The sequence below is a fragment of the Calonectris borealis genome, chromosome 10, assembly GCF_964195595.1.
Source record: "Calonectris borealis chromosome 10, bCalBor7.hap1.2, whole genome shotgun sequence".
Classification (NCBI taxonomy): domain Eukaryota; kingdom Metazoa; phylum Chordata; class Aves; order Procellariiformes; family Procellariidae; genus Calonectris; species Calonectris borealis.
Genome location: NC_134321.1, coordinates 22,076,986 through 22,334,248, shown reverse-complemented (window position 1 = coordinate 22,334,248; position 257,263 = coordinate 22,076,986). Strand labels below are relative to the sequence as shown.

The window sequence follows — 257,263 nt, the reverse complement described above, 5'->3', positions numbered from 1 at the left end:
AATTAGAAGTCTTTCACAATTAGTTTTTCAGTTTTGCAAATTCTAATCATCACTCTTCCCAAGTGCCTGAAAATCTTGAGGTTTTTTATATTAAGAAAAAAAAAAAGTAGTTGGTATTAAATAGTGGTGATTTTCCTCCAAATAACCAGAAATATCTGAAATCTTTAGTCATTCAAGTATATCAAAAGTTTTATCCCAGAGCCTTAAACCCAAGGCTCAAGGAAATTTTATTTATGGCTTTCCAAATTCCATATGTATTTATATAGATCTTGAAAGTAGTAAACAAATAAAAAGCTTCCACCTGCAAAAATCTTCAGCAAATCAAGTGAATTTAGATTGAGATATAAAATGTTCTTCTGAGTCTTCTTCTGACAGTTAGCTGAACCTAAATCCCTGATTTAGACATATTTCAACTATGAAAAAGTTCGTAAGTAACAGCAAGCGTAAAACACTTACTGTTTTATAGCTAGGGTCTGTCTTTAATTTTCCATGATTTATAAAAAGAACATTCTAATCTAAAAATAGAATAGATGTTATGGAACTAAAATAACTTGGTCACTTTGGTTGTTTAATTTGGACTTTACACCCAATCAAGTAAGTAGCCTTTAGCCTCTAGCTAACAGGAACTTTGATTTGATCTACTTTGAATCACAACTACTCTGTCATACTGCCAAAACTGTTGTTGCAAAATGAATATAATGGAACAGACCTGCTCTATAGTTTTGAAATCATCCTTTGTTTTGACAGGCCTACAGGTAAGTAAAACAGTGACTGTCCTCCCCATCAACTATGCTGAAGTGCTAAGGTAGTAATGGCTAGAAATGGTGCAGTTCTCTTAATCTTTCCTCAGGGAAGTCACCATCATTCTTCGGTCTTTTAGGACTCGCAGCACAACCCTTTAGTTCTTCTACCTTGAACATTGACAACAAAGGTTGTAAGACATCTTTCTTATTCTTAAATTTCAGATAAGAAATTCTCACTGCAGTGGGAACAAAACAGATGCTACTGTATCCCATGCTGCACAACATACATGTTGCCCCTAGTAGAACAAAAGAGGAACCTATAGCTCCTTCATACTGCCACTCCTATTACAACATGACTGATAAAGTAGAGTACTGTAAAGCAAACAGTGTTTAAGGGGAACTGTTGGCAAGGTTAGCCTAACGGTCAGCGAGCTGTCTACCTTCCCAAAGGCTTCAGCCATTGAATAGGATATAGAGTCTCATGTTATCCTTAATGAAAGTAAGATCTGCCTACTACTAAATAGCAGAATTTCTAACTGCCACAAGTGAAAATTATCTGGTGAAAGCACATTATAGGTTGTCAGAGTACCTTGGTGTTACATAGTGTCTTCCAAAGAGTCAATTTTTCTGTAAGCACAAAGTGCTAATCCCTGGCCCTGAACACTGGGAATTGTCTTCCTTAAACAGATTTCCAAATAAAGCAATAAAATAGAATAGACTCCTTCTTAAGAGTCCATTTTTGTAATTAACCAGACACATCTTTAAAAAAATAAAATAAAATCAACAGACATCTAAAATTTAAACATTGGCTTATATTCCTTTAAGCAAGTGACATTGAGAGTTATGTCCACTTTGTATCTGGAGGGTTGCCTCAAGGGTGAAGAAGGATGCCTACAGGCATGGTCCTGGTTATAGCCCAAGTTCATCCCCTGGAGTCCATAGGACTCGACATGCGCAGGTGTACCCATGAGGTTACTGTGCGGCCAAGAAACAACGCAGGCAACCATCAGAAGGTCTGCAGGTCATCAGAACGCAGGAGGACTCATACTGACAGCTGCCCTTGCACAGACACCTCCCCTGCACTAGAGAAGCAGCTGAAGAGGCTTGAGTACATACTTAAAGGCAAGTGCAAGCTTAAGTCACTCGCTGACTAGAGATAACTTAATCACTTGCGATCTCAATTTTTGTATTACACACAAAGCAGAGGTAAAAGAGTTTTCCTGCATCATCCATAAAACGTCTATAAAAATATTCTCACAATCTTGAGGTGTTATCACTTTGTATTTTCAATTTAAAAGGCTTCAGTTTGCAACACTGTGAGCTAAACGGCAAATTAAAGCTAGTCTATATTTCACTTTATAACACAGTGAATGACTGTGATGTTTTGGAGAATTTGATTGTGTATAATGTGATTAATTCTATGAAACTCCTGAATCATTATAGCACAGTGCATGAAATTCACGATGTACATATACACTACAGCTTAGAAAGACTCAGGTAAGCATGTAAGTGCAGAGGTCTGGCTTGCTAGGCACAAACTCCAAAAGCTAAGAGGGTATAGCAATTCCTTAGCAAGAATTTTCTGTTTTCACAGTCAGCACAGCTAACTTGTTTCAGCAAAGTCTACCAATAATGCCAGAGCAGTTTCATGGAAAAAGTACTTCTAGCCTAGAACTGTAGTGTTTTAGATTTTTATTAAGTTATAGAAAAAAAAAACAAAATAAAAATAAATAAATAAAAAGTAATTTGTCATTTTAACAGTCACTTAATATGAGGGATTGTGTTCCATGCACGCTGTTTTTTCCTTACTAATTGGTTTTTTTTCTGGGCATCTGTTCACATCACACACATGTTCTGTATGCTGGGAATAGAGGAAATAAAAATGCCAAGATTACACTGAAGAGAAAAACAGGGAATTGTGGGTGCACCTATCAGCTACTACAGGTCACAAAGTAATTCCATTTTATGCTACTCACATTTCTCCTCTAAGGTAATAAAATCTGGAATCAGCAGCCATTTAAAATTTTTTGAGCAAAAGCCTATAAACTCCACCCCTTCCAGAGGTTAACATCCCGTGACTAGTAATATCCGTTCTTCTGATCTTCAGGCAACTAAAAAGGCTTTGCTAAATCGTTCCACTACAAAAAATGTCTACTTTTAGTTTTGAAAAATCATTATGTTGTTTATATTATAATTTCATCTAAGGTGTCCACAATGGTACCTAGTGATGATACTAATATACACCTAAGTGTGTATATCTGAAGTCTTCTGTTAAAGTGTAAGGTTCTGATATGGTAAAATGCCTTAAGTAGATAGGATTTACTCAACACAAAAAAAGGCTTGCATGTACCTTTTTGACTGCTTTCCTTCCATTGAAAACAGTTAACGTTAGCTATATTGTAAATCTAAATTGACAAGGCCTTAGCTCTGTACAATTTACATGAATTTAATTTCCACTCCCAGTCTAGCATGAACCTAGGAGGGCTCACAAACACAGAACTTCTAATCAAACCACAGCTGAGAAATATTTTGCCTCTCAGGCCTCACAGTTAAGGAAAGCACATCTCTTCTGAGGGATGTAACATTCTCCAACAATAGCACCACAAGACAGGATAAGATGGGTGTTTATATGCGTGTGTCTACGTGGGGAGAAACGGAGAACGTGTGGCTTCTACCTAATCTTGGCTTTCCTTATTGCTGTGTAAAATAAAGCAAATTCTGTGTGTTCCCAGCTGTAGGGACTATATTTCTACTACTTATTAGGATGTCTGTGTAAAGAGGTGGGAAAGGATTATTTTCTTACTATATTTCATGACAACAAAAGGACTAAAATATTTGACTTTCTCTCATTATGCACACATTTCTGATTTGTTTGGTTAAAAAAACCAAAAGCAGCAATGTGACCTGGTATACAGATATACCAATCAATAGCTATTTTTCAAAGATGCCAGTAAATTCGAAGTTGCTAAAGGAATCTTGAAGATGTCAGTGCAATAGATTCTGCACTGTAAGAATATCTAAGGTCAAACTAATCAGTTTGTGCTTCTTTCTCTATTTCTGGATAACAAGATGCATATTGTAGCATTTCTTTATACAACAAAACAGCTAGGCATCAATGATCCCAGATTAATATTATTCATAAACATTTCTGAATTAGGAGAGTTTTCAGGTTTGCTCAGATTTTGGATAAAAAAATCAAAGCATTTCATTACAGTTTTAAAGTTGGCTGCTAAGTCTTAGTCAAATTATGGATGTCCTGTTCAATTTAATAAAATTTGCTATTACACTGGAAACAAAATGAATTTTACTATATATATAAAATATGGTATTATGTAAATATATAATATATTTACATAATATTTATATTATATATACTAGAATGAAGAAAATGTTTTCTGTGCTAGTTTTATTCTTGTATTATTGAAAACTAAAATGTGAAAACTGTTCCTATGTTTAATAGTTAGTTTATAAATATTTCTATTTTGCATGTAACTTTACTTGATTTCTGCTGTGTATTTTGTCTTTTTCCCTCCCCATAAAAGATGAATGCCAACATTTCCCTCTGAAGAAAAAAAAAAAAAAATATTAATTGTAGTCTTCTCACGGCTTTTTAAAAAAAACAAAACAAACACCAAAACATCCAAAGCATAAGTCCAATCAACAGACTACTCCAGAATTCTTCCATAAAATTCTCACATGTTCATGTGAGATCCAGGTAATAAAAACATAACTAACATTGATTAAAAAGATTTTCATGTGCAAAAATAATTCTTGGCCAGGAAAAGACTATGCAGAATAGTAGCAGAGATGTTATTCACATAAAGTCAGATGAATATGCTTTAACATTTAATCATCAAAAAGACCAGAAGTAAAAGAGAGAATGCTGTTGAAATAACATTAAACACTGAGATATGAAACTAGTTGTTATAACTCCCTTTACTTGCATTTAATCTCATGTAGCCAACTGCTAACTATTATCTACAAGGAAGTAAAAGAAGGCACATGAACTCATCTGACACACGTCTGTATTGACTATCAGCCATATTGACAGCTTACAGTTAGTTAATCTGGTGCTGATTGTGAGAACTATCATATCATTAAATTACTTCATTCAGTAGCAATTGCAAATTGAACTAATTTCCAATTCCTAAGAAAGTTATTCAGTGCATTTTTTATATTAGGAAAACATAAAATATAACATAAGAGATTACCATGGTATGAAAAACATCTTGGATCACAAGCTACTCTTTACCATAAACACTACCTGTGCTCAATTAACCTGAAAGGCCTGTTGCACTACATTCTAGACACGCTCTTTCCAGACAAAACTACAAAAATATGACCCTAGAGGTATTTAATGAAGCAACCAGAACATCCTAACCTCATATGAGTTACAGAAAATCAGAAGAAAAAAAAAATAGTTAAAGCCTCTCAGCTTTGAAACATTACTAAGATGAAGGCAATGGTATAATTATACTACATGAACAGGTATAAATATGGACAAATATATACATGATGTAAATATTGGGTTTTGGTGGTTTTTTTTTTAATTAAAACATATTTCATGGAATAGTTTGAATTTCATCTTATGTATAAATGTGTCAGAGTTTGTCAAGTAAACTCATATGCAAGTACTGCAGAACTTAATGGGACTTTTTCTAATTAATTTAATTAAAGCAGGCTCAGACCATCTCTGAAATAATGTCATACATAAGTTGGTTAAGATCACACAACCATTCCTAGCTTTTAAGAAAAATTTAGAGGGTCAGCTTGATATCCCCATATATTTAATTTATTTATCTACTTAAGAGGAACAATAAAATGCTTTATGTGCGCCTTGCAAAAACACATCTACCCTAAATGGTGGCACCGCATCCACCGAATTAAAGACCTTCATTGATCTTTTAGAAGAGAATGCTGCAAAAGGACTATAAGAAGAGAAAGGACAGTCTTATGATAAAACAATTGCATTCCCCTCTCAATAACTCAGTTCTTTCATTGCCTCTGACACAGAAATTCTATGTGGCAATGGACAAGTAGTTCAAGCCAACATTTTCATCAGTGCTGTTTTCAGGTCCTAAATGTGAGGCATAGGGTCTGGTGATACACTGTGTTCAGAAAGTGGTTAACTGATGCCTCTGGAAGGTGGAGATGGTCATCAGTTCTAGTAAGACTTGGAAAAATAGTATCACTTTGTCCTATTCATTGTTCTGGTTATTTAGAGAAAATTGCATCTTCTTACTGCATTTACTTTTTCCTGGAGAAAAAAAAAAGATGCTACTATTTAGACTTTTGTCTCAGTGAAAGAATATTATCTTCCCCCCCCATTCTGTGTGTTATCACTAAAATGGCAATCTTCTTCAGCAGGGATGGTATTACTCTACAAATTTTTAATATTCCTGATTATGTCTGAGTACAATGAAGCTTTAAGCTTAGTTGAAGCCTTTAGAAGATACCTTCTTCAATCATAAAAAGATATATTTTTCATTCATAGTATCTGTCATTATAACAGACTTTAGCTAATGGACAACATTTGCATAAAATAAGGTAATTTGGTTTTGGATAAACTAGAGTATGTGAATTTTTTCTGTATTTCAAACAATGACTCAAAGCTCTTGGAGTTTAAACATTAAAACAGCTACTGTATGGTCTGCAGGTTCTTAAATCTAACAACCACTCCATAACGTAGGACCTGTACTACTTTGTGTTCTGTTGCTGCAGAGTCAGCAGAGGGAGCACAACATAACTAAAAAAAACCTCTTTCCAAGAACTCTGCTGACACAATCAGTGATGCTTTTAAACAAACAAACAAGCAAAAAAGTACATAAAAAGAGCCTTATTGGCTGATACCCCCAATTCAGTGTTTTACAAAATCAGTAAGCTTCAAACTGCAGCAAGAAAAACAAAGTAACAGCAAAAAGTATAAAAACTTGCTTTAAAAATTCCATTACAGAATTTTGTATTGTTATGTTTGCATTACCAAGAAGCAGAGATAAAAAGGATTTTTTCTTTTTATCCGTGCACATGTTCAAAACATTGGTATAATTCAGGGCAGAAATTGTTTCATTTATGTGATGAGGCGTGCACTGAACAGCAACGTATTGGTAGGACTTAAAATAGTTATCCAAAGGAGTCTTTTTTCCAAGCAAATTACACATTAGAAACCACTATGATTGTGGGAAAAGGACCCAGGCTTACTTAGGCAACCGATAGAATAAGAATTGACAGATTTTTGTATTGTAAATTCAAATGGTTTTTGAAAACGCAGTATTGCCTTTCAGCATTCCTACCCTAGAACTGTGTACTGTAGTAGGAATGAAAGTACTTCTGCGTGCACCTTGGAGTCAAGCACACTCCTGCTTGTACCACTGTCTCAGTAGACCTGCTATTTTTCTTTTCAAGTATGAATTTATCAAAAATATTTACAGGAATGAAAATTGAGCTCACTGCAGAACAAAATAACAAAACTCTTTTACATTTGTTTCAATTAGAGAACTCTAAACTAAAGCTCCCTGCCTCCCTTAATTTACCTTAATAAACACCTAGTGTCCTCTAGCAAATGTTGAGTGTCAAAATCAGCTCCATAATAACGAGTGACTTAGTGAAGAGGTAAGTTCATAGACGATTTGGTGCACTGCTTTTAACGCCAGCCCTGACTCCATGCACAAGATCAAGCGATGATCTTGGATGACATGAAGAAAATGGATGACATTTTCTTCTCTGTTCCTCAGATCCAACCCAAAACATGGCCCAACCCAAAACATGGCCCAAAAATGAACATGTCCATTAAGAAAGATACCTGACAATACCAAAAAGATGCAACATGGACAATATACTTTTGAAAGAATGGGAATAAACATTCCACATAAAAACAAGCCAAGTGGTTCTAGACAAAATGGTTTTGTTACATCTTTAAGCAGAGGAGGAGGGATGTATCACCACTGAGGCAGGGTGCAGCCAACAAGCACACCTTGGGGGTTAATCATTGAGTGGGAGGGGTATGAGCTTATGAAAGTCTCCTTTTACAGTCTTCTGTACTAACCTGCAGAACCAGCACAGGACCAAAATTCTGATAGCAAAAAAAAAAAAGCAATAAGCTGGGGCTGAGTGGAATGTTAAGGGTGTGACAGCAAACCAGATACTCCCAGGAACATCTTGAAACACTGCCACCAGATGCAAGTTTGTGTCACATCTCCACAATGCAAACCTTGGAGGAGTGTTGAAGACTGGATGGCTTAAGAACCAAGCTGAGAAATCCAAGTGATGCACTGTGCAAGGGCTGCAGAGAACAGTGACACCGAGATCCTTCAAAAAGCCAAATAAAAAGTCAACCCATTCATCCTCTCAGCAAGGTTGCACAGTAAAACATCAGAAGAAACTTGAGGAATGGTGTAAATCCAAACACTTGAAAAGGCCGAGAGCAAGCAATTCATAAATCAGTAGGAAATGTATTTTATTCCTATAACTGAATTATAACTACAAGCTGCAATCACTAAAAGCACAGTCTATAAAATTTACTACAATGTTTAGGAGGTAGCTGCTAATAGAAACAGGAAAAAAAAGCCCATTCAGTGAATAATATAGCTGTTTAGTTTAAAATATATTTTCTATTCTGTGCCTATGGAATTCACACAAAATGGTAAATGGCCTGGGTTCTTATTTGAAATAGCAGCATTTTATACCCTTGCAGCAACATAAACCATTGTAAATATAAACGCAAATGAGAAACAAACTCAAAAATGCCACAGGCTACTCAGATATGCTACAAATTCTACCATCCTATTTTAATTATTTAATGTAGGGTTTGTTGCTTTCTGATACTGGATAGATATCAATGAAACTTTAAGTTCTTTCAGGATATAAAAGAAATCGATTGCAAGGCTGTGCTCAAATAACAGCTTAAATAGAAGTTGAGAATATTGGACAATGGAAGATAGCTGTATAAGAAATACTGATTTATATATCTGCAAAACTTCATAGACAGATAGATAGCTCAGATTTAAGAGGAACAGCACTTCAAAATCATGGAGAACATAACTACAAAATTCTGGAAATGACATGGTGTTGGGCTCCTGGTGGTAAAAGACTGACTACAATAGAAATGAAGTTTTCTACTACTGTCGCAAGACTGACAGAACACTGAGCCGTAGAGATAATTTCTGCCCTGTTAACTCAGATTCAAAGTTTGTGGGAAAGGACCCTCAAATTGTTCTTAGAAATACTTGAGCAGAAAAACTGCACAGTTTTCTAGTTACAGGCAGCTGCAATCCCTGCTTTGTGAGGCGCCATGTATTGAAACTAAAATGAATCCTTATGGAAGGCTTATCTTCCAATGCTTTTTGTTCAAAAATGTCTTAAAAATACTTCCCACTCTTCAAAATAGAAATGATTGTTATTTCATTCCATTGAACAACAACAAAAAAAAACACCCAGAAGCATAAAAATCTGAAAAATAACATATCATCGGATTGCTAATATAAAAATCAGAATAAACGACTGCAGAATTCTAATGGGCAAAGATCATATATCGGTATTTACAATATGTCTACTTGCATTAGTAGAGCTCAAATCTGGATCATGTTGGTTTTGAGGGATTTGAGGAAACCAGAAACAAACAACACGTCTCTAACTTGCACTGGCAATATTGTAAAACTATCTCATGATATAAAGTGTAGGCGTTACTCTCTATGAATCATTGTGATTTAAAAAAGCATTCTGATAGATAGGCAATGAATCACACTCAATTTTGTAATCAGAAAAAGCTGGCTTCTTAAGAAAGACCTTTGCCCCCTTTGGCAAAGCATAATAACTAAATGTGCCAAGCTACTAAGGAGTAGGCCTTCTCTTGTCGTGTAAGTGGCCTCCTAAGACTGAAGGAAGTAATTGATTTTGAAATATACAAAACCATGCTGTGTTGTATACAAGATAGAAAAGCTTTATCAACTAGAAAGTCACAACACAATTGAATTGACAAGAGCGTTAACATTCTCAGAACTGTACTTGGCTCCAAGACTCGATGTACCTTTTATAACTGGCATTTATTTATACTGGGTAGACTTGTATTACTCACGTCTAGTGAAAGTTTTACTAACTACAGGAAATTAATATAATTCAAAAACTTCATATTTGTGCAGATTAACCTACACTATTTTTTTAAAAATTATTATTCCTTTTTTTTTGCCACTGACTTAATATGAGAGAACAATCTGCTTCAAGATTCTTGGATTCTTGCTGTGCTAAATAAGGTGACTAAGACAGTGTTCCAGAAATCTTTCCATTATCCCAAAGATGCACAATAAGATAATATAATTTTTACTTAATTTAAAAATAAAATGTCCTATCATATAATGGATATAAGCTTTTTTTATTAACAGTAACAAAAATAGAAATTACCAAGGAGTTAAAAACCCTTTTAATTCTTTAAGTTTTCAGTCAGATTTATAAGTTCAGTGCATGCCATTAAAAGTATTTTAAGAGAAAATTCCACATTCAAAAGTTTCATATGCGGACTTATGCATAACCTGTGACTGTGCTTTCAGATGTCAAACTTGTTTTGAAGTCAATAGAAAGTTTTACAGCTTCAATGGAAATTCAGTGTTTAGGCCACAGTTAAGCAAAACACTCATTTATATGCTTTATTTTGAATATTGTATTATTGCTAATGATATTTAAACACCTGCTAAAAGTTAAGCACTTTTAAAAACTCAGTTCTTGGCTAAGGAAGGACTTCTTTAGCTGGGGTATATTATTAAATTACATATCATACACACATATACACACAAATAAATCAATGTATGTTGTAATACAGATCCATAAGAAATTACGTTCTCATAAAATGCCATATTTTCTATGTAATATTACTGTTTCCCACTAACCACAGTGACAACACTGTGCCCAGAGTTAATAAAATAAACTCACAGCCACCATGAAACACTAGTTGCAATGTTTAGCCAGACGCCTACTGTATGTTTAAATAGGAAACAGCACTGTTCCAAAATATTCAAGTATAGTAGAAATGCTATCTAGCAAATTTATACTGTGCTCACACATGATTCATTATATGAAAATCTGCAAATTGCTCTGTGGCTTCATAAGCCTTTGTGAGATTATCAAAGATTTAAGCATGTAGTATGGCAAAATAGAAAAGATGTGTAAGCACTGCAGCTATTTACAAGACAATCTTATGCTTCGTTGTTTGTTTGTTTTATTTAGGTCATTATCACTGTGTCTTTTAATGTATTTTAATATACTAATCATGGACTCTATTCTTTAAAAATGGTGCTTAGTCAATAATTATCAACGAAGGTACCAATTTAGCCAGAAATTTTAGAACAGATGTACTCCATTATGGTACACAAATCTGAATACAAAGTTTATATTTCTTTTTGAAATGTTAATAACTTTAATAGTAAATGTTGTATATTATATGCACAATATCCGGTTAATTTTTTTCTTCTAAGACATCTTAAGTGCAATAAATTTTATACTAACACTGAAGAATTTTTGTAGTATTAATACCTAAATAACCACATAAAGCTTTCTCAATCCACTTAGTAATAGTAGAGAATTTATTGAGATCTTTTTACGGATGCATAATACTGTTGGTAAGAAGCCTGGAATTTTTTTTCTTTCCTCAGACTCTGTCATGTCAGTGCTTTTTAATGTTCACAAGACAGTAAATTTAAGTATTGTTTCCAAGAGATGAGCTAATAAGGCATACAACTGTAACAGGGTAAAATATACTCATTAATATCCTAAATGCAGTTCCCTGCCATGGCAGAATACTGAATACTCCCACAGGAAGAGGAGGAGGAGGAACAAATGCAACATGAGTTTAAACTCATTCCTTGAATTAAATCCCACTTTTAAAGTTTTTCCTGGCAGTCAAATACATTGCAAATTATCCATAAAAATGCTTCTCTCATATCAGGACAAGCCGTTTTCATCACAAAGCTGTCATCTTCTAAAATACTAAAAATGTAAAATGTATTTTAATATGGTAAGACTATACATATGGCCCATATAATTTGATTGAGCACTATTTTTTATTTAGTGTCACTTAAAATATTTTAACCTGTTGGACAATCACTAAGTCGTAAAAGCTAAAAAGCACCATGTTGCAAAACTCATTCATTAATGTAAACATGCTTAGCGCTATTTGTGCATTAAATACAGAAAATATCTCAGCATGATGGGGAACACACTTTCCTATATATAATTTTTCTTATATACAATTATATATAATTTCTGATATATGCCAAGTATAAGATAATACTCTCTGTATATGTGTGCGTACAGCCACTAAACTCTGTGATGTCAAGCTAGTTCAAACACATCAAAGCTTGAGAAAGTAGGTAAATAGTACCAAAGAGGGCTTAATGTTTAGCATTCCACTCTTCTAGACGCCCCCCAAATTAATCTAGCACAAAAATATGTTCAGATTCTGTGTGGAATACAGTTATTTACACACTGTTACTGAAGCGTATTTTCATTAGTTGCTGAAACTCTTCTATCAGACATTTCTAAACTTGTAAGTGTACGACCCAGTGATACACATACCACTTCAAAGTGCACTCTTGCCCAACGCAGAGCTGAAGGACCCTACTCTTTACTCCATTGTAATTGTTGCCACTACTCTGACAAGATAAACACCAGGCAAAAGAAAAATGGGTACCCGCTCCGATTATATATAACAGCAGGCTTTGTACTAGCCTACAGTAAGAGTACTCAACTAAAATAACTTAATAATAAAGACACATGAACTTTTGTACACCTATCATCTGTTGCACAAATGTATCTTTCATCTTTTAAATTAGCAAAAAAAATTAACCTTCTCAACTGTACGAACTAAGCAGCATATAACCTGCTCAGCCACTTTTCAGCAATAGAGCAATCTCTTGTCATCTGACTACTGTACTTTTGACCCTCCAAAATATTCCCAACTAAAATATGCTGACATGTTTTTACATGTGATTCAATAATTATTGTTCTCAATAGTGTAGGATACTTATCACATATTTAGATCAATGTTCTTTGCATCTCATGTACTCCATCTTTCTAAATATTAATTTTTCCAGATAGCTCTAAAACTATCCCATCAAGGTGACTTCAGGCTGCCTACACAAGGAGTGTAGAATCAGGTCATAAGTAGGGTAAGCTTGCTTTTGTAACTGAAATTGCAACATTGTGCAACACTGGGAGAAGTATTTAATGAACACCAGTAAACTAATTATGACTTGTGCTTTAAATTTAAAGTTACCTTGAACAGTTCCACTTCTGAATCTTCTATTGGACTACAGGACAAGAGCATCAAGAGAATCTTCCCCACTCTTGGGTTTTTTTGGGTCAGAATAAAATACAACATAATATAACATTGTACTCCGTATTTTATTCCAGAAGAAAAATAGGTGGAAACTTTCTGAAGGAAATTTAGCACTGAAAACTGACTATTATAAGAGCTAGATATAAAATATTAATTTTAAAGCCTGCCTATGACTAAATAATAGCAGTCTGAGAAAAAGATTACTAAAGTATCAACTATAAAAACTCAGCATTAAGTTAGCACCAACTTACCTTCTTTCATGTTATTGTATTTCTTAATTTCAATAGAAATTACAGGAATTTCGTTAGGAATTTTCTATTTGATATACTTCAGAAAGACTTCTTGCAGACTGGAGCTTAAAACTATAGTAACTACTGAACAGAGAAAAAAAAAACCACCCAAACAAACAGAGCCCAGGATCAGAGTTATTGTGAAACTGATGATACCAAGAAGCCCTAGAACAGGACTGTATTATCTTGAGTTCTAAATTAAATAAAATGGGTTAAAATTATAAGTTTATGGGGGAACAATTTCGTTAGCAAACTCTAAGTAGTCCTGGATGTCAGTCTATACATTGAACAAATCAAACTATTTTCAATTATGTCATTTCCATTCCTACCATCTAATACTAATAAACAAAACTCCCTTTACCACTCAAAAAGGAAGCATCATAATATATGCATTCAGATAATGGATTATCAGGGCAACGTTATATGATAATTCAAAAAGGAGTACATGCTTAGTTGTTATACAAGGTTATTTGGGTTCTGTCAGCCATCCCTCAGTAGTTTTTGAGAAAAGGCCCCCCGTCACAAATTTTTCTGAGAATTTGACACGAGTCTTTGGGAGTGGCACAGAATTTGACGGAGATATTTAACTCTTTTCCAAATGTACTTTTGAAGGGAAAAAAACCCAAGATAGAGGCCTTTCTCTTAAGGATATGGAAGTAACTTATTAAAAACACAATGGATAAGTGCTGTTTGAACCTGAACGAAAAGATGTCCCTACAGCCCTTTGATATGAAAAAGTGGACAAAATATTTGTGGGGAAAGAACACTATTTCATCTTTTATTTCATTTCAAAATCATTAATGCACTTTGGAAAGAACTTAAATATAACCTGGATAATGATACATGAATGCAAAATTCTACAAAGTCCTGACTTTGTTACTGATCCATAAACTTACTGTATTTTCTAATAAGAGATCTGGCAAGGTTCAGATTTTACGATGTGCATGAAAACGTCACTCCTGCATTTCCTGTAAGTGTCATTCATCCAAAAGCAGAGTATATTTATATTAATGTTTAAGCAAACATATATGCCTGGCAATAAACAGCACTCGTTTAGCAGTTCCATGGCTTTTGCCACTGTTCTTTGCTTCTGCAATAAACTAACATTTTAAAAATTCTTTTTGATGTTATTCTTCAGTTATTAATATCAGTGATCTTTAACCCACAGTGTCCACACATAGCAAGTCTCACTCGTCACACACTTTGACACTCAAAGTCAGCAGAGTTTTGATCTGCATAGTGACTGTATAACTAAACAAATCATTCTATTAAAGGAAGACGGAAACTGGTGTTGCTATTTTTGACAAGAAATTTTCAAGACTTAAAATGACATCATTTTAGGACACCAAACAGAAAGTGGAGTATCCACAGCTAAGAACAATTTACTGTTAGGAAAAAGTTATTAATGTATACTTTCAGAATTTTGTTATTTTTAACAACTAATGCTAAACAGAGATTTTTGTAAATTTCTCTGTTTTCAGCTATAAAGAATCTACCAATGTTTGACTAAATCAGTAAAGGCTCTGTTTGCACTTTGTATTTTGCACATAAATATTGTGGAGAGCATTAAGTGTCTATTAGCTCTAAGCTAGAAAATCTCTGCATGCCCCAATCACCTGTGTTCATATGGATTTCAGATTCTATGAAGTTCTGTATATGAGACTGACAATTGCCTTTAGAGATCCCAGTTCATGTAAACTTGTCTGCTTTCTTTAAAAATACGAACTGCCATTCCATTTCTATCTTTGACAGCATTTGCTAGTTTCAATTGAGGAGAAAAGTGTATAATCAAGTTCTAACTCTGTGGCAGTAAGATTAATAATTATAGGGTTATGCAACATTAACAATAGTGGTACAAGCAAAGCAGCTATGTTAAATTTTAACAGCATTAAAAAAGAGGGGAAGAAAGAGATTGAGAAAATTTCAGTTCCCTTCTCTGTCATGTGTTCTTGTCATCATCTTGTTTTTTCTATATTTAAAATACTTTAAGAATTTCTTCTGCAAGTAATTTAAGAGGACAGCTAACAGCAAATCTTTCAGGTTCATGTCATGATAAATAGGTGTATACACCACAATTCAAGACAAAAATATATATTTTAATACTTATATTTATAGCTAACTTCTTGCATATTTTTCTAGAACATTATTGAGATGGGGTAAGTTAGTATACTGAAAAAAACCATATTAATTAACTTTCTGGAAAGTGTTATTTTGAATAATTACATGCAACTATATTTCTTTAATCTAAATATGCATGTCATTTTCACATACAAACCACAAATTATACACTGGAATTTTGCCCATATACTCTGGGATATTTGATAACTTGATTGTTTTATTTTTAAATCAGCTATTCATCTTTAATTTAGACAGAATACCAATAGTCAACCTTGCAATAAATTATATTGTCATACCCCATTATTCTTTTAAGGAGATTCATTTTCCAGGCAAGCAAGTCTAGTGTGAGGAACTAAAAGTTATTACTGTGACTTTTTGTAACCCCTCAAGCAGGGTTGTGAACAACTAAATATCATGTGGCTCTGATATATACTGAGGATAAGTCACTGTCACTTTTTACTGTTCTAATTTTTTTTTAATTGCTAAACAAAAATCAATACTTTGCAAATTTCTATATGCTAAACTTGAAGCATGACCACAAGACAGATGGTCGATCTCTTCAAAGATTCAGTTGTATTTAAAAGGAATCATATTAAAATACTATTGAGATTATCACAAAAAATAAATTCTTAATGGACATCTGGATTACAACCAGTGCAATGTACTGTAATATAGAGCTGAATATCAGGATAAGACACTTCTTGCATTCATGATGCATGCAAAACTCCCACTGAAACTTTTTGAACCACCTGTAATCCAAAAGATCAGAAGGGGTCTTCAATAGCAGACTGCTTCCCACACCCTGTACTTCCTCTCCTTTGTGTAACAAGGTGTGAACATCTGTTTTAAACCTTATTACTATACTCTATACAAAACAAGAAATTATTTTGCAGCAGCTTAGGTGACCCTTCACCAACAGTGATACACTTGCTTTAGAGGGATATGACAAGGATGAAAATAAGGACAACTATAATCTAATTCCATTACACCCATCTAAACTGGGAGAGCTTGGGAATTTAGCACCTGGTTTTGATCTCTCACCTTCACTTTCGACTATCAATATATCATCACAAAATAGGTTAAACACCAAACTATTTGCAAAGCAGAAACTGGTTTTCATTGGGTTACAAGACGACAGTATTCACCTCATAGCTTTATACAGACACACCTTTCATAGAATCATAGAATCAGTAAGGTTGGAAAAGACCTCTAAGATCATCGAGTCCAACCGTCAACCCAACACCACCATGCAAAGGATGGGCTTCTAAAATGTCTGTGACATACTATGTAAAACTAATACAATTAGACAGTGGTCTCCCCTGTATTTTGAGAATTCCTAAACCATTTCAGATATAAACTGGTACCGGACTTGGTTCATTGTTTGGAACTATGGAATATTTTGTACAACTCTATATAATATGCTCACTGAGTAAACACGATAATTTGGGGTCAAACACTGGCTCCTTTAAAACTGACTGTAAAATTTCTATCAGTTTACTTAATTTACCTTTTGCAGGACGATGACATGTGGTTTTGAACAGGAATTCTGCACCTTTTGGTCAATATCTGAACATAATGTATTAAAAATCTCTGCCAACACAAACATACATACCATACTAAGCAGGCTCTAAAAGTGAACCTCCTCCTTCCTCAGACATTCTGAGGAAATCATTGGTCTATAAACCTAGGTTAGGGAAAAGAATAGAAACTATTGATACTGAGATCACAATAATAAACAAACTGATCAATAAATAGTTTCCTCACAAGATTTACATCTTAATGAAAGCAGAAAAAGTTGCCCGTTCCATTATGTTTGTCAGATACAGAGCCCCCAGATTATCAATGGGCTATGTGCTGTGAATCTCAGAGCTCAACTGGATCTTGTATCTTGCCAGTTGTATCTTTATTTCACTATTTGTTCTCGGATGTTAAAAACACTATTGGAAGCAATCCAAAATACATTGTTGGAAAATTGTTAATGCCCTAGTCATACAATGTCATTTTGAAGCTCCCTGGGAATTTAGATTTGCACAGCTTATTAGGATATGACCTTTCCCTTGATTTTTTATTTTAAGATCAAGTTAACATGAAATTTCCCCAGTGGGAGTTGCTGTGTTTCCTTCACAGATAAGGAAAAGAGCAATGGCAACTCTGTATAGAGACAACTTTCATACATTTCTACAGTACGGACAACTTTGTGGTCTTGACAGACATCCAATGCATTCCTAGAGGTTGAGAGGAAAGTCATGCGGTATGTTAACTAAAAAAAAACCCAGGAACATAACAAAGGTATTTCCCTGAATCTTTGACACACACCCCTTTTTTTTTTTTTTTTTTTTTTTTTTTTTTTTTTTTTTTTTTTTACAATGTCACTTGAGATTAAGCTTTGAGGAATTTTAAGGCCTATGGACTCCTTGTATTCAAAGGATCAGGGTAGCACTGGCTCTGAGATAATGGTTTGTTTCTGGAACACATTCATACTCCTTTGGGTGAGCAATTACTACCTCTACAGCACTCTTTTTTTTTCTTCACGATACAGATCTTGTCTCACAAATTCACACACTTCAGCATTTCCATGCTTATTATATTAGCATAATTTTTGCTGGGATCTCATGAAGCTGATCTAAAAGCGGGAGGCTGAAAAATTTTCCTGTGTGGCAGGTATTCAAAATGGCCAACAAGAATAATATCTCAAGTTCCTTGGTGGTCAGTGAGAGATGTTCCTCTAGAGGCTGATTCAGAAGAGCTAAAGTAGTCTTTTGTTCTAAATTATTCTGTAGAGGAGATATCTCTCTCTTTGTGGTATGGGCTAATTACCAACTACCAATAACAGTGTTTAAGTACTGATAAACTATTAAAAAATGTTTACTGTATAAGACAGGTATATTCAACATTTCTCAGCCCTTATCTCTCTCTGTTGATGAAGCCCATGGAGATAATTAGTTAAACAATTAGAAGCTGAATGATGCTGCTTGTATTTGAAAATTTTCAAATGGTCAAGATTGCGAAAACTAACAACTTTTACTAAGTTTTAGTTCAGGAGAGAGTAATTTTCTCACTGAAAGTAAAATCAGTGGGTCAGTAAAGAGATAGCTAAAGAGAATTAAATATTTTGCTTTTTGGATATTCAGGGTAAAAGTTCTACGCATTAAGCCTTTGTTACGCAAACGATATTTTTGCTCAACTACAGATACCAAAAGAAGGAAAGAAACTGATGATGAAATAAAATAAATTACTTTTTTTTAACTTTTCATATAAGTAGTCTGCTGACTTAGTACTTTGGGTAGACATTGTGCATATAATGCATTTATAATGATGCCACATTATAATATGAAGTAATGCAGTATAACATAAATTCATCACGATCATATTTGAATGTCATAGCAATGACACATCCAACAAAACAGTACAAAGATTCAAGTGATTCCTAAAATAACTTCAGCCAACTTTATGAGTTTCATTGGTCTGCAGTTCTTCTCATAATAGCGATGCACATTGTCTGCGGTGATTCGGTCATGAAAACAAAATGTAGTCCTTTAAATTTTCCTGCAACAGCTGTTAACAGGGGGATGTCCCCATTAGTTAAATTTGCATTTCAAGAAACAGCCCTTCCTCTTTCAATGACTGACAAGAGATATGGGTTTACTACTCTAACAAGCAAGTAGCAGACAACCTTAAAACCAATTTAGATTATATGCAGACTGTAGGAGTTAATTTGCAATTGATCCGAGGCTAATCTGTCTCTCTTGGGTAAGTACAAAGTCATTATCTACATCACCAGTTAAAGACCTCTATGAAACTTATGTATCTAACAAAGGAGTAAACAAATCCAAACTGAAATGATTTACTGCGTATGGCGGTAGAGTACACCGATGTCATATGGACTTAACTTTTCTGCAAACAAATCTGCCAAGATTCTAGAAAAATGCTAATAATATAGAAGGAAAAAATTCAAGCTAAATACTACAAACTTACAGGAAGAAATCTGTTGGCTAACATCATTTCTAATAGAAGAGTATCAGCAGGCATGTTTGAAAAGTGATTCAACAGAAATTGTGTATCCTTTTCTACTCTGGTGACATAGGTTCTCAATGCAGATGCATAGTGTAAGCACTAAAAGTTTATTTACAGAGGGCAGGACTGAACATTTCATGTGAACACATTCAGACCATGATAAAGAGCTTTGTCTCCCATTAGTAATTTAAAGAATTGTGATTTGGTACTCCCAACACACCTATAATTGAATTCCTCAGTCATAAAATCACTGGTGCCAAACAAGTTCTGATATCTTTTATCAAGCCTCTTTTTTCTTGTCATTTGTTAACATATTTCTTATGGAGCTTTTCTTCTTTTTATAGATACATTTGCTTTAGTTATAAATTAACCCTGGAATTTACTCTCCCAGAGGCCACAAACCGCTTTTTTATTCTCTTGAAAAAGTTTCAAGCTATATGAATTTATGATTTGGAACAATTTTGAATAACAGTTGGTAGTTAAAACACAGAGGAAAGGAAATTTCAGAAGATTGACATAGTAATTAAGAATAACTGAAAATGTTTAGATGCTTTTCTGTGCCTTCTGCTCTGGAAGCCATGATTAATTTACCAAAAGGGAACATATTTGCCTCTGGGATTTCTGGTGCTTCCGGTTCCTTGTAGTAATATTCACTGAGATACAGCCTCATTCTGAAAGGTCTTTCTAAGGAGTTCCATATTTCAGTGGCTCCTGAAGATGGCCAGCACATCCCAAAGGTATGCAGAATACTTTAAAATGTAGGCTCAAGTGCAATTTGAATCGTATTATAAAAACATTAATATTTGTTTAACAGATTGATTCAAATGACCATTAAAAGACTAATTTTTCATTTGATAAATGTAATCCTAAAGTAACAAGACTTATAACATTCGCTGTTTCCAATTGTGTGTCTTTGTTGGTCTCTTTCTCTTCACCCCTAATAGCTTTTGAAAACATTGGCTTGTTTCAGCCAGAACTGACTACAATGTAGAGGAGTTTTAACAAAATATGCCTAAATTGTTGTTAGTGTCATCACTGAAAGAGCAACAGTTTGAGCTCACCCTGTAATAAATACCAGAAAATCCAAATGAAAAATTCCTAAAAGACATATCCATAGGAAACTAAGTTAATTGATTCTACTGTTCAAAGAGCAATTTGTGTAAGGACAGAAAAATACTTTTTAACAGCCAGGATAATACACACACTATTTCCTTTATTTGTCTTTCTGTGCTACTCCTACCTTCAGTACAAATCATTTAAGTTTGAAAAATTTGATTTGATTTGACATAAACACACCAGATACCCATTTTTTATGGTTTAATTCCTGGTTTAGCTCAGATTTTCCAAGGTGGAGCAATTTGAAAAAATATGCGTTCAAGATTCAGAAAACAGGAAATGATCTTACGGAACTTTTCACTTCTGGATTATTCTTCCTGATCCAGTTTAGATGGGCTGTGATCGTGCTGCTGCGTACACCGCATGTTACAAGGTGGTGACTTAATCCAGTTTGGAGTGGGTTAAAAATGACACTGGTTTGTTTTGAAAAAATTTTCAAATTACTCTTTGATTAAGAATAACAGAAAGGATTGAAGAGCCCTAAGGTATTTTTCCTATAAATAATTTTCATGCAGTGCTTTCCCCCATCTCTAGTTTCCCATATTCAAGACAATGTCCTTCTTGCAAACGACAAAAAATCCATGACTTATTTCTTGACACTAGTTGGGGAAAATCAGTCAGTCTGATTTGGCCCTAATATTCATCTATAATCCCACTCAAATCAAAGAGATGGTGAGCATAAAGGTTAGATTGCATTGACTACGCTGAAGGATCAGAACCATAAAGTTATACACAAGTATAACCATCTACTCTCACACCTTGTGTACACATTTCATAACTTTGTTTGCACTGTGTACTTTCACTTGAGCCAAAAGGAATTTTCAGAGCAAGCAAGTTGTAATGTATTCTTTAAAGGTGAGTTACAATGTTACTTATCTATAGTTCTCGGAACAGACAGTAGGACAGTAAAATGTCAAAATATTTTTCGTATTTTTCAGAGTAATGACTATGTCATATACAAGTATTTTAGTAACATCCGCTCAGGACAGATGCATGAATAGTGAGAGAATTTTGCCATCATGCAACACAAGCTCTGATAACAACCTAATCCTTCACCAGGGGTTAGAAAAAAATTTTAGGAGTATTTTTAAAGATTTTGGGCTTTATGTTTTATGTCCTTTTATTTATTTATATGACAGCCAGATGGACAGACAACACAGACTAAAATGACTTATATAGATTTTTCTTTTCATAAAATGCCAACAATCTACAGCCTCTACTTTGCCAGATATACAACTTCCATTTCTTTCTTGTATGCCATAAGCTTTCAAACTTACAAAGATCTCCAAGTTATAAATTATTAATTTTTTAGAACCAAAAAAATCTACAAATGGAATATTAAGCACAGCTCATCTTGGTCCATAGGCAGAAAGAAACTTAAAAGGAAATTATAACAAATCTGAAAGGCATTTAAACTAATTCAGTTTCAGCTATACTTATAAAGTAAAGAGCACCAGGACTGTCACTCTGGCCGTATTCATTCCACCCACATTATCAAACTCTCTTAGTCGTCAAAACTGGATGGCAATACCTAAATGGCCTGTTGCAAATGGTCCATGGCCCATGCTAACTCCCAAAGTATTTCTGGAAACTGTTTGAATGGCTGTTAGTTCGCTGAGCTAAAACTGGACCAGGCACAATTCTGAGAATTTAACCATTTAAAAATCCAGTTCCTGAGCCTGTGCCCAAGTTACAGCACTTTTTAATTCACTACTATGGATCTAGCCTTTGAGTTCAATTAGACTTCCCTGAGACTAGGGAATATAATCACTTTGGGCTTTTGTTTTGGTTTTCCTCAAATTCACCGAGTTATTTAATTTTGTATCATTTTTTTTTCCTAAATGTGGTCCCACTTTCTGCCTGCAAGCTGGCAATACACGTAGTAGATACTCCTAGCTTTCAGGAAGGGGAAGCATGCAACTCTGAAGACATTCAGCATCAGTGTGAACGTGAACGAGGCTCTAGAACTCTCATAAATCTCACCAAACATGCATTTCCTTTGTACATCATCTTATTGAGCACTAACATAAAAGATACTGAACGATTTTTCCCAAACTCGCACTTCGTTTCGGTGAAATATTATATCTATGCAAAAAGAAACTGCAGAGATGGAAAACTCTAAGATACAAGTTACATTCTTGATACTCAGTCAGACAAAGCAAGTAAAATTATCAAATTCCTGTAACTGACATCTAACAGAGGCATTTATCTATCCACCTTTGTGTCACATGAAAACAGAAGAAATATTTTGCTGCTTCAAAAGTCCACAATATAAACATGGCAATACTATAGCAAACTGGAAACTGTTTACTATTTATCTCATCTCCTGCTCTGAGAATAGCTAACAACATACTGGACACAATAGGCACCTCAAAATCACACCTACCTTCTATAAGCTAAAATAATCCACATGCCCTACAGTAGAAGAAAACTGACTATTCTTCAGATGGACTGTATGGCATCAAAGGGCACAAGGGAACCTGTTATAAATAATGGCTCAAAGAAGATGAAGGGAGGAAAATCCTATGGGGTCTGTCAGTATCTCTTCCCAATGCAACACTCATCTCTGCAGTAGATTTTCCAATTTTTTTTCTCCAGTTTAATTTCAGAAATTCTTATTCAGATTATGCTTTCTTTGAGGAGCTATTCAACAGCTTATATGACCTACTGGAATCAGAAAACAGTGCTATTGAGTATTAAGCCTACATTGTCTTTATTTAATTTCCATATTCATAGCTAAATGAGCACTCTATCACTCTATCACTCTTACCGTTTTGAACTCCAAAGAATTCCTTTCTCCCACAGAGTAACTGCCAGGTATAATTACTGCATTCATTAGCCCTTTCTGGAGTAATTGTCAGGAAAGTGGCAATCATACCTGCATCAATTTCTTCTTCCTCCTTGCTTTTTTCTGCTTTCCTTCCAGGACAATTGGAGTTTCTCTCTACCTTGTCTCTCCCCCTTACACTGGGTCTCTCACCTAATTCACCTCAAGCCTTTTCCTCCCTTTAGTCTTCCCTTAAAAATGCAGATTTGGGGAGGAAAGGGAGAGATGGTCCTACTGTCTCTCACTATTTTCATGTCTACCAATTCGCTGTGGTTTGGTTTGGTTTTGTTTTTTAATTTCAATCCGTTCATTCTGACATTATAAGGAGATTCATAGTACAGTTATTTCATCAGTGACAACAAAAGAGTTACCCTCCTGTCTAAGGGTCAAGCTTAGGCAGAAATTTAAAATTGCCACATGCTGTATAACATTGTGCTATGCCTTCCTGTTAGTGGATGGGGGAGGAGACAGGAATCTGTTGCACAGCCTGCGTCAGAGAATGTAGTCACACTACAGTATATCAAATTTAGTGTATGTACAAGTTATTGTTATTCTAAACTTACCTCAGACTTCAGCAATATTCACTGCCTGTTCTCCTGTCCTTAGTGACAGGAAAGCTGTCACTTGTTGTTAGCATATCAGACAGTTCCTGTTCTCAAAGGAGTAATAAATAAGGCTAGATTTAAAAAACAGAACAAACTTGGGCAGAAAAAGAACAATGAGTAGGAATGCCAAAATACAGTGAAAGACCACGTTATGGCATTGTCAGCATATCTTAAACCAAGAAAAGCTGAAAATCTCGTAAGAGACCAGAGAGAAGAATTCAAAATCAGGAAGGTTCCAACAATAAACTTTAAACTTTGAGAAAGAAATTCAAACTTCTGTATTTTTAAAGAATTTCCCTGCTTTTTAATATCTTCTTTGGCAAACATAAAAAGGGCTAAATAAATAAAGAAAAACAACAGAGTCTTAGCCAATCTTCCCACTGCCTTCCTTCGAAATTTTCTTTAATTAATTAATTAATTTCTTTCCTGATACTCATTATAGACAGCTTTTCTACTTTTCCCCCAACTCTCTTCTCTGCTGGGCCTCCAAAGTCCCACACTGGCCTTAGATCCCTGTCTTAATCCACCACTGCAATTAATCTCATCATACTGAACACCAGTAGCCTCTATTAAGATTAAAGATATTCTAGCTATTTCACAATATTTTAAAGCCATTGCACATTACTCCACTAATTCTGCACAAATTTTGTTTTATGGATATTTTCGTTTGTAAAGAACACTGTTGATAATATTTTTATTTTTTAAAAACAGAATTGATAAAATATACAGATCTCCCACCTACTCAGAATTGGCACTCTGGTGACCCAAAAAAGAATGGAAAGAAATGCACATGACTTCCACATCCTCAGTATTACATCATGAAGGATGAAACAGCATATTATGTACAGCTCAGAGGGCCGCTGTACTGTATGTAACTCTTTTCTTGCATAAAAAAATGCCTTTCTTAACAAATCTGTGACTCATTACAAATTTGACAGATACCATATTCTGATGCACAGAACAATGAAAACAATGATATAGCATTAGACACAGACTCATTTCATAACGGGATCAGTTACTGTGAACTATGACATTAGCATGGTAAGTGGTTTTTTATATAAATTAAAACATGAAGGTATGTTTGCGGGAAAAAAATATTTTTAATATTCTATTTTTGGATTAAGATTTTCATTGCCAAACATTTTCAAGAAGACATGTCTACAAGAAAATATCTTTGTTGGAGGAAAAATGGGTTCTTGATACTGAAGGGTTTTCCAGTACTTCTTCAAGTGCTGTCAAGAATTCCTGCCTACACCAACTGTGCTGTAATAACTATTTCTTAATAAATTAATAATCCTGGTCTAAGAAAACAATTCCTCAAATATCAGAAAGTAACTTGCATAACCTGATGTTTTATCCCCATCTAGCCCAAGTAAAACTTAAACCAGTGTGATGATTTCAAGTGTATATTTTACACATGGTATTGGGGTATTGGATTACTGTAAAAAAACCCAAACTGAACAAGATATTGTGAACATAATAAATATCCGCCGCACCCAATTTAACTGGGTAAAGTTAGCCAGCCTGATCACATGAGGCAGGCCCAAAGAACAAGTCTTTGGGCAGTGCCCAAAGGAAACTGTGTAAAGAACCCTCTTGGGTCTCTTATTCATCATGCCATAATGTTCTTCTCTGCATCACAAAAACAATTAACCAGTTCAAGACAATTGGCAAGCTCACATCATAGCTAATACTCCAAGAAGCTTGCAAAACAGAACCAAGATCAATTGGCAAGCTAATCATGGAAAGGAAGTGTGGAATTTGCTTGCAATAGCATTTCTTAAGTGCGAACATCCAAATAATTAAAAAAACAAACCCAAAACAAAACAAAACCCCCAAACAAACCCAAGCTAGGAACTACTAATTAAGCTTCCATAGGATTTTTGGAAATTAATTTGCATTGCCTTGATAATGAAAAATACTTTAAAAACATTGTTAAAAACCTGAACCTTTCAAAGTAATTCTTCAATATTTGCTTATTTCCTATTTTAAATTCAGGACCTGTCATAATAAACTTTTGTAATACTAATTTTGAAACTTATTCTGTAGTTAATTGTAACAACTCATACTTAGCTGAGATCTTTACTAAATACCATACTCCAGGACAATTTAGCAATTCTGGCAATAGCTCTAGTGTAAATGTAAAAAAAAAATCATCCAAGAAAATAAACCTTTTTAGAGGTCTTATTTCATTCAGAGATCTGATTTAATGTGAAATCCTTTTGTTCTAAATAAAGCTTAAAGTTTCATCTTGTTTATTATCTCAAATTATCTTCAGCAACAGCTGGAAATTCTGAAAGTGAAAGCATATTTGCAGAACTTTTGTTTCCACACTCTTTAATCATGTTCTAGAGAAAAACTCAAAAAATGTACACCTTTATGCGAGTGTCTTGCAATATGCAGTCATTTGTCAAACTCTTATTATGTTGACAATTACTATGGGATATTTAAAATAAATAAAACGCTAGCCTGCTTTTCTTAATATTTCTAATAATTTTAAAAATCAAATACGTTGACATGCCTTGATGTACAACTAAGGACTCTCAGATATGCAGTTTAAGTGCAAATGATGGCATCCAGGAATGAGAAGAAATACAGTAAAAACCTCACAGAACTTTAGTGACTCAAGCAAGTAAATCCATCCACTATCAGTGGCTAACTTTAGCAGAATCGGAGGAATAGCTACATCGCTAGGTCAGTCCAAGAACTTTGTTTCAGACATACTACAAGCTAGAAAGCAAATAGCAAATAAAATAATTTTTCATCGTCCTGGAGGGGATGAGAACCTCAGCCTGTGGCCTCTTCAAAATTTCTCATGATTCAATTAAATATGGTCCTGAATAAGGTTGGAGAATACAGATAAAGTTCTGTGTAAATAAAACAACCTTTTGCCCTCAGGTACTTCTGTACTTGCTTATCTATAGATTTCTCTGGGTGTAACTGAAAATAAAATTTGGCTTTATGGTTTTTTTACGTTCTTAGGTAGGATTAAAAATCAATTTAGCAATATACCACATTATAACATGCTTCTACTAAGCTTAAAAACTGAGATTCAGCATAAAATTTTGTAGCTGAAATACCACTATAGGAAACAGTGAACAGTAACTCCAAGTAAAACATATTCAAGATGAAAGGATAAACTCTTCAGTTTTATTTACTGTAGACATAAAAAGTCAGTACCTAAACCTATCATGAGGAAATATGTACATTATGAAAGGCAGTAAACAGAAGTGGCTGCATTTTTCCACAAGCCCCCATATTAGATAGCACCACAAAGCACCAGGTCTAGGTAGTAAAACCTGTTTTTCTGACCACCCCTACTAGAAGATCTTGGTGTGAGTGTTAAAGCCTGTAATTAACATTTTTCTTTTCATAGTTCCTTTTTTTGGTGTAACAGAGTGACTCTTTTGGTAGTCTAACATATGTTTCAAACCACCATGGTTGAGAACTTATTTCACAGCAATATTAAAATATTCCCCTAGCATAAATATTGAAAATATACATAATTCTATTTGTATATAGATAGCAACCTAAGTTCAAAGCCTCTCAAACTTCAAAATTGCTGCTACACAACCATGAATAGTTATAGCAGTTACACAACATCTCTGTTCAATAAATCTAAACAAACACACAAGTACTATGGACTTATAATGCAATATTATAACATAAAATCCCATTTTATGCAATGCAGCGTAATCACATATTGTGTAAAAAGTTTAAGACGAGATCATAATTCTGGGCAGGGCTACTTTGTGCAAATATGAAATTCTCTGAAAAGTAATTTGCTTAAACCCAGTGGAAAAACACAAGACACAATAAGAAAACTTCCATCACTCTCACTTATTCTATGTGCTTATTCCATAGCAGCTAAAAGTGTTTGTATGAAAATAACATATTTAGAATTTTATACATACATTCAGGTAAGTTAGAGGAATCGTAGCTGGAGGTCTCCTATAAAAAAAGTATAGGATTCTGGCAAAAGGGAATCTAAAATATGTCACAACCAGATTTGTGATAAAGAGGAAAGACATGAGTCCCCATAGAGCTCATGAAATTCCAGTAACCCATAAACCAGCAGAAAGTATAATATTTTCCTCCCATAATAGCTGTTATAAGATCAAAACTAGAACTCATGTCTAATTTGAAGGTCTAGAATAAACTAATACAAACTGCGATGTCTGTATCAAAATGTTAGTATTTCATTTAGAGTTTTAATATGTTAAGAAATTGATTACGTAAATTCCAGAACAAAAGGCAGATGAATATACTACTCCTGTTACACTGGCATTCATTAAATAATTTAAAGAAAAACACTTTTGGTGGACTTTTGCTATAATAATGTATATTCATAGCTATTTAATTTCAGGCATTTAGTCTCACTGAGCAAGCAGCAATTCATTTAGAGTCGAACTCTATATTTTCAGTATACTAAAACCACAGACTGACTTCAATAGTAATTGCATGGAAGCAAGCTGTATATAGAACAAAATTTCTAACACTGCACGTAGATTGCAAACCTGACCCTATTGAAACAGCAGAACCGCCATTGACCTGAATGAAGCTGGGATTTTTTTTCTAGACTCTGTGCATCTTCCAATAAACCAACACCATCTTTTTTGATACCATAGAATGTTCTGTGTATTTCTCTGTTGGGATATTATCCAATATTTATTATACTGTGTTATCAGATGTTATATATAGCCTTTCAACATTACTGAGATAAGTAGGAAGTCATTCTATAACATAGGGTTAATACATTACCTACACACACATCTCTCCTACAAGTATGTACATAACCATGCATGTATGTTCATCTTAGCAGTCATCAAGCATACTTGTGCCTGAACATACATATACAAAGCTACATAAGCTTTGTGTTTTTTAAATTGCTAATTATCAACCAGCAGAGTAGACTTTGGGATTCATAGACTTGAATTCATAGACTTTGTCCTGAATGTGCAGACTGCATGGCATGGAGGTGATCTGCTTAGTCATGAGGGAAGGGGGTGGCTTATGCAAGTCCACAAAGCATCATCTGCTCGTCGATTCCAGAAATTCACAACCCGGCTTTTGAGGTAGTTACTTATCTTCCCCTTTCTAAGCAGGATATTTTTCTATTTGCAGTGAAATCTAGTGAAACTGCAAAGTAAAAACAGCTGTATTTAGAAAATAGGGTGCTGCTTGGAAGGGTGTTGCTGGAGAGGGTTTTTTTCTGTAAATTTGGGTATTTGTTATCACACATATACCTAACTTTTTTGTATTTGTCATGATACAGATTGGAATCTATTACCGTTGTAAGAATCTATTACTATTGTAAGCATAAACCAACACACTGAAATTTTAAATTAAAATTTTTGCATCAATCTCACTACTACATTGTGTCTCCATTGTAAATTTGTAACTATTTGCATTCTCATGGCATAGATCATATAGTATTAAGGATAGGGACAATCTTTTCATTTGAGTGAGTAACAAGATGGCCCCAATCTTGACTAGGTTGCTAGGTACTACTGCAACACAGGTAATTAAAAATATCTATATATTTCATGTATCATGAATTTTAATTGGAGAATGATGTAATTGTTTAGTTCAATTCTATAGAGTGATTTAGGACAGGACAAACAGGCCAAATAATATAATGGAAGGTATGGGTGGAGTGGGACAAAAATGTGAACCTCATCAAATTTACGTAAGTTCTGCGAAAGTTTTCAGATATGAAGACTGCAGACTAGGCCTAGCCTTTTTTTTTCCCTCTAAATTAAACGAATAGAAGCCTACAAAAGATTTAGTTGTATATTTGTGTGAGAAGAACTGACATCTTTGTAGCAACAGGCAAAAGAGAAGTCCATGTTGCAGTAGAAGACCTGATGCTGAAGTAGAAACTTAGTCTTTCCTATGGTTGTCACATCTATTTTCTCCTTCGTATCTCCTTATACTTGCAAGATCTGAAAGTATCCCAAGCCCCACTCACCACAGGTGCTACTACTAGGGTGACAATTTGCTTAGCACCTGCATTTTCTACATACTTTGTCACTGGAACGAGAAAGAAAGCACAACTGAAAAAAGACAGACTATCCTTCATTAAAAAAAAGCACAACTGAAAAAAGATGGACTATCCTTCATATAAAAAAAGCAGAGGGCTGGGGGGGAACAGACAAAAGAAATGTAAGAGGGTTATCATTTAATGTAGGAATCAATTTACATTTCACATTCCTGGGAATCTAAATATCTGAAGACAAATCTTATGGCTCTTTCATTTTTCATTCTGCCTTGGAAAGGCCCCCACAGGGGAAAAAAAAGGGGGCGAGGGGGAGATTTTTTCCAAGTACTCTGTAACGGTTAAATGAAATCCTTAAGAACTGACCTGTTAATGGGAAACCCCAACTTCTGTTTGTGGCATGGGTAGGTAGGACTTGAGTATAACAATGTTCTCTTGCTTTGGATTATTTCTAACTTTTTCTTTTGTTAGTTCAAAAAAAGTTAACTGACCCACAAAGAACATTTGGTATGAAGTACCTGAAAAATACTGCTGTTAAAAAAAATACATCATTATGGAAATACAGCATGGAATAATTAGCACTCATTATCTAATATCATGCTAAATTCAGTAAGTCTATCAGTGATTAAAAAATGAAACTAGTAGCAATAACTAATGGAAAGTATTGTATCCATGACTTCAAAAGCATCTAGCATGGAGAATTTATAACTGTATTTTAATTTCTCTTGAGTAACTGCACTGGAAATTGTTTTACTGCATGCCAGAGGAGAATACAGGAATAATCCTTGTGACAAAAGCTAGTAAAAGAAACTCAAATTCTGAATATGAAATATGCATAACTAGCGATTCACAACTCGGCTACAAAAAAATGGCTAGTAAACATATTCAACACCATTCTGAACAGATTATATGTAAAAAACAGAACCAAAAGAGGGCCTCAGCAATCAAGGTGAAAAAGATTATTAAGTATACTTTTCATTATTTAGTCCAGCTTTGTGCAAGACAGAAATTTTGTTCTACTTTTAAACTTTTCCTTATTTTTACAATATAAATTTTTGCAAAATTCACTTTATTAGCCATTCTACTATAAGTAGAAAATTATACTGACAGTAATTGAAGCTGGGCCTAGACTTATTTTATTGACTTAGAAATGGACTTATGATTATTTTAAAAAGTTCACAGAAGAGTCAGATTTAGAAGCAGTGTTGGTAGTGGGTGTTTTTATCAGTATCATAAGGAAGATTAAAAGGCATAGCTTCAATATTCTTCAATTAAATTCTAATATTTTGCCACCTTCATTTTTTGTGCTAATTTATTATATGAAATATAAATTTATATCAGGAGAAAAAAGAATTATTTGTATATTCTATATGGTAATGGAAGTTTCATTGAATGCTGATGTTTAATAAATTGTATTATCCAGGAATTTGACATTGAGGCATTTCTAAGAAATACACACTATCTTAAGACTGTTTACAGATATATAATCTCTGAACCACTAACAGTTAATGAGGTATTTCACAAAACTGATGCCTAAAAACATTCAAATTCAAAAACTGCCTGTTTAAAAATACCTTTAAATTATATTTCTGATTGGTTATCATTCAAAGTCCATGCCACCTATTTTTTCAACTCTCTCTCCCCTTGACAAGTCCATGCTTATATTGTACCACATGCCTTAACACACTGCTAAAAGTGATTTCTTATAACCTCACAATTAAATCTCTAAGCAATTTTTGCAGCAATTTTTTTTGTGACAGCCGACGAGAATAATGATGTCAAACACACGACTTCATGCGGCAAATTCTGTTATTAATGGGAGCACAACATATGAAACTTCTTTTCAAAGGACAGCACTGAGTATCATATGTCATAGTTACTTGGTGTACACCGGGAATTTTTAGTTAACTAGTAACAAATCATAGTAACCTTTTAAAAGGTAAATTACTGATTAAATTATGGGCTAATTGGTACCAGAATTTTTTGTTTGTTTGTTTTGAATACTAATTTTTAAATAGAACATTACAATCATGTTCCACAGCAAAAGCTTGTTCAGAGATGGGGCAGCAAGTCACAAATGTAAGGCTAGCCCACAACCCTAGTTATTTCAAGGATAATTATAATCGATCCTTCTGATTTAAAGGAACCTAGACTCCACAGCACATGAAGAAATTGATAATTTCCTGAGCTTTTAATCAGAATAATACCAGTCTTACATCACTGATATTAATAAATACATCACTGTTAAGTCAGCATTGTATTGTCGTGTGTACACAGTGCCACAAAGTTACAACACCACAGGAACTTGCACTCTCCAGTTGTAGAATACCCTGGAGAGAAATGACACCAGGAAGATTACAAAATGCTCCTGCAAACCTGAGGCATGCCATCAAGACATAATACATTTCAACATAGCATCTCAGTTGTTGCAGGCTCTGAAAGGCTCCCCGACTTTCTGCGGTTGAGAAATTTAAAAAAAAAACCAAAACAACCAAAACCCAAAAAACAGCCTGTTCATTCATTAAGTGAATGAGCCAGGTAAGCACCAACACTTCCCTGTCCGCTCCCTTCCCCTAACGTGGTACGAATGGGCATCCTGCGGTCTACCCCTTGCAACCACTGGATACATCCATCCCCATCACCTCCACCTCTGCAGGGGAGAAGATCCCCCCTTCGCGCACGTTACACTCTCCTTAGCATCCTCCTCTCAGGACTGTAGCTAACCCACACGAGTCACGGTTCCCCAGCCCTCCTCCCCAGCCCCTGCCCGAGTACAGCACCATGGACACAGCGCCCACGCTCTCCGCCTGGTAGGAGGCTTCTGGGCACAGCCTGCCGCCTGCCCGGCCGCGCCGCGCACCTGGAGCCCTCACCGAAGGGGGTCCCCCCGTCACCTCGCTCCCTCCCGCCTCTCCTCCCCGCCCGCCGCGGAGCAGCCTCATCCCTTCTCCCCGCCCACGCAGCCCCCACGGGCACCGGCAGCCCGTCCTGGCAGACCTTCTCCCCTCAGGGCCGTGCCGCCTGGCCTGGCAGACCTCCCCTCAGGGCCATGCCTCGCGCTCCCTACACACTCCGCTTCTCCCCTCCGCTCCAGGAAAAGCCCTCTAACCCCGCCCCCCCGCTCCCGCAGAGCCACCTTCCTTCCCCGCCACCCCAAGCATCCCCGGCACCACGGCCGCCTCCCCCGGCCGGGGCTCAGCCCTCTCCCCACCCCGGGGCGCAGCTCCCGGCCGCGCACGCTTCCCCTTACCCCCAACAGCCCCTCCGAGCCCCCGAGCCCTCGCTGGCCCCTCTTCCGAGAGAGGCGCCCCTCACAAGCGCCCCCGCGCCCGCGTCTCCCTCAGCCCGCAGCTCTCCTCCCGCCTCCGCCGGCCCCCTCACCTCGGGGGAAGGTCCCCCGTAGCCCGCACTGACCTGGCGCTGTCAAGTCTCAGCGGGAGAAACTGTTCCCTTCTAGTGGGATAAACTCCCCCGCTCGGCCCGTCCTACCGACCAGGCACCGCCTCCCCCGGCCGGGCACCGCCTCCCCGCCGGCCCACACGGCCGGCGCTGAGGGGCGAGCCGCCGGCGGGAGCGGGGGGCTCGGGGCGCTGCGCCGTGCGGGGCTCGCGCGGCGGCCGCTGGCGGGCTGTGGGGGCGGGGCGGGGGCGCAGCGGCGGGACCCGGGGCTGAGGTACGGCGCTCGGCGGCGGCCGCGGGGCAGCGCACCGAGGGGGACGGGGGAAGAGCTGGACGCGGAGGGGGAACGGGTCAGTGAGGAGGAGGCGCTGCCTCGCCTTCCCTTCCCCTTTAGACCCCGTCCGTTCACCCGGGCCAGTTCCCTCCGGCTCCGCGCCCGCGGAGCGAGAGCACGAGCGTGTACCTGAGGGCAGACCGCGGGCCCCGGAGAGGATCTGGAATTTGATCTCTGCTCTCTGTAATCTCCTGTAACTGAAAATTCAGTTTTTCCGGCTGCTAACTGCTTTCTCTTTTGCATTCCCGTTCTCCAGCTAACTGCTCTCTGCGCTGCGTGTAGTTGGTTTGGTCACCTCACCTCAGCTTGTGTCCTGCTGTGACAGGAGTAAAGGCTTTTCTGAAAAGATTCTTAGCAGTGACAGAGGTAAATGCCATTCTTTTTTCCCTCGCTTTTTTTTAGCTACAGATTCTCTCTCCCCCTGTCCCCCCCCCCTCCCAGGAATGCAGAGGGAAATGGTATAGGCTGCGTTCGGTAAGTCTCAGGAGAGAGCAAGTTTAAACAAGCATGTCACCTCCTTCTACTACACCCTCTGATTCTTCTAAAAAGAAGTTAGATGTGAAAAAAAAGCCATAAGATCAACAGGCTTTAGAGAGTCATCTTGTAAGTCAAGATGCCCCAGGATACAACAGTTTATCTTTAAAAACTCTGGATCTCTCGGACATCATTGGAAGATTCAGAGGATCCTAGATTTGCCTCATTATGGTTCTTAGTCATCAAGCGTTTTGAAAGAGAGCCTACATTTGCTTTATTAGTTGTATACTGAAGGCAATTTATAGATTAGAGTTGAATACGTCAAAATACCTGGTCTACTTACAGATACTAACATCGCCTACAGCTTTTTGTTTATGAGAACAATCTTTCTGTCTGTAGAGGCTTGAAGCCTTGTGTTAATTTTTATGAGAATTACCCGTCTGTTTGTATAGGCTTGAAGTAAGTGTTACTTCTCCCTTGACATATCAAGGAATTTTTCTCAATTCATGCTTTTCCCTCCATCGGAATTTTTTAGCCCTAGAAATGTGGAAATCTTTTGTTTGTAAGGTTTTGTTTGTTTGTTTGTTTTCTTCTTCTTCTGGATTTTTTTTTTAAACATACTGCAGTAATACCTATTCAGTAATACCCTGACCCAGAATTAGGAGGCAGGTACTGAAAACAAGTAAAACAAAACCTCAGAATTAGCTCAAGACGCCATGGATGAATAAACAGGCAAATGTGGGTAAAATAATCTAACAATAACAGAGGCTTACATACCTAAATTATTAATATTTCTAACCATTCTACAGCAATATCTCAGGTGAAGTTTCAATAGAAAGTGAAAAGAAGAAGGATCTTAACTGGAGTCCTCCACAGAGTTCAGATTTAACTCTGCTGAGAACAGAAACAACGCTGTTCTCTGTGCAAACTGCTGGAGAACATACCCATTTATTTTAGGTGTCTGAATAATAGAGGAGCCCTCCCAAAAATCCAGGCTTTAACATGCAAATTTTTTAAAACTCCATGAAACTGGGAGAGTTCCAAAAATTGGCAGGTATTAATGAACATCTGATTGTGACTATAAACTCATACTTTGAGTCTGGACTTTTAATAAGTTCATAACTAGAGCAGAAATACAAAGCATAGTTTAGATTTTAATTAAATTGCATGGACGAAATAGGCATATCTAACTCAATCCAGAGAAGTCAGCCAAACAGGGCTTCTAGAGAAGTATTACAAATACCATATAATTTTATTTCAGTTATAAGCATTATATTCTTTTAGCAAATTCATCCTTTGAACAGAACTCATAAAATATAAAGCAGAAACAGTAATATTGACTTGTGTACAAATTACTTAGGTTTTGTCAATATATATTTTAACAGATTGAGACAGGAAAAGAAAAAAATTAGTCTGATTTCCTGCTTAACATAGATTTTTAGGTAGTATTTGGTACCTCATTAAATGTTTCTTTTAGAAAGACAGCTAATCTTAATTTGAAGAACCAAGAGATGAAGAACCAATAAATTTTCTTTGGTAGTTAAAAATATGCCTTATTTATAATTTGAATTAATCTGTTTTTCTTTATCAACAAGGAGTGGTTTTTTTTCCACGCCTGCAACATAGAAAGCCAATAATTTTTGTATTGGTAAAGAAATAAAATAGGCTACAAATATATTATCTATTCTATAATTAATTCTAGAATTTCTTTATACAGTAATGAAATGGTCATAATAAAGAAATTATCAGTTTCTCATACAGCTTTTGTTTGCATTATTTGACTGCACAGTTTTTGATTATGCGGACTTTCTCCCCTGCTTATCTGAGAGAATTCCTAAGTTTGGCTGGGGCCTTTAAGCGTTATGAAATAAGAATGAAATATCAGACTCAGGCCTTCCTGAATCATGGGCAATTCTTCCCTAAGTTCAAAGAGAGGCAGAAAAGGGCCTCTCAGCATCAGTTCTAGTTTTGAAATTAGATGATAACTTGTCTTCACAAAAGATCAATTATACTTTGTTTTTCTTATTGGATATAAAAGCGTTCGTTCTTTTCATGTAGAAGAATTGCATTTTACATTACTTTCAATCATTCTGTTTTTCATGGTAAGTCTTTTTGAAGAGTTTGATGCATCTGAAAAAAATCTTATTTCTGCGTACACTTATTACTGAGTGTATATTATTAATTTTAATTATTAAGAAAATTTGAAGCAGTTTAAATTGAATCATATGGCAAAAATAGTCCCATTGAAATGAGAAAGAGTACTTTGTGGAATCTCAAGATGGATAAGGGTTTAGTACGGACCAAATAACTTCCCTTAAACATTTTTATTTCTCTTTTCCATCTTAATGAACGAATTTTTGTGCAACAGGTTCTAAGGTGTGCCAGGTAGGGTTTTATGGTTTGATACGAGGTTAGAACAATGAATATATTAAAGAGACTCTGTCTATGATACTGTGATTTTTACCATTGGCTTGAAAAGGGTAGAAATATTATAAGGATATAGAGGTGAAAGATTTATACCTTTTCCTCTCTCTGCAAATACACTAGTTCCAGCTTTTACTTAATTATTTTGATGTTTCCATTGTGCCTGTGCTTTAAGTCTCTAGGTGCATTACAGAAGTTTAAAATCACAAATCACGCAGTGTGACCCATCTCAGTATTCTGGATAGAATGAAAAATTATCTAGCCAAACTTTTAACATCTAGAGGGCAATCTCACACACTAGCAGTGTGACTATAAATCTAGCAGTCAGAAGAACAGGTTCTGATTGCGGAAATTGCATTGATTTAAAGTAATGGAGTTTAAGTAAGCTAAAAAACTATGGTATTTCTGCCTTTTTTAAAATTACCCTGTGTACTTTCTCTTGGGTTATGTAATTTTTTAATTTACATAGCTGGTGTTCTTTTATTGATAGCAAGAATTTTGTCTTAGCATATCTTATTCTGTCCTTATTGGCAGCTTTTGGTCTGGGAAGATACATTTGTAAAAAGTATTTTGTAATATTCCACCACACTCCTATCTTCAATTTTCACATTCTACATATACGCACTTTTACTGAACGAAATCAGAAGTTTCAGCTGTTACCAGTGTCATTTTATATGGATATATGGCAAAACCTATAGTAAAAACCGCATTTCTTTAAGTGATGGTAGAGGACTCTCCCTTGGTATGACTCCAAACTCTGGAGATTGCACTCCAGTATTGTTATACTGCATTTAGCATGTTGTGCCTCAGATCCAGCAAAAGTGATAGGACTAGGCATAATGCAGATTTTTCATAGATAACTGTAGAGCGGGTCAAAACAAGACCCCTTTAAACTAAAAATGATCCTCCTTTTCCTGAACTTTGAGGCTTAGATAAAAAGAGAACAAAATCCAAATCATGCCTGATTTAAATTCAGTAAAGCCAAGATCACATCAGGTTGCCTACCTCTAATTGTAATGCTTTCTTCATGATCTTTGGTCTCTCCCCAACTCTTGACTTCTCTGATTTAATTCTCTCTTGAAGAGAATAACTTTCTCTCTAGGATTGTCTGGTTCTTCTGTAATTGGGTATTATCTTCCTGTTCTAGTCCTATTCTGATCAAACGGGTGCAAATTGTGTATCACACACAGATCGCATATCACATGCAGATAGCAGGCAAAAGAATATATAGGAATAAAGAGCTCAGGCATGAGCTATCCATCAGGTTTGTTAATCCATCAGAAATTTATTTCTGAAGGAATCATTTTAAAGCAACCACAAGTTTATGGTCATTTTGAGTCTCGTTTAAAAACAATTTATCCTAATTTCTTGGGTGATTAAGACAGATTTATGAATGTAACTTATTCAACTTCAGAAATTCAGATTTCTACAATTGTACATTCTTAGACATCTTAATTTAGTAGCTGATGCAACCAAGACTTAGAGTTGTGCTAATATAAGTTGGGAAGGAGGTGGCTAGTCTTGTGGTTAAAACATGGGACTAGCTGCTGAGAGGTCTAGGTTCTATTCCTGGTTGTGTCACTGACTTCCTGCGGGTCACTGTCTCAGTCGCTTAGCTGTGCCTCATTTTACTCATATATAAAATGGAAATAATACTTACGTTGCTAAAGCACTGTGAGACTGAAGTCTATACAATTATTTTATGCTCGTAAAAGGACTTTGTGTATAACTGTATCAGCAGGTCAAAACCTATATTCGTAATGTAATTCCGTTCATGTAATTTGCTATGTCTTTCTCACACAGCAATTCACTGATTGCAGTAAAGAAGACTGAAAACTCAAAGGTGCAAATTTTGACTTAAAGCATCTAGAGAACTTTGCTTCCAGGTTCCAATTAATTTGTTCATGAAGAGAATTGAGTTTTCTTTGTAAGAGTGTGAGAAAGGTAGTTTTGTAGCATTTACTCCCTCATAATTGTTAAAAAAGAATTAATTCCCCCCCTCCCATTGTTTCTTTTGGAGGATTGTGTGAAGATCTCTTGGTACTTCCATTTCCTATAACCTTTGTCCTGTTTTATAGTTTTTAGACATTGTTGTGATGGAATTAATTTGAAATACTATTTTTAAAATCCCTGCTTTCTACATATTTTACCCTAATCTCCAGGGTGCTCCAGATAGATGTAGGAAATACTGTTGGTCAACTAAATGATGATTCTATAGAAAAACAGTATACACTGCAGCTACTAAATCCCAGTGAAAGTCATGGAATCAAGAGCATCTTCTGGTATACTGCCTAGCCTTAAGGATTAGTTTCTCAGCATTTCAGTCACAGTGGCGTGGATCTCACATTCATGTTACCACAACTTTTATTTCTATTGCAGAGGGAAACTCTGGAGGGTTTTAAACCAAGGAGATTTGTGTGTCTTTAAAGTGTCTGGTAAATTAGGTTTATATACTTAGATACTTACAAACATTTTAAACATTTTGTAATTCTTTAGGACAGATATCGATAGTAAAGACTGAAAGAGAATTAGATGGCATTCAGACTATCCTATAGATTTAATTATGTTAACTGAAATACCTTCATGTGTCTTTATAGCAAATGGGTTGCATGGCTTTCAATAACAAGACCGAAGACTAAATAAAGGAGTGTGTTGTTTGTCTTTGTAATTAATATATATTATTATAATGCTAAACATTCTAAAATTATGTCATTTTAGTAATGTTATTTCTGAAAGAATCACCAGGAGGAGTGGCATAGCAATAAAATGGAAGCATTCTTTTCTTACATCTCACAAATTGTATTGCAGAGGCTTCTTTTTCCACAGAAGTTGTGACCACGGAGGTATACTCCAACAAAATACACACAAAATTCTGACTTCTAACTTTTACACATGGATTCACAGGCAGTAGTCTGAGACTACTGACAGCAGCATAGTGAAAAAGTACATAAATATTTGTAGTATTAGGGCATAATATTTTTCAAATGTTGTTTTGTGTAAAACAGATGCTAAACTCAGAGGCCTCAGATGACAATTTCTACTGCGTAAACAATATCTGCTTACTCTGTGATTAAATCTTCATCATAAAAATGTGCTGCCAACGTGCATGGAATTTTGCTGGGCAGAGCAGCAGTAACTTTAATCCTTACTGATCGTTGAATTTTGTTTTGCAGAAGTACAAGAATATAAAATATGGTCAGGCAATACAGCTTGAAATAGCTATTATATTAAAGTCATCATGTTTCATTCATGCAAATAGTTCCATTGGTTTGTCAGCTGCTCTTCTGAACTGACTCTTCTTAGTCTTTTAAATAAATCATTATTTTCATTTAAGATCTTAAGACTCTTAAAAAATAAAGTTAATTACTGGTTTTTAGTCTGTGCTAACCATTAGAGGATGCCAGGTAACTTTAGCAGTGAATCAGGGGCTATTTTGGGAGAAAAATATTACAATAATTTGCAGGAAATAACCTTTTTGTTCCAAAACAGCTGTCATTGAACACTATTATATCTACAACAATTAAAATTATCTTTGGTAACTTTTAGTATTTGGCATTGCTCCATTATTGTTCAGTTAAATATTTTTCAAGTATGTTAGGACTTCTGCCCACTGTGTGCTTGAAACCCTTCATTATCAATACAGAAGCTCTCTCTCATTTTTGTCATATTGTAGTCTCTCATGGCAGGACGTATGATACCTTCTGTGAAGATTCTTTGCCATTCTATAGAATGGCAACAGGACTTGCACTGAGCACTGATGACTCGACATTTACAGTACAGCATTTGCCTTTTAATATGAAGTGTTGAATGCCAAAAAAATAATAATAATAAAAAAGAATGTACTAGCTAACATATAAAGTGAATTAGGAAACATGTGCAAACATCCTGGTGAATTTAAATAGCTGGTTGGATCAGAAATGGAGGAAAAATAACATTGGGTCAGGAACAAAACACAAAGCAGCCAGAAACCTTGTATTTCTAATTTAGGATATAAATACTCACTGCTAAAAAATTCTTTGTTACAAAATGTAATTGATTAAAAAAAGGCAGGTTTAGGGGATGTTGTTTGTTGATGGCTTTAATATGCTTCAAGTACTAATTAAAAGTATTTCCACAGTGCTGAGACTTTTTATTTGCTCAGATTGTAACCAGTTGATATGCAGCTAACAGTTTTTGTGAATTGTTTTTCAGAATGAAATCTTTATTATTTGTATTGTAATAGCACTTGTGATTCTTATTTATGGCTTTAAGTCCTCAGTATTAGCAGAGCAGAACTGAAAGAGTATGCTTTTCAAAGAGTCTATCATACGTATGTAACACATGGTAATGTTTTATTAATAGCACATTTGCATACTATAGTATGCTTACTTGTATTTGCATCAGTATAAGTTAATATAGAAGCGTCCCTTCAATGTGGCATGTATCAGATGCCATCAAAATCATTTCTCTACATATGATTTTACTCTGTGACCTTAATTATTAGTATTTTCTTACCCTGTGTATTGTTGTGTTGGCAAAAAAATGCAATCTTGGGAATATATAGAGGACATTGTGTTGATTTCTGGTATTTGAGTTTTATATATACTAATAAATAATAAAATGTAGCAGTTTAGTACACTGTGGACTATAACCTGGCAACCCACTGTTGTTTTGGTGAACTGAAGTAAATTTAATCTGAACTCTCCTACGTTCATTTGAAAATTTTGACATTTGGGTCAGATCACCCCTTTATGTGTTTATTTGTCTCTGTGGACCTTTCGTTGTACTGTGTACAGTTCTTTGGCCCAGCAGATGAACCTGAAGTAGTACTAGTTACCAAAGTATAAAATGTCGGGGTAGAATGGTAGGACAGAAAACGTGATAAAATTGGGAAATTATAATTGAAATTTATTTTGTGTTTCATTTATTCAGCTCAAATACTCTTAGTTACAAAGTATCCACATGTAAAAAGTAATTGTGTTGTGTGGAGGTAGACCCTTTGCTATTTTTTTTGCTCTAAATAGGCATTATAGATAATTCAACTTACATTATGAATCATTGAAAAACTAATTTTTTTAAGGATAACATATAATAATATACCAATAATAAAGTGTATCAGAAAGAAGAATTTTCTTACCATAGCCCCTCTTTTTAGAGTACAACAGTACAAACTGGGTCACAATTGAAGTTATATTTTCAGTAACAGCTGGTTTTCCATAATTTGTTTTTTTCAATAATCACTTACACCTGCTTCAAATGAACACAGAGTGAGCAAAACATCATTTTAAATGTGAATGCAAAAAATTTTACAGCTACTTCTTCCAGATAGACCACAGAAGTTTCAACTCACCGGGCAACAGCTCTGATAATTTCACTCCTAGAAATAGATGGATTACCACTGAGAGAATATGGAAGTTGCAACAAAAAAGCTTTTTGGGAAAAAATGGCTTGTTTGTAGGCTCTGACTTGGACAGCTTTGTTCTTCAAGGACATTTTTGCAGGCAGGATAGAACAACTTCTCACCTAAATTACAGTAGTGTATATGGAGTGAAAGCATAACAACAACAAATGCCCTAGACATGAAAAGTAAAATTTCAAATATAATATTCCATATTGTAATGCTGGATGCAGAGGAGGAGTATTGTAAGGTTTTAACTTTCATTGTGATTATTGGGAGAAAAAAAGATAGCAAAATGACTTTTGTCTCTAGATATATGTCCAGAAGATTACTGAAAATGGGAAAAAATGTTGCAGGTTTTAAGAATTTAGCCTGTTCGTCTGAATTAAGTTATTAAAACTGCTAATGTTAGCTCAGAACAAAGAAGTGATTTAGGGTAACTGCTCTGACATATGGCAGCAAACTCCTTCCATTCTATCTTTTCTGTCTGCAGTTTCCAGTTTACTCATCATACAGCTCCAGTCTTTTTGTTTGGAGTTCTTTATTCATGAGTGTACCTTCTTTCATTTATTTGATTTTTTTGGTTGGAAACCTCAAGTCCATTTGTACACATTTTTACCTCGGCTTTTTTGTTTTGTTAATGTTCCCATTTTTTAAATTGTGTGATGTGATCTCATATGGTCTGATCCGTTTACCAGCTCAGGTTTTTAAATGTTCTCAAACCTTTCTTTAAATTAATGTTATATTTTTGAGAAACAATCCTTGTAGAAATATATGCATTTCTATTACTGGCAGTATTTTTTGAAACGGACAGCAGTATATCTTATTTCCCAGTTATGTTAATTTACTTCTCTAACACTCTGAAACCACTTAAATTGGGAAAATAAATAATGATTTCTAGTAGCCAGGTGAAACTAGGAATGTGGAAAAGGAAATAAGCCAACCTGCTATGATATCTGAGGGTATGACAGCAAAACCAAATCTTAAATTCACCTCTTTCTGATTGTATTATCCTTCTGTCTTTTAAGAAGATTATGTGAATATTTTATATTCATGTTTCTAGATGATCTGGTGAAGTTATTTGTAAGACGATATTTCTGCGTTCCTTCACATGTCTAAAAACAACTTTATAGGTATTTCTTCTCAACATTTTGAGTAGTGTTGACTTCCAGCTACACTTTTACTTTACACTTTTACACTGTACTGCTTTTCCATATGCCAGTTATCTATTACCCTTAAGCTTAAATAATAACAGTTGAGCTGGTGCTGAAGCTCTTCCATATGACCATTTGAATAAATTATAAAACTTCCCCATGACTAATTTCAAACTGACATATGTCCTTCAACCCGTATTAAAAGTAGAGAGTTGCCCTGGACACAAACCAGTCCTTTAAAATCCCTTTTAAGTGAGAAAGGACTAAAATTGTTTTATTTATTATATCTTTGGTTTGCTTAGCTGTCTTCTTTTAACCGTTGGGTTTCAGTTGGAGAAACATCATCAGTCTGCCTACGCCCCCAAGCTTTTAAAAGTCATTTCTTTACACTTTTGTTTCTATTAAAAAGGCAGCCACACCACTCTTGCTGATGCATTAAGACAGAGCACAAGCGGGCATATCCTGCTGTCAGAAATGTGCACACATGTGACTTACAACAGGAATTGTGTGGGTGTCTGAGATCAGAATTTGGTCCAATGCATGCTCTGCCAGAATTAGCATCCCCTTTTGCTGTGCAGTAGCAAAGAACTTCACCCAATGTCCAAAAAAGGAGAGAGTGCATCGTGATCTGCAAGTGCGCAGCTGGGGTCCCAGGGGGTCTGGCTGGAGCCCTCGGCGAGTTGGCTTCCTGATGGGAGAGGGAGAAAAGGGGAAGGAGGGGAACTTTCTAATGTAGTTGATAAATTGTGTGTATGGTAGGGGTGGGGTCACAGACAAAAGGAAAAGAAGGCTTTCTGAGGTTTCTTATAACAAGGAGCAGATTTTCTGTGTTCTTCTGACCTCATTATTACATTAACTGAAACACTGTCTTGATTTTCTTTTTGTGCTTGGGGAAGCAAGGAACTAGGAGGGCTTTTTGATCTCTCCTGGGTACTTTGCAGCAATGATTCCAGGTGTGTGCTTCAAAACACATCTTTTAGAAAAAAGGGCATTAATAAGAACCAGTTGTCTCTTTCCCCTGCTGATTCTCTCTGTTGTTTCAATTAGACACCTTTTCTGTTCTCAACCATTGCTATATGCCACTAAAAGGGATTACAGACTAACACAAACTAGTTAAAAGAAATACTTTCTTAATCTAGAAATTTATGCTTATTATGTAGGCCACAACAGTAACAACAAAAATCCCAAACATCAAACCAGAAGTAAAATAACTGTCAGAATAATGATTAAAAAGACTTTTCAGAGTCTTTAGATTGATTCACATAATAAAAAACATTAAGCAAAACCAAAATTAAATTTAAGAAGGGTTGACTTCCTAGGTCTGCATTCTACTTGTATTTAAACACAGATCTCTTAAGTTTCAAATCATCCCTTAGAAAAGCCTGTACCTTCTGAGTCCTAGAGACGCAACAGAAGGACACCTATATACATGCTGCAGGCTGCAGTTTGCCTGAGCTGAGGGAAATGAATCTGCTTCAGTTCTGGAACTTTCTTCCCTGCCCGAATGGTGCCTTCTGTGACATACGTTCCCCAACATCCCGTTTGTCCTAGTAAGAAACTGGCCAATCTAGCAGTGGGAATTGGAATTCAGAGGAATAATTCCCCTAAAAAATTAGGACAGCAGTTGGTGGAAGAAGGATAGCTACAGTTTGATTAATCATCTTCTAGCCAGCGATGTTTCAGAAAAGACAGACTGCAGGTGGGGAAAACTCTGTTTTAGAGAGGACCTTTCCAAGGTGTATGTTTCTAGGTATGTTTCTAGGTTTATTTCCTAATAATGTGCATCTAAGACCATTCACATCAGACCTTTTGGAGAATAGTTTTTCCAGCTATAGAATCTCTGGTTTGTGTTTAAAAGTTTTTTTGTTTGCAGTTTTTGTTGTTGTTGTTATTTTCTCTTTTGGTGCTAAAATTTTAAAGTCTGCTTTGAGCTTTCTAAAAAGGACTGCGTTTCTTTCATACGTGATGTTACCTACCCTGTGATTACAAAAACTGGCATTAGTGAGACATGTTGAAGAGAAACATAGACCTGAATTACCTATCGTGTTCCCTTAGGTGAATGTCTTTCACGGGTAGTTTATGGGCAGAAACGTTAAACATTAAAAATCTGCTCAATTGTGTACAAGATTCTTTGAGTAGATAAATGACCCTGTAATAACTTAAACTCTTAAAGCAGATGTTAATTAAGCTGTGAGTAATTTTTAAAGCATTGCCATAGCGATGGTTTCCAGAATGTTCTCTGCTCAAAGTAGAATTTGGGAAATTCCTTTTACAAAGTGGCTTTAGTTATTCCTGGAATATAAGTGAATAAAAATGTTCCCATAAATTATTACTTTTTAATGTTATTTTAGCTGCTTAAACCAGTGAGGTGATTTGAACTGTTTATGCACTTCCTTAAAGGCTAGAGCTGAAGGACAGAGCTGTATTTTGAATGATACAGAAGTTGAGGAAGTTTTCTGTGTCACCAAAGATCTTGTGTATTCTCTGTCACTTTAAAAGTAGCATTGTAGTACTAGCACTTAGACCACAATCCCACACACGTTTACACATGTCTACTGTTGCTGCCATGGAACAACTTACATTAATGTAGTTCTTTGTATGTGCATCAATGACTGCAGGAATCAAGACTTCAACTTATGTCTGACAGTAAGATGAGCAGAATATAAATCTCTTGCTCCTTTCCTCATAACTATGGGTAGTCTCTGAGGGGGTGCTTTGCCCCAACTCTTTGTTTTGGTTAGTGGTCTGCGGTCCATTATGGAAACTAGACATCTGTGAACTGAAGAAAAAAACTCAGTTACTGTCTGCAACTTCGTTTCCCAACTCCGAAAAGCTGTTTCAGACTCCTATGCAACTATAGTTGCATGGATGAAAGCTAGTAAGCAGACAAAAATATCCATTCCTACTAAAACCCGAAACATACCTCTTGTACAAAAGAAAACACCTTCAAAAATGGAAACTGTGAGTGGCAGCTTTTGCTTGGACTTCTAAGCACATGCTTCCTAAGCGTGAGGGAGAGGAAGATGCTAGAAAGTGGCAAACTCATGAGGTGAGAGAAGTAGCTTCTGTAAACGTATGAAGTTCTAAAAGATGTTCTGTACATGCTTGCTTTGCTCAAGTATTAATTTGTGCCTGAAAAAGACCCTCAACCTGTCCTCCTTATGGACAACTTTTCCCTGAACCTTCTCCTTTTCTGTCGACACCGAGGTGCTCTTATCTTTTCTCCCTGGGTAACTGTGTGCCAGGTACTTCTGCCTGGCTTCCTTGTTGGTCGCTGTGATAATGTGTTAAGACTGAGAAAAGGTCTTGACATCATTCTGCACAGAAACTTTGCATTATCAGAAAGTTTTTGATGGATGTAGGATTCTATTTTGGCTGTATGTGCCAGAATGGATTTAGAGACATGGCAAGGAGCATCTTTATGTTTGATTTCAACAACGCCAAAGAATCCATTTACCAATGAGATAAGAAGTGATGGAATATTAGTAAAAATAGGTAATGTTTTCTGCGTTACTTAACAAATTAAATGGGCTTCTACATTGCAAAGACCATTGGAGGACTATTGATACAATTTAAGCGTAATAGTTTGTGGGAAGCTGTACTAGAAGAAAGTAAGAGAGCTGCGCTACACTTTACAGCATTGTTACGACTTGTAGACATCAGGGACTTGGACCGACCTATAGAACATAAAGGTCAATTGACTCAGTAACTATGCAGGGAGGGTTCTTCTAGCAGTGGAAACTGGAGAAAGAGATAAAAGATGTAATACTTATGATTTCAACTACACAGATTCAGGTTAAGAATATAATTGAAACAAGTAATCTATAAAGTGACGTATTACTACCCAGAGCCTACAAAGCAAGTTTTAATATATCTCTAGAAGATACACTTGATTATCAAGAATTAGTTAAAGGCTTTCTAGAGCAATTTCTGGGGAGGTTTCTATGTCTTTGTATTATGCGGGAGATCAAATCAGATAATAGTCTTTTCTGTCTTTAACATCCACAATATGTGGATCCACTTTATGTGCCCGAATTTTGAAGATGGGTAGTATCAAGCAATCATTTGCCTTTGTCTGGAGTTGCTTTGATGCATTCTTTCCACTATGGTAAATAATTTAATGAATAGTAAAATCCATGTAATCTTTCTCTTAACATCAGATTTATCATCTGGTGTTTTTTTCCCCCCTGTACATTTCCTTCATTCCTTCTATAATTTAAATGAAAGAACATCAATGCCTCCATAGCTGTTCACAGTATTTTATTCCCTTGCAATACTACTTCTGTTTTATAGTTTAATTCTGTGAAATTCTGTATTTAATCTTAGCTTCCTAAATGTTTAGATTTACCACTTTCTGGTTCTTCTCTAGTTTTATATAAATGTGAACCATTTGGCATGTCTGACATCACATATTCTGCCAAACAGCAGAGAAGCTAATTGAAATACTCTGAGTATTTCAATTTCAATCTGTGGGCCAAATTCTCAGTTGTCATCAACTCAGTTGTCGTAATCATGGAGCTCCACAACAGTACGTGGAAATATGCCGATACAAATTGAGACTATAGCCTACTATCTGTAATTGAGATCCGTTGTTTAGTTGCCTGATGGAAAGGAAATTTTTTTTACATCCTGATGCTGTTTTCTCCAGCAACATGGTTTCTCAGTAATTGCCACCTTTGTCCTCCTCATTACAGAATGTGCTATATCTAGCAGCTAAGATGAACTGTTGTACCATCTAGGATTGAATGGGGCAGCGGTCACATCCACTCTTGGCAAATAGTTTCAGCCTTGGATCCTGTTTCTTGTATCCTGATGCTGAGAGTTCTGTTTACTACAGTTTTCACAATAGCCTTTGAGAACGAGTACTCTGAGAACACAATAGTGTACCTCCAAAGGAGTTGCCAAGAGGAAAAAAAAATAGACTTCCTTCTTTGGCAGTGGTAGAATATAGGTAAGGCTAAGCAGCATTCTTAGCCAGCAAGAAGGGCATAACAATATATTTTGACTCCAATAGCTTAAATGAAGTTTCCTTCGAGAAAACGCATTTTTCTTAGACAAGGGAAGTCTAGAATGACTTTTCTTGTTAAAAAAGATTGCATATAGAGGATAGAGGAAAGGAGGATGGAATTCAAACATTTAGGGAGAAAGGAAACTATGGACATCTCATAATTCTCAACCTGCCATAGACCATAGGTAGCAAGAAATGCAATTTAAAATAGAGAATGCCATGAGTGCCTATGAAAAATATTAGGACATCTTGTTTATAGGCAGTGTATCACCACTGCTTATGTAACACCATTAAGAGAAATTCTAATATGAAAAATAGACTGTGATATCATGAGTACCCGTGAGATGTTTCTGGAAGTATAGGAACAGTCAGAGAATGAACCAGAATGTACAGGACTCCTCCTCCTCCTCAGGTAGGCTGCCACTTGATTTAGTTCCCAAGAATTTTTTGTTGTCTGGGAGAAGGACAGAGGGGTTGAGGTAAGAAGGAAGGAGGATATCCATGCTACTTTTTTCTCATCTTCCCTGCAGAGCGGAGAAAGAATGGTATACCTGCCACTGAGGTTGGGCCTGGAGACCAACCGTAACTCCTAGGAGCAACATGGCAGAGGTAATGGTGCTAAAGGACTCTGAATGCTCTTTGGTTTATACTACATGGGAGTGTATCAGTGAAGGGCTGGAAGGATAACATCTAAATGAGAATACTTTATTGGGGAAGGGAAACAGAAGAGACAGACATATAGTAAAGAAAGAAGAGAAAATAGATGAGTAGAGAAACTTCAGCTTCTGGATTCCCAGTCATTAAGATTTCCTTATAGGCTCTTACAGATTTTAGCAGTATGGGTGCTGATTTTGACTCAGCTAACAAAAATGAGAGCTGTAGTCTCATAATTCAGGCACTAACCTGATTGTGGCTGTTGTGTATGCATGAGGCTTTTTTTTTTTCAATTATAGTGTTAGTTTTGTTCGTCTTCAGCAGCATTTACAACGGAATTAGTCAGACTTCCACTCAACTCAAAAGACATGTTTTTTAAATTAAGCTTCAACCAAAGAACAAATGGATTTAAATTACAGGAAAAAATGTTTCATAAAACTTTGAAAAGTTCAGTAAAGCCCCAAACTTATAAATTCTAGAGGTCTGATGAAACCCCCCATACTATAGCCTCCTTTTTTCCTCATCTCAGCTACCCTGTGAAGAACTTCAATGCCACGGCTTTAATTCCCAATGCCTTTGAAATAAAATTGGGCTTGTGCCTTAAACACATCTAAATCTTTCCATAATCTCACCTTCTTTGTTCAGAACTTCTAATGTCTGTGTTTCAGTAACTCCACTGAGGGTGCTGGAAATCGCGACAACATCAATAGAGTATAGGTGAGATATACATGGGTCATCCATAGGGCAGGTGTACCCTGGTAAGGCATGTTGGAAACTTTTTCACGTTATACTGGCCAGATGCAGTGATTGCTCTGGGGAAGGGGAGGATGAGAGAATGAGCGTGGGCGGTACACGGGAATTCACTCTGGTTGGCTGAAGGCTCCGCTCTAAGTAGAAATATGCTGACTTTTGTATGTATGTGATAAATGTGTTTTAAGAATAGCAGTGATTTCTTAATCCAGTTTTGCAAGTACAAACAATTACAATGCCTTGTAAAATAGTTGCTTAGATTCCATAGTCCCAATGTAACAAAGATCAAACTGCTTTTCAGCTTCTTCAGTAAAAGATCACTTTTACTCCTGTTTGAAGGAGGAGGGGAAGGAATACCAGAGTTTGAAATCAAATATTTATATCTTAATTTCTTTATATGAACTTTTGGGGAAAAATATTAGAAATGGATTCTACTATTTTGTTCTTTATTCATGGATGGCAGTAAGCATTGATGGCTTTAAACACAGTTGCTATTTTGTGCTATAAATGCAATACAAGTTTTCTGACAACCCAGTGTATATTGAAGTAGAGAAGAAAAGCGTTTTAGTTCTTCAGGACAGAGCGAAACAGTTTTTTCCTAACACTTTCTACATTAGTGATGGGATTTGCTAGATTATGCTGTTCTTTTTAAGACACATGGGAGATGAAAATATTTTATTGCTATATGTATGCAGCTATATTTCAGTTTTGAAAGGGAAAGGAAAGCACATAATGACATTTAAGCTCTATATGCCCAAAAGAACCCAAATCTGGATCTTCATTTAAAATAAGAAATATGCATTACTGAGGTATTCTCTTTTTAAGCCCAGTCCCTAATGAACAGTGCTGCAGTGGCATTTGAAAACACACAGAAAATAAATCAGCACAATGTGACATTGTTGGCAGGAATATTTTTTTGTGTGTATAAGATAATCCCAGGACTGATCTGTCATACGCTGTCTGAATTGTCTTGCATCCCAAGGGTGAGTTATTCTTCCAACACAACGCTCAACGTTGAAGGTGTTTACCCTTTTAAAGTAGGTATTACTGAATCTATGTACAAACTACAGGGTAAAAAGTTATGAAAATGCCTTTTGTTTTTTTAACTGGGATGCTATATGTTATGAGTTTAATTGCAATTGTATCTTTCCTATAGGTAGTGTAGCCAAGATCTGTTTCAGAGCCCATGGGTGGAAAAAACCCAAACCCTGTTTCTCTTCTTTTTCTGTTCCCTCGTTTCCCTCCCATCTCCCTATTGTCAACTGGGGGAAATTGGCAATGAGGTTGTGTGTGTGTGCATTTGGGTCAGGGCCAGAGGAACAACCCCAAAAGCCTCCTTCCTGCAGCTGCAATAAACAAGAAAGTGAAATGTAGTGTGTGTGTATACTCAGCCAAAGAACTTGACATGAAAATTTTAATTGTAGGGGTATTTTTTTTCTTTTTGAGTTTTTTTTTTAGAGCACTATCTAAGGTTTTTCCTTTACAGCAGGCTTTTAAAATCATGCATTAATTTTCAAAATGATTTTGCTATCATAGGTAAAATATAGGACATGATTTGGCTATATTTTTGTAGGTCATTCAGTTATTTGTAGCCCACTGTCTCTCTGTTACTCATATTATTTCCTCTTTTTGCAAACCCTTTTCGTATGATTTCTTATTGTCTGGAGGCGGAAGTTTCCAAGCTAATGCTGCCCGAGCTGAGTTTAACAAAAGAGTAAAAATGAGGAAACGATTAAATGTATTTGAATTTTATCATGCTTTCAGTTTTAATAGCATTGGGACTCTTAACTGCCATGTAACTAGTTTGGAACAAAAATTAATACAAGTTTGTTGCTGTACCACATTCAGTAATAACCTCAAATTTCCTTAGGGCTATGGGCAGTAGAATTTGTCCGACCGAAAAGTGTACACTTCCACTACTCAATTAGGAGTGACTGCCCTATTTGCTGCGAAGTGTAGGGTTCATGGCATGTGATTAAGCAATTATATATGCCATTGCCCCCTGCTGGAAAGCATGTGAAATACTTATTTCTATGTAAAACACTAAAACACAATCTTTTTTTTTTCCTTAGTTATTCAGGAATTAATGTCATGGTAGACATGTTCCTCCTTCCAAATTGAAACTGAACTCAGTAAATACATTTAATAGCAATGTCTCAAAACATGTTGTGGTATTAAGACAGAGGAAGCTTTATTTTAAAAGTAAAAGAGAACTGAAAGCTGCGTCATCGAGATTTGCTTCATGTATTCCACAGTGTTGATCTTCTAAAAAGCCTTTATTCGGTCTTTCATACTTTACATTTTGGCGTAATAATAAGCAGTCACTCTATCAGACAATATAAGTTCAAATTCAAAACATAGGTGTAAAGGTGTAAAACTCTTATGAATCGTTACAAATGAACTGAGATTAGTTAGTAGCCGTCTCACAAAATCAATGAGATTGATCTCCTAAGTGTTTGCATCAGACAGAAATTGTATCAGATGTTCGGCTGACGTTGGTGGAACTGGGTGTGGTAGCAGTTGTTGAACTGGTGTGATGCCTTAGCTTTTAGTGGTTAATGTAAAAGCAAGGAACTTGTAACACGTGAACATTGTATTAACAGCAGCTCAGCCAACAGTGTAATGACTGAAACAGTCATTGAATGACAAATCATTAATTCAATACATAAACACTACTGCTTTCAGGATCTCTCTGCGTTGCAGAAGGGATAAGATAGCAGAAAACCTAAGTTAATTAGTGTATCCTACTAATTTTCCTTCTTTTGGCTTTTGTTTTGATAATATTGTAAATGATTCAGTATCTTTACAGAAATTTTCACTGTGAGGTTTTTTCCTTCCAAAATATGTAGTAATTATATTAATATCAGGGAGCCAACAGCCAAAGAACAGCTACAGAGTATCTCTAGTGAGAAGATGGCAAAAGACTTGGAAAATCCATTCTAACCAAATCTGCTGAAGAGGAAAGGATAGGCCTTTCATGTTGAAGCGAGTTTTTGGCATACGTTTTCTGTACACCTTTACAAAAGCTGATGTGCCAGGAGTAAGAAATAATACAGGTCACTGAGTGGAATCGCATGAACTACATATATGGTGTGCATTGTGAAGCAAGACGCTGATGTGAACTGTCTTTTCTCTTGGTAATTGAAAAGCAAATCTTTGGAGTAAGATGCACAAAACTAGTAAACACAGATACGTACATAAATTTGAAAAATACTTCATTGTTCAGAGAGCAGCTCATACTGATTTTTTTTTTTTTTTTTAATATTTACTCTGCTTTTGGGAAAATCCTCTTCCTCCCCCAGAAACGTGGAAGTCTTGCTAAGACCTGGGGCCCAGTGCTGTTCTCCTAGGTGGAAGATGGTACTCGTGCAGTCGCATACCCGTCTGGGCTTCTGTCACTCGGGTGGCATGAGTACCTGCAGTGCCTCAGGGCTCTATCTGGAACTGCTCACCGACTGCTCTTCAGTGCTTTTCTTGGAAGGGTCCTCTAGCCTCTTGATCTCTGTTGACCAGTGTTTGATCCCTGTGGTTTATCTTTCACAATGGAACAGGTATATTACTATTCTGGTATGCTGTTCATTTCATGGCCACTTTTCCTGTAAGGCAGCATAATTGGTCATAGCTGGCAGTTACCTGCTTTTCAGGATTTTTTGGTAAAATAACTCTTTGAGAAGATAGCTGGTGCTTTGGACAGAAAGGAGGCTTCTGATTTTTTAAGCAGCATGTTTCTACCCCTCTTTAGCCCTGAAATTATCATCAGTATCTTGAAAATTATGGAACACAGTATTTGCATTTGGGAAACAAGTATTTCCTCCATTAAGAATATACCTTGTGAAATACTGATCTACATACTAACCCACACTTCCATTTGTTTAAAATGTAAATGGTCCTTGTGCTGGGTAGCAATCAATTTTGCGATGTTATGGCCTTTTCTGGCTTGAATCCTCCTTACAGTACACACCCGATTTTTAGCCTTCATTGATATTAAAGTAAGTGTAATTGGCTTGTAAATGCATTGGACTGCTTTTGGTGTGGGTTTCATGAACAGAGTATGCTTACCGTAGCAGCAGATTGGATGCCAATATTCCACATAGAAAACCAGTCTCCTCAAAGCCCAGTCTGTTCCAAGAAAGTGACCGACTCCTACAAAAATGACATAAATTAGTTTAATTATTGAAAAACAACTTTCAATGCTGTTGCAGCACAATAGCTAAATAAGCAGAAAATCACTTAGCCTTTTTTGTGTGTGTCAGAAGCTAAGTAACTGGGGGTTTTGATCAGTGGTGCTGTTAAATCACTTTCGATGCTGATTCAAAAGGGCATGTTGCTGAAAACCACAGCTGGCATTAAGATACTTTTCTAGATTAGATGATGGATTGTATTTTAGAACTGTATTGTGCAAATTGGGCACAAAAGTTAGTCTTGACTTCATCATTATTTCATCGCCTATTTCAGACTTATTGAATTTGATGCAAAGGAAATGGCAGACTTCAAAAATTGTTTTTAAAGTTCCTTTCAAACTTCATGAATATAACCTAGAATATGCAAGTTCTTATTTCAGGAGAATGAACAGACTTTCTGGAACACCGTATAATATTTGACAATGATTGATTGATTTAACTGAATGTTTTTTTCTTGTCTGTGTCAATCTTCTCCCCATATGTTTGTAATTGTTAGGGATCTTTTCAGAGTCCTTTTCTAAGAACGAGGCTAACTGGAAATGTAGCTTTTAGATTTTTCCAGTTCTTGAAGACCACTTTTTAAATGTAGCATAGCCCAAAGGAAATGTTTGGTCTCTCATTGTCTGATGATGAAATTTAGTCAGTTAAGGTCTTGCGATATCTTGTTAAAGTACGCACAGATTGCAATTGCTTCCTGTCAGTGGTCAAGGAAGTGATTTAAATATTAGAAAGCAGGAGCAGAATGGAAAGTAAGGTGTGACGGTCTGAGTTTTAGTCAGAGGGTGCTGTAGTTCTGAGAGCAGAAGTGCCAACCTCAGCTGATGCTGAGCGGTGAGGCAGAAGTGTAGATAAAAGGCCAGATACAAGTATAAACTGCCCGCAGTTGGATGTTAACTCTAGCACTCAGTGACAGGCCGAACAGACAGCAGAAGTCTCCAGGAAGAGGTGTAAATTTTCCTGATTCTACTATTTGCAAACTTTTGAACTTCTACAGAATGGACAAAACCCTGGCTTGAGAGGGCCAAAATCATAGGAAAAAAAGGACTAATTAATCACTAGAATTACCAGGAATGTTCGCTCTCACAATTAAATTTTAATTCTAAATTAGAATTTCCTGTGCTATGAGTTGTACTAACTTGCAGAAATGAGCTGGTAACTCACTAGGGAACAGCTGCTGAGCTGTTGAAACAGATTTCCTGCTACTACTGCACAGAAAACATGCGCTAGAACGGAACCACTGAGCTTTGTATGGCTCTTACACTGCTCTGAATCAAGGCAGTCAAGCTATTTCTGAGGAATCGAACATCCCCGTTTTGCCTGTTTCATGGCATTTTAAGAGAAAGTGTTAATGAAGGTTTACCATCTTCCAACCGGAAAGAAAATGGAAACACATTCTTCTGAATTGCTGAGTCACTCTGACACTCTGAGCCAAAAGCTGATGCAATTCTTCTTTTATCACCGGAAGATCTCTTTGGTAATCGCAGACACACCTCTTATTTCAATAGCTTCGGTAAAGGACTGTTGATTCCTCAGACCTAACCCAGTGTGTACAAATCACATTTTTGTTTTCTGGTCCCAATCTCTAAGAATAAAGGTTTAAAACTTGAGAGACTGCAAGGGGCAGATATCCAAGGAAATGTCAGTCTTTTGCCATGGAATTGCAAGGTGGATTATGCACAGAAATCCAGAGGAAATCCGTATTTCTAAAATATGGAGCACTATTCTATGTTTTGCTGTGTATTTCATTCTTAACACTAATTAAAAAGTCTTCATTTTGTGCTGTTTGCAACAATAATCTGTTTTTAATTGTAGCAGAAATTATTTGAGCTTTGACTGTAAATACAAGCCCTATAAAATAACAAATTCTCCATTTTCAGTCACTTCTATAATGCTGTTCATAATATCAGCCCGTATAATTATAACTAAGCAATTTCTGTATGTAACTAAGTTAATAATGTATTTTTACCAATGGAAAAAGGACCAGCAATGCTGTTTCATTTACTTTCTGTGATCAGCTTAAGGAGCGATGATACTGTCCTAAGAATGTTAAGCTTGACCTGGTAAGAATTGTAATAAAAATTTTACTAACTTCTGAATCACAGGAATAAGCCCAATGTTAGCAAAATGTTAAGCTGGCATTTAAGTTGGCTATAGCATTAAGTATAAATGAAAAATTACAGGCATTTTCAAGAGAGTTGAGAGAAATGAGAGATCAATGTATTGCTTGTTTTACTGTTAGAAGATCTCCAGTTTAAAAAAATAATTGATATTCCTTCTTCCACACCCTTCTGCCATAATTATGTAAAGAATCTGGATTATGCTTCCGACTTGATTTAACTGTTTTATAATAAGTCACAAGCATACCTTGCCTACTTGATGATATTCCTTTAAGGTTGTGCCAGTCTTTCCATTATTAAATCATGTTTAGTGTTATATACTGGTTGCTTAAAAAAAAAAATTCATTTCAAGCTTGAACTTGCTGTGCATTCTCAGCTAGCCATATGTGTGAGGGAGCACAAAAAACATCAGTACTATTTAGCAACTTAACACGTTATTTTTCAATTTAATGGAAATTTTGGCTTTTCTTTAAAAAATGTGAAAAAATGTTTATTATAATGAGGGCTTGAGTTTGTTAGTGGGGAGAATAAGCATAAAAATAATTAAGATCTGCATTTTGTGTATATGGTCTGTGTGCTGCGCCTATATATTCCTCCCTTCCCCCCCTCCTCCCCCCCCCATAAATCTGACCCATTTGTAGAAAATTTGACTTTTGGTTTGAACAGGAAGCAAGCAACTAAAAAGGAAGACTTGTGTATAGAGAGTAAGAAGGATTTTAAGTTTTAAACGCAGCAGTTCAGGTACATAGATAGGTACAGGAGTCCTAGTTACCCACTCCGTTACTATTCCGGCTTGTTCGTTTTTTCTGAAGTTCAGAATTAGATGAGAATTGAAAACAATGGTGGGTCTTTCCCTAACCTTTTCAGTGATGGATTTTCCCCGCGCACCACCCCTCCCCCACCCCCCATATCCCAGAGAAACACGGAGACTTTGCAACTCAGCATGGCTGACCAGGCTAAAGAAATTTTCAGTATGGAATGCTATATGTTTTGGAGAAAACAGGGTAGAGATTTTTAATAGCTGAATTAGTGTTTTGGGAGTGTTCAAAATGAAGCACTAGGTCCCTTATGGGTCACCACATAGAGTTCATAGCTGGTCAGCGTACTTGCTTGATTTCAAATACCCACACCTCAAGAAGATGTACTAAAACATATCTGAAAGAGTTACTGTAAGGATAGTAAAATCTCCTCTTCCTGGCTTTGTCCGGAAGAACAAGTGTCCAGGTAACTTTCTCCGGCAGCTCTATTTCCCAGTATGCTCCTGCTGACTCTAGTAACGCACATTTTTATGCATTCAGTCTAAAAAGTGACCTGGTCTGTAGTCTTTCTTGGACATAATTATATTTTATTCCCCATTTTTCAGAACAGATGATTGAATTCAGTCTTTCCATTCATTCAGTTTTTATTATCTGCTATTTGTTAAGAGAACTCAGGCCACATAACATAAGCCTCCGGTTTGTTTTTTTTTTTTTGGGGGGGGGGCTTTTGTTCATTTTTTTTTTTAAAACCTATTTTAGGCTTTCGCTGTAGTCAGAGAGGTAGGCTAATAAACTCATCCTAATACCTCTTTGGAAGGTACATTTACTGTATCTGTAAGTCTGATGTTGTGAACACCCCTCACATCCAAGCTCTCAACTACGAATGCATCCTGTGCTTATGTCTAATGCTATGTGGAACTGCCAAGTGGTCTCTTATCCAAATACTTCCTAGGCTGGGGACTGCGTAATCTCTGAGATCAGGGAGACTTATTCTGATGTGGCTGTAGACTCTAGACAGTTAAATTTGCAGAAATCCACTGAAGGCAGTTTGCTTTTCAGAAGTTGCTGAGGGCATAATTTGGCTTTTTGCAGTTTGAGGGTGGGCTGTTTAACCTGAACAAGTTCCAGCTTGTTCAATTATAATTTAACAATATATTTTCCCCATACTTGCTGTGTTCCTCCCAAGAGATGCTTGCATCTCCTTGATGCATGAAAGGATACCTGTATTTAATGTACATATTAAATAAGTCTGTAAAGTAAATTCTCACATAATTTTACATTTAAAAGTACTATTTGAGGTGTGTGTGTATATATAATTTTGTTAGATGCATGTATAGAAATAAAACAGTCTTTGCTCTTCCCTTTTGTACCTCCTCAAGACATGTAATCTACAAAGCAGGAGAATTGCATGATAAAATGTGCCAGAGTGGAATGCATAATTATTCCAGAGGAGGGTAAGTCAGTTCAGAACTTGTACTAACATTCTTAAGGGCAGCAGGAGTCTTCTTGCCATGAAATTACATCAGCTCTCTATGGCCCAGAGTCAATGCACATGCTTTCCCTTTCTAGTAAAAAAAAGGTGTGAAAAATGCTAATGTCTTCAAAAATGTACTGTAGAACAAAGCTGAGTAAACGAATATATATTATAGTGTGGTGTTCACCTGTAAGTGAACTTGAGTTTAAGGGGAGAAGAGATTGAGACATTGTACTTTTAAAACAACCATTTCACTTTTTTAATAGATTAAGTCATGACTTGCAAACAGACAAAAAACATCTAAATAAGAAAAAGAATGCTTCCTTGATCCTAGTTCAGAGGCATTCCCATAACAGGTGGGGCAGAGGCCTTTAAATTACAGGTCTCCATATACCCAAATTTGTTACAATTCCATCAAGCAATGAGAAAAGACATTTTTACGGTAAATAGCAGTGGATGCGGCTAGCAACACCCATTTTCAAGATTGTTAAAAGATGAGTGTTTGGTTGGGATTGTGTAGTAACAATATCAGAGGTGGAATCTGTTCTATATGGAAACACTACCCGGTTTCCTACGAGTCTTAAGATGAAGCATACAGCACTTACTGCTAACTAATAAGCTTAAATTGTCACCAAGACAAACAGTTAACTAATGCAGCTCAGCACAGTTCTGATTTACTATCATTTCTATTGGTAATTAGGCCTGCTTCAGCTAGTGGATGGGGAGTGACTAATTTCCATTTCCCCACGAGGAGAGGGGAGGAAAGGAGCATTTCCTTTTTCTTAAGCTAGAATATCTGGCACTTACAGCTGTTTGGTGGATCTATTGTGCGAGACAAATTGTACATAGACTGCAAGCTGATTTGGCAGCAGAATTTGTTTGCTCGCTAAGGTCTAGTGGCAGTCTCTTTAGTAGCACACCATGCTGCTTACTGCACGAGGTCAGTGGAGTATGTGGTCTCAAGATATGCATGACTGAAGGAGAAAAAAAAGCGCATGTGGGGAAAACATGCCTATAGATATATCCATGCTCTTGACTCTCTTAATGCAGGTTGCAAAGAAAGAAAAACGTGCAAAAAGCAGAGACTACAGGAGTTTGGCTTGAACCAGCCAAAACTATGAAGTATTCAGTGATGATAGATATAGTCAGGATAGTGATCTACTGTTTAAAGGGCCCATCTGGAAGATTTACATAATCATCAGTTGGAGAGATCTGTACAGTAGATCTCCAGTTAGAGCACACTTGGCAAGTGAGGTGTTAGCTTATGGCATTCTGCACTCAGTGAAAGGATGCTTTGCCCCCTCTTCTTTCTTTGTGCGTTAAAACTCCTCCTAACTTTAGGGGAAGAGGCATACTATGAGTGAAGCTGTGAGCTGCTCACGTTTCATTACAATGGGTGGGAATGAAATAAATATATTCTTCTCTCACATTGACATCTTCTCATTATCTGAAAAATTTTTGCCCAATAGTTCCAGTTCCCACAAACAACATTTCAGGAGATTTAAATGGCATAATTTTATGTGAAATACCTGAGGCATAGGGGAAAAGAAGCATCAGCTTATCCTGTTTTTCCTTAACAGCAGAACTACTAAAAATCTAACATCCACAGACCATGTTAATTCTTTGGGTGATCATCTTCACTGTTCTGAGTTACAGGAAAATCAAAACCACGCTTTAGGTTTTGCTACAGCCTCAGAAGGGCACATGGCATGCTAATGAAGCACAGTTCTTGTTAATTTTAGTTTCATGCGTCTTAAGTACTGTCTAGCTTTTCTTCAGTACTGCAGTAATTCTGTAACTGATGGAGCAGATCTAGCTGTATAATTTTAAGTCCCTACACTAGATCATCTCTTAAAAATGATTGTCACTCAAACACTCGTAACAGACTTGAGAAATAGCTCCCAAATTAAAAAATGGTTAGGTCCCAGCCTATATGCACTACTTCTTTCTTTTCTTTTTGTTTCTCATCTGGATGGACAAAAGTTCTTTTGTATTGCCTGTCTAGGTGCTTTTAAAATCTACATAATCTTTTACCAAAATTTCATGCTTAGTTCAGAAAGCAAAAGAAGAACATGAAGAGTCAGCTTTCATTTTTTACTACTTACTTTAGCCATCTTCATGGTGTTAGGAAGCATAGATCAGTGCAAGGTGATAATTACAATTCAAAATCTTGCCTTTAAACAAAAATTCAGCTACTCCTCAGAGCTTATAAATCCTTAAAGTAGAATTTGGCTGATTGGGATTGATCAGAAAAACAGGCACATGTGAGTAAAGTAGAAATGGTTAGGAGGAGAGACAAATGCTAACAAAACCCATGTGTAAAGAGTTAAGCTCCCAATTAATCCATTCTCGGTCTTGTCAGGTTAGCTTACATTTTACCCCATTTTTGTTACCCAGTTACCATCCATCACTTTTACAGAACAAAGATTTAGCGATAAAGCCAGGTACCTTCTCCTCCGTAATATATATCCTGTACTGGGAAACTTAAATGTCAAGTAATGTGAAGCAGATCAGTTTTTAAACACCACATCCACTCTTGGAAGTTCTGAGCAATGCCACTGCTAAGAGAAGTCAAAACTCCAGTCTCAGTAAAAAATACAAAGTCTGCTTTTTTTTTTTTTTTTAATTGATCCTCTTTCTAATTCTTTGTAACATCAGCTATGGGAAAAAAAAAATCTCTTTTACTCCTGGGCTATCTTAAAGTGAAACAGGCGGATAGTCTTTCTGTCGTTCTTCTTGGCTTATTTTAAATTTAAAGAATTCACTTGATACTCTACACATTATTTGAACTCTTTCTTTTTTTAAAAAAGTTAAATTTTATTTGAATACTTTCTTGAATTAATTTTTGAGCTGCAAGAATCTTAACTACAGCTGAGCAAATCAATGTTTCATGAAACTTAATGTAAACTATCATCTTGAGGTGGAATGTTCCTCCTTAGAAAATGAGGAGAATTAGAGGAAACGAGGAAAACAGGATTTTGCAAATTTGGCTGCTTATTTACATGACTGAATATGCATTTGGAAAACTAATTACTAATTTTAGGTACCTATTTTGAAAATTCTGATATGAGATTTTAAAAACATCTTAAAAAAAAGAAGAAAAAGATTGCTTGTTTAGAAATGTATGTCTAATAAAAAGCACTTCCATGTTGGAGACATGTATCGTCATTCAGAACTTAAATTCATTTGTGCTGGCATATGTGACAGTTCAGACCATCTTTCTTAAATTACTCTGAGTCAACAATCTCTTCTAGTTATTTTTGGTATGGAAAAATAGACTCTACTAGTGATCAAAATTTGCAAATGCTTCTTTGTTTGCAGCACTGTCTTGCTAGACAGCTTTATTTTGCCAGGGGAAGAAGAAAGGCAGAGCTCAATTAGGTTGCCCGAGTGGTTAGAAAGGATAAGGTAGCTGAGTGTCCAGACCCAAGAGGAAGCTCAGTCCCAGACACTGGAAACGACTGCCATTTTAGGTCACCGTTGTATATCCCGCCTAGCCTCCAACTGCCATTTTCGTGTAGCCCAGGTCTCCCACAGATCCTGTCTCAAACCTGCCAACCCCTGCGTGGCTATCTTGGTTACCGAGATGGGCATCATGATACGAGACCTAAAAAGGCACTAGGTGGCTATGCTGGACTTACTCAGCCACCTGCATCCTACCCAGCCTCGCTGGAAGCTGCTGTTGATGGACAACTTGCTAGGAAATTCATTTGTGGTATTCAGCCAAATACTGGCAACGACCGTGCCAACGCACAGACAATATGCACCGACTTTTTCAATTTTGTAAATAGGCGCTTTATTGTATGTGATCTGTTCTTTGAGACAACGTTGGCTTGGAGAAGGGACTTTGCTCTTGTGGAGTAGGAAGTATACAAAGTACACACAATATTTACGAAGTACCTTAGTACTATTTTGACTAATTTTTACTGGAGAGTTAGTGGTTGCTTCAAAGCTAGATTAGTCACTTTGTCCATAATTATAATCTCTTGAAATCTGCTTCAGATTATAATCTCTTGAAATCTGCTTCAGTGTTTTGAATTGGCTTCAGGCCTAATGGTCAGAAAATGGCTCCATCTCAATCTTCAGACTAAAGTTGATTAGTAGCTCTGTAGATTTCATGTTACCCTGATTTGTAAGTGAAAGAAGAAAAAGAGATGGAGTGCTGTACATAGGAACCTGTGGCATCATAAACTGCATCTCCACGGAAAAGCTGCGAATGAAGTACAGACCTTATGTTCCTAGGCTGACGTTCATAAAGATGAACAACCACAGACACTCAGATTATTTCTGTGTTACCATTTATGCAATCCTAGATAGCATTATATTGGATAACTGGGTATTTAGAGCTTGCACATGAATTCGAAGTACGATCTATTTGATGAAGTAAGACAAAATGGACAAAAAATGTTTGAATAGACTTTTTATAAAAACTCATTTTTCTGATTAGTGTTTTGGAGATGTGTTATAGATTGCTTAAAAATGTCTTAACCATGAAACACTGCATAAGGAACATAAGCATGCATCAGCTTGCATGTGACACGCTTTAGCACGCTTGGAGGTATAAAGAAGTTCTGGCATTGTGGAGAGGCAATGTGTTATGTACATTGTGTGGGAGGATACACCATGCAGATTTGATTGCATCATCTTGCTCTCTTTTTTCTTTTCTTTTCTTTCTTTTTTTTGTTCCAGATGGTAAAACAAAGACTGTAGTGAAACCCGTTTTCTCCCAGGAAGAGGTGGGAGGGAATTTTATATGAGCGAGAAACTTTGCCTCAAGTCGAAATCTGGGGCCTAGACTAATGAACTACCTGTAATTCACATTGTACTAAATATTGCTGAAACTAGGCATGTACTAATCATGAACCATGCCAAACTATGCATAATTACTATGCTTTCTCTGTAGAAGTAATTAATTTGCGTTAGCAACTTTGATTAATCTTTCTAATCTAGAAGTAAAGTGCTTCTCAGACATGAAAGGCTCTGCAACTGCTCAAGGTTGTTATTGCAGCCCGGTGAAGGGTGTTTCAATCCAGTGGGGGGCAGGAGGGGAACAAAAAAAATCAAAGTATAGCTGGTATTTATGAACTAATAAAGACTAGTAACAGTTAAGGCATTCTGTTTTGCCACAGATCCATCATCTAAACTGCAGGCTTCTGTACACACTACATTCCTCCTGAAAGAAAAGAGAATTGTCATTAATTCAGCAAAAGGGCTTCTCTGAGGGCTGTTTCACAAAGATGAGGGTTATGTGCTGAACAGAGAGACTGAGATTCCATCCTATAGAGGGCAATGCTATGTATTTAACGTTTGTAATGTTGCAGTGCAAACTTACCCATACATTCATTTCAGTCTTAACCTGGAGGAGAGCGTTGTTCTAGGTGTGATTGTTCGACTACGATATTGAGTCAGTCCTCGTTGTCAGTCCAAAAAGGGTGTCACGTGTGTTGCCTGTGAGTGATTTGGACATGTCTGCTTTTCAGGAAATATATATGCTAAGATCATCAGCTTAGACTGTGTTGACAAACAGGAGCTATCAGATGCTAATGTACACACAAATTCTGGCATCACTGGAAATCAAAGTTTCCATACTGGCCCAAGCCAGGTTCTTCACCCAAAGGAATCCAAAACTGCTGAAACGACTTATGTCATCAAATGGTGATTGCGATTTACCTAGACTTCACTACCAGATCTACAAGCCGTAAAATTTCTGAGGCAAATAGATGTATCTCTACAAACCCATTACAAATCCCATAGGGTTTTTAAGTTAACGTTGTGTTGTTCGTTTTCTCCCTCAGACATGCTAATATTACAGGTTTTTTTTCGTTTCCCCTGTTAGCACTGTTTCCTGGCAAGGAATACTGCTGCGTGTAATTCATGATAGGCAGAATGACATGATAATAATTTGGAAATAGTCTAGAGATTACTAATGAACTTCAGTTTGATTTAGATAATCCTAAAAAAAAATGCTATTACCTCAAAGACTGGGATCAATTCTGTTTTTGCAAGTTAGAGAAATATTTTTTAAATACATAACTTACTAGAAAATGTAAATGTGATTCCTAGAATTTATAATTTTTTATGATGCTGATTCAAAAAGGGAATTATTTGTGATAGTTTATTTTCTTACAGTTGTGGTTTCTGTCCAAATATTTTATAATCACAAAGCTACCCTTTTGAGAGCAGTCAAAATAGACAATATATATTGATGTTAAAACAAGCTTTGTAGAAGACATTTTTTTAAATCAGGCATGGGACTTTACATTTATTAGAAGGTGTTCACAAAAATAAGCGTAACATCATGCATATTCTTTGCAACTAAACCCAGTTATGGTTACAATATGGAAATAAATTTAAATAGACATATGGAGATACAGTAGTACATATACACTCTATTTATGACATTAAGTTAGTGTACTGATAACTCTCAGCAATACATCAGAAGTCTACAACCAGCTGATGGAAAGATTGTATAAGGAGGAAGAAACTGCTTCAATTTCTCACATTATTTTTGTGGCTTGACAAGAATGTCAATGTGAATTGCCTCCTAAATTTGGGAGGCAAGAACAAGTCAAGACTATACTTTTGCAGTACAAAACATTTACACACAAAATACACATGCATTGCAATGCATTGGAAATGGGTAAAGCAGGGAGAAACCCATTACTCAATGCTTTATTAACACAATTCTACAAAGGAGTCTCAAATAGGATTATATAGTTCAGTCACAGTAAGGCCACAATATTACAATGGATAAGGACCTTAGAATTCAGCATTCGGTGTTAGTAATAGAACCCTTCCTTCTTTATAGATTTTTATACATGTTCCTGAATGGTATCTCATCAAAGTCCTCCTTCTATTTCTTTTTTTTTTGTAAGTTTAACATATTGCTTAATACAACAGTTAGCACAGTAGAGAAGGGTACTGTCACAATGAAAACAAAACCTATGTAACATTCACGTAGTTTTTAGACTATATGCTGGGTGCATTTAGATGAAGCTGGCTAATCAGAAAAAAGACTAGCAAAGGATTTCCTCAAGTTTCGAATAGTTTCAGCTTTTGCTTCATCTTCATTCACAGATGATCGGAAGAAGGATGATTCTGTGAAACTGAAGGCATTTGTCAAAGACTGCGACTTGCTGCAAGACAAAAATGCAACATGTTTTGTATGGTCATATTGTCTACCAGCTTCCATCCACGTATAACTTGTATAAATTATGAGAAAAGGAAAAATGTCCATGAGATGTAGACAGTTTGCATGTGAGCAAAATGGACAAGCAATATAGTTAGATGTAGCATACAGAGCTGCTGCAGTGCAGCACATTCCTTCTGTACTTTGATTTGAGAAGTAGGATAAGCTTTTTCTTTAGAGAAGACACTACTTTTTTTACAGATCTGAAACACTGTATTCCAGCAAATTGGATGACGTAAATTAGAACTTGAGGACAAAGTGGGCCTGCCTGCTAAATCCAAATCACCACCCAACACAGGATGATTAATAATTGTGTTCGTTAAAGCTGCACACAGTTACGCACAAAGAAAAATTAGGTATATTGGCAAAAGTCTGAAGAACGAATCCTAAAGTTGTAATGTGCTCTCTCTCCTATATTTATATTGGACATTTGATCCTTAAGGGAGGCTTAATGACACTTTATATCTTCAAAAAAAACCCCAAATCAGATATAATTTTTCTTGTCTATAAGCAGTTAGCTAGCAATGCTATTCTGTTTTTAGTGCTATCATGTAACTACGGTATAAGTCTTTGTAAGCATGAATAAAACAACATACAAGAAGGAAAATGTCTGAAGTTTAAAACTTTAACTCATGACTTGTCAGATAAAATAATATTTGAAAAGTAGGCTTGAATTCAAATAGAAAACATCATAATCTTTTTACGAAGATATCCATGCATTAGTAAAACTAGTTAACTGATTTCATTTTTATCTCAGTACAGTAACAGGATTTCAGTTTTGGTTGTAGTAAAACTGAAACACTTTTCTTATTCATATTGTCTTATACTCCTCATGGTTTGCAGCTTCTTACCTCTAAACTAATAATGTACAGCAAACAGTGCTACAGGCGTTTTAGGTTTTTCATAAATTATAGTTGTGTTAATGAGAATAGACTGATAAATGTTTGTTTGTACTCACTGAAAGAGGGAGGGTGGGAAGCAGCACTTGACTTGATTAGTAACACAATAAGTGGCCTAATTAAATATTTATTCACAGATTAATAACATGTACATACAGGTTAGGCAACAGCATGTGGGTGAATACAAAGCATACACATGCAAATAGAGTTAATCCTACAGGCAGGAGATCTGAGTCTTGGTGTGGACCTAAAACTGCTTCTTGAAAGTTAGAAAAACTACTCTTATTACGGCTGGCATCTTAAAAACTTTAATTTCTCCTTTTTTATTTTATTTTAAATAGAGACGATGCTCTTCCATTTGAAGAAGAGAAAAATGAATCTAGATTTGAGCAAGGAACTAAAGGAAAGGGAGAAAGCTGGGAAACAGTATGTGGTACAGTTCTTCTGTACCTGTTCTTCACTGTTTTTCTTAAATGTCAGAAGTTCACAAGTTAAGTTTCAAACTATAAACTAGTTTCCATCTTGCTTAAGAAAATCGACCTTCCTATTCTCTACATATACTTAAATAATGGATGAATTAATTTGAGTTTTACGATTACAAAACAGAGTAAAGAAATACACTGCCCTAGGAGGGCAAGGGAAATCCTGTCATCTTCGCATGTTGTCACCTACCACATCTTTTCCACTGAATCGTGCTCAGGTGAGGACTCAGAGTTGGTTCACACTAGTGTTAGCATTTGAGTGGGTGGAAAAGGGGGATCTGTGCTACTTGGATAAACCAAAGACTGCATGCCAGTCTTTGTACTTACCAAGATCAGTAGAATGTGTCTGTGACTCTACCGGCAATAGCGTGAGTCAGGATCGCTATGTTGAAAAACAGCAAATCACTGCTAATACCCTCCCCCCGTTTTCTCTTCCCTGGGTTTAAGCTGTGAGAGGGGGTATAGCTACCGGTCCTTTTCATATTCTTTACTGTGGCAGGCGGCGGGCTAGATACAGCAGCAACAGCGTGCGGTGCATGAAGGCATCTTCCAGTAGCGAGGTGACCACAGAGAGTTTTCTGTGCGAGCCCTTTCCCTGGGAAGGGCCCTTGTGAACTGCTTGTGCTGTACCGTCAGTAGCAGCGTATAGCCATGAACGTAAAGAAACACGGTTTGGCAGCCACTCTCTAGCATGCTCGTTTGGATTGTTTCTGAGATAGGCCTTCTGAAACTGGAATCTGTTGTCTGAGTGACTGCAAGGTTAAAAGTTTAAATAGATAAGACTTCCTCTTTTCTGTGCAGGCTTACAGCACACCCAGATCATGAGTCAGTGACATGAAACGGAGAAAACAAATACGAGAAAGATGATGAGTTTTCAGACCTAGTTGGGGCAGAAATTACACAACCAATAAATGAAATTTTGTGTAGTGCTTAGGATATAACTGATGATACTGTCTTACAAATCATAAACAGAGAATAAGCTTTTTGAAATGTTTTAACCTCATTTTAGACTTGGGAACGTATGTACATTTTTCCCCAATATTAGACCAACTCCCAAATTACAGTTAGGACAACAAAATCTGTGTTATGAGGAGAAAAGAGAACGGATAAAGCAAATCTTACTTAAGTTGTGGATGAGACTGAGGCTTCTGTTGTGGAGCAGGCTGTGGAGCAGGCTGTGGAGCTGGCTGTGGAGCTGGCTGTGGAGCTGGCTGTGGCTGCGGCTGCGGCTCCGCTTCCTTTGATAATCTGGTGCTGGAAGGACCTTGAGCCTGGGGACGCGGTTGCTGAGTTGTAGGTCCGGGTGGACGCTGTGGCTGGGAAGTCGAGGGCTTTGCTGACTGCCCAGGGGGGTACATGCGCTGTGGCTGCAATGGCTCCTGGCTTTGTGATTGCATTCCTTGGGGTTGCACTGGGCCCCCTAGGTTCAGTACAAGAAAAACTTCATAATGTTATAGTATCAAAGAATTCTTACTAGATTTCATATCCAACACTTTAAAATAATCCTTGAATGTGATTAATTCTACTTTTGAGGCAAAATTCTACTAATACGGACTGCAGTTTCATGTAGTCAATACTACTAATCACAGTTGGTACCTTAGTAACTTGCTTGCAGCCCCTATGATTCATCCTTAAAATTGCTAAGAAGTACGAAAGTTATCCCAGCAGTAGCGGTACTGACTTCAAATCAAATCAATGGAGTTATACCCAGTCTAATTTGGGCCCAGCTCAAGGAGAGGCTGCGAGGTAATTGAATATACCAGCAATATCTATTTCAGCAATACAGCTACTATTTTCTGTGTAGTTACGCAGTTTTGTTCCTCCAAAGTTTTAAAATTATTTCTGTAATATTCCTCTTAGATTCACTCTTATAGCAGTAAAACAACTTTATACTGAAATTTTCCGGCTCATTTAAAGTCTTTTGATAACTTATTTAACCCCATAGTGAAATATGTCAAGAACATTACAAAAAACACGAGAAAGTCATTACTAATTCTTTACCAAGGAGATCTTTCCACTGAGAAGGAAGTATACTGGCAAAATACTGTATCAAGTGTGAAACTACAGTGTGTAGTAGAGACTTGAGTTGTGAAATCCATGGCTGAAAGATGCTACATCATCATACAGGGTTTTTTTTTTTGCTTTCTGACTGAAATAGTGCTGTGTCAGATATCAGTGGGCTTTTGTCTCATATCAGATGTCTGAATGTGGTTTTCTGGGGTGATAGTTGTTATAACTGAATCTTTTTCTTGCATGTGACAAGGCACACGGGACATCTGAGTTAAAGGGAAGAGAGGACAGGATGAAATTCTGAGCGATTTGTTTGTATAATGCTTCAGTCAGGGTAAGAGCTTTGCTGAACAGTAAATATTATAGAAGACAACTGATCTAGACATTCTGAACATTTGGGAATTTTTAGTCTTACATAGATATTTAGTGCAAGTAAAAGACTTAATCTATTCCGGTCTCTAAAAGAAAACCTTCATATCTGAAAGTACTGTTGCAATACAGGATTATTTTTTTAAAAATTGCTATTATAGTTAGCTTTCCACTTACTATATGAGATTCCAGTGTATGTGTCTGAGAACAGCATGTACTAATGCTTCAGTAAGTTTTAATACAGTTGTAGCAGTGTGTTGTGGTGTAGAAAGATAAATAGCACGTACTGTATGTTAAGGAATGTGCCTTCATTGTTTATTAATTTGAACCACTTTTGTAGGAAATATTTGAAGGTGATAACATGGTCTTGCAACATCTTAATAAGGATCGTTTTCTTATTAGTCTCCTTTCACTCAATATTGAAAAACAGAAAGGTTTCTTTCCCCCACTTGTACATACAGGCTTGAATGCCAGAAACTTTACACTGAAGACAGATATAACTTTCTTTTATTGCACATTAAGCTGTACAAGATATTTCACATAAAAGATATACTGCTGTCACACTTCCAGCATTTGCTCACTTTCTCGCAGCTGGGTTGTACAAAAGGCAACAATCATGAAAGAAACTTTTACCAAAAATAACTCAACAAAACTGAACATTAAGCCTACACTGTAAAACATCTGTTCCCTGTTACCCACAATATTGCACCTAAGCATGCTTACATGCAGAGAGACATTTTGGCTTGCTTCTTGTCTGTGGTATGTAGTATAGTGTGTGCCCTTGTAAATCCTTTACAGTCAACAAGCTGAAATCCTGTCTGAAACACCATCTCTTCTTTGCACACACAACTCACAAATGTCGTGTGAAAAGCACTTGTGAATACTTGTACTACTACATGCAAAAAAATACCAACTGCTTTAAATAAAATCAATCATCAGATTCATTTCTTCACCCCAGGGCAGTATGGTTTATTCACTTTTATGGTGTCTGGAGGTAAGGATTTGTGAACCTGATTCTAAGTGGAATTTTCTTAATATAGAACAAAATAGCCAATGCCGTCATTGGAATGATCACTGACCTAGACAAATGCTGATCACTAAAGCAAAATATTCATGTAATTTACTGATAGGTAGTAAACAGTAGCACTTACCACAAACATTTAAATAGCTAATAAGGCATACCTTAATTCTCATCGTACCAGCCAGCTTGTACAAATAAAAGAAACACTAAGAATGATGATTCTCACTGATAATTTTTTCCCGTGTTTGTAGGGAAAACAGAAGTAGAACATAAGGCTGTTTTCCCTTTAAACAAAATTGTTTGCACTAAACTAATGGCCACTACTCATCTTTGTACATATTCAAGATTAAAATTATAGTTTTGTGGCTCACTTGCAACTAAGCTTTATGGTATGCTAGCAGTGTGTAGCTTGTGATTCTAGGCTAGATTTCTCACAACAGATTAACTGCCTGCCTCTGTATTTCTCGTAATATTACATTATAAATTGGTTATGCAAAAATCACAAATAATTTACCTACAGAAAATCTAGCAGTTGTCAGGCATCTCAAGTCTTTTTGCATGTTTGATTTCAAGTAATTATTGTAAACCCTATTTATGTGGATAACGCTGGGACTGAATTTTCTATATAGCTATCTGGGTACTTCTAGGTTTAAAACAGTAGACCTGAGTTGGTAAAAAAATCGCTGACATTTTTGTCTCGCATCCTAATCAAAGGACAAGATCCCTAGCTGGTTAAAGGTACCTTGGTCTACCCCCTCCTAACATCTCAGTATTTGAAAAAAATGAGCTCTTACAGGAAGTTTAACAGTCCTTGAGGTACTTCTCACCAAATAACCTGGGATTTAACTCTTCGGCAAGTATAAGATTTTTGAAAGGATTTGCATTCGTTTTCATTAAAAATCTCCATGGATTACTAATTCAGAATGACAACAAAAGGTACTACCTAATTGAAATAGGATACATTAAATACTCACACTTTCACTGAGATATTGCACATAGGTGGCCCATTTACATAGCTTTGTAGCTAATAATTTAATGCAGAATTACTAAAAATATGAATACCAGTATGTAAAATAGAAGATATTTTAAATATTCCTTGGGAAGAACTGTATCTTATGGAGTCACTGAAATATTAGACTTCCACTTGCGTTCAAGTAAAACTCAAATGTTAACAAACTTTATAAAATTATAAATAAAAAGCTTCACTAGCAAATTCTAACCTAGACTTTTAAAAATATATCTGGATCACCTACCTATTAGTCATGCACACGCACAAAAAAATAAAGGCTATGAGTACAGTGTGCACACACTCACAGAGTAAGCAAAAGTATTTAGATTTGAACCTTGGTGGTATTTTGCTTAACGATATATAATACTCAAAAAATACTGTCTAACCATCCATAATGTACAGTTGCACTGGGCTCTAAAGAGGCACATTCTTTGTACACTGTTGACAACAGCCCTGAAATCACAAATTTTACAGAGAAAGGTAGGTAAGCATTACACGCACAGACATGAACAAGTAAACAACCAGACGGTATAGTTGACACTGCATAGAAAAAACACAGTCCAGGTCAGCACTGAAACAATGCAAAAATTGAACAAAACTGGTATGTTTGCTTTTAAGATTGTGTGTTTGTTTCTTTTCTTTTTTTCATTTTTGCTTTAACTCTTTAGTCTCAATTATCTAAGTAGCCTGGACTTGTTTTGGTCCTACTGCAACGCCATTACAGTCGAGAATGTACTGTAAACAACCTTGAGGTGGTGGTCGCTGAGGTGGGATTTTGTTTGGCTCTGGCTCCTTTAGTGATCCACTCTGGAAAATACATTTGAAAACAGAAGAGAAAAAAAATTAGAGTAGCTTAGTTCCAATTTTCCACTAATTTGTCTTTATTTTCATTAGAAATCGCTTTATTGGTTGGGGCTGAACATATACTTTTAATTTATTTCAGATACCATTTTCTAATTTAGTTGCTGTCTGACATGATATATGAATCCTGGACTAATCTGAAGCTGAGTGCGTAAAAAAAATTGTTTCCCCTTTGCAGCATGTGATCTTGATATAAGGAGTTGCGTTCTCAAATCCTACCTCCATTTGTGTATGGTCTTTCTCCTTCAGTTCCTAGCACCTTCAACGACTTTTCTGTATCTCATCGCTTCTGCTCTCTTTTTTAGGATAGACTGAATAGAAAATGGACTTCAGCAGATACCTTTGTGTAATTTAAGGAATAATTTATTTTTAATTACATTCACTTGTATCTGGAAGCATTAGCACAGCACGATTTTTTGCTAGTGGTAGTTTCACTTTGATTCGCTGACTGTAAATGGGAAGGGAGATGGACTACTCTAGGTTAGCTGTTTTGCTAAGCAAAATGAAAGAAGGAAGCAAAAACCACAGACAAATAATAAAAATAATTGAAATTACTTCATGCTACTCCATCTGACATGTTATTAGAAACACATGTAATACTTAACTTTTCAAAACAGGAGATTTATTTGGCAGTATCCTTTTCGAATATATACTTGTCGAGAGGAGAAGATGGGCCTGAACCAAAACCTTGGAGCAGAACACCCTCTGGGAACATTAGTATTTGAATCCAAACTTTGTCTTAGGCCCATCTCTAATATTTTGAAAAGTGAAATAAGTTAAATCATTGGACATAATAGCTTGGGGTTTTTTTAAGGTTCCAGAATTAAATTGCCATCTGTCAAGAGGGAAAAACCCCAGAATGTATTAAACAGTAAATGTAAAATTAATTAAACATGTTTCTTGCAAAGCTTACTGTTTTTTTTCTGATAGATTTGTATTTGATCTTAGAACTATAGAAATAAATCTTACTCACAGTGGTGTGAATTCCTGCACAGCAATCTAGAAGTTACACTTTTTAAATGTTTCAGGACAACACCACTCCATTGTATGCAGCTGTTGCAAATAGCTTTGTCTGCTTTAGCTACATAAATAAAAGGACGTAGGACAGGTCCAAAACTCTAATTATTCAGAGTTACCAACCTTCAGAAGACCGAATGAGGAGTAAAAATGCTATGTACAAAACGAAGGAGGCAAAATCTGGTCCTTAATTAACTGACCAGTTACACAGTTCTCAGTAGCATCATTGTAAGGATGAGGATATGTAGAAAAGAAGAGAATTTCGTAAGGAAAGACACAGCCACCAGAAAATTTTAAAGTGCTTTAGTGTGGGTTGAAGTCTTCTCTGTTTCGTATCTCTCCTTCCTCTAATTTTCTGAACCACATGTAAAAGTTGACATTCTATCCTAAACACGTTTCAGAAACGTTAAGTATTTGTGGTATCCACTCTGTATAATGCGTTGGAGCTCACTGAAACAATATGCATTTACATCAGTAACTCCTTGGATACCAGGGAAATTAGCCCAGAGTGGAAACCTTGAAAAGTTGCCCTAGAGGAGCCAACTCCTTTCATATTCCAGCACCATTGTTCTGATGCACCTGGCACCTTCCTCTGCGTGCCTCCAGGGCTTTTGGGTGCTCTGCATTAGAGAGCGCCGGGTTTCCTTGGGTGCTGGCGTGTGCCCTTAAAGGGAAAGTGTAAGTACTTGGGCTCAAGGACCTCCAGAGTTTCTGGAGGACCAAAGAGATCATGTGACTTTTGTTAGAAAGCATGCATAGTATCTCATAAGGAGTATTACTACAGTTACCATGCGATAGACTTCCTAGCCTTACAAAGGGCCATGAACCAATCTATCTGGTTCTCTGCAGTGGCAGAGGGTGACTGGGGAGGATATGAGTGTTGCTATTTTTCTACCAAAACAAAAGTAAAAGATTATGTAGGCAAAACTCATCTTTTATTTAGAAACTGAAAGCACAGGCTGGCAATTTAAATTCACATCTACTTCAATGTTAAAACAACATCTGCAGGGCCTCTGTCTCCTCCATGCCTTGAGGCTGAAGCAAATCTACCATTTGTTCTTGTTCTTGCACTGAAATGGTCTTGGGTTTTATCGCAGACACCACCTAACTTGACATGACAACATCAGTACTTACGCAATCTGCATATCTCTCCATCTTACAAAGAAATTATTTTATCCTAAATTAAGCTTTCAGTAAACCTTACAGAAGCTTGCTAATCCTTACCTCAACTGTTCTGAAAGTTTAGAGCCTTTGTGCGTTTTCTGTTGAAGATGTGTTTCCCCCTCTCTAGTCACTGACTGCAGCTGTCCTGATTTTACCACCCACACATCCTTTTTTTCACCAGATATCACCTGGTGCTTCCAGGAACCTCACCCACACTCCAGGCCAATCACATGGGTATATTACTTTTGCTAATTAGCCAACCCACCCAGGCTGACCCAAAAAGACTAATTAGCATTACATTCCTAATTGAGAAATCTTACTCATGGTTTTTGAATGGTCTGTAGTAACCCAGTCCTTTTCAAGAGTCTTTCTTGCAGACAGTCAGAAACCTTGATACTTGATATTAAAGACAGGCTTTGAACCAGTCTTGTTTGCCGTCCTGAGCCAAGGCCTTTAATAAAATCCAGGCTCCTTCTAAAACACCAGTTGTTGGCAAATCAACTACAGACTGTTACTTCTCACCTCTCCAAGGTGGTGTGCCAATGTAATTGTAAGAGCTGCTAACTCCTTATAGGCAACACAATCCCTCTGAACAGAGATGCCGGACTAGACCTGTCCTGCAGATGTATTCACCCCTCATTTTTTTTTTCTTTTTTCCTTTGTTGCCCAGCCTAGAAGCTCACCCTCCTACCACTTTCTTTTAGTACAAACATGTTTTCCTGCACTGCAGTTCTGATCTGCAAAACTTGCCTATTGCTTAGTTCAAACATTGCAGGAATCAAGGATTATCTGCAGAATGTATCATGGAAAATGACCCTGAACAGATTATTTGGATGCTCAGGGCTAAAGAGCAAAATTAGTAGTACAGAAGCTAGAAACTACAGTGTTTAGTATGGTTTAGGATTACCTAAGTGAGGTGTGGTAACTGCTGTCGTAAGGAGCCCTTTTGGTTTTCATTTTATGGAACACAACTTTCACATTGCATCCAAATTCCCCAAAGAGAAGGGATTGCTGATGTTGATAGTAACATTATATAGAACTGCTTATAGAATCTCTCCTGTTCAAAGGGGATTTACTGTTTATGTAACTATTCTAAAAAAATACAACTTTACTTGTGGAAACCTCTAAGCCACATGAATGCTGCAAGTATACTATAGTGATTTCTCAATTCTGGGTACAACAATTGACGCTTTGGTTGCATAATGGTCTTTAAGAATATTGGCTAAGTTAATTATAGCCAGAGCAGAAAACCCACTGCTTGTCTAGAAGATAGATGTCTCTAGATGTCTCTGTAGCACTTCCTTCCTTTCCACACTTACCTGAAACAGTCTCCTTAGAATTTTAGGGGTAGAACTGGAGGAGAGAACTGTTTGTTCTTCAAAGCATGTTGTATTAGAATTTGATCAGTGGTATTACTTCTTTTTCTACCTCGTATATTTATATAAATGCAGACTGGATTCATATATTCTTGAATTTTGAATAGTCTGAAGAATGTTGAAATGGGTGGGAGCAAAAGCAGCAACTTGGCAGGGAAATAGCCCTTGGGCAAAAGAGATGCTAAACTGAGTCCCAGCAAAAATTGATTTTGATTTGGCTGAGTTTGAAGATTTTGTGAACTATAGTTGGAGCGCGTATAGTTGTTTTTGGGTTTCGTTTGGTTTTCTTTGTAATATAACGATAGAAGCTTTTCATAGGTATTTCAATATTTGAAGGGAAAGCCACGTTTTTCAGGGCAAGAAGCAGAGGGATCAATTGCGAATTGCCAAAATATGAGCTGAGTTAGATCTCATGAAGGAAACATGAATAAATTGTAAAACAATTAAGTAACAGGAGAACTAAGAAAAAATGTGATTGCTAAGCAGAGAGGTAATTTCGATAATTTAAGTAGGGTGTCAACAGTAAATGAATGTTTGAAGTGTCCTAGATTATGATAAATACAGGAGCAAGGGCAAGATGGCAGGTGGCATAAAAGCTAAAAATGAGATGGAGGTAAAAATCAAAGATCTTCCTGGTCAGACCAGATATTCTTCATCTTGGAAATCAAAACCAGCTGACTCATGAAATACAGAATTCTGTACCAGATATCTCTAACAATTGGAAATGTACAAGTTCCACTGGAGAAGGGTAAGCACTAATACTACAGGAATTAAAGTGGCTACTGAGGAGATAGGCAGTTATTGAAGAAAAACTAATGGGAAGGATATAATTGGGATGTGGAACTCAAGTAAGTTTTCATTAATTAAGTTGGCACAGGAAAGTAGGTGTGTGCTACTAAAACCTGTAGATGATACAAAGCTGGAAGACTACAGGACCAAAATATCCTAAAGAAAGGATAAAAAACACAAGGGAAAAAAAAAAAAACAACACCCACCCACCCCCAAACAAAAAGCCCCAACAACTTAAATGCAATGCCCAAAGTAATTTATTTATGGACTAATTACATGCATCTGTCAGAAATGCAGAGCTCACTAACTGAAATCTAATGGGAAAGATCTGTGCAATGAAAAAGGTACTCCAGTATTTTCCCTGGGATACTGAAACAGGTGACCTCCCATTGTCCATTCCAGCCCTATTTTCTGTTATTCTGCTGAACAAAAATAATCCCCCCCCAAAGAGACGAGGTTTCTAGAGAAAACGTAGGATGTCGATTTATCAGGGAAAAAGTTTCTTAAGCAGTAGCATCGCTTGTTTAAGTTAGATGCTCCCTTTCCAGAGCCAATCAGTAATTCTAATGGACAAGGATGCAGTCTTATTTTATTGCAGCTCTTGCTTAAAGAAGCCAGATTTCAACTTCTGTTTTTGAAAAGGGAACATTAAAAGCCTGCAGTTGCACAGCAGCTTTCAGGCAGTTCTTTCCAGTGAAGAAATTGCTCCCCATAGACAAGGAAGGAATGTGGACTATGTGATAGGAGAGAGCTCCCCCTGTGTGCTAAAGCAGCTGAGAAGAAAATGCGTATGCATGCGTGTTTGTACCAGAGAAAGAGCGCGGTAAGAAATGACAGGCAAGCGAAAGGGGTACAACATATCTAGAAGACTGTCCAGTTACTGGAAAGTTAAACTTCCTTACACCTTTCTCAGTGTGCATAGATACCTCTAAACATATAGAGGATAAGGTACCCCTTGGGGCTTGATAGTGTCAAAATCCTACGCTGTTGTTTGAAGTTGTAAGGAAGGTTTTGACCCTTGAACCCAGGGACTTTGACCCGGGCTGGTGCTACGCTCTATCTGCTCCTCCAGTCTTAAAAAAAAAAAAAAAAAACAGATTTTTTTTAAAAATACGGGATGGCAAGTGATCCTTGCGTGAACCAGAAGAGACCAAGATCTGCAGAACTTCATCTTGAGCCACAAAGATCCATCATTACCGGACCCATTCAGAATTGAAGTTTATGCTTTGAAACAAGAAAGTCTGGGAAAAAGATGGTGGAGCTAACTCAAGTCCAGTCTTATAACCCCCAGTCTTAATATTATTGTATGAGTGTTACCGAGTGGAATGGGAGGAGGCATGGAAAAGAGGTAGTGCACTGAGCTAAACATGTGAGCTCTCCCCCAAACAATGGCAAAGTTCAGAACTCCAGTATACGAACAGAGCATAAGACCTCTCCGTCAATGGTTGCATGTGCTTCTCTTCTTGCTTCTCCTGGTGCAGCACAAGTACGCAGCTGCTCAGAGGAGGATTGGTGGTTGCCCTGAACTCTGACAAGCTTCCTGAGTCTCTCCTAGGAGTTGAGATATACTGGAGAATGATATATAAGCAGCTGAGGACAAGCTTGGTCTACTGGCAGCTAGAGATGGAGCACTGATCCACCACTAAATTAGTGTCTGAAGTGATGGTGGCGGAGGGAGGTTGCTTCTTTTTTTCTATGGACAAATTAAGAATATTCGAAAATGAGCTGCTCTGTTTTGGATTTTTCTGTAATGTCTCTTGGTGCTTGTTTAAAGATTTTAACACATATTTAGCACATGGTCCTTATTCAAAATAAACTGTGGCAAAGACTGCTGGGGAGAGGGACAGAATCCTTGCAAGTTAAACATGGAGTAAAGCCAAATAGCTTAACAGGTTATGATTTAAAGGTCAGAGAAATCAAATAAAAAAGTCAAGTGGAGACAGAGAATGATAACAAAAAAAGTAGATGGGAAACACCCACCACAGTGGGGAAAGGAAAGGGGACCAAGGAAAAGCCTCCAAAAAAAAAGATATTTCTATTAGGTTCAGCTTAAATAAACAAAATCAGAGAGTAAAAATAGATGAAAAATAAGATAAAATAAAAAATCAAAAGGCTGTTGTATGATAGTAATTATAGCACTAAGACAAACAGAGAGATCTAACTTAGGCTCTCCTTTTCTGTTTGTGCATATGGCAGCTATTGCCTGTTCTGTAACGACGGGATTACTGTTTTCTTTGTTTTAATTTTGAAAAGGCTGGCTCTATAATGGATTGAGGACATTTTCTGAAGTCTCCCAAAAAATGCCTGTGGGACAAGAAAGCTATTTCTCACAGAAGTCTACTAAGTACTTATGAAGGCTACTCTATAGTGGTGGGGTCATGATTACCTAAAAACTAAATGTTTTCTTTGCTCTTGAGGGTAGTCACCACGGAGTTTCAGAATTCTCAAAGACAGTGTCTGCTTCTGCCAATACAATTGGCAGATCGTGAGATGATCAGAAGATCACCTGGCAGAAGGTAATAAAGAAGTTAACAAAAGCATAATTTTGTTGTGTGAATGAAGACAAAAAGAGAACAGTATTGTTATTATGTTTAAAATAAATGGGGAAAAGTATCTATTAACTAGTAATACTTGTTATGTTTTTCAGTTTTAGCTAGCATTTTGTTGCATTCTGTATTATAAAATTATTAGCACTAAGGCTATAGCACTATATCCTACAGACAACTGAAGTCATCCTAATCATCCCGGTCCTGAAGCTTGACTCTGTCAGGTTGCCTGTGGGCTTTTTCCTTTGGGCTTCTCTTCTAACGAGTACTTTGATGAGCAATTCTTTCTCTTACCAAGCTTTGCTCAGCTTGTCTGCAGGGATCGTGTATTTTTCCAGATACACTGCTGGTGACGAGCATTCAATATAGAGTATTCAGAAATAAAAAAAAAATTGGGCCACAGCCTGAAAGCTTTTATTTCACTTGGATACATTTCTGTTGATGTCAGTAGAAATTTTGACCAAATAATCCTAAACCTTTAATATATGCCCTTTAGTATATTCTCTCTTACAGTCTAAATGTCATCAGGTCCCTTTAAAAAGGGCATTGTAAAGGCACACTTGTTTAGTTCTTGGCACATTATTTCAAAGCAAGCTAAGACAGACAAGCACTTATTAGTGTTTTGATTTAATCATTCTCATTTAATGGATACATTCACAACTAACAACCAAAAGCATTTATGTAGATATTTTTCACTAGCAAATATCCAGCAAGATATTTACCTGTTACCTCTGTTCGCGAGCGAGACTAAATAAGCAACAGAATTGAGCAATACATACGTACCTCCCTTAGTAATTACTCCATCTACTGGTGCAGGATCTTAATAAGTGTTTTAAAGTAGGTTATCTTAGCTTTCATGATCAATTTCTTAGTAAAATCTCTGCTCAACATTTGTATGTTGTGTCCCACTGTTTTTTAATTACTGTCAATATTAAGAATCTTAGGATTTATTTTCCTGCATGAACTTTGTTTTTAATATATTATAATACCTGAACGTCAAGTTCAAATGCTCAAAGTAAATCAAGCTTTGTGTAATGAAATAGTGACTGTTTTAAATATATGGGCATCCTTCATCCAGCAGTTAAAGTCTGAGTCTCCGCCTCTGTTGTGATCTCTGTCACTTATATGAAGAACACAGTATCTGCCCTGAATAGGTGTCTTATACAAAGACGGACAAAGCATCCTTGGTGTAGTAAAGTATACGCTATCATTTTATACTTGTGGTAAATAAACTTGACTGTTGTCAATTTAGCTGGAATGAAGTGTGCCTCAAATGTGGCCTTTTACCAGGCTGGGGTGAGCTGAGGGCCCATACATGTTTATTTTCTTCTCCTTTTCTTAATTCCATACATTTATATTAGGATCTAAAAGGGTAACAACTGTTTTTTTTATATTTTCACAAAGATGCAATAACTAAAAGGTTAAAAAAAACTTTGATTAAAATAAACATCTCCTCTTCCAGATGTACACAGCTAAACATTGTGGGTATATATGTACACTTATATATATGTACACATTAAGGCAGCACATTAAAATATATTCCATCTTAAAATAATGAAAATAAATGAAATAAATACATTACAATAGCATTATGAGAAATTCTTGAATAGGGAGCATTTAGTATTTGTAAAATGTCTACCCGATTTCTTGATTAATGTGATACAACTTCTGTAATACGATGTAATACACTAATGCTGAATAAAACAGAACTCCCCAAATCAGTCATCCCACACGAGAAGAAGCCACACGATGTCGCTGCGGTTCAGAGAACCAAAACCCACTGCAGTGAAAGCGGTCAATACCTTCAGCATTTCAAAAATGACTTGTAAAAATCGTTTTAACGTGACAGTTTTAAGAATGGCTTTTGACTTCTATGCCCTTTGAAAGGTACTGTGTTTAGTGTTCTGTGATGTATACATGCCCCAGCAATATTCTTCATTGTTCCTTATGAGTTTTGATGACAATGCTTTAGATTCTCTGCCGATATTTTTAGGAAGGCATCTTGCTGCTGCCTGCCTAATTTTCCTTTAAGTCACAACAATAACTCAATAAGCATTTTAATAGGAAAAGTAATTTGCTTACTAGGGACTACAATTTAAAAGAGCTTCTAGGCAGACAAACAGTGCAAGTGGTAAAGAATAACTACTTAGATTTTGTTTGTAGTCTTGATGGCTGTCAAAGTGCAAAGTACTTTCTGAGGTAAACACTGAACAGATAAAACCTTATTGATTGACTACAGAAGATGCTCAATTAATAGCTACACAGATGTACTACTTGTTCATTGACAAGCTACATTGCTCTGTTTATATACAGTAACCTCATGTAAGAGTTCGGAAAGGTAAACAATTAAAGAGCCATATAGTAAAATACTGTTCAGACTTTTTCCAGGGGCTCTATGCTCCCTTGCCCTGAGCAGAAAGTCAGGCTAATCTCTAGTCCTCCTGATAGAAGGACCTGGGCTTCTATCAGATGTTACTCCACAAATCTGGGTGCGTTGGCTTTATGGTCCTATGATGCCATAGCTGCCATTTATCCCGTATTTAATAAATGTCTTCCTAAGAGACAGAAATACAGCACATATGGTTTTAGGGGTCATTAGATCATTTAGCAAACTTCTTAAGGCAAGCTGTTCTTAAATTACTCCTGCTGTCTGTTAGAATAGAGCTAATTACACCAGGGAGTGATTTGCTTTGCACCAGTTCAGCAGGATTCTCGGATACTAGTACTGAAACTCCGTATTTACCCTCATTCATGCAGAATGATTTAGTGTAGTCTTTTAATTTGTTTATTTGTTAGGCAGTCTTTCCTTCCAGACATAAGGAAGAAAAACATGTTCCTGCAAGTAAGTGCCAAGGGACTGTGACAGAAAGAAGATTCTTGGCGGTGATGTGAATTGGTGGAACGAACATGCAAGTAGATTTAGCATTAGGGGTCTGAAGGATGATACAAAGCTGTAGCAAACCTACAAGTCATGGTTATACTTCAGGTGAACTTCTACAAGACTGCGCAAAGCAGAAAGTCACTTAGAGATAAGGCCCACACCTCAAATTTAGTGCAGAGAAGTTTACTTCTCCTAATAAGCAGGCTAATACTGAGTTCTAGATTTCCAGGTAACTCCATGATGGGATCCCTCCCAATTAAGTGCATTCCCCTTCAGTTAAGATCAAATCAAGTAACCGTATTGTCTGACCATCATAAAAGCTTCAGTGATTTGAAACAAATTGCTGCTCATCATAAGTAGTTTGCTTAAAAAAAAAAAGCAAATACAACAGATGGAATGTAATAGAACTGTGACTACTCTTATGGAAGCCCCTAGAATAGGTAATTTGATTATGGTTTGTTTTTCTCTCTGGAGGTAATACTTTTTGTTATTTACAGTATGTTCACATTTGGTTCAATTTTCTCTCTAAACATAGAAAACTAAAACTGGAGAAAACTGCTTGGCTCTAGTCAGATCATATAAGGGGTCAGGGAATGAAGTATGAGTAAGGTAAAGAGAAAAACAGGAGAAATAGAAATAAATTAGACCAGATCTCTAAATAGCTGAAGATTGCTGAGGAAGGGCTCCTTGACCCCAGTCTCTACTGATGTTAATGTAATTGTACTGAACTTCCCTGTGGGTGAAGAGTGAAGAAGGTATTAAAACATTTTAGAAAAGAGCGTTAAGAAATTAAACACTTCAGGTTCTGCTATTCTAGCCTCAAAATAATTAAAGCACTGTCCTCTTTACTTCTGCATCATTTATTGCTTTATTATTGGTGTGCTCCTCCTTCCTTTTAAATCAAACAGAACCAGGATATAGCTGGGAATGCTATGCTCTTTGTGATGTTACATCATTATGGATATTGTGTCTCTGGTGCACAAATTTCTTCCTGCCATTAAGGATAATAAATTCCTTGTTCTTTTGTGGATAATGCAACATGATGGTCTCAACAGAGCTGGACTGAAATAACATTTTCCTAGTATGATTTTCCTTAGCTTCAACTGCTAACATGACCGTAATCATTTGCATTTTACGGTAATACTCATGCACAATGTAATCTTCTACACAGAAATTAGTTCATCACAATTCATATCCTGACTTGATATGCAGCTTTGAATAGATGTTTTACTATTGTTGTTTTATATACAAATGCTGATACAGAAACAAGCATGAAATAGCCTGCACTGAGCAACCGCCTGCTGAGTTTTGCAAATCCAGACAGTGATCTTTCCTATCAACAGATGGAGACAGAGATAAGTGATTCCACTGGCTAGAACACTTCACTGGGTAGATTAACCTACTGGTTTGGTTTTTAGGAAAAATTTGAAAAAGGCTTCTCAAAAGATCTGTCAAATGTACTCAAAGAGGTTACAAAAGGTGGAAATTCAGATTTCCATCATTTTATTGCCTGAAAGTAGAGCAGGTTTGTCTCATGGAAAACTTCTATTAAAATCATATTCCTAGATAAAGTTCTATTACATATTTGTGAGTAAAACAAGCTGTCATGTTTTTAAATTAAATAGAAACAACTTAATTTTTGGAAAGAGTTTTTTGACCATATGTAGTTATATCGGATAGAACTTCTCTGAGTCCAGGGACTCTTGCTTTTCTTTGCTCTTGGTAAGAGCAAAACTGGCAAGCTTTGAATCCTGTAATCAAGAATACTTTCCACCCCAGTACGGTTCAATCATGCTGTCGCAGGTATGCAGTAAACTGTAGCCTGGGACCACAAGAGAAAAGCATGAGAGAGTTTGTTGGCTGCAGCCAGAGTCGGGTGGTGTGAGGTGCAACACACAGAGCTGCAAACTGTAGCTTTTCTCCTTCACAGGTTCTCTGCCGTTCTGTGTACCAGCAGAACTTGTTATAGAGCCCGTGCAAGTGTTTATAGATAAATAAATAAATACGCAATATACAAAATACCTATTTAAAAATTCTCAATATATCTGGTATCTCAGATTATAGATTTAATGTGTTTAAGAATCACAGGTTCTGCACATCTGAGGTTTCAACATAAGCAAGACAGTTGTTTGAGTCCCTGCCTGTGGAATTTGCTCCTTCTGGCACTCCGACAGAGAGCACTTTGTTGGCCTTCAGCACGTATTGCAAGGCCAATAATTTCCATCAAGATTTGGCTGCATAGCTCTAAACAAAGACTTATTTTCCTAATCATTGATTTGTTTTCTGATGGATAGTTAATTGGAATAGTACTGACTATTGTGGGCATTTATAACTTGAAGCATTCTTTTATGTGCGATGCACCCAAAGCCACAGTAGTGGGTAGATGATAAATAATTTTGAAAAACCCATGCAGCTAATAAGGGAATTCAAAACATCGCACATCTAGAGCTGCGCTATTGACTGTAAACCGTTCATTTAAAAGCGGAAGTAGCAAAACACACAAATTACTCTTTGATATTGAAATTATGTGGTTTCTAAGACCACACACACATTTGCACATAGTTGATTTGGGATGAATTACTGGCTTTGCATTTTATGTGACCTGCAGAAATATGCAGTATCCCCCTGCCCCACAAATGAATGGACTGTATTTCTCAAGATTAGGAAATAATTTCTCAGATTAGAGAAGACGACTGTTCAAAGATGAAAGGGACAGCTTGTTTTAACAGACTGATTTTATTCTTAGGAAAACAACCTAGCTAAAAATTAACTACACATGAGGAGGTATCTGTTTTAAATACTATAGATCTGTTTCATGATTTTCCCTTAAAGCTGGGAAGATTAATGGGTATTTGCAAATAGTATCTCCTGTAGAAATTCCGATCCCCTTTGTCTGTCCTAAACTGGTGGATAATATGACAAGGCAAATTTTAAGGAAGCAGCCTGATTAATTGAGAGGAAAACTAATAAATATTGCAAATATTCTGAAGGGATATCTCTGATTTTGGTAAGCTGCATTCCATAATTTAAGGATAGGATAAGGAAAAGAAGATTAATGTTGAATAACATCCTGTTGCCATTAGCGAAGGCTGAATTCTTCAGCAACCTAAACTAAGTAGAAATCTCATAGAAGTTCAGCAGCTAGCCAGCAAATATTATCTCTGGATTCATCCAAAGCTTTTTCGTTTAAGAGGAAAAAAACCTCTTCGTGGACATGATAGTGACAGCAATGACTGAGGAATTTAGGAACTTTCTTAAAATATTCCTTGTGTCCTATTTTCATTCTGGACTTACATAGGCAGTTTTCTTTCGAAATGAGTAAAAACTTTATTTACCTACAACAGATAACCAGTTTCTCTGAATGACACCAGTAACCATAAACATTTCTCCTCCCTTGTCTTCTTTAAAATCTGGGGAAGCACGCCTACCCTAGACCTTACTTTTTTTCCCCCAAAATGTGAAATATCAAATGCTCTAAATGACTGTGAATCTATTAATGTTACAATAATGTCTATTACTGTTTTAAATTTTTATTTATATTGACTTGTATGCTCTGGGAAACTCTAAATTTGACTCTGCTTCATTTTAATATATGCTAACTAGTCCTAAAAAGAAACTGTATTTTGGCATAAGGTGATTTTTTTTTTTCCCTTCCTTGTCTTTCTTTTTCAGTGCCATTTACAATGGACTTGAGTTATGTTGGATGGAAACTTCTCCATTGTATGTGGTTCCGTGGTTGAAACAATTTTGTGCTTAGTTTCAAGTCGCTGTAATATAAATAGAAGCCACACCACTTTTTTATGTGGGATGATGTATTTTTATAACTTAAAGGATGATGATATATTTGAAGAACAAATTAGTCATTCTGCCTCAAGAACTAGTCTGTCTGAGGTATGCCACAAAATTGTTTTCAAATTGTTTACCTGGTATGGAGCCTACTGGAAGTAAAAATAGATTCTTGATTTAGGCTTGGTAATTCCTGTATTACAGTTTGGCTTATTCTGTTGCTTAACTGATTACCATGGAGCTGTGCTGGTACAGAGTCCTTAATAGTTTATGTCAGAATGTATTGTCATGGTTTATTCCTTCAGTATATTAACAGAAGCACATGAAAATTGTAGCTGATAATGCTGCTCTTGATCAGACCCGCTGCCTGGCTATAAAGACGTAAGAGATGCTATTTAGCGTTTATATAGCACTTTTCAAAGAATCATAGAATTGTAGAACGGTTTGGGTTAGAACAGACCTTTTAAAGATCATCTAGTTTGACCCCTCTTGCCATGGGCAGGGACAGCTTTCACTAAACCAGGTTGCTCAAAGCCCCAACCAACCTGACCTTGAACACTTCCAGGGATGGGGCATCCACAACTTCTCTGGATAACCTGTTCTAGTGACTTACCACCCTCATCGTAAGGAATTTCTTCCTTATGTCCAACCTAAACCTACCCTCTTTCAGTTTAAAACCATTACCCCTTGTCCTGTCACTACAGGCCTTGGTAAAAAGTCTTTCTTGATCTTTCTTATAAGCTCCTTTTAAGTATTGAAAGCCACAATAATGTCTCCCCAGAGCCTTCTCCTCCAGGCTGAACAACCCCAACTCTCTCAGCCTTTTTTCATAGGAGAGGTGTTCCATCCCTCTGATCATTTTTGTGGCCCTCCTCTGGACCTGCTCTAACAGGTCCATGTCTGTCTTGTGTTGGGGACCCCAGAAGTGGATGCAGTACTCTAGGTAAGGTCTCACCAGAGCGGAGCAGAGGGAAAGAATCGCCTCTCTCGACCTGCTGGCCACGCTTCTTTTTATGCAGCCCAGAATACGATTGGCTTTCTGGGCTGCAAGTGCACATTGCCTGCCCATATCCCATTTTTCACCCACCAGTACCTCCAAGTCATCGCTGCAGGGCTGCTCTCAATCAATTCATCACCCAGTCTGTACTGATACTGGGGGACTGCCATGACCCAGGTGCAGGACCCTGACATCCAGGTCCCTCTGGATGGCATCGCTTCCCTCTAGCGTATTGACTGCATCACTCAGCTTGGAGTCATCTGCAACCTTGCTGAGGGTGCACTCGATCCCACCACCCATGCCAGTGGTGAAGATATTAAACAGTATTGGTCTCAGTACAGACCCTTGAGGGACACCACTTATTACTGGTTTCCATTTGGACACTGAGCTGTTGACTGTAACCTTATCCATCTGATAGTCCACCCGTCCAATCCATCTCTCTCCAGTTCAAAGGCAAAACTTTAATGTTCTTAGAGCCTTTTACAAAAATACCACACTCTTAGAAGTTATTGAAAGGATCAATAAAATAAAGTTCATATTTTGTAAGCATGGAAATGGAAACACAAAGATGATTTCCAAAGTCTGAAAGGCAGCAAGACCAGGGGCAGAATTCTGCATCCCCACACTTTTAACTATCAGGCCCTGTAAGATAAAATAAGTGAAACACATCCATTTGCCACCTTTGACACAAATTTTCTAGTATGCTAAGCATATTTCAGGAGTTTCCTAGATTTGAAAGGTATTTTCGTGAATTGCAGCACATAAAAAAAGATTATCACGTAATTAATTTCTCACAAGAACAACAAGAACTATTGTCGTAGTATTCTTTTTGACATCCTCAGGGCGAAGATTGTCTATGACAGTGCTTCTTATTATTTCCATGATATTTTATACAGATGTAACTGAAAGATGTAACTACTCGATTATATCTGGAGATAATCTCATTTAAATATGAAAAACCTACAAAACACGTTGATAAGTTCTTGAATTCTTGTAGTTCAGGGTATGTCTGCATAGTTTTCCAGCCAAATTCTTTGAGGAAAATTTTGAGCTAAAATTATAGAATAAGATTCTCTATTTTACAAACAAAAGCTTCCTACCTGAGGCTGCTGAGTGGCAGTGGGTCTCTGAGGAGATGGTATAGGAGTTTTGGACAACATTTGGTTCATTTTGCTTACGACTAGATCAGTTATATGTTGCCTGTCTTCAGTCTGATGCTCACCGATCAGAGGCATTGCACAGTCCATGACCTGTGAAATAACACAATACATCAGCTATTGATATGGCACCAAAGCAAACTTATTCCGCATCTGTGTAGAATGTCGGGTCATCTGTTTACTTAATTGTTTTTAACAAAAGTCAAACAAGATCTGTAGAAATGGTATATGTTATATCAGAAAAACGCCCGAGTGCAGGATATGGGTCAGCAGAGGAAGAGAACAGCAACTTTACAATGCCGTCCCTTTCCAATCTTCAAGCAATATACAGGTTCCGTAGGAGACTTGGGCACACGCTCTCTGGGGAACATGACTCCTGTGGGAAGCACATAGCAGATATGGAAAATGAGGTTTCTTAGGCTATTCAGCGGTCTGCCGAAAATCAGAAGTAATTGCGCTTCTGTCTAAGCTACATTTCTGAAGATTTTCTCATGTGTTTTTGTGGCTCATACCATCAGCTGAATTAGAACATGGAAATGGATGCTGGATTTCGGCAAGGAAAGGCTGGATTGATTAATGAAAAATTTTAAATAAGACCTTGTTATTATTGATATGCTTTTTTGAAAAGCAGTGTGGCTGCAGTGCAGCTGATGCAAAAAAGAAGTACGAATTTCTACAAAGAAAGCAGGATATCAGAGAGGCAAATAAAAATGTGCACATTTCCATTCTAAATGTGGCAGGTTAACAGTGTTCAGCAATTATTTAATTCAGCTACTCAGATGCATACAACTAATACTGAATTCAGTTCACTTCAGTGGGTTATAAGCATTTGTTATTTCTACACAATATTTGTTATTTCTACAGTGTATCTACTTTTGGCTCCTGTGTTTGTTTTTGGGGGAAGTAAAAGCGTAACGCAATAACCCCAGCTACTACTCACAATGGCACTGGACATTCTTATTTCAACAATAAAGGGATTTAGTTCACTTTTGAGAAACTGCAATCCTTTTTCAACATGCATCAAGGCTATTCAGGAAAAGGTGAAGGCATGTCACGTGTTTCTCATAGGTATGGATCACAAGTGACTGAGGCCTACAATACCAACAATAGTATTAATAATTAGTAAGAGGCTGTGAGGGATAAAGCAGTGAGACTACATTAGCAGTAAAATACTGTATGGATGGCATTATATCTGACCCAGTCAGAGTCTTTGTACAAACTGAGTTGTGTCCATCGAACCTTCAGTCTGTGAAAAGCTGTCCAGCTGCCAAATCTCACACAAGATTTCCCACTGGTGCAGGCAAGTCATGCACTAGACACGACAATAAGCTATGCTGGTGAGAGAGCAGTGGTGGTGGGTGAAGAAGGAAGGAGTCATTAGTAAGGGATCCTCATGGGTTTTGCACAACTGCAGAAGGATCAGTGAGTTTTACGGGGGTGTTTTAGTACTTGCAGAAGTGCACCTTTCTGCATCTCTTCTTCTCTGTTGCAGGTAAATGAAACAAGACCGAAAAGGTTCAACAGTCAAAAGAGTGCTGGAGGACTCTTGCTGCCACAGGCAATTGTAAGCGCTAACGGTCAGAGAAAAACCTTACCCTTCCCTCACTCCTATCCAATCTCTAGCGAAAGGACTAGAAAGAGCTCTGCTGTTGGGAGGCAGGGCTACTTTGGCTGCAGAGGTTGGTTCCCATCTCTTCAGGTGGGCATTCAGCTGCGGTTTGTTGCCTTGAGCTATTTTTGTAGGTTACCCAGCTTGTGTACTTGAAGGGAAGATACTGAAATTTTGTGATAAGACCTGATTCTGCAAATATTTACAAGGTGGAAGAATTTTGTTCTCTGTAGGGGCGACTCAGGGATCATGAGCATAAAGCTAGTGCATTGCATTGTATGGATCCCTGATGCAGTGGAAGGGATATAGTGGGGAAAACAAAACTCTTCTCAATCCATCAACCCGCACCGAAGACTTTATCTCCTTTATAGACAAAGAGCACAGTTTTACCTTCTTTCCTTTAGATATTCAAGTGCTTCTAGGGATTAGACACACAAATTGGATATTTAAAGAGACATTTGGATTTAAAAGAACATGCATGTTCATTCTAACACTGGAATGTAATCTTTCATCTTGCACAGCAGTTGGGAATGAGCTGCATTGTAAATAATATTACCTAAGCTTGAGGATTTTCAAAATATGGTAAGTGCTATAGAAATTCTTACTGAGGCTGACAAAGACTACTTTGTTCGAATAATGAGATTAGTTTGAAGCCCAAAAGCATTTACATTATTCTTCTGTTTGTTCATTTACAAGAGACACTGCCATTGTGTATTGGCAACCAAAATGTTGGCAACACTTGTTCTGGGATTTTCAGCTCTAGGATGTCTCCTCTAAGCTTCTTCACAGCTAAACCGATTTAAAATAACCCCAAATTAAACAATGAAATAATAATTGAAGCCCAGAGCAAATGTTTCCTAAGAAATGAATGAATGTTTTTCTACTCTTGGGCCACATCAACAGTATTGCAGAAATGCTTAATAATTACACAGAAAATTTCTACAAAATTTACCATATTTTTTTATATACATATAAAAGTGGAAAATAAACAATGTTTTTAATTAATTGAAAGAAAGGTATTGAACCAAGACGAGTTGTTATTTCTAAACGGGTAAAATGTAATCTTGCTGGTTGTGTGGCTCTTGAAATACAAAATTTTTGTGCATTTACTTTAGTATTAATGTCCGCTGAGTTATTGCTATTTCTTAAAATTGTTGTAATGCTTAAAGAGCTACTTCATGTTATCATGAGCTTTTTCTTGCAAGAATAATATGCATAATTCCTGGAGGGAGAAGGCAACCATATGTGCCAGATACTGTGGCCAGGACTTTGAAGTGTTAATAATGACTGAATGTTAGAATGTCTTGATGTCAGTGTGAAGGACATTGGATGTTTGGCTGTCTGCTGCAAAATATCTGATTTTCAGAGAGGGAGTTATGTCTGCAGTCTAAAAATATGCCCCCCCTTGAAGGCAGGTCTTAATAACAGTTATTTTAAAAAATATTGCCCCTCTCACTATCAGGTGTATATTAACGCTCCTCTTACCCAACAACAGAAGCAACAGTTCTGTTTCACAAGTGTGCAAAGACTTTGTTTTACAATTCACTTACATAAAAAAAAAATTTGGAATGACTGTGAAACAAATTGCCTAAAATAAGGTCCTGCCAAAGGATTAGAAGGATTAAGATCTGGAGGACTGGGTTGTGACTGAATTTCTATTTTTAAGTATTGTATAACTGCAAGTTTACATATAAACTTTCTTTAGGAGATATTGCCATGTTGTTTACCAGAACTTGTGGGAAAAGTGTAGTTCTATGGCTAAGGATAAAAAGAGAAGCCTTGAGGTGTTGCTCAAAACTTCGTGTCCACTTCAGTAGAGAAGATCTTACATTTCTTGAAGACAGTATTTTCAAGCACAGCTGCCCTATTCACATATTGAGGCAGATTCAAACACATACGACCTTAAAAACCATCGCCATTTGCCCTTGACAATCTCTTGTCACTTGGACAGGTTTTGATGTTGGTAAAAACACTTTTGTTTGTTGCCATACTTGGACAAATATTGTTGGCCAAAGATATGCTGAACCTAACCCTGAAGAAGTACTGAGTCAGATGCCAAGTCTTGAATGATGATAAGCTATAATGTGCTCTGGTGCTTTCCTGAAGTACAAAGATAGTAGCCAAAGTGGTAAAACGAGAAAGTAAGGCATCAGATTACCAAGAAAACTACTGATCCCAAAGTGCAATGTCACTGAATAGCTGAGTGAGTAAAAGATTACCAGGGCTTAAAAGCGGTTCAATGGCAGGACACTGTCCAGTTCATAACTGATTGGGCTTGAGAGGCAATGTGGGTGGGTAGAAGTCGTAGGTGGCGGGAGGCCGAAGGGGCTCTTACCACTTGCATTGCTGAGAGGGAACGGCAGGGGTGTCCAGCGCACAGCATCTACACCCAGCCTGGCGGGAGGCTGCTAAGACGAGGCTTGGCTTCCTCGCCTACGTTATCGCTGCTGTGGCCCTCAAGGATAGACGCTAACCCTGCTGAGAGAGCACTTCTGCTGTTCCTTGGCACAGAAGCTAAGATCAAGGTGAATACTTTACAGGGTGGGTTTTGTTGTCTTTTTTTTTTGTTTCTTTAAGAAAATGCAGTCTGTTTTCCTTCCTAGTAAAATAATTAATCATAGTTATCAGAAATCAGTAATGTTTTATATAAATGTATCTTAAGAATTAAAAATATTTTGGGTAACACTAACAGTTTTTAAAACCTGTGAATGACTAACAGAAATGTCATGCTAGCATTTCCCCCACTTTAGAGGACTTGACAAAGTTTAAACATACACAAAGCATCCTGTTTATAAATAGTCTATTTACAGCCTGTACTAGTTTTAAAATATCATTTAAACACAGCCAGGTTTTTTTTTTTTTCAGTACCTAGTTCAGCTATTTAATATACTGGAGTTTCCCACTAAGAGGATTTCATAGAAGAAAAGACATCTGTAATTTATAAAGTCAAATATGTTACTTTTGCAGATGCCAGTAAAAACATGGGTCGCTACGAATTACGGTCACTTAATTCGTATTGCTTCTATCTTTCATTTATATACATTTCAGTAACCAGTTCTATGGGATGAATTTCTCTTATCACCCAGAAACCATATTCTGAAATGCACTTAACACAGCATTGTTAACATAACTTTGTATTAAACTGTAAGAGACTGAGAGTATGTATTAACAGTAGTAACAGAAACTACAGCAGCATGTTTAAGTCAACACAATACTGTGACAAAACAAAACACTGACCTTTCAGTGATATGACCTTTTGGGGAGTATTTTAGGCTGTGCCCTCCGCTGCTAGTGTGGATAAGGCAAGTATTTGAAATTTGGGCTGCAAGACTGAGACTGTTTGATCAACATGAGAGGAGATGGGACGGGATTAATAAAGGAGCCAGTGCAACCATACGGTATCAGTAATTGCAAAGGGATCATGATGTTTGAAGGAGAAACTACTCTGACTGCCATTGTCCAGCCATAGTTCTCCATTAGATAGTATGTTTACCACATTAAGGATTAAGGATTAAGAAAGAGCTTAGAGCTTTATGAGCACCCAGCCCAAATGGTGCTGGGAAAGACAGAGTTGTGGAGGGTAAAGGAAGGGCAAAGGTAAAGAACTCTGTTGATACAGTGGAAGAAAAAGGTGTTTGTCAGCATGCTGAAATACAAGAGGAATATGAAGGAACAGATAGAGAGCCTGCAAGTCAGAAGTGCCCCAGGAGTCTGACAGAATAATGATATATGGGTTTCATACGGAAAAACGCCTATGAATTACAGAAGATATGATAATTGGTAAGTGAAGAGGGAGGAGGAATGAATTTCACTGCGAATCAGGACTTTTGAAGGTCCATGCTTGAGAGCGTGAGGACTGAGAAAAAACATTTACTTTGGTCTGTGAATAAGAGAAGCTGGGTTGTGTTGCTGTGTTACGAATGTGTTACTTTCTGCGCTGTTTTTGTGGGACCTGCATGTCTCCAATTGTGGTGCAAAATTTGACTGTAAAGGCAGAGGTTGATACGGATTTTAATTTGAGAGTTCTAAGTGTGGGGAAAGTAACTGACATAAAGAAAAACTAATAGTTTGAGGAGGTCATGTAAGAGTGAATGGGGTGTAAGAAGAGATGGTGTGATTTCTGAGAAGTAAGGGAGTGACTGGATATGAAGTAATCACGGGGCCTTCCCTGAGGTCTCCATAGCAGATGCAGGAATAACTTCTAATTGAAAATGTAACCACACCTGAGAAGTTGGTGGGGGATAGTACAGCAGAAAATCAGTGGTGACTGCTAGGAAATTTTTACAGTCCCTCTTGTAGTGGGTGAATAACAACATCTGCAGAAAAAGTAAGAACAGCTGGGAAAGTGAATCAAGCGTTCCTAGATGAAGGATCTAGTGCCTACAGACAAATTTATATGGTCTTGTTTTAATCTGGAATGAAAACAAACCAAGCAAGTGATTTCTATGTCCAACCAAAATCGCTGGATGAAGCTGAATTTGGGTGTTGCAAACTCATGCAACAGTAGATTGTATGAGATAAATAGTAGATTTTAAAAAGTGTAAAAATATATAGAAAATGCAGTTAATATATCTGAGAAAAACTCAGGCACTTTGAAGAGAATATGTGAAAGAGGTTGGTTTAATCTATAAATAACAATTAATTTAACATCACAATGAATTTTACCTCTATTCAACCCCCTATTAATAAAGTATGGTTCATTATGAACACAAGAAAACATTAAGACGGTCACATATAAGAAGTGCTATTGTTGCTAATTTAAAAATTAAAACGTTACAGGTATTTTGACAATAGATACAGCAAACAAATATTATGTGAAAACAGTATTAGTGAATAATTATTCTTAAAATGGAAACCAAAATATTAATGTTATTCACGCAGGTCAATAATTATTGCTCCATTCAAATGAAAACTAGTGTCCTAGCAAAACAAATTCACCCTCTTCATTAACTATGTCACTAGATACTTCATTTACTTTTCTGTCTAAAAGAACAGCTGATGTCATTATTTCTGGAATGGTGTCTGGAAAATTTCAGTGGATCAAATCTGTTACTTCCAAAATACAAAAAAAAGGCCCAGAAGAGTTCATTGAATAAACGGAATTTTTTCTATCACATGAAGCCCACATATGAAGGAATATATTAATGAATTGAGCACTAATGCATCAGAAACTTGGAAAAATCTTAATTAAAAAGGTTGGGTTTTTCCTAGAATTGTATCTTCTTAGCCATTTCTTATTAAGTTATATTAAGTCCTATTAGGAATAATTAAGTTATATTAAGTCCTATTAGGAAATGTAGGAATGCTCCTTGTTTTGGAAATATGAATCTTCAAAGACAGATGTGGTCTTACTTATAACTTAGTTGTATCACCAAAAGAGTAATTTTAGACTCCTAAATGTTCAAAATTTCTTATAGTACCAGATCATAAATTACGAGAGACATCTGACTTTAACTTAGCTCCCTTACTAACCTGAACAGAGGATATTCCTTAATGGATGGAAAGCCACTTAAGTATGTAAAAAAATCATGGCCATTATTATTTGCCACTCCTGCACATATTTCTATGCCAAATCACCCGATTTAGAGATAAAGTTATGTTTCTAGAGCGTTTTTAAAAATCTGTTTATTATAGGAGACTTGTATCTACAATATTGGCAAACATGGTAAGAAACAAAACTTCTCCCTCCCTTTTTTCTTTTAGGATAGGGTCTGAGCAACTTTGCAGTTAGCATTGCTTTGAGCAGCAAGCTGGACCTCCAGAGCTCCCTGCCAATCTAAGTGTGTCCATGATTTGTGATACACCACTGACAAGGGTGTTACCAAATATTTCTAACAGAATGTATTTTCATGTCTTTGTCCAGTCTTTGGTGCTGAATTTTGGAACTGTATATAATTAAGACAGAAGAATAAGTAAGCTTAGCTTCTGAGCACTTGGAAGTGCAGTATTAGAGGCTTGTGCTCATTAAACTTGTGCCATAGTCAGTGACATAGCTCTGTCTGAATTGTAAATTGAGTAGTATAGCTAGCACTTCCTAGAAAGCACAACTTTAAGTAAAGTTGTGCACAAATACTGCATGAGGTACAGATTTCTTCTGCCTGTGCTCCCTTCTGATGTATTCCTTCATGTACTTCAGCCAGTATTATTCAGGACACTGAATATGGGAATACAGAATTCTGTAAAAGACAGCATACTTAGTGCTGGTGCTGTATCACTACACCTTATACAGTGTATATACTCTGGAGTTGGTGGTGTATTTCTTAGTAGTTTGATAGACTGCAGCACCTTCAAAAATGGTGTCTATTACACCAAGACTTAAAAAAAAAATCAAATTCTGTTTCTTAATTTCTTATGTTGCCTTACAGTGGCTGAAAATATTATTTATGAAATCCAAATGGTTTGCATCTTTCTAGGTTATAAACCACTTGGAAGCTAATTTTAATATAGCTTAGGGTGAAAATAAGCAAGTAGAAATAAGATACCTGCAGCAGCCACCCACCCATTCCATTCTGAGCAATATTTGGGAGACTGCCTGTGAGGCCACTTGAAAGGATTCTGTTACATTTGTTCTCTTTTACTGCATTCATCATCATGATATGAGCTTTTGTTTAGTTTCCCAGAGGTTTGGTTTTCCAGGAATGAATCATGAAAGATAATATTCAGTGGAGTCAGAAACATGAACGATGCTCACGTGTCTGCTCCTTCTAGTATTAAAACTATAGAAGTATTAATTTAAAAAGGGAAAGATTAAAAGTCCTCCTTCTATTTAAGAAGCTAAACTTTAATGGACCTTAATTTGATGTCTTATTAGCAAGAATTGGTGAGACAGATAAAAAGCTGTATGTTGCAATGATGTGTTAATAAAATTCTTGTTTCTACAGCTCGTCTCTGCATAATGATGCTTGGCAGCTAAGTGCTCCAATTGAGGTGAAAAGAATAGACCCTAAATGAATAGCTAAGATTGTTACACAGAATAATAACTTGGCCTTCCTCCTGATCAACCTGACAACCCTTCCTTTTAGCTAAGTGATTCTTTAATTAGTTCATTGCTCCCTAGTAGGAGTTTGGAGATAGTTCTTTGGAGGATAGCAGTAAAAGACAAGAAGAACCACAAGGTTCTTCTAGAGAAGGTCATTTCTTCCAGGGAACAACTCTTAGAAAACCATGTTCTTTTAAAAGTCAAAGTTACCTCTTACAGCCCCCATCTAAGAAAACTGGAGAGAGCTTGTAGCTTCACAGAAAAACAAGGTTGTATTGTGCTTGAATAATATTATGACTTCAATATTTTGTCCTTCTTGTCTTCAGACAAATTGGTCTGGACTTTTTTCCTGGGGATGCATAAGGTATCCCTCAACTGCATCGCAAGAAGGCACAAACGGACACCCTTCAAAATTCCCCTGGGAGTAGCATTTATAGCAGTGTGGAAAGATGAATGGTACATTCCTTTTTATAGTGTATGGGAAATAATAGTGGTATTGGCTTCAGCTTGTTCAATTGACTACAAATCTCTAGGGTGGCTACAGAAATATGAAGATATCGATGCACAAACTAGCACCAGGGAACTGACCCAAATCTATAAAATGGACCCAAATCTAGCACCCAAAGCTATAAAATGTAAGAAGCTGTACTTACACTGCAATTTCTTGGGTTTTTATTACATTGAGACCTACTTGGTCAAAGGAACATGCACATCGCACGAGGGAGACATCTACAAGAAGCTAACAGTAATAAAGATCTGTATATTTCTTTATTTTATAACAAGGTTTATGTATGCAGAAATTAAGTGTCTAGAACAATACTTCAGTGTCACTAAACATCCTTGATTTTTTTTCCTTCATTTTAGTTCTCTAATCCTTCCGTGTTATTCCTGAACTGTCATTACTCTACTTACACAGCAAGCACACTTTGCATAACTTGAATGGCAATGATGAGAATAAGTTATTTAAAAATTCTCATCCTTCTAATCAAATGTATATAGAAGAAAAACTATTAGAGAAACTAAAACAGAAAAAAATGTTTACCCTTCTTGAAGAAGTGGGGTGTGATGACTGGATCTAACATTAAGAACCAACATATTCTTACCTGCAATGTAAGCGTACCATACTAGATCATAGATAAAGAATCACTTTATAGTTTTTTGAGACGTACAGCTAGAATATTAGATTCCTGAGACACAATGTTGTACTGATTCTCTAATATCAGCCACTGGTATAATTTGTTGCTCCATGGTTTTGGGGAATAAAAGAAAGCAGAGTGTTAAACCAAGGAATGACAAAATGACCGTCACAAAGCAGTTGAATGGCTACAACACTAAAATAATAAAATTATTGGTATAGGATAAAAAAGGAAAGGAAAGGACAATATGAAATTAATTAATAACCTTCCAGAAATAGTCATATAGAAAGTCATTTACATGTTATACTTTCTGACATTAGTTAGAAGGGATTTTTGCAAGCAGATGAGTTGTTACATGTAATACTTAAACATTGTGGGTATTTTAAAACTATTGTCTTGGATTACGCATGTCCTAAAGCTCTTGTTGAGCACCTTTGTCAAAACATGTACTATGTACTAAGTACTTGTTCCTGTAAAATGCTGCTCCCCCAACCTTATTACAGAAAATCCCACTGAAGTTAATTTCTGTCTAGAATGCTGAGAATATGAAGGATACTTTAGTAGAATTCTACCATAATTCACATTCACTCGGAAGCTGGCTGAAATACATGTATGCTTTCCTACTGGTGGTTACACTAGTTGAATGTTCAACCTGAAAAATCAGGAAGAACATATCTGCATACGTTATTTCATACATTAGGAAGTTTGTATGTTTCTTGTCAGATCATTAAAGTGTCAGTAATACAGAAATACTTAGTTTTGTAGTAGGTGTACCAGTCACCATGAAACCACGAGAGCACAGCTTTCACTATGGTACTGCAACTGGAGTGTAAACCCAGTATTTACAGACTGATTGTCCTGCTCAGCTACTGGTTCTTGATTGCAGCATGTACGTGCTAGCTTTAATAACACATTTATTTTCCAATGTTGAAAGTACACAAAAGGCGAAAATTTTTCCTATACTGGTGCAGACGGTCTTCTACTCTTCATTGTATCATAGAATTATAGTGCAATAACTGTTAAAATTATAGTGTAATAACTGTTGATGTAAGCTGGCTTTTTAGTAGCAAATGATCGTAAGTTTTACAGATGTTCTGTTGGATGTGAACTTTGCAAACAATTCTACATTTCAATGTCTCATCCAGATTCTAAATATTCTTGCTGATGAGCATTACCATCTTCCAAACAATTCAGCTGATTCTGTAGAACAGCAAGAATTATCACGCTTCTATCCACTCTTTCTTTTAATCGCAACATCTATTATGTACACTACTTAAAATGCTCTATAAACCCAGTTCCTGATGTATCCTGCAGCTCTCAGAATTCTGTTTGCTTAAATGTATGACTGTATCTGGCATGGAAAATTAGGGGATTTGTTCAGAAGCAGAAGCGGGGTACTCTGTTGGTCCATTATATAATTTGCACTGGCTATTTCATTTTCAAAAAACTGCTCCCCCTTCTCTTCCTACCCACCAGACCTCCCAGGCCTGATGCAGGAATTAGTTTGTGTACCTGACCTCAGCAGAAGCTGATGATGCTTGCTGGCTTTGCTCAAAAATTTGAAAAATTGTGCAATATCAAAAATGCGGGAACAGTCGAGTTCAGCGAATGAAAGCAAAGTGCATTTAGTGTGATGGGAATTTGCTAACTGAGGAATGCCGCAGAAGTGCCAACTGTTAAAATAAAGGAGACATCCTTCACTTCCATTGGAAGCAGAAAAGGTCCAACTATACAGAAACAGCAGGATGAAAAGAAAGTAGGGAGTAAAAGTCATCGGTAGGAGGGACTAAGTAGTGTGGGTCGATGCCGATCATTTCTCAGACTAGCTTTAGCTACAGTGTATAAGAAACAACATTGTTTTACATCTGAAACCTCTAGTTCTTACAAGAATATACTTGTTAAATGCAATCCTACTCTAGCTTTGTATCTTTTTGCATGCAATCTTTCAGTTTTTAACTACTATCTTCTGAGGTGAGATAACTAAGATCTTATATCTTAAAATAATCTACATTTCTTTATTTTATAGTTTAAATTGTGGGGTCAAAATTTATTGGATTAAAGCCAGCCAAATCAGCATGAACTATCTCACATGTAATGAATTTAGATCAAAGGGTGTGTGTGGAAAATGCTAAGATCCCTCCTCTGAGGCATTTGGGGGCTACGGGAACCGCAGAGTATGCTACGAAGCTTTAAACGGCATGTGGGAGGCTGCCAAAGCCCAACTGCTGGAGAGGAGCTTTCTTGGGAGCAGAAATCAATACCTTCCCAGTAAGCAGAAATGTCCAAGATACACCCGTGGCTACAGCCAAGCTGTGAAGCAGCACACGTGACAAACCTTATATTCAGGGATTTCCTCTCTATTGTGTCACCAGGAGTCAGAGCGGTCTGTTTTCAGAAAGAGGAAAATACTTCTTTCCCGCTCTTTCAAATCTCAGCCAGATTTCACTGGGTGAAGCATTATGGATTTAACAGGAACTTTGGGGTGCGGTGGAAGGGAAAGACTGCACTATATGAAGGAGCATCAGAGGAGGTTTAGGAGTATGGAATCCTAAATTTTACGCTACAGTGAGTTTTGATACAATAAGACACAGTAAGTTCTGATTTGGCCAGGCAGACTAAGGAGACAGGATTTCTTGACACCCGCCTCAGCATCTCAGGAGGTAGTCATTAATTCTGTTTGTTTTGCTGAAGGTTTAATGCTGCAAGCTGCTCCGTCCTTTAAAGTGCTATTGATTGATTTGGGAATTATTAGCAATTGCCATGGTGATAAATAAATTTGTGAAAAGTGAAGAGAAGAAAATACATAGAGCTGTTTAACACCGGGACAAAACAAAGATTTTTACTTCTACAAAGCTTTTCTGTTATAAATGGATACAAATAACTAAAGGAGGTCAATCCATAGTCTCCAGATTACTCTCACGATTTAGAAAAAATACTCTTACTTCTGCTTTAGCAAATATCAACCTCTTTTGGAGTGGGGAGATCCTGAAGATCCCTCCCTGCCTATCTCCTGAATAAAATTCTAAGAACATGGAACATGCTGAAGAAATCCTGAATTGTGTGACAGGCAAGTGATGATATCTTGTTTTATGGCTAGACAAAGTTATATTTATCCCTAATAAACTTAAGGAAAATGAGAAACTTAAACTTTTCAAAATTGTCTACAGCAGAAACTCCTGATTCATGAGGAATCAGATCTCAAAGGTAACATTTAGGCTAGAAAAAAGTAAAGTTGTTTCCACTGCACTCTTCATTTCCCTTTCCATGTAAAGGTATAATTTTGTTGGGGTTTCCTTGGGATAGTGCTATCTATAAACCTTCCAGGAAAAACTGGTAAGCCTGCTCAGGAAAGAAATCATAAGGGTTGGGAAAATGTGACATCCACATTTGGTTTTGTTTTGTAGTTTGTGTACATTTCCTCAAACACTAAAAGACATTACCATATATATGGTTACATTTTCCAGCAAGTGTTGCCACTAACTTGGACATGTGGCTTTGTATTATGATTTAAACATTGCTCAAAAATACACAGCCTTTCCTGAAACACAAATAAGCCAATGCCCAACTATCACAAATGTTCTTTACTTGGGTGTTTGTAATATATAAAAGCATATATTGAAAAGAGTAGGATTGCTTACCTCAAAAATATAATCTTTTCCATCCTTTCCATGTACAGCTTTAACAGCACAGATGTCCAAACCACCAAATATTTCAGAACAGGTGTCAACCCAAAGCTTGTACCTGTTTCATAAAAATAATTTTTTCTGTGAGTACCTCCTCAGGCTCTTGTTCTTCTATAGGCTTAACCTAATGATGTATTTTATATAATGTTTGCTCTAAATTCAGAATTTTCACTATATTGTCAGTTTTACTGAATTTGTATTTCCCAGAATAGCAGCTTAGAGATACTGGCCTGATTTCTTTTCCCAGTAGAATCCAGAAAAGTTGTGGCTCTGTATCCTGACCTAGTATTATGCTGGATTCTGTCCCAGTTTATATCGATCCAAACATGTGTCTGCTCTAAAGTGTGAGTAACCTGAAGATAAGATGGGCTGAAACACAAATAGCATTTAGCTATATCCCATCCTGCATTTCCAGTGCCCTTAAGCTAGTACGGCTTGCCAGTTGTGGCTGTACTTTATGTGAGAACTCCACAGAAGGAGGATTTATCATCTGACCAGTTTTTGTGGCTTTGGTGATGCCAAGAGGTTTTAGAAAGTAGGGAACGGGCCTTCTGGTTTCCTGTGAAATTCAAACGTCTGCATCTGTGCACAGATTCAGGTGTGGTAATCCTCTTGCCTATTATGCTTGGTAGTGTACTTAATTATGGTTGGTTTTTATTCTTTGATCAGGAAAACTAGAACGAGAGTGTCTGTCTTAAATTATGGACCCAACTGTATTCCAAAGTAGCAATGATAGCTTTATATGTACATCACCCTTAAGATGATGCAAGAGAAACAGTCGTATGACACTACGTAAAAGTTAGGTAGCATGCAGACAAGGATAATATTCTTCATGTTGGGTTATAGACAACTACAGTAAGATTCAACAGAAATTTAACGAATTCTGAGGAATTCTACAACCCCTAAAAAAGGCTAGCATTTCATACAGTATTGAACATAAGAACTCCTCCATTCCATTTCTAACCTCATGGTGAGAAATGCGGAGTGAGGAATGGACAGTTTACCCATTCTACATGCAGTAATATGATTTATTTTTCTGGCATGAAGAGCTTTATCCATCCTATGAATAGAGAGATTATCTGACTAACAAAGGAATGAAGTGGGACTTACTAGAAAAAGAGTGAGGCAATTCCTGTGATCGAGTACAGAACTGTTAGTGACATAGCAGGGAGCCATAATACTTTGCTGAGGGCGTTCTGAGGTGATGTAAGCTGTGTGTGTTTGCTCAACGGCCAGGATTGACTCACAGGACACAAAACAGCATTGAGAACTTTCATTAACTAATAGCATAGCTGTGCATGGGCACCAGTAGGTGATGATACGATCTTGAACGGTTATATAGGCAGATACCACAGTTCCACCAACTGAAGGACACGTTTTGCTTAAAAAACGCCCAGTTTTAAAGCAGCCATTTATCATAAACTTTTTTCTCTTTCATTGGCTAGTATTTGAGTCTAAATGAGAGCTATTTCCTTTTACAGACCCTCTCCTACTTTCTTCTGATCCAGCCTTTGAGCCATGACGATAGATTTGCCACATCATAGTATTTTCCATTGCAAAAAAATTGATGTAATAAACACAGCATTTGACTTCACTGTAAGATCAAAGGAAACTCGTTGCTGGGCTGAGAGTCTTGTTCATATATAAATATCTTCAGTAATAGCATCCTTTACAAGTAAACTTATTAGGTCACATTCTTTATATTTTCTTATATCAAGTCTGTTCCAGTGGAAAAGTTTTTCTTTTAAGCAGAACACAAAGAAATTGATACAACTGTTTGAAAAAATCCTGATGGTAATATGTTAGCAATGAAAATAATTTTTTTCCTGTGAGAAACATGTTTTTTGTCCAAAATGAGAAGTTTTTTTGGATGCCTGACAATTTCAACATCTGTAGAGGCACTGACTGACTGGACTGCTTGCATGCACTTGCTTATAAATAACTTTTTTTTGCTGTAAAATACCAACATGTATCTTAGAAAGTCATGAGGACAGCAAAACTTGTCTTTAACAGTAAATAACTGGACTTTATGAAAAAAAAGGAAGACATTTTCTTTAAAATAGCGAAACATCAATCAGATCTATGAAAGCATTTTTAATAGTCTATCTTCTGCCAACAAACACAGAGCTGGAAAAATACAGTTACATTTGGAAAGAGAGGTCTTGGATGGGCTAGCCTGTAGTGTTTAAACCCAAGGCTTGCACAGTAGGTTTGACAAGAGGTCACGGTTCTTATTTTCCCAGAGTCAATATAGTGTGCAGCAGCCTTAGAACTGACAAATAATAAAGTATTGCTCCTCGCGTGTCTGATATGAAATATCTGGTGTGCCAGATGAGGTGTGCGCCATTAGCATAGGTCTTTATTCTTCTGGTCCTATCTGGGGAGCAGTGCCTCTCTGAAATAGAGGGGCCAATAAGAACGTGTAACATTGAAACGTGCTTGTTCTCTGCCTCGTCATTGTCCCTTACTGTGCCACATTCTTCTTTCTTTTCTAAATTTCTAGACTAAGATTTGTATTCAGTCTACAATGTCAACTCAGTGCTTTCAAAACACTTCTTCCTAAATCATGAGATGTATTATCAATGAAATGCACATGCATCAGATTTGATTGCTTTTGGTACGCTGTTAAACTACTTCAACTCTTCAGAAAACTGCAATTTTCCCTTCTCTTCCTTGCTCTGCTTTGTGCACTTCAGTGTGTAATCCAACAAAAACTGGGGCTATGTGATATATACCCCTTTCTGTTATGACAAAACATCCATCTTTTCTATGCCTTTGTCTTCATCAGCATAAAAGAAGTTTTGTTTTGTTGGCTAGTGGTTTTTTAATGGGAAAATACCTATTATGATCTAATTATCTTACATTCAAAAGTGGAAGCAGAAGCAAAGCACATAGAGCATTTACAGTCAGGCAGCTAGGCAAGGTTAGCATTTCATACCCATTACCCATACTTGATATTGTTTAGTTTTCCTTACGGCAAAACTAAAGTGCCTGTGTTTTTACAGAGGAACAGCTCATGGACTGTAATTACACACACTAAAGCACACTCTTTCTTTTCCCTCTCAGTGAAGGCATAACCTCACTTTCTAAAGGAAGGTGGGAGGGGAATGAGAAAGAGAAAATAATGTGGCTCCACTCCATCCCCAGAGGGGAGATCAGTGAGGACACAGTCTAGACAGGGGTTGGACAGCAGGGAGTTGTAATTCCCGTCTTATTTGTTTTCACCTTTCTCAGGGCAGGCAATGGTTCAGTTCTTGTGTCTCCCTCAGTTCATAAAAGGGACCAAGTTGTAGGTTCCAGACTTTAAAAGAAAAACAAAAAACAAAACAAAAAGCACCAGAAAAAGACTACTGTTGAACTTTAAAATACGTTTTGAATTACACTTTTATTGTACAGAGTTTTTTCAGCTTCCACTGGTAGCAACCTTTGGAGAAGCTGAACAAAAGAAAACTCATAGCCATCAAAAAACCTCACAGATTTGTTTTGCGGGGAAAAGAGGCCTAAATGCTTTGGAGGAACTTGGAGAAAATGAGCCGTATTGAGAGAAGAGTTCTGTCAATAGAAGACCTGAGCTTCAAAACGGTACCACAAGGAGAATGTTTTTGACTGGATTGCAAAAAGTATCCAGCATAAGGGTGGGAGAGGAAAAGAAAAGCACAGTAAACCAAAGTAGAGCTGGAATGATGACACGAGGGAAATAGGCTTCAGTATATCCCAGCATCTGGGTAAAAAGCCTCACATTTCAAAAATGAAAAGTAAGCAGTTTAGCAGGATTGAAAGTAGAAAAGAGAAATATGATTTAAATAGGCAAAGTTAAGACCAGATTGCTTGGTTATAATAGATGATGTAGAAAGAGAAAAGTTTAAAACACTGTGGCATGGAGTAAGACCGTTAGATAAAAGAGGGCAAACGAACTGGAGGAAATGATTGACAGGTTGAGTCTGAAAAATGGAATTTTCTGAAGGGAAGGTCAGTAGTTTTCTAGATGCAGATAAGGGTGCACGTAAGCACCTAAGGCTAGTACGTAGTTTGGGTAGTTAACTCTGAGACAAGCCATACGGAAACTCTTGGCTCACGTTCTTTCATCTAATTCAGAGATTTTTTTTGCCAAAATGAATGGGAGACATGCATTTACTGTGAATTGCAGATCAACAATATGATTTTTAAAAAATTCATTTAAAATAAAATTCCATTAATTTTTTTTAATTACCTTTTACATGAGACTGGACTTACTTATCTGACATAGCAATTTGTTCCAACATTGCAGAGCCCGTGTTTGTCTTCCAGTTTCCAGATATGGAAGTTCTCCTGAAAGGGGGAAAATATTACAAAGACAGCCAGTGGTTTTATATTTTCACTATCTCTTAAATTACTCTGATTTTCACATGAATACTATAGCAGTATTTACACCTTTTTCATATCTGGCAGCTTATAACAGAGCATCTACAACGCGAAGAATTCTAACAGGCATTCCAATTGTCAGTAATACTCACTTCACTGTAGGCATGTTATGAAGTATGACAGTGCTGTGAAATTTCTGTTCCCCATTTATTCATTTACGATTTTCTTTAAAAAAACCTACTATGATTAAGTGAAAGTGTTAGCAATAAGCTGTTATCAGTTATAAATGGATTGAATAGCCTGTAACATACTATTACTGCAAACGTCAAGAAAGTGAAGCTTCAGCTTCTTGTTTCAAATCCATACCACTGCAGAGTTAGGTCCCAATACTGGAAAATCAAGACATCTATCTTTTTAACATCTCCAAAGTGATCTCAGATCTGCTTTAGAGCTGCATTTTGGTTTCTCCTCCAGTTTTCACTCTTTGCTAGTTTGCCAATATAATCTAAACAGTTTATGTCAAGGCTTGAGTATACCATCTTTTATTTAATCTCTAAGAAAATAAAAATTCGTATAAAGTTTTTTTCTCCTCAGACCTTAGGACTGCTACCAGGGCTGAGAAGATTACTGTTTTCTGAAACGTAAATGCTGTACTGGGAATAGGCTAAGGATACAAATTATGAAGTGTTTCCAGTCAGTAAAATAATAGGAACATCTGTAAAGTATTAAAAGTATATTAGGCAGCAGCTATAGTTTTCTCTCCATTTTTCTATTAACCTAATTACGAGGGTCAGTAGCAATTGTGGGGGAATGTTGACTTTTCTATGGGAGCCTCATAAAGTTAGCTGAATTTTAGAGCATAAAGTTCTTGTAAGGTGCCATATTCTTTGTGGATGTGAGAGAAAGTAGTGAAAGGGGAAGGTGCATGTTGAGTGCTGTGTGTAAGGTAACATTGCCCAATAATAGGGCTATTTTGTGATTTCTGCTTCATTTTTCAAGTGATATTTATTTGTATGTGTGTACTTACAAATCAAAAATTTTAAGTTCATTACTACTCTACACACATATTCTGCATCAGAGAGAGAATACTTCTCACAAATCATAATTCAACTCTATTGCAGACTTCCCAAAGGCATTCATTAGCATGTACTATTCCAGGTGTCTTTTAGGAAGCAAGATGTGACCAAATCAGAAGAAGAAAAAAAAATTGTCCCGAAGACTTGTAGGAAGTATTTAGTTCAAGATCCTCAGCTGCATTGATGTAATCTCAGCACTACTGACTAGAGGAGAAAAGATGGTTTGCTTTAAGCCATGCTTTCGCTCCACAGCGTGGAAGGTCCCGTATTGAACCTGAAGCAGTCTCACGACTGGATGCTCGGCTGGCTGTAACGATGCTGCAGGGACCAGATGAGGACTGAGAGGAATGCTATGGGCACAGACCTAACTGCTGTAATCTCAATGGCTTGTGGGCTGGAACCATCGACGCTAGGTCCGTCACACAGAACTCCAGAACAGCAGGGCTGTTCCATTAGACCATGGTTAAGTGATACGAAAGTACCCGACCAGACCATCTGGCACTTTAAACCTTAGATATGATTTCTGTAATTCATATATGATTTCCTCTACTGAAATATGACCCCACCCTCATTCACTTCCGTTCTGATAATTTCTAGGGGTTTTTCACGTCGATATTTCCTCCTCTTTTACTAAATACTGAATAATATAGTAAACAACTCCTAACACTTTTGAGTGCTTTACACTTAGGCTTAACATGTTTTCACTTGATTTGGTCTTTGCAAAGAAGGAAGAACTGGTTTAAAACTGGGGAAAAAGGAATTATGATTAGTATAAACAATTCACAGTAACTTGAGCTTCCTCTTTTCAAACACCTTTCTGCTTTATTTATTACCATTTAAAGTACGCAATCCAAATTGTCTGGACAGGGACTTGTCATTAGAAAACCACGTAGAAATGTCTACCTACAATTCCTGTGTAGATAGCCTGCTTATGGCTGTGGTTTGATTCTATAGCACTGTCTGTCTTTGGTTGATGTGCTCGACTTTTGTTTTATTGACCTTTTGATCCAAGTACATTAAGTTATGGATTCCGAGTATGGCTTTAGATGTAGTGTTTTTTATTTCTGTTTTTCTTCATTGTGTGTGACCCTTTTAACTCTATTTCCTTGAAGTCAGATGAATTCTGTAATGGTACCAAGTGTAGTTAAGTATGCGTCACAAAACGTTTTGAGGAGCTGTGGTATTTAGAGGGATCCAATGTTGCATTTTGGCTATAATCTCTACTGACAGATGATAAGCACCAGTGTTTTGTGAGTCATGGATCCACTTATACCACAATTTCCCACAGAATTATAAAACTGAAGCTCTTAATAACTCTCTTTAAACTACAAAAACAAATGTTCAGCTGGTATTTTTTGTGGTGGCTCTCTAAGTACTCTGTTCCTGTGTCACAGAACAAAATGAGAACCAGCTGTAAAACAATATTCTACTGACATAATGCATGTGTATTCATATGAAGAAATTTTCAGACATTTGGTAAATCTTCTCCTTTTCATTATGCTTTGTAACAATGGATCCGTATTTCCTTTTTTTGTGTGATTTAACTGTATAAAAGAATCTAGAGAAAAAATGATTGCTAGGCTTTTAGCATTTGGATGAACCCATAGTTTCTGAGTAGAAACTTAAAAATAAATAAAAGGTAGGAGGAACAGGCTGTCATTTTAACTTATTTTTGCTGTCACTTAGGCCAACTGCTTCTTCTGTGAAGAAGAAACATTTATGTTTGAAAATGATAAATTTACCATGGCTGACTCTTCCAAGATTATTCTAGAGACTGAACAGCATGTAAATTTCAAGTCAAAGAAAGAAATGTAGGGCTCTCTCCTGTGAAACGTAGTGGTCCAATTTCTATTATAGGCAATGAACCATCAAGTTACTAATACTGCATCTGACTGCCGGTATCTGTTGGTGTGTCACAACCGTGGAGAGCTGGGCCTTATTCCTAAGGCTCTGCCACTTGGGAGCTGTAAGACAGAGACAAACCAACTCCATTTACTATAAACAACAGAGGAGGGGAGAGGCGGGTAGCACAGCACAAGAAATCTGCCTGTCGAAGCACCAACAAGAGAGAAAAGTACTAGCCTTGAAGAGACAGAAGCAGTTGTACGAAAAGGTCTGCAACAGAGAAGGAAGGCTGACTGGCGACTGGAAGCAGAGGGAGAAGGCGGCAGTGGAACGGCACCGAGTAGTACAAAAGGGGCAAGGGACAATCAAAAAGCTAGGCGTAAGGGGTAAGTTCTGAGAGACAGAAAGGTAGAAGGGATCTGGGAAAGCGGTGGGACTGGACCAGATAGGACAGAAGTGACCTTGGGGTGTAGGGGCACAGTGCTGTTAGAAAAAGTAGGACGGGTGTCTCCAGATATGGGGCTAAAGCCAGGGAAAGTCAACAGTCTGGAAGACCAACGTAAGACAAACAAGGAGAATGGGAATTAACGGTCCTGGAGAAGCCAGGGGCTAAAAGCTGTATCATTCAGAAGCATTTGTTTATGATTCTTATTGCCTATAGGGAGAGGTGGGGTAGGCCCAACACACCTGAAATTCTGTAAGGAGCTTGAATGAGAGTTTCTGTCCTGCATCATTAAGAACACTGAAAATCACCAACAAAGGATTCCAGGAACCTCTCAATCCTTGCAAGCTATTTGAGTGTTCTGCCTTGGTCACTGTGTACAACTCCAATTTCCAACATGCTGTTTTTGCAAAATTTAGATAGTTCTGGGTTCAAAATAACATAGAAGGATTCAGGGTCCATACTGCTGGATGGATCTGACCTATGGGAACAGCTTTTCCACCCAGTTCTGTGTTCTGCTTTCTTGAGGCCCCTCAGATGTACAGTAAGAGGCAGATGGACTACTGAATTGTTCCTGAAAGGCCTAATCTTTGATGTTCTTTCTCAAATACCCCTTCAAGTCCTACGTCAGGAAAGCCCAGCAGTTACTCATACAGTTTTGATCTTGTGACAGTGATGTCTTAGGAGACAAGTGAAGAGTATGTGGCCTTCCGATATCAACCTAAGGAGATACATTTTGCCCCTTCCCCTGGCCCTGGGCAAAAGGTTCTACTTTCTCACAGAGCTTGTTGGCTGTTCCTAAATTACTTGACGCTTAATGCTAACTCTGTCTTTAATATTATAGAACATTTTATGCATTTTCTTTAACCCAGCTCCAACTTGTTGCTTCTCTTACTATTTATGGTTTGCTTGGAGTTCAATTGTTTTTACTCATAAAGAACTTGACTGTACCTTACAAGTGTCAACATACAAGAAATCTCTGATCCCTCCAATGTCACAGGAGTTCCTAGAGAAATATCTTTGCATGTGTGTGCATATGTGAATGCATATGTGTATTTTTATCTATGTTTTGTTATATTTTTCCTGCCTCAAAATTGTAAGCATGAGGGAACAAATACATGAGATGATCTAACTTGTCTTAAAAACATGAATGAAATGAGTAGATGTCAGATTACATTGCTTGATAATTGAAATAGAGTAAAAATATGCATAAATACAATTACCATAGCTCAGCTACTACATTATAACCTCTTTTGCTGCTCCAGCTTAATGTTGTCTCTGAAACTGAAACACCATTTCAGCCTCTCGTATAGTCATGATCTTTAAACAAACACCTGGATTCTAAAATTAGAAGAGATTTTCATGCATATATGTGAAGGCCGTTGTAAGATTAGAATTTTTCTGACATGTCTTATGTTAAAAGGAGAGTACTTTGTTCCATTAAAGTGTTACAATTCACTTGGGTGAATGAATGCCATCTAAATATCCTTAGAGGGAAAAGAAAATTTGACCCTAAGTTGGTGAAAAGATACAAAAGAATCTGATTTAACAAGTCCTCTATAAAAACAAATCCCCTTCCAACTGCTTCTTTCTTTAAATGAAAAAATAAACAAAGGTTAGCAGGAAAACCACTCTGGCAGGCTCACCTGTTGTCTTATTCTCCTCCTCCCAGTCACAATCAACTTAAAAAGAAGTCTTGATAAATCTAGAAAGTCTAAAATACTGTCTTTCCAGAGAGTATGACAATGGAGGCATGGAGTCACTACATCAGCTCAGAGACTCATCCAACAGTCTTAATCTTATTGGTGCTTATCAATTTTGAAACAAAAGGATGAAAGAAGATAAGGTTTTGGCTCACATGTATGCTTTGTAGTTACTGCCTATCTTTTGGATCCTGATGTCATATTTGGAGTCTATGAAGGGTTCAGTAGTGGCGTAGGTCTGAGTAAGTGCTACCACGCTGGCTATGTCCTGAAAATCGTAGTGGTTGTCTACCTTGATCTGTAGTCATCATACCACAAGTAAACGGCATATACAAAAGAAAAAAGAGCAATTAGGAATAAAATGTAGAATTCAGTTGCAAATGGCATTCATGAGAAGTATGTTTTTTGATAGCATCAGTTTATAAAAAGAAGGATTGGATATTATATCTGATTTCTAGATTCTGTAACATTCCTGCATTAAAGTATCTATTTTTCTAGGCAAAATATTACCTGTTCATCTGTAGAAAGCAATTTGCAGACAGTGGAATTTTATTTTGCTTTTCAATTTTTTTTTTTAAGTGGTGATCGTTAATTTTAGATCTGCGGGCTTTAGAATTTTTCAAGGTGTCATAATAGGCAACACTAATTTATATGGAATTCTTGTTGATTCTGTAAATTGCTCATGTAACTGAATGTACATGGAGCCCACCATGTACCATCACATCATGTATCTCCCGGGAGGGAGGAGATGAAGGGTCACGACATCCTGATGAGTGCGCATTCACATGGAGCACAGAGCGTTGGCTCAAGACAGCAGAACCAGTTTTTCTCATGTTTCCCACTTCTCTGCAAGGAGTCAGGCTTTCTAGGAGTAGGATTTCCTAGTTGTGGAACACTGTGCTAAGATGGCGAACGGTACTCAACCCATCAACTGTAACAACTTGAAATAAGAGGGAGGTGGAAAAGTGGGGAATATTGATTTGGGGGAGAGGGAGAAGGAGACTTCAGAGGATAGATGGAGGACAGAGGCATTACTTTTGGACAGGGAGGGCACATCTCTACAGTTGACTTGAAGGAAGCTGCCTGAAGTGGGGAGAGAAGGTGACTCAGAAGAGCAGTCGTAGGGCTAATGGGAAAATGGGAGAGAGAAACTGGAACTCCAACACACTGACCCAAAGTACATTTCAGAATGGTGAGGAAAGGAGGCAGGGATTAGTATTTCTCATGTTATCCAATATTAGAGTTTGCAACTCTTCGCAAGCCCAGCGTCTTGTTTGCTTCCACTGTCAGCTGGTACTTCAAAGGGAACCTGTGGGCCAGGGTGCCACAGCTGTGAGATGGGGCTGGCATATTAAATGGGGTCTGGTGAAGCTAAAAGAAGTCATAAGGCCTAAGTATTTGCTCTCAACTCTCAGAAGGAGAACAATACAGAGTAATTTGCTGTTTGAGAGCCACAAAACCAGACACAATGCCTGGTTTCAACTTAGTTTCTGAAAACTTAATAGCATATGTGAGTCTAATTATGACCAATGGAAACCCTACTCCTAGCAATGCCTTTAGGGAGGACTGGGGTACGAGGAGAACCTTTACTTGGTCTCTGACAGTAAGCATTTCACTACAAAAGACTGGCAATTAATCTTGAAGGATTTAAAATATTTTACAGCTAAAAAAATCTAGATTTATTTCTAGACATTTGATATGCTGAACATTTCTGTGCATTATTTCCCTTTTCTATAAACGAGAGGTGAATATCGAAAGTACAGTATAAACATTCTAATACTTCACATATGCAATCCACAGAAACTGCAGTTTAAGTAATTAGTGGTTAATTCTGCTCTCAATTACATTGGCTGCCAGATTTCGACTGACTTACTAAGTACAAAATAAAGCAAAACAGTCATAGGCAAAAGAACATAACATACAGTACAACTTGCACAATTACTGAATAAAAACCAATTAAATCAATTTTCTATTTCTATTGCTAGTGGCAAATATGTTCATGGAGCCTTTGGAGATTCAAGATGACAAATGTAACTATTCTCTGATGATTTGTTTTAAAATCTAAAGCACTTAAAGCACTGAAGTGTTTTCAGTGAGAGAAAGTGGTTAATCTGTAATGACTAGAAATTTTCACTGGTATCAATGAAAGCGGGATTTAAATCATATCCCATTGAACCATCATTGTGAGATAAGTGATATCAAAACAACTGTACTCACCACTGAAATGCAATTACTTTGGAGAAAGAAAGCAGCAGTTACATAGTGGTATGAAACAATCATGGAGAATACATTAAGACAGGAAATGAAGAAAAGTTCAGTATCAAGCTGAAACTAATAAAGAACCAAGGCAAAACCTTCCTATATTCCCAGGTCCGAAAAGTTGGTTTGTGCAAACAGACTCTTAAAATAGTCTCACTGGAGTCAACTAAATTAATAAACAAGGTTCTGCTTCAAGAAAGCATCTCGGCACGTTTCAAAGAACGTCCCATATACTGAAAGGCATAAACTGAAAAGGCATCAATGTGAAAATGTATTTTCCTAAAGAAGGGTGCTTTCTTGAATAAGATACAAGCAGTGATTTGTAAGGGTAGGGATCTGAGACAGAATTTAGACAGTGAAAAGTTAAAATATCCAGGAAACGAAAGAACATGCGTATTATTTTAGACAAACACCCGGCCTCCTAGCATGCAGTAAGTAGCATCTGCACCTTTCCCATGCCTGAATGAGCATGTCCAATCTTCACAACAACAGGAAATGTTGGCATTGTTAGCTACGGGGGAAAACAAAAAAGACATATTAGAGAGAGCCACCATGAGTTAAATGATTAAGCTACATCATTTATGAAAATTATTTAAACATGACCGTGATGCAGTCAAAGCTGTTCTTGCCCTGTGGCTATTCGAACAGGTTACTCATCTGTGTAAGACTATGTGTTCTGATGAATTACTGTATGTTTTCTGAGGGCTATGTTATTCCCAATTCATACAACTGGTGTACTTCTATCTTAACTTTTTTGTATGTCTTTCTTTTGACTTCACTTTTTTAACTGAATTTCTGCTATTTCCTATTTTATGTTTTGCTACTGTGTTTTCTGCCCCATAAACTCACACTCCCCAAAGTTATAATCAATAATAATGTCAAATTAATCACCCTTTTCCTTTTCCCTTGATTTCCATTATTTAGCAAGGCTATAAATTCTTTTTGTGACCAAAAAAACTTTCTTTAAAGGCAGATCCTAGCTTCTGTTACAGAATATCCCGGTTCTCTCCCGCTTCTGCATAGAATGCACATAATAATTCAGCCATTGATTAGGAAATCAAATATGCAAAGACATATTAATATGATTTTTTCACTCAAATGATAATCGTTCTGTCTCTCAGAAAGTTCTGTGAATAACCAGCATTTTTTCCATCATTCAATTGAAGAAGTTTTAGATCTCCCAGTCATGGGTACAGCTGTCACTTCTTTCTCTTTTTCTTCCACCTAAAATGTGCCTATGTTGAACCTCTATCAACCAAGCACAAATACAAATACTTAGTAGAACAGGATTATAATCAGAAATACAAAACTGAACACCCTCAACACATAATTAAACTGGGCAGCAGCAGGACAGTAAGTGTTAAGGGGTCTGAAACCTTCATTTAGTACCAAATTTTAACAGAGTAAATACAATCCAAAGCAAAGCTGATACTTTAGAAAATAAACTAAGAATTCTTAGCGATTTTATGAGAAATTTATTTTCCAAATACTTACAAAGGATTGCCAAGAGGTTAAATGGAGTTCACACATCTCACTGTGTTTTGCACACCATTGCACAGAAACACACAAACACAACCAGATATTTACATGGAAAATGCCATGGCATTGTAAATATTGACATTAAGATCAAGAGATAAAGAATAGGAAGGTCACTTGGCTTTTGGTAACATCCAAACCTACCTGTAGGGTTATAGAGCTAATTAAAATTCACACACACTTTTCCTATATTTTAAACATTTATTTTCAATATGCTTTTAAGGATGCCTGCTTTAAAAATACTTTAACTGAAAGCCAAATCTACACAAGAACAAGTGGGCATTCACTGCAAGGTACGTATTCTATACTTACTGTCAGATTCCCAGTACAATACACGAATCTGTTTCTTTTTTCTTTTTTTTAATGGCCTTTCCTATATGCATACCGATGCAATATTGGTTTGTTCTGATTTTTTTTGTAACATATACAGGACATCTAAGCAAACAAAACCAAGTTGCTTGTTTTTTGACAGAATCTCAGTTTCTGCTCTGCCTGATCAGAAGAAAAAGGAGGAATCTTTGGATCTACTCCTTTAACATATCGAAGTTTTCAAAGCCTGATGAAACTACAGGGTCCTACAGTCGTCATCTACACAACACAGGCCATGGAAGTTTTTCATTGATTCCTGCATCAAACCCAAAGCTATGTCTTTTCAGGAGAAAACCAGATTTGATTTAAAGACTTGCAGTTATGAAAAATTTACTGCAGTCCTAGTTAAATTATTCCATTAGTTAAGTAAAGATGTCATATACATATCTTCTGCCAGGGCATCCTCGAGATCTGAAATCCAGAATTACCGCCAGAGGCAAGCGGACCATTCGGAAACCCATCTCTTAGTGCTTTATATTACATGCGTAACTGTAGCTGCCAAATTTCAGTGCCTGTGTAAAGGCAACTTTTATTTTTTGCAGAATTTCTGGGTACTTAGAGGAACACTGTAGGAATCAATAACTATGAATACTTTGAAAGTCTTTTATTTAACTCTTGTTTAGGAACCATTTCAAGAGTTGGTCTTTAAATCCAAAATTCATTGATTTGTTTTTTACAGACCTGTTTCAATCTAACCAATTTAAGTTAAGGCACGTAAGCATGAAAAAACTGATTAGTTTCAAAATAGCCAAAAGCACTTGCAAAAGTGTTATACAGTAAAGGTCACCTATCTTGCAAATTAAAAATAAATTTCTTGCTAAACTGTAGGAATGCAAGGTCCTGTATAGTCAACATCTAGTCACTTACTTACTTTTAAAACTAGACACTTTTTTTTCCCAATTTTTTCTGGGGAGGAGGGGGAACAAATCATTGCCTGACTCAAGATTCATAAGGGCAGCACCACAATTTTATGATTGAACTATAAACCACTGAACCGGGGTTTGTAATGGAAATGCTGGCAGACCTCTCAGTATAGCAATACGAATGGCACTCCTGTAATTAAGAGGACCACGTATCTTCCCATGATTCCAAAGCTGTGGAATCCTCTCTGGGCCGCAGGAACAAACACTAACTCAAATAAAAATAAAAAAAAGAAACCCTGCTTTCTCCCTCAGAAAAATGCACTAACATCATTTAAGGCAACAGAGTTCATTTTGCTCTGGAGTCCGATATCAAGATTTCTTGTGGTATACCACATCCCAGCGCAGACAAAGAGAAGAGGTGGTTGCAGGGGAAAAAGGCGCTGAATACTGTGTTTCAAACATCAGACAGAAAAAAGCCAGGTAGCGCAGAAGGCAGACCAGTATTACAAACCAGAGAAGTGCTGGGATAACGTATCTATCACTGTGACAGGCCCTGGGCTGTCCCAGGGCTGACGAAGCTGTAGTTATTTTGGTTTTTGAACAGCATTTGCTTTTTTCCTGCTCTTACTTTAATTACCGGAGTTTTCCCTGTGTACCTGGGGGTCAGACATGTGCCATCACGCAGTCACTTCCCTACCACTAACTGGTTTCCAGTTGTGCATGGTATCGTTCTGTCAAGCAATAAGAAAACCTGAAATTTCTTACTGAAATTACAGAAAACTTGATTTGAGTCCTCCCTCCCCCAAGTCTGCTCTTTGATCTTCTGTCTTAGCAGAACAGGCAGGCTCAAGACTTTTCATACATTTGGTAAACATTATGTACGATACAACTGTGATAGTAACACCGAAAACTTACCCGCTCCATGGGTTTCCTTTTAACTTATGTTATGGTTACTTGGTCACCTTGAACGAAGACCTAGCATGTATCAATGGATCCACTTTAAACAGCTGATACTAATTGGACTCATTGCATGTTTTCTTTGAAATGTATTGTTGGGGGGGAAGGCCATTTTACAAAAATATTGCTTATTTTTCTAAGGTTTTCTTAAATTCAGAAAAGTATAAATTCTACTGTGACAATTAAAAACTGAGGGGAAAAAATCAGAAAAGGCCAACAACAGAAATTACATTAAGAAATCTGGCGAGTTCCTATGTATGAGAGATGGGAATGGACTACACTACGTGAACCCTTGCACATACATATAATATACATGAAAGACATCTGAATATTTAAAAAAAAAAATTAGGATAAACAGGGCTTCTATTATAACTTAAATAACTATGCAATAAAATATAATTATTAATTAGAGAGAAAACAGAATACATGTCAAGCATGCCATACAATTTTCCATAGTTATATATGAATATGATTGGATTGGCAATAAATATTAGTAGCAACTGAAAAAACTGTCATGGCTCTTTGTAGGAACCCAGATACAAAACAATTGAGATACATTACTGATAGTAGCTAATATGATATCATTAATCAAAATAACATTGCTGAGTATTAAAATGTTTTATCCTAAAACCTACAAAGATGGATTCAGTCTATACACTTTCATTTCTGTGGTTGTAACTTCTTACATTGTTATTTTAAATAAATGTGAAGTCTCAGTTCAACAGAACCTTAACTTATTCTAAGTTGCACGGCTCACTTCCATGACTAGGACTAGGTACTACTAGTAGTAGGTACTACTTTGGTCTATGAACTTGAAGACATGTTCCGTGGGGAGCAAAAAATAGATTATGTTTTGCAGATAAAAGGCAGTAGTAAAAAATCCTTTTAAAATCTGGATAACAGAAGTGTAGATTTCTAAGTTTCAAACTGAGGGATATTTAGCATGGAAGCTGCTTTACTGAAATGACATGTTTTAATGGTTTCTGTCATATACTAATAGCATGAATTAAATTTACATACTTAATGACCAGACAATTCTAATGGTTGTTACCACAGGGAACCTTCAAACTGAGAGTTCATTCAGGTTTGACATGAGTCTTAATGAGCACAGCAGCAATACTTTAAAACCGCTTGGCAGACCGAGCACTTGTCTAAGTGTTAGAAGTCCAACCCTGTCTTGGTTAACTGCACTGCGGAAGCGTTCAAGGGCAGAGGAGAATGAAGTGATTAAATCTGTGATGGAAATACAACAGTATATATGGGTTTAAAATGTGACTGTAATATCCTGTCTGAAAAATCTTCATGTTTTTAAGAACACGTCTATTTTTTCCCTATCCAAATAACTATATATTAGTATTTTTCATTCAAGAGCTGATTTGCAGGCCACTTAACTCTTTCCTATCACTTTTTTTTTTTACATAACTACCATTTATTTTATTATTTTCAAGGCAGTCCAGTTGAAAATAATTCTTTTAATGGTGTTGTATGAATGTCACTAAAATTGATTCTGTAACAGGCCTAATATGGTTTTTTAGATGAACACATTTGAAGTTAATTGGTCTAGTCCTCACAGAGCGATTTTTCTAAAATGAGTGGATTTGATTTTTCACCCATACACTTGCAATGGGAATATGGCAGCTGACAAACGGCTCAAACTTGAGCTTCGCTGGCAGACCTTCTGAATGCCGTGAGAGCTGGACTCCACAATCTCCATAGGTGAACTGGAGGCCGATGTACAAGACTCATACTTTCAAACCACTTGCAGCAACTGTAGTATCCTTTAATTCTTCTAAATTACTGATAACAATACAGACAGCAACCCCTCAACATCTCACAGTCGCGGACTCGCCATTCATTTTTCACCGGATCTATTCATATTAGTTGGATCAGAGCAAAGACAGTGCAGCAGGAACTCACGACACACATTATTTCTCCAATTTTCCATTTGCTCTTTTTGTTTCCCGTACTACTGACAGGCAACTAGCAAAGTAATTATAGTTGCAATGAAACTATTTAGGTTTACAAACAGACAAAGAACTATCTCAAACAGCAGTTATTCTGATGCAATTACCCAATCCAGGGAGAAATTTGACCCAATATTCTGAAGTTGCTGAATAAACACTAATTAAGGCAAGCGTGCATTCACAGCAATCATTTTGAAATTTATCACAGAAGCATGTTTCTCCTGTCATCGAGTCTCTCAGAGTCAGGTCATGACATCTGTTGGGTTAGCTAGCTTGAGACCACAAAGCTTTTGGAAACTGGTGTGGGGAGCAGTAAGTTATCAAATCATCCTCATTCGGGCTTGAAATGCTGTGGATTTTTACTCTTCTGTTGCTGTAACTTACTACATCAAAATAATCCTTTTTCCATGTTGCTAGGATGACTTGCAAATTGGATTCAAACACAAATTAGGTTCAAAGATTCATTAGTTATTGCTCAGAAGCCATTTTGAATGCCTGAAACCTGCAAAATAATACTGTGCTGCTCTTCTGAAATGTCACGATATTTGCAATATGTTGCATATGTTGTTTTCATAAAAGCGTTAGGGCTGGCCTAACTTCTGTTTTGATCCCACACATTAATAATTACACTGAATGAACAGGGAAATGTGGAAAATTCAATCAAAACCACTGCAATTACTGATCTTTGCTTTTGCTAGAAGGTAAGAAACATTTGCCAAATTAAAAGTTAAAAAAGACACTGATTAAATGATATAGGTGCTCAAAAGGAGCATGCAAGTACTATGAGAATTGCTGTTGACACATCAGATAACCCTTAAAAACAAGGGTTCCAGAAGACTTCATGAACACAAAGAGGTTTGAAACCTCCTGACCTCTGATCTGGCGGTAGTAAATAGCGACACTGGCTGCTCTCAGTTCGTATTTCAGTTTCAAAACTAAGCATACCCTGCCAGCCAAAAATTAAGAAACAAACAGTTAAAGATAAAACTACAGTTTCCCCCTTCCTCTTCTCTTGAAAAACGGTAGAGGATTTTTTTCTCGTTGAGAAAAGGAAGGAATCCATATTCTTCTGGAAGACATCATTTGTTATCCAAACATAGAGTGGATATGTTTGGATATGGATCATTAGCATCATTCGGAACACCCAGGTATATCCACTGGTCTGCAATATATGGCAGGCCAACTGCTACCAAGCCTCGGGTGCTTGTTTTCCTGAAATCACCATTTTGGAACTGCCACGTAGTATGTGCAGAAGAACTAAGAAGATACAGTTGGGCATGAAATTTAAAAAGAAAACAAACCACAAACAACCCAAGCCAATGAACAATACAAACACTGCTCTGTGGAAAGGAAGGTATCGAAATAGATGCACAACTCTGACCTCTGGGCAGGTAATTAAAAAAATTATAAGGCTCAGGAATACTTATCTGCTAATGCACTCATGAAGAACCGCACTATTTTTACACTATACTGCTACCTGTCTTTTCGATGCACTTTAATGAAAAATAAAAAGTAGAATCAGTAGTCTGCCTTAGTATTTCTTACTAAGAAGTACCTAGTACTTCTCTCCTCCTGAATTCTTCGCTATGATTTCCTTTAAGCTGAAATTTGTGTGCTGTGCATGCAGTTCCAGTGTAGCAGCAGCAGCAGGGAAAAGAAATCCTGTTACGTGAACGTATCAACAAGAGCCATGTCCTTCCAGTGAACCTGACAAAATAAACTTAACTTGTGTTTCACACAGAAACAAGCCACACACTGTACCTAGCGGCAGCTGGCAGCACCATCACTCTGGAGAATGTAGGTTCACTCTTTAGGATTTGTGTGGCCACCGAGATTTGACATCCCCTTCTGACAGACGTACTTCTGCCCTGTCAGTCTATTCTTTTCTAACCTCGAGCCACACCTACCTAAGGCTCTTGGTCAGAAATCCTACTTTTTTTTTTTCCCCCCTGAATGGAGTCTAAATTAGTTGCAGGATGTGACGTAGTTTTGCCACAATAATTTTTGAAGGAATTGTCCGATTAGACATCAACTTTGAAATCAGAGAACTGTACACAGCCGGTCCTGTTAGGTCCAGTGACTAAAATGCACCCCAACCCGCCTGGGAAACCTGTTGGTTATTGGCACTGTAGGACTTTCTGAGAGACGGTAACACTGCCCAGAGATCTCTATTTACAAACACCATGACTACTCACTAAAAATACTTCCATTTTTTATTTTATCTAGCTATGAAGCCCATTTACTCTTAACTAGGTTCAAGTTTGAAAATGAAATGCAGTTTGCTAAATTCTGATGATTATAGATATTTCAGTTGCTTAATTTCTGACCAGCATACTCTAGAGACTATAAATTTCATGCCTGCAAGTTACCTGATAATAACAAAGCTGCCTCACAATTAGAAACACTTCTAATTAGATGAGCATTAAAATCTAAAAAGCCAGTTACTTTCATGATTCTCTTACTGACGTCACACCAGCAAGGGTGGTTATTATCATTGCTTGTAAACACTTCATCTGCATCCATGTTTTAAAATTGAAGATTCTCTGTACTATAAGCTTACAAAGATAAGTATCATTTTATTTATTAATCTTTAATATCTGGCCACCTAGAGATTTCATAAATCTGCTTATCATGCTTTTTACTGTAGAAAGAAGTATTCTAGTTTGATATACTTACACAATACCTATAGGCACCATTATCATCTTCTATATTCTGAAGTGAATTCTCTAGTTAGTTAGCCAGTAGATGGCTATAGAGTTAACCAGCAGAGTCTTCATCTGTGCGGCTGCTTGTATTTTTCCATATGTAATGGAAATAATACCTATCCTTTCCTATTTCAGAGATTTTCTGGAGTTTATAAGTCTGGTTTACTACAGTGTCATCCTGCGATTTCTTCGCTGTAGGTCTATTTAAAATAAATCCCTAAAGTTTAAGCTTCATACACTAAAGTGCTCAAAGGTTTATAAGTTCTTCTGCAATTTAAGTATTTTTGAACAATGCTTAGAGTTACATAATATAAGCTGGTTTATTTCCACGAGATATAATTTGAATTCTTGTAAATTTATTTTGAATTCTTCTAACTAAGGTATAATGTAAAATATAACCAAAGCTGTATATAAAAATAAAACTAGGCAAAGATCATCTGCTAAAAAAAAAAAGGCAAAAAAAAAGCCCTCTGCTGGCACAATACAGAAAAAACAGTTTTTTGAAGGTGGTATTCACCCTGGCTTTAATGTCCTCATGGTTGAGTGGACTAGAAAAGCCACAATAGGAAAAAAAAAGGGGGAGGGGGGGGACACATAGCGACAAAAAACCCCAGATGTTGCATAAACATGACTTACCTCAAGTTCAGTGTTTAAATATTTATCTTTCCAATAATCCCCAAGCAAAGTTCATTCAACCACTATAGTTCCATGTAATTTATTTGTGGAATATGCATCAGTCTGAATCTAATTTTGCTCTGCTTACTTTGGAGAAAGGAAATTAAAAGTGAAATAATGAAGGTGGCCTTTTGTTCATTTTTTCTTTCCCAGAAACAGGCAGGGAGAGTCCTAAATCAATAAACAAGCAGAAGATGTACTTTCTCTGGTCTCTTTGGTTTTAAGAAAACCCAATCTCAAGACAAAGTCAGGGCTCAGCCATGCAGCAGCTCTCGCCACCAGCAGGGGTAGCTCAGCATCCTCCTCTCTCCATTAAGAAAAGCAGAAACATCAGGCTTCACCAGCTCTTCTCAACAAACACAAAGAACAATTCAGAGATGCCGAGCCAGACTTCCCACTGCCTTCTTCCTTGGCAGAAAAAACTAGGTGCAAAATTCTATCTGTATGCAGTTACGTTTTATACCCCCTTTACACAAGTGGCAAGTCAAAGGAGAATCTGATGTGCTTTGTATTATCTTTTTAGAAATATGGGCATTAAAGAAATCTGAAAGTTCAAGTGGATAAAAAGAGTAGAGCTTCAATTTGATTAGGGTGCCAGGTAACCAGAGAGAGGCAAATGCACATTAATCGTGATTTCTTTATTCAAAACAGGGCTAAAATGTCTTCTAAACTAAATAAGTGCAATATAGATTGGTCCCAGGGAAATGCTGGGCCACCTCAATTCCCACTGAAATTAATGGGAGCCGATGCAAAACTGGGTATTCCGAGCACCCCTTGTACACAGATCCTTCACTTGCCATGAGCACCACCTCATACGACTGGATCTAAGAAACCAATTCTCTTGGCACTCACTGAAATCAACACAAGTTTTGACATGATCTTAGTGTATAAGTGACACTACCAAGTAAATCTGAACCAGGAAATCAGTCTAAAATACCTTTGTCCCCACAACTGTTTTTCAATTAAAAAAGGATAGTTATCTAAATCAGCACAGAAGTGACCTGATGGTAGAAAAATCTTCTATTTTCAATACCTGTACAGCATGAAAACAGAAATTGTCATTAACAAGAAAAACATGAAGTATCATGGCAGTTCCCACAAATCTCTAGTAGAAATTGTGGAGAAGACAAAATCTTTGCAGAGACAAATTATATTTTGATTCTGGTATGTCAGTGTTTTATTCCATTCCAATCCTTCTACCAACTATTTAGCAAACTGCTGCCTCTAAAACCAAGTAACATTTTGCCACCTTATAAAAAGATTACCCAGATCACTGTGACTGTAAACCCTATGGGGTTTTTTTTTAGTGTAGTATTTAGGAAGTGACAGCTATAAATACCCTCCCTTTTGAAGCAAGCTATAGTACATATGGAGGCATTGGAATTGAAAATCCATGAAAACTCATCTATTTTGTGAAATACTGTTCTAATTTTGAATTTTCTACATGATTGTACAGTTTTTGTACAGGATGTGTACTGTGACTGTATCAGTTAAACTGAAAGTAGTTTCAAGGAAAAATAAATGCAATGCCAAATGAGAACAAGGGAGAAAAGAACTCCAGCAAATCATCAAGAAGGCAACAGATAAACTATTACTGTGGAGAATCCTGCCTGCTATCATTCTAAAATAAGATCCATTTGCCACAATGGAGAGAGAATAAGATCGATATAGGTAAAAAAATTATACTCTGTAGACTGCCAGAAGCTAACGTACAGAGCAGGCGGTCCAACCAAAAGACACTGTGCAGATTCAAACTGCTTGAAAGCTGGAAGGGACAGCAAGGCGTCCCCATCATAATTAAAGAGCCTTTGGAAAAGCTGTACGGACAATCCCTGTGCAACACCGTTCAGCGCTCCTTGACACGACTGGAAGTATCGAAGCCAGGCCTGCCAGAGAAATACTGATGATCAGGACCCAGGAATCTATAAACTGAATGCACAGCGCTGCCTCTTATGCAAAATGAAATAGCGAGGGGAGACAGCAGTGCTAGGAGCTAACATACCAGTACGGGTCAGGCAAAGGTAGTGCTGCTGGGGGATCATCCTGCAGACCTGCGGTGCTGCAAAGGGCTGGCAGGAGAGAGGAGGGAGCAGATACAGTAAGGACGGGCGGGAAAGCAGCGTGGAGCAGAGGTGATCTGGCAGTGCTGCCTCTCCCCCTGTCAGCTCTAAGGGTGATGCACCTCGCTCATCACCCTTTGCCCCCAGTAACTCCCAGGGAAGAGATGAATATGTCATAACGCCAGTGTGAGTTTGCTCTGGAGTTCAGGGGAAGCAGTAGTTCACTCCACGGGACTCTGCGTGCATGGCATCCAACAGAAGGAGACCTAGTGTTTTGAATACGGGTCTCTGGGGGCTGTTAGAAGAGAAAGAAACAATGATGGTAATTAATGACCAGAATGCTGTTGATAGATGCTCATGCTTCGTAGCAAAAATTATCAAGGATCATGACAACCCACAGTACAAAAAGTCTCTCCAGAATCAGAAATCCTGTGCCAAATTAGAATTCCCATTGAGAAGAGTGGAAGCTGATCATAAATTTGACTGTAGTCAGGTTTCCTGCCTTGCTTCTATATTGCACACATCAACAAATACAGTGGATTATCCCCAATCCCCTTTATTTTCTTGCATTTACTAGAAAACAGGAATTAGTTGTTCAACACCAGACTTACTTAGCTAGACAGAAATGAGAAAGTGCCAAGTGTTTTCTCTACTGTGTCAATAATGAATTGAAGGAATCAGTGGCTATATCCCGTGATAAATGAACTTTTCTGTTTCTTATTAGCAAGTGTTAGCTGTATCAGAATATAACCAAGGAGTGGGCGCTAGCTTGACTAGTATTATGAGATAATTTGCTATGATGTCATGGCTTACTTATCAAACTACAGGAAAATTGACATCATAACATACAGCGTAGTGAAAGAAGTCTTGTACTGTTAGTCCATTTATACAAATGTAAAAATGTAAAAAGACCAAGTGTTTCTTTTGCTTCAGTTTGCTTATATTTATAAAATGTTGGCTATAATTTCTCTATTATTTAAGATACAAGATTATTTTGCTTACAAGTTAGTCAAGGAATATTTCTATGTCTTTTGGGAATAATCTTTGTATTTTACAAGGTCAAGATCTAAATGTAATACAGAATGGGTGCTGAGCTTAGGGTTTCTTTTAAATTCTCTAAAAGTAATTTTCCTAATACAATGAAAAATACTAACAATATACAATATAAAAAAGGACAATGCAGCTTCAAGCTAAGACCTAATGCTTGCGGATACTGTTCAGAGGTAACAGGTACTCAATCACTGTACTGATATCAGTAGAAGCTACAGGTAGTATTTGTCTCCTCTGAAAAATGGACTAAAAATGCATTTTCTTGCATTTGTGAGAACATGTTCCTGAGTATAGAGATTTCCAGACTTATTAAAATCCCTTTCAAATGCTAGGATGTAAATATGTCTTTGTCTAAACTCTGATAGTAATTTGACAAAACTTACTGTTTCAGAATGAAGAAAACAGGAGTTCTGCTGAGGTTTCAAAAATTCTTGGCCTTTTACATTTTAGTGATAAGATTGTATCAATGTTGTCACGAAGAAATGAGAGATACACCTACCAAAGAACTGCTCGTTAGTTCGGCTTGCGTGGGAAGCAGAACAGCCAGTTTCAAGTCCCGGCTCTGAGCAAGTCCACGTACCCTAGGACTGACTGGTGTACATGTCTGCTTTTCCTGCAGTGGTTGTGACCAGTTTTTCACGCTAGGTTGAGAAACCTTCTAGCCGCAAGTTTCACTAAAATCCACATTCCCGCTGAAAGGTCTTGTTGCGTACAGCATGTTCCAAGCCTACCCCTTCCAATGCTGACTGGGTCTAGAGAGACCTACGGGGAATGTATTTCTTGAGTAAGAACCTCTCTTATGGCCATTCGCTTCTCTAAGTGCTTTAAATATTCCACCTATGTACAGATGGCTTGGAAAGACTCTTAAAATTATTTCAAGGGTAGCTGCAGGCAGTACTATGTAAGATCGTAATTAAAATGTGTTTTTAGGGCATTTGTACAGTTACTATATGAGATTTACTTTTAGCATGTTTATGCTTCTACATGTTCAGTTGAATGTAATTGTATTTAATTCTAACTATGTCTACAAGATAGTTGTGAATTAATTTTTAACTTTTCACAAAATTAGTTTTAAATTTTGTTATGAGCATAATATTTTTAGTTTGATTGTACCATTAGTTGGATTGCACTCGATATAAAGGTCTTTAAGACATGCAGAGCATGGTAGTTTGATGTGCTGTTCTGGACAATCTTAGGCAAAATGTGCCTTAGTTAACCACCGAATAGGTAGACCTGCATGCTCGATGTTAGAGAAGACAGTTGCCCAGCATATTTCTTTATTATTTGAATTTTACTGAAACAGTAATCAAATTGGTCTATTTAGATCATCTATAGCAGCAGCCGTGTGATGTCATCTGGAAACCAATCAATGGCTCTCTATTAATTCCTTCATCACTTCCCAGACCTACTGCCCTCAGTGAAACTTGAAAATCAATAGTCCTAGAACTACCGACCACAGAGACCATTAAAATACCTGCTTAGGGGTTTTTTTGCGGCCGCCTTGTAACTTGAAGTTCCTGTGTAAGGTTTCGGCCTCACATCTTTTTTATCTTTTCACTCACATGAAAAGCTTCCTGAAAGAAGTAAGTTTCCTCCAGGTAAGAACGGAGATGTTAACAGGTCTAAATTATTTTCAGGTGTTAATCCTGGACTTGGATCCAACCTTATAATTTGAAGCCAAAACTTCAAACTGAAAAAATAGAAATCAAACTATGGCTGCTTGAACTAAATCAGGACATAGTGTACAACGTTCCTGGCTCAGTCCTGAAGTAGATCTAACATCTGAAAATGAGACCCAATTCTAATAATTCTGAATATTTGTGTTTTTTTTTTTTTAACGGACAGAGTGTTTTTCGGGGCGGGGGAAGACGAATCGGAGCACTAATAGTTGTAAAAGTGACCTCTTACTGTTCAAAAATAGAATAAATCTGGTGCTGTGAAACATGTACACATCTATATAAAGATAACAAGCTACTTTGTGTACACCTAAACCTCAAGAAAATACATTTTTACGAGTCTGGATTGAAATGGTTCAAATTACATTAATGAATTTTCAATTCCTAAGCTGGATTTGTGAAGTGACAAAATATGCAATCCTTTAAGCAGTTCTGTCCTGCATGTTCAAGCTGTGTAGTATTTTATTACTCTCTAATCAAACCTCACGTTGCTCCCTCATGAAACAACTTCTTTATAAAAAGAGGGTGTATACATGTTACCCATATCCAGATTGCTACAGCAACAAAAGATCTGAAGTTGAAAAAGATTTCCGAACTCTTGTATTCATGTCTGTGTTCCATGTATGACGTGAGCCAGAAAATACAGAAACAGATCTGTGTTGATTAGGGCTTCCATTAATAAGGAATGCAGAGAAAGAGCTGTGCCTCCAACATACACCGTTGGTATATTTTTCCGTGTTATTTTAAATTAAATCTGTGATGAAATAATAAAAAATGCCTTTTATTGCAGCTTTGATTTTTAATTCATTATTCTTTGTAACTACCAATTGTTCAAGGCTCACAAATAGAGCATTGAAACATTGCCTTTTCATGAATGAAGTTCTGTCCAGCCTGCAAACAGGGACGTCATTTCACGAAAATGCACAGAAGTGCAGGGGAAGATCAGGGACTGCAAATGAAAACAGCTTAAAAAAAGGACAGCTTTGTTTACTTGACCGAAATAGAGAAGGTAGCAGAACTCGTTTTTAAACTCGAACTGGAAGGAAATCTACTAGAAAAAGAGAAAATCTTTCTTCTGCTAAAGATCATAAAATCAGCTCCAGATCCTTGTGAAAGATGTTTTTGTAAAGGCTTTTGATTATTAATAGTCCTCCTGACTCATAACAGCAACATGGCAATGCTTACTAAGGTAACCTCTCTTCTGGTACAATAACTTTCACCAATGATGTCCTTTTTCCTTAAAGGAAGGCGGAGTTAGGAGTTAGTGTCAGGGCCATAAATAAGAGGGTCCTATGTCAGGGAAATTAGAAGTCAGTTAACATAAGCGTATACTCAGAGCGAGCATTAGAGGGCTTTCCTAAACCACCCAAGCCTGCTGAAATCAAACGGCACGCAGGAGAAATCAGATAGCTATTAGGAAGCGTAGATATAAAACCAACAGTAAGAAAGCATTTTCTCTTGGCTGACCGATGAGCTGTGCTTCAGGCAACATGAATCCCGTACGTAGTACCTTGCTGTTTTCAGTGCTTCTACTTCTGACCCACAGAATTCAGGAGCTGGTGGAGGCGTGCAGCTGTGCCCCGGCTCATCCGCAGCAGCTCATCTGCGACTCGGCGTTAGGTGAGTCAGAACGGCTACGCGCTTTTAACTCCGACCGTAGGAAACCAAAGGGAGCTGCTCTAGCTGCTGCGGTTATTTTTTTGTACAGCTGCAGAGGAATATGTTTAACCAGGTGGCTTAGTCTCTCCAAGGATTTTAAAACAAAACGACTGCAGAGATCCTTTTAAAGAGAGGGCTATGGAAAAAAGAAATAAATGGTAGTAGCTGTTCTGCTTTTCTTGTTTTTCCAGAACATTTTGTGGTTACAAACTGTTGAAATTGCTGTATTATCTAGTGGCCTTTTTTTTTTAAATAGGAATGGCTTCTATATTAGGTCCTAACTTAGAGTAAGCAGGGAAGAATACCTGAACTTTCAAATGGCTACTGCTAACAGTATCTGTAATAGAATATTCTATCTAAATATGTCTGCTATGTGTAAACTATGCATATAGGTATTTTTTATAGCACTTTGGGGGGGGAATAAAAAAAAAGAAAAAAAAAAAAAAGTCCCCAGTGATAATATGTCAAAACACTTGATCTTTGTTCTGCTCTACTACAATTTCTTTAATTGGTTGTTGGGTTTTTTTGTCATTTTCCAAAAATACTTGAGCAGGAAACTGATAGGCCCTTTATTTTCTGCAGATAAGCTGGCTACAGCAGTTTGTTTATATTTATACAGTTCTGTATAAATATAACTTTCCAGTCTTTAGGACAATTGTGTTTCATGATATTCAGTCAGCACTGTGGTTGTCAAACAACTTATAGAAAGAAGCTGAAGATCTCAAAATTAGACTGCATGGGGACAAGAAAATGTGACATTTTGCAGTCTTCTGATTTCATTAGCTCAAGCTAAGGCTGGTTAGCTTCCATCTAGTGTGAACAGTAAATGTAGAACATGAGTTTCCAAAGTGTCACAAAATTAGCATCTCTATGGGGCAGGCAATACCTTCTGCATACTGATTAATTGCTTTTATACCCTGACAGAAAATCTTTGTAGCCATGACAAACTCTAAGCTCTGTTTGTGGCCATCAGTTAAATTGTTTTTTAATCTGCTCGTGTTAAGCAATCTTTTTCATGAAGTTACCTACACCAAGCATTACAAACTCGGGGTTGTTTAAGGTGTGAAAGAAAGTAGAAGCTGTGCTGCCAGGAGCTTAACTATACATGTATATATTTAACTGTATTAGTCTGTTGCATTCCTGTACATAAGAAAGTGACAATTTTTCAACAGATTTAATGTAGAGACTTTCCTAAATAAACAATTTCACAGTATAGAGGAAACTCAAAATACTCATTATGAGCTATCTTCCTTAGGGAAGCCATTCTGGCCATTCTTATGATATATATTAAGATTTATTCTAGATACATTTAGAAATGGTATCTATATGCTACTTTTTATTTATATTTAAATACTGAAGATTGTAAAATAAAACTACTTTATATTTGGACTTGATGCTCAAGCTCTCACTTATATAAATATTCCTATTTAAGTAAACTGTACCTTTTGGCTAAGGAATGTTTATATCAAGGATCACTTTGTTTAATATTTATCAATTTAAAATAGTATTTCTATATATTATAAAATGATAGAGATGTAAATATTCAATCATATAAATATGTGTATACATATTTTTATATGTGCATTTGCATATATGTACACATAAAGCCTGCTCTAAGCATTTATGGATGAATTACTTGGTTTGCTTGGGCCACAATATCTTGCGTAAGCAGAGCAAAATTACTGAAAGGGGCTGGAGAAGACCAGCGGAGCTGTCTGCCCCGCGTAAGAGAAAACTCCTCTAGCCAGTCTGGCAAAGACAGCTCCTCTGTCCCTGGCGCCAGAAGCCGTTGGTTTTCCAGCCCGTGCCCAGGCGAGAAGGCTGTGGGCTGGGGCTGCCCTGGGGAAGGGGCAGCACCGGCCTGGAGCCCTGGGCAGGGCTCATCCCCCGGGAATGGGCGCCGTGCCTCCGCAGCTCCGCTTTGTTTTACGCAAAGCGGGTCTGAGGCCACTCCCGTGTCCTTAGGGCCACCTAGGAGGGACTGTCAAACCCAGCCATCCTATTAAGTATCCCGTGCGGTAGCATACCTCAAACTCCTCCTGTTAATATCACCATACCTAAAGATTTATTTTTTTTAAGATTTAAGAAGATTAAAGATTAAATTGAAGAACTGTACTTCAATTTCAACATTTTCATACCTCCAAAATAGTGATAAACAAAGAAAGGGACAGCTCTTCAGCTACCAAAATCTATGGCAGTAGAATGCTAATCCAACTATTTGCTGAGACTATTCAATTTTTTTCAGTTATTTTTAAGTTCTTCCATCTCTGTACCCACAAACACATTCAAGTATTTCCTCGCAGCATAAAACCCTAGCACATCTTATTAAAAAAAAGAAACCATGCCATGCCTCTAAATTCCACAGTAAAGTAAAAACTGAGACAAAGTCTCAGTCTTGCTCGTAGAGCTACCAACCACTATATGTACTTCAGTTACTGCATTATTTCTCAGTTTCACTATATATCTGTAATATTTTTAATTTCCTTTAGGATCAGCTTGTGATTTGGGTGGAGTGAAAATGGAGGTGGAGGGGGTTGAATCAATAGACATTACTTGAGCCACTAACTGAATGTGTGAAGCCACTCAGAAACCTTAGCATTTATATGAGATACCCAAGAAAAAAAACAAGCAGAGAAATTAATTAAGTCTGTGACAAGCTCTTTTCACTTTTACTTTTGTTCACATGATTAGTGCTGTGACACTTTGTCTTTTACAGTCAGGAGGCTTTTGTGGCTTTACTCTCTTCCTAAATACCCACAGCTACCACACAATCTGAGTAACTTGCTAGAAACAACAGGCTTTCTGACAGACCCAGAGCCAGAGCGAGCTTCTGGTCCCGCAAGGTGCGGGCTAAAACCAGAATAACGCATGAGCGAGGAGCCCTGCAGGTGTCCGTGGCTGTACACCGCAGGAAGAACGGCAACGATGGGTGGTAATCAGGAGTGCCGTGCCAGTCCTGCCATTCTTCTGACCTTGGGTTTGTCAATCTCCCCGCTTAGCCTTTTAAGAGGGTGTGATTTTGGAAAAATTTGAGCAGCTTTCATGAACTTCGCAGTAGTTTTAAATTTCACTTCAAAGAAGTTGTAGGAAGTGCCCAGCACCATGAAGATGCACACCTTTTATAAAAATAGGGAGACACATTCCTTTTGTGTTCTTCTAAATGGTGCTGAGGCCCTCCTAAAATGTGCTGAATGCCTTCAAACCCCAGCGAACACCTATACTTCTCCGGAGGACTCTCACTGGAAATGGAGATGGGAGGGTTATTAAATGGCAGTCTCATGCACCGCACCGCTAATTATCAGTGCTGACCCCCCGTCCCCCCGAAGAATCCAGGAGGCTTTCTCCTTACAGAGATGGAATGTGATGAGGATGTGCTGTTTAACATTTCAAATTCAGTAGCGCGGCACCATAGTTTCAAGCCAATATAAGAAAATACCTCTGATAATGGCTTTTTTTGGAGAGAACCATGGATGCAATTGAGTTTATCAGATAGCGTCAAGACAACAGATTTCCCTTTTGCCACTGACTTCAGTCTTCCTGGACTCAATTCTAAACCAATGTTCACATCAAATTAGACAATCTGTAGACAGAAATGCTGTATGTGGAGAGGACGGATTCCTTTCTAAAGTCTGTCACTTTTAATTCATGCTGTTTTTTCCCACTTAGGCATAAGCAAGGTTATTTTTTGGACAGTAGGACAAATATGCAAATACTTTGCCTTTCTTAGCTATGTAACACCAGTACCCTACCCTTAAAGTTAGACGTATTCTTTCTGATTTAAACCGTCTTATTGTCATTTTTTCTTAAACATACATTGAAAATGGTATTTTTACTGAATATTGGGCACCACACTCCAACAGAAATGACTAACAGATCTTGAGTACAAATAAATATATAATATAGCTTCAGAGAAGAGTTCTATAGCTTTGGAGAAAAGTGGCACATTTCAAAATATGAGGGAAGCTTTACAGCTGGAGCTTGGCAGCGTTTTCAGCCTGTTAAAATCTTGTAAGATCACTGAGATCAGGCATTGTAAAGATGTGCCAGATGATATATTAAATTTTAATCACATTTAAAAATAACAGTAAAAATTTTATTTAAATGCACCAGAATTAAGTTTTCAAAGTCAGCTCCTCTGGGATAAAATTACAATATGCTATTTCTTTATTACTGAATTTCATATTAAAACTTTCATGGCTCAGTGTCCCATGATTTTGCCTCTCTGCAATATAATACCTAGTTTTGTACTGGAATGGATTAATTTGTACATTATTAGAGTGGGAAGTAACTTTGCCTAATGGGAAAAATCAGCCTTGGAAAAGGTATTAGAAATGTAGACAGTACTTCTTCCAAGTTAGGGGAGAAAAGGTGAACAGTGAAATTAAAGTAGACTTGATATTTTATTCGTACTATATTACGTTATATGCACTCACCATATTCTTAATCTCACACAGTCTACCTGCGGTGAGCAGTGTGATTATGCAAATACTGATCACCTCCATGTGATGAGCACCTTCAGCGGGAGTTCTGACACAAAATTAAGCAGCTATGCAATTAATCTTCATGTGTTTGGGAGTAGGGTGTTCATACAAACAGCAACAACCATACCACGTAACAAAAGACCATCAAAGACAGGGGTGCCACAGACCTTAGTCTTCCGTGAGGGCTGCAAGAGAGTCCCACAAAAAGCCCCGACTCTTGAAGCCGCTGCTTGGGGGAATGGGCAAGAGGGGTCCCTGCAGAAGGCTGCTGGCAGACCCTGGCAGGATCCGGGGTCACGGACACCTCGCTGACAGACACGGGGTCACACAGCTTACAGCCTGCAGTTGCCTTCAGTCTTTTAGACTTCTCCTCCATAGCGGGGAAAGATTATAGTACTTGGCATATGCTCTGCATTTATGTTATTGTCCTGCCAAATGGAGACAGGTCTTACTGCTTCATGGCAACGTCCTTCCTCTAGAGTGGAAATCAGTGACAATACTGCATGGGTATATTTCTAGAGTAACTTCCCACCGACTGGAAAGGATTATGCAGCTACCATTTCTCCGGGGTCCCACACAGAAATGAAAGCTAAGTTTCTATTCCAAGAATTGTGAATTCGGTTATAGAAATAATGTACTGGGCTTTGCTGTTCTAGTTCTCTCTCAAACAACAGGAAAAGCACAGCACCTGAGCATGTTTCCTGCAAGAATTATTACGAGAGAGAAGTTGTGAGACTGTATTACTGCCATTGAAAGAGCATGCTGCCAGAACAATATTTTCAGAACCCTAATTATATTAACCAATAAATCACCTTAAAACCAGCTAGAAATTATACTAATCTCAAAAGTACTGTTATTCATAGTTGGTAGGTTTAATGCAAAGGTGCTGAAAATGAGGTGATTCTCTTACCCTCATGTCCTCAGCCAGCGGCTGAGAAAAGCCGAATTCCAGTCCCATGCTCATAGAGTCCCACAGGTGTTCAGAAAACAATGTTGGCATGTAGGAATCATTAACAGTCATACCCTTCCCAATATCCTCTTTTTGTTATATGACTAATATTAAGTTCATTAACAAAAATTATTGAGAAACAGACGTTTTACCCTTAACTCATGTTTCAACAGACCCGTAAATGAGACGCATACCAAAACCACCTTTCACCTGTTTTGGCTGTACAATGTCCTACCAAAGTCAGTTATACAAAAGGGGACAGGTTTCTTTACTTCTGTAAGTACGAAAGAATTACATAGTGATTTTTCTTACTTGTCTGTTATGCATACTTTTATACACATTAATAGTATTTTCATAGAAAATTTTTAAAACCCTAGACAACATGAATCCTAGGAAGTTACTTAGTTTAGAGTGGCTACTGGTGCACTAGAGTGAAGCTCTTAACAAAGAAAAAATATCTGCAACCCTGCAAAGGCGCATCACTGGTAAAAATGCCTGCATATTACAATTAAGTTATAATCGCAGTACACATAAATTTCTCGGCATCGTAGCCTGAAACTTCTAAACGCTTTCAAAAATACAAAAAATGACTGCACTGACTGCAGAGATGCGGTGCTGTTAACGACGACTTACAACTACACGTATTTGAACCTGTCTTTGCTGAATGCTCAATACAGCACTTCAATATTCATGTTCAATGAATTGTTGGAGTGCTGCTATGGGAATAGCAGTTTGAGTCTTTCCATTTGGAGCTAACATTCAGCAAAATGTTAGTGAAACAGCTTCCTAGGATAAAGACTGAATTTCCTGTTTGGGAGTAGGAAATATTATCTGAATAAGATCTACAAATAACCCTACATCTACTTGAGGTTTTAAGATAGAAGCAAACATTTTGAGAACTTCAAAATTCCATGTCTCGTCAGTCTCCTAACTTACTTTTCAGCTCTGAATTCAAGACTTGAATTGCCTTGCCAATATCGTGCAACTGTAAGAAATAATTTCCAATCTCCTGTAAATGACTGTTCTTCAGAACCCTGCCATTTAGGCATGAAAATGGGGCTCAGTCTGGAAAAATGCAGTCACTCTCCTTTCCTTTGCTTGTTGAACTTTTTCATGGCAGTGTTCCCAACAGCTTAGGAGTTGTAGCTGTAAAATGAGGGGGCATCATGAAACTGAACAACAGGACAGAATTTTAAGGAGCCAAATCCACTGAGCACAACACTCCTGTCAATTAGAACGTAGTTGACAACTGTAAAATAATTTAGCTTTAGTGAAAAAACCAGAGCCGAGCATTGTGTAGTAAAATGAAATCTCAGAAGAATTACGCTAGTTGCTTGATTTAGAAGTAACTCGGTAACACCGACTCATTGCTGAGTATGTTATAAATGCAGGATAAGAAAATTCATGAACCGTGTTACTTTTATGTAAAAGCATGCATTATAGTGCTAAGAAACTAAACTGCCATGATTTCAAAAACAACATTCTACACACACTGTGTGGAAAACAAAATGCAAGCTTAGAAACAAAGATTAAATAACATAAAACACAGAACATGAAAGACTGCCAAACTCTTAATCCTATTAATCTACCAACTTTAATCCCTAACTTTCTCATTAAAAAGTATCTCAATAATGTGGGGTTTCTTTCGCACGGAGGAAGGGGCATGCAGCTATGAATGGAAGTCTACAATAACATTATGTATGTTGTTCTACAGACTTTAGAGTATAAAGAGAGTGTTATTCTTCAGCTGAAATTAGGCAGATGTTGATTACTAGTCAAATGATGTGGTTTTTGAGGCTTGTGAAGTAGAGAGAAATATTTCTGGTAACATGAGTAGCAGCTGTAAAAACAGTGCAGAAAAATAAAACTGACCTTGAACAACATTAGGAAATCATGCTATTTTTTAGGTAATATTTAAGTTAAAAGAATACCACACATCTGTTAAAAATACACTCACCTCTTCTGTTTGAAAGTTTATAAAAACTAGATTTTAAAACCTCACTCTCATAAATTGAATGTATTCATCTAATTAAAAAAAAATAAAACCACATAATCTTCTGGTTTAACAAGGAAGCCAAACCCAATCAACTCTTGCCTTCAACACAAGGAATTTTTGCATCCCGAGCCAAAAACACACAGAGATTCACAAAATCCTGACCTACCTGAGAGTCCTAATGAGCTTAAATATAGGCCTCCTACATTTTGAAAGCCTCAAATGGAAATGCATTTTGGATGCAGACTAGCACAGTTTTGTGTTAATAAAACACAAAAGAGTAACCAAATTCTGCAAAGGATTTATGTTGAAAAATAATACAGTGCAAATTAATATCCATATGAAATGGTGATAAAATAATCCTTGGTATCTGCTTTTACCGACTTCAGAAGCATTCATGAGTTTTTGGAATGCAGTAGTTTTTTCTGAATAAAAATGCCATGAATAACAATGAACAATGAAATATCCTAATTTATCATCTAAAAAAGAAAGGTGTTTCACTGCTGTTTTGTGTAACTAAAACATTTGCACAGTGGCTACATTAATTGGGTAGAGGGACTCATACTGATTAACATATTAAACCTTTTCAAATGTATTTGTAACCTTTCCCTTCAATGCACAATATGTAGTCTACCTCTATTTTGCTGTCAGGTTAGTAGAATTTAGGTCTGGCCCAGTGCTTACTTTAAATTAATCTTCCCCTTCAAAAATTTCCATGGAGTTCTTTTAGCCCAAGTGATAAAACTTTATTATAAGGATTTGATTTTTCAGTTACAGATATGATTGTTATCTCACCACACTTACCTTCTCATGCAACTGGAAGCAGCACCAAGACTAGGCAATGCTCTTCCATACATTGCTTTCCACAGAATAAAGGAAAAAAGCCTGCTATTGTTACAGTTACGTTCTTCAACAAGCTCTGTTGTTACAGATCCAAAACACTTGTGTCCAAACAGTCCACTAAGTTCCACTATTTTTCTTTCTTGTGATTTCAGAAAGTGTGGTTCAGTTAATTACTGTGCCGCTGATTTAGTTGTTTTACAGATGGCTATAAGCATTTATTGATGGAATATCAGAAAACTAAAATAAAAAGCAGGAAAAAAAAAATTGTCTTTACATCCTAACTAGCATAAACATCTTTTGAACTAAAGATTCCTTGACTTTGGGTCTAGGAGTTGTGGAGGACGAGGGAATAGTAATAATGTAGACTTACAGGTAAGAAATCCATCCTGCAAACACAGAGGAAAAGGTTTTTGCAGATTCACTCAGTATTGGGCCAGTTTTGCTGCTGCTGCATTCTGTCTTATCTAGAATTGAACTAGTACAACAGCTTCAAACATCTGAGTTGGGTTGCAGTTTGGATATGAAACTGCTGTTTTCTGATCTGTCCTGTTGAAAGAGAAATTGATAGATGAGCTGTTTCCTAAACATTTCTTCTTTTTCAGCTGTTTAAAGATCATTCAATAGCATCTTGCTTGGTTCTTAAAAGAGAAAAGGAAGTATAGGGGTTTAATATTAGTGTTTTCCACTCCCAAAAGAATAAGGATGATCTAGCATCTCAGCAGATATCCTGAAATAATCATCTATCGCTCTATCGAAGTCTGGAACAATTACAAGCTTGCACAATAATTCAGAAATCAACACTGCAAAAGAATGGTTGCAGTCTCCCTTACATTGTGAGCATCAAAAGCAAAAACTGCGTGGGACAGTGAGTGGAACACCTGCACTGTATGGCTGTGACAGCATCAGACATCGGAAGGATTTGCCAGATTTAGTCTCAAAGCAGTGTCTTGTTCTAGCTATCTCATCACCAAACTGGTATTATCGGCAATAATTTGGCAGCAATCCTGTGGGAATCTAGGAGTCATCTTTGATCTCCCACGAACACTACGCGAACTATTTTGACAAAATGCATCAGTTTTCATTCAGCACCTAAACTCAACTTCCCATCTCCCTCCCTGCCCCCTGCAAGATCTAAAGTCTTCTGTATAAGAAGAAAAAAATACGTGAATACTATGAAACTATTTTTCAGAGGTGATGATGGTGGCCAGCAAATTTTGACTAAAAAAAACCAACACAACAAAACCAATTGATGGCAAAGCATCTGGACACCCATGGCAGAAGAGGTCTCTAGCTGACTGGAAGTGCTTGACATAGAAAGAATTATGGCTGTTGTAAACCATAAAAATGTACATATATAAAAAATAGAAGAACAGAATGAAACAGACGTATTTTGCATTAAAAGGATGGAACCTAAACCACATGGATGCCAAATTCTTCTTTAAAGTAGTTAAAAATTAGTGTGATAATGAGCAGAAGATGAAGCCCTTTCAGTGTTCCAGTAAATTAGAATCATAGAATCATTAAGGTTGGAAAAGACCTCTAAGATCATTGAGTCCAACCCTCAACCCAACACCACCATGCCCACTACACCATGTCCTTAAGCGCCTCATCTACTCGTCTTTTAAATACCTCCAGGGATGGTGACTCCACCACTTCCCTGGGCAGCCTGTTCCAAGGCCTGATCACTCTTTCAGTAGAGACATTTTTCCTAATGTCCAATCTAAATCTCCCTTGGTGCAACTTGAGGCCATTTCCTCTCGTCCTATCGCTTGTTACCTGGGAGAAGAGACCAACACCCACCTCGCTACAACCTCCCTTCAGGTAGTTGTAGAGCGCGATGAGGTCTCCCCTCAGCCTCCTCTTCTCCAGGCTAAACAACCCCAGTTCCCTCAGCCGCTCCCCATCAGACTTGTGCTCCAGGCCCTTCACCAGCTTCGTTGCCCTCCTCTGGACACGCTCCAGCACCTCCATGTCCTTCTTGTAGTGAGGGGCCCAGAACTGAACACAGGATTCGAGGTGCGGCCTCACCAGTGCCAAGTACAGGGGCACGATCACCTCCCTGCTCCTGCTGGCCACACTAGTTCTGATAGAGGCCAGGATGCCGCTGGCCTTCTTGGCCACCTGGGCACACTGCCGGGTCATGTTCAGCCGGCTGTCAACCAGCACCCCCAGGTCCTTTTCCTCTGGGCAGCTTTCCAGCCACTCTTCCCCAAGCCTGTGGCGTTGCCTGGGGTTGTTGTGACCCAAGTGCAGGACCCGGCACTTGGCCTTGTTGAACCTCATACAGTTGGCCTCGGCCCATCGATCCAGCCTGTCCAGGTCCCTCTGCAGAGCCTTCCTACCCTCCAGCAGATCAACACTCCCGCCCAGCTTGGTGTCATCTGCAAACTTACTGAGGGAGCACTTGATCCCCTCGTCCAGATCGTTGATAAAGATATTGAACAGGACCGGCCCCAGTACTGAGCCCTGGGGAACACCGCTCGTGACCGGCCGCCAACTGGATTTAACTCCATTAAAAAAATTCATAACAACCAGAGTCTGAAATAGAATTTGAGTCAATTTCCAAAAGAGCAAGTTGCCTATGAGTTTAACCCAGGTTACTTCTCATAAAGACAAGGATTTACGTGCCTCCAAGTTGAAAACCAAGTAATGGAAGCAGTAAAAAGTAGAGTAGTTTTTGAAAGTATGGAGTACAGACCTTTTTGCATGAAGTACAGATCATCTCAACTCAAAATATGTGAAACAGAGTTATAGCACTAGCAGAGTCTTTTTTTGGACTCAGAGCAGAGAAAAATGAAGAAAATTATAAATGGGAACAGGATAAACAATGGCATCTTTATGAGACTATAGTTGGCAAATCCTTCAGCATGAACAGAGAAACCAGAATATTTGCTGTTAAGGGACTTGCTTTGAAAAGGCCTTAAATATTTCAGGTTAATGGCAACTTATTAAGCCATAACATTATTCTCATGGTACTGGCACTTGATAGTATTACTCCTTCCTTTGCTTCATTAAGAGGCAGCAGACGTGATCCCTGCTCCAAGCGACATATATACATATGCTAAGATTTCCACAGCTACTTACCATACCAATGGATACACATATTCTCTTACTAAGTGAATAATATGTGAATGCTCAAGTACCTATATACAATACAGATACATCTACTATATTTCACACCTCTCTTTTTCAGAGATTTCAAATAACGGAGACGGCATTACTGCTAATTCTTTTGGAAGCTAACACATGCAAATCAAATACTGAAACGCAGATGTAAGAAAATAAAAATCTTCATTCTCCTAAAAATTATTTCTAAGTCTCTAAAATAATCTGCGTTAAAAATATCAGAGTGTATGTAAAGTTACATGTTAGGTATTTAATTACTTATTTTAAAACATTATTTTAATGTCAATCAATCAGTAACTTTTGCCTTCTTTTGGCAGCATTAGCGATACCTGTGAGTTTATGCCAGTTACGACACTCCTTTTGTATTGCTAATACTTCTTTCTTCCTTTCATACGTATTTTGAGAAATTATAATCTTTTCCATATACAGATATATGGAACAGACATATTACGTGAATATTTAAGCAAGTTAATTTGCTTTCTTCATTGGTGAAACTCAACGCTTTACAATAAGCAAATGTGGCAAGTCAGTCTGTTATATAACTGAATGATTTAGCATATTTAGTTAAAATATGGTAGAGTTGCATAGGGAAGGTGGTAATACTGTACAGATGGGACAGTTGCTCTAAGTCTGGAATAAGACTTTTACAGCCTCTCGTACATTTTAGAGGTTTTGTAAGCAATATAAATCAGTGGCCAATACACACCTTTATTTAGAATTCTATCCAAGCTATCTATTCTATCTTTTTTATCCTGTGCAGTATTGCTGTAAAGTGCATTCATTAATTTTTGTCTGTTGTGACAAATTCTGTGCAGATTTCTCTTCCTTTTTGAGGTTAAGATTATTCTCCTTCCCTGCTGACTCTTTTCACTCTCTGGAAGAGAAGTTAAGCATATCAAAGGTCTAGTTTCCAATCTAAAGAATAAACTACTTTTTTTGGTCATATGTCTGTACTCATGGAACCCAAGTATTCAAAACTGTGTTCTTGGGTTCCTCTGGCAGCTTTGATAATATTACTTGCCAGTATTCTTCTTCAAGAGGCCAAGAGTTTGTAAGATTGGACCATAATATACTGGGTACAGAGGCATCTAGACACAAAGTAAATGAAATTGTGTGTCTACACCCTATCTTTGGACTCTGTCTTGGACTCCTAGCATTATTTTACCATAACTTGAGTTTAGGTGAGTATGGTAGATGAGGCCAGTTCTGCTCGCAAACTGTTAGTTTGTAACGGCAAATTCTTGGCCCGTTACAGATAGATGCCTGACTTAAACTGGAAGCAAATCTGCAATTATGTATGCTGGGCAGACTGCTCTGAACGTAGAAATTCCACCTGGAACAGCTCTTTGGTTATAAGGAGGAATGAATTACGATTCTTTCCGTGATTTCAAGCTTCCTCTCCTCTCCAGTCCCTCATACTGAATCCGCTGAATTAACTCACCTGCAAAACTGAAGATGGGCACTGCTGAAAATCTCATTACCAGATTTGCCCCCATTCTTCTCCTACAGAATACCAAGTATTTTAGCACTTGTATACTACAAGGAGGGGGTGGTCCTGGACTGTGCTGATCACTAATAGAGAAAGAGTGACCGAGTGTTAATAAAACCCTTTCTTTCTTAATCCCGTAGGTGAACTGCCTGAAGATACTCACCTATCCTTTGGTTGCAAATGTTTGTTAACAGACAACTCTTGCCTTAGTTTTGTTCTGGCTGTAATGTAACCTGTGGCCCTACCAACACTGTACTGCAGTGTCTAGTTATTTCAAGAAAGTTTATCCCAATATTCAGATGAAAGTCATCAGTATTATGTCATTGATAAGTTAATGCGTCAATTCTGGAAGTTTCCCTTATGATATCGCAGAATAAATGAAGGCATATAAAATTAAGAAAGCCTTTTAGAGTTAATTTAAATGAGTCGTCTACGTTCTTAAAAACAGACAGGCATATCTTTATCAAAAGATGTAAAGTTGTATTAGCACCAGTAAGAATTACCTCCAGGTAAACTGAGGATTTACTATGAATTTCTATTTTGATACACCCAACTAAGTAACCTATTTGATAATCCTCATTTCATAGCGAGGGTTACGAAAAGAGTGTAAATACAAAAGAGTATACATATAGTTTTACAAATGTTTCGTAAGAAGCCCTTCCCCTCTCAACTATTCAGAACGAAGAATGGAGATCTCAGAACGGAGGAAAAAGTATATGCCTGGAATACAAGCATATCACCACAGAACAGAAAAAGCCATTTCACATAACAACCCTGTATGGCCTGCAAAGCCCAGATTCACTTCAGTTGTTTCCTGGTTTACTATGCAATTATTTTAGCTAGCTCGATGTAGAAACTTGACCTTTACAGCTTCAAACAAACAACTTGGATTCTCTTCTCCTGAATGTTCTTTCGATGAATGGTTTCAGTGAGCGTGTAAACCCGAGACGCACTAGAGCCACTGTCAGATTCCAACCATGTTTTCAGTAGCCTATGATCAGAACAACAAAGCTGCTACAGGGCAGGAACAGAGGCAACTGAGTAAGAATTACTGCAATTTCTGTAGTAGTGGTACTTACTTCCTTTGGATATATAAAATAGCATTGGATCTCATAAAAGTGTTTGCAATGAGGCAAAACCCAGAACAGCAAACCTCTCTCATTAATCTCTTTTGAGAAAAGAGAGTCTATATATAGGCCAAAAACCCCACCCTCACCCCCCACCCCCAAACCAACAAGACTTTTGGACAAGAAGAATTTTTGAATTGAAACATCAAGTTTTGAATAAACTCAAGGTCTCTGTGGCTGGGGCTCCTGCAGTTGTCACTGTGGTGTTCCCCCTTGATCCATATTCCGGGTGTGATCCTCCAGGAATTGGAGACATTTATGTAGCAAGTTTAAGCTACTGCATCCCAAAGAGGGAAAAAAGTTCTGATAGATAGATAGAAGTTTTAAGTAATCTTACAGTAGAAGGGTGAGCAGAAATAGCTGCATATTGTGTATGTGAATGTTTTCATTTTGGTGAAAGGACATATTTTTATATATAAAGTTCATTTGAATATAGGGGCCTTCAAAATTATGTACATACATATTATGTGTCCATAGTTCTGCTTTATTTCATACTGCATACTCTGACTGATATGTAATTTCAGAAAAACACTTTTGTTTTCTATTTTTGCTCATTTGGATGCTTTCTTCTATCTGTTCCCAAAAATATTTGGGATGCCGTCCTCAACCCATCCACATAACAACAATACACCTTTATTTAGATCCTTCTCCTTGTGCCACTTATTCCTTGTCCCTACAAGAGCAATATCATCTGGCAACAGCTTGATTGAAGTGTCAGACATTAAAGAGACAGGTAGAAATAACTGCTCAAAAATCACTCCTCATATTTTAGGTAATTAAATGAAAGGGCTAAATTGAGGCAATAAAATATAAGGAAAAAAAGAGCTCCATGAGTCATTATCACAACCGTGTTTGTAACTTTTCAGTAACTTACATCTTTCTTTTCCTGTCAACATAGTTTTTTAAGTCTCATTTCAAGGTTTTTGGAGCAAAGCTGATTCTGATTATAAACTTGTGTGATATGAAATAAACCTTCCTGATTTCTTGAGAGAATGACTGCTTAAAAGTGATGAAGATTAAATTTCTATTCAGATAGCTACTCCATAGTCTGTAAACCTAGTCTGAAGTGAAGTGAACTGGAGGCTACAACTGAACCAGAGGTTCCTCCTCAAGATGCCTATGTGAAGGATGTTGCTACTCCTAGTTCTGGTCCTAAATCTAAAAAGAGATCTAATTATCTGGACATGTCAGAACTCACTGCTATCATTTTCTTAATGAGGGCTAACCTAGCCCAAGGAGCAAGAACATTCAGCAGAAAGGATGGAGAAGAAATCAGAGACTTTCATTTGCAGTTGAGGTAGCTGCCTATTTTTGGTGCAGTGTCAATAATGGAGGCACCGTTTCTAAAATTTGCAAGTGGCCTTAGAGGTGCATAAAAGGAGATAAATCCCAGGGCAAACCAGGAATACAAATGGCTGGCACAGTCCCAGTAACATGGCTTCCTCTGCATGCAGAACCACACTTCTTTGTTCATGGACCTCAGAATCTATTGCAAGGCTAGGGGACAGGATTTAGCCCTTATTTTTACAAAAAGCAGCTAAGGCATCCCAATCTGGACAACCTTGCCCTTCAATTCATTAACCTACCTATCACTGAAGGACTGGAGGTCATTAACTGTGGAGTTTTGCTTTAAGCTGTAACTCCCTAAGCAAAAATATATTCATTCAAGAATTGTAGGTATTACATCAGTTTATCACTGATACAATGAAAACTCCAGTGCAGCTAATATTTCAAACTGGATGCATCCATCATGATAATAGTCTATAATTCTCTTTTCATTTTAGAAGACAGTGAAGTATTTTTCTTCTGATAGAAATCATACCCCAGAAACAAAAATACTGAACTAAACCCAACTTAAGTAAAACAACAGTTTGATAGTAGTCTGTATTTATCACAGTACTGTGATCTTAACACACTTGACAACTTGACAACTTCAGGATGTAGCTTGAGTGTTTTTAGAGTCCAAACAGATGACAAAAGAGATTTTCAAAGCTCCAAGTGCTTGCCTCCCTATCTGTCTATCTTTAAAATTTATACTTTTCTTAGCAATGTTTTTATTTTTACTGATATTTTATTTTTTTTTAGCCTTATATTTTTAAAATAAGAATGCACGTAAGCAATTATCATTTCTTGTTCTTATGTCCAGTAATATCTTAAATATTTTCCTATGTAAGTATTTTTCATTATATAGTTGCTGATATTTAACAGATTCTGGAGAAAATAGTCCTCATTTATTCATCTGTTTTTGCCTTCTACCTGTCAGAGTGATTCCAAAGAATGTTTATCAATATGGTGATAGGCGCTTTATATATATAAATATAAATATATATTTCTTAGGATAATAAAGATAATCTGGAGAGTAGACTCCAATTTGTTTTCCTTTTTGAAGGAGTAATAAAGTTGATTACTTTTGTTGAGTAAAGTCACCTGTCTTCGAACAATAGCACTGTGACCAACAGGTTAAGGAAAAAGGCTAAATAGCATCATCTTAAAACTTGTATAAGCACAGTAATACTATATAAAATAGTATCATGAAGAATATATTATTTAATAATACTAACTTGTAACAATGAGAGTAATTCTTCACTAAACAGTTTTCCCTTTGTTAATGCCTTAGAAATAACTCAGAGTCTAAAGGGACACTACTTTTAGGGAACATACGAATTTCAGTGGACAAGGCACAAGGATTTACTTTATTCTGATTCCCTCTGTATCTATGACTTGGTATGGGGCCTTCAGTATACTGCTCAATCCTGTGTGTCTCCTCTTCTGTTAAAAAAATGGTCATATTTCATTGCGTATGTCACTGTAGTGTGCTAAAATTAATATAATGGCTGTGAATTTCTTTTTAAAAAGCCCCTAGTCTAAGTAGTTGCTCATGATCACAAAAATCTCTCTGCACAAGGTGATGGTACAGTTTGTTTACAGCTAAATAATTACTGTGGATTTCAGAGAGAAACCACACAGGTTTGGGAAAGATGCAATTAATGCCTAACTTTCTACCCTTATTGTATACAAATACTTTTGTGTTGTATAAAACCCAACACTTTTCTGCTTACTGTGTAAACACAAATATACCTGATGTTATAGTAAGTTCTGTCCTTTACCCAGTTCAAAATTACCTTTTGTTGATGCAGAAATGGTTGGGAGATATTTATTATTCTTCAGGAAAGAAGGAATCAAAATATTCTTAACACATTTCTAATAATGAATGTCCAATAGCCGGGCTGATTTACTGAACAGAACACTGTCCCGCTTAGCTGCAAGACGCTGCGACACAAGTAATCAAAGCAGCAGCTGCTCCGAGAGCAGCACCTTGGCCCTATGGACCCAGCACTACGGCGGGAGCCAGCAGCTGCCAGTCTGGCTTCTGTTCCGAGGCTCCGCCTGACCCCCGCGTGGCTTTGATCACATCAACTCCTTTCAGTTCAGTTACCTGAGACAACCTTCAGCTACAAAGTGGGAGAAAAGTTTAAATTTTATAACAGTACTATGAGTTACAAAATATGGGTTCCACAGAAATGTAACATCCTACTATGGAAATATTAGAGATAACGTCTTTTGAAAAACATTATATATTCTACTGCAGAACGAATTTGAGACAGACTGAAATACTGGCGTTGGAATATGAAGGCTATGCATATGTATTTCATATATGCAAATTCCTCATAAGGAACCAATAACCGTCTGACAGATAAAATGACATTATTTCACTAAACAAGCAGAGGCTGTTCTCAGCCAAACAGAGAAGAAGCCAAGCCAGCGATGGTATACTTGAAACTATTTCTTGAAAAGAAGTGCAGACTAGGAGGAATCCTAAGTTGTAACCACCCTCTGAACCACGAGTGAAGAGAGGAGATGGCTGGGCCCAGGAATGCTAAATCAGGAAGTGCTTGTGGTTAAAAACAGAAGCAACCACATGAATAGGAGGTTTTAGGAGACAGCTAGACGACACTGATTGAAAAAAAATATTAAAGCACAGAAAAAAGAAAACCAAGGAGCATTAAAAGGCTCCAAAAGATCTGTGCATTTGAATCTGGTTTCAGGAGAATAGAAAGGTAAAACCCAAATAACTAAAGATTTAGACATCCTGTAACAATAAAACGTTCTTGTCATTAAAAGAAAAGATCTCAGTTTGATCTTCCTTCGGCATCTGGAAGCTTTCTCTTAAACAAACAAATGAATGAAACGCACACAACATAAAAATAGTTTTCATTTTCTTCGACACACCCAGAAAAAGATCTCTTAATGACAAACCCCAAAATGTTATACTTTCAGCCTTACGTAACTCCATAGAGACCCTTCGAGCTATCATTGATCATCTGTAATGTTCCTCTCAGATACTAACAAGCAGAATTTAATAAAAATATGAAAATGAGTAATGTTTCAACATTAAACACAAGGGGAAAAGTAGTTTTAATTATCCTACAAATGTTTGCATTGAGTAGGCAGGAAAAGATTTCCTGCATATAAACCATGTTATGGTATTAAGAAAATACTGGAGCTAGGTCCTAACTGTTGTCCCACCCCTTACCTTCTCTACTGAGCCAACTCTTTAATGAGAAAACCTTTTTTTAGGAAGTAATGATGCAATGGAAAGCAATGCAAAACAAAACAACATGATTCTAATTTGATCTTTCCAGCAGTATAGTACACACAATTCACAACACTTTTTATCTGGAATTAGATCAAAGCACTTAAGAAGTACTGTTAATTTGTGGGAACATAACACATCTGCAGATGATTAAAGAGATGCTGCCACTTACCATTTGAAATGAGGAATTTGCTGTTCATACTTAAAAGAACTCTTCCCTTCCAATCCAACCCAGAAGTCTAAAACGCTCCTTTAAAAGAGTTTAAATGGCATGGGAGGAGGGAGGGTTGTGCCAAAAGATAGAGGACTCAAGCTTTGAAGCTGTAGGCATCTGCTTCATGTGATTATTACATCTAGTTTGCTCTGCTAATAAGCGAGGAAATGAGAATTGCCCATTATTAGATGGGACTGACCTCTATTTGGCTGTAAGGACAATTACAGTCTGGGTTTCTTATTCCTTTTCTTTAGATATGAGGGTTAGAGGTCAATTTATCAAATAAATGGTTTTTGGGTGAAAAGCATGATTTGATGCCAAAAGATATTCCTCTGCACCAGCTTAATTTTTTCTCAGTGAACAGGAAGCATGAGGTTTTCACTGTAAGAGCGGTCAAACCCTGGAACAGGGGCCGAGGGAGGCTGCAGAATCTCCATCCTCAGAGATGCTCAAAACTCAGCCGGACACAGCCCTCAGCGTCCTGATTCAAGTTGAGCAAGAGGTTGGACTAGACCTCCAGAGGCTCCTTCCAATCTGATTTATTCTATGAAATATCATGCCTGTTCCATACTAATTTTGATAGAAAGTCTCCTTTCATCATGAAAAATAAAAACAAAATAAAAAAGGTGTCTGCGAGTTGCCCTCATGCTGAAGAATATTTCCTAGTCTCTATCATACCTGCATCAAGCGGCATACCTGTGACAGAGAGAGCAAATCCAACTGTTCCCATCAAAAAAAGCAGACGTCCTTGCACAGATCCATCTCTGCCCAGTTGCGAACTGGACGTACAGTTGAAGTGGGGTTCAACTGTTGATTGCTCCGGCCTTTGCCGCCATCTCTCCATGCAGATACAGATTGTTTGTTCTAGCAAGTACCACATCTGCAGAGGAGCTGCAATAGCGGTCATCCAGAACCGAGCAAAAACAAGACTCTCAACACTTTTTGGGGGTAGAAGTCCCCAGAGAAATTTTGGCCATATACCATATTCTTAGAATGCCGTTATTCTCTGTGCCTAATAGTCCTGGTATATTTTAAACAGTATATACAAGAGAGATGCCTAAAACAAACAGATAGGAAAACACCATTTATTCTTTCATAAAATCTCATATTTTCCTTCTTTAAAGAATAGGAAATAAATAAAATGTGTCAAAAGAGGGAGTAATTAATTTATACAGGTTAACACAACTAATTACGTGTTATGTTAAGAAAAATGCTAAGACCTCTAGTCCCAGAAAAGTGAATGAAAGACTATTCTCTTCTTGTCTTCTGATTTCATGCATAAAATGGATGCTTTAATCTTGTCTGGCACGGTCTTTCAGAGTGTTAAATTCAAGTCTATTTAATTGATCGACAATTCTTCTGTCATCAACAGAAGTGTCCCTTTCCTTTGCTCACTGATTATAATGATGGGTGTTTTATGAAATTTTGTGAGATTCAAGTCTTTCAATGATTTTGATGGACAGTTTCTGTCAAAACTGAGTGGTAACTTAATTCAGCTTTCCAGATTCATAGAAATTCAGATTTGTATCATAGGCAGGCTGCTTATTGTTATTCTCAGGAGTTAACTCAATCTAATGTTCTTTTAGTAACAAACCTTAAAATCTACTTCTAGCTGAAGTGTAAAAACAATGCTAAAATCTATCAATAGAATTTTCACTATTGCTTGTGAAATTAGGTATATGCTTATTTGCATTTAAATCTTTTTCTCTATTACAGTGATTCGAGCAAAAATATCCAGTGAAAAGGTGGTTCCTGCCAGTGATGATCCTCTTGATACCCACAAAATGATCCGGTATGAAATCAAACAAATAAAGGTACATGGAATCACTTAGCTATTTTGAAGTTCAATGATGATAACCTATGTATATGACTACAATTTAGCCCTAAATGCTTTAAGCTGGAACAGCTCCAGCTGCCTCCACAGTTAGACCTAGGTGAACTACACAGAATAAATCAAAGCAGTGATTAAAAAAAAAAGAAAAAAAAAAGAAAAAAAAAAGAAAGCTGTTCTCACATTCATGAGTTACTTGCTAAACTGTATTTTGATGACAATTTTGTTATTCACAATTGCTTTACGAAGGCTATGAAAACGTACTTCAATCTAGGAATAGTATTCAATACATTTGCTGTTTCTGGTGGATACTTCATCAGCTATGTTGCTTTATGATATTGCAACTCTCTGACTCGATGATGCAAACTTTATAAACAGAGGAAAGCATTTCCAGCTGAAATAGCAAGGACCTTTGTTCATAAGTGAATAGGGATATTTGCAGAAACAGGAGTCCTTCCCCAATATTCATATAAACAGAACTCCACTTGTATGAATGTTGCTAGGAAAGCAAATACAAATTGGGAGCACCCAAAAATACAGTCATGCAGAATCTCACAGAATTTTTCCATTATTTGTTCAGCTCCAATAAGGAGACATATGGATTAAAGTACTTTATGCAGACATATCCTGATCCCATTGAAGTCACCATCAAACTCTCACTGATAAAAAAAAAGATCATGATCTACCTGTTTCTGGAATACACAAAAAATAGGTAGTCTCTTTCAATTAAAATGTATTAGTGGGTGTTGGTGGGTTTTTTTGTTTGGTTGATTTGTTTGTTTTGTCTGTTTGTTTTAAGTTTTCTAGGTGGTTTTATCTCATTTTTCAGAGAATATTATTTTGTATTATTTATATTGATTTGTATTATTACATTTACTGGCAACACTTAAGTAGATCATTGTGAACAGCTATGTGCTTTTAAAAAAATTCAGTCCTTCAAATTGTATCAGTAGGTCACCTCACAGGAGTTCTACTAAGAAAAATCTACGGTAAACAAGAATATCTCAAAGTATTCACAAGCATAGTTACCACACATGACTCCTGTTAAGGTTTTATAGCAATTTCAACAGCCAATTCTTTTTACCTTGCTAAAACAAACGCCAAAACTCTTCACCATCTGCCACTTTCTGTCTTCTTAAATTATTAAGGACATTTTCAAATGTTTCTTCACAAAAATAAGTATATAAATAGCAGAGCAATTCTCTTTCCTCCCATTAGCCCTTTAATTTTCTGTTGCTGCCCTGCCAACACTTGAGTAACCTTACAGGAATGCAAATCATGAAGTATACTTCAGTACAAAAAAGAAGAATGACAAGTCTAGTCCGTGTTACTATTTTCAGTCTATAATCCCGTTCCTCAGTAACAGCACACTGAAATCTCTGAAATACATTCACATATTGGAGCTGCCTCGGAGTTTCTCCCAAATTTCCCAAGAGGAGGCCTTTTCAAAACTCAGACATCAGTAAGAGATCTTTATTTAATTCCACTAAGCTTCAGAAGACAAGTCAGCTAGGACTGGACAAACTAGAGAGATTTATTTTCTAATAAAAGATGCTCTGCATCGTTACATACAAGTTAGACCAAAGACAAATGGGTCATAACAGTCCCACCCTTCAAATTCTTACTTCTGGCCAGAAGAGAGTTAAGAAGAGGTAGGAGCAGGCTGCTCAGCTGCGTTGGGACCCAGCTCGGTGCCTCTAACAAACCCAATAAAAGGATTTTTGTTTGAAACCTCCACAATACAGAGTGGGCGAGCGAACAGGAGCTTCTGCACACTGCCAGTCTTTCGGGGATTGCTAGTAAATTTAGTGTGGTGCTGAAATAAATCCATAAAGGCAACTTCGCCTGTGCCTGGTAAATGGTACAGGAACTGACAAAGAGTGATGTAACCTGTTACATGCTAAGCATATAATTCACAGTTGGCATATGAGTAAAAATTAAACGGGAGTGGGTATACTGAAAAACTATTGAGAAATACTCACTTTTAAATTAACAGAAGTTTAATAGGAAAGTGTTATGGATAACACTGTAAAGTCCTCATCAAGTTACAAAAGCAAAGAGAGTGAGGAATTTTAAATAGGTCACGCTTGTAAACATTTGGTAAGTGTAAAACAATCAATTCAAATAATATAATGTTGTATACAATCAGCCAGATTTGGCCACCTCAGTGGAGCGGAACAATTCACAGACTGGCTAATAACATCACAAAAATAGCTTGTCAGAGATCTTCAAACTGTGAGCCTCACAGATCAGTGACCTCATTTGCGTATCTCTGTTTCCTGAATAACTGTGAACTTTGTTGACCAGAGCAATAATTTGATAACACTATTTCTTACCTTTTCCCTCAGATGATAACATTTAAAAGAATGTAAATCAACAGTATATGTCATACGGTAGAATATTCTCTTTTCACTATTATGGTCTTTCTTCTCTTGAGTGCTTACAGACCAATTTCTCATATTGAAAAGCTGATGACCTGCAGTTACAACAAACTGAACAGTCCTTTTAATGTCAGACGGCACTGATCACGTGTTTCTGGCTAACCCTTTGCATAAACATTTACAGGATTGGGGGGATATGCTAAGAATTCGCTTCATATAACATGAAAGCAATAATAGACTCTCTAATCATCTCTTCTGAGCTGTAGGATCTATCAAGCTAAAACATGATCATCAACTCCGTTTTGGTGAATACTTTTAAAGCCACACATATATTCACACTTCCCTCAGCAATTCTTCTCCCCTCTTGGAAAAGAAACACAGAACCTATAGAGTTTTACTGCAACTGTAAATTCAGCAAATGCTGCTGTTTCTCTTTATATTACTCTCTAGGCTGTTTGACATGTAACATTAGTGTGACTGGTTTATGCTACTCCTGTCACAAAAATTATAGTTCTGTTATTTTAAAACCAGTGCATTAGGCTTAGCAATAAAAAAAACATTGGCATTTTTGGACAGAAATATTAAATATGATTTTCTTATTCATTTACAGAAATAAAATAAAGAATAATGATGTTTTTTCATTCATTTTATATATATGGGTTGGCATGTTAAGAAGCCACACATTTTTTCAATTACTGTTATTTTCTTCTATTGCAATATTTACAGCATTATATTAAAGAGAGAAGAGAATACGTGATTTATATGCAATTGAATATTTGCCTTCATAATATTGACTTGCTCATCATACTTATTATAAGGAGCCACCTAAATATTAGTGTCATCAGAGCAGTAAAGTAAGGCCCAAGATATTACTGTCATATATGAAATCAACACATTTTATCAATTTAAACTACTATAAGCAAAATTGCAAAGTATTTTCCCCAGAAGCTGCATGGATGGAAACCCACTGAAAGAACGAGGCTTCTTTTACAAGAGGGTGGGGTTGCCTCACAGTGGGAATAACAGGAGGTATTTAAGCTAGACACACGGTATCTACACTGTACAATGATGCATGCAGTTTTAAAGCTAGATATTAATCACTATATAAAGCTAAGAAAATAAGCCATGATATAGTTAAAAAGGCTTAGAGAATAAAGAAGATAGGAGAATGTAATAATTATAACAGGAACATGCTTGAGACACTGAAAGTAACACAGATAGTCTTTAAAAAAAGTATTCTAAAATCTTAAAGCAATAGCCGTGGACTGGTCTCAGTTATATACCTCAGAAGGACAGGGACAGTGTCAATATAGACTTCAGTATCAGGCTCACATCTCTCTATTCTCCCAATTCCCCACCCTATTTTTTTACCTCAATAAAGTCCTACCGGAGCCTCAAATGTAAATGGACCATACCACAACGCAGAATCGAATCAAGCCATCTTATCCCTTTACAGAGAAAGTATCCACGCTTTTAGGAGATGAGAGAATATGATTGAGAAGATCAAATATGATTTTCTGAATTAAACAGAAGATTATAATCTTAAGAAATGCTTTAACAAATATCTAAGTCAAAACGCGAGATGGGTCAGACTGTAAGTTCAAAAAAACCCCAACCAACCAACCAACAAACCCCCAACAAAACAAACACCAAACTCATTTAAGTATTATCTAGATCTCCATTATAAGTTGCCATGGATATTTATCTTTTTTTTTATAGCTAAATCAATTTGTGTTGTTTGCATAATGCCTCAAGTTAATTTAGATCAAGAGATGAGAAGCTAAAAGAAAAGTTGTACCCTACTATACATTGTAGCCCAATCAAAGGTTTCCGAATGCGGAGAGAACTCAAATTGGAGGAGACTTGCATAGTTCACGTAGTTACTATGTACGAGACACCTGTGCCTGGAACACACCCTGAATAAGGCAGATTTAAGGGCAGCAGAAGCAGGGGATTCAAGTTCCAAAGACGGCAGGAATCAAACCCTGGGGCTCCGACCGAAGCGCTGGGTTAGCAACGAGGCAGATGCTCCGCAACGCACGTGCAGCCCGCTCCTGCTTCCTCACTTGGCCACCGTTCCGAGAACTTTCACGTGGGGCTGACATACCAGACTACTTGGATCTAATTAAACTAGACACATTTTCATCGTCATTATATATGTTTTCTATTATTTTCACTGCTGCTTTGTACAGGATACTGGTTTGGTTTTTGTTTTGGTTTGGTTCGGTGCGTTTGTTTTTTCTACTAAGTATTTCAAATTCATATCTCATATTTTTGGATCAGAAGCCCAATGACAACAACTTTGGCTCTTTTTACTCCATAAAAAAGGCTTCAGAAAAATCAACATATTACAGCGTATTTTCTAGTGCCCTGTACTATTTAAATCTCCTGAGAGAATTTGAGTAACACGCACACGTATTCCAGTGACGCCAGCTGCAACTGGGAGAGCCTGCCCTTGGGAGCTGTGAGCCTTGCGACTGTCCACAGCTGTCAGCGCGCAGCGCGACGTCACCACACGGGGCCCCGAAGTGTTGGGGCTTCAGTTATGTCACATCAGGTGATGACAGGCATTCTGAGGTCGATTAGCATCTTATGGTTCCTTCTCACATTTGGACACAACTGAAGTTGTTTTGATTACTTAAGAATTATTTTCATAGTTGGAAATGCTAGTTAAGGAGCAGCCAACCTGAACACCGATAGGCTTTCATTCTGAACCCATCCATTCTGGTGCTGCAGCCTGTAAATTCTACGAGCTGGATCCCATTTTCCAGCAGTTAGTTGAGAAGGTGGCATTGGGCAAAATTCTGCGTGTGAAAAACCAGCTTGCTTTAATGACGGAATATAAGAACAACGCTCAGTTTCTTAGCATGTTTCATGTCCTTGAAGATATATACCATTACACTGTTCAAGATAAAATTTCCCATATTGAGAAATTTTTGCATCTTACAATGCTGCAGCACCTTGTTTGAGATGAATGCTGTCTCTGCATTAAATGGAAGATGCTAGTACACTATAAATGGAACAGCAAGCCTTAAAGATCCATTAAAAACACTGAAAAAGCATATTTTAAACCCTATAATTTAAAAAAATGAAGACCTAATTTCCTTCTAAAGACAATGGACACATTTCATTTAGTGAGGTCTAATTGTTGGTATTTTCTCATATAAGTTCAGACTTCAGAGCCTTTTTTAAATAGCTGCACCACATATTTCTTTCAGCTGTTGTTTGCAACTGTTTTTTCTGTTTGTTTTCAAACTGTTTGTTTTCCACTACTGACTTTCTGTTTCTGATAATTTTCAGATGTTTAAAGGATTTGAAAAGCTCAAGGATGTCCAGTATGTCTATACCCCTTTTGATTCATCACTCTGTGGAGTGAAACTAGAAGCTAACAACAAAAAACAGTATCTTTTGACAGGTAAAATATAACAAAACTCATGTACCTGCAAAACCAGAAGTAACTGCTTAGATTGACTTTGTAAAAATATGCCAGCCCTTGTTAAAAAGTAATATATTTATGTATTATGCAAGTAATACAAACACAACGAAATGTACAAATTGTGTAAAGCGGTAATTATACTGTGATCTTACATGTTTTCCATCCTTCCTCCGAAGATCTTAAAGCAGTTTCAAAGGAAGTCAAAGTCAGTAACTATGTAATTAGTAAATAGGAAGTATGCCATTATTATTTGTTTAAAACCAACAGTACTGATTTTCCCAGGAATGCGAACATGTTTAATGAGACAACACATGCCTACGTGTATGCAGATTTGGGGTTCTAAGTAATTACAGATTTTTCTATAGGGTCCTGAAATCTAGTTTAACATACTACTGCATTTGCATCCATCCCTTGCTGGCAGATTATCAGCATCTTTTGAAAAATATCCTTCTTACAACTTTAACGTTTATTCAGCTTGCCATCAGCAGAATAGTTCTCTCAGTAATAATTACATTCATTGAAAAAAGTGTGAAATATGACTAATTTGGTGCAATTAGGTAAAAACTTCAGATATTCTTGTGATTTATTTCAGTATTTAGAAAACAGTTTTATTTGCTTGCCTTATTTTTCTTATTTTCCATGCTGCAGGCCAAATTTTAAGTGACGGCAAAGTCCTCATCCATTTATGCAACTACATTGAACCATGGGATGATTTATCCTTGTCTCAAAAGAAGAGTCTTAATCAGAGATATCAAATGGGCTGTGGCTGCAAAGTAAGTATAGAACGAAACACTGTCTGATGGTGGAGCCCACCTTACAGGCACTAGCAGTTTTCACTGGTGGGAACTGTTCTCTTAGACACCATATATTTTATATTATTCGAGAATAAATACCATTTTAAAGAAACCCGCAATATACTGAATCAATGTACTATTTCACATTTAGATTACTACCTGCTACATGGTGCCCTGTTCAATCACTGCACCAAACGAGTGCCTCTGGACAGACTGGCTGATAGAAAGAAAGCTGTATGGGCACCAAGCCAAGCACTATGCCTGTATCAAGAGAAGTGATGGCACTTGCAGCTGGTACCGAGGTGGTCCTCCCCCAGAGAAAGAGTTTATTGATATCAGCGAACCTTAAAACGATCACTTCCTAAAAGGCCTTGGAGTCTAATTCCATCAAACATTGCACGCTCACAGCTTTGAACTGCCATCGGCTAATGTATCTGTTGCTTAGAAACAAAAACAAATTGTCCTGTACAGCTGAAGTACGAGTCTGTGGAATTGGCACTCTGTGGATGAGGAACAAATCTCCTGGAGGTAGCTACTCTGTAAAGTTATGCTTTGTACAGAGAGGCTCAAGCTGAGAATGCTCCTCTGTGTCCTCTAAGGCATAACAAGATTCCCTTTTACCAATATGAATGTACAAGAAAAAAAGAATTGCCAGAATTTTGTCCCCTGTTTCTGTTAACCTACAGAGTAAGACAGCCCCATGTTTTATTCCAAGTCCTTCTGACGAACTACAGAATGTTTTATAGAACTATATTTTCTGTATGAAAGTCTTCTGATACAAAAGAATTATTGTACAGTGTATATGTAAAGTATTATAACAATGTGCTATAAAAAAAAGATTCAAAAATCCCTGTTTTTCCTCATCTGTTGGAACAAGTTGAACACTTCTGTGATTAAACAATCTGTGCTCCATATTCTGTATGTTACTTATGTCATAGCTTTCTTTATCTACAGAATTGTAACTTTCACTGATAACTAAGTTAAAAAACAGCCTTGATAATCAAAATCCTCTTACCCCATTCAATATTCCTATGGACTAGCTATACCTTGTTGAAGGAAAAGCCAGATGTTCTAATGCTTCAGCATTTTATGGAACCAACACAAATAATGACAGGCTAAAACTGCTTATATTTACAGAAGCCACGTCCATCATCACGGTAGCTATAGTACTTGATAATGCCTCTCCAAATAGTGACTAGGTATTTCAGCACTGTTAAAAGCCTTGGCTTTAGAAACTCATGTAAAAATACATACAACAGATATTGAATAACTTGCACCGCAAGTGATTTCTAAAAAGTTCTCAAATATTTGACCATATTTAATAGTTTAAACTTACATTAATGGTTCTTCATTCGTGAATACCCATCATACTCTGTCATAATGAATTTGGTAACTCGTGAACGTATACTAGAGAAGTGTTACAACATATTTTGCCTTTTAGTTTTTTAGTGTCCTAACTTTTATGAATTGATTACTGTAGTTAGTAACTAATCTCACACATATTTAAGTTTACAAAAGTAATTCAATTCACAGTGGTAAAACTTAAGAAATGATTTCAGTAAATGCCAAAGTTTAGACAGTTGTCCAACTGCTTGCGTTCTAGAGACTGGATGAGAACCATCATGCAGGGTATGAATCTCTAATAGCTGCCATTTTTGACATATTTTACTCTCTCCAATTTTCTCCATTGGGTTTCTTTCACTTCGTTCCAATTTTGGCTCGAAATTACCCTCATGTATTCCCCATATGAGAATTTAAAAACAACAGGCAGAGATTTAGACAGTTCTGTTCTCATTTGGTTAGATCAAGTCTATTTAAAGGTTTACCACAAACACTTTGCTCATTCCTGCTAACCATAGTGTGACATTTCCAGCCTATGGGCTCATTAAGAATCAGAGCTGTTATTGCCTATTGGTTCCAGGGTCCAGCTTTCCAAATAGTTCCTTCAGTCTGTTTGCTATAGAGTCCTTATAAAATCATTGGGACTTAAACTTGCAAAGAAGATATGCACATCTTTAAGTGTACAGGCATCTCCAATTCCATTCAATTCAATGAAGTAGTAGTTTGGACATAAAATTCAGCATGTCCTATATATCTTGCCACATCCTAAGATATATTGTATTGTATATATAACGTATACTTGCAAAAAAACTGTATAAATGATGTTTGTGACATATTCTGTTCGTGTTTCTAATGTTTATTTTGACAATTGCATGAATCCATATTTAAAGGATAGACAACGGCAGCTTTGAAAACACTCTTGTGAGAATAAATATTCTTACTTTTTTTGTGGCTAAACTTACACAATTCCAATGAACTGCAAATGGTGCAAGGCCAACAGGAAGGCATGCCATTATTCCTTTCAGGGATATATGTGCCTTAATAGTCAATATTTCACTTTTTATTTACTGCAAATCAGTTTTGCTGTTTTAATTTACAATCCTAAATTAAACCACCATATATTTGTGCTGCCAAATGTAAAGCCTAGCTCGTTTTCTGCTTTGCTAAAGACAAACAAAAAATTACCTAACACTAATTTGGACCATAGACTTGTTATGGATATTTACATAAAGGAAATAAAAAGGCTACATTTCTTCCAAAAAGGAATTGATATTGCAGAGACAATATTGACAGTGCTATTTACTGTCAGTGCTGTGCATTTATATTACTAATTTACAGAAAGATGTAAAAAACAGGCCTTATTTCCTCATGTCAAACCAAAACAATTCCTAGACAAGCCTGCAAGAGCTTAATAACCATACAAAGTCTGAATCAAGCACATGGCTAATTAATATTCAATACATGTACAGTGTAGCATTTGTTTCCAAATCCATTTTGATGTAATGGTGTCTTTTGAATAGCACTCTGCAGCAAACAGATATTTTCTGCTTTTTAACTCAACATAGTTCTGTTTCTATTTCAGTTTTATAGTAATTAGACCTTAAAGTCAAGTAACCCAACTCAGATTGCCTTTTTTATGTACCTTGTAAAAATAAATGTTTTCTTCGATATTTATGAACAAACTGTAATATGAATTGTATGCCATAATTAGTTTTAAAAACATTTTATATTTGATCTGCCATAAAATATCCCATATGAGGGGTTTCAAAATTAATGGCCATCCAGTTTGATTTCTGTCTGAGCATAAATCTGGCCAAACTTCCCTCAATGGATGGTACAAAGATTTTTTTTTTTTCTCATAGCAATAAATATGGCAAGAAAAGCTTTACAAAAAAACCCTCTCAGAATGAGTTTATTTTCCCTGAGATTCAGCACGAGTAAAGATTATGAAAAGGATTAACTATAATGTGGCATTCTGAATAGTTATTTTCCTGTCAAGATTTTTACTGTAGTGGCATTGATGTATTATCAACAGCAGATTATTTTTACATCATTTTATTTTTACTTCCTGAAACTGTGTATGTGTTATATGAAAGGTAAGAGCAGAAATATAGCCTGGTACAACATTTGATTTTAATTTGAACATTACTCACATGACTTATGATAAGAGTAGGGAAAAGAACAGAGAAGGGAGACTGTACAGGTGAACGGTGGAAAAAACAACACCTTGAATATTGTTGGCTTTTTCTCAATGTTCCAATTAAGTTTTAATTAAATTGTCCAACAATTATGTTAAAAAGGCGTTGGGTTGTTTTTTGACAGAGAACATAAGAGGTGGGAATGTAGTGAAATAAAGGGAACTAATTACTGAGGGGAAGGCTGTAGATATGACTCAACTAGCAAGGAGTTCAAAAAGCCTTACAGCGTTTTGTGTAGTTTTAATCAGTCTGAGATGAATGTTTCTGTTTCAAAAAGTGTTTCATTAAAGCAGCTCCATTTTTACACAAAAGAATGGCATCTTTGTTTATTTACCTTTTATTGCCGTCTAAAGACTCCGTACAAATGATCACCATAGTACGAAAGAAGCAAAAGAAACAGAAGCACAACCGTACCTCTGGCATGCTCAGCTGAAAACTCAATTCTCAGAGATTTGGAGTTTTCCCCTGCTCCCTCCCCACCCCATCTGGTTTGCACTGGAGGAGCGGGAGAGAGCTCTAGGTTACGATTTGGAGGATAAGAAGGGAAGGAACGAACACAAGAGGAACTACCAAAAATTATTTTAAACTGTAAATACCAAATTCTGTAAAAGTAAATGCAAATGAGGCCAGCTATTAATAAACAGTGTTTAAAAACCAGCAAAATTTAAATAGCACGATATGATTTCAATTCATCAACTAGAAGACTCTGATATTTGGATCATTTTACAACCCATTCTAGAAATTTGAATAAAATGTTATCTTGTACCATGTTGCCTGATTATTCTTCAAGCCAGAAAATTCCAAATAATTTCTTCCGAAGGAAAAAACAAACCAATGAGCTTCACCACAATCAGTTATTACAGCACCTCTAAACCATGTATGGCAATGTGATACTGAAATGCATTAAATTTTCTCCAGATTAACATTCATTACGTAGAAATATGTAAAAATTACTCAGCTACAGAGAACATTAATATTCAAACGTTCAAACAAAAGACAAGTAACTTATCAGTTCAGACATTAATGAGCAATGTAAAGGAACAAAGGTGGGAAAAAACCACTCAAATATTTGTTATACTTTTAAGCAATATGCCTTATAAACACATACACACATTTTCTTGTTTGTGTTCTATTACTGAATTCGAATTCAATCAGCTGTTCAAGACAGCAGTTTGCAATTGAACTGGTAGACCTTCTACAGGGCCATACTATGTAAAAATTAATTCTTGTCCCAGAATTATAGGATATTTTCTTTGTTTCTATGTACTGCAATTTAGCAATGCATTAAAAAAGCCGGCTTTTTCAATAGAATCATAGAATCATAGAATATCTTGAGTTGGAAGGGACCCATAAGGATCATTGAGTCCAACTCCCTGCTCCTCGCAGGACTGCCTAACACTAAACCATATGACTAAGAGCATTGTCCAGATGCTCCTTGATCTCTGACAGGCGTGGTGTCGTGACCACTTCCCTGAGGAGCCTGGACAATAGCTGATAAAATAATGAAGAAAGAACAATAAATTGTGTGCAGGAAATTATAAAGAGGCTTTAATCTTGGCCCTTCTCAGGAAAATAGAGATATAAAACTTATTACCATTTAAAAAAGCATATTGCAAAACATGAGATGTGGTTCTGCTTCTCCACCTGTTATGAAAGAATCCCCAAGGCATAAAACACTTCCTTTGCATAAAAAAAAAAAATACAGATTTTATAAACATGTATATTTTCCTGATAAATCCATCAACAAAACCCCCTCCCATTCTGAAAAGATTTGACTGTCTGGGACAATATTTAGATCTGCTGCTCCGGATCAGTACCACTCTCCTTTGGCTCTACAAAACTTCTGTGTAGCAAATTTACTAAATACATAACTGTGGTGAAAGCTCTTTTCAGAACTATCATATGTGACAAGAGAAGTGGAAACATCTGTGAGTTGGTAGTCCAAAGAAACCAGAGAGAACTGGGAAAGCAGTGTGAAGAGCCATCCTGCCACTCTTGCAATACATCAAAAAACAGAGCAGAACTGCACCATACTGTGTTTATTACCAAAAGATGAGACAGACATGGGAGAAAGAAGACTTCAGAAGAAATCTTAATCAACTGCTATCGCTGAGGCTTATCTTAGATGCCATCTATGATAACGAAGTGCTAGCCAGAGTCTCAAGACAGACACACAGCAATTACAGCTTGGGGACCTTACACAAACAGCTAACTAACATATTTATCATGACCTTGCAATGGTACTTGAATCACAGCTGTGTGACATATGCTGAATGGATTATATTCTAAAAATAATTGATGCTTCTCTGCTAGTCTATTCAATCAGCAAATAGCCTCCCTCCAGTTTCTCTCAGCGCTGAAAGTATTTCCTCTAGAAAAATATACTCAGGAAAGAATTTCTGTTTAGAAAAAAATGTCTGCAGCATAAGACAGGTAATGCGTAAAGGTTGTTAAGTGTTATTTTTATGAATTCATTTATGTCTGTAAAGGACTGGGAATCAATGTCAGCTCAGGTGCATGAAGATCACAAGTCATAAACACCCTGATTTTAGATGAGTTCAAAGTTCTACACTGACAGGCACATAGCCTTGTGCATCATCTACAAAGATGATAACCACTTTGAACATACCATAAAGGACTAGGTTGAAAACAAACCATAAAAGTAACTCTTGCACTTTAATAGTTGTTCAGTGTCCTTATAAGCGTTTAATCTCTTTAAGATCTGAAGTCGGTTAGCTGAAAAATGACTGCCTTCACATCTGAAAATCTTCCAGTTAACCATCACAATGCTTTCAAGTGGTCACCCAGTCTTATCCCTCTGAAAGCTTCCAAAATGGCTTTTAAAATAGACAGTAAACGTGGGAGATGAATTGTGTGTTTACAGTTCCTATTTTACAGAGACTGTAAGTAAATTTAGTATTGGTATTTGCACGTACCATTTCCTTGTGATTTGGATAGAACGTTTGCTCAATTAAAGGGAACTTCTCTGGACCCAAAGTTTTGTAGACAGACACCAGCTGGGCAAACTGTAAAATAAAGCAAAACAAGGCAAAAAGCTTAGGAGAGAAACCACATTCTACCAAAATGATCTCATACTGTCATTTTGCTTCTTGTCTTCTGCATTTCATAAACTCAGTAAATACACGTACACATTATACACTTGCTCTCTCCTCCTCTCTCACATGCACACCTTTTTAATCCATCCAAGCTATGACTCCACATGCAGATCAACAAAGAACAATACCTCTAAGAGTTAAGCCTTCACATGTACAGAAAATGAAATACATTGGAATACGGGTTTTCAGACACTTCATTCTCTATATATTTTAAGCCGATTTTGTGATAATAAAATCATTATAGTTTTGCATTTTCTACCATCTTTAATCTAAAGATCAAATATATTTCACAATAATTTAGCCTCTGGCACCTCACTGACATTGAAACGCAATTTTGCAAAACTGGCAAACAGAGAAAAGCAGTAACTATGCCCTGTGTAACAAGTCAGGTGAAGAACAAACAAGAGAATTTTAATTTCCTAGGCTCTAGCCATGTACCGTAGCCACATGGCCATTCTTCCACAGTCAACAAAGATGTTGACAATTTAAACAGCTACATGTTACTGCCGTTTCTATTAACGTTTTCTTTCTGGGCCCTTTCTCCGACATATCCAGTCTACCAATATGCTGGACTGCAGTAACTTAACATAGAAAGCAAAACAACATTTAAACACAAAAAGACAAAGAATTCTTTATTAAATAGAAATGTATTTCAGGGCTGTTCTTTCTCTTTAGCGAACAGATCAACTCTTCCGTTGTAACAGTTCGAAAACTAAATGACTCTTGAAAACACGGCTTAGCAAGTGAGGTTTCTAGGGAGCAGGACGGCTTTGGCAGTCAGAAAACCACTATTGTTTCAAGACTCCAAAGCTCTCGCTTGTACATGCCTGTGATGTGTTTAATTGTCATTATGCCAACATGAGACATAAACAACTTAGCACAACAGTTTGAATAGTGGGATTTGCTGGTTACAAACATGAAAAAAGCAAAGAACAACAGAACTCTGTCCATAATGCAGTTAGATAAAATACCGACTCTGTTAATGCAATTTAGGGTGTAGGGATAGCAAAAACTGTTTAAAGGTAAAAAAATTATGAAAGCTTTGCATCGCATTTCCAGCTGGCATGGAGAATTTGTTTAATTTAGTGGTGTTTACTTAGGTTTGGTAAAACACATATTTAAATTTTGAAGTCCAGTGGAAAATACCTTAAAGATGAGTAGTTTTCACCAAAAGCTTAAGAAATTCTAGTTGGACAGTGTGCTATACAAAACAGACCTCAAGGAAAGGAAATATTATCACAGCTACCAAAATAAGGTGGTTTGCGAATTGGATTCCTGACAACTTACTATTTATTTCTGTTCTTACCCAAGATCCAAATTTAAAATTTCATAAGCAAATACTGCCTATTAAATACATGATTTTTGCCAAACAATTGTTACCTTAAAATAAATCTATTTACCTATCTTTAATAAAAACCTTTTAAAAAAATCATATGATTGTATTTCCTGTGATTCTTTCCTTATTTTCTTTTCCATTTTCACTGAAAGCAAGCAAAACACAGTGAGAAACTGGCACTATTTGTAGGGGTTGTGGCATTCACTCAAGAGGTAAGAAAGCTGTAATTCAGATTAATACTAGTAAATGTTTGTTTACTTAAAATAAAATCGTATCAACCACAGATAATACACACGTATCACTCTAAAGTACCCTCTAATCTAGTAATTAAGCTATGAAATAGCATGTAGGAAAAGTAGGTTTAAATTTCCTGAGGCAGACGAGAGAAATAACTCAGGTTTCACATAGCCGGGGGGAATGATTTATCCTTTGCCCCTACTGGGACACTGCTTCACCTGTGTATCTACAATTTTAGGAATCTCTTGTCAAACTTTTCTCCCCCAAAAAAGCAACTTGATAAATTCAACCCAAATTCACATAAAGTTTTGGCATTCTAATTGTACATCCTTAAACTGCTATAAATATTTCTTATTTTCCCTGTTTCCTACTGGACAATTTATGAAAAAGAATTTAATTTATGTTTTAATGAACTTCTATCAGCTTGTAAGTGTGATCTGGATTATACCTTTCTATATTTCCCTTTTGAGCAGCTGAACCAAACAAACATCAGTTATATAAACCGAAGCAAAAGACCACTTCTGAAAATCCTGTTGTATCTGGACAGTTAGGAAGACATACAGAGCTTACAAATAGGCTGAATATGCAATACCACGTTGCCTGCTTTTCTATCCAAACCAGATTTTAAAGGCCTGCTGGAAACTACACTAGGAAACTAACAAGTTTGATTTGATCTTTCTTAGACTTTATCAAAAAAAAAAAAAAAAAAAGACATATTAATGCTTTGCCTTGATTAGAGTTTTGAAAATGTTTTGTTTTACTGGGCTAGCTAATATGACCTTAAATTACACCTTTAAATCACAGTAAAGTTTATCAGATTCTTCCCTGGGCAAGAATATCATCTTTTTAGACAATAAACTACTAAATTACTATCTAATCCAATGCTGAATGTTTTCAGATATGGGCTGTTCATGAAATAGAGAATATTGGTAGAAATAGAGAATACTGGTAGAGCTACTCTATATTTAAATAAAGTATTTTATGTGGATGACGAAAACCCTGGGAGATTTTAACAATTACCTAAAAAAAGAACCTCATAGAGCTTAGTATTTCAGCAGCAGTCTTTTCAACATCTTAAGAAAAAACAAGAAAGTGGAAAAAAGTTCTTTTAGCTTTTATTTTAGCTAGCTGAATTTACTTCTCATTTTCAAATTTTTTATCTTATTTTCAGCTCGAAGAGAGAAATCCTCAGGTACATATATTTATGGTTTTCAGATTATTTTTTTAAAAGGAAAATAGTGGGATTTTGTAACATTCTTTGTAACGTCAGCTCTTCTCTTTTCTACCAGGGATTAAATGCTTTCACATTCTTGGCCTATAGATTGCTCCTGCATAAAAGAACAGGAGAGCGCCAGCTGCACTTTTTCTCCTCTCCAACAAAGTATGATACAGATAAGAAGAAATACTTAGTCAAAAAAGACACTTATTCCCTTTGATTTCATATAAAAGCTTTATGGGGTTTCAATACACTAAGAATGGAACACTAGAAATTTGACTGCATAGACTGTACTGTAATCAAGCAGCGCAGAGTTACAAAAAATCATAATGCCAACTTCATAAAGGTTTGAATAATGATTTTGTTTATCACTTTAGATGAGTTAAAATGTGTTTAATGACACGCATATCATCCCTGAAATGCCCAGATTTTTTTCCCGAACAAACTGCACAAACTTTTTCCTCAAAGATAATTAGATATGATATTTAAAATTAATTACTCCAGCTGGTGCTTTGTGTTACCTTTAATTCCAGCAAGCTTCTCATTCCTCTCGCCAGACTGAAGGATATATATCATTGTCCATTCCAGTGGAGAATTTCCTGGTATGTTCAATAAGATTTTCATGCAACAAACTACTTCACATTTGCCTGTACAGTTGTTCCCTATCAGGGAAGTACCACTGAGCTGTGTATTATAAAACCTTCTCTGTCAGAGATTTTCCTTTATTGTCAGTATTCATTATCTGTGCTCTTCACAAGTTAAGGCTTTCTTCTACTGACAGTGGAAGAACTCCAACTGGTCATCTAATACTTCACGGTAACAACTAAAATGATGACAAAATTTTCTGGATTTTGTCTGTCTCACCAAACCAGATGAGTTGGCATTCTCTAAGACTAGAGAAACAGGAAAACTTTGATGGGGGACACTTTTTGAATCTCTCTGTCATAAAAAAATGGTGCTTTTAGCTGAGATTTAACTTATCTTTGACTGCTCTAAGGTGTGGGCACATCTATAGAGTGAAGAAATGTAATGCAATACCAGTTTACTTCTGGATTTCCATATATAAATTTGCATTTTACCAAACGTATTAAATGCATATCAGTGTTTGTGGGTGAAATTACTAAAATAAAATTTCTACGTTTCTAATATGATGTCAATATTAAGTATTGCTGCCAGTTTTCTTTGAACATGTATTACTTAAAAGCAGATGATGCAAAACAGTTTAAAGATCGGGTTGTTATGCTGATCAAACATTTAGACAGAGTAAAAGTTTCATCCTACAGTATACTTAAATCATGTAAGATTTGTAAGTCTTGTAAGACTAAGAATTGATGAAAGACAGCTTTCCATGGAAATGCCGTAGATGTTCCTAGTATTTCTCTGTGAAATGCACACTGGAGTAAATGATGCCTGAATATGTATATCATTACATGTGAGCACACACGGGGGCCTCAACGACTGGATTTTCCCTTTCAATATAGGAAGGGAAGCTCCCTTCACCCTGTAATAACCTGCAGAGGACTCCTGTAGGGTCTGTAGGTTATGAAGCTGAAAGATGAGCTAGTTTACATTATAGGCTGCTTTATGTTTCATTTCTATTATAGGAAACTAATAAAGAAGATGACACATTGACTTTTTTATCCCCTTCAGCTAGCACTATGAAAAACATCCTGAAATCCGTTTTTAGGCTGAAATGTCCATTTTTAGGCTGAGGCTTGGAAATGTGGCTGGTCATTCCAGAAAAACATGACTGCCTTGTAAAAGTAAGAGATGTTCAAAAGCACAGACTAAGTACCATTAGTATCGGGGTCTTTGGTGGCCAACGGATTGAGAGACAAACATTGTAGACCCTTCAGAGGGAGAAGAAATTAAGCAATTGTGTGGAAGGGGCTGGGAGGGTACGTTTGACAGGTGTACTCTGTGGGAGTCAACTTACTTTAACCACGATTTTTCACTGTGCCTGTATTTTAAACACTGTTTCTGTGTTTCTCTTTGTGGGTTTTGGTTTTTTTCTTTAAATTACTATTACCTGGGAAGTAGCTGTGTTACTCTTTTTATGCTCTTCATAACATTTGTTCTTTGTTGCGATTGGCCTACATTTCTTCTATTAGGCTTTTAGTAAACATTAAATACTTTTCCAGAAGGCTGAGTACATACACATTGGATTTGCTATTTGATACCTAATATGAGAATCAAGGGGAACAGACTGCTGACTGTAGCTTACGTACCTCTTTCTGTCAGCAGGAGCTGACAGACAACTTAATGAAAGTATTCAAACTTCCAAAGTCAATTCAAAGTTTGACATGGCAACTGAACAATGAAACATCGCCTACAAATCAGTTTGGGCACATTAACAGAATACAGAAAAGATGGGAACTGACAAAAGAACTTGATGTTCCTCCAGCAGTTTTCCATTATTACGATGCAAAGCCAAAGACAACACAGTTGGACCATGAACGGAAAGATAACTTATATGGATCCTGCATCATAATTCAAGTGGTAGTTTTGTAACACAGATGAGTTGTTTCCTAACCCGTTCGCAGCCCAGCCTCACACAAGAACATGGTGATGATCTCTGCCGCACCAAGCTGAGCTGCAAACCCCCACTGTATTTTGTATTCAAGTCCTGCTGCTTGACCCATCACTCTGGGACTAGCAGCATCTCCTCCTTCCACCTTTGACTGCAGCCGGTATTTCCTCACCTTCTTTACCTCCAGCTCCTTCCTTACCCTCTGGGATGCTTGTCTGCATCTACTGAGATGGAGCTACTAAGCCTGTGTGGATTGTGCTGACTCTTCCCAGAACCATTTGGGTGTCTCTGCTCCGTGCCACCCAGAATTTCCAAAGGCATTTATTTGGCTTCTGCACCTCTGCTGCAGCATGAGTACTGCAGCCTGTACTGCCTCTGAGAGGCACATCTCTCCAGTTGCTAATCACTGCTGTAATTAACTGCTGGAATATTTTCACATCTGAATTACATCTGATGAGATATACAAACCATTAAGAATTTCTACAGGATGCAAAAAAAAGCCTTAAATAAAAACCTCATGCCCTTGGAAGAACTGTATGCAGAGCTCTCACTTACAAATTACCAGAGTGCATCCATGGGGGGGGCGGGGGGAGGGGGGAAGTTTTCTACAACAGTTAGAAAAGCAGGATTTAAAAAAAAAAACCCAAAACTAGAAAAGGATCACAGTCAGAGACATAAAAACATTTCATTTTGGCTTGCAAAGTTGGGTAGCAAGGCATCTGGCAATGAGAAACACCTTGGCTAATGAAAGAGGCTGTGACAAAATGTGTAAACAGTGAGGAAAGTGAGATTTAAGGAAGACATGCGGATTAAAATGAAGGAAAAATAGCTATGACCGTAGAAGGTAGAAAACAGATCAAGACATGTTTGTTAGAAAAGAATTAGTGAAAATTAGTACCATGAGGCCTAGATCAAGAAGCCTTCTGGAACTTTTTATTTCAGAATGAGAAATTACAGAAGGAAAAAATAAGTTTATGGAACTGAGTCATTCAAATAAAAGCTATGAGGACTCCTTCTTGGGTGCACTTGGCAGCGATGAGAGTGTGCAGTTTATTCCACTATTATGGGAACATGGAGTTCAGTGTCCTGTTCAAGGAAACATTTGTGCACCTCTTTACACAGGGACTTGGGTATGTGCTTAAGCACTTCTCAAAAGGGTTTGGGGCTCACTACAAGAAAAAGAGATTTTATTGTTTTGTGGGTTTTTTGAGAGATACTAAGATCCTGAGACTTTCCAGTTAAAATAGTAAGTTTTTGTAAAAATACTGAATTCAATGAACCTTCACAGTAGAGGAGGAAATCTACCTTTTAATGCAAACTGGGTTTTTGCAGATACAGCCCTCCCATATTCATTGATAAGGACTCTTGTAGTTAACGAAATTTTGTGCAGGTTTTCAGATGCGTCTGTATGAAGTTATCTTCAGACACAAAGCATTATTTATGTACTTAACCATTGAAGTAAGAAGTAAATTCGATTTTAAAGCTAAACATGTGGTTAAAATATTTTTTTTTCCTTTCTCTTAAATTGTACATAGATGCAATCATGTGCATCTACAACTTTGTTCACAGAATTCAAACTCAGTCAAACTGGGCTTCTTACCTACATGGACTTTTCTGTCCTGAGATGCTTCCCCCATTTCAGCAAGATAGGGAAATCTGGAAAACCTTTTCTCAAACAATCCCCTGGCAAAGCTCAATGGTAGAATGCCATTCCCCAGACAAGACCAGCCAACACGCTCTCTTTTAAGCCCAGCACAGAAAGTCAGAGGACTTCTCTGAGGTGGCCAGCATCCAAACAGTGCAATACTTCACAGCATTTTACACTGCACCATAAACTAAAGAAGATACTTCACAGGACAGGTATGTTGGTTACTACACCTCATAAAAGAAACAAGGACAAGTACACTTTGCATCCATTTCACATGTGAACGGGAGCTAAGAATAGAAGCTAAACGTAAAGGAATGACAGCAAGGAAATCAGACAGCAACGGCAGCGCTGGTGGGAGTTTTGAAGATAACGTGGGAGAACAATACTTGTGTAGAGGGAGAGAGGAGACAGGAAGGAGCATTGAGATGGGGGAGCCAGCGCAATGGGAGGGATTTTCCTGGATGGGTGAGTCTAGCCCCCAGATTCTCCTCATCACTGAGTCACCACGGTCATATACAAAAGAAGCAGATATAATTTCTACCTAGATTTTTGCTAGAAAAAGGTATCTTCTTAGGTACTTTAACGGGGAATATAATACACAGGTTTCCTTTTTAATTAAATATTAAGATTGCAAAAGAAATCAAACTTAATTTTCATAATCTGGCCTTCAGTTATGGATATTTGACTTAAGCAAGCACAAAAGAGGGTTTTTGAATTTCAATACTGTAGCAGGAACAACAGATAATACAAAGGATATGAACCACAGCTTTACAGTCCTGGTTTTCAGATTAATCTTACAGCCTTTATTTAAATATAGTTTCTTTCAGTAGAAGCTAAGAAATGGTTAAAAGTCTGTTTCAATTTTCTGCCACTAGGAATGTTCAATGCAATGAAAGTCTGTAATGGATGTCAAGAGCTCCCACTGCTGCTCTTTAGTGCGGAGAAGAACAGGGCAAAGTGACAACAACCTAGCACAAAATTCAAGAATGCAGTAAAAAAATCTGAGTCTACTTTTGCATTAAATTGGCCTCATGGCAGTAAATGCTGGTGAAAGCAAAGTATACTCAGTTTATACATAAACTTCATAGTTCAAGCAAAGATTGATGAATATAGAACTGTAAGAATTACTTGCTGTATGGAACAGAAAACAAATCATCACCCCACTGAGGTATATTCATTATTTAAGAGTCTCTGCTTTTTTCAAGGGATTTCAAGTGAGCTTACACATTTTAGGAAAGCAAAATAATTTAGCAAGACTGTAATATTCCCTTTCTATTGCAAGAATAGATTAAACTTAAAATAGCTCTATAAAGAGGTGCAAAGAAGAAAACACACTGCTAGGTTTAATGTATTTAGATTTCTTTGTTATGCGTTTAAATGAATAATTATTTATGAACTTTGCTCCATTTGAATGTTAAAACTTGCTAGTAAATTGTCTTTTGACCAAAAAGCTTTAAACGTTTTCACCTTCCTTCTGACAGTTTTGTGAATTTACTTTCAGCTCTCACACTACAAATCCATCAACATGTTTTGCTTTAACTGGTAGACTGAGCAAAGAGGCCGAAATCTTCGTTGGTTGACAGAGAATTAAAGTACAGGTTTTTATGCTTAAGAAAGTTCTGCTCAGATCAGTGCTGGAAGAATAGCATATGTGGACAGTTTGTTCTCTGGCTGCCCTACAGATACACAGACGTCTGCCTTCACTATGTCTGTAAATCCAACACCCTTCATATGAATAAAAACCACAAAACTGGTTTTAGAAAGACCTCTCCCATTCATGTAAATATTTGCAAACAGGCAAATTGAATTTTTTACGGAATTTGCCACACATTATCACATGAAGCTGTTCAAACTTTACCACCCATGCGATTGTGTCCAGTGCCTAAGAAAGCAACTCTTCACTGCTTGAGACAGAGACGGACAGCACCCGGCTTCCAGTCCTGAAGCGGAAGAAAGGAACCGCTCTTGCTACAGTAGCTTCCTAAAGCATAGGGGTAGGAAAAGGCCATTAAACAACCTGTTTGGGTGGGCTCTGGCTGCCCAGTGTCCCCGTCATTATCTATCAAGTAGATCAATCTTGCCAGAATAGTTGAAACAAGAAGAAAGTTCAGTGCTGGCTTCAGGTTTCATCTAATGAAATAAAAAACTATAGCCATTGACTAAAATACAGGTCTTAATATTTCTAAGATTTATAATGTTAACAGACATTAAATTGGAACATCCCTAAATGTCTTCCCTACCTGAGTTGAAGCCAGATTGCAGGTATGCATTCCTTAGCCTCGACCTTCAGTAAGATCCTCTCTGGCATATAGAGAAGTGCAATAACCAGCCAAATTCTAGCCCATTGTTCAGCATTATTGTACAAATCTTATTTTTGAGCACAGAATTTTCTTATAGTGCAATAAATATTTGGTAAAAAATTTATAATTTCTTTCTCTAAGACATGGAATAGCATTGAAAGGTCTCATAGATTTACAGTAAATAGGTTTTCCAAAGACTTTCCTTCTTGCACACATTCATTTTATTTGTTATTCATTCCCCAGAAGATACTTTGACACAATACTGAAACTCATCTGTGTGGTGGTGTCTGCCTATTAGCATAGCTTCAGTAATTTGTGTCAACAGGAAGCTGGAATGAGCAGAGCTCATTTCTTTTATATGCTCCTCCCTGCAGAGTGCCTACAAGATTCCTGCCAGTGCCCCAATCTGTTGCTCAAGATTATTAAAGTACAGCTTGGAGGGGGAAAAACACCAGAGTGCAACTTCTAACAGCAACACATGAAGGGGGAGAAAACAAGGTGAGGGAGAGTACTATAATACCATCAGAAAGCAAGAAAGGGCAGTTAAAACAGACCTTCCAAAGAGAGAAAGGTAAGAAAAGAGAAATTAAGTGTTCAATAAGAGTAGAAAGATGAAGACAGATAAGTAGAAAATCATCTGCAAAAGAAATGCAAAGCAAAACAGAACACATGAAGGCATAGAATTACGTAAGCTTGGCAAAAGGAGCAAAAAAGAAAAATGTCAACAAACTTGCAAAAAAAGTATTTGGCTGTCCGCTCACAAACTGTAGGAAAAGAAACAAACGAGAATGGTGAGGTTTGCAATACTACCAAGTTTAACAAAAGGAAAAGCCATAACCAGCCTTCCCTCAGAATGACTGCAGATATGCAAGGAAATAAATTCTGGCATAACAAAGTGTTCTATGGCACTTCTCTTACATTTAAACCCTTAGATTAAAACCCTTAATAACAATAAATTCCTACAATGAAGCAAAGTCCCAGTGTCCTTTTGAAGATGTTTCAGTACAAGATGGGTTCACATCTGGAGCTCTATGTAAAAAATGCCAGGATCTTTCAGCCATCTTTAAAATAAGATAGATACGTCTTTTTCTGGGCCTTAATTCCACTCTGCCAGCTTTTGCCCAGAACACAGTTCCTATTTTTTTCTTTTATTGCCCACATTACTGAACCGATGTAGCAGTTTGTCACTATGCCAACAGTTACTTCACTTGAGGCCAAGCCTGCTCAGGACCCAGCGTTCCCATCCGTGCAGTGGCAGACATCTCTTCACAAGCTGTTGCAGCTATGCAGTAGCTTGACAGACTACAGTGGGCTTTCTACATCCCCTCGAGATTACATCGTGTCAGTATTTCAAGTTAAATACAGACTCTTCCACCAGCATGGCAACAGCTAATTAAGGTCACAGTGCTCTCAGATGTTTTTTAGTAGACCCATTATTACGTTGTAGGTTGTGCCATCTCCTTCACCAGATGCCGTGGTTTAACCCGGCAGGCAGCTAACCACCACCCAGCTGTTCGCTCACTCCCCCCAGTGGGATGGGGGAGAGAATCGGAAAAAAGGTAAAACTCGTGGGTTGAGATGAAGACAATTTAATTGGACAGAAAAGGAAGGGAAAATAATAATAATGATAAAAGAACATACAAAACAAGTGATGCACCATGCAATTGCTCACCACCTGCTGACCGATGCCCAGCCAGTTCCCAAGTAGTGGCCGTGCCCCCCCGCCACTCCTCCCAGTTTTTTGTTCATCATGACATCATATGGTATGGAATATCCCTTTGGTCAGCTGTCCTGGCTGTGTCCCCTCCCAGCTTCTTGTGCACCTCCAGCCTCCTCACTGGCCAGGCAGTATGAGAAGCTGAAAAGTCCTTGACTTAGTGTAAGCACTGCTCAGCAACAACTAAAACATCAGTGTGTTATCAACATTATTCTCATCCTAAATCCAAAACACAGCACTATACCAGCTACTAGGAAGAAAATTAACTCTATCCCAGCCAAAACCAGGACACCAGAGTAAATGTGTAATTAATGTATCAGCAGATCCTTGAAGCATTCTATACCAACCACTGTTATGTAGCCTCCCAAGGCACACTAACAAGAGAACAGATTTGCAGCCAGCTACAGATGCTGCTATGTTTTTTCTCTGCCTTAAAGGAACCAGAACTGCTGTCACGGAATTGGACTGATTTTATGAGAATTTTATTTCTCTTCAATCATACACACTTGGTCTATACAACTGCAGCAATTCTGTAATCTCTGCAGTGTTGAATTGCTTACCACTATCTGGATCTAGAAGTAGCAATCCAGCTACTATAATGCATGTAATTAGTACGTCACAGTCCAGGTTAAACTGAAATAAAGTGTTCTATCTATATCAGCCATGGACATTGAACCTTGCAGTCCCTGACAGGTAAGTCAGAGTCTGCATGTTTAGTATAACTCACCAGCTAACTCCACCTCACTGCATAATTCCACTTATTGGCAATCTGCTATACACAGTATGGGTGAAGAGCTAATAATCTGTGGTATTCCAAGACCCTATCACCAATATTTGCAACTGAAGCTAAAATCAAGAGCAGGGTTCAACTGATGTAAACACTTAAGCATGCAAATTTCACGTAAATCTTAATAGGAAGTATGCAAAAGGATGCATGCAAGACAGAAGGAATTTTTTAAAAATTCAACCCAGTACACTGGAAAATCGTGGGGGGGGTTAAATATTATTTCCCCAGCCTGAATCATAAGCATGAGATTTAGCGACTACTGCAAGCACTGTCATTATCATCACATTTTCTAGTTACTTCCAGCCTCCACAATTACTTACTTCGCTTACCTACATCGTGTACTATTGGAAAAATTACATACAATCTCATAAGTCTCAGTTAAGGAATGTCTCACTTATTTCTTGAATGACATTTTCTAAAGGAAAACAAAGATAATAAAATATCTCGATTGTTACTTTAAATAATATCAAATCGTAACTTTGGGTAATTAATTATGTTATTTTTTTTCTTTTTACTATTAAAAAACTTTCATAAATGCTTTACAACAGGCTCTGCACACCATTAGATATGAGTATAAGATGGATCACGAATCCAGTGAGGAAAGTATACATTTTTGCCTCACCTTAACTCGATGTAACTGTAACTTAAACTAGATAAAGTTTTTATCTCGTTTGAATGGGACGAATCATGCACAAGACTATTACTTTGCAACACAACAATGCAATGAAACATTCCAACATGGTAAGAGAGGGTATGAACCTTAAAATGGTCCCTCCACAGCTCTGCATGCACTCACTAACAAAGAACTTAAGTCTTCATTTATAAAACTCATGCTTCCCCCCCCCCAGGTAAGTAGCTTTCTGACATTCTTACTAGCATTTAAGTGAAATCCATCGCAAAAGCCAGGAGCATGAATTTTTCATGAGGTAGATGGTAAGTATTATCACAGAAGTGAAATAACAGTCCTGTAATAATCCCAAATCATTAACATATTTCAGTATGCAAACATCTCACCACACACATTCATTTCAATATTTTCTTCGCCATGGTTGCTAGCATCCTAACTTTTCAAAGGGTTATATGGTGCTTTGAACTTTGGACACGCCTTCAAAGGAACTGTGTATGTCCTGACACCAGAAAACACAAGCTTTAAGACTTGTTTTCAGAAATGTTTTTAGTATGTTCCAGATCAAATACAAATTTGCTGACTGTCTATTGGCAAAGACATGGAAACCCATGTGTGTCTGCAGACACAGTACAAAAAGAGTTCCGCTGAAAAATTAAAGGCAGGTGCTTCAGTTTCTAATGCAGGGTGTGAATCTGTCCTCAGGGTTGAAAACAGATGCTGTGCATCTGGAGCTGTATGCTCTAAAAAAAGCAAAGACCTGATACTCTGAAGAACAGTAATTTAAAAACCAGAGATCTTGTATGTTGGATTCTAACTCTCATTTTATCTGATAGCCCTTTTATAACTAGTCTAACTTTCCTGACTTGCCCTCCTAGCAATTCTATTCTACTTCTGATTTTACACTGATGCAAGTAAGATCAATTGCCCATGACTAACTCAATAATTTTTCATCCCTTAAAGGCCCATTCCATTGGACAACTATTTTTTTTCTGCTGTTATAGAAATTGCAATTCACTTCTGCCACTCAAATTTTACCTGCAGAAAAGTCAATCTATTTCTCATCAATTAAAAAAGATTGTTACTTATGGCTTTATCTGGAGTTCTGATTTCTAATTCTTCATGAGGCTTTTGAACTTGCAATTTTTATAGAAATAGTTTGCATAAAAGTATCAGGTCACCTGTGTTAGCAAAGGAATTATCCAGAAAGGCATCCTGTACATGCTATGAAGAAAGGGGGCTAATCGATGGTAAGTCTAAGCACATACTTGCTTACTTGCACTACTGCAAAACTGACATGGACACTCATGACTGCTGAATGTGCCTTCTGAAATTCTTTCTGACAGTAAGATGTACTTTATGAAAAGATACATACGCATATGAAGTGGAACTACTTTTCTTTTTATATGAATGTTAAGATTACAAATAATATAAAATGTAACCAGAATTAGAGTGAATTCTAGTATTTAAGCTGTGATGAAAAAGACAGAAATTTAAATAAGAAAATGCAAACATACAATTTCAGTTTCACCAAATCATGAAGTTCGGTATACAAGAGATGAGGCTGGCAGGTGGCTCAATACCTTTAATCAGTGCTGTAAATGTTGAACTGGTTTCTGATCAAGGAACTTGCCGAATAATTCTGCTAGGTTTTTCTAGTTACAGTTTAACTAAGTTTGTATCAGTTCAGCTTAAATATGTGTCATTTTAACAGTGGGGAACACTGCTTGATTCACTGGCCTAAAGTACATCTAGGAGTACAGTATGGGCATCTGTGTTTTTTATGCTTAACGCTAGCATGCAGCAACAGATTGAGGAGTGCACCCTAAGGTACCCAAAACTAGCCCACAGTTTGCAGCAGAGATTTCACATAGGCAGGGTAGTAACTCCTAGTTACTCCCAGTTATTATTGTAAGAGTGAAAAAACAACAGCAGAGAAATTTTATGTGCAACAAGACCAGTTGTAGGAAAGAGGTATCTTTATTGGTTTGGTGGAAGAACAGCCATGACACTAATGCCACCAGAAGAATATTACACGGAGGAATTACTCATTTACTTTTTATTCCATTATTATTGCATATAAATGCTACTCTTATTGCTTCATCGCCTAGCTTTATTGCATACAATGAATCAAAGCACTAAGAAATACCACACAGCTAGAAAATGTGATGTACTGTACAATGTACAATTCAGCAATGTACAATATGTATTCTGAGAAGTTATAAATGCTCTATCAATTATTTATTCCCCACTGTAGTTTACTGCAACATAAAAGTATCATAAAATGAGCTGAAAGAGGTCTATGTTAAAATTGGCTGACAATTTTTTGGAGGGATTTTCATAGTGTGAAAAAATAAGCATCTTCAAGGCACTAAAAATATCACAGTAAAGCTTTCCTTCAGTGTGAAAAATACTGACAACAGTTCTTTTCTTACCCAGACATCAGACGGAAAAGTTAGGAAGCTTTGGCTATTTATAACAAGTGGTATTCTTTAAAGTTTCATTAGCTATTGGGCAACTGAATGCATCTATTAAAGGAACAGTGACTGCACCATTGATAATCACCTCTTACAGCACCACATTTTAACTTGTTGCTACTAATGTTTAGTTCACTATGAACCAAAGAGATCAGCAAATTCTACCTTCATCACTACAAAGCATGTAATGAAAAACTGAATTGGCTTCTACACTAAAACTGGCAACTGTCAGTGATTCTCCAGTGTACCTCATTACTCTAGGTGTAACTGAAAAGATTAACTCCTACCCCATATGCACAAGGTTATGAAAAGAGCTTTCAAATGAGGAAACGAATAGCTCAGATTTCCTTGCTGAAGCATAGCCCCAAAAATTTCATAGGCATGAGGAAAACATTGGCTAAAAGTCTGTTTAAATTATGTTCAAAACCACAAATATGAAAAATATTCTCAGCTCGCTTTTCCCAGACAAATTGTGAATACACTTTCCTCACTTGAGGAAGTATGTTAGCAGTGGATAGGCTTTCCGTTAGTTTCCTCACTTATTTCGTTATTTGTACTACAAGTATTTTTTTCTCTCTGTCTCCACACTGCCTACACTGGCTCTTTGAAAAAATTATTTAAATAGCTTACTTCTTATTCCTTTTACTATTGTTTCACTGCTCTGCTAAGTAACTTTGCAGTTTGATACTCAATATTCATGAAAGGGAACTAAACAAGCAAACAAAAAAGTAGTCACTAACTGTTTTTGCACCAGAAGAACTTTTCGGTAGATCACTTACCACCCACGGTTTGTCACAGAAGTTATAGACTGATTCCAGGGAGTTGACGCTAGGGATGCCTGCATACTGCATTCCAATGATCAAGTTACGGAAATCTTCATTTTCTGCCATACTGAATGAATGTTGTCGAACAAGGACAAAATCAGGCCTGAATGACCTAGCAAGAAAAAGATACGTTGCTAATAGTCAATGATCAAATTGTTTTTCCTTCAACAGCAAAATCTTAAAAGGGAAAAATGTCTAGCTGATGGATAGAGAAGTACTAAAAGAACACGCAAAACAAAGGTAAATGCTACAAGACAGAAAGAATTAATATGGCATTATGAAAATCTATACTGTATCATTTCTTAACCGCTGTTCAGAAAACATCAGCATCCAGTCAATAATGTGACTCCATTAAGAGGAAAGACAAATTATCATGGCTTTTCAGATTCTTTTCCCACTGAAAGATAAATGATATATATAAATTCTGAGTATGTTCTTAGTTTATGTACACCGGTTCCTGAGCAATGACAATCAAAAACAAAGCAGGCAAATGTCTCTGCCAGAAACTTAAGCTTCCTGGGAACGATTTTTTTTCACAACTATTTTCAGACAGAGATTGGAGATAATCACAATTCAGCTTTTGATCAAGACACTTGTCAAAATGAATTTCTAAACTCACAACTGCACTTTTTTTTCCTCTTACTCTCTTGTATCTAATCAGGATTTCCCTTGTTGCAACCTCTGTGGCTTCTTGTCCTACCACCACGCACTTTTGAGAACAGTCTGACATTTAGTTACTGAAGAAGGTTATGGAAAACAGAAGACATAATGCAACAGGATAGAGCCACCAGCACAAGGGCAATTCGCTCCTAAACTTGACTGTTGAAATTTTCTCCTCCTTATTCAAATTTTATAGGTGGAAAAAACACTGGTTAGCTTGAAGCTACCAACCTCCTGAAAGAGGTATTACTGCAGGGTAAATTAAATTAGTGTAGTAAATTAGTGTAATTATTTACATGCCTTGACTAAATATAAGCTGTATACTGGAGTGAAAAATTCCAAAGATTACAGAATGATTCAGAAATCTCACTCTAGTAAAACAAAACAAAAACAAGACGATTAAATTCATGTTAAAATTGCTTAAGCAGTTTTGAGATTCCACCCTGAATGCAGTAGTCAAAGTATATTAGCTGGATTCTTAAGCTGGTTTTCAAATGTCATGCACGATTTGGCAAAAGCAACATTAAAAAGATTTGCTGTCAAGAATCATTAAAATGGCACTATAGACCGATGACCTAAACTTGTAAAGAAATGCTTGCCTTTAACAAGTTTCAAAAAAAATATTTGTAGCATAGTTCTGAGAATTTGTGATCTCGGTTTCATGGTGGTGTGCCAAGTGTTTGAAACAAGGAAATTCCATTTACTAGCACAGCGTGAGTATAATACTTAGAGGACTAATGATGCCTTAATCAAAATTGCAGACCACTCAGTGAAAGAAAGAGACCCCCTCTATTGTTTAAAATAGTGCTAAGGAGATTGTACATCATCTTAAACACATCACTGTGTTTTTACATGAAAGTAAAGAACAGAAAGTGTTCTTTAAAATACTGATTTAATGAAGCAATTGGGAAATTGGGGGAATGTACTTTTAAAAAAAAAAACATTATATATTTTGCTTTGCAAAAACTCCTCAAAGGGACATGATACATTTACGTAATTGTTCTAGTTCTGTAATTACCGCTGGACAGAATGACTGTGCATACAAAAGAAGGTCATGAGAAAAATTTTAATCCTAGCTCAAGCATTTGTAAGATCCAAAATCTCAGCATTATGTAACATGAGATAACATTTTTCACGGTTTGGTTTTCATTCACAAAAATGAAACAAGCAGGTGCCTGTTAGACAGTTTTTTTCCTCCTAAACTAAGGCAGCAAAATTTTGTCATTGAAATTTCTATGACTTTACTAACTAATATTTTGCTCATAAATCTACGATACAAGGTCACTTTGGACCTCACATTACTAACACATAAGACTCTTCATCTCAGTATTCAGGCCTTTTTAGTAATATGCTTATAGTCCATATTAAATATGAACTTTGATACTAGGGACCAGCAGTTTCTCTCATCTCTCTTGATAGTTGAGACAGACAGAAACAAAAGACATGCCACACATCCTATTGTCTGACCCATATTTAACGCTGGATCTCAAATGAAGTTTCTTATCAACTGAAAATGTAAAGTAATACCCATCACTATCTCTGCATTCTTTAGTGACACAAGAAGCACATTCCAAGCTTCAGGCAATAAACTTCACAAACCGACTAGGCTTAAGGCAACATAAAGACTAGCACTTATCTGAAGATACAGAACATTATGAAAAATACTTTTATTTTTCAAAAATATTCTGTATCTCAAGATAAGTTGTCATAGAAACACAGAACTGCTGTCCCATCATGTCTGCATATCCTTCTCACACCAGAAAGCATGCACACATATGCAGATATCTCATAGATTTGAGTGAAATTTATCAACTTCAGGTAGTTCTACTTGGTTAAATAAATTACCCATAAAACTGGTAATATTATAAAATCCTTTGTCATTATCAGAGTTCTCTGATGACACAAGTTTTCTCTGTTTCTTAACATAAGCAGCAGTTTTACCAAGTTCTCTCATAAACTCCAAATATACATCCTTGTAGATGCCATTTTCTGGAGGTTCCCAACTCACATTAAATATTGACATGTTTTGATGTTAACTTGGCCTCAATATTTTTGTTCTGTTTGGAAGATTCTCTACAGAAAAGCCACTAAGGAGCAGTGATCAAGATTTCCTGGCTCCAAAACTTTTAGCATTGGGAAAAAAAACCCTAAAAAACTAAAAAAATCAAATCTCTTACTCTTCTAAAGAAATAATCTTGTAGATTTGGCATAAGTGGTTGTTGTATTAAGCTGCGGTATTTATAGAAAACACAAGAGATTAAACAGTTGTGAGTTTTAAAGCATAAAGTACACTTATTTTCAATATTTTTTCTCCCTGATTTTTTTTTTACATAAATGAGTAGAAATTTTCATATCTTTTATTTGGACAGATGTTGTGCAAAAACACGAAGATACAAGACATGCTGTATGCTGTCCAGCTCCCTGAACTTAGTCTTGCCTAAAGATAAACATAAGCAGTAAACTACCAGGTCACTGTTAGTGGCTTGATCTACCTTTCTGAATGCAACTGTTCAGTCAAACAACTGCTACACTTAACTCATATATTACTGCACTGGCCAAAATAGGAGTAATTCCCACAAATTACATAAAATGTAGGATTGCCTGAAACAATTTTGCTAATACTTACTTAAGCTTTTACTTTGCCCAGACATACCCCTGTCTTCTCCCCTTACATTTACAGGGCTGTTGATGTCCTCACTGAAAAAAAAAAGGTAAATTTACCCTGCCTTCAATTGGAATAATCCTTTTTGGACAAAACAGCCTATTGGGAAATCTCAGGCTTTTAAATTGAAATCTTTCAAACAGGCAGTGATATTCCAGTAGTTATCCTGAGAGAAGTGCTATGACTTGGCCTGTTTCAATAGAAAATATTCAACACTGGATATAAGTACTGCTCATCTGGAAAGGTCTGGCATGTACAAAATCACCAAGACTGTCTTTATAAGACCCAAATCAATAACCCTAACTCCCAATCATGTGTTCTTTATACCAGACTTCATTCCCATCTTCATCAAATCCATCTTTCATGTGATCAAAATGTCGAGAGATTTCCTTCCCGTCACAAACAGGACTTACTGCACTGATGAGATACTTTATTTCCTACTCCTCATGCCAATGACCAAGGTGCGTTGCATCACTCAGAATCCCTATCACATACATACAAAAGATCATTCAGTACCTTTTATGTGCATACATTATGCCACTTATTGCTTTTTGCTGTTATTCTATTTAGTTTTTCTTACCTGACAACTTTAGTGCCATTTCGAAATACTTGGATATCTACTGCATAATTGCCATCAGCATGGGCTATCAAGTTGATTTCTGAAAATTCTGCCTATGAAAAGAAGATTCACATTAGTCAGTCTGGTTTATTTTACCTTTATTTTCCTAAATCCCTTCTTTTAAGTATTAGTATCTGAACTGCTGACAATATATATTTGGAATATAATGAGTACTAAGAGGATATTAATCCAAAAGTATTTGCCACGTATGACACATCACATTTGAATAAATTCTAATACAAAGAAAGCAAAAAGTAAAAAACTTTATGAAAAAGGACTGTGGGGCAGTAGCAAGTGTATTTCCTCATTCTCGTCTGCATAGAACTGTAGAGATTATATTTTTGCTTTGTATGGTATTATCAAAGAGATTAATACAGACTCAACAAACATTTACATAAAGTTTTGAAGAACATAGTACAAAAGCAATGTTAAAATAACTATGATAAATAGAATATTTTCTTATAGCATTTACTGTCTCTTCATATACTTTGCCCCTTTCTATTTCCTTTATGTGCATTTACTCTTCTTTTTAAAAGATCTGGTGCTAATAAACAATTGACTTGCAAAATTCACAGATAAGGACCTTTTTCAAAGTATCTTCTCACACTGGAAATGTGGAAGTTAAAAGGAATCACTTCCATACTCTGAATCTACAGTTATTTGAAAGGAAAGGACAGGATGTTTTTCATTTATCCACAGTCTTTCATCAGCTTAGACTCTCAAGGCACTTTACAATAACATTACACAGCAGAATAATTGAAATGCAGCCAACTGTCTTCTAGTGGATAAATAAAAGCGTCTTTGCTATCCCAGACACTAATACAGAATAGAGAGTGTCAGTATTCTCATTAGTCTCCTCTTGAAAAATGCTATCACCGAAAGTCTTCCTAAGTAAAATCGTATAAGGCTTTCAGAATTTAGTGTTCAGTTAAGGCAAGTGTTGACTACTCTAGCCACCGTTCCAACTCAACAGCTTAAGTATGTGTTTGAGTTCAAGCATGGATGTCTCTTCATTAAATCCCATATGCTTATATACTTTCTTGGATCAGTGTTACAATGTTCTAAACGCAAGGGGCAGTTTTAAGATTATTGTAAAAACAGTGCAAATGGTGAGAGATTGAAATATTTGTGTAAGAGCTGACAATGTTAAAGAATCATTTAAAATCTATTTAATCTCACAACTGATCTCTCCAATTAATACATCATATTAAACAATTACAAGGATTCACAATATAGATTTCGTAGTTTAAAAGCTTAGTACATGATAGAAAATATTGTATGTTATAGATAGGTTGCTGTAAGTAGTATAAAAATAAAATAATGCCATCTGGTATTAGCAGAAGAACACCAAAGTAGTTGTTAATAACTCTATCTGTACACGATTGTCACAGTGTTGATGTATTACAAAATGATTAGTAGGGTTCAGAAACTTTCAACCTCTTACTGATTAAGAGTGGTTCTGGTCCTACAAGAGACCATACAAAGGAAATTCTATGCTTACACAGAGCTTTTGTTAATATTAAAGAGAGAGTGTGCATGATGTCAACTGCATGGTCTGATCTAGGTGTGAATGGTATTTTGTGACAAAATAGCTTGTGTTCTTTTTCCCGTCTCTCCATCAATACTCTTGAAGATCCCTGGCAAAGCTTTCCATGTTTCCAAGCCAAGAACATCAGCAGATATTTAATGGTGTAAAGAATGGAGCAAAGCTAGATGCTGTACTATTACAGTGAATTTGAGAAGTTGAATCCACACAGCTACTGAGAATTTTCCCTCACTCTTTGAAATTCCAATGACAAAACAATTCAGTTTAACTACGGAAGCTTCTTACAGTAGCAAGTATTTGTAGAATTCAAGATTGAAAAGCAGTGAAAAGACTTATTTACTTCCTCAGTTTCAGATACCTGGCTCAAATAAAATAGCCATAATTCCAATGCACCCTGAATTATATCTCCATAGTTATTCAGTACTTTTTTAAAAAAACCCCACATGCTAGCACTGCAACCAGAGTGTATGTATATTCTTAAGTGAAGGAATTAGTGATATAGAAATGCAACATGTAATTCATGGAGTGTCTTGGAAATTCACAGTCTCTAAGCAACAACTTTTGAATGCGGTATGTTTTTAATGCTGTGCAGATTATGGTTAGAATCCTCTAAAAAGAGCCACGTTAGAATGAAGTGTAATTAAATCTTTGAGTGTTCTATTTAACTTGTGAGGTTTTTTTGAAATATAAAGGACTATGTATCTATCTATACATATATGCATATGGAATCATAGAATCATTTAGGTTGGAAAAGACCCTTAAGATCATCGAGTCCAACTGTTAACCTAACACTACCAAGTTCACCAGTAAACTGTGTCCCCTAAGCGTCATGTCTACACGTCTTTTAAATACCTCCAGGGAGGTATGTATTTATACATATATATGAATTTGTATAAATATACAACTATAAAAATAACATTCAGATTAAGTCATTTAGTTACCTGTTCAACCTTTATGTCATACTCTCCATGGACCTTTTTTCCACGAAAAGCCTTGGCCCTGCAGGAAAAAAGGGAGACAGAAAGTCAAGGATATATGTATCTGTACTCAGTAGCTACATAAAAGGTTCCTGTATGGCCTTCAGTGTCTTGAAAATACACATATATACTAATTGAATCTACCTACTACACGTTCTCCTTCCTTTGACATCCTTGTATCCTTAACATCCCATCACGCAGTATTTTGTGATTAAAAGCATACATAACATGATTTTCAACATTAAAGTGTATACTAAAGGATACTGAAATACATACTTCACGATTAGTTATTAATATAAAATGAGTACCACTAAAAAGATGCAATCCTGCTCTCATTAAAGGCAACAATGCTAGTGGAAATTCATTTCAATGTGAACAACATCCTAACAACCACTCATGTTAATCTTTATCCACTTAACTTACTTAGAAAAACTGGTTTATTGGAAACACTATGCTTAGAAACTTTATATTACTTTTAAAGAACATAGCATAGGTACGGGAGACTGTTGTCACCAAATTTGTGAGTGCCTGACTTACTAATCAGTTTTGCTTTTTCTAGACTGTAACTTGAGACAATGTAATTAATCTGAAGGAGAGTTTATGATCAGGATTGCTGTGATAAAACAGAACTGAATTCAATGATCCAGTCTCTCAGGCCTAACAAGTAGACATTCTTCTAGGAATCTGTCAGTACGCCTTAGGCAGCATGTATCTGCTTTGGCGTAAATGGGAATTTAAAAAAAAAAAAAAATCTGTTGATAAAAGGGAACTACTCTAACACTCTGAAGTTGGAAGAGGGATGTGGTATGAGTCTCTCTGCATCTTCTTTGCTCAAGCCAAAGCTTAGAGTACCTTTCCCACTTTTACTGTATGCAAACAAAAATCTGTTGCACAATCCAAAAACAGAACTCCACAGAACATCTTCTCAAGTGTTAAAAAAAAAAAGTAACTTTGTCCATTTTCAACATCTGACAAAATGCTATTATATTAAACTAAACCTACCTCATCAGTGAAAGTAATGTATACTACATATTAAAACAATTCATCATTGCTTTTGGAAAATCCTTTTCCCACCGAGGTCCAGAAGAGTTTCATCATTGGTTTCAATAGTGGAAGAACCAAACTTCATAATAATCAACGGAAAACGCTGCCTTTGGCAACATATTTCTTAAGGATATCTTAGGTGGTATGGATAACGGATGGTAGAAAGCAAAGAAAGTGTTTACACTGAAATGGCACATGAAAATATTGCCCAACAATTAATTCTGTAAAAATATGCAATTGGTAAGAAGATAACAATGAAGAAAGTATTTGCATTACTGGTTTATACTGTTTTCTTGTAATAAATACACATGAAATACAAAGTTTGAAATCCATTGTTTTATTATAGGAGGTGCATACTCAGCATAAAGTTATCAAATATTTTTGCCAATAACAAAAGTAGAAGTTAAATACACTGTATCACAAGTCTAACTTAAAGAACTATTATTCATCACTTATTTTTCTTTCCAAATTTGTTCTGAAATTCCATTTGGGGAATATGAAAATTACCTCTTGACAACTTTGAAGATGTCTAGACATGGCTTGAGTTTTATAATACTGTTTATATTGAAGCACTAGCTGGACCACGTTAATGTAATAGGTGCAGGAAAACCAAGGACATCCCTTGGTATAACCCTGGGAGAGGTCCACAAAAGTCAGACCAGAGAGGAAGGTATCACGTTCAAAGATAACACCACATCTGCCTCAGGAGAAAAGCAACCAATTCGTAACAACAGACAACTTAAATGTCTTTGTTGAAAAACTAAGATTTACCACTTCAAAAAGTATTTAAAACTCCAATTCTGATCCCCACGAGCGCTAAGTCTATTGCACATATTGGAATGTGCTGAAAACTTTAGTTAATTATTAATTAGCGAGATGCTATTCCTTTAAATTCAGTCTTTCTACTATAACATTATTTAGATGAGGCAATCTTTAAACAACTAAACTCTGGCATGATTCACATTTCAACAAATGACTTCAGCTTTGAAAATAAACAGTAATAGTAAGTACTGAAGTTAAGCAATCTGGGGCTTGAAAACAAATGTGACATTTAAACATTTAAAGCTACTTAATAAGTAGCTTTAACCAACAACTTTTACAAAAATGTATAATATTCAATAACATTCTCCAAACGTTGAGCCACAAACTGCAAGAATTTAAGCTTGATATCTCTAAAAACTAGTTTACAGCAAAAAGTCATGACTCAGTCATTTCAGAACAAACTCTAAGAAATTCTTAGCATGAGTTTGCTGTGAAATAGAACCTAGTGTTCATTTTCTTTACTGTACTTCGGAAATACAGTCATGCCCTGCTCGAATTATTTCCTACTTGCAATACGAGAAATGTGCAATCCTATTACAAAGACATTTATTACATGCTTAAATTAATTTTTTTTTTTTTACTGAGGGGAGATGGGGAACAAAATTCTTCTGTGTTAATGATTTACAGAATTTCACCAAACTGAAGTCTGAAATTCGTGTTGCCTTATTACTCTCAGTACTGAGCACAGAATACCTGTGTATCAGCTCTCGGCGCACCTCCATAGAAAGGAAGTAATGCTTTCAAGGTCAGGATCTCCAGGCAAGGCATTTGAGGAGAGTGTGAGGTTAGCTGTCAGCGTGGGTAAAGTTAACTAAACAAATATGCCCCAATTCAAGTAACATTTGGCTGCCCATTGTTGATGATTTCTTGCATTGTATGTAGGGAAGAGAAGGAAAGAAAACAATACCATTATTCATCTGAAACGCACTGTGTAAAACCGTTGCTTTCCAAAGCCTTAAAGTAGAGAAAATGGACAGCTACCAATATGAATGCTGCCTACTGGAGTTATTAGCATGACCTCTTATAGTCAGAATCTTTCCAAGACATGTGAAATATTTATGCATTTCTTGCTTCACAATTCATTTTCTGGATAAAAATCTTGCACATTTAAAATTAAACAACTATAGAATATACAGTTGCCATAGATGCAGCCTAATATGAACTCACACTACTTACTGAACTTTGGCAAGGACAATGAATGAAGTAGTAATCACTAAAAATGTTTCAAATATATACAAAAGACCTGAAATATTTCCCTCAAACTACGCAGCATCTACATACATTTCCACAGTATCTCACTATACCATGAAACCAATGTGGTTTCACTTCATATAAACGAACAAAATATTAAAACTGGTGCTACTTTCAACTGGCAGCAAAATCAACAGGAAGATCATTTGCTAACACGCAACAGGTTTATATTTCTTCAATTTGCATTCTTTAACACCGCAACGCAGAGCTTATCAGCAACAGTCTTTAATAAAGTCAAAAGCACACATCCAGCAAATATGTGGGGTCCAGTCCTACAAACCACTGCTCATGTGTGTAAGTCACGTATTTTCACAGCACTGCATACCCTTAAACACTGCAATTTGCACTTCTCAATGTAGTGCAGCACTTGTAGTCTGATTTCTGTACGCATAACATCATGTGCACAGGAATCAGTTCCATTTGAACACTGATTTCTGGGCATGTCTGAACAGTGAACTGGGAACTAATTACTGATCCTATCAATAAGATTATATGCTCAAAAATATAGTGCCAGTTTACTACAACAGGGCAAAATTTTGTTCATCATTTAGAACAGTAGCACCCTCTAGAGTACACAGATTGCAGACTGTCAACATTTATAAACAGCTAGCATAATTTACTTCAAGCAAGGTAAGGTATCTCTATATATATACGCACACAGTAGTCTCAAATAACTGGTTCAACAGAATTATCATATGCATGTAAACATTTTGCAGACTACTGACACAGAACCAGCCAGACTTCCACAAACTTAAAAAGTGTGGTACACTAGCCTCTGTGACAGAATCGAAAATGTTGAACAGAAAGCAAGCCCAGTCTTCAAGTTCAAATCTGTTTAGAAATAACTAATTATTTAATTCAATTAAAAAAAAAGAAGAAAAAAAAGAAGAAAAAAGAAAAAAAGAAAAAAAGAAAAGAAAAAAGAAAAAAAAAGAAGAAAAAAAAAGAAGAAAAAAAAAGAAAAGAAGAAAAAAAAAGAAAAGAAGAAAAAAAAAGAAAAGAAAACAAAAGAAAAAAGAAAAGAAAGAAAAAAAGACGTAGATTTAGTCTCAAAGTTTTTGTACCAGAAAAACTATGGTTTGCACATGCTGTTCTAATTTCATGCTGAATCAGTAATAGTTAATCTACCTCCAGCAGTCAGTATTTTCTACTAATTTAATGGAAATATGACTGTGTCTAAGATGTCACCAGCATCCGATTTGTACTGCTAGGTGATCCAGTAACACAGAGTGCTAAAAAATATGGAACACTGGCATAATCATAGAAACAGAATATCTCGAGTTGGAAGGGACCCGTAAGGATCATTGAGTCCAACTCCCTGCCTCTCACAGGACTGTCTAAACCCAAACCATATGACTAAGAGCGTTGTCCAGACACTCCTTGAACTCTGACAGGCGTGGTGTCGTGACCACTCCCCTGGGAAGCCTGTTCCAGTGCTTGACCACCCTCTCAGTGAGGAACCTTTTCCTAATGTCCAGTCTGAACTTCCCCTGACGCAGCTTCATTCCATTTCCTCGTGTCCTGTCGCTGGTCACCAGAGAGGAGACCAGCACCTCCTCCTCCACTGCCCCCGTGAGGAAGGTGCAGACTGCGCGGAGGTCCCCCCTCAGCCTTCTCTTCTCCAAGCTGGACAAGCCAAGTGACCTCAGCCGCTCCTCGTAAGTCTTGCCCTCGAGGCCTGTCACCATCTCGGTCCCCCTCCTCCGGACACACTCTAATAGTTTGATGTCCTTATGTTGAGGCACCCAAAACTGCGCACGGTGCTCGAGGTGGGGCCGCACCAGGGCAGTGCAGAGTGGGGCAACCACCTCCCTCAACCGGCTAGTGATACTGTGCTTGATGCACCCCAGGACACGGTTCGTGCTTTGGGAAGCCAGGGCACACTGTTGACTCATATCCAACATACCATCAACCCAAACCCCCAGATCTCTTTCTGCGGGGCTGCTCTCCAGCCTCTTATCCTCAATTTGTACATATAACCAGGATTACCCCATCCCAGGTGGAGAATGTGGCACTTGCTCTTCTTAAATTTCATAGTAATACATTTGGTAATCTTGCCTACTGTCCCATGAGAAAGTATTGAACAATCTAATGAAATTATATATATTAGAATTAACATTTCAGTGATATAATCTAGACACATTCTAAGTACATGGTTTTTAAGACAGCAGTTTTGTAAATATATTTGTTTTCAGTATGAAATCAAAAGACTCTGCCAAGGAAATAATGGCTTAAAAAATGGCTTAAAAACATGATCACATACATACCATGAAGCTGCAAGAAAGGATAATTTAAAGGAGTAAGATTATTACTTCTTCCATATGCTTCCACTTTTTAGACTGTTATACAGACTTTTGTAAATATATGAAAACCATAAGAAACTGTTACCAAAAGTAAGCATATGATAAGATTTGCATAATATTTTCATTTTAGATGACCTAATCCACAGTCTACTGAAACCAGTGGGAATCTCTTTATCAACATAAATGGGCTCTGCAACTGTCTGATAGTATCAACATTTGCTATACTGACTTCCAACCAACCAGCTTAGCTAGTAGAACTCATTATTTGGAACTGCTATGATGATGCTATCATGACTAAATAGAAGAATTTATTAAGAATACTGTAAACACGCTGGTTTACAGACTTTCTTTTACTTACTTGTTCCACATTTCTGCAACAAGAGACTGATAAGAGACTGTTACAAAAAAAGAAAATCCTATTTAATACCTGACTCTTAAAGACCTTGATACTCTTAAATTTGTTACTCAGATTCTGCAAAGACCTATTTGGATTTAAAACATATTCTTTTTTTCTTCTGCACGGTAAAGTTATACTTTTGGCACTTGACCCAACCAGTATTTTACTGTCACATAAACCAGTTATGTTTTCTCAAGCTATTACTTCATTCAGAAATTGTCTTAAAAGAAGCAGACCATCACCACAAAATAAGTGATAGAACATATCAAATGCATGACTTTTAGTTTTAGTAGTGCTCCCTGGTGAGTTGGATTGCATTAGGTTAATGATAATCTCCATTACCAGGAGCCTGTAAATTTGAACAGCAGCACATTTTATCGGCTCTGAAATATCACGGCTTATTTTAACAGGTTCCATAGCTCACATTTGTATCAGGCCAGTTAAGTGTTGATGTTTATCACTTGGTTCGACGAAATGTCAAATTCAATGGAAGCGCTGTAATGGCAAAGACACAGGGACTGCTCTTTCCAGTTATTCACTGTGTGATCTGACAATCCACAGAAACCCAAACTGAAACTTGATTAATTTCATAAACACATTTTTTTCCCCAGTATGACAGGCAGGACACAATTAATGCAGTTCTTCATTCTAAGTCATAGCCTAGCCTTTTGAAGGGGAAAAGATACTGTTCTTATAAAAAAAAGTGCTAGCTTCCGCCAATAAGGAAACTATTTTTCAACCTATCGAAGTTGCAATAGAAATGATTTCTGAACATTTTTTTCTGTGCCCAATGGCACAACATGGTCATTTTTTGGGGGGTATCATATGGTTTCCAGTGGTACAATATGTCTCAGTCTTCACTCTGTATCTTTACCTGAAACCATTGTCTCTACTACTACTATACCAATCCTGTCAATCGCAATATATGGAAAGAGAATGTCTAGGAACAAAACCAAACATTTATGGTCCTAGTGCATATTAGCACTTGATGGAGTCATCCCAGACGGCCTAACACTGGAACCTATCACATGGTTAATTCTATCAAGCTAACAGGATTTCTTCATTGCTGATCTGCCCAGTTTTATTGAGGATCATGAAAGCACCTGAGCAGTTCAAATTTAACAGGGCAGTAGAAAATGTCTGTAGGAAACGCTTCTCCTCTGATACGGGCTTTCCTTCCTTGACTTCTGTAACTTGGAGCAAAGAATGATGTTAAATACATGCTTAAAAAACAGAGCTCCTGCAAGCAGCCTTTCCTCTGCAGAGGCACTGAACCGTCATACCCTTCCCCGTTCCCTTTACTGGTGAGGGCTAAACTCATGAAAAAGCAGAGAGTAAACATTTTTCAGTGGAGGATTTTCCTGACCGGACAGTAGAGAAGTTGCCCAAAGAGATTCACCTCTAAAAGCATATTAAAAAAGAAAGCATAAACAATCTAGAAATAAAGAATGCAAGGTTATTAAGCAGCAATTATTCCATTTCCCTTTCTGTGCTGCACATCTCCCTTGCTAGAAAGGGTTTTTTTTTTCAGAATAGCTTTATATGTGGCACCTTCAGAGGCTTCCACAATCTCTGATTCAATCTCAATTGTTTTCTCCTAATTTATTACTAGCCTTTTTTTTTTTTAACAAATTATCCTATCCCCTTGGGAGACATCAGAATTTTATCTCCTTTAGTCTGATTATTTAAACAAAACAGAGCCATTTTATTCTTTCACAGCACAAATCTTCCAGCCCAAGAACCATCTTTGTTGTTTTAATCGGCAGCCCTTCTATTTGTCACTCTGTTCTGTGCCTGAATACAGTGTTTTCACTAGAGATCTAATCAAGAAGAAAATGCCTCCTACTCTTGAATGTCTCATTTGAGCTTAAATTTTCTGGGTCTTTTGAACAGCACCCTTTACTGAAAATGCCTAATTTTCTGCCCACTCAAGGTGAAACAAGTACTCTTTCATGACCAAACGCTAGTCCGCCTTTCTGGTAATGTCTCAAAATCCCGCACCTCCGATTATGTAATATTTACCATTAGCCCATTACTTCTGTGCCAGATTTATAGTCACGACGTAATTTCTGTGGGCTTTTTTTTTTGAATTAGATGACAAATGAAAGTATTTTTAAATGTTCATTCCCTCATCACTAGAAGACCTCATATGTGATGCAACATATTATAACCTTTTCCAAATCTGTCAGACTCATTAGAATGACTACTATATTTTCCCATGGTTAGGTTCATAAAAATATTTTGTACTCATGAGATGAACAGAAAGTCCCAACTTTTATACAGGAAAACATCACTAGCCAAATTACGAAATATTGGTGTTCTAAATACTGATGAAGGTTTTAATAGTTCTTAGGGCTCTAAGACTCACACTGCATATTCTGCACCAGTTGCTCTACGTTCCTTAATCTTATCTACTATAGCCAATATAATAATACTGCAGGCTAAAGTAACAAAGTTAAACTTGTCATTTCCAAGTCTCCCTACCAAGAAGTCCATTCTTTCCAACTTCTCATTCTGTTGACAACAAAGATAAAGTAGTACAAACTGTTAATGAGCAAGTCTACTGTTTAGAAAGTAGGGCACTCTAAATTATCTTGAATAAGTGGCAAAAATGTCACACAATGGAGCCACTGGTGATTGGTTTATGACAGGAAAACAACCAAACCATCTAGAAAAAGCATCTAGAGATATTTTAGTTTCTTTTTTTCCTATTGAGGTAAAGCAAATAAAGTGAGCCTAAAAGACTTTACACTAACAGAAGGTAATTTCTGACAACATCTGAAACGCCATAAAAACCAGCATGGAGTGAAAGAATCTTTGAGACTGAATCCACATTATCAACAAACTCTTCAGCAGAACTTTATCTGCCTTTTAATTTTTCTATTTATACTGAATTCTCTACGGTGCTTTAAATGCCTCTAAGCAAGATGTGTGACTCTGTGAGGTGAGAAAATTTGAATCATTTATGCCTGGAGACATTACAAGGTGATACTTCATATATAACATGTTGGGCTACCACATTGTTTGAATTTTCACCTTTGAGGATCCTGCACTTAATATAGAAACTATAACTTAAAAGCCTCTCCAGCTAGTTTCCTCTGTCCTCGTCCTATAGATGAGATTCTGAACAAACTAGTCAACATGAGGTAAGAAAGAGGGGGAAGCGTGCAAAAGTCACACATGTCTGGAGAGAAAGTGGGAGAGACAGTGCACATGCTTTCAGCCACAGCTTGTAGTTAAACCAGATTTAGTACAACATCAAATCTTCAGTCTTATATCAAACCTTAAATGTTCAGCCCCACAGAGGACAATACCCAGGGGAAACATGGAGTAAAGGGAGAAGAAAGGATTGCCACAAGTGCCAGAACACCTTGTTAGAGACATACACATACAAAACCACACTCAATCAAAAGAGTGGCCTTTGCAGAGAATGGCAATGATGGTACAGGCAAGTCTGAGTATTTTTTTTTCCAACTGGACCCCCACACGCATTTCACACCCTTGCGGCATCACTTCTGTGGCCCTACCAATACTGAACTAGATTTAAATGAGTGAAGGATAAAAAGATTTTTCAAGGATCAGCAATTGCTTTCATCTTTGGCTCAGAGATCCTTTCACCTCCACCAAATAGGTCTGGGGTCTCTTCCAATTCTATCACTAGCTTCATGTTACAGGAATATGAGAGGCCCCATTTGAATCAAGATCCCAAATAATCAGTGTAAAACAGTCTTTGATGTTCCAATTTTTTTGCATGCAACTGAAACTTATGCTTAAAGACAGTAATGTCCTGCCCTGTTTCTCCGACCAGATAAATTAGAAAACCTAGTCTTCATAGCTCTCCTTAAGGAACTTGGTTTAGCATCTTCATAGATGCAGTAAAGAGAGTACATGGCTTTTGCTGCCCTCTTCTGTAGAGAGAAATGTATATCAGATTGCCTAAAAAATTGTTTCCAATCACAGATAAATATAGATCCATGGTCATCTTTCTGGCTTTAGTAGCTTTAAGGTAGCTGCACCAGTATCAAACTCTCTTTGAAAGTATAGCAGGGGCCAAGTAGCATTGACACACAGGAGCTGGTTGAAAACATGGGAAATATTTCATTATTGTACAGTTAGGTGTATGCTTGTGCTGAATGATGGACATTATGCATGACATGTAGCATGAACCTAACTTGTAAATAGTTTTAGATCTACTAGAAAAAGCATATTAACAGCAATAGTACAAAGAGTCTCTATGTATTTAACACAGTGTTAGCAAAAACCTACAAGGAAATTAATCACTGACATCAACATGAATTAAATGAATAGCAATTGCTAATGCTTTGTATAGTCCTTTCCTATTTTATGTTGAATTAATCAATATTATTAAGGTTTTTTTTTTCTCCCTCACACACATGCACGCACTTACACACACTCAGTTTCCATTGGCTTCATGACAGTCTCCTCTGACTCTAAATAAGATTCGCACTGTATCAGAAAGCTGGGTGGTACCTCCAATGTAATTCCCCCCCAAGGAAAGAAGGATTTCATGCACTGTGCTCAGCAGAACAAAAATATTAATTTAACTGTTATTATGGAAGAATGAGCTTCAGAAACACGCATTTTATTTACCCACTAGCTTTGGAGGAAGGTCCAGAATGCTGCCATGAAAAACCAATTGCTTCAAGATACTCAAGTTACAATAGCCATTGGAAACGCATTATACTGATAATTCTCAGTTCAAACGGATACCAAGAAAATAGAAAATACTTTTGCCAGTACCACTTTTTCACTTCTTTTTTTTTTTTAAAACCACATTTTATGCCATGTTCTGCAGAGAAACACATGGAACAGTGTAGCAGATTACCATTTTGCCACTTCCAGGGTATCTCCTGGGAATATGGGCTTTAAAAATTCTTACACAGGAACAGTCCATAAAACTAGAAGTCAGGTAAAGTCTATTGGGATCTGTAACACACATACCACACATCTCAAGGATGTTGTGACAAAGGGGAAGCCATTAAAGGTGAGAAACATGACCAGGATAAATGACAATTAACTTTCATGAAAGTAGTGTCTGACTGGTTTGGATTTTTGTAGGCAGCTGTGCAAACACTTTATTTGCTTATAGTGCATCTAATTAGGAGTTGAATTAAAAAGAAAAAAAAACTCCATGAGTGAGACATTCATTTTGGTCTAACTATGCATTACAATAATACAAAATCCCAGAATTGCTCACACCCTCCTCTTTATTTGTAAAACAAAAGTGATCTGAGTTTTTAGTGCTTAATGAACGCTGGAATCAAACAAGTCCCACACTCTTCCAAGTGTTTGCTGTACAGCTGCACAGGCTACTCCATGCAAGGTCTGCATTACTTTCAGGTCACAATCAGCTCTGAAAGTGGAACAATACGTAACAGTATACTGTACCTCAAATTTGGGATTCTGAAATCCAGCACTGTGCCAATCTTTTGAGCAGAAGTCTCCCGATGAGGCTGTGTTGCAAGCCCCCAGCAGTCCACAGCCCTAGCTGACTGGCAGTACCTCACAGCTGTGAGGAGCAGAGGCAACTGCTGAACATGGAACTGTATTCCAACATCTCTTCCCCTTCCCAGCTGAGCACTGTCTTTTTTTTTGCACAACTAAATGCTGTCAAATATGAGACTCACTGCCAAAAAAATGTCAGTGTAACAGACACAAAACAACTAAGATGCAAACAAGCATTCTCTTTTGACATATATTAAAGCATAGTTGTAATAATTTCATAATTGAACGATTCACATTTATGGGATTAATTCCCCCAGTGCCTCTAGGGGTGAGAACAGGACCTGTTTTTTGCACACAATAGCAAAGGCTGTTCCAAAATCTCAGAGATTTGAGCAGATCTTCCCTCTAGGAACTGCACCGCGGAAAGACTGCTTTAAATTTAGTTGGCGACATATAGCACATTAGTCAAGGATGCCCAAGAGATGAACTGAATCCAGCCCTACGTCATTTTGTGGGCTACACCCACCCACTTCGGTCCCTAATGGGAAGTGGCTAGCTTATGCTACTAGTCACCTCTCCACTAATGGATCCTTGGGCAACCACAAGTCTGCAGTCCATGGCACTGATTCATTTGGATGGGAGTCGTTAGAGAAAAAGACGGGAGTACTTTTCCCATGAAGATACTGCCATTTGGCAAAGACCAAAATAGCAGGCATGTGCAAGCCCTTGTTACGTAAGATCCAAAATCTGCAGCTAGTTACTGGTAAATATTTTTGCTAGTGAATTTATGACTCTGGGCAAGGACGATCATCCTGGTGAGTAAACAAAACATGAACAAATAACAGCATTCAGAGTAAGAATATTTTCTTGATTATTCTACAATAAGGCCTGTTGGGACAAAAATTCAGGATGTGTTGAAAACCTTTCAGACTCAGAGACCCAGGATATCCATACTCAAGTTTAATTTGCTTAAGAAAGAAAGGCTGCTACACTCATTCTAGTTTGCTACTGCATCAACACAAATTAGTCTGTAGTTATATCAGTTATATTGCTTTGAGACAACTCTCGTATCAAACTCCTACACAGTGGCAGACTGCCAGTTTTCTCTAAAATCCTTCTTTTTTTTTTTCAGTTGTGAACTAGGAAAAAACCCAGAACAAAACAAAATGAGCAAGTAATCCCTAAACTTCTAACAGCACAATAAAAAGAAAATTCATCAGGATTTGCAGACATGGCTATTATTTTTTTTAAAGCTAATCAGCAAAATATTTCTGACTACTTTTGAAATCAGTATTTTCTATCTTTGGTCCTGTGTACACCACTTCAGAGGTTCATTCTTATTCCAAGTAGTTTTTCTAACTTTATTTTCTGTAACAACTTCTATTTTCTATAGCAATCAGGAACAAACCTGATGAGCATTATGTTCAGTAACTTCATTTTAAGTTCCTGTAGTCTGAGTTTCCCCATTCTCATGAACTGCTTGCCACATTCCATTGCCCAGCAGGTAATTCAAGAGAAATTCACACTGTTGAGTTACAGATGGAATCTTATGTACTGTTTTTTGGGGTTTTTTTAAAAGATTTTTTATTAGTGGATCTCATTTTCTGACAATATAGTGATAACATGCACTAACGGTATGTAGTAAATGAGGACAGATTTAAGGGCAATCAAAACCAATCTTAGTGACTTTTAATAAAGACTGTCATGATTATGGGTATTTCTTCTAAATGCATTTCAAATTCTGTCCATTCAATCAGGACTACTTAAGACACAAATTCTACTTCTCTTTACGCTATTTTGTATCTTCCGCAATTTCATTAAACTTGATTAGGATGCCCACTTTCACTACTTGCTGGAAAAGGAAAGCAAAACAAACCAAGATTAATGTCTAAAATGTCTGTGTTTATGTAATAATGAACCTCTGTAAGCGAATCAGAGCTTCTGCAGAAAGTACCATATATTCAGAACAAAACCAGAGCAGGTTTACACCTACATTTTGGTCAAGCACTGCCATCTGGTGGGAAGACTTCTCTGTGAACTGAAGCTCCAGAAAAACAAAACTTCAGAGGAAAAAAAAATTTTTTAGTTTGGAGTACTTACCAATTTGTCAATCAAAAAGTATTAATTCAAAAGTAATGGTGGTTTAATTTTAAACTGAAATATTAATCGTTGTAAATAAAGTTGGAGAAACCAGAAGTAATTTGAACAGTAATTTCCATCTATTTACTACTGCTACCTGTTGTGCATTATAACTCTGCTTCTACAAAATTTCTGAAGGAAAAGAAGCAGCTGAGGCATTTTCTCAACTGTATCTTAGATTAAAATAAAACAAATGAACTCACCACAACCTGAGCTACAGTGCAGCTTTTCACAAATTAAAAAGGTACATGGGTACAGTGCTGGCAATGGCCAAAAGCCCCCACTGACTTTTGCTTTTACATTTTATCTCAGTTTAAGAGACGGGGGGGGGGGGGCATAATTATTTGCTAAATAATAATAACAACTAGATTAGATTCCCTAAAGTTTTATTTCTCCCAGCACAGAAAATCTCACGCATAAAGTTGTGTCACATGTGGAAGAAGGGAAAATGGTAGGCTACACCTACAGCTTGAGACCTTGTTAGCTTATGGTCCCCCATTATTGAACGTAACACCCCTGTGCCTCTTCTGGCTGGTACACAGCTCTCAGATCAAGCTGACCATCTGACAGGTATGGTTAGAAAGAAAGAGAAGTTGCCATCTTGTGCTCATAAATGAATACAAGACAGGTCTAGATGTAAAAAATTGTGAGACAAAGAAAACTGGGAAATTCTCAGTACCAGTTTATGACTTAATTTTTTTGCATCATTCAGCTGGAAGAAAGAACAAGACACACAGTCACTTTTAGTCCAGTTTATCATTAGGTATCTATATAAACAATAAAGAATTAAGCAAAAATTTCATAATTTGTAAGAGACTAAATCCTTCTTTCCCATCAATGCGAGGATTGGCCTTGTAACTGCACGTCCACATCTCGACAACAACCCTCAGTGACAGAAAGGACAGAAGAAACTGACACTCTTGATGGCTGAACCCTCTCCATCTTCCCTTACTAACTTCCACTCAAACTATCACTTCCTTCTTAGTATACACTCCTTCTTGCAGGACAGTGAATCTAAAAGCAATTCACAACATCATATTTTCAATATACGTGCCCAGAAAGACACAAATTGAGGTGAGCAACTCCTTCTAATGCAGTGTTATTTCCTTGGTGGGCTCAATAGAAAACAGAAGATCATTATTGTACATTCAAACATACACAATTCCCAGTTGGAAAAATACCTTGACAGTTCCACAGTCTTGTCACAAATTGGTCTGTATTTTGCACTTTGCTGCTGAGGAAGCAGGTAATTGGTAGGGCTTAATATTGCCCTTTCTCTCAAAGGTGTTCAATAGTCTTTAATGACACCTGCAACGTGCTCCAGCACATCCAGAAGTACAGAGCCTGCTGCTACAGAATTAATACTCCAGGCTGAGCCACAGCGCGCTCATCCCCCACGCTCCCACAGAACACACTTCACATGCCTCCTCCCTAACAAACATAACCTCTGTTTGCTAAAACACAAGCCAAAGAACTGCTATTTCAATAACCAAAGTAGGCAAAAGAACAGAAATATTGAATAGCAGAGCCTTGCTATGCATCTATTCCAAGGAATCTTAAAATCTTGAAAGAACATGAATTACTGTATCATTCTCATCAGCACAAAAAAGCAACAGACCAACACCATTCAAGATTACACAGCGAGACTGAGAAGGCTGCCTCCCATCCTCTATATCTTCACTTCTGAGCTGGAAATGAAAGACAAGCACAGAGTGCTTCACAGAAAATGAAGGGAAGCATTTATGAAGCAACAGAAACAGCAAATATGAATCTTTCTAAATTACTGCTCTTTTAAAATACAAATTTCAAAGGTAGTGGCCAAGTCTTAGAACATTTCATCCTTTCAATACTTGTGCGAATCATATTTTGAGCATTTTTTCTGGATTTGACAGCTTGAAGAAAGTAGTTCTTTTAAGGGCTTAATTCAAAACCACAATATTATGATACTTTGATTAATTCTCAGTTCTAATATGAGACAATATCAAATGCATCACTTGACTTAGATTTTACCGAGTCTTTTTTTTTGTACTATCCCCCTATAAAAGGTATTACAACTTTCTGTCTCATCCCTGGATTCAACTTTCTTACTCCTTTTCCCTTCTTCCCACCCACCCACCCACACATATTTAAGACTTGAGAGCTTGAACACTTCTCAATCACAATGTTTATACAAAGTTTGTATTTCATTATCACACATATCTTTCTTTTCTTTCTGTAGGCAGGCTATAGTTCTCAATTTTCTGCAAGAGGATCTCAAATTTTTTATCCTATTTGCCTAGGATGGAGTAGTCCTGGCAACCAAGTTTAAGTAGACTCCAAGGACTAGTGGTTTCTTGAGGTAAAATTTCTTACTCAAATCCCGCAATATGCTCCTTTCTCAGTAGAGGCAGAAAAACCATTACCCTGAACAGATGGGAGGTAGTCTGTGGGAAGACAAAATCTGTTGGAGCAAAAACTTAGAATAAAAAAAAATAATAATAAATCTGAGTCACAGGCCTGATAAAATCACAAGATTGGCTTAAGAGAGCCCTAAATTTTAAGAGAAACATATATTTTAAGGAAAATAGTATACATTATTCTTTTCATTTCTTGTATGCTTTTGATTCCCTCCAAAGGAAGCATAAGCTTACTTATTCGAAAGCATAGGTGAGATTCTTACTTGATTCCAAAAGCTGTAACCTTAATTAAAAAAAAGACGCTTACAAGAAAATTCTGAGTGCTCACAATATTAGGACAGCTAGTAAACTGTGTTGGTTTCTCTGAAGGTGTGGAAAAGCAATTGTCAGACAAAGTTGGCTGTGACTTGAACAGCTGCTATGCCATGACTACTGTTCAGCTCTAATTAAATCTCAGTGCGAACTCATTTGAAAACAGGAAGGACACAAATCAGGCCCAAAGAACATATCGTTAAGTTCATTAACTGTTAAGCGTCCTCTATGACACAGGAATGTTTGTTTTAATCTTCAAACTTGCTGAAACATGTAGTTTTGATTGACAAAAACTTATCTGATGAATTTGAAATTAATAGTCACGGCTTGAAAAAGAAGAAAAAGACATGAAATTCACAAAAGCAGCAAAAAAGATAAAAATCTATCATTATTCTTCTTTTAACTGATATCTTCTTTTTCCCAGGGCAGTGCTATAGGATCTTTTAGAATGATTTGCTGACACTGGTACAAAAGTTGAGTCTCCTAATGACAAAACCAGCTACTTTACACAAAAATCGTACCCTTGGTATTATACTTTCACCCCCTAGACAGCTAGCAAAGCTTTTTTTATGAAGTGAAATACAGACAGACTAACCCAACATTTCCAATACGCTTTCTGCTGTCCTCTTAGTCACTTAAAACATTGCTCCCCCCTTCACCATGTCAGTTTTTAACGGTGTGTCAGTATAGTCACTACCAGCTACTTTTCCAGTTTTCTTTCCTTTCCCCTCTCAGGTTCTATTTCCTTTCTGCTACTTTATTTTTCTTCAGGCTGTTTCAGGGTTTATTGCTTTCATCCTCCTTGTATGGTCAGCAAAATACTTTATATCAAATAAAAAATTGTGCTAATAATTTTGTAATAGTTTTGTGCACTTTCAACTTTCCTTGCAGTACTTCCATTTCATGTTAAATTAGCTATTTCGAGAACAGATGTCTCACCTAAAATTGAAGTGGTGGGTGTGTCTGTGTATGCCTATATATATGTATAAAACATACATATGTATACATGCACATACATACATATGTGTGTTTAGAGCTCTGCAAAAAGATAGCATGTCACACTTCCTTTACTGACTCTACAAACCCCTGGCTTTCTTTTAAAGAATGCAAGTATCACATCAGAGTCAAGAATCACTAATTATCTGGTATTTTGCAAACCATCACCAAGATGACAGAAGGAAAATTAACACAGTGCAATCTCCATTAACCACCATTCATTCCGTCATCTGTTGCTTAACCTCCTAATAAAGGCATAGTGAAAATACGCTCAATAACTAGGCTTTTTTTTTTTAAAAAAACCCACTATGCCAACGATTTATAACTTTCTGCACAAAGCTTAATTGTATTTTTCCTGGGCTTCTCATTTCTAATGAAATTCATCCCAGAATGCACAGGCATGTGCTACCATGCAGTCAGTGAAAATTTATTGCACTATCCACACAAATATGACACGGAAGCCCATGACGTTGATAGTGACAGGCATGAAGATAAGGATGCAGGAGAAGGTAATCTCAGTAAACTGAGGAGTTGGCAAGGAAAGTACCAGTACAGCAACAGGAACTGTTCCTCAAATCAACCCACTGATGACTTTATATCAACCCTTCTTCAAAGAAAGGGCATGAAGAAGGGAGACAGTGCTGGAAAAGTGGACTTGGAAGAAGAGGAGAAAGTAGCCACAGAGACGGAATAGTTTCACAATCACTTAAAGCTGACTTGAGCTGTCAAAATCAATGATCTTCCTTGACGCTCCCTGTGGCCACAGCTGCACTTTGCCACTCCAGTCTAGCATTTATGTAGCTGCATGGTAAACCAGATGAGGAGAATGACTGGGCTGAACACTAGTGATTTTTCTTACCATCCCAAGAACATTTGTGCTGTAAGTGAAACAGCAGGAAGACAAGTGAGAATGGCCTCTTAACTTTAAATGACAGCAATGGTAGGTGACCTTAAAGAAGCACAGAAATGGATCCACAAAATCCAGCTTTGTATAATTTCTAATTTTCCACAAATAGCACAGTTCTATAGCGATACACCTTGATAGTAATTCCTTTTAATTTTTTTAATATAGATTTATATGTAAAAAAATCTTCATATAATTCAATATATTTATTTTATATTTATATATTTTTCTATATTATATATTAAAATTCCTTTTATATATATAAAAACTTTACTCCAATATATTATTTGATTTTTATATATACGATATATCGTATTATATATATATGATATATATTCTTAATTTTTTGAAAAAAGAAACCAAGGGAAAATTATTTCATCAGCTTGCTGTATAAAAGATCACTATGGCAGATGGGTATAGTGGCTTTTAACAAGTGCCTTCTTTTAATAAGAATTTAATTATATTATCCAAACTTCAGAAAAACATTTCTTGGAGTAAAATTTATGCTAGGCCAGTAGAGTCCAATACTCCCCGCGGAGTCTGACTCACCAACTCTCTTAAGATCTTTATCACCTGAATTAATACCAGTTCTCAATACCTAGTCAGTTATTCCAATGTTGTGATATGAGACTAAAAAGAAACTACAGAAAAGAAAAACTCAATAGATTTCATTGGAAGAAGAGCAGAATAACAACACTGAATTTTTTTTAATGCCATAGGGTAAGAAGGCTAAAGACTAATTCTGAATTATCAGTAGCATTATCAGCATCTAAAGTTTGGCATTATGAAATCCCAAATACCATTATAAAGAGCCCTTTAAATAAATCTGTTATCAGCTGAATACAGATGAGGACAATGGTTGTACACTTCTCCATTTGCAGTGAGGTTAAGATCTGCCAGCACACATGATAAAATTTTCTAATAAGCTAAAAAAAAGAAAAGAAAAAAGGAGGAGAAATAGCTTTAAGAAGCTCATTGAATCAACTGAGCTCGCGCTCTCTTCAAGAAATTTCCAAGCAAGTCAATCCTTAGAAGAACACGATTACATAACCTACCTTAACACGATATATTTGTTCCTTACTGTGAAAAGTATCAGACTACAAGAGACATATGCTAATGTCTCTTATTTAATTTTAAGCATTTTAACATACTATAAATTCATAGATTAGAACTAGAAAAGGGAGGAGAATCATTGCAAAAGCACAGGTCAGTTAATAGAACAAAGAAAAAACCTAAAATCACAGTTTTATAGGCACAGGAAAACAACAAGATGATGCCTGTAAGAAAACTGGAAGAATAACTCCCTAACATATAGTCTTAGGTAAAGCAATTTATTTCCCTCTACATAAATTTCTGTCTCTCTATTAAAAAAGAATGGCATTACTTCAAAAAGGATTTATCAGATTAAAAAAAAAAAAAAGCAAGGTTTTGATTATGTAAAATACTAAACCAAAATTACTCTATTCCCGTTGCAACCCATGACTCACTGCAAAAGTTAGTACCATGCGCCTGAGTCACTTGCATGCTACTCGTGCCTCAAAGAAGGATGCATAACTCAACGATAACTGACTCATAATTTAACATAGTAATAGTAGATCACTATTACCCTGCTCCAACAAGCATTTAAGTATATACATACAGAATAATTTATGGCAGCTCATGAATATGTCTTTCCTGACAAATGTTCATGTCCCATCAATCTTAATGGATCATATTTATGTATTATTCTGAATAATGAGACAGACAGACAGTTCCCACTATACCAAAAGAGTTCACATCACAAAACCTTTTTAGAGGGAAGGCAATTGAGTCTTGTGGACCAATAGCACAATTAATTTCAATACTTGATTAGAGAAAGATTTTGTATTTCAGCTGAAGGGAAAAAGCTCTCAGGATGAGAGATGTGAATATCCACATCTACAAGAAAACCAAGTGAGCTCTGTCAGCATTACTTATTTTTGCCCACTGTATCTTTTATCTGTGCAATTTGTTTAGCTAGTCTGGTAAGAGAAATGTATGAACACCTGCATATCACGGGCCAGCTTGTGCTTGGCAGATTTAATACATAAGAGAATTTCAACAACTGAAGAAAAATGCCTGCCCAGCAAAAAGACTGTTCTTTACCTCAAAACATATTGTATGCAACTTCCAAGTAACTGGAAAATCATTAACACAACTGGTATGTTTTCCATAAGAAAGCGATGCCTGATTGCTCAAGATGATTTGGGCAGAATGATAGATGAAGATCCATTTCCGAACTGGATATAGTTTATATATGGACCAATTAGTGCTCATAACAGACTTGCCAGTTACCGACATGGGCTTTGAAAATATTAAATCTCAATAGCATATTTATTATTAACACCATAATTAGATGAGAATCTAATTTGCAATAGATGAGAATGGGAAAGAGAAAAAGTCTCATACTTGATAACATTGGGGAAAAAATAATTTTTCAAATAGAAATAAGAAAATGAAAAAATATTTGCCTTCACGTGCCTTCATTCTCATAACTCACATATTTTAAAGCCTCATGTGTTCCAATAAAGTAGTAGTTTTTCAAGGACTTTATTACTTCTGAATGCTTAGTATTGGCGATACTGGTGGTTTGCCAGCATTCTGGCGTGCATAAATTGATCCAGACGAAAAGGAATACCTATATTTTTTATTACTTTCATTCCTCTTAGGATACTGTTCTTATCTTCACAAGAATAGAGAAGAAGGAATTACCACAGCAAATACGCCAGTTGTCGCTACATGTTTTCCCCTACCGAAATTTATATTATGGCTTCAAAGACAGACTCGTTTTAGAGATTCCACAGCTGAAGGCAAATCAGCAGATGTCTATTCCCCCCCCCGCCCCCCGTTACTAAAAATGTGCTGACTCCCTTATCTGCCTACATATGGCTTCCAGCCTTTTTCAGTGAAAAAGAAAAACCCTGTCCCAAAGAGCACACATGCGTTTGTATATTACTCTACCCTAAAAGAGTAGTAGACAGGGAGCTATTTATTCCTCCTCCATCCCATATAACTACAGATGCTATTCTTAACTGTCACTCTCATTTTGTATTGTTCCTATTGTGTGGGACAAGGCTGGTTCTTTTCTTAAAGCCATGCTCACTACAAAACAAAATACAACCACAATTTATTCCTTGCAAATTGCAAGCGTACTTCAGATACCAACTGGCTTTAAAACTACGACGTTAAATGAGTATTTAGGTATCATTTATCATTCTTTTGTAATGCCAATAGCGCAACACATCATCTTCTAAATTTTATCATCCTTTACCTTAATTTTTAATCTAAAAGTATGATTATTTCATCCTCTTTCACAAATACACAAATGTCTTTAGTGTGCTTGAAAGTATGAAGAAACCCCTCAAATAAGTTTGACGTGAAAATTATCAGTAACAAAATCTCTGGTCTTCATTAGCAAGATGACAGATCTGTCAAAAAGAATGGCTAATGTATAAGTAACATGCATGCAAACACATTACTGCACACAGTATATGGTCATGCATTCTAAGCTAACGGTATTGCAGATCTCTGCGGATGCTTTGTGACATTTTAAAAGTGGTACTTAAAACGTAGAGTATTTGGAATTCATCAAAAAGGTGATTTGAAGGTCATATCCCGAGACACTTGAAATAATTTATCACACTATCACACTAAAATTCTAAACACACATTTATCACACTAAAATTCTAAAATACACACACATTTTCTGAAACTTATTAATATACTTTATCCTTTCTCTCCAAGCCTTTTTACCCACCTGTGTCTAAAGTGGAGGGTAGCTGAAGGAATGAAATTTTTACTTTTAGGCATCCAGTGACATAGGGCTTTCCTCAAAAACAGTAACAAAAAGCCACACACAGATCCAAAATCCATTACTACCAGTAACTCTGTAACAAAAGGATCCATATTAGAAATGACAGAAGAATTAAACTACTAAGAAACGATGTAATAAACTAACTTCTGCTGGTACATGGGCTCACAATAATATTTTTATCTTGAATTTAGCAATACCTGAAATAATTGGTGATAACAAATGATGGATGATTCCATATTGCTACATAACTGAATTACAAATGGGAATTTTGTGCCTGCATTCTGTACCCTTCATCTTCCCTCCCTCTCACTGTAGTGCTCCAGTGGGATTTTTTCTTGATAATTTTGAAAAGCAGAGGTAATATTTAATTCCAGGGGCAAAATTTTCCAAAATTTTCCAAAATACTGTTTTGTTGCTTTTTGCATTCCTGACTTAAATATTTTGTAATACCACCAAGTCATTATTTGTATGAGAGGTAGTCAATTTTGTGAATCTGTAATTGCACAAGAATGCTTACAAATATTACAGTTGGAGATACATTGTAATTTAGAAATCTCCCATTTAAAGAAAATGTTGCAATTGCTTCAAAATGTAAAGTTCCATTAATGTAAAATAATCACCATGTTTTAAAAAGCAGCGTGAAAAAGGTAGAGAAGAATCCATGCTTTTTTGATATCCCCAAGCCTAGCACTTTCCAACACATGTGCTCATTAAAAAAAATACAATCCATACACATCCTTCCACACTGACTTCACAGAAATGACTGGCTATTTTTTATTATCTGTTACTTAGACTATATTAATATTAACATCATTCATCTAACTGAGTAAAATTATGTTGCTTTCTTGTACTTTAAGAGGTACTGCAAGAGGCTACTTATTTCAGTAGTCAGTATAAATAAACACAGAGATTCTAGAAATATATGGTCTTTTGGAAGCAGAAATGAATTCTCTCTACACATATTCTGAGTCAGTTGGAAGCCATCTAGCCACAGTTATGCATGTTGACAAAACTAACGGAAGTCCTTATTTTATATACATACATACTTACACAGTCTGCTTATACACACACACACTTTACAGGGAGATGCAAACAAAGGTGCAAAGCATTTTATTCCGCTTAGCCTTCTCCAAAAGTTCCTACATGGTAAAGACAGGGAGATCTAGTGTAAGTTAGTTGTGCAGAGATTGACTCATGAGTAACTAGAAAATTAAATGCTCCCTGAAGGAACAGTCACAGCTGTGCATTCTTACATGAAAAAGAAGGACCACAAGTAAAAAATAAAAATAAAAAAAATGCATTCAGCCACAGATCATGAATTTATATTAAAAATATTCCCGTATAATAGGCATCATAAGACTCTCTGAGGTGAATTCAATATAAAATGTGTGTTGACTTTATTATCTTCCTCACTCAGACTTGTTTTCTAACAGATGGTAAAGTGACTAACTCCGACCATGGGATCTCCCTCTAGCAGCAGCTTACAGAAGAATGGACTTTCCTGGCATCCAGCTGACTCAAGATGCTGCCACCTTAATAAGAGTCATTTTGCCCAAATGGCACATAGAAAACAAAGATGTTGTAATACTTTTTCTGCAAACAATTTTTGTCCGAAACATAGAATCACAAGAATCTATCACCTACACTCAAATGTACTTCTGAAAATTAACAACCGATCAAGGCAGCAGCATTACTATACTTCTCACAACTGTCACAGTTTAAGTACACATAAATATTGACGCCAAGGCCTGTGGTCATTCATCCAAGCAGAACAAGTCACAAGGCCCATGCTGACTACAGGAAATAAAACTAAGTAGAACAGTAATAATAACAGTGAGAACAACAACAATAACAGAATACACAAAGCAGGCAATGCACAACAGAACCGCTCACCGACCGCCGACCGCGTGTCACGAACGGGGGGTGAGCCCCCCCACACACCTGGTTTTTATACTGAGCATGATGTCACATGGTATAGAATACCCCATTGGCCAGCTGGGTCCACCACCCCGGCTGTGCTCCCCCCTCCCGGTGCAAGCATCACCCAGCAACAGCCAAAGCATCAATGGGCCATCAACGCTCCTTTCACACCGAACCCAAAACACAGCACACCCCCCAGGCTATTGGGAAGAAAGTTAACCCTGTCCCAGCTGGAAACCAGGACAGCATAGTAAGCAGAACAGTAACACAACAGAGCAAAGAGCACGCTCCCTCCTTCATTACGCTGTGACGCCAGGAGCAGAACTGCCGAGGAGAATGCAAACGCCTCCACTGCTTCAGAGCCTTATTTCGGCACGGCGCACCACTGCCCACTGTTATAATGTCACCACAGGTGCTGTAACTTTTTATCATGTATATCTGAAAAAATGCTTACATAAGTTATTAGTGTATAGCTTCGCACATAAAAACATCGAGCCTGGCTGGCACACAAAGTGAAGCAGTACAGACTGTTGAAAGGCTACAGTGATCAGTGGCATGTGCCAAGCATCCCACAGTATATAAATCTCAGCCAGAAGAGAGAGAGACAGAGACACCTTGATCTTCACGATTCCACTTCTCTCATGAAGGATGAGGACATGTGGTCAGTGACACAAGCAGATTTAGTCAATTCATTGAACAGGTATATTGAATACGAATACAAATACTGAGTACTATATTAAATACAGTATAAGCTATCAATCACTAAAAGCTTATTACTTGCACTTTCTTGTGTGCAACATACATTTAGCAAAGAGCTGCAGTGTTCCTGCTGTCTTCCCTGAAGCTGTGCTTCAGTCCTATAGCACGATTTCCACTGTAATTGTGCCTAAATTTCCACGATTTAGGCATAGAAGTGCCTAAAAATAAAGCAAGTACTTCCATTAGCAGCAGCACTTAGCAGCTGAGAAAAATCAAGCTTCACATTTAAATTATGCTTAGTAGAGCAGAATCAAATCTTTCTACCTGCTGAGTACCAACTTTACTTACCTCACTCCATCCTCCTCCCATCAGCAAAGACATAGCACTATTTGGGCACAAATATGTACTGGTGAATTTAATTATTGTAAAATCATAAATATTGTAAAATCATAAACAGTTGGTAAAAACAAACTCAACACAACGCAACAAATGAGAAACCATAAAAGGGAAATTAAACCAAAATAATAAAATCTTATATCCAGGAACTAATTAAAATTCCACTTGGGAGAAGACAAGCCTGTAGATTATATTGGTAGAATTCTGCTCCTGCATTTCTGCTGGAATCTGTGTAGCCACTGTGTTGGACAGAATATCCAGAATTAACCTTGATGCTTTTGGACATGTTGCGTGGTACTTCACACAACAGACTTCCACATCAAAAGTCAGCCCCACCTGATGGGCTATGTTGAGAACACCTGCTTGGAATTGTGCTGCTAGCTATTCCCAGCACCTGTGCACCTGTTCATAAAACACCATTTGCCTATTAGCAGCTACCACTATTAAATATAAGGAAAGCTATCAGAAGACACGTAAGCAGCACTACTGAATGATATCCACCACAAATAATCAAAAATATCTTATGCATATGCTCACACTGACTAAAGTATGAAGAAATTATAGAGTCACTTTAGTAAAGTAAGGCTAAAGCCTTACTTGTATAGTTCATCTGGTTCACTGAATTAAAATTCTTGCATCGCAAAATATGAAGCAATTAAAACAAGATATTATACATTTTATATCATGTCCTGCTGCTGGATCTTCAGAGTAATACAAATTCCAGTTTTTAAGGTGATAATTTTCCAATATCATTAATTGCATCTCGCTCCTAATGTATGATAACAGCTACACAGTACTTGATACCCTGACAAATGCCAAAAAAAAAAAAAAATTACCAATCATATGCTTTTCTCACTGATATAAAAAAAAAATCATGAGACAGAATGTGTATTTAGTCTGATGAATCTCATGCACATACATACACAGTTTTTACTGAAAAAGTTACTTCAGTTTCCCATAAAAGCAAGACTTGTGTGATCATCCTACACCCCCACTGATTTTTTAACCTTCTGGGCAATTCCAATCAAATTTGAGGGAGAGACAGAATCTTACAATCCATTTAGCCTTGTGAAAATAAAAAAAAAGCAGTAGAAAAATACTTAAAACAGTGTCTCTTCAAAGAGAAATAGATGGACACATATTGATAACTTCATCCAATCATGTTAAGCACCTTCTATGTGATTTTGGATACTCCTCTAAATCCTTCGTTTCTTCCATGTTTATCTTGAAATTACTCCCTACAAAAGTACTAAGAAATCTCTTCATAAAGAAGCATATTGTGTTGGGACAGGGAAATTCCCAGCTGGCTCTTTACTTCTTATTGAGCAATGATCAACAGTATCAGAAAGGGATAGTCAAACAAATATATCTTTGGTGTGGTGTGAATCTACATTTTCTCTGCTATTTCCTTGCAAGCATCTCTGTACGCATATGGTACATCCTAAAATCCTGCTGCCAGTTCCATGCTGAGCCGTTCCCATCTTCCATCCAAGTGTTCAGCTGAGTGCACCTGCTGCCCCGCACTCCCATTGCTGTTGGCACTGTTAGATACCACTATATCACATGCTATGTTGTTCAGTGGAGAAAAGACATATTTAACAGTTTACCAACTGGTTTAGGCAGAACGTTGCTGTGCAGCAATAGCCAGAGAAATACGCAATGATGGCTGGTGCAAGGAAAGGCTGCGTGTGCAGTGTATCCCTCTGGAAGGCAATTCTCCACCTCCTTAGAATTATTTCCGAATTCTCCATCCATTTAGACATTTCACACATATGGATAGTGATACAACTTACATGAATGTGGTTTTTTCAGTCACCTTCCACAGACTCCTTTAAAATAATCCCTGGGCTAAGAAGCCAGAGACACCACCTCTTAAAGTGCTTCTCTGCTATAAACGTTAAAACTTTTGCTTTCTTCTTTGTAACATTCAAATTACTTTGCTCTCACAGACTACATTTCAGCTGATATCTCATCATGTAATCTCCTTGACAGGACTTGGGTAAAATATGCCTCATTTCTGGCAACCAGGCCACCAAACTATTCCCTTCTCAGCTATTTGACTATATTAGAGACAGGACTCCTTGATCTCCCTCACCTATCTGCACTCATACAGAATAAATTACAAGTACCAGAGGCCTTGCAGAAATTTTAGTGCTATCTGCCTCTTCCCAAAAGCCTTCTCCCCTGAGGATTTCATGCCTCAGTTCTCCAGTCATGACAAATTCCCTTAGTCTTCTTCCATTAACTGATAAATTCCAGCTGCTTATTCCTTGGAGTCTGAAGAAAGGACAACGTACTGCATCAAGGATCACCTCTCGATGATCCTTACGGGTCCCTTCCAACTCAAGATATTCTATGATTTTATGATTCTCTGTCAACTTCAGACTGCTAAAATGAAATCGCAGATCATAAAAAAATCCTGTATTAGACTAAGCATCACATACAGATATGTGAACACATGCACTTTATGAACAGAATACTGTTTCAGAAATGCTGAGTAGCAGTTTTACAGAAGAAAGTCAATATCGGTCACATGTGCAAACAGTAAACGAATTCCAGAATATTGAGTACCCTAAGTCAGTATCGGTAGGAATGATTAAATTAGATGTGCCAGAAAGAGCAACAAAGTTAGCATAAAAAGGTATAAAACAGACGGGTATGTTTTATTTAAAAACATTCTAAGCAATAATTTTTTCTCTCATTTCCTATCAAGTTTTCTCATACAAAAAATAAAAATCACAAAGTATTTCAAGCAAGATTTCTGGTTCTTAATTAAATGGAAGCTCTTTGGTTGATGGAAGAAAAGCTATTGCTTTACCTCAGTTTAATATCTTCCCTTCTTCTGGAAAAGGATTAGAAAGTGGGAAAAAAGTGTATGAACGTTTGAATTTTGACAGAAAAAATTTCAATCAGCATAATATTATACAGAACACATAAAAAGCTTAGAGAAACAAAACCTACAGTAGCAACTGATAGATTAGTGTCTCACAGTTTACAACATCATTTCAAATAAATGAGCAAAAATGTTACAGAAAATATCTACCATATAAATTAGGCTAGAAGTAACAACACTACTAAGGATTAGGCTTGCTTCTCCTGACATACTGGAAGCGCCAAAGCCAACTGACAATATGGGAGCATCAGACCTAGATGGCACACATTGAAGATGATGGTACAGACTTTCTTGCCTCTAGCAAAAGGCAAACCACCTCCCATTAAAAATAATCGCTGTTCCAAAGGGTCTGGTATATAAGGCAGGAGCAGAAGGTGACAGATGAGTATTCTACATATATTTAGCAATAAAAAAGATGTTCACGAGCATTATAGAAAAGTCTCATCTCTGTACCTGCTACACTGGTTGAAAATACTTAACAAGGTAGGAGAGTAGCATTGCTTACTTCAGAAATGAGGTTAATAGAAGGTAAATTGAAATAAGTATATCAAATAATGATTGATTTAAATTACAGATGGATCAAGAATCTTTCTTTCTTCCAAGCTTTCTTCCATAACAAAAGAACACGGGTTTCTTTATTAACCCCAAATTAACCCGAATTAATTAATCCAAATTCCATTTGGAAGGAACGTCCAAATCAGTAAAACATTATTAAAGAGCAGCTAACATTGCCACTGAAAGTGCCAAGTTTTTAACAAAATTAAAAAGAGATTAAACATTCATATTAAAAGCATCCAAAGCTTCTATAATTTACAGCAAGCCATATTGCAAGAAGTATTAAATTTTTAAATTCAGGACTCTAGTCAACCTTGCAAGGAGAACATATTATAGCTATTATAGAATGGAAGAAGACGTTTTACCCCTTTTATCTTTTGCATATACGTTTCTGACAGTTTTTTTTCCTACAGTATTTGGTGCTGCTTTTATTGAAATTATCGGACTAAATAATTGGTATGATCTAGTATGGGAAGTTAAAAGGTAAGCTTTCTTAGTGTTAATGGCAGCATTATGTCCAATAACAAGAAGACAGAAATACAAACATATGCCAAACAACTTCATACATGGTGTTGATTTGATTAATTTATATTATGGCTTGTAAAAAATTATATGTAGCCACTTTGTTCAAATTCAAAACAGCAAGTAGTTCCACACCTCAGGGAAAGGAACTGTTCATGCAATCAACAGATAATGAAACACATAATAGAAACTAAAAAAACCACGTCATGTACCACGAGTTTTCCTGAGGATCTGATTGTTTCAGTTAACATATTTCACAGCTCCCTATCCAGATTTTTGTTTCCAGACAAAAATAAGTCAGTACAGAAAATAACTTCTCCTCCCCTCCACTGTTAAATTATCTGTAAATTAGAGAAATGCTCTCTCCACTTGCCTACTTTCTCAGCAACTATATTAATTCTTTTATTTTGGCTTCCATTTTCCAGTTCGGGGGCATATGCCCTTCTCGGAAGATGACCAGAAGTTTGTGACAACCCAAGGGAAACCACAAGAGAGGAGTAACTAAGGCTACATGATACGAAAGTATGGATTAGGTCACAAATGCAGAGATGAGATTCTAATATTCTTTCCTTACTTTGGTAAGCTTTGAACCAGTTCTGACGTGGTATCACAGAGGCATTACTAGAATTTGAACCCACAAATCAGAAAAATAAACAAAAAGGGTAGAAATCTTCCTTTTCCTTTGTAAACATCCTGGATATAATGAAGACATAGCTGAAGATATAAAGGAAAACACTTATTTTGGATAATATTAAAACACCTATTTTGGATAATATTATCTGTACAGTTCTTTAACATTCACAGTTAATTTGGTAGGGAATGTCTTCATTTGGATCAAAATACAGGAGAGAACTTCAAATTGAACAAACTGTATCTGACTTTAAAAAAAAAAATTAAGTTCATAAAGAGAGTTTCTCTGACCTTCCTACGTTTAGCTTCTGGCCATTAATTTAAAAAAAAAAAAAAAAAAAAAGAAAAAAAGATACGTGTAAATAACTAAATAAGGCCTTTAATAGCATTGCCTTGTTATGATTATTAAAATACCAGGTATTGTATGTCATAAATCCTGGTTATGCGAGAGAAATTAAGAGTGGAAGAGTGGATATGTGGTACAGAAAAAAGAAGGACCTTCTCAGAAAAATCTGCTAAAAAGAGATAGTACTAATCTTAGAAGATCTATTATAGCTACAAGATTTCTTCAAGAAAAAAAAAAATCGTGGGATTATGCTACAGGTTCTGATATAGACACATAGATTATCTCTGAAAATCACTTGAGCATAGAAAAGCACATTGTATTAAAGATGTGTGTAACTAGCTCAATCTCATCTGTTTGCACACGGTAGGTTTGCACACATATCAGTATACTTACGACTCCTTTTAGGTATACAAATGTAATAGCATTTTTAATCTGAAATGGATACTTTAAACAGACAGTTTAAAAATCTGTAATTTTTCTTGTTCTGATTTTCTAATGATGAAACAATATTTTGGGGTAATATTAATCTTCTGATGTAAAGAAACAGAATATTCACTCTCTCATCCTTCTCTTCCCCCCCCACCCCCCATATTTTGAATATTGTAGATTGCATAAGAGGCCTTCTTGTCAATCAATAGCTTTTTTTTTTCTTACTGCTATTTTGTCTATTTGAAATTTAATATTGTTAATGCTGAACGCAGGGCCAAATTATTAAATGACTAAACAAAAATTTTAAAAAATCTTGAAGCAATTTCTTAGAAATAGTAATAGAAAGAGGTAGATTAAGAAATTGTTTTTATTTCTGAAACAACCTTTCCCTCCAACACAGACCTTACTTATTTTATGCAGCGTGGTCATCCAATACTTACAATGTCTGTTGGAAGGATGGCATGCTGCTATCCATTGACAAGGAAGTTTTAAAATATGACTGCAAGTCCACAGCAGCATGTTTCTCAAGTACTTTTTGCAAATCAAACCCCAATTAGGACACTATTCCAGTTGTTAGACTCTAATGATGCTTTGCAATAATCATCATAGGCACAAATACCCTAATTTAAAAGCAATTAGCAAGCCACATCATTTGTAACAGAACATTCTGAATATATTGAAAAACTGGCTGTGCCTTGTAGTTTGTTTTTTAACACTTCAACTCCATTTTTAGCACTAACAAAAAGAAATTATTAGCCCAACCTGTAAAAATCTGCTGTTATATTATTTCCAAAATCAAACATTCCTTTTCTATCACCGAAAGCATGTTTGCTAATGGAAAAACACTTTTGAAGAAAACTGAACAAGTATTCTGTAAAAAATTTATTTAGGAAAAAAGATAAATGTCTATTTTCCAGCAAAAATTTGCTTGATTTTAACAGATAAATTTAAAAGCTGTCATATACAAACAGTATCTTTCTTTAAAAGAAAGATGTGACTATCATTAACTGTCATGAAAAATAATATAAAAGAAAATGAAACTTCGGGGGTGATCCCCCGCAGTACACAGAATTTCAATAATCCAAAATTATAACGGAAAGAAACTGATCATTTTCAGCTCCAAAACCGTATGTCAAAACAATACCTCTCTTACACTTACTCAACACTTGAGAATTCGATTTCTGTTCTACAACCCACATCCATAGCACACCTTGTCTCTTAAAAACAGATTATACTTTTTATTTATTTTTAACTTTCACTAGGTAAGCTAGCTCTAGTCGTCAAGTCAAAACTTCCAGTACCACAAGTTTGATCCGGGTCCCTGTAAAATCATTGGAATATAATGTTTAGACTATTGGAAGAAAAGCAAGTCAAACACTACTAAATGAGTCTAATGAGCACTGCCTTCTAAGTCTGAAAATAGCATGTATTATTTTATATAAAATTATGTTGATGTCATATTTTAGCAGAATATATTACTTTCAGAGGAGATGACTGAAAAAGATACAGACACAGACATTAACATCATCAGTACTTTGGAACTCTTTTCACTGCTTTTATTGATGACAAATTTTAGAACCTGAAAATACCTGCAACATATAGCCACTAATGGTTAACAAAGATTTTATTATGACATAAAGAAAGAATACAGAATTTCTTCAGATATTAAGCTATGACTTTGAGAAATGGGTAGTCAGTAAACAGACATGACAGATGGGATTTGCCCTACTCATGGAGTTAATGTATCATCTGACATGATATCCTGCTGGAAGAATCCTGAGGGGTATGCAACCTTTACTGTTCCTCTTAATATTTGCAAGTTTCTACCAAAAAACAACGACAACAAACTTTTACCAGGTACCTCTGACATTACCAGATCTAAATAACTTAGCACAACTGCCAATCTGTTGTGCTATATTAAATCATGTCACGGATTAAAGCTACCCTGCATCACATCTTTAGGCAGTTTCACCTTATGTGACATCAGGAAGACATCACACACTAAAACAGCTCCTGCTAGATGCAACAAGCTCTGTTAGGAGCTACTCCAAAGTACCAATATTAAAAAAGAACCTACCACAAGCAGAGTACATACGTATTCCACAGAAAAAGGTCCTGCAAAACCAGGAGATGGGTTAAGGGTAAAAAGGAAAGGTGTGGAAGTATTCAAATTTTTCCAGTTTGAACTCCTCCCTAGAAAGTACAGATTTCCAATAACAGACAACTGTGATATCAACATAAATTATTACACTTCAGACTGACCTCCACATATCTCAAAAGTGACCAAGTATCAGCAGCATTTTTAATCCTTTCAGCTCTGGAGTTGTGCAAATCAGAAAAAGTAAAATTCCATGTAGCAGATTATTTATTTCATAACTTATCTCTTAGTCTCTATGCACAAGTTAAAGTCAATAACGCTTGACCAGTTTAAAACACACACACACACAAAAAAACCAAACACCACCCATAAAAGCAAACAAACAAACAAACAAAAAGGTAAAATCAGAAGTCTGCAGAAACAACTGAAAAATGTCCTGGAACTCATATGTGCCTTTATCAAGGAAGAACAGATGAACTACATCAAATTTGAACCACCTCTGCTGCCAAGGTTTTACTTGCTCTTAAAGTACAGCACATTTACAAAAGCTCTATTAAAAGCATTTACTTCTAACTTTTTTTAATTAAGAAATGAACTAAAAATTAATCCTGAAGGAACAAGAAGTGCAAAGAAAATAAGCATCAGATACCTTAAGTCCTTTTAGGAAGTCCTTTTAAGTCCATTTTGCTGTGAATACTATTATGATTATCCTCAGATGTCAACATGTCATTTGATAATAAATGTTTAATATTAATTAGGTGTGAATTGCTGCTTGACAAGCAAAATGAATCGAAAGATTTTGTTACTCATACTGCATGGAATTTTGCTTTAGTATGTTATGTGCACAATTCAGGTCCTAAAAGAATACTCTGTTTCCTCAACAACTAGCAGAATTATTATATTAATTTAGAAGTTTATCTTTAATTCCTATTATTATTGTCCTCTTGTGGAAAATATAATCAATGTAAAATACAGATATTAGCCAGGTTCATACCCATTTTCATAGGGACCTCAAAAACTGCCTGAATAAATTCCATCTTTGACTGAAGAAAAAGGACTGGCAAAACAACATTATGTAAAGAATAATTTAAAAAAAACAACACAAAGAAAAAAAATCAAACAGTGACAAAAATCAGGGAAGGAGTAAAGCACCTGAACACAGAAATCCATGAGGAGTAATGAAAATGAGAGTGCAAATTTAAACAATAACAGCAAAAAGCTACAGAGAAATGAAGAAAAAAGATACACAGTGTGTGTATATATATACTGTTCCTATACTACACGCACAGAGTATCATACCTATTGGTGATACCAAATCATTTATTGGCAGGTACAATTCTAAAACATTCTTAGCAAGATACAAATACAGCTAAGACTAGAAAAAGAATTACAGGTGAAATTGATTTAAATTGTATATAAACTGGAAAAAAGAAAAAAAGTTAATTCATAGCATATTAATATTAAATCATTTTGTTAAGGACAGGAAATGAAGAACAACTCAAATGTGTTGGTCTGTCTTTCAAACCATATACTTAGAAGAAGCCACTATCTATGAAATTAAATGTATGCAACAGGTTATTTAAGAATGCAGTGACAGTCAACTGGAGCTGACCTACAGATTGAACCCTCCAACACAAGACTTATCTAGGATCTATGGGACTGCAGATGTTCATCTTACAGAAACATAGTCCAAGAATTGATGCTCTGAAGTGACGACCTCACCTATGAGATTCACACTGATTTTTTTTCCCCATAATACCTAGCACGGGTAACCTCTGTAGGTTTTAACTGCCTCATTTTTTTAGACCTTCTTTTTGTAGACATCTACAAAAGATGAGGCAGTTAGAATCAGAGGGGTGGGGTGGTTTATTGTTTGGGTTTTAGTTTTAAAATACTGTATCTTCCTTACCCAATAATTTTATAAGTTAGTGTCCAGCCAAACAGAAGTCCTTAGGTCAATGTGATGGAAATAACAAAGGAAATTTTATAAAAATCTTTTGACTCCCAATAAGAGTGTCTTTCTCTAATACAGTTACCCGCAGTTCTCTTGGATAAAGAGAGAAACATCATAAGTCAGAATGTGCATGATGTAGCTGTATCCAATAAAGGTTCATCCTCCATTGTGGTCGGCATCACAGGAAGATTTCTGACAAGATTTTTATCTTGCAAATTTGATACATTTGCCATTGAGACATTTGTTTCTCTTCTTATTCTTCCATACAATACATGATTGAGACGTGTACTGCTATAACACAGTAATAACACATCCTTTTTTCCACCTAAGTACTTTTCTTTATTTCATATAGTAATTTCTCCTATTCCAGACCAAATGTGCTGCTGTTATCTTCCACTGTGGTCTTCTCTGCCGCTTCAGTTCTACAGGTCAACTCCTTTCCTGCCCTAACCCATCCTATCATATTCTGTCTCACTCTGATCTGCTCATGAACTAACTTGGACACATGCTTGAATATCTCTTTATTTACCCATGGAAGAGTCTTCTGCCTAATACAAGGTATCGGCTGAGTAAAATAAACCAGCACTGACTTCTAATGTGGCAAGAAAACTAAGGCATTCTTCTGATATTGGTATTCAAAATAAAATATCAAGCTGCATTTGAGTACTATTTTCTTTACACACCAGACATAATTGCTATATGAATTATATGTATTTTACATATTTATAACCATTTACATATCTATCAATTATATGTTCATATAGTTTTAGAAATTTTATGCATACAAATATAGCATTTACAATGGTTGACATTTTAAAGATTACGAAGTTTTCAACATATAAATTGAGTTCATTGCCATGGAATAGCTTCCTTTCTCTGTTACTTGCACACTACTTTCTTCCATTGCTGTAAACCTTCTGCACAGGACTGTTACTTCTTTAGTTAATTGGTTTTCTGCAAACTGGGTAAGAGTTTATGACTGGATAAGTCTAAGAAGATTCTAATAATACCTTACCACAGGAAGCTGAAAATCTGCATTACCCTAAAGATATGTATACTTTAATGTGGCCATAATTTGCACATAGTTAACTTATCCATATCATCTATAGTTTCAAACATATCCTGAGCTTCAGCATTGCTCTCCCTTGATAAAAAGCACATTCCAGAAAGCTGGTTAGTTGACTCATACACTCTACTTAAATCTAAACTGAATATTCCTCCTTTGAAGTTGGTAGCTGAACGTTGACTCAGACTTTTTAAAATCCATAGACTACCATGCAAATTAATAAAAGATTTTATTAACACGACTGCAAAATTCTATTTTTATATACTACTCCACTTCTAGAAATGCAACAGAAGAATTAGAAACTATTTTACGTTATTAAGGCAGCTCTCAAATTTTAAGTATTTAAGTATTGTGGAAACAAATGAAGGAAGGCACACGAAAAACTCAAGTTTGCAAATAAAGGTATAGCATTGTTAAAGATATAAAAACAAACACTCTGTTAGGTTTAAAACAAACATCCTAACACTGCATCTCAATGTAATAGAGCTTCACTTTAGCTATAAGAGATACAATGCATTTTCCTTGTATTTTATTTCTGCTTTTTTTTTTTGGACACAAAATGTTCAAATGCAAATGACTCAACTCTCCATAACTGAAATGGGCAGGATTTTGAATAGTGAATGTTGAGGCATGAAAAAATGAAAACTTTCAGAAAACCGATCAGCACAGCAATCTATATTTGAGCTATACTTAGAAATAAGTAACATAAGCTCCTAACACTTGGCTGTTGCAATCTGAATAATTGCTATATGCTGTGTGTGAAAAATATATATGCAAATATGTTATGTGCAGCATAAGTAGGTCCTGCCATAAACTTGTCTGTCTTTTTTTTTTTCTTTTTCCTTTTATGGAAACCCCAGTAAAGCCAGTGGTTAATATTCACCGAACTACAGATATATCTTTCAATGCTACCAGATTGAGTTAGTATTAGTAGGTCTTTTTATTTATGTTTCTGAGGTGATTTTCTGTGCTTGAGGAACTCAACAAAGACAAAAACTACTGGAAACTGGAACACTGTGTACCCCCTTCTCACTAACTGGTATTGTTGCACAGGGGCCAGATACAAAAACCTCCACCCCTGTGGTTTAAATGCTTTGGTAATGTAGAACCTGAGCTTCTACACAGTGGGTGGAAAAACGTCCTACAAGTTCCCTTGAGCACAACACACGGAAATTACAGCTGACCTAATTACACATTCTCAGTTGAAATAAATAAATAGAGTTTTATTGGGTTAGTTAGTATTAGCAAAACTCTGCTGCAAGCAAAACCGTAAGTTGTAGAAAATCAAATATCAAATCGTCCTACTGGATGGTATCTGTAGCACTCAATTGTTCATTACTGAAACTAGCTTTCCAGCCCATGGAACAAATTGTGCTACAGTCCAGGAAAGACATTTACTAAAAGACATTTAGAAGTTGTGTAGAACGTAAACAAAACAATTGTCTTCCTACATTACATAATACCAGTGAATTTTGTTAAATTTATCCTTAATAAAGTAAAAAAACCCCAAACAAACAAAAAAACCCCAAACCCGAAAACAGAGATCCCTTGATTTTTAATCTGACCCTCTGACTTGAGTTACAATGTAATCACTCTTCATAAAAGCAAGCAGTATAGTACAAGAGAGAAAGTATTTATTCACTATAATCAGATTATCAACATATATTAGGTTTAGAAAAGTATAATTCCTTTCTGCCAAAGGAAGTCCTATGATCACTGAGACAACTAGGGTACTAACTTAAAACCTTTCCTTCATGATAATTTCCAGCCTATTTCAAGCCTCATGCTCCTTGGTCACAGCTATATGGAATATGTAGACTGCAACCAGAATTTACTAATTCAAAGAAATAGCCCATTTTTTAGACAGGGCAGAATTGTATCCCCTCTAAATAAATACTGCAATTTTATCAGTTCATAAGCATTTGCAAACACATTCTATGCAAACCAAAAAACTGAAGTAAATTATATCCAATTTGTCCTTAACAAAACATATGGGAAGTTATAGTCTCTGCTTCACCAGTCAAGTCAAATAGCATTTTGCTGGGATTTTTCTGCCTCTAACTGTTCGCGAGAACCACCAGCTCAACATTGGCAGATGTGAATTACCATGGTGAAATGCCAACGATGTGAACTCTACATTGGCCCTGCAGTTAGACCCCTCCCCAACAGGATAGCTTAGATTTGCATAGTTTTATTTGAGCTCCCTTCCTCGTCTCTATGCAAATATACTTTCTAGACTTGCCCCTGCTTACCACAAGTAATTATAAGACATTCAAAGCTTACTATTATATTACTTTATTGCCATAGGGGATGCTGTCCCCTATCTTCAAAAGGTTGGGGCTTGTTCTTTAAATCCCAGTTTGGTGGATTATCATATAAGAATTTCAGTCCTGTAAGCAGATAAATAAATTTAAGCTCCATATATTATAAAATATATGAAGTTTTATGATTAAGATCTCATGACTGTGCCAGAAAGTTTGCTCTTAAGATCCAGATGAACCTTAACGACTGCCAATCACAAATACAAAACAAAATTAATTTTTAGTAGAACACATCATGTATATTAACCAAAAATCAAGGAATCCTCAAAAAAACACAACAATCTCAGGACATACTAATAAGAGGCTTCACTATAATTTTTACAGCTGTCAACATTTTTTGTCGTTGTTACAGAACCCAGGAATAATTTATTTGGAAGCAGGGGAAGGGAGAAAAGGAGGGCATGGACTTACTGGAGCAAGTCCAACAAAGGGCCATGAAGATGATTAAGAGACAAGAGAATCTGACATATGAATAGACTCTGAGAGAGCTGGGACTGTTCAGCCTGGAGAAGACTCAGGAGAGGGATCTTATCAAGTGTGTAAACACCTGATGGGAAGGAGTAAAGAAGATGGAGCCAGACTCTTCTCAATGCTGACCAGTAAAAGGACAAACAAATACAAGAAAATTCATTTAAGCGCGTTTGATGCTGTTTTGCACAAGTTGGAACGACTATTTGGCTAGTAATTAGTTAAAAATATTCTTTAAATCATCTCTGTCTACTGAAGTGACAATGCGTTTTTAAATAGAAGTTCACTTTAAAAGGGAAGGGACCGTGTTTATTCTATGCTTTTACAGCATCTAGCCATATGTTTCTGGTTCAAAAATCAAGCTCCTACATGTCACTGATACAAACCAGTCTCAACAGAAAGCATGTAAGGGCAAAATATTATTATGATCTCTAACAAAAGGCCTCAAAGCAGTACGGAGTCTGACGGAGTGAATAAAGTGCCTGAGTGTAAGCAGACCCCTTTCTATAACGTCAAACACAGTTTTAAATTTCCTGTCAGTATCAGACCATTCTGACACGCTTGGTATTATTTTAATCACTTCTCATTAATTAGACCAAGTAACTTATGCAGATACAGCATGGCTAAAAATACAAAATATATTTCAGTAGAATAATTATATGCTGGAGCCAATTCTCATTAATGATTTATTTAAACGTATGTATAAAATAGAGACTTTTCCTCTTTCTAAAAAGAGGGTATTTTCAATACCATTTCTTTAAATTTCTTCTTTTAAATACAGTTATTTCAAGAAATAAACTGCTGAGAGCATAGCTCACATTCTTCTTGCCACGAACCCATTTTTCAACTAGGGGAAGTGGAAATATACCAAGCATTTACTCAGCACAACCCTAAATACAATCTCCTGTATATCAGAGAAAGCTCCATCCCCATTCTACTCAAACAGCTGCAACTGAGTAAGCAATTTGTATATAGAGGAGATTAAAAGAAAAAAAAAAAAAAAAAACAAAACAACAAAACAATAATTTAAGCAGGTGGACAGTTATTGGTATGGAGGATTTGTTTCCCTTCCTGACCTCAGCTCTTATCAACAGAATTGTAAACAGAAAAGACTGTATTTAATTTTTTCTACAGACACTTTGGGAGCTATAATCTGCCCTTTCATAAGAATAAGGAAATAATTTCCATTTCTCTCATGTGTTCCTGTTCTATATTTTAACAACAAGCCCTTTGTCACTGCTATGGCTCATCTTTGCACTAGCTGGACTGATATTTCTTTTAGATTTTCCAATAGCCGATGTGACCATCAGTGTTTTAAGTTTTGCTTAAATAAGGCTTAGGTACCTTGAAACGGTCCTTCACACACTAGTTTCCTACTTTTCTGTTTATGCATGAATACAGCTCCTGTGACATAAACAGAGCTTATGGTAAAATCATCCAACAGCAGGTCTGCTATTTACTCATTTGATTTTTTTCCTGAACTGGAGAATGGCACAGACTAAAAAGGCAATTTATTTTTCTTTGTTCACTGCAACTTTAATGGATTTTGAGAAATTTATAAATGTATACAACTGATGGAAAGACTAATACAACAAACTGAATTTGGATTGAGTCTTTTTTCCTAACAGGCAAAATAAACAAAATAAACATAGAACCATTCCTCAGCTTCATGGCCATAGTAGCTCCTGTCCCTATCTGCAGTTGTATTTTCTCTCAGTCCTATAGGTCCTTTCTTCCTTTTCTTCCTCACCAGTAACACCAACTTCTACAAATCCTTTTTTCCCCTTTTGCTTCCAACTTGCTTTCCACTACTACTGCAAAGAACTAATCGTTCTACTGCAGAGGACTGCCTCAGACAGCACCAGTCCCTAGTACATAACAATACATGATGAAAAGCACAGAGGTAGAAAATCAAAAATCTCACATATTTTCCTTTCATAACACATTCTACAATGCTTTAAAAATTGGTATCTAAATACTAATTTCTGAAAGCATTTATATCTACAGACATGGCATAGTTTAGCAGCATAGTTACAGTTGTGTGTCTTGACTTCTACTTTTGCAAATCCTCAGCTGGAGAGGTACAAGGCTATTATTGACAAAACCCTATGACATAGCCTGCTGATGTGGAACGCTGAATGCGTTCACCCTTGATGCTTCCCCGAGTCTAAGGAGTTGAGTAAGTGATACCTAAAATCAACACCAGTTGATTCTGAGTAAGGTTTGTATAGCTGGAGTTTCATGTAGCTTAAACAGCTGTCACAGCTGTGAGACAAAGACTAAAGAATCTAAGTACACAAATAATATGTAAGTATCAGTATACATGATACAAATGTGGTTATCCACATAGAACTGAACATCTATGCAGCTTTAGCAATTTTCAGATTAGAAGTATTTCACAGATTATCAATGAAGTCATTAACACATAAATATATTTAAGTCTTGTTAAAAAATCAGCATATTTTAAAAAGTGGAAAATTTTGTCCTCTTTGCAAAAGAATTTAGTATATGAGGACCCGATATTTCACCAGAGGAAATAACTTTAAAACCAATAAATATCCTCTGAAAGAATAACTTGAAATACTAGGACTGGAATGTCCTTCACTCTGGATAAGCACACAGTAGCAATCTGGATCAGCTAAAATAGCTCAAAACCCACAGTTTGTACTCTATGTGCATATGTACACATGACAGCAGGTATACTTCTCTATTATAAACTCTAGAAAAAAACATGCAATAATTATTGAGTGCTCCCAGCCCCCACAAAAGATACCTTGACTGTGTATTTGTCCAATATCATCATAAGAGAAGTGATTTCTCTCTTAAAAATGCAAAGCCTTGATTGTTTTTTAAAGAAATGGATGTGTTACAGCAATCTCGTGAATGGAACTTCAAAGAGCCCATGCAAATCTCTTACCGAGATCTGTATTTCCTGATTTCAGAATGGTGACTAGTAAAAAAACCAACGGGTATTCAGCAATCATTTAAGACATAATATTCTTACTCTGGTATATTTACTCAAATACATTTGAATTTGCTGATTTTCAAATCGAAACCTTTTTGTAGTTCACTGATAAGAGACATACAGAAAACAGCGTGGTGGAAGTGGCTACCAAAGTCATATTGTGTCAGTATCACAACACTTTGTAATACAACTAGAAGAAAACATGTTACAGACTATCGGATAGTCTAACTTACACAACTCATTCTTCAGAGGTAATTTCTACTACCTTATAAAAACGCATAGAATTGAAAGCATCTGCACAGTTTATAATTGCCTAAATTCTATCTTTTGCATCGTACAGAATTAATCTTTATTTGTCAGTACTGAAGTCTGCTGACCATGTCCCATTTTGTCATTTTAATAGGAAAGTAAGTGAACATAGTAAACATACTATAGAAGATGTAGAATAGATTTATTCATACCAGAGTAAATCCAACATAAAGCAAAAACTGCAGTGGGGTGGTTATATTGTAGCAAAGCAAAGCATAGCATTTGCAGAAAAGAAAGAGGACTTACCAACATTGACATAATTTTCATAGCTGGAGACTCTTTTTTGGTTTGTCCAAGCCTGTTATCAAGTGCAATCACTGACAAAGCACCTAACTTCCACCTGTTACACACATTATTAAAATGACTTTGTGAATGCCACAGCCATTAATTACAGTAAGTAGCAGGGGGAAAAAAGAGTTGATCAGACACCAGGTTTTTCTTCTGAGGTACCTCCTTCCCTTTTGTAGAGATATGTAAAATCTTGCATGTTTCTAAATTACTAGTTTATAAGGAGTCAGGCAATGTATTAAACTTCCTCTGACTTTGGACATACGAACAATATGGCAGTACGTCTGGAAATACAGCAGTGACAACAAAGTACGTATAGGATTACATGTACCACTATGAGAACAGTAAAGACAGGAACTGTACGTGGCCTTATATGCATTCATGCACTAACACACATTCCCCAAAACGTGCTCAGTCAACTCATGATTTTAGTAGCAGTATACCAGGGATAAATCATCTAACAGTCTAATTCAAGAAATACTCAACAAACATCCCCACGTACCCTCAGTCCTCTATGGATTTTATTGGTAGAGGAACCAACTTCAACTACTCCAGATAGGCACCTTTTAGTACATCACGTAAAGTCGTTTCAAGTCACAGTAATGCTGTTTGATCTTAAATCTAAAGAAAACCTAGGACTGCTTTGCCGGGCATTATAAGGAACATGATGCTGGAGGCACAGTTAGCAAGGAAAGCAGAGTTTCCATTTGCTTAGAGAACCTGAGAATTCAAACAAACAAACAAAAAAACCCAACCCACATTGCAGGACTGGAGATCCACTTCCAGTCAGCTTGGAATATGAAGGTTCCTAGTCAGAGCACACCTTGCTCTGCGAACTAGATCAATTTAAGATGACATATCATGCCAAGTTAGACCTGATAAATCACAACACCTGAAGAAACGGGCAGCATTCTATGTTTTGCTGGAAAGGCAACTTATGGCAGTCAGGTTCTCATGAAATGTTTTTGCAGCATCAACATTGTTCTTTTGTTACTTAGCACGGAGAGCTTTCAGAACTTAAGCTATCTTGCCACTTTTCTTAAAAGTATACACACAAACCTCACCAACAGAAATGTATTGAAATAGTGTGTTAAGGAGGAAAAAATTCCAAATAAACACACACAATCAAGCAATCATACTTAACAAACAATAAAATAAAGGAAAAACCCCAATCTAAAACATTTACATTATTAAAATGACAAAGGCACTATTTATTTCCTCTTTCAGTGGGAGTATAGGGAAGGATCTGGATGCAACACACTAGAAATTACGTCGAATTAAATGCAGTATTTCTTTCTTTATAAACATCGAGCACTGTTGATTTAATGTCTCTAAATGCAAAAGAGCCTTTTCCTGTCAGTCAGCCATTTAAACATTAATAAGCTTTCAGTCAACCACTAAAATTATATTACAACATTACTAAAAGGAAATAAAAATGTGAGGACATTCAAAACTGCCCTGAAATACCCACAGAAGATTAAAAAAATAAAAAAATTAAGATCTGCAAATAAGGATGAATATTTGAAAGAACAAACACGCTGGGTCATGCCAAAGTCCACCTGGCCTTGATGTGGTCTCACATGGTAACAAAAGTCAATCTTAACATACAGTTAAGCTACTGCATACCTTGTTGAAGAATGACAACAATGTCCTAAACTCTGACTGTGTTACTGGAAGTGAAGTATTCTGGCTTTGTATTCCTACATGCTTGTCTTGTTCTAATGCCCCGAGTTATCACTGAACTTTACAGAATTAAACAACCCAGTAATAATACAATAAGATGTCACTATCTGAAACCTACATCCATTGTAAAATGTTTCCATATATGTTCAGTCATTGCACATAGCTATCAAAAAATTCTTTATTAGAAAGGATTTATTAGAGAAATAATATCTTCTGCTCTGAAAAATAGGTACTGTTTTTTACCACAAACAACTTGTTGCACAAGTCTTAATTTTTAAGTGGTGGTATTATTTCAGGCCTTATTCTTGTTGATAGTTTGGGAAAACACGTAACAATCTTTTTCTATATGCTAGAAAACAAAGTTTTAAAGTTTCACCTTCCACTGTTGGGATATTCCGTTCTATTAACGGACGTCTCCATTTTTTCCCCTCACTGCAAAAAAACTTATTTTCTCTCATGTAAACCTATCAGAGAAAAAAGTACACCCATGAAGACAAAAATGAAAAAAGTTTCAAAAAAGTGAATAAAATACCTCATATGAGTTTACAAGCAATAGAATTTTTAGTTCTGTAAATTCTATCTATTTTAGATATTGGTATAATTATTAAAACCAAAATGTGCTAAAGACATGATCAAATAATGCCAGATACTGAACCGAACTCCAGATTAAAAATTACAAGGAGCTTCTCTTTCATAAATATTGCTTTCACAATTTTCTGTCATTTTGAGGCAGACTGCAAGATATTATCTTTCCAAACAATATTTACAGTAGAAACATGAATTTTCTTTTTGAATGCTGAATAAGAAAGATTTTGGCCTCGTCTTCTCCTTTGGTGCTCAACTTGTGTTTGAAAACTGTATTTTGAACTATAATGTCCCATTGGCACCTCTCACTTTTTTCTCTCATGGCATTTGGGTGCTGCCCAGCTGATCAAGAGAAAAGCATTTCTCAAGCTTTTTGAAAATCACATTCCATACCAGTAGATGGTCCTCCAAGTTAGCCGCATCTCTATTCTTTTCAGGAAGAAGAGAGAGTGAGACTTCTTAGCATTCACTTTGCTGTCCTGGATAAACTGAGTTTGTGAGCAATCAAAGCAGTCAGCAGCTCCATACCCCATGTAAACAACTTTAGCAAGCTATTACCGCCTGTTCTTCCAAGCATAGAGGAACTTAGATTTTGCAACCTATTTTAAATTCTTTCACGAGCCTAATTTCAAAAGCAACAATCTAAATTCAAGACTATGAATATGAAGACTCTTTCATGTACATTTAAAATTCTCTTCTAAATCACTTGTGTCAAATGCCAGCTGTTTCTTCCAAATTTGTCTAGAACTGCAACCTACTGAAACATATTTACTGGTAATAAGACATATATTTGCTCAAGCAGAGCATCACTGACAGTTCATAATGTGACTAATCCTTTTTCAGCTAGTGGGTTTTGAGACCAAAATTGGTGGAGATAAAAAAAAACGAAACTTCTGCAATAATCCATGGGTATACATTAGAATTTACTTCTTTGCTAATAAAACATATTGAACAACATTCTTCTCTCTCAAGCACAGAATGATTGTACTCAGTATTTCTTTTCTCTCATTTTCTACTTGTTGCCTGAAATATTCTTCTCCCACTGTCTTTACAGAAAATACACATTATCTCATCAATATTTTTTCAAGTACAGAATCAATAGTAAAATATACATATGTTTGAGTCATGAAATAGTCACCTGATCTTTGCAGTTTGGTCTTCAAAATTAATTACCATTTGCTTGTGGTGCATTCCAGATCAACCTGCCTGTTCTAATGGCTTCGTTAGTAGCTATTCATCTGACCTGTCTCTGTGCTTCAATCCTCATTCCACATGTATGAGAACCTCTATGGAAGCCTGTGGTTCTATTTGTATAAATAAATATATATAAAAATAAAAAAAAACCAACTACAAATAAAATACATAGTATTTGCGTTATTAATTTATACATAATACTATACATAACATTATTAGTACAACTTCCATCTGTATAATTTTCAGTGAGCTTTATTTCTTGAATCGTTGCAAAAACAAGAGTTTTAACTTTTGTATACCTTTCCCCAAAGTTCTATCCAATTTTTCAGGCAAAAACAATTTTTGTTCCAAGTGCATATACTTTTCCTCTAATGTATTAGAACACACATAGTGAACAGAGGCAGAAACGAATATCACATACAATTAAACATGGTGTTAGCAGTAACAGACAAGCAGTTTTGGAAACAATCACACACATCTCATCGAAACCTGCCTTTGAGTATCCCGGACATTATTAAATACATTATCAATCAAATGCTGACATTGTTAATTAGGAGAACAAGCAGTAAAGAAAAGCAAAAACAGCCTTCTGGCACTGCGAGCAAATTTTGCTGTCAAAAATTGCCTTATGAAAAAATAATTAATGAAAGTGTACCTTGGCTAGGGCAAAACCAAGCTAGTGTAGTAGAGCCCAAGAAATAAAAGCAGTTAAGAGAATCACAAATTTCTTTTTTTTACTTTCTTGAACGATCTCATTTCGTAAAATAACAGATCATCATGGTTTCAGGGCTATTGTGAGTGTTTAGGGATATGTTACATTTCACAGGTTTGTAACCAGAACTACTAAACAAACAGCTCATGAAGTTCTGATACCATCCCTTTAAGTCACACACACAAGCACAGTAAGACATCAATGCACAATTAAACCTTTAGGATGACTTCTATACGTATACAGATTATCTCTTTAAATGGAATGGTTCATTTCATCAATAAAGTAAATCAAGTTAAATATGTTGTTTTTAAGCCCAATATCAGATCAACCTTTTTTTTTTTTTAGCCAATCATTTTTTCCATGCATTTACAGCCTTTGTGGCAGTCTACAGTAGCATTTGAAGCATATACATATATTGGTTACATAAGGAAAAATACTGGATTAAAGGAAATATTCCAACAAAAATGTCACTACACAGGAACCTACATCATAAATTGTTTCAAAAGTGGATGTAATTTTGCCTCCTTGCTTTCTTTGCAAACCTATTCTGGAATAATATTACTATCATGAGGAGAAACTGTTGTCTGATTTTTAAACATAAAATCAAAGATATTTGTTGGTATTTGTTCTTATAACACTGTCCTTTGCATAATAGTCTCCTCTACACACCTTCATACATTCTTACAGTGTAGGAAGCAGTTTAGAATTAAGGATGTCAATAAAAGCAGACAACCTAAGATTTGATCCAGACACTAACTCCTAAATAAACTGCCTGGAAGGCTGGTGAGAGTCGTGCATGTGTTATATAGATCAATGTGTGAAACTTGCTTATTTTAGGTAACCTTTACATTGGCTTTTATAGAGCCCAAAGGGAATATGAGCTACTGAGACAAACCAAGACATAATCAGATTGGGAGAGGTACATACAGAGAGAAGATACTGTCTTTAGAGTCTGAAGCAACACTTTTCTACACTACCCAATTTACAAATAGCAGGGAAAGAGAGTTTTATTAAGTCAGGTTAACAGTATTTTAGTGCCTCTCAACAATGCTTAGTATTTTACTAACCTAACTTTGATCAACTATTCTATTGTCAAGAATGTTGTTTGTAAACGGTCTAAGAAAAACATTTGTAGGTACTGCAAATCCACCTGAACACAAACATTACTGGAAGCTTTTATTTTCAAGATAAAATTTGACATGTAGTTTGCAAACAATTTTGTTAAGGTAAATGATTGTTACTGGCAGGAAGAATCCGGAAAGAAGTTATGAGATGAAAATTCAATTCTTAGCCTGTATTCATGTGGTAGTAATTCGCTAGGAGAGACTAGAAATAACACCTCTCCAGCCTTATTTTAATGTACTGAAAAAAAAGAACATATTTTCCTCTTGCACCAACAACTTCTCAAGACACAGCTTCTCACAAATGAACTATGAACTCCCTCAGAAAAATAGTTTCAGTCTCTTCATGACACAACCTCCACTGATGAGCTGTCACTTCCTATGTACATACAAGTAAACAGTCTCCCTTTGGCTCACCTACTATTCCTTAAAGAATAAAACAAACAAAAAAAGCCATAATTCTAAAGTACATTCAGAAAAAAATCCACACCTGTTTTGGCTACTTGATCACTGCTATTCTTTAACAGAGGTGCAATGGACCTATCTCAAAGTGCCTAACTACCACTGGGAAAATTAAAAATGACGCAGGGGGAACATGCCACTTCAAGAGAAGGCAGCTGACATACTGAAAACAGAGCTATTGGTCATTTTTACTGAGCAATGCTTTGACAAAACAGTGAGGTTCTTTCTCATAGTACGAGCTAATAAAAAAGATCTTCCCATGTCCCCCGCATGTGAGCTGTCTGGACAAAGCTAAAACTTTTAAATCTAAATTGTTTTTTTCTAGTTTTCTATAGATTCTTGTCCCAACCTCTTATGACTTAGTTTTGTTTCTAGTATCACTCTTACACAAGAGACACTTTATTCACAGAAGTCCCCTATATGTATGTAACAACTAATATTTTCTGTTTAAGATTGCAAAATCTAAAATTCAACAATTCATTTTTTCAGATGAGACTCTGAAATCACTCAGATTCAATGACAGAAGATAAGAGATAAGCAACAGTACTTTTAATTATGTATAAATGCCTCTTTGAAACGAGTTAAACACACTGCAGAAGGTACAGGTAAAAACCTTTTCACTGTAATCCACTTCCATATTTCTACCCTCTATTAAATAATTTGTAATATCATTTTATGTACTACCCAGTACTACACTGGCCAAGTATAAGCTAATAATGTTGGCTTTGGCAGTCCTTACTGGCTCACTTCCTTTTGCAGATGAAGACTGAAATTATTTAGCAGCACTGCTGCCAGCACAGCCGCAATTCAAGAGCCATTGTGGCATTGCTGAAGAGCAAGACGTGGAAGCTATAGAGTGTGTGTGACCAAGCAATGCTCACATACATCACCATTTAATTGTGCACACCTGTCACAGAAGGTAATGACAAGGGGAGCAGGATACAAAATCGTCAAAAAGTACAAACATATTGTATTATGTTCTGTTATATCATTCATCTAAAAATATCTTTTTAACAGAATAAAAATGATAAAAACCTAACTTCCTGACAGATATCACATTGTATTACTTGTAATATTAAAAAGTGTCACACCTCAGATAGCTCTATATGGTGAGTCATCAAATACTGATTGAAGTCTTAGTGCCAAGGTGTGGTACAGTTCTCCTAATGTTAATGGTATAAACTTGCATTTTTTCTCTAACAAACATGATCTGCAATGCTGAAAGAAATGGTTCAGTTGAGGTAGAAGGCTTCTTTATAGAAATACAGACAAATTAATTGGAACAGAATATTCAACAAGCTGACTTCATAACTCACAGGATTTAAAGGGATTGCCACCACTAAATAAGATTTTGTCTAATTTATAGATGAGTACTTCTTCCTGGGGATTTTGAGAATACTCCTGAGGTCACTATTTGGCACTATTAGATATATTATAGAATTACCCAGAAGGGCTTAATTCACAAAATGTTAATTTTATTACAATTTAAAAACAAAACAAAACAAAACAAAACCAAAAAGGCTATGTTTGCACACTTTATCTGCAAAAATTTCCAAAGATTTTGCAAGATTTATGAGCAAACAGAATCTAAAGTAAAGCTTAAATCCTTGATATTTTTGTTACTAAGTTTTTGTTCCTTTCTTTTTATGAAACAATTTAGATATAAAAGTTACCTTACAGAAATCATTTTGACTCAGATAAAATAGCCTGTTATTCAACATTGTGGTACAGATTCTTTATTTTGCAAACAGTAAACATATTTTAAATATGCTCGATTATATAAGAATAAGCTTTGAAATACTGTTACCAGATGCAGTGTAGTGGATGACACACCATGCAAAACTTCTCTCATTGCAAAGTTTGGAAAGAGTTTGGAAATCCTGAAGTTTTAAATATACATTTTCAAATATACATTTAAAATGTAAAGTTCTATGAAAAATCTTGTCAAAATAAAAACCTGGATTCCACTTAGAAAAGTAAAAAAATCCATAAAATTACCAAAACTGAAGAAAATGCAAGTGCAAAACTAAAAGATATGCTACAAGAATTGAAAGAAGACTAGAAGTTCATGTCTCAAAGATTTTCAATCAGTAGACAACAAGGAATTTCTTAACGCCTACCCTTCTGAACTAAAACTAAATAAATCTGTGATTATTCAATCCAAAAATACTCTCTGCAACCCATACTTTAATATTGTTGCTGCTACTGACAAGACTAGATCTAAAATACTACTCTTTCTGGTTGCAATAAAACATTCGCTAAAACTATCTGTCTGCTGCCACTTGTTTATCTAAAATGGACCCAGAAATCAAAAGCACTATCTTACCAGTCAGCAGAACCTGAGTAATTTCCCAGACAAAAATTATCTGGAATCAAAGTTGCTTATAAATTTGCTGGCCAATTCTTTCATAGTTCAACATCTTAATGTACCAAAACATTTCCTAAAAGCAATTGATGAGGGAAAACTATTTTACAATCAGCTCAGATCCAACTGATTAATTATTTAAATTAGAAAAGGGCATGAAGCACAGGGAATTTTCTGTTTGTTTTTCAAAGGAAGGTTATAAAAAAAGAGTGAGAATAATTTGTTAGATAACATTTAAACACTTGTATACAAAACAAACTAAAGCTGTAATCCTCTAAGTCTCTTAGGATCTCATTCTAAGCTTCCCAAAACATCTTCCCAACTGACACTTTTTTTTAAAAAAAAAGCCTATCAGATTAGCATCATCTTGAAAACAAAGATCTTTGCTGCATACCCAATTTCTACAAAACATTAAAATGTCAACACCATCAAGGTATTTTCAAACCACTATAATTACCCTCATAATTTACAAGAATTCAATGAAGAAACAAAGTTTTAAGAGTTAAAAAAAGCTGTCCAGTGAGTGTAGTGAGAAGGGGAATTTTTACAGAGGTAACAACTGATCAGGTATTATTTGTAAATCAGAAAAGGCAGTCTCAGTTTAATCTGCTGAGCGTGGATACAACTTCACACAGGAGCATTAAGAAAAGCTGATCAACAGCTATCTGACATACTGCATGGATATAAAGCAGAAAATTGGGACTTTGGCTGTACATCATTTTTCCAGAGTTTGTATTGAACTTGATCAGTGTCAGTGACATTTGACTTAGGCATTTGACTTCCACATGGTCAATTCTACATGATAAAATGCTAATACTGACTAGAAAACCCACAAGATTTGCAAGGTTAGGCTTATATGGTAAAGTTGTAATACATGGACCATGGCAATAGATCCCCGGAAGACTCTGCATGGATGAGAATGAGTGCACAAACACACACCCTCAATGATTTCCGAACAGTGGGACACAAGTCAGTAAATAATTTCAATTTTTATCATTCTAACTGTATATGGACTGTCATATAATTAAGTTCTAAAGTTTAAAAAAACCAAACATTAGAACAGAAAACCAAGAATCAATTTAACAAGAACTAATAGCTGCCATACTATGTAATGCAAGTAATACACATTTTTCCTCTTCATTTCATTTAGAATGACACAGCAATGGAGAGCCTGGACAGTGTGTAACATTTGCTATGTCTCCCCAAAACCACAAGCAATCCTGGTCTTTCTCAGTTCTCCACTTTTCACCTCCTGAAGATTCTGACAGTTACCCATCGCCTTTGGCTTTTTAAAGAAAAATAGTTTCAGTAAAACATCTGATAGCTTTTAAGATATTGTGAGATATTTTAGCATGAAAAAATAAGTTTAATTTTTGTTCTACTGATTTCTTCTGAATAAAAAAAAATCCCTGCTGAAAAATACAGATACATTTCACCCTGGAAATATGATAAATTCCTAGTGTTTACAGAGGATAGAGATATGCCAGTACTCACATTAAAGATTTAACTGTTTTATTTACACATTTTCCCACCTTTCTGACTAAATCTGCTTTACTCTACAAATGTGCTTTCTTTAAAACAATAAACTTACATCTCTTGTACACATAGAGAAAAGAATCTCCTGTATACATCCTCCTAGTGTCAAAAAGAAACTATTAATCTGCTGTATGGAACCAGAGAACATGTGTGGGTGTAAGAAAAATGTCTGTAGGCCCTAACAGAAGGGAAGGCTACAGAGATTACTGCAGCGTAACCACCCACATACATTTTATCAGAAAAGAGCAGCAGCTGAGTCATGGTGCTGACTTCCACCCAGAAGAGGGATTTTCTCTAAGCCGAGATACATTTCTGTGACAATTAATTTTTCATTTTCAGAGGATTGAATTTCCAGCATTTTGACGTCAAATTTAGGAATTTATAAAAACACATCCTTATTCCCATTTGAATGGTTAATGCTACCCTCCCCTTTTTCCCCCCAATACCTCTACTAAGACTTCTGCTGAAATCCAAGGATGAAATAAAACACATTTTTGTAAAAAAAAGGTGGAAACTTCCATGTCCATTAATTTCATACAAACAATTATATTTATTTAAAATACAAAGTATTTGCCTTGTACTCAAGTTGGTTTTTGATATAGTACAAATATGCACAATGTTATATTAATCACAAAATCTTTACCAGCCCTGGAAATTCAGAAGACACATCCAAACTCCAAACTTTTTATGATATAATTGCTTGCAACAGAAGCCTCTACTTTAAAAATGCAGCAAATCTGTTCTAGTTGTTTGCTACTATGGAGTAAGTTTAATCTTTCCTGTCCATCAACTGTCAGGAGGTCAATGCCACCTTTCCTGCAAGCTTTTTCAAATGATACGGAAAGTGAAAGCAAAAAAACTCCAAAGGCAAGGTTCAGAATTGCAGGAATTACATCATCATCGCCCAACCAAAAAAAAAAAAAAAGCAAATTTTTTTTTAAAAGTCAAATGAACAAAATATACTCTTCGCTACGCTAAGATCTTTAATATTTTAAGATGGTTAACATAGGGAACGCAAGACTGAAGCCTGATTATAATTACTTAGAATTAAAGACGTAAATACTAACATAGAATTTTCAGCTAAGTTTGCTAGACTCCTGTGGGGATAATTATGTTTTGCTACTCGTTCTAGAAGTCTTTGAAAAGCAGCAAAGAAATAACGGTAAATAATAATTCAATGCAGAAACTGTTCTTTTTGTTTAAATTCCACTGCTTTGTACAATGTCACTATATTCCACAAATACATAATCTACCAAAAATAAGCTATTAAAAATCAACCTTAGTGCATATACAGGAAGTTAAAGAAGCATTTAAAAAATACCAGTTATTTTATTTTTACAATGTTCTTAATGGAATATAAAACATGCATACCTAGATCTTGGAAAAAACAGAGTGTAATTCAGACTTTTTAAATTACTTTAGATTATAAATTCTTCATTTTCCTACATTTCCCAGTATTACCCTGTTTTACAATAGCTTAATTTTAATTTTTTTTTTTTATTTTATTACTATTACTAAGTGAACGTTCCCAGTCCTCCTTCCTTCAAACAAAGCTATTATACATGCTCTGTGGTACACTAGTATAAAAAGATATAGCCAGAGAACACACAAGCAGAAATAAAATGCCATCACTGTACAGGGAAGTGTACACACACTGGCTTTTAGCTATCTGGGCAGGCAACAACTGAGCAGGACTCAGCACAGGTTTGCAACACCGAAATTGTGCCCTGCGCTGCAGTTGCTAATTTCCAGTCCTGCTAATTCTCTGTGGCTTCTACTCAAGTTAGCTAAACAAGCATACATATGTTTACCTGAACTGTGTTATTCCCTCTGTATGTACATCTTAGGGAAACGTGGCTTAATTATGCAGGTATCTCTGACTAGGATTTAAGTCCATATGCTTCATTTGATGGGATTTCTCACTCACAGGATAATTCGTTATTGCTAAATTTAAAAAATTCTGAAATTTCAGTCAGTTCCCTACATCTCATCACTAAAAAAAAACAAAAAGGAAAATATGGGTTTAACTGCAATTCCTGTATTTATTACAAATACGAAGTTGCGGTGTTTCTAAGTAATTTCCTGGGTCAATACCTGACCAATGGCCATAATTATCATCTGTAACAACTCTGCTCATCCTTGCAGAACTGAAGCCTTAACTCAAAGTTGTCTAACTCACAAATTCATTCTGCTCCTGAATTATTTTGTGATTTCTAACACTATGCCCTACAAATCAAGCAAAACCCAGTAACAAATAACTGGTTCAGAAAAGCCCTGCCATTTTTTACAAGGTGAATAAGCTGTTCACTACATTCTCCAGTCTGCCATCAGGGTTTGCTTCTCTAACAATTCTTGGTCTTAATTACAAAATATAATAAGCTGCTTATGAGTGTTACTACTTCTTGCATATGATTCCGTCCTTAATCATAATCAGGAGTCAGATGAAAAATTTGAGATTACTAATGTACGTTCCTTCTCCATGAGTATACTGCAATATACTTTAAAAATTTAGTACTGGTTCAATCTGTCTTCTCAAAAGCTGAACTGCTGAAATGCTAAAAATGTGCAAAACAAAAGGGCATGAAAAATTGGAAGAAGCTGATGCAAATTTCAAACACTCCTATGAAAATATGGTTCCAATATTTTTCCAGTTGTACTTGTAAGTCACTAGATAACAGTTTAGAATGTTAGAATGTTACAGTAATTTATTTCTGTATAGTACTATTCAATTACAGGGAACAAACTATGACCAAATTGCTACCAAAGTCTGCTTTACTACTGAAACTACAAGGTGCTTGTTAGTACACGTGAACCAATGTTTAAAGTTAAGTACTATACACATATTTCCTTAATTTTATTCTTTTTAACACTAAGATCATAGGAAATCTGGCAAGTCATTTTGGCTTTAAGGAGGGAGTAGATATTGGGATAAAGGGGAACATGAATGTGAGTTAATAATAGATTCTTCGAATAAATATTCTAATGAAATAGAAGCGCTAGTACTTTTAACTTTCTTTGATAAATTTTGTTAAAGAGGAAAAGCTGATTTCACATAGACAGCAAGAGCACAAGGAGAGAATTTTCAATTATGACAACCTAAATACAAGTGATATTGTGGTTTAAATATACGGCAAAAAGATAATCTATTCAGGTACTAAATGTATTTCAATGTATCAATGATGCATTGAGTACATCAACAACCAGTCATGAGAATTTTTAAATCCATTATTACAGCTTGAAAAAGGACAATTTATTCTAGTTCATGAAGCAAATTAGCTACAAGCCAAGTACTTCTAATCACGAAGAGCTGAATGACCAAAGGAAAAAAACACTACGTAAGACTGGGAGAGGGGAAGGGATGAGGAGGGGAAAGCAAAAACAAACCCTCAAGAAATGTGTATTAGGGAAAACTTTGCTCTGCTATAAATGTACATATCAAAATGAATTGAGGGAGCAAAGTAAGTAGAGGAAACAGCTTATGGCTGTTCAGAGTGCTTGATTTCCATTTTCTTGTGTTTTTTTGGTCTAACCATCATTGGTATTTATAATGTTATTCATAATAGGCTCTTGGAAGACTACAGAAATAAGAAAATATAATCCCCATTATTCCAATAGAAAGAAATTCCAGCAAAGCAATCTATCAATGGCTAAGTAACAAGCAGATTGCAAGTCTCAATCATTTGACGTATGTATTTTTTTCCAAACAAGTGCTACTACTATAAACAGAAGTGTACAATTTCTCAAAGTGAAAAAGGCATAAGTCAAACACATATTTATACTACCAAAATACTGGAGAGGGGAGCTGAAATTTTTTTTTTTAAACAATATCTGCATTAGCTACATGGATACTTTATGTAGAAGTCAGAAAGGTACTTCTGAGAAAATGTGTTTGAATAATGGCAAGTATTTTATTTGTCGGCAATCATTTTAAATGTACTCTAAGAATTATGTCACTATTCATTCCGTGATGAATTATTGATGTAAAAGTCTACACTAAATTTTCCATTAACTTCCAACTTTTCTATACGAGGATTCTAGAAAAAAAGGAAGGTGAGCAGGAAAACAATTTCCTAACTGAAAATTCCCAATGGACTCTGACTTTCACATCCTTATGTGTATTGTTTTGAAAGGTAACAGACACCACAGTTGCTGCTAAAGGCTTGTAGGAAGTGAAACTGTAACAAATGTCAGAATGATCATCTGAACGGAGCTCTCCCCAGCCACAGAGCTATGCTGCATCTGCAACAATGCTCCACTGACTTCTGTAAATTTTGTCTAGTAAATATTTTTATTTGCTTGAAAGAGCTTCAGAATTTTTTTTGGAGGCATTTACCTTAGTTTATAGCTTACGCTAGAAATTTATGACAAGCATGTAATAAATTTTTTCTGTTTGAAATAAAAGATGACAAATTAAAGTCAGGAATAAACTTTTCAGAAAACTCAACTAATCCCTAAGAAGTGGTTTGAAATAGCTCTTGTAAAAAGTAGCAAGTAGTAAAAATTTCATGACTAACCACACCACGCTATTTCTCCAACACGTCATTGCTAGCACATGCAGATACTTAACTGCTCATGTGGAAAAATTACAAGAGTAAATAAACACAGGTATTGTGACAGTACATGCCCAATTACTGTTTTATATCTTTCATTGTCACTTGCAAGCCTCCACAGAAATTTCATGCTAAATGTTCAGTTTTGGTTTCAATATAAGGATCAGATAAGAAGTGGTTAATAAAAAAAGACAATGACATGAAAACCACAGATACTTTGATTTTTCCTCTTCACCCTTTCCAAACAATTTCAGTAATGCTTGACTCAAACAAAAGCAAGTTCTGACATATTCTTATTAAATAAAAATTTCAACTTTTAAATAGTTCTAGAAGTTTGCTGGGTTTTTTTAACATAGTTAAGCTAACTGATTGCACACTGACCTCAAAATGTATTTAGCAATATTAGTGGAGACAGCTGACAAAGAATTGTAAAAGACAGTAACTGTGCATCACTTTATCTCAGTTTATTTTGAGTTTGAACAGAATAAAAGCTATTCCATTTGAATAGCATAAAAGGACCTACATAGGCAGGTCCTGTGAACCGGCACCTAAAAAGAAATTTTTTTTTGAAAGTTTATGAAAGATGATTGGATATTTTTAATTTTAACTATCTAATCAAAGCTGTTTCTAATCAATTTATTTTCCATTTACATACTTAAAGAACTGTTACCAGCCTTATAGTCATGGATTTTTACCCTGAGTTTTCAGGCAATGTTTCAGTCAAAACAGAAGAATTTGTCCTCGTTATGCAGAATAGTTTTATGCCTTGGACAGCTTTTTCCGGAAAATATCCCTGGTTTACTGCAGAGAGAGACATACATATGTACATGCCTTTACACACATGCATATTAAGCCCGCTCTTCTTGGTGCACAAAATGAAATTCGTTTTGTATGCTAACTAGATTATCAGGTACAATACACTACTCAAACATAGATGCAGCAGAGATGTTGACTTTGATCAACCATGCATTATAACAAGCTGCTTTTGCTAATTAACATCATTTACTTTGATTTATATATTACACATAATGCTACTTTCCACCATGAAAGTTATTCGCTAAACTGCCCAAACTGAAAATATTCTCTTCTCATCTTGAGGACTAGGGTGTCTAGATCTAAAGATTTTTCTAAATCATCTATCAAAAAACCTATTCTAAAATACAGACTAATTTAAGAAATACAAAAGTATACTTTCTATTCTTGTAATACTTCATCAAAATAGAAAGTTTTGAAGAACCTGATTAGTAAATAAAAAATTCTGCAGTGTACACATTTCAGTGTATGGTAAGCATACTGACTTTTTAAAAATTCTCTTTTGCTTACTCAAATTTTCCTTTTCGCTTCTATTAATTTTTTAAATAACTTTATCATATATTGTAAAACTACTAGTTATGGTAATAGGACGATAACAATATCTAACTCACTACCTGTCCCAGCTACAGATTTTAAAAGACGACTGTATCTTTTCCATGACGCAGCATGAAAAGTTGATGTTTACTTGTTCTGATAGTAAGACAAAATCATATATGGGAACTTTACTATTCTTTATTCTTCTCTTTTCTGTGCAACTTCAGTACTTGAAAAAGTGCGATGACAAACCTGCAAAACAATCCAGTGCAGAGATCTTGCGTACCACTGACTGTGGTTGAACTATTGGTCCTCAATTCAGCATCTAGACAGACTGCCAAACAAGGTGACAGTGTCACTTCCTGAGATGTGGCTCTATACTTATTACAATCAGCAATAAGATCACTCATCTATCACTGTATAACTTCATATGCGTGGGCATAAATACACTATTATGTAAACAATAATCTTGTGGTTACAATTGGATATTGCAGATGATGTAAGATACGATGTTAGAAGAATATCTCAGCTATTCTGAGCAAAAAATCCTAGCACTGACAAAACACTAAGGTTGAAATTCTTCAAATTCTTCATCAAATAATTGAAAAAAGGCCAGTAAAGGCAGTTTTAAAAAAATATTTAACATTTATAAACATCATTGCCTTAGGCAGGAGCTCTAGGTACAAACAACCCTGATAACATATTTGAAAAATTACAGCGCGCTCTTTTAGAATTACTGTTTGCCCCTCAAAAATAAATGTTTTCTCAGTATCAATTAGGTTTCCTTCCTTTCAAACACTCATTTGAAAATTCATGAACTGGAAACGAGCATTTAAATGAAGTAACATGTGATTTAAATCTTACACTAGTGTTTGTTAAGCAGTTATATGCACAAAGTCTTCATACCATCTTGACTGACAGATAACAGTTTGCCATATGTTTTTTCAAAGGCTGAAACCAATACTGGAATTCTGTTCCATAGAAAGCATCATAAATGCATTGTTCTAAATCACCCAAATAAGAAATGGCTAACAAATGCTCAGGAAAAAGCCTACGTTAGCCCAATAACAAGCTACCTCAAGCATAGTAAACCAGAAAATACAGATTTAATTACATTGTTACAATGTAAAATCTCACACAGCCTGGATTTCAGAGAAACGGTACCTGGTGTGTTTATTCTACATCAAAAGCTTTCCAGAGTACTGTTCTTGAAATATAAGGACACCATCACCAAGGGACGTGGGCAACTCACCTGCAAAAGCAATCACACCGTAACATCTCATTTTACTCTGAAGTAGCATTTTACTCTGAAGGCTACTTGGGACCCAACATGTCATCACACAAGCCTCTGGGCCCGGATGGGATCTACCCAGGGGTACTGAGGGAGCTGGCGGAACTGCTCACCAAGCCATTTTCAGTCCTTTACCAGCAGTCCTGGCTAACCGGGGAGGTCCCGGTTGACTGGACGTTAGCAAATGGGACACCCATTTACAAGAAGGGCCAGAAGGAGGATTTGGGGAACTACAGGCCTGTCAGCCCGACCACAGTGCCGGGGAAGGTTATGGAGCAGATCATACTGAGTGCCATCACACGGCACGTACAGGACAACCAGGTGATCAGGCCCAGTCAGCATGGGTTTATGAAAGGCAGGTCCTGCTTGACCAACCTGATCTCCTTCTATGACCAGCTGACCTGCTTAGTGGATGAGGGAAAGGCTGTGGATGTGGTCTGCCTAGACTTTAGTAAAGCCTTTGACACCATTTCTCACAGCATTCTCCTGGAGAAACTGGCTGCTCGTGGCTTGGATGGGCATACTCTTTGCTGGGTAAAAAACCGGCTGGGTGGCCGGGCCCAAGGAGTTGTGGTGAACAGAGTTAAAACCAGTTGGCAGCCGGTCACAAGTGTGTTTCCCAGGGCTCAGTGTTGGGGCCAGTTCCCTTTAGTATCTTTACCAATGATCTGGATGAGGGGATCGAGTGCTCCCTCAGTAAGTTTGCAGACAACACCAAGCTGGGCAGGAGTGTCGATCTGCTGGAGGGTAGGAAGGCTCTGCAGAGGGACCTGGACAGGCTGGATCGATGGGCTGAGGCCAATGTATGAGGTTCAACAAGGCCAAGTGCCAGGTCCCGCACTTCGGCCACAACAACCCCAGGCAACGCTACAGGCTTGGGGAAGAGTGGCTGGAAAGTGCCCAGAGGAAAAGGACCTGGGGGTGCTGGTTGACAGCAGCTGAACATGAGCCGGCAGTGTGCCCAGGTGGCCAAGAAGGCCAACGGCATCCTGGCCTCTATCAGAAATAGTGCGGCCAGCAGGAGCAGGGAGGTGATCGTGCCCCTGTACTGGGCACTGGTGAGGCCGCACCTCGAATCCTGTGTTCAGTTCTGGGCCCCTCACTACAAGAAGGACATGGAGGTGCTGGAGCGTGTCCAGAGAAGGGCAACAAAGCTGGTGAAGGGTCTAGAGAACAAGTCAGCTCAGGAAACGGGTTGGTTAGCGATAAGGCTGAGGGGAGACCTTATCGCAGTCTACACTACCTGAAAGGAGGTTGTAGCAAGGTGGGGGTTGGTCTCTTCTCCCAAGTAACAAGCGATAGGAGGAGAGGAAATGGCCTCAAGTTGCGCCAAGGGAGGTTTAGATGGGATAGTACGAGAAATTTCTTCACCAAGAGGGCTGTCAAACCTTGGAACAGGCTGCCCAGGGAAGTGGTTGAGTCACCATCCCTGAAGGCATTTAAAAGACCTGTAGATGTGGTGCTTAGGGACATGGTTTAGTGGTGGACTTGGCAGTGCTGGGTTAACAGTTGGACATGACGATCTTGAAGGTCTTTTCCAACCTAAATGATTCTGTGATTCTATGATCAATACACCACCTAACAGCCCAGGATCTGGGGATCTGAAATGTACACTTATAATGGGTCACACTATTCAGAAAAAAAAAGGGAAAAAAAAAAAAAGGATAGAAAAAACCAAACAACCCAAAAACTACATCAGCTGCCTAACTTTTTGGAAAGGACTTCTAGGAAACAAAAGCCTAGACAACCATTGCAAGACTCAAATTGAAAAGGACTGCCGTAAGAGCCTCACCAACCTCAAAAGAACAGACCTGCAGTCTGTTGCTACCCACACATTTCATGAACAAAGACCAATCCAGTGGAAGTTATTTTAATAGAAATAATGTAAACCTTAATAGAGAGCAATTATACTTTATATTAGTGTCTCTCTTGACTCCTCTAAAGTATTACTACTGCCAAGAAAATTAATCTTACCCTCTTTTATGTTGAATTGCTGGTAGTTCATACCAGACATTTCTTCCTTAGTAAGAAAATGAATCAGCACAAAAATTCGAGAGCATGGGTCCAACTAAAAGAATTTAGGCAGAGTACAATCTCATACAAGATACTGAATCTCTAAATCCCATGCTTTCTATCTTTACAACCCATGCAAGAGATTCTCCTTGTGACTAGCTGAGTGGCCTTCCAGTGGCACAGTGAAAGAGCCTCCTTTCATTCCAGTGCAACCCAATAGCACCAGAGCAAGAAAACTACAACCACGGAAGTAGTATCTATCTGGACAACGCCATCAGTGAAAATAAATACAAATTCTTCTTCAAAAAAAAATTATACATACAGATATATATATGTACACATACACACAAATACACCCTTCATAATGCTAGCACATTACTACTAAAGCAACTTTCTTCTGTTGTTTGAAGTGTAATGCCTGCCTATTTAAACCTCATCTCAAATACTTAAAATATTATTTTATTCTAAAATTGTAAAAGTGCTACTATAAACGCTATTGTCATTTATTAATATATATTGCGTGCAACAATTATATAAGACTCAGGAAAACTACTTTTGGTTATTGCTTCAAAGACAAAAGAAATAATTTTTCCTAATTAAAAATATTCCTGTGATTTTTATTTACCTTGAACAGTAGATGACTCAGACAACAATTACTGAGTAAAACAAGTTCTGTGGTCACAGCACATTATGTAATCATATTGCCATTCAGTGGAATTGGACTTATTTATTATGTTTTATGATAAAGCCTTTTATTGCCCTTCCAGAATCCCAAATCTGAGATGCTGGCTTTTCTAATATTAACCATTTTTCGGTCCTACAAAGGAAAGAAACCTTTGAAATTTTTTAAAACTTTCTTAATGATGAACCATGATAAAATGTGCATGTACATAGAAAGCTTTCATTGGAAATTATCTTCAAAGCAAAATAAATCATTGAAGCAAACCAAAAGGTAGTGAAATAGTGCTGAATCTTCCTCTTTGGAACCATCCTAGTTTCTTTAAACAAAATGTGAGACTTAAGAGACTGTGACTGATCTCATATTGGAGTTTAATCTTCTAAATCTGTATTGTTTCAGTAGAATTATCATCAGCTTTTATTAGTAAGAAATCAGAAGTAATAAACAAGAAAAGGTTAAAGAGAACAAAACTGAAGTTAGGTGCAGAGATATGTATATAAATACAACAAGAAGATCAGATTGCTACCTTGTTTTTAAGCTAGAGATCAGCACCAATTTTTTCTCTTTTGGAATTCACTTTAAATCATAAAACTAAAATAAGAGACATTTTAACTTCTGCTTTTTTTCCCAGGCTTGCTCTTATCCCCCCCACACACTCACCCCTGATTTCTCCTGCGAGAAGTCAATATTATCATAACAAAGGATCTTGGCATCTGCCACAATGATCAACAGAAACTGGTAAGAGTGTAGCTCAGCAGATTTCAGCCCCTACAAACCAGGCAATTCAGAAAAAAAAGTCAATGTTTCATAAACAGTATCAGATTTGCAAGGTCAAAATGAAGAGATAAAAGCACTTGCAGGAGAGAACCACTTTATTTTTACATATGCATGGAAAGAGTATCTAAACTTGCACTCAGTTCTGAAATACCTACTCAGAAAGTTACTGGAATGAAGATTCTTTTGACTCCTAAAGACTCCTTGACTCCACAAACAAATATAAATTGGGTTTTCTTACTAGCTGTGCCACAAGCTTTTTTTATGTTTTCTCCACACTCACCTTCTCAACAAACACCAAAGTACTTATCTGCAGGACCTTTCCAATAAGCAGCACACATTGCTGATATTTTGTTTTATGACTGTTTATATTCAATTTGGAATTACATAAAAGCATGCTTCCCTATTCTAATGCCTATTTAACAAAGAAACACGTACTGCATACAAGATGAGACAAGTTAGCTTATATCAGAAATACAGAAGCCTAAAGGTTACTATTGCAATGAAGAAAGATGTATCGGTGGCCTGTCAGAGAGTGCCCAACTCTGAAAACAAAGCACAAATTGACTCCAGAGGACATAAAACTGGCATGCCTAATGAAATAAAACCAAGACTCTTGTCAGCCTTTGCTGTGTCCTTGTTCTGCTGCTGGTCACAATGTGTCAATTCACTTTTAAAAAATGCATTACACATTATTTTAATACTGTATTTCTTAATGAGTTTCGTAACTTTTCTTCACTTTGAGCAGTGGAAACAACTTCATATTACAGTTTTAAATATTCATGAGGAAATTGTACCTATTACAACTTTAAAGAAAAATTTCTAGATTTTTATCTGCTCATTAAGAGATTCCCTAATGCTTATTCACTCGCAGTTTATTTTTGTAAAGGCAAGATTTTAAAAAATGGGTTTTCAGTACAGGAAATTATAGCAAATTTTTTCTTAAAAGTCATATTGTTTTTGTTTAATCTATTTCTCTGTAATACATTTATAAAAATATTTTTAATATGGTATAATCTATAAATAGGAACAATTGATTAAATTGAAGAAATTATTCATTTATATCAAATCATTTTATGTGGGTGCTTTAGAACAGAATTCAGATATTTAAAAGATTTTATCTGAGACTCTGATAATATTTTTTAAATTATTTTAATCGCCTGATAAAAATTCAAAGAAATGCCTGTATTTTTAAATACTTTTTTAATAACTCCTACTAGCGATCAGCATATATGGTGCATTATAAACACCAATATCCAATTGGGATATAAGACGATTAAGTGGTAAATCAAGTAAGGTCAAACATGAAACAGTCATTACAAAAAGCTAAAAGATAGCGCATTTAATGGTTGGACCAAAACTGCCTTTTGTTACAACTCCTAGCACCATCCTGGCTGATGGTGGCACGTGATATTTTTGTTCTCACTATCTACTGGGGTGGGGGAGGCAAAAAAGAGGTGATCACACTTATTAGACACCAAGCCTCCCATAGTTGTTTGTTTGTTTGGGTTTTTTTAATGAAAATAGGGAAAGTACATTTATGACTCTATCTGCACAAGCTGGACGAAGTCCCTAATTTCCACAGAGGGAGGAAAAAACTCTCCTGCCCCTACCTCTCATATGAGGAGCTCAGAGTAACTTACAAAAAATGGGCTGAGACCAAGCAAACACAGCTGTTCAGAGGTGAAAATAATTAAGAGAACATTGTTCACACTCCTTCCCAGCTGCACTTAAGCAACAACATTGTGACATCCCATGTGTCTTCTACCTACTTCGATCACAGATACACAGGAAGCACAATAAAGATACCTGCAGCGTGCAAAAAAAAAAATAGAAAGGTTCTTCAAAACCTGAAGTTCCACGTTCTTCAGCAGTGTCTGCTGGACCAACCCATTAATTAAATGAATCCCACCAACATTTGCAATTCAAAAAGGAGTAGGTAATCAGGTATACTCTGGCAGCCCTGATCAGCTACATCGCCCTGCCAGCTTGCTTACTGATGGGCAGCCACAATCACAGCACAAGCCCTAGATATCCCACACTACTGCCTGACACAGCTGAAGCAAAAACCACCCAGCCTTAGCTACAGCTGAGGGCCAACACTGTTCTGCTTTTAGACATCACAGGTCCGTAGGAAAACCAGAAACAGCCTCTTCAGACTTAAGATTAGTGTCTTCTGAATTAAACATTTCTATCACTTTTGCTTGCAAATATATAAACAAGGATTTGACCTCAGTCACCAACTTTTTGTTAGGAATCAGTGTATCTGTCAACAAGGGTGCATTACTATTTCTGTTTCAGCCAGGTAGGGACACACTTGTGGTGAAAGTGGGTATTGTAAAATTCACAAAGTCCATTTTTTGCAAAAGTTTAAACTAGTCTACAGTTCACTTTACCATGAATACCCATCATTGCCTTCCTCCAGCTGGCTGTCTAAAAGCACAGTAGCTTTCCTCTGAGAAGTTAAGTTTGACTCAGCTCAGATAAAGCTGTTTAATTAGAAAAGCAGCAGTGCAATCAAGCAATTATTTTGCATTCTAGACCAGGGTATGATGTGGTCCTCCCACCCGTGGCATCTGTAAAGTCTTATCACCTCATTACACATTTTTTTCACTCCACAGGGTAAGTAGCCTCATCCTTGGAAGCACTATCATTATTCCAGGTAACATTTACTTCATAATTTATTGCTTCATTTTTTGTCATCTACAACAGAGCTTTCTTTGCCAATTTACTTTTTCCATTCTTCGCAACTTTTCCACCCACTTGTAATTACCCTTTGCTGCTGTATTCATCCAGCCAGGTCTAGAATCCTTCTGTAGAGGTTCTACATCTAAATCTGACTTCCTATATTTGTTGTTCTCTTCTTCAGACACAAAGTTTATAATCAAACATATATTTTCACTAAAGCCTTACCATATTTTTAATGCAGATTGCAGTGTATCTTACCTACAAATGTATAAAAATCCAAATCATCAGTCTATTTCAATTATATTAAAAACAGATCTCTCTAGTTTAGAGCATTCACAATGGGTAGGCTGGCTGAAGAGCTAAAGGTGATAAAATCATGTGATATTGCACACGAATACTTCTGTGGGTGACTATCACACGGTACTATTAAGAACTGCGTACTAAAAATGCATACAATGAAGTCACTACTTTAAGAACATATTGATACTGTGAGAATATTTAGCATCAACCTTTTGGAGAAATCTTTTGGAGAAACATGGTTTCAACAAAAATGTGTCCAGTCTTGCAATGTCCTATAGTGTTTACAGAATGGCAAGTAACATCCATTTAAAACAGATACAGCTCGAAATACAGTAAGTCCTCTAGACAGACTTTTTCAAGATGAACAATAAGAAGTCTAATAATAGTTTTTAATAACCTTTTGTTTCATACTGTTCCTATTTCAACAGATTACAATTTGCTACTCGCAAATAATTATCAAATTCTGACTAGATTGTAAGTAGAATTTCTTATTTCACTTAGGTCTAAAGTGTACAAAGCAATTTGTTATTCCCTTTATCTCTTGCTTCAGTCTTATTGCTTTGAAATAAACCTATCTAAAATTCATTAATTATTTCCTTGCCAATTTTTCCATTTTCTTTCCATTAAGGCAAACTTTAGAACAAAACATTGGCAAACACTTTTTTTTAATATTACCTATTCGACTAAACATGTTACTATAGGTTTCATTAAGCTTCAGAGAAGTTTCTGTGGTACCTTCAGAGATAAAGTAGGAGGGGAAAAAAAAAAAGATTCACTCGGATTCTGAGTATGGGGGACAGGGATAGGACGGGGGATGAAACCAGATACAATCTGGTCAAACTTGTAGTCAGCATCTCATATACACTAAGTTGCCTAAAGTAATGTTAGAGCATGTAAGAGCTTGTTCAGTAAAGCAATACACAGAGTCTGGAGGACAAAGTGTTTTCCACTAAAAGCCTTTTTTTTTTTTTTAATCTCGTCAAAAAGGCAATCACTCATGTACTGTGTTTTGCTATTTATATTAATATAGCCAAGTATTATACGACACAACTGTAGATAAACAGAAAAACACTCTGCAATTTTTTCTTAGATCCTCTTAAAATATTAGCACACATATTGCCTGGTGCGGAACTGTATCAGCTGGCCATTTCAGAGAACAGACATGAAATACAACTTCCATGAGATTGCTATATGCTACAAACTGAGATTTGTTAACACATTGAGTCACATACTTCAGTTAATTCAGCTGCATGTCCTTGTTCTCAAGTTCTTGCCCAGCATGGACTTCATATTTTAAAAAAAGGACAAAGAAAAAGTAACACGGCTCAGTGAGCTCTACTTCCACCCCTTCAGAAAAACATTCAGTTGCTTCCACTGAATAAACAAACTTTACCTTGCTTTGCAGAAACTCACATTGTTTCATCTGTGTGCCCAAGTGCATCCCCCCAGCTAGCAGAGAGATGTGTTGCTTGTGCTCACGGCAGCCCCTGCTTATGCCTGCATCTCTCCTTTAATTATGCTGCTATTTTGATTGCAAAAATGGAGAGCCCTTAATGCAGCGTTGAAAACTGCAGTGCATGCTCGGAAGCAGTACTGATCCAATTACCTGGTTTTAAGAAGCTGTCTAAGCACATATTGTCTTCATGCAAAATCTGGTTGCTAGCTCCTTTATGGAGTACTAGGAACTCGGTCCAAAGGCCATAACTAGAATTAGACTGCAACACATCCAAATTTTTTTAAGATTCAGATGAAATTTCTCACAAAGATAATTTCGAAATGTGAAGTTTTCATATGAAGCAAAAATTAAAGAGAAAGCAAAGTAAAATATTTATCACTCTTGCTCAATTTCAGGGGTTTTAAGGAACCTTTTGCCTTCTTTGAAAGATTACAGTGTTACACCACAGGCAAGGTTGTTTTTCCTTTAATATTAGGAGTTTCTTGTTGCAAAACGCACAGCAGTTCTTAATTAGCATTTAAAATTAATAGAAGTAACGTATTATATGTCTTTTCTTCCTATATAAAATACATATATTGATAAGATTACCTTTTCTTTACACTCATTGCCTGAAGGCATATATCTCCATTTAGCCATTTGGTCAGTCTTAAGAGCTTAGACCTTTCCAAAAATCAATCTCCTTATACCTCTGCAACACAGCTGTCCCTTGCCTTGGCTTGCTTTCAAAAACTTCTCACCTTCAGCCCCTGAGTACCAAGGGATCCTTTCAATCCCCCTACCTCTATGCAGTCACTGGTAGTTTGCCCATGCCCTGGGATTCCCTCCCCATTTTATATTGTGGCTTTATGCTTTATACTAGTAGCAGTGTGCTTTGCGATGCCAGGAGGCTGGCAAGAACACTGTCCTCCTAGACAGTGTCATCCCAGAGGACCAGAGCGAGCTCTGGCAAAGCAGTTGCCCTAATTTATGCATTACTAAAATCTAAGTAACACCCTCTAAAATTGGAAAACTTGCTAACCAAAGACTTATACTGAATGCAATAAATACTGCAGTTACTACATCAACATATTACTATCAAATAAGATAAATTATAATTCTAGTTAGGAAATACTGATTAGTTATGCACAATTGAACCATCCCTACTGAACAGAAAAACTGCATTGAATTTTCGTTGTAGTGTGTAAGTTGTTTGGTAGTTACCTGTACATAAAACAACCACACACATTTTTTTAATTGAAACTGTTTTCCACCTTCTAGTAAACACAAAAAACCCAAGAAACCCATTCTGCGCACTTCAGTAAATTTTTGTATCATAAACCAGCATTCTTCTGCACTATGACAACAGTGTTCATATTAAAAACATTTATGATGAGCAATGTTTGCCCATAAATGACTTAGTAATTTTAAAACAGAAAGTTTGCTCTTCATATAGCATTTGTCCCAGCCATTTGGAAATCATCTCTTGGGCCTATCACAAGATGACTAACTACTAAGGCAGTAAATATTACAAGAAATGCATAATTCTCTGGGGAAAAAAAAGATACTGATACTTACAATAAGATCTGTGCTTAAAAACACAAGAACAAAATTTTTCCACTTGATGCTTTTTATAGTTCATCATTACTGCCAATGAGTCCTATATTCAAGCTTTAATGCACAAGACAGACAAAGGAATAATTAGTTTTCAATATTGAAACAGCTTTCTAAATATTACACATAAGCTTTTACTAAAGATAATAATCTATATACATAGCGTTTTGGCACCTTGCCACTGATGTATGGCCTCTAATCAATTGCTTGTTCAGCACTGAATATTCAATACATTTTGTATACAGAACAAAATGGTTATCTTCTGAGGAAATTAAATACATTTTAAAATAAACTTATCTAGCTGAAAATTTTGGACACTTAATGCAGACCAGTAGCTAGCAAAGGAAAAATAAAAGAAAAGGTTAAGCAAGCTGCCTAGGTTTTAATTCAGCTCTGTCACCAGCCTCTTGGATGACCTTGAACAAATCACTTCACTTCTTCGTTTCCTCCATTTGTAAAGATATCAACAAAGATACCTAAAGCGGTAAAACAATCATTGAAGTCTATTACATAAAATCATTATTAAACCTAACAAGTGGTTCTTGAAGCTTTCCCCTCCCCAACAGATCCATGAAGCATCTGTGAATCAGACACTTTTCCACTTCATCTTTAAATACTTTATAAGGTTCTCAGCTAGATGTGTTAACTCAGAAAAAGGTTCTGGACACCAGTGAAGGTATTGAAAATGTCTGCCTAGTATGCAGCTGCAGATAAAAAGAACGTGACATTAAAATGCACAAAGAATAGGCCAGAAAATAAAATTAGCTTTTCCAATGCCTTCATATAAATTAATAGTATTATTCCATTTGAAGGAGTGTTTGCACTACAGGTCACCCCTTCTTTATGGGGATATTCTAGGATGACAGAAGGTTTCAAAGATAATTGGTGAAAATGATCGCTACTTGCTTTCACCTTTGGACCAAAGGATCATTTATTGTATAAAGTGACTAAGAGAAAGTATTCCATGAGAACCAGAACCAACAAAGACTGCTTGTCATGGATTTGTCTCTGGTAGTTGACTGCAAGCTTTAGTCTGTTTTCATTTTTTTCCTACTCTTGCCACTGAGCCACGTATAAAGCTACAAGCTGGTACAAAGTCTTTGATACCAGCTTATTTTGTAGTCCTGCCTTTAGCAGAAGCCCTTAGAAGTCTCTCATCATCTATGTAGCTGCAAGTTTCCAATGAACCTGTAGGAAAAGAATTGTCTTTCACAGCTCTAGCACATCTTTGATTGAGAGTGTTACTGGAGAAAGGAGGATGGTTTGACACGATGACTGTATTTGCTCTCTTTCCTTAAGAAGTCAGATAATATAACACGGTAAAAATACACAAATTAGTACAGATAAGTTAATTCTCCCATTTTTCCCCTATCCTACGCCATAAAAGTAAAGAAACTGAAAAGGAGAATTTCACAGCTCATAATAGGACAAACTTCTCAAGGCAAGAAAATGAAAAAAGAAGTCACTGAGATTAAGATAAAAACAATGCAAGCAACAACTAAGTGTTTATTTATACGTAGAATATCCCATATGATTCCTTGAGCGACAAAAATAACGTTGGGTAACTAAATCTCAGACTTCAAGTATGAGTCAATTTCTAATAGAAATAAAATATATTAGAAACAAAACGTCCTTTTGATGCTAGAGGTAACAGGCAATATCCTTTGCTGACAGAAGAAGGTGCTTAATGCTTCCTCCGGCCCTTGCTAAAAAGAGGATACTGAATTAGTAGGATTTCAGTGTGATCCAGACTGAAACTCTTTTATTTCTATTGAAACTGCAATAGAAAAGCAATACATAAATTTTCAATTTAACACAAACACAACGTAGCTCAAAACATTATGAAAACAAATGCCCAGCATACGATCTTCCTCTCAGGATTAACATAAATCAACTGAAATTGTTTCTTAGGAGGCTCCAAGAGATTTATTTGGTACTGTTTTTCTTGTTATTGACAGGGTTTGTTTAGTGTATCACATGACAGCAGCTCTACATACCTCATCTTGCTAAACTGTACGTCAATGCATCATACCAGGCAGGGTAGCTAGTCTGGTGGTCATCAGAAATTCATCTATTGCCAGTTCCAATCTTTCAATATTTTTTTTCAAATTATCATTCATATTCCATTTTAGCCCATATAGTCAAATTCTACAACAGTTCAATACATGTCAATATGGATATCCATACTTCCAAAGATATGAAACAAACTGTTCTGCATGTATTATCAGAATACACATATATACATTTTTCAAAATTTATTTTAAAATCTTCAGTTACAAAATTATTAGCTTTTCGGAGGGGAAAGAGCCAATACAACAACAAACTGTTCTTTCTAGAACTACTACATATCCATGTCACATACTGTGAGAAATAAAAAAAAAAAGAAAAGAAGAAAAAAAAGAAAGAGCAAGCAGGCAAGAGTAACCTTGTGTATGTTTGTGACTGCATCTAGTCTCCTACCTGGAATGCTGCTGGCGGCATTCACCATGCAGAGGTTTAAAAGCTTTGCTATTGCCGACAGATTGTGTTAATTTTGGGTGCATTTATCAAGTACGTAACACATGCCATGTTTATAACACACAGGATGGCTTTGGTAGGTATAGAAAAATTCTACCAGAAACAAACTTTATGAACATACACAGTTATTTAATTTACCAAGTAAAAATTCGTGCACCGTAGGATATTAAAGAAATAGATGTATCTGCAAGGCAGTGAGCAGCGTCCATGGATGCATCTCCATGACGTAGGTACAGAGGCTGTCTTAGTCCAGCAGATAAACCCACCTTTTTTTTTTTTTTAAAAAAAAAAAAAAAAACAAACACAGAAGAAAAAATCCGAAAAATGTAACAGGTAACGTTATCTTAGCATTAATAACATATTTGCTATAGATAAAGGCTTCATTTTTGTTTCAAGTATTTTATTAAAGTACCATTTTAAAGCAAATTGTATCAAATCAGAACTGTACAAGTCCATCTAGACAGTAAGGCTATAAATTTGAGAAGCTGACAAAAAAATCACAAACCCACAATCCATTACTGAATGATGTCAGTGTTATAAAAACATACTCGTTTTACTCCGTATTATTTTAAGGCGCTATTAAGACCTTATATACTGTAATTAGCAACAGCGAACGAGACGATTCACAGCTTGACGTGTATACACTCATTATAGGGAAACAAGTTAGTGAACGATTGATAGGTATACACCCCTCCTAAAAAATACAGCATCCACCAGAGTCATACGTGATAAACAGGTCTGAAAAAGCTACAACCTCTCCTACTGGTAGCAGCCAGGCACAGGAAGAGATGAGTTGACGTACAAGTTTTATGTTTTGTAAATGCCACATTTTTTATGATGATAGTGGAAGCAAAACACCCACCCCAAACAAAACCTGCGAAGTTAATTAACCTAATCGCACAAATTCACAGGGCTAAGGTAAAATCGAGGGCTGGTCCTCAATAACCTGAAGGACCTTCACCCGAACAGACATTTAAGACGCTGCAACAGAAGCAGCGGGATCTGCGTGAAAACAAGCCCGCTCATAAATATCAATTAACTCACGTAAGGCTACAACCACACGCAGTTCAAAACAGAAATTCGTGCCTCAGACACCTAAACCCTACCTGCACCTATACATGAGTTCTTAATTTCGCTAGAGAACACAGGATATGCTTTTTCAGGACGGGAAATACGTTTTATTTAGTGTTTCGGTGGAAAACGGCTTTCACTCCTAGTCAGGCGCTCCAGGGCTTGCTGGTTTTTGCTCCATCTTCCAGTCCGTAACGCTTCACTCCAGCCCCGCGGCTGTCGCCTCAGCGAGGCCGGGCGGCGGGGGAGGCACTGCCCGGCGGCCCTCCCGCCGCCTTCCCCGGCCCCGGCCCCAGCCCGCCGCGCCGGGGAGCCTCACCCCCCGGGGCCCGAGGCGCTCCTCGCCGCCCCCCTGTGAGCCCACATCTGCCGGGGAAAGGAGAGCGGCTGAGCGGGGACGAGGCCCGCGGGGAAAGGGACCGCAGTGCGAAGGAGGGGGAGGAGGGCGCCGAGGGGCATGCAGAGGCGCGGGGGCACCTACCAGTCCGTGTGCGGCTCGTCGATGACCAGGAGCAGCTTGAACTTTCTGCCGGCAGCCGAGGAGACGGCGGAGGAGGGATCCACCAGACCGGCCGAGGCCGCCGTCTGCTTCACGGCGTTGGAGAGGGAGCTGAAGAAGCTGCTGCCCGTTGACTGCTGCGGCGGCGGCGGCTGCTGCTGCTGGGGGGGCGCCGACTGCGGCGCCTGCCGGCGCTCCGCAGCCGGGGAGGCAGAGGCAGGGGCCGAGGAGGCGGAGGGAGGCGGCGGCGGCGGCTGCTGCGGCTCCGGCCGCTGCAGGTCGGTCATGTAGCCATTGGGCAGGTTGGCGATGAAGCTGCTGTCCGAGAGCCTGCGCCGCAGAAAGTTCATCATCTGGCCGGGCGAGGGAAAGGCGAGGCTCTGGCGAGGAGCGGGAGGAGGGCGCGGAGCCGGGCGGGAGGGCGGCGGGCGCCGCGGCGGGCTCTGCGGTCCGCAGGCGGGCTCGGTCGCAGCCTCACTGCCGGCCGAGGCGGGCGGCGCTGCCTTCACCTCAGCAGCGCGGCCAGCGGCGGCTCGCGCGCGCCTGCCGCTCCCGCCTCGTCTCTAGGTGGCAGCCGCGCGCGGCGCCGCGCGCTGAGGACGAGGAGAGCGCACGCGGAGCCTCGCTCCCGCCCCGCGCGACGGGCGCCCGGGGGGCCGGGAGGGCCCCGGCCCCGGCCCCGGCCCCGGCCCCGGCCCCGGCCCGCCGCTGGGGTGGAGGCCGGGCCGCGCCGCTCCCCCGGCGGTACGGAAGAGGCC

At 36.8% G+C, this 257,263-nt stretch overlaps 2 protein-coding genes across 2 annotated transcripts; one reads left to right on the top strand and one right to left on the bottom strand.

The window, feature by feature from the left end:
• Positions 1 to 64,376: 64,376 nt before the first annotated feature.
• Positions 64,377 to 257,011, bottom strand: SYN2 (synapsin II). The gene is made up of 13 exons (XM_075159387.1): positions 256,488 to 257,011; positions 184,316 to 184,373; positions 181,790 to 181,881; positions 177,843 to 177,999; positions 162,011 to 162,100; positions 113,212 to 113,274; positions 110,660 to 110,802; positions 105,331 to 105,405; positions 101,053 to 101,155; positions 87,634 to 87,783; positions 71,863 to 71,923; positions 67,830 to 68,127; positions 64,377 to 65,273 (listed from the first exon to the last, which is right to left on the bottom strand). The coding sequence occupies exons 1-13, from the start codon at positions 256,856 to 256,858 to the stop codon at positions 65,138 to 65,140; spliced, it is 1,797 nt and encodes a 598-aa protein (XP_075015488.1). The 5' UTR covers positions 256,859 to 257,011; the 3' UTR covers positions 64,377 to 65,137.
• TIMP4 (TIMP metallopeptidase inhibitor 4) lies at positions 127,925 to 160,801 on the top strand. Its single transcript, XM_075159389.1, has 5 exons — positions 127,925 to 128,238; positions 148,810 to 148,907; positions 154,606 to 154,720; positions 155,390 to 155,514; positions 155,687 to 160,801. The coding sequence occupies exons 1-5, from the start codon at positions 128,088 to 128,090 to the stop codon at positions 155,882 to 155,884; spliced, it is 687 nt and encodes a 228-aa protein (XP_075015490.1). The 5' UTR covers positions 127,925 to 128,087; the 3' UTR covers positions 155,885 to 160,801.
• Positions 257,012 to 257,263: the final 252 nt, after the last annotated feature.

Excerpts from the sequence above, each read along its gene's own strand:
- TIMP4 (XM_075159389.1), top strand. The coding sequence starts at position 128,088 with ATGAGCTGTGCTTCAGGCAACATGAATCCCGTACGTAGTACCTTGCTG. Across the intron at positions 154,721-155,389 it reads AAAACAGTATCTTTTGACAG|GCCAAATTTTAAGTGACGGC; the intron begins GTAAAATATAAC and ends TCCATGCTGCAG. Across the intron at positions 155,515-155,686 it reads AAATGGGCTGTGGCTGCAAA|ATTACTACCTGCTACATGGT; the intron begins GTAAGTATAGAA and ends TTTCACATTTAG.
- SYN2 (XM_075159387.1), bottom strand. The coding sequence starts at position 256,858 with ATGATGAACTTTCTGCGGCGCAGGCTCTCGGACAGCAGCTTCATCGCC. Across the intron at positions 71,924-87,633 it reads CTGCCACTCAGCAGCCTCAG|AGTGGATCACTAAAGGAGCC; the intron begins GTAGGAAGCTTT and ends TGTATTTTCCAG. Across the intron at positions 68,128-71,862 it reads TCAGCGACCACCACCTCAAG|GGGGCCCAGTGCAACCCCAA; the intron begins GTTGTTTACAGT and ends TACTGAACCTAG.